General features: G+C 39.8%; 10 protein-coding genes across 17 annotated transcripts; 4 read left to right on the forward strand and 6 right to left on the reverse strand.

Annotated features, from left to right (window-relative positions):
- Window positions 1-11,706: 11,706 nt before the first annotated feature.
- Window positions 11,707-67,598, forward strand: cacna1ha (calcium channel, voltage-dependent, T type, alpha 1H subunit a). Its single transcript, XM_017455071.3, has 33 exons — window positions 11,707-11,957; window positions 12,947-13,080; window positions 16,063-16,160; window positions 20,597-20,756; window positions 21,362-21,665; window positions 23,009-23,101; window positions 23,205-23,952; window positions 27,036-27,391; window positions 44,480-44,631; window positions 44,816-45,001; window positions 46,279-46,396; window positions 48,699-48,854; window positions 50,014-50,101; window positions 50,326-50,534; window positions 50,659-51,045; window positions 52,368-52,468; window positions 52,541-52,664; window positions 53,408-53,476; window positions 53,563-53,747; window positions 54,005-54,131; window positions 54,253-54,378; window positions 54,624-54,713; window positions 54,819-55,011; window positions 56,857-57,008; window positions 57,146-57,255; window positions 59,263-59,396; window positions 59,550-59,620; window positions 59,788-59,866; window positions 60,494-60,615; window positions 60,752-61,057; window positions 62,329-62,497; window positions 62,604-62,761; window positions 62,853-67,598. The coding sequence occupies exons 1-33, from the start codon at window positions 11,838-11,840 to the stop codon at window positions 63,843-63,845; spliced, it is 6,618 nt and encodes a 2,205-aa protein (XP_017310560.2). The 5' UTR covers window positions 11,707-11,837; the 3' UTR covers window positions 63,846-67,598.
- Window positions 67,599-69,306: 1,708 nt separating this feature from the next.
- On the forward strand, window positions 69,307-76,351 carry ccdc97 (coiled-coil domain containing 97). 5 transcript variants are annotated; one of them, XM_053675299.1, is made up of 7 exons: window positions 69,307-69,639; window positions 71,266-71,396; window positions 71,526-71,859; window positions 73,236-73,472; window positions 74,285-74,492; window positions 74,767-74,885; window positions 75,746-76,351. In XM_053675299.1, exons 1-6 carry the CDS (start codon window positions 69,603-69,605, stop codon window positions 74,882-74,884), a joined length of 1,065 nt encoding a protein of 354 aa, XP_053531274.1. In that variant the 5' UTR covers window positions 69,307-69,602; the 3' UTR covers window position 74,885; window positions 75,746-76,351. The 5 variants fall into 5 exon arrangements, with proteins under 5 accessions (XP_053531274.1, XP_047006366.1, XP_017310781.1 ...); XM_017455292.3 differs by lacking the exon at window positions 75,746-76,351 and having other exon boundaries at window positions 69,322-69,424; window positions 69,532-69,639; window positions 74,767-75,314; XM_053675300.1 differs by having other exon boundaries at window positions 69,334-69,639; window positions 74,285-74,411; window positions 75,746-76,344.
- A 722-nt stretch (window positions 76,352-77,073) lies between these two features.
- On the reverse strand, window positions 77,074-110,445 carry llgl1 (LLGL scribble cell polarity complex component 1). Its single transcript, XM_017455084.3, has 23 exons — window positions 110,181-110,445; window positions 108,034-108,131; window positions 95,976-96,057; window positions 94,632-94,762; window positions 94,038-94,181; window positions 90,688-90,850; window positions 90,287-90,422; window positions 88,885-88,939; window positions 88,613-88,767; window positions 88,209-88,429; window positions 87,389-87,456; window positions 87,102-87,255; window positions 86,402-86,506; window positions 85,934-86,226; window positions 85,529-85,682; window positions 85,103-85,244; window positions 83,279-83,562; window positions 81,875-82,139; window positions 80,933-81,047; window positions 80,715-80,800; window positions 80,334-80,457; window positions 80,042-80,138; window positions 77,074-78,346 (listed from the first exon to the last, which is right to left on the reverse strand). The coding sequence occupies exons 1-22, from the start codon at window positions 110,259-110,261 to the stop codon at window positions 80,060-80,062; spliced, it is 3,135 nt and encodes a 1,044-aa protein (XP_017310573.1). The 5' UTR covers window positions 110,262-110,445; the 3' UTR covers window positions 77,074-78,346; window positions 80,042-80,059.
- A 1,830-nt stretch (window positions 110,446-112,275) lies between these two features.
- Window positions 112,276-141,759, reverse strand: myo15aa (myosin XVAa). The gene is made up of 66 exons (XM_053675338.1): window positions 141,619-141,759; window positions 141,090-141,172; window positions 140,913-140,976; window positions 140,530-140,639; window positions 140,374-140,448; window positions 139,793-139,883; window positions 139,642-139,647; window positions 138,749-138,852; window positions 138,448-138,511; window positions 138,234-138,347; window positions 137,696-137,857; window positions 137,453-137,566; window positions 135,179-135,237; window positions 134,959-135,082; window positions 134,779-134,874; window positions 134,564-134,695; window positions 134,358-134,483; window positions 134,195-134,272; window positions 133,972-134,114; window positions 133,831-133,876; window positions 133,611-133,735; window positions 132,281-132,398; window positions 131,984-132,177; window positions 131,811-131,895; window positions 131,660-131,713; window positions 131,502-131,583; window positions 131,234-131,364; window positions 131,051-131,146; window positions 130,650-130,885; window positions 130,382-130,560; window positions 129,718-129,790; window positions 129,044-129,235; window positions 128,784-128,887; window positions 127,915-128,003; window positions 127,023-127,149; window positions 126,324-126,560; window positions 126,130-126,191; window positions 125,872-126,000; window positions 124,334-124,412; window positions 124,036-124,174; window positions 123,800-123,890; window positions 123,562-123,700; window positions 121,221-121,336; window positions 121,056-121,115; window positions 120,861-120,936; window positions 120,652-120,767; window positions 120,434-120,552; window positions 120,195-120,336; window positions 120,000-120,111; window positions 119,737-119,811; window positions 119,312-119,517; window positions 118,874-119,016; window positions 118,715-118,787; window positions 118,101-118,173; window positions 117,735-117,808; window positions 117,563-117,645; window positions 117,340-117,470; window positions 117,154-117,248; window positions 116,988-117,065; window positions 116,805-116,901; window positions 116,533-116,693; window positions 116,288-116,421; window positions 115,250-115,383; window positions 114,979-115,112; window positions 114,737-114,877; window positions 112,276-114,600 (listed from the first exon to the last, which is right to left on the reverse strand). Exons 1-66 carry the CDS (start codon window positions 141,742-141,744, stop codon window positions 114,499-114,501), a joined length of 7,353 nt encoding a protein of 2,450 aa, XP_053531313.1. The 5' UTR covers window positions 141,745-141,759; the 3' UTR covers window positions 112,276-114,498.
- Window positions 141,760-151,897: 10,138 nt separating this feature from the next.
- On the reverse strand, window positions 151,898-158,025 carry drg2 (developmentally regulated GTP binding protein 2). Of its 4 annotated transcripts, none has more exons than XM_017455048.3 (13): window positions 157,908-158,025; window positions 157,595-157,694; window positions 156,281-156,441; window positions 155,488-155,577; window positions 155,309-155,369; window positions 155,136-155,226; window positions 154,983-155,055; window positions 154,801-154,891; window positions 154,613-154,710; window positions 153,782-153,947; window positions 153,437-153,495; window positions 152,450-152,503; window positions 151,898-152,359 (listed from the first exon to the last, which is right to left on the reverse strand). In XM_017455048.3, exons 2-13 carry the CDS (start codon window positions 157,656-157,658, stop codon window positions 152,273-152,275), a joined length of 1,095 nt encoding a protein of 364 aa, XP_017310537.1. In that variant the 5' UTR covers window positions 157,659-157,694; window positions 157,908-158,025; the 3' UTR covers window positions 151,898-152,272. The 4 variants fall into 4 exon arrangements, with proteins under 4 accessions (XP_017310537.1, XP_017310536.1, XP_017310538.1 ...); XM_017455047.3 differs by having other exon boundaries at window positions 157,912-158,023; XM_017455049.3 differs by having other exon boundaries at window positions 157,898-157,997.
- gfer (growth factor, augmenter of liver regeneration (ERV1 homolog, S. cerevisiae)) lies at window positions 158,009-161,014 on the forward strand. The gene is made up of 4 exons (XM_017455051.3): window positions 158,009-158,136; window positions 158,244-158,464; window positions 159,333-159,544; window positions 160,697-161,014. Exons 2-4 carry the CDS (start codon window positions 158,300-158,302, stop codon window positions 160,857-160,859), a joined length of 540 nt encoding a protein of 179 aa, XP_017310540.1. The 5' UTR covers window positions 158,009-158,136; window positions 158,244-158,299; the 3' UTR covers window positions 160,860-161,014.
- Window positions 161,015-162,478: 1,464 nt separating this feature from the next.
- On the forward strand, window positions 162,479-168,708 carry syngr3a (synaptogyrin 3a). Its single transcript, XM_017454885.3, has 4 exons — window positions 162,479-162,654; window positions 164,846-165,080; window positions 165,234-165,379; window positions 166,850-168,708. The coding sequence occupies exons 1-4, from the start codon at window positions 162,553-162,555 to the stop codon at window positions 167,051-167,053; spliced, it is 687 nt and encodes a 228-aa protein (XP_017310374.1). The 5' UTR covers window positions 162,479-162,552; the 3' UTR covers window positions 167,054-168,708.
- A 1,692-nt stretch (window positions 168,709-170,400) lies between these two features.
- znf598 (zinc finger protein 598) lies at window positions 170,401-181,671 on the reverse strand. The gene is made up of 12 exons (XM_017454884.3): window positions 181,374-181,671; window positions 180,383-180,495; window positions 180,155-180,284; window positions 179,299-179,510; window positions 178,988-179,205; window positions 178,773-178,887; window positions 176,570-176,748; window positions 175,014-175,107; window positions 174,059-174,900; window positions 173,816-173,972; window positions 171,776-171,926; window positions 170,401-171,075 (listed from the first exon to the last, which is right to left on the reverse strand). Exons 1-12 carry the CDS (start codon window positions 181,545-181,547, stop codon window positions 170,716-170,718), a joined length of 2,745 nt encoding a protein of 914 aa, XP_017310373.1. The 5' UTR covers window positions 181,548-181,671; the 3' UTR covers window positions 170,401-170,715.
- Window positions 181,672-190,869: 9,198 nt separating this feature from the next.
- mgmt (O-6-methylguanine-DNA methyltransferase) lies at window positions 190,870-194,050 on the reverse strand. Its single transcript, XM_017453989.2, has 5 exons — window positions 193,893-194,050; window positions 193,566-193,679; window positions 192,471-192,610; window positions 191,537-191,676; window positions 190,870-191,445 (listed from the first exon to the last, which is right to left on the reverse strand). Exons 1-5 carry the CDS (start codon window positions 193,904-193,906, stop codon window positions 191,308-191,310), a joined length of 546 nt encoding a protein of 181 aa, XP_017309478.1. The 5' UTR covers window positions 193,907-194,050; the 3' UTR covers window positions 190,870-191,307.
- Window positions 194,051-196,480: 2,430 nt separating this feature from the next.
- On the reverse strand, window positions 196,481-209,398 carry flii (FLII actin remodeling protein). The gene is made up of 30 exons (XM_017454790.3): window positions 209,250-209,398; window positions 208,189-208,299; window positions 207,089-207,160; window positions 206,893-206,973; window positions 206,604-206,689; window positions 206,338-206,499; window positions 206,082-206,185; window positions 205,816-205,991; window positions 205,304-205,461; window positions 204,759-204,843; window positions 204,526-204,673; window positions 204,273-204,409; window positions 203,941-204,153; window positions 203,625-203,804; window positions 203,409-203,491; window positions 203,232-203,306; window positions 203,061-203,144; window positions 202,763-202,934; window positions 202,558-202,662; window positions 202,265-202,456; window positions 201,959-202,147; window positions 200,763-200,902; window positions 200,137-200,341; window positions 199,865-200,019; window positions 199,700-199,760; window positions 198,535-198,663; window positions 198,339-198,445; window positions 198,130-198,235; window positions 197,978-198,043; window positions 196,481-197,900 (listed from the first exon to the last, which is right to left on the reverse strand). Exons 1-30 carry the CDS (start codon window positions 209,310-209,312, stop codon window positions 197,766-197,768), a joined length of 3,780 nt encoding a protein of 1,259 aa, XP_017310279.2. The 5' UTR covers window positions 209,313-209,398; the 3' UTR covers window positions 196,481-197,765.
- Window positions 209,399-212,476: the final 3,078 nt, after the last annotated feature.

The following is a 212,476-nucleotide window of genomic DNA, read 5'->3' on the forward strand; positions in this document are numbered from 1 at the left end:
AGATCACAACTAGAAGTTATTGTGTTATTGTGAATGATTCATTCCAGGCCAGAGTAAAGGTCTAAGTGCTGGCAAATGACTAAATCAACTCTAAAGCTTTGTTGCTTTTCATAATTTAGTGTTAATATCAACTGTCCAACTGGATGAACTGAAGGAAAAAGTAGCTAGCAAGCTAAGTATATGTTATGTAGCAAACTGTTTAAATGTCTGCTTTTAAAAACAGGTCAAATTTGGTGAACCAGTTGATTTCTCATGAGCTTTGATGGACTTTTTAATTGCTTGAGAAATAAACTCATAAATTATGAGGGAATAAACCTGTAGGTAATTAACATATATATATATATATATATATGTAATTAGACTGACTCTCCAAAATATTACATTTTTTACATCAAACTATTCATTTTCTTTACTGCTTATCCGACAGGGTCATGGGGAACCTGGAGCCTATCCCAGGGCGCATCGCAGGGCACAATCACATACACGTTCACACACCCATTCATACACCACTTTGGACATGCCTATTTCATTTTACCATTATATAAAGTTTATTCTTTCCTTTCTCTCTCAAAAAAGACCCCATTTTGCTGCTAAGTCATGTAGCAATATCTGTCACAACCGAACCAAAAGACCTGTTTGCACTGTCTGCTTCACATTGACCTTAGATGTAAATAACTCAAGCAAACCATAAGGCAGTTCATTCCCTCAAAATGCTGCACGTCATGATGTCAGACCTACAGTATAAAGCCTAGTGGTGATGAGTGAACATCTATAAGAAAACAATAGAAAGGTAACTGTAACGATCGGTTGACGATGACCTCTGGTGGCAGATGTCAGGACTTTCAGGAGCCGCCGTGACATTAGTGACCTCGGTCATAAGGGCCCGCTATTATTCTCAGACACCGGCATTCATGTACAGATTCAGTTGTTTGAACGGTACCATGCAGCTTTATCGTTACGCAAGTATTCAGCATTTCAAAATTGTTTGAATTCAAGTGTTGTTATTTTCAGACAAGGTTTTGTTGGAATAAAGTGCACTAAATAAAGGGAATAAAGCAGCGTTGCAGGATTCTAGAGGCAGACGGCTAATGCACAAGCCGCTAGAACACTTGTGGCGTACATAAGACGGATACATAATCAAAGACAAATCGATACAGCCATGGTTACGGTTAGATTGTGTGTGTTTCAGCCCTATTATCTCAAACTACCATCTACTGAGTGTAGTACATAAACAATAGCTGTTGTGTTGTGTTGGTGTTCTGCGTGACTTATTATCAGTGGCACCAGCTTTTATTAAATGACGTGTTTGTCCACATTCATCAGTGTTCTGCCAGAGCACATCTATCTGAAGTGCACATCTCAGGTAGTTTCACTGATGGAGTGTTAATCTGGGTTTTCATTTTCACCTTACTGGTCTTTCTCACTGGAGCTGTGTCCCAGTGCAGGCAGTTGGTCTAAATCACCTGCTGTCTTTCCTGATACTGAGAAACAAGAAATGTGTACAACTATGTCGACGGTACTGAGTGAGCAGTGTAATCAGTGTAATCAAGAAAACGTACATTGCTAGTTGTGTTGTTGTCTTTATGCCAAACGTCCCTTTTAAACAGCAGCTACAGCTTGGTTTTTATTTGTTGTCCCGGACTTTAAATACCGTGTTTCAATTTCTTGTAAATATTCAAAACAGGATGGTGTTTATGTTAGTGTTAAAAATTGTTCGGTGTAAAAATGTTGATGGCCACCTGCGTAATCCCGACGCCTGTAGACACAGCTGGCTCAGCTTGCAGGTGAAGGAACTGTAGTACAGCTCAAGGACATAGTGGTGCTCCATCACACAGAGTTTGTTTAATTGCCTGTGTGTGTGTCCTCTGAAAACACAGTCTTAGGTAGAGCAAAGAAAATAGATAATGCCTAACCTGAAACCTGCTGGGTCTCCAGGGCACAAACCCACACCCCAATGTCAAGTCCACACGATGCGTTCATACTGTACACTAAGCTGCAAAAGGTCCATATTAATGTTAGTCATCTCTTTGGATTGTTAGTATACGCTGGGTTTATCATATAAAGGAATCACATAAGGAATGGGTTGAACGCCATATGTTCAGCTGAATGCTGAATATTTCCTGAACTTGCTTTGATTTATTGCAGAAATGATCGAACTGCTTTTCCATGAAGGATGTCATTGCTCACATTATCAGTGCTTTTTTCTGAAATCAATTATCCAAAAAACGGATTTTGAGCATCATTTGAGAATTGATCAAGGGCCAATTGTCTTCTTAATAACACAACAGTTAACTGTTACCACGTGGGGGCATGGCGGCGTAGTGGTTAGCACATTTGCCTCGCACCTCAAAGGTTTGAATCCCACCTCTGCCCTGTGTGTGAGGAGTTTGCATGTTCTCCACATGCTTCGGGGGGTTTCCTCCGGGTACTCTGGTTTCCTCCCCCAGTTCGCAGACACGCATTGTGGATTGATTGGTATTTCCAAATTGTCCGTAGTGTGTGCGATTGTGGCCTTGAATGGATTGGCATGCTGTCCAGAGTGTCCCCTTCCTTGCGGCCCGAGCTCCCTGTATAGGATCGGCGATACGGAAAATCGATGGATGGATGGAAATTTTGTTACAACATAAGGAACTGGCTGAACTCCATATGTCCAGCTGAAAGTAATATTTCCTAAACTTCCTTTGATTTATTGCATAAAAGATTGAACTGCTTTTCCATGAAGGATGTCACAGCTCACGTAATCACTTAACTCAATTATCCAAAAAATGGATTTTGAGCGCATTGTTTGAGAATTGATTAAGAGCCAATTATCCACATCTGTTAAGACGTTAGGAAACCTTCTTGTTAACACCATAGCTAACTATGTCAAACTTTTTTTGTATTGTTAAAATATAACTGATATTTTAATCATCCATCCATTTTCCATACCGCTTTTCTTACACAGGGTTGTGGGTATCCAGGAGCTTATCATAGAGAACTTGGGGCGCAAGGTGAGGGACACCCTGGGCACACATTCACACACTGCAGACAATTTGGAAATGCCAGTCAGCCTACAACACATGTCTTTGGACTGGGGGAGGAAACCATAGTTCCTGGAGGAAACCCCCAAAGCACAGGGAGAACATGCAAACACAGGGCGGAGGTAGAGGTCAAACCCCCAACCCTAGAGGTGCGAGGCAATCATGCTAACCACTAAGCCACCATGCCACCCATAAAAGCAATATTACCTTCTTATATCCTTTCTTAGGGAAGCTTAGAGTCTTAGATTTTATTCAGTCCTGTTTTTGTAGACATTTTTTACATTAACCAGAAACCTCTTTGCACAATGTTAGGCTTTTAAGTGTTCTGAGTGGAAGGCAGTCAAATAATCTAAAAACCTATTGTGAATTCCAAACATCTTGACTTTCTCAACACAAGGCAAGACTTTGTAAGCAAATTGTCTTGTCTGTGGTGCTTAGAAACCTCTCACAGCATTGCCAGCAGTTGCAGTATCCTTTGCAGTGTGTCCTTAAGTGTCTGTCCTCCTTCCATCCATGGAGTTGATGGAAAATTCCAGCTCTTGCAATAGTTTTTGTCTTTTGTCATGCCCTGTTGATTAAGAGGAGCCATTATGGTTTCGATATTGCCAGTCAGTTTTCCTGTGGCATATCTGACCTAGATATCCTGAATCTGTTATGTGCAGAGGTTACTGATGCACCTGACAAATTGAAATGGCCGTTCTCGTGCTGATCCATTGCATAATGCTTGCGTATTTACACTACAGATTCATTATTGGCTCAGCTCAGCTAAATTGTTGGTTTACAGTATGACTGATGTGCTGCTTGTCTGTTATTCTTGCTCTGTCCTGGCTGTATCCACTGATATATTAGTTGACATTTGTTGCAGGCAACACTTGCTGGTGGTCTATGACTCAGCTGGCATCTAGTGGAACCAGGGTGAGGTTAAACATCATTCCACATTTGCGTAAATGATCTTTTAATGCCGTGAAAGGTTGCTAAGTGATTTTAAGATGACATTAATTAAAGGTGTAGGCAACACTTTTTGGAAAAGTACCCAGAAATTTAGGATAAGACCTGACATTACATTAATTTTCATGCAAATAACAGATGGCAAAACAAAAACAAAGACGGCATCTGGCAGCTCATTTCTCCATGGAGGAAGCAGATACTTATCATTGCAGGACACCGTGGCCGAATAGGGATGAAAGACATGAAGATCTGGGAAATGAGGAACACTGGGAATGAAGATGAGACAGCAGACTGATGCTGTTTGATGAGTATGCACTGTGATCTCACCATGGACTGCTAGCAGGCGCACTGGCTGAGAGATCTCTCTTGTTGGCTGCCATTAGAAGCCTTCAGGCTGGAGCCCTGTGCTGACAGGGGAGGTTTATAGCCATGGGCACAGTCCTAACATAAACCCAACTGTTCCTTGCTCCTCCGTGTTGGTGATGCCTGTCCCTGGAGTGCATTCGTCCTCTGTGGCCTTGTCAGAGAATGTTACTCATAAACTTTACTGAATTTGCCCTCTAATGAAATGGAAAGGAGCACTGCACGGATTTAAGCAATACTATGAGTTTATAACGAGTTATCTACATTATAAGACCCAGTCACACTTGCAACTATCCCTCATGCTGCATTAAAAACACTGCTAGGCTAGTAATCTCGTCAGACACAACCCATGAGGCTAAGGCATATACCTACAGTCAGGGGTGTTAGCTGGACTGTTAATCATCCTGTGCTGAGCTCAGATTCTTCTCCATCAAAAAAGAAACCTTTCAAAACGTACTTCTAAATAGACTGTTTCCATGCATTCTTTTTTTTTTCTTCTATGTGAGGGCTAAAAGATGTGAAAAGTCGAATCATAAAACTTGCCTTGGGTGTCATCACTGTCTGCAGGACTACCAGTAGATAAAATATAGAACATTTTAGCTATCTAACATGAGACTAGGCTAGTTTTGTGTCGCTAAACAATGGGAGACCCAACTAAGCTATCACTGTATGGGTTTAGCTGCTACAGTGCCGTGCAAACTACATTAGCTGTCCTTATGTTCTGCTCAAATCGTGTTCATGTAACTTGGAACTCATATAGACAGTTACACTCCTTGTTTTCCTGCTCAGCATGACATTATGTTAGTGTTTCAGTTTCTACCCATTTACTGGTACAAAAACAACAAAAAACGGTGTATGAGCTAGCGTTTGGAAGAATTGAGAGCCTTCAGCCAATAAGACATGAGTATTTCCACGTATTTCCCTGTAAACCCTGTCTGATTGGTCCTGGCTCTGTTCACCGAAGATGCATAGTTACAACACTGCCATTTTCTTTTACTCACGTTCAGTTACGTAGTGACAAACCGCTCCAAGTGGAGATTTTTATATGGGACTAAAGAAAAAATCTTCAGGGGTACAGCCCCGAACGCCCAGGCCTGGTTACGCCCCTGTCTACAGTAAGCTGTAGCTCAATATATGTTCACTGTGGGATTCAAATGCAGTTATGGATTTCTAAAGCCAGCATGTTCCATACAGACAATAAATGAACAGCTAGTTAAAATGAAACAGTTCTACCAAAACCTCATACTGGCCCCTACCATGCGTACATTTACTCCACTAACAATTAGCTGTCTTGTCTTTACTATACTTTCATTAATAACTAATACCTTATTTTCATGTCATGAAGCCAACTCAAAAATGAATCACGGCTCTTGATGTTACAACATTATTGCTAAACCTTCCACTTTAACATGAGTCAAGCATTAGCATGTTAGTCATTACCTCCTGATTTTAGAGGCTGATGCTGCGCAGAAATTTTTCTTCTGACACTAAAGCACATTTCCAGATTCAGCCATATGGCAGATGTTCACAGGACAGCGAGATACTGAAGACGGCCTGCTGGATTCAGCTCCCACCTCATTGCCAGAGTGATTTCTTTAAGGACAGACAGTTTCACTTCAGATAAAACGTTCTTTACAGCTATCAAAATCAACTCCCTTGAGCAGTCGTTTAGTGAAAGCATTTTCTGTGACTCGACCCTGATAGAAGAAAGAATGGGAGGTTGTTGTCAAGGTGCACATATACACACAAAAACCAACTTCCCCTTCTTTATGCTAATATTTTGAGATAATGGATTTTTTTTTTTTAAATTTCCATGACCTGTAAGCCATAATCATCGAGATTAAAATAAAAAAAAGGTTTGAAATATTTACTTTATGTGTAATGAATCCAGAATATATGAAAGTTCTACTTTTTAAATTAAATTACAGGAAAAAATGTACTTTTCCACGATATCCAAATAATATTTTGGACATATTTTGGGTCAATTTTGGACAATACAGTATATGGAGAGAAAACCTATATCACATTTGGCTTAAAGACTTTGGAGCCATGTTTCTCAATTTCATTATTTAGCTCTAATTTACGTTCAAAAACTTAAGTTCAAAAGTTTGTTCAGTATTTTTCTGGAGAAAGTTCTCTGTATTCTGTCAGCTTATGCAGTTCAAAATTGTTGGCGGCCCATTCAGGGTATTAAAATCACTTACATGTAGTTCATACCTTTGCGATTTCTCAAGTGTAGAAGTGACTGAGATGGGGGTTTCCATGATGTATAGACCACAGTCTTTAAACTCAAGCTACTGTCTTTTCTTTTCTTTTCTTTTTTCTTTTTGCTTTCTTTTCATTGTCAACAGTATCAAGATTTAACAACTCTGCTGGAAAAAAAACAATAGAAACTATCACAGAAATTCTAATATTTTCCACTACAAATACTATTACAAACCAGCTGACCATTAAAACCATTACCATTACCATTATTGATCCTTAATGATATCCACTAGACATTAAATACCACCAATTGAAGGCAACAAATTACAAGTAGAGACCCACAGGGACCATTACAGTTTCCATTAAAACCAATACAATTCCTATTATTACCATTAAAACCATTATGAATTCTATGAGGATTTCTATTGGGTTTTTTTTTTCCAGCAGGGAAGGATTTAACAAAACGACTAGTACAGTGATATACCTACAAAAAAAAAAAATCTCATTAGTTATAGTCGTCATATTATCTTCATTTAACAGCATGGCTTCTACCGTCATTTTTCATCAGCTTATTAAAAACCACTTGAACCAGATATACAGTGGTAGAAAGCCTGAAGCTGGGGTGGCAGGGGTGGAAAAAGCTGTAGCTGCTGTTGAAAATTGCATCATGTGACTGCACAGGCAATGACAGATACTTGTTTTTATTTTTTATAGTGTATATTTTGATTTGTCAGCGTAATAAAATAATGCCAGTGTTTTGGTTAATTTGATGTGCTCTCCTGTAAAGCTCCAAGCACTCTGCTACAGTTACACCCCACTGTGTAGTTCATAATGTTATCCATGTAAAATCTGGTCCTACGGATAAGCATTGTCTCTGTTTAAGATGTTATCTCCTCCGATCTCATCTAAGGGGGGATAAAAAGATCTCTGGACTTCAGAGGAATGGTACAATTAATGAATCAAGTACATAATTATATTACATTTATGTATTTAATGTTGCCCTTAAATGCCATTACATAGTTTTTAGTGTATGTTCAATAACCAAAACATGAATTTCAGGGTGACATATTATGGTTACGCTAAACTGTCAGACAGTGGTGCTGGACTTAATACTGCTCCTCACTCGAGCACAGTTTTGGTATGAGCTCTTCACTACACGCAATACTCAAGTCGCAATATGACCCATAGCCATCATCAGGCAGAAATATTACAATTCTTTAGTTACCTTTTGACTATATGTCAACCTATACGGACGGCTGTGGCTCAGGTGGTAGAGCGGGTTGTCCACTAATCGTAGGGTTGGCGGTTCGATTCCTGGCCCACACGACTCCACATACCGAAGTGTCCTTGGGCAAGGTACTGAACCCCCAGTTGCTCCCGATGGCAAGTTAGCGCCTTGCATGTCAGCTCTGCTACCATTGGTGTGTGAGCGTGAATGGGTGAATGAGACACAATGTAAAGTACTTTGGATAAAAGTGCTATATAAGTATGCCATTTACCATATGTATTGTCTGTCTAATGACAGAACTCAGCATTCTCTGTGTCATATCTTCTTTTATTCATTCAATGTGGCTAATACTCGTCCATTCCAAAGATTGGAAAAGTAGCATGTAGGATGGTGATTGGGATTGAAATGAGGTGAAGAAAGAAGAAAACAAGGAACAAGAACAAATATAGAGAATAGATTTTCCGCTTAGTTGGACGAGCTGGGTGAGATGGTGCTTGGGAAAAGTCTTATTTTGGCAGTACTGCATTCCTGGTAGCCTTTTAAGGAGATGGATGGATGAAGATCAGACAGTGGGAAATGGTCTTTTATTGTATATATATATATAAAAAAAATCTTCCAACACTGTTTGCCTGTGAGACTTCCTTAAAATGTGTTCAGTATCATCTTGGGAACCAGGCTGCACTGCCTGCCCTTTACTTCTGTTAACCTTCGCCATGATTTATTTATTGAATAGAAACGGCATTTCTCTGTTTGCTAGGGTAGTATATGAAGTGCAATAGGGGAAACCTGGGCTGCTTGTTTGGTGTGTGTGTGTGTGGCAGAGTGTTCAGCCCTCATCCCAACCTCACAGACACTTCCACTTCAGGCTTTATCTCAATCTCTCTCTAACAATATAATAATGTATTCGTCATGATATGCTTCTTAAGCTGCTATGCTCTCCTATACCTTATTCAGAATACTACAGCGTGTCACAACGTATACATAGAGGACTACGCGTGTTTGCCAGCACCACGTCTGTTGTGTCTTCGTCAGTGGATGTTCGTAGACGTCCACTTCTCGGTTGTTCCGCAACACTTCCAGTCTTTTTGAATTTGTTAATAAGACTGTAAATGTGCTCGCCATGTTTCCTGTTAAAGTACATCGCAACCTTCCAGATCCAGCCCATGGGAATGATTTCAATACGTTCTTCTTTTGCCATAGGCGTTGTTAAAGGCTGTCTGAAATATAAACTAAGTATGAATATTTTTGGAAGACATTTTGCTAAAAAGTGTTCATTTCCCCCTATGTATGGAGACTTTTTGGGACACCCTGTATTTGATGCGCTTTCGTTCTTTCAGTCTGTTTTCCCTTTCCTCGTGTGTGTCCTTTCCGTAAAAAAAAAAAAAGAAAAAGAAAAAAGTTGAATTTACGTCATTCGAATGCGTAGAACAGTTCCATGTAATCGAAGTGAGTTGCATTAACGCTATTTGTTTTCATGATTTGATCGTGTATTTTCGAAACCCAGCATCAAATCAAACTCCACACTCTCACCTGTGCTGAGGGTCAAACTCAGGTCACTGACAGCTTTCCACACCACATTACCACATTGCCATTTAATTTAATTCTGTAGTTATAGTTCCCATTAGCGCCATTGTCCTCGTGAGATTTCAGAATGTAATTGGTTTACGTGAATGCTACATGAATCGATCACGCGATTGAGTATGAGCAATGAAATCACGTTTTCATGAGAAATGTAATATTTCTCTCTAAACTATATGTAATGTGTCAAATCTCTTCAATCTGACTGACAACATATTACATTTTTTCATTGTAGGCATGCTGACCTAAAGCTGATTAGAGCTCCTTCTCATCAGTAGCTGATTTCAGTTATACAGCACTGAGACCGTCCCAGTCTCAGGCATGGCTCATGGAAATGAGTCTGACAGCCCTTTTCAGATTTTTTCTCTGCACGTAGCATAGCAAATACCATGATGTGCGCCACAGGCCTGCATTAAACATGAGATCGGGGCTGGCATTTCGGCCTTTAGAAAGCTGATTGCATCCTTGGAGGGTTCTAGCGACGATGTTTTCAAGAATATGGAGTGTCTTGGAATGAGAATTTGCTCTGTGTTCAAGTGGATTTGTAAATGTATTTCTGTTTAACCATGCTCAGTTATACAAGGGTATGTGTATCATTGTGAATTACCTGACGAGATTTTGTGATCGCTTGTTAGTTCTGATTATCTCAGTCGTCTTCTCGCTGTATTGTTGTATTGTTATGACAAGATCAGACTTGCATTTGTAGGTCATACGCACTAGACAAATCATTAGTGGTCTGTTTTGGTGCTAATGCTTCCCCCGATTTCAAACAACTAAAGAAACCATAGTCATGCTAATGAAAACGACAAGATGCACTTTGCCCTGGACAAATCAAAAATTTATTAGATAGCCTACGGGCCAAGTGCCCTGTTTTTTTTTTGTTTTTTTTTCTGTTTGCAGTGTGCATAAAAGATGATATTGGGATATGTCTATGTCTTTATTTTTCAATATACATGCTGTTGCATGACTGTGTTGCATGACTATTTAGGCGTCCTGCATAGTTGTGTATTTTTCTTTATTTTGTGACTGTTTACACATTGCTGTTGATTACTGATTTGCAAAAATAATAATAATAATAATAATAATGCATCCTCAGTTGACATTTGTAGTTGACATGTGCAGTGCCAGAAAATATATAAAATAGGTGGACCATGAAATACATTTAAACATACATTAAAAAAAAATATATATATATAAGAAGTCAGTATAGTAGATTTACTTTTCCTGGTTGGTGAATGGAGGAAAAAGAATATATGCTGGTAATTGCTATTGTATGTCAGCAGCCTAACAAACTTATCTGTCCATTTTTAGCCACCCCATGTAAGAACATTTGTTGTGCTGTTTTGAACAATATTGAAAATTTGAACAGCTATTTCGTCATTTTAAATTTACACAGTGACTTAATGGTTAGCACGTTTGCCTCGCACCTCCAGGGTTGGAGGTCCGAATCCCACCTCCGCCCTATGTGCGTGGAGTTTGCATGTTCTCACCGTGCTTTGGGGATTTCCTCTGGGTTTCTGGGAAATCCTCTGGGATTTTACTCCGGTTTCCTCCCCCAGTCCAAAGACATGAGCTGTAGGCTGATCGGCATTTCCATGTTGTCCATAGCGTGTGAATGTGTGTGCGCCCCTTCCAGGGTGTCCCTTGCTTAGTGCCCTGAGTTCCCGGGGATAGGCTCCAGGCTCCCCTGTTACCCTGTGTAGGATAAGCGGTATGGAGAATGGATGGATAGATGGAATGTTGAATTTGGAATAAAGGCCTTTCTGTCACATTATAAGCCTATCTAAATTAAAAATAGAGAGGCCATTTGTCACAGTCATTGAGTAGATTATATTAAATCATTAGTGAAACAAATTTAAGACTCAAAATGACGATCATTTCTGGAGTCTATCCCAGAAACACTGGGCATAGGGTGGATATACACCATGGATGGGACACCAGTTTACTGCAGGGCCAAAATAAACATGCCCGTACGAACCGATATCTAACAACACTTCATCTCAGCTCACCAATATCACCATTAGTTGTGTTTATTTAATTGAAGAAGCCAAACTTTGTGATCAAGGTTAAAATATAAATCGTGCAGCTCTACAGATCTATGTCTTCTATCTGATTGGTATATAAGAAGCCCAATTTTGTCTTGAACATATTATTGAAAGAATAATTTAGGCACTTTTGTTTCAATTCTGTCAGCATACTAACTAAAACCCAGACCAAGTGAAGCATAATGAAATGTCTAACTTCCATTTAGTGAACAATTTTCCCTCACTAATTAATAAGTGCTTTAGAAATTTGGTAATTAAGATTATAGCACAAGGGAGAAACACAGCAGTTCCCTGCAACCAAACATTCACAGTGAGATGAAATGTGTCTGCTGAAGTTTTTCCAAATTAATTTGATTGGAATCTTAATCTTAAGAGAGTAAATTGTCTTTTAGCGAAACTTGTAATGTAGCTTGTAATTAAACATTGTGTTAAGTTTCCTTTCCTTGACTCATGGTCACCTGGTTCGAGCATGTGAGCATGCTGGTTATACTTCTGAACTGTGTGACCCTGGGCATGTTCCAGCCCTGCGAGGACGTCACGTGCCAGTCTGAGTGGTGTGTCATCCTCCAAGTAAGCACTGATCTTTTCATGGACTTTTAATATTGGTGAGCACATGATTGCAGGGTTTATTCTCCTTTGTGCTGCCTATAATGTACTATATATTGCTCCAAAAATCTATACATCACTTCTCTGTTGCTAATGTTTCGTCAATGCAGATTCATTTTAGAAACAATAATTTATCAAGCTCTAGCTCTCATCCCAGATCCTGTTGTCCACATGGTATGAAGGGGGAGTGGAGGCTTAGCCAAATGTCATTTCCGAAAGGCATGTTGTTAGTGTAACTCTGTGATTCCCCATAGCCCTGATGACACCCCCATTAGGCCTCTAGAGGAATCATGTGTCTGTGGGAACGGTGCTGGTTCGGTACATTCAGACAGTGCTATCAGTAGGATTTACTCAGAAGACACCTAACAGGAAGTAGCACATAGTAGCCATAACTTCCCCACTCCTTCCCTCAGGACTGGCATGTTGTTCAGTGTCTCCTGCTGTTCTAATACATTTAGCTGATAAAGAATGTGTAAGGAATAATTGATGACAGGGCGATGAATTATTACAAAGTAATGCACACCCCAAGGTGATATTATAATAATGGCCGTTACACCTTGGGTGAGCATTCTTTTTTTTTTAATTCAACAGATCGGAGTCAATTATTCTGCTTATACCACCGCACCTGAATACATTCCCGTTATTTCGGTTAACTTGGCGAAGTGATACGGAACTGTAATGCGGTCAAGACCTGACTGGAACTACTTTAGCTGTGCATTTACTGAAAAATGATTGCACACCTCAGAACGTCTGTCAGCCAATCAGAATCGAGAATTCAACAGTGCTGTGGTATAAAAATGATTATTTTTTGACTTATAATAATAATTTTATTGCAGTTACTGCCTGGTTTAGACCCTTCGAGTGATGCACTCCTGGTAAAGTGAAGAACGCAAGCTTCTTGTTTTGCTTGGTCCAACTGGTCATTGGTAATTACAGTGTTACTGTGTCCTCAGGCATTTGATGACTGCATCTTTGCCTTTTTCGCTGTGGAGATGGTTATCAAGATGATGGCTCTGGGGATTTTTGGATCTAAGTGTTACCTTGGAGACACATGGAACCGCCTGGACTTCTTCATTGTCATGGCTGGGTGAGAGATCCATCACTGAAAAACCAGTTTTACTACGGTCTTTCTTCTAAGGGCTCAGCTTCAGTTAACGTTTTGGATGTTTTTGGTAAAAGGTGGTCAGATTAAGCAGAGGCATGCTTGGAACAAGAATCAGCCGGGGGATTTGCCCAAATGTCCAGAGTAACATAAATAAAAGTGCATCAACCAGTATTATGACAAAGGATTTGTCTATTTTAAGATTTCACATAAACAGCAGCAATTAAATAAACTACTTGCTAAATATTAATCAAATTTATTCAGCTCATTTTTGTACACCTCCTTTAAAATCATTGACTTTCAGACAATTCAGAAGCTCTCAACAAAGTGTTTGAGGCACCAATATACAGTATGCACTCTGTTAGCAGTACATGTGCCACAGCGTGAAGCCACAGAGGTGAGTCTTTATAAATGTGGCCTATAGCTAGCTAATATTAAGCGCTTTTTTTTGTTGTTGTTCTCTGTAAGGTCTGCTGATAGCGAGTCATTTCTTGCCAGCCAACATTTCCTTTAAAGTAGCTCACTAGATTTCCTTAGAGACAATGAAAGTTGGGATTCTAGCATAACAAGAAAACAGTTTTAAGTAAAGGCTGATATAAAAGACTTCTTATAAGGCCTTAGGCTAATTTAGATAACTAGTAGGGCTGTAACCGATTATGAACATGTTATTCAGAATGAACTGAATGATACAGGGGGTACACGCTTTGTTTTTTGGGTGTTTTTTTGTCAGTAGTTTGCTTCAGTATCCTGATCTAAACACGGCCTTACTGAGCAAAATAAACCCATATTTCTACCATATATCTATATAAACTGGCCCAAAATGTACGAAAAATTAGTATGCTTTTATTTATAGGGCTGGAACTCTGTATAGCCCACGCACTGCGTACAGGGCAGTATATCTCTGCTGAGGTCTCGAAAAGATAATAATTCAGTTAATTTATCAAAATAAGTTGCACGTTAATTGCTTGTTTTTTCGTCATTGTTAAATAAAGGTTCTCTACAGTTATTAAAATAAAATCTTCCTGAAAAAGTAATTATATTGCCACTTAAAAACAAGAACCCAAGTTTGACTCGAAGCAGCAGAGCGTCGACGTGCAGTGAACTTTTCTCCTGTTTCTGGAATGTAACAAGCCCCAAAACTAAAGTCAATCTTATAAAATATTATAGATGGCTATTGTTGTCAATTACAATCAATCAAAGCTCCCTGAGCTTTTTTATAATTTGTAAACAATTGTTAAAAATATTCAAAGTTCGGTCTAGTCCACACCCACAACAGTTTCCAGATGTTTGATACAGATACAGATACCCTACTACCTACTACCTAACCTATGACACCAAATATGTGCCTTCTCAAAGGCTCCTGGCCCCATCATGCCATCATGAACATTCACAAGCAGATTTGGAATGAAAAATTTCATTATTATTATTTTCTCATGCATTCTTTGCACTGCTTTTCCACTTTATATGGAAGGTTGATAAGTGAAACTTAATGGACTGAAGAAATCACATGTAGGGTCTCTGAGTGGTAGTGGTGGCTTGCTGCATGCATGGTGTGTATTCCTGGTGTATGTGCTCACAAAGAGAGCTCAAGACCAAAAATTGTATTTGATCATATTAAAACACATATAAAGGCTCACAGCACACATACAGTGCTGTGAAAAAGTCCTGATTTCTTCTGTTTTTGTGTATATCTCATGCTAGCTAGTTTTAGATCTTCAAACGAAATTCAACATAAAAACAAAGGCACCCTGATGAAACACACAATACTGTTTTTATTTTTTTTTTTAATTTATTTTATTGAAGCAAAAAAAGTTACCTAACACCTATCACGCATGTGTAAAAACTAATTGCACCCTTAAACTTAAAATCTGCTTGTGCCAACTTTAGCAGCAATAACTGCAACCGAACGCTTCCGATAACTGGATACCAGCCTTTTACTTACTTCTAGGACTAGGACTTACTCCTATTCTTTGGATCATTGTCTTGCTGTATAATCCAGTTGCGCTTGAGTTTCAACTTACAGACTGAAGACCAAATATTCTCCTTTAAGGTTTTCTGGTAGAGAGCAGAATTCATGTTTCCCTCAATTGTTGCAAGTTGCCCAGGCCCTGAAGCAGCAAAGCATCCCCACAGCATCACACTCCCACCACCATGCTTCACCATCGGCATGATGTTCTTTTTGTGAAATTTTGTGAAAAGTTCTATTTAAGTGTTGATTAGATTGAACAGGGTTTGCAGTAATCAGTCCTGGTTGTGTCTAGTCCAGCCGAACCCCATTATGAATGCAGTTTCATACATTTGGGGAATTAGAAACTATGGAGGCAAATACATTTTCACACAGGCCCAGTTGGTATTGGATAACGTTTATGCATTAACATTATCATTTAAAAACTGTTTTTTTGTGTGTGTTTACCCAGGGTGTTTTATCTTAGATTATGTTTTAATTTCTGAAACAATTTAGTATGTAATATACACAAAAACAGATGAAATCAGGATGGGGGCAAATACTTTTTCACAGCACTGTGGTTATTAGTAGGCGGAAACACAATCTGTAGAGCGAGTCATCAACAGCATGTTCACACCGGACTTTTATTAGGAGCCATGGGATTCAACATCATTATAGTCATAGAATACGATGTCATTAACTTTTTAATTAGAAAATTATTGAAAAGAATCCTGTGCAATTGATCCAAATGCACCCAGTCGACACAGTTAAGTACATCATTAAATATCATTTATGTGGCGTCTCTAATTGTTAATATGAACCTGTTTCTTCTCTTGCACATTATTGTTTACAAGTGATTTGTAAACCATAATGTTTACAAGTGACATGAACATGAGACTGCATGTAACTAATTTTTCAGTCCAGGGCTAAGTCAAATGATTTGTTATTGAAAAACTGGTCGGGTGGTGTAAAAGGGGTCTGCCTCTGGTTAAGGAAATTGACTGGGTTCTGTTTCTCTGAAGGATGTTGGAGTACTCACTGGATGGTCACAATGCCAGCCTGTCAGCCATCCGGACTGTGCGTGTGCTCAGGCCTCTACGAGCCATCAACAGAGTCCCTAGTAAGTAACTGTGCAGTCTAAACTTAATGCTGTGTGATGTACAGAGATAAACTAATTTCACTGAAACATGAGATAATATATGTGAAAATAATATTAAATATCATTAAATATCATAATAATGAAAATAATAATAACATATCACATAATATGTGAAAGACCACTTAAGGAGAAATTAGTGGTTATATAGACTCTTTAAAAGGAACACCTGTACCTGTGATCATTTATGCAATTATCCAATCAGTCAGTCATGTGGCAGCAGCGCAATACATAAAATCATGCAGATACTGTTCAAGAGCTTCAATTAATGTTCACAAAAGCATACTGTGAGGTTAGGTCTGATGGAAGAATGTGTAGGATGTGGTAGCTCATTGGTTAAGACATTGGACTTCTGACTCCTGCCAAGCTGCCACTGCTGGACCTTGAGCAAGACTTCAACTCTCAACTGCTCAAATGTATAAATGAGATTAATGTAATACGCTCTGGATAAGGGCGACTGTCAAATGCCGTACATGTAAATTGAAGAAAAACAGTACAGGTGAGCCTGTGAATGTATTTAAGTAATAGCAGGCAAGAGTGAGTGTGTTATCACAATTAACATCATAGCCTTCGATCCTCCCAGCCAGGATGTTACTTTGCACTAACGCACAACTTCGAGGACTTTACGTTAATAATGTTGTATGTTATCTTTACTAATAGATCCATTTTTAATTTTTGCATTTGTTAAACTATGGATAATGATTCGAAACATCCTGGAGTATCATGATTATTTCTGTTACTTAGCAACCTGTGATCAGCAGAAAGGTACTGAGGAGAATATCTTTAACAGCCACTGATAGAATACTTGTTTGTTATAGCTAGCATACTGGACACGAGTATCTGGAGTCCTTGGACGAGATTTTATTGCTATACAGTTTACAGTATGTAAACATGATTAGGCTGTACCTTATAATAATCAAGCCAGAATTTGAGTACTTTTCAACAACCCAACAATAATGCAAGCTTGAAGGACTGAACCCTGGACCCTGAGAGGTAACAACACTACTTCCTGTACCACTATGCCAACCTCTTTAAGGCCAAAGATCACTATGACAAACTATTAAGTTAAAATAATACCATGTCTATGTCTTCTGAGGAATACAAAATGCCATACATGTATGACATTTGTAACACAAGTTGGAGGTCAGAAATTAACCAACAAAAACTGCTTGATGTCCCTGAATACAACGTTTTGGAAAGCAATCTGTTGTTCTTAAAGAAACGGCAGTTTAGTGCAAAATATTTTGTCAATTTACAGAAATTTTCAACTTTCAGTGATTCTCTTTCTTATCGGTTTCACTGTAGTTAACAAATACTTTGTCTTATAACTAATAACTAATGATAACTAAACAATAATAAGGTTATGTAATAAGCAAGTGCAGATTCTGGAACTCTTCCTGCATTTTGTGTGTGTTGGAGAACAGATGGGTTTGTTTCCTTGTTTTTTTTTTTTTTTGGATCATGTTTTCAGTGTGAAACAGGTTGTAAATGTAATGGTAAGTTTAGCATCTCCCTGCGGCTTCAGTATTAATGAGTCCATTGTAATGATAGTGATGTGATAGTGTTATTTATCCGTCTGAATCCATGGGTGCTACTAAGGTGGAATCACAAGTGATTTTATCACTTGGGAAAAGTGTGTGGGGGTGTGTGTACAGTTATTTGCTTGACCCTGGCTGTTCATACCTGTAGTCTTTGTATTTGAATCCAGTCGTCACTCTTTTTCACAGACAGTGTATTTCACTGTCAGCATTCGTGTGTGGGAGTGTATGTGCTTGTGCTGGTCTTCTCATTTTTCTCCGCTATGTGACCAAGCACTCCTCCAGGGAGCTCATTACCCCGGCCTCCTCTCAGACGGCTATGTGCTGCCTAATGTGGGAGGCATGGACAGGCCACAGAGAGGATGTTCCACTCAAGCACGTCCATTTAAGGCCCTCTACTCTCCACGTAACTCATTCACATTACAGCAGCCATATATACTCACACAGGCAAACACATACCCAGACTTGTTAGTTAAGCATTTCCGTTAGATATGCCCCATAATTCAGATAGTTATTTCCTTTGGTCATCTTCTCGTGTTTTACTATTTGCAGGCTTGAAATCAGAAACTCAGACTCATACAATATCCCAGCATTCGCGTAGTACACGTTTTACAATGGTGTATGCATTAACTTTTGGTGGTTGACCTCTCCATTCAGCTCTTCTTTCACTGAAGACACATTGATAGTTCATAGCCAAAGATACAGGTACTGATGTATGACCCTAATTAAAACCTGCTAGTATCGTCTGTCAGCCTCTGGTACCTTCCTTCAGGTGCTTTGAGAAAGCAATGGCAGTTTAAGACAGGAAGTATTCATTTGGTCTTTGTATGCAAAGCATGTTTTTGTGCAACAGGACATCAGTTCTACGTGACGAAGTTCCTCCTGGCATCTCTGTCACTTCTATACTCCTCGAGAAACTCAAATGGCTTGTGGTTGAAATTCTGTGTCTTACTTGCTGTGCGACCGCAATCATGTGATCTGATTTCTCCTTCGTTTTTTCTTCACTTGCAATAGCAGGAGAAAAGGAATAACAGGCTCTATTTTAATGCGGTCATAAGTGTAATTTAGTGGTATATCATGGGCATATTGCTAATTTGGTTGGATATAAGCCAAATTTCCTTGTTTTTTAATGATGTGGGTGGAGTGACAGGGGGCGTGGCATACAAAATCTGTCAGCACAATGCTTAATTCAAACCTGTGTATTTCTTTTACTGTCTGCTAAAACCCTCTCTTAGTGTAAACGCAAGAGAAAAGTGGTGTCCTTAAACATCCTGTTGCATGTCCTACAACCCAGGTTTTGTGGATGAATACTATTAATGTCACTCCATTGTAATATATATGGACGAGTGGACTACGTCACCCTACAACTAACAAAATACAACTGACTGACACATTCTGACAGAACTAAATATATACCACATTTGTCGAATTTTTAAAAAAGATATATATTTTCCATCAAACAGATAAGGCATTAGCTGTAATAAGCAATTCTATCTCTAACACCAATAACAAAACAATTGTTGTATAATGTATAATGTCAGTTGGTTACACACCTGGATGAGTGTTAGACATAACATAAAACCGGATTGTCATTGGCTAGACTCTGGGACAGTTTGACTGTCCTGAAAAATTGCCTGACCTTATTCCCATAGGAAAGTTGTCAGATTATTTGGAACAGCAGGTGAAATCTGAAATAGGCCACAACTTTGAGCTGAATTGCACCCAGTTTGTGGAGAAGTGGGATAAAATTGACAGGAGCAAGAATCTCTAAGGCCAGTTATTAAGAAATTACACATGCACCTAATTTCTTTGTTTGAGGAGTGTGAAAGTGAAATGTTCATAAACATTATGAAACTATCACTCGACTACACTGCACATACAGTGTTTGATATCATTTTAAAGGGAATTAGAAGAGAGAGGGAAACAACCACACCATTTGGTAGACTATGCCACAATTAGTTTACTTACTATGTTGTGGAGGCATTAGGTTTTTGAGTTGTCCATGCATGAGATTCTCTTTAGTGCGATATCTCAAGAGTGAATGGTTGAATGTTTATAGAATTTATATATTAACAACAATATATGCAGCAGATTAACTGATTAGATTGTACTGTTGTACTGGCTAGGGCGCACAGTGGCTTAGTGGTTAGCACATTTGTCTCACACCTCCAGGGTCGAGGGTTTGATTCCCGCTGTGGCCCTGTGTGTGTGTGTGGAGTTTGCATGTTCTCCCTGTACTGTGGGGAGAACATGCAGCAAGAGTTTATGAGGCAGTAACAAGAAGGACCAATGCTTGTTGGTAGTGGAGGCATCATCAAGTTGTTCTTGTTTGATCAGGAAAATAGGCCCCAGTGTATTTCTTTATGGACTAATTCAACCTAATTTTTTTTCTTTTAGATGTTTTATCAGTTTATCAGTTTATTTATTAGAAGTGCATTGTATTTCTTGCATGTTTACAATCTAAAATTCTGATTGCAGTATTCAGACAGGCCCTGTGGTCTTCCTACAGTGTGATTAGTTAGGCACAAAGATCTATTAAGCGTTATGACCTGTGTGTAATGCTGGGCTTTTTGATGCTCAGAAGTTTGCCATTGAATATTGTGTAACATCTGTACAAAGTACATTCCAACCCACAAGCTAAATCTTGCAGATACTTTAAGTCTCCCAGCGTTCAATCATGTTCATCAAACAAGTCACAGATAGACCTGGCGAACTGAGGTGATATGAATCTGCCAGAAAATATGCCGTTCTTTGGCAAAATAAAATGTCACTGTTTATTATGTCTCGTCAAATTCAGAAAAGTTTGATAGAAAATGACTTGCAAATGCATATGTGTCTCTCTCTGCTCCCTTGTCTGTGCAGGTATGAGGATACTGGTGACTCTGCTCCTAGATACTCTGCCTATGTTAGGCAATGTCCTCCTGCTGTGCTTTTTTGTGTTCTTTATATTCGGCATTGTTGGGGTGCAGCTTTGGGCTGGTCTTCTAAGGAACAGGTGTTTCCTAGACAAAAACGCGAAAGAGTAAGTGCCTTTATCTTTTGTTCCCTGCTCTGTCCCCGTCTCTCCAGGAGTGCGCCAGATTTCAGATGTGATCCAAAGCGACAGTCAGCTCTTGCCATCAGCAATGGCATTTCAATTGCTGACAGTCCTGTAAATTGAACATCACACCCTGGTGTAAAATCGGTGTTGTGAAACAGCCCCTGAGCAATGACGATGCGTATACCTCTAATATATACAAATACAAATGTACTTCAAGCCAGAGCAGGTTTTGATGTAATGGAACAAATTAGCACTCTCTGCATGTTTTTTCAGCTCTATGTATCCCCAAAAGCTGATTCTGAGCTATTGAACTTCACTGTTTGATCTCTAAGGAGCTGCTGGGGAGAATTTGTAACAAACTTGTCTCTATCTTTAACGAGGTATAGTGTAAGATGATTGCAGAACTACTGCGTCAAGGCGTCGCATTGTGTCTTTTATTCACAAATAGTTACTAATCTCCTTTTTTTCTTGTCTATAGCTAATTATTGCCATATGGTCTATTTACATCTGTCCATTCTTGTTTGCCCATTGGTTTTTCTTATCTATGTAATGAGTGATTAAGGAATTTGCCTTTATTCTCTCAACAGTCTGTACAATCTGTCCTTCATGAGTCCATATTACATGCATGAGGACGGGGAGGAGAGCCCATTTATCTGCTCCACTATAATTAACGGCATGCTCAAGTGCACCGACGTGCCACATTACAAGGAGGGTGAGATGGAGTGCAATCTAAATGCATCCCTTGGACACTCCTTGTCTGGCCCTGATACCAGGAACGGTTGCGTGAACTGGAACCAGTACTACAGTGTGTGTCAGCCCGGGGAGCTTAACCCTCACAAAGGGGCTGTGAACTTTGACAATATTGGATATGCTTGGATTGCTATTTTCCAGGTAAGTGTATACTGATCACTGCACAGTGCAATGGTTGCAATTATTATTTTGTTGTTGTTTTAATAACAGATTCTTCTGAATAATGGTTCAATAATGGCTAAATAATGCTGTTCCTTCAGAAAAAAAAAAGAGTCGAATTAGACAGACTCCTGTTGCACTAAAAAATTAAACACCTTCTGAGCAAATGTGATGTTTTAGTCATCATTGTCCGGCTCTATCACAACGCTCTACAATGATTACCCTCATTTTTTTTTTTTTTTTTGGATCACTAAGATTTTGAACATTGTTGGCCATCTGTGTCTGTGGAATTGAAATTCTTCCCAGAATGTCATAAAATGGCAGTGCATCTACTCATATATTAATTCATCATCCTTTCAATCTGGCCTGCTGACCCTCGGCTCACGTCTAAAACAGTGTCTCAAGCAATCTCAAAGAAGACTGAATATGCATAGCCACACTGTTAGAGGGGGGTGTGAACTAGACACGACAATCGCACTGCTCTCTGTTCTCTCTTAATGAGTGTCTAACCCCTGCAGGTCGCTCTCATTAGTTTGGGTTTGCGGGTCAGTCACTTGCCCACTTCGTTGTCTGGATTACCAGTAAAACATGACATTCTATTATAGAGCAGGACGGACTACCACTGTATAAGTATGGCAACATGACAGGACCTTTAGTCACGCACTGGACCTCCATTAGCCGCAGGAGAGGACAGGACAAGCAACAACCAGCTGAGAAGTGTCCCACAGCTAATAACATACGTTGGTAGTGCAGAGACTTGGCTGTGCCTAACACAACGTAATCTTGTACAGACTGCGATAAAACAGCTGACTGCCTTTTAACTTAACTTGATCCGTATCTCTTTTGGAATTTTGCTGTACACTTAAAAAGCATTCAGTCCCTGGAAAGTGGTCTATTATAACTGCATTATTAGCACACTGTATTAAATGACATAAATGGAGAACACCCAGGAGAGCTGTCCCACATAATTGAAGTTTTGTAGATGCCATGGTCCACAAAACTGTCGTATTCACTGTGAAAGATACTCCAAACACCTCAGGTCAGGTGTCCTTTAGACCATATTCTCATCTGGAAAGAATATTAAAGACATGGAAAATGTGTAAACTTTTGTAGACTTTGTTGTAAAGGTTAAGATGATACACAAACAGGGTGTGTCAGACAAAAGTCTTTCATAAGCAGAACATGAAAAGTGCTTCAGAAGGTGAAACCTTTACATATTAGAAATGGTTGACTTTGTTATTATGTTTTAGTTTTCCTAACATACCTCATATGATCTTGCCCATAGAAGATAATCACTGACTGTTTTCTGTTTCTTTTCTTCACAGGTTATCACTTTGGAGGGATGGGTCGACATCATGTATTATGTTATGGATGCCCATTCCTTTTACAATTTTATATATTTTATATTGCTTATTATAGTAAGTCCACTTCTTGTTTCTTAATCTACATTTCTCTCAGTAAGCTGATTTGTGTACCGTCGATTTGAAGGCGAAGAAAGCTAATATGTTGTGCATTCTCCAGGTGGGTTCTTTCTTCATGATAAATTTGTGCCTGGTTGTGATCGCAACCCAGTTCTCGGAAACTAAGCAGCGGGAGAACCAACTGATGCAGGAGCAGCGTGCACGCTACATGTCCAATGACAGCACACTGGCCAGCTATTCAGAGCCTGGCAGCTGTTATGAGGAGATGCTCAGGTACATCAGCCACCTGTACCGCAAAGTGAAGCGCCGTGCATACCGGATCTACACCAGTTGGCAGAGCAAGCGCAGGAAGAAGGTCAACCCCAATAGTGGCGCCTTGCCAGGGGGTGGAGGGTCCAATGGGCATGGCAGGCAAAAGAGTGGTGGGCACTGGGCACGTTCTGTCCACAATCTTGTCCAGCACCACCAGCATCATCACTGTCACCTCAGCAATGGCAGCCCAAGCCCTCAGGCCATAGCTGAGAGCACCGATGTTCTGGAGATGAGGTTTGTCACGTCAGGAGTTCAGCTGACGGTGTCCTCACAGTCACCTGCTGGGCTTTCACCAGGACACCAGTCAGTGCATAGCATCTTTCAAGGTGACTTTCATGAAGGCCCGCAGATTTGCACAGGCACCACAGCTCTGGGGAGACTTAATGGGGGCATGAACTATCCTACCATTTTGCCATCCTTCATCTGCAGCTATACAGGCAGCAACGTCACAGCCAAAGGTAGAATCGAGGCCAACAACAGCACAGCAGATATGGTGGATCCGTTTGAGAAACTACATCATCTCACAGGAGAACACAGTAAGAGCGCTTTTTTTTTTTTGCTCACTTCGCAGCAGCCTGCATCATGTTACACTACCCCCGCATGAGCATGCAGCTCACAGTCACAGAGTCTGTCAGGCAGCATTTTATAGCTATGACAGAAAACCCATGCCTCAAATGTTACTCATTATCCAAAGTGAGGCATCTGTAACTGTAGATAGGTTTATCTATCTAGCAAGGCTTATAAATGAATAATACTTAAGACCAGGTAGCACATCCTAATAGACTTAAGCTTTTCATACAATGGGTTGTCGTAATTTTGTGTAAAAATAAACATTCTATTAAGCTATTAGACTCTTTATTAAGACTTGAAGCTCTTTAAACCAAACTGGAAATAATATGGATGTTCCTCCAGCTGAGGAAGCTGAGAAAAATGACTTGACATTTGGAAAACAGGTTAATTTGAGAAAATGGTTGACAAACATTACTTCAAAAAGCCACAAAATACCAGGGGATTTCTCTGAATCGTTTCATCAAGAGTTATCGAGTCTTAGCAAATATCTATACAAGTACAGTGGCTCTAAAAACTCGACACACCCCTGTTAAAATGGCAGGTTTTTGTGATGTAAAAAAATTAAACCAAGATAAATAATGTCAGAACCTTTTCTACCTTTATTGTAAAGGTTTTTACCTGTTAATTAAAGGGAACATAAAAAAGTAGAGTAGAATAAGCTGGTTGCATAAGTGTGCACACCCCTAAACTAATACTTAGTTGAAGCACCTTCAGATTTTATCACAGCATTCAATCTTTTTGGGTAAGAGTCAATCAGTTTGGCACGTGTTGACTTAGCAATATCTTTTGCCATTCTTCCTTGCGAAATCATTCTAACACTGTCAGATTGGCAGGGCATCTCCTGTGCACAGCCCTCTTCAGGTCACCCCACAGATTATTGATTGGATTTAGGTCTGGATTCCAAAACCTCGAACTTGTTTTGCTGAAGCCATTGCTTTGTTGATTTGGAATCTTTGCTTCGGGTCGTTGTCATGCTGAAAGGTGAAATTCCTCTTCAACTTAAGTGTTTTAGCAGAAGACTTAAGGTTTTGGGCCAAAATTGACTGATATTTGGAGTTATTCATTATTCCCTCCACCCTGATTAAAGCCCAAGTTCCAGCTGAAGATAAACAGCGCCAAAGTGCTGCCACCACCATGCTTCACTGTGGGGATGGTGCTCTTTTGGTAATGTGCTGTGTTTTTTTGTGCCAAATATATCTTTTTGTATTATGGCTGAACAGTTTAACTTTGGTCCCATCAGACCATAACACATTGTTCCACATGGTTTTGGGACATTGGATGTATATTTTATTCAGATTTTTGGTTAACAAAGGCTTGCTTCTTGCCACCCTACCCCATAGCCCAGACATATGAAGCATTCAGGAGATTGTTGTCACATGTACGGAGCAACCAGTCCTTGCCAGAAATTGCTGCAATTCTTTCAATGTTGCTGTAGGCCTCTTGGCAGCCTCCCTGACCAGTTTTCTCCTGACCTTCTCATCAAGTTTAGAGGGACGTGCTGTTCTTAGTAGTGTCACTGTCGGGCCATATTTCCTCCACTTGTTGATTATTGTCTTTACAGTATTCCATGGTATATCTAATGTCTTGGAAATTTTATTGTAACCCTGAACTGATTGATATTTTTCAGCAATGAGATCCTGTACCTGCTTTGTAAGCTCTTTGCGGCCCATGACTTTTTGATGGCAGTTGATGGCAGGTGTATGCTAATTAGTATTTAGCATGAGTTTGAATGTGATTGGTTCAGACCGAACACATTTCCAATAATAAAAGGGTGTGCACACTTATGTAACTAGCTCATTGTACAATTTTTTGTTTTTTTATTTTTTCCTCCTAAAATGATTCTGTGGGGATTTGTGCTCATTCAGCCACAAGAGCATCAGTGAGGTCAGGCACTGATGATAGGTGAGGAGGTCTGGGGTGCAGTCAACTTTCCAGTTCATCCCAAAGGTATTCAGTGGGGTTGAGGTCAGGCCTCTGTGCAAGACACTCGAATTCTTCCACTCCAACTTTGGTAAACCATGTCTTCATGGAGCTCGCTTTGTGCACAGGAGCATCATCATGCTGGAACAGCTTTGGGTGTCTTAGTTGCAGTGAAGGGAAATTGTAATGCTACAGCATACATAGACATTCTATGCAGTTTTTTGCTTCCAACTTTGTGGCAAAAGTTTGGGGAAGGAGCACATATGCGTGTGATGTTCAGGTGTCCACAAAGTTTTGGCTATATAGTGTACATATGGCAATATTCAACTTCTTGAGAAATGGAAAGTCGAACAAAAATTAGTGCAGTTCACTGAGTTTATGTAATGTGAAAGTATGAACGTTTTAAATGGAAAGTATCCAAAAGCCTGCAAATGAACAATTGGAAGCAAAATCACCATTTTTGCCTCTGATGCCTGGCCTTAAGCTTTAAATAATTTTTATGGGCCTATTCATTCTTCATCAGGATAAATTGATTCCAACATGCATACTGAACAATACAAGTTATTACCCTTTTATAAATATTTAACTAATATTTGAACTAACATTTATGGAGTTTACCTTCCCTGCCCATAGTAACTTTTGTTCATGGCTTGACTCAGCTTTAAATCAACCCAAAAGGTGCATGCACTCTGATTATAGTTTTCATATGAGGTCATTAGATGAATGGCATTAAACAGAGGGACAGGAACAGGAATAGAACATCATGGGCAGGTTTGTGTTCTCCATCACATCCATATAAATCTGTATATGACTGCCAATCTCCATGTCTGAACAGCCCCTCATGTGTATACCTGTTCCAACTTGATCGAGTACATTTTTGGTACAAGCCCAAGGGAGTCTGGAATTGAAAATGGATTGCACACATGGTATCTGCTGGAACAGTATATGCAGTACACACATGAGCAAATAAGGAATAGTAGGAGAAATGATTCTAAACTTAATGTTCATCATCTGTATCATTACAAATATTGTGATACTAGAGAACTGAAATGAAAAAAAAAAAACAAGACCTTAATGATAACAACCCTAGATATCTTACCGAGATTTATAAGAGGCTTTTCTCCTCCAGGTCACAGACGATTGATGCTGCAGATGGCAGGCGTAGAGCCGACTTCCCTGCTCTTTGAGGTTCTCAGGTGCCCATACTGTGCACAGGCTCTGGAGAACATTGACCTAGACCTGGCTGACTCGGAATGCTCCCAGTCTGAAGGCGAGGTGGTGCATGAGTTTTCCCACAGAGCAAGGTTTAGACTGGGACACTCGCATTACCACAAGAGGCTTGAGGACCGTAGCCGATTGATGCGGTGCTGGGAGAACTTCAGAGACAGGATGAAACGCATAGTGGATAGCAAGTACTTTAACCGTGGGATTATGATCGCCATCCTCATCAACACGTTGAGCATGGGAATAGAGTATCACGAGCAGGTGAGTGCCAGAATGGCTCCCTCAGCTTCTTTCTTGCCGGTGGCCATCGTCCTGGTATCCCTCATGAGGGATCCTGAGGTGACTTTTGCAAACATTCTTCTCATCTCTTTCACATCATGAGTTGTCAGTGTCAAGAATTTGAGATAGCACTAACATTACCTTAGTAGCAATTTTGAAAAAGAAAAAAGTCAAGGTAATTAAAAGACCCTCGCCTACAGAAGTGAATTGGAACCATGCTATGTGTGTGTTTGGGTGTCTGGTTTCTATCAATGTATTTCACAAAGGTATGCATCTTACTGGTGTACGCAGAGGGATTCGCTAGTTATTTCATCTTCATTCATAAACAAGAGGGTTTCATAGCCTTATTGGGTTAAAAGCGTGTGTGGTTATGTAACTGTGCGCAGTGCTGCACTGCCTCTTCATGCTGCACCTCCTCTCACTGTGCTATGGCCTCGTTGCTGGAGAATGGGGATCTCTCTAACTGTGATGTTGGTAGCAGGCTATGATTTGAGATTCAACTGATTCGACTGATCAAGCTCTCAAGAGAAAGGGTGTGCTTGGATGTTGGACATCTCAAAACCTAGTTACAAAATGTGATTTGTCGCAGCTGTTATTGTGGGGAAAGCTTAGCAGCGGAAATAAACACCATCGGCAGGTTTCAGAGAAAGCCTGAACTAGACTCACATTTCTTTCCCATATTTCAGCGTTTTTAAATTGTCATTTGTTATGCATTTGATGAGTCACAATCGGACCGTGGATGTTTGGTATACAGAAGCAGAATTGCTGCTATGCTGAGGAAATGGTGGCCGGCTAAATAAACACTCTTCTACTGCATAATTTAAAAGGTCGGTCTGCAGTCGATGTGTGCATAACCCCTTTTAACTTAACTGCCTTTAATGCTCTCTGATTAACCTACACCTATTGTTTTTATGGGATTTGCAAATGCTTTGGTCAGTGTCAGAGACTGAGATTAAGAAGGATTTTATATAGTGACTCAACACAGGCATCATGATTTACACCAAAGATTTATTCATGTGCAAGAAACCAGCCCTGGTTGTATTCACTTTGTGCTCAATAGTCAGATTTGCTGCATTGAACAGGAGTCATAAGCTAAATTTGGAACAAAATTATTTGGCACTCTCAAGCTAAAAGTAATAGTTTTGCTTTGGGCTGAATATAAAAAAAAAACCTTAGTTGTGTATTATAGACTGAATTTACACCTCTCTAATGATGGTGGGAGAGATGTAATTGGAGTTGAGATTTAGCACCATACAAGTCTGTAATATAAATCCTGCTGCGAGGTGAAGTCCGTCATCTATCGTTGTCTTTTGGAGCGTCTACTAAACTGCATAAAAAAGACATGATCATAGCTTGTGGTCATTTTACCACCTTGTTGGTGTATTACTGTCACTACTAAAGAATACTCGATTTTCATGTTAAAGATAGAAACACTTGAAAGTGAAACAAGATAATCTAAAGTGCCTTCTGACGAAGAGAGTTGGAAATGAAAGAAAAGTTTTCATCGTTAAGGAACAGTTAACGGGCGCTAATATTTCCGGATATGTTTTAGTGAGAGAACAGACATTGCATGTGTAGGTGGAGTTTTGGAAGAGTTTTTAGAACAGCAAGCTTGGAATAAGGTTGTTCTTGCTTGTAGGCTAGGATACTTCCGAACTTCAGATTTCTCTCCTCGTGACTACATTCGTGTGAAAAAATAAGTACACCCCATGGAAATGGTTGTTTTTTTTTTGTTTGGTTTTTTTTTTTTTACATATTTGGACAAGCAAACATTTGATCCTCTTTGAAAGAGTGCATATTAATAAAGTTGATATACTAGAACAAAAAACACAAGGAAAATTAGCTTTTTCAATCATTTATTCAACAGAAATATCAATAGATGTGATATTCTTCTCTGGAAAAAGTAAGTACACCCTTGGCCTCAGAAGCTAGTATTGCCCCCTTTAGCAGAAATAACGTCTTGTAGGCATTTTTCATAATTGTCCACTAAGCTTGCTGGAATTTTTGACCATGCTTCCATGCGATATTCTTTCAGTTGCAAGATGTTTGAGGGTTTTCTTGCATGTGCTGCCCGTTTCAAATCCCCCCACAACATTTCAATGGGATTCAAATCCAGGCTTTGTCTAGGCCATTCCATAACGCTCCATTTCTTCTTTTTGAGCCGTTCCTTGGTGGATTTGCTAGTGTGATTAGGATCATGGAGAATGTCGTTGAGACTAGAGGTGTGCATAATGACCTTGAGTGATGAGTATGAGGAACCATGAGAGCCAGAATTCACAGAGCCTGCTGGCAGTGCTTGCATTTCTACCTTTGTTTTTTTTTCTCCCTGTGCTCCCTGGTCATGGTTCATTTTTCATTTTTAAAAATGATTAAAATACATATACAGATACAGACAGTTACTGATATAGATATTCTCACTGTTTTATGCCTCTAATGAATAGTAAATAAAGTAGTAAACTTTCAGTACTTAATGCACATTTAGTAAACATTTTATAATGGAGATATTGTTATATTCTAGTGCTGAACAAACCTGTCATTATGAAACAATAGAAATACGATTCGAATGATTCTCTAGATAAGTATTTTACTTCAAAACTTACCTTAGCCTACAGAAAGTGTGCTATCGGTATGACACTGTCAAGCACAGACGTCTTTTGAGCACTGATGATCTATGTGGCACTTTCCTTTCCTCTCTCTAAAGCTAGGTGAATGGATGGCCACTCAACACAGCCCCAGTGCTATAAAGTCAATCAGTCTGCTAATCGTATTTACCCAGTGCCAGTGAGTGGATCAATCAGCGTCACAGCATTCTAGTTGAAACTCCAAGCATTTGATTACTCGGTTGTGTACTGAACCAGCGAGTTTGTTTGTTTGCACTGAGTAGGACCGCTCTCGCCTCTGCCAAATGTCAGGGATGTTGTGAGCAAGGTTTATGAGCCCTGGGGACAGTGAACAGAGCTGGCGTCTTGCAGGGAACACCTAATGTCTTCATGGCTTATTTCAGTCCAGCTAGAGATCAGTAACACATCTTTATCAGTGGTCTCTATGACTGCTGCTAAGTGTATTGCTGCATTATGTACACTCAGATGTTTTACTGCACATGTACCGTGTACCTGTATTTGCTCAATTGAAAGCCGCATTAACATGCAGCTTTGCAGTAAAAGGCTTTTTCTGTCCCATGATGATTTATGGCTTGCTTTGTGTAGGTCCATGTGATATGTGATACATGTGCAGGAAAAAGTATGGTCCGTGTCTGACTCCCTCTGGAATGATCCCATACAAGTGTCAACTCATAGTGTGTGTGCTTCTCTCTTCCCCATGTACTCCCTCCCATCCTTCTCTCCTTTCTTTTCCACTCATATCTTTCTCCTTCTTATCCCCCCCTGTACTCTATCCTCCTCTCCTTTCCTCTCCGCTGCTAACGTGAGGCTCTCTGGGAGCTCTAGCCCGCATTTTCATAGGCATTGTTTTTCAATAACCGCCCCCTTCTGTACAGCGAACGCGCCTGATGCGGCAGCAGTGGGATTTCGCAGCTCTGCACTCAGCCAGCACAGACCAATTTGAGGAAATTGAGAATGTGCTTCGATTTGTCTGTGCTGTGTAAGAGGCAACATCTAGAACTTAAAAGGAGGAAAGAAAGATATGGCACTGTGTGATTTTGTAATCAGGAAAACAATACAGAAATCACTAGATGGAGTGCCTGTTAGTTTATAGTGCTGAATTCACGGTTATTTTTGAGAATTGTCATATTCAAGCTTTGAATTATAGCCACACAGAATCACTATATACTATAGTATATATAGTAATATATATAAACACTATATACTGCACACAGTGCTTATTTAAAGACCAGACTATATGCACATCTACACTTCATTATATAAACACAAATAAATTTTAATGAATGCAGTCTAATAAGATATTATATTCATGTCCATGTCCATATAATGTTCCAGTCACTATAGCTGTCAGGTGATGGACAGTTTTCTGCAGAGTGCATTTTAAAGTACGCCATCAAATTCAGAAGTAACTCAAGCAGAAGGATCAAGTACCAGCAAACTGCGCAACATATATATAATCCAGCAGAGCAGAAACAAGATACAGGCTATGATTTGTACACTTAAGAGCTCAGGCAGTAGTAGTAAACCTCATGCCATCATCCATCATTGAGGTGTTTCCTGTGTCACTGTTTAGCGATGTAGTGAATGTTGCTTCCTTGAAACACAAAGCTTGAGAAAGCACTTATAGATTTTATGTTGTGATTACCCCCCAAAAGTTTTTGTATATACAGTGCTGTGCAAAAGTGCAAAAAAAAAAAGAAAAAAGAAGGAAATTAGTGGGTAGGTATTAATGAGCATCTTGCAGAGCCAGACACGGTTCTTCTGGAGGCTTTGACTGTCGCACTCGCTTCTTATTCTTGCAGCGAAACCCAGCAGCCTTCATTGTGTTTTTGTCTGAAAAGTGTCTCTTATGTAATCTGCCGCTTTCTTTACTGACATACAAACATTATTCTGTAACATTTAATTTCGTGCTGGAAAACTAATGTTTGGGAATCTAAAATGTTTTTGGACTGACTCCATAATGTAAAAATCTATAACAAAGTTTGTACTAAAAAAAAAATAGGGTGCCTAAAACTTTTGCACAGTACTGTATATGTGTTATTCTGATACAAACCTGTACACACTTCCTTTAAAGAGACCTTTAAAATATCTTGATATTTTAAGACCTGCATTGAATGATCATTCACACTGCCCAGTTAAAATCAAATATTTCCTGATCGAAAAAAAAAAAAAAAAAAAAAAAGTGCGAAATTAACTGACCCTCATGGAGCATCTTAAATTTAAAAGGATAAAAGTAAAAATGTATTTTTTATTTATTTATTTATTTTTAAATCTGTTATAACCCTTGGTCTATTTGTAGCACTTCACTGAATCCTCTTCCTTTTGACCCCTTTCTACTTTTATTGTTTTTACATACAAATCAGACCCTATTAAGTTTACTATGAAGATTTGACCTGAGATGAGTTAAGATAAACTTTATTGTCCTATTGGGGATTGAAAAATCTGCTTTTTCTGCAGGTCAGTCATAAAAGTATGTACATACATACATGCATACATACATACATACATACATATACTCACTGTCCATTTTAATAGGAAAACCTGTACACGTGCTCATTTATGCAGTTAGCCAAATAGCCAATCATGTGGCAGCACAATGCATAAAATCATGCTCATACAAGTCAAGAGCTTCAGTTAATCTTCACATTAAACACCAGAATGGGGAAAAAATGTGATCTCTGTGATTTTAACCATGATATGGTTGTTGGTGGCAGATGGGCTGGTTTGAGTTTTTCAGAAACTGCTGATCTCCTGGGATTTTCACACACACAACAGTCTTTAGAGTTTACAGGGAATAGTGCGAAAAACAAAAAACATCCCATGAGCGGAGCGTCTGCAGGCTGAAACACCTTGTTGTTGACAGAGATCACAGGAGAATGATCAAAATGTTTTGAGCTGACAGGAAGTCCATAGCAACTCATATAATCACTCTTTACAACCGTGTTGAGCAGAAAAGCATCTCCGCATGCACAACACATTGAACCTTGAGGTGGATGGGATACAACAGAAGACCACATCAGGTTGGTTCCACCCCTGTCAAGAACAGGAATCTGGGACTCTCATGGGCATAGACTCGCCCAAACTGGACAGCTGAAGACTGGAAAAAGACCAGTTCGTTCAAACTGTACAGTTTGGGTGAGTCTCTGCCCACAATGGCCTCAGATTCTTGTTCTTGGCGGACAGGAGTGGAACCTGATGTGGTCTTCTCTTGTTGTAACCCATCCACCTCAAGGTTCAATGTGCTGTGCATGCTGAGATGCTTTTCTGCTCACCACGATTGTAAAGAGTGATTATATGAGATATTATATCCTTCCTGGCAGCTCGAACCAATCTGGCCATTTTCCTCTTATCAACAAGTTTCCACCCACAGGACTGTCTCTCACTCAATGTTTTTTGTTTTTCTCTCTTGTTTTTTGCGTGTGGCACAAACAACCAAGCCACAGTTAACGTCACAGAGATCACACTTTTTCCCTATTCCGGTGTTTGATGTGAACATTAACTGAAGATCTGAATTGCCTGTAATTGCATGACTTTATGCATTGTGCTGCCACATGATTGGCTGATTGGATAACTGCATAAATGTGCAGGTGTACAAGTGTTCCTATTTAAGTGGACGGTGAGTGCACATACATACGGTACATACTAGTTGCTGTATTAAAGGCCTCTAAATCGTTTAACTGAACGTTTGACCTTTTGTCATCGCTGATAATATAGGCCTTACAGAAACGTGTTTTATACTACAAGTGAATATTTAAATATATATATATACAGATTCTATATTATTCTTAGGCATAAATAATAATCACGTAATTGATTAGACATATGAATCGGAACAGAGAAATCCAGCATCAAATAATGACTGTGTTAATTAACAATAATCTGCAAATAAATCATCAAACATCATTAACAATAAACGTTACAATATATATGCATAACAAAGGAAGAAAAAGTACTGAAAAACAGTGACAGAAATCAGTATTAAAACTGGAAGAAAAATGCCCTGAGTCACGTCAGCATCCACGCCTGCCCTTTATATCATTTAAAGTAGACATCTTAGGTGACTTCTTTTTCTGGAAGCTGTTATTCAGTCGTGAGCTCAGGAGCGTTGAATCTTGTTTCTCTGTTGCTCACAGGGCCATTACACTGGCAGGCAAATAAAGAATAATGCTGTTGTTTTCAGTTCAGAGATTTATGAACTGTCCTTGTCATTTTCCTGTCTCTGGTTTGAGTTGTGTGGGTTTTTTTAAATGAAATTAAAACAATGTCAGTGATTCTACGTACAAATCGGAATTATGAATATATGTTAGTATGCACTTGAGAAATTGAAGGTACCCCTGTGTGGCTTATTTACCCACTTCCGGTATAAATCAAGCACTTGTGTGTTTCTAAACACATTTTAGAGATGTCCCATTTCTATCAAGATCAAGTTCTGGTGTTGTTAAAAACGCCCAGTCTGGTTTGCTCTGATTTTGCTGAAGGAAGTCATTCCTGTCTTCAATTTAGTGACGTCTGCTTCTAGACCACTGATACTGTTTTGTGTAACGGTGTTTTGTGCAATCCATGGCAGTAGCATAGCTTGTGAGGTATTATCTTCAGAACCATTGTCCCAGCAGATAGCTAGCTGCAAAGGTCAAGGTATTGTTACTTATTCAGTGCTGATCATTTAAACATTAATCATGATACAGTTTAGATGAGTTAGATAGGTTTCCTTGCTATATAATTCTTAAAAAGTTTGCATTCTTCTATTATTAATCTTAATCTTAACTAGCTAACATGGCTGCATAATTAATAATTGCTAGATAATGTAATACAGTATTTCTTGCTAGTTTAAGACACAAGTTAGAAAGCTTATTCTCATATTCTTTTATTTATTTACCTTGTAATTTGTTACCCACCAGTCAGTGAATGGTTGAGAGAATGACATTGTTTTAGTGGGGGAGGCTCTGGTACATCTGAATCACTCTGAAGTTTTTTAATTGCTGTTACTTTGACTGGAAAGATTTCGCAAAGTTAAAATTTAGGTTCCTTTGAGTCATTTTAGTGGAAATTTATGTGTGGCTTCATACTGTAGTACCACAGAGACACTAGGACTACAGAGGCTTCCGTAAGTTGTGTTATTTCTAGCTCTGGTTTACATTCCACAGTGACCATATATAGCCATCAGAAAATGTTCTGGAGATTTGTTTTGTCAGTGCTTAATTTGAGAAAAATGAGTCATACAGATGAGTCTGTCTTTTTATAGAATTCTCCTTTTTTGTCCAGAAAGAGTACAGAAATATGTCTTCTATAAGACATATTTTATCAATTGTATTTACATCCAGTAGCATTAACAAGTCAGAATTGTCATGAGATGATAAAAATATAATCAGCTAGAGAGTTTGGATAAATCTTGCCAGACATCTGTGCCAGACATTAATAGGATGTCTAGACTTTGGATGAAGTGAAAGTGTGCTTTGCGTCAAGTTCGTATGTTCTGTCCAAACAGTCCCATTTAGTATATCCCTTCAAAGAATAATTGGGCCCTTAAACTTGTTGTGTTTTCAGATCCAGCTAATGTTGCAGGCTCAACAGCAAGTAGTGAGTGGTATATTGAGGAAAAGCCACTCAACTGTGTTATCAGTGCATAGCCAGCTAGTCAGACTGCGGGGACTGTGGGACTGACCTGAATCGTTGAGCGAGACCAACATACGAGGATGAATGGAGGGAAACCAAAAAATTATCACTATACTGTCCAGCTAACTTTGCAAGCTCAATAATGGGTGTGGTCACTCAACTACACTAGAGGAATGTACAGTTGCAATCAAAATTATTCAACTCCCATTGGAAATCAGGTTTATTGTCAAAATGTACAGACTTTCAGCTGTTTGCGATGAACAAATCCAACAAAAGCAATTGAAATAGTTCTACACAACGAATACTTCAAGTGGTTTCCCCGAATTCAACTGACAATGCAACTTATAATGACTTCTCCGGACTCAAAATTAATCAACACCTTCATGGCAAGTATCTTTAGTATTTAGTAGAGCATCCTTTTGCTGTTATGACCTGCTGCAAATGAGATGCGTAGGTTCTGGCAGCGTTCCTGAGGAATCTTCTCCCGTTTCTCATGAGCAATGGCCTCCAGTAAAGTAATATTCTTGGGTTTGCGTGCTGCAACCGCCTTCTTTAAATCCCACCAGAGATTTTCTATGGGGTTTACCATTATCTATGGAGTTCAAGTCAGGTGACTGTGATGGCGCTGTAGAATCTTCCAGGACTTCTTCTGCAACCAAGCCTTGGTGGAATTTGAGGTATGCTTGGGATCATTGTCTGGTTGGAAGGTCCAATGATTCCCAATCGTTTTCCTAGGATTTCCTGATACTTCAGTGAATCCATCTTGCCTTCCACACACTACAGGTTTCCAGTGCCAGAGGATGCAAAGCAGCTCCAGAGCATCACCGAGCTGCCACCACCATGCTTGACTGTGGACAGAATGTTCTTTCTTCATTCTTCTTCCTCCAGACATACCGCAGATCCATCATGTCGAAAAGTTCCTGTTTTGTTTCATCGCTCCACAGAACAGAATCCCAAAACTTCTGTGGCTTATTTATATGATTTTGAGCCGACTATTCTTGTGCATTTGGGTCAGAAACGGTGTAGATCTTGGAGTTCTGTAGATCTTGTTTAGTTCACGCCTTACTGTGCTCACTGAAACCTCAGTGCCCGTTGCCACTAAGTCTTGCTGCAGGTCTTTTGCAGTCACTCGAGGGTTTTTCACACCCTGCCTTCTCAGAAATCTGGTTGCATCCATTGATAGCTTCCCTTTGCTGCCCTGTCCAGGTATTTCATAATTTTCTGCCCCTAGCCAGTTCAGGTATTTCATGTGTTCCAGTTCAAGCACACCTGGTGCAACTAATGAAGCCCTTGAATAGTTAATATACTTGAGACAACACCTGTTTTGCATATTTGTGTTGTACTGAGGGATTCTATTCACGGGGTTGAATAATATTATGACTGGAGAAGTCATTTTCAGTTGAATTCGGTGAAACCACTTGAAGCATTTGTTGTGTTAAACTATTTCAACTGCTTTTGTTTGATTTGTTCATTGCAAACAGCTGAACGTCTGTACATTTTGTCAATAAACCTGATTTGAAATGGGGGTTGAATAAGTCTGATTGCAACTGTATGTACAAAACATCCATACTGAGCATCAGAACACATTGTATGTAACTCACTAATAGGGTGGGAGTGATATTAAACCAGGGTAGAACGATAACGAGGAAACTCATTTCACACGAGCCGAAGAATTCCAAATGGATACTAAAAAGTATGAAAATATACTAACCACAGCAGTGAAGAGATGATAGAAGTCTATCGCTAACATTGGAGGGTACCTGTAGCTCCAGCTGTAGTTAGCAGCTGTTATGTAGATTGTGTTTATGAGGGGTAAGTGAGGTCCAATATGTGTATGAGATGAAAAAAAGAACACCAAAGGATTGCAGCCTTATATAAGTAGGTAGAGGTGCCCTGTGCCTATAGTAGCTGATATGCTGCAATGGCTAAGCTGGAACTATTGGAAGATTTAGCACATGCTGCTCTTAGGAGGTGCTCTTTTGCTGTTTTCTCGTTTAATCATCATTTTTGTTGATCGGCTCTGTCTGTAAATCTGGGGGTGGGATTTTTATTCGTTTTGGTCTATGAATTTATACACCATGCTTATTATTGGAACATTTTCCCCTAACGGTTAAGATATGTAATCATAAGAGTTAATACTTTTGGGACCCAGCCCCAGACATGTCAGAGCTATTTTACAGCAATTTTAGTTCCATAAGTAAACTTATAATGAGAGATTATTTGCTTTTTGCATGTTTACCATTTTTAGTTACATGTGAATGACCTTGCTGATTGGAATTTGCCTAAAATGAAGTGAAATCTGAGTCAGCTGAACCTGAACCTGAATTTGGTAATGCTTGGGGGGAAAAAATACATGTGATATTATTGAAAGTTTAAATGTGAATCTTATTTGAATACTGTGTATTGGTTCTGAATTCAACTTTTTAAAATTCAGGTTGTCACATACCGTGGATGGAGACGGAAGCAGTCGCAGGTGACAGAATGCAGGCAGAATTATCCAAAAGGGAAAGACAAAGTTTGTGGTCGATAAACAGGCGAGGGTCAGGCAATCAGGCAAACAAACAAAAAGAGCCTAGGCAGAAATTGAGGTCGGGGACGGAAACATTGGTCAAAAGTAACTTTGTAAACGCACGAGAAAAAGGTTTAGAGAATGGCAGAGAAACAAGTCAACTGAACATTACTTTGCAAAGTCTCTTCGCTTCCAAAGTCTCTCTTATGCTGTGGTGTGAATGTGTTTGTCATGGGATGCAGGTGTGTGTGATTAGAACTCCGGGGAAGGCAAGCGCATGCGTGTGTGGGAAGTGTAGTCCTCAGCGGCCATATTTGTAGTTAGCAGTGCCTCCTGGGAAACTGAGTCATGGCTGGGCTGAGATATGACAGAGCACCCCCCCGAAGGGCTCACTCCGGGAGCAGAGTCCTTTCTGGGTCTCCACCAGGGTCGTGGTACTGGAAGATCGGGGTGTGATGCGTGGAAGTCCTTACATAGCTGCGGGTCCAGGATGTCTTGCGCCGGCACCAATACTATTCTTCTGGCCCGTAGCCCTCCCACTCGATTAAATACTCCAGCTTACCCCTCCTGCTCTGCGACTTTAGGATACTCTTGATGAGGTAGGTGGGTTGCCCATCGATCTCCAGTGGGACAGGAGTGGTTTTGAAGGGCCCATCCGTGGCTAGAGGTCCTGTGATGACGGGCTTGAGTCGTGACACGTGGAAGGAGGGAGCTATGTGACTGTGTCGAGGTAGTTCCAGACGGTAGGTGACCTCATTGATCTGCTTGATGACCTTAAATGGCCCTGTGTACCTTGGAGTGAGTTTCTTGCAGCCATGTGGCTGTCTTAAGTCCTTGGTGGACAACCAGACCCTATCGCCGGGCTGGTACTATGTGTGCTCGCTGCGGCGATGATCAGCCTTGTGCTTGTAGGTGTGTGCCGTCTGTACCAGGCACTGGTGTGTGCTTGCCCAAACCTGTTTGTTCCTCTGGAACCACTGGTCAACTGCTGGTGATTCCATGGGGTTTGCATTCCAGGGGAACAGTGGAGGCTGGTATCCTCCACTGTTCCACATTGGAACAGTGTGAGCCCTGTGGCTGAGTGACGCCGCAAAATCTGTGCGTATTCGATCCAGGGGAGGAATCTGCTCCAGTCCACGTGGCTTGAGGCATAGAATGTCCTAAGGAATCGGCCTATTTCCTGATTCACTCGTTCCACTTGGCCGTTGGCTTGTGGATGGTAGCCAGATGTGAGGTTGACAGTGATCCCCATCTTCTCCATGAAACTGGTTCATACCCTGGATGTGAATTGAGGTCTCCGATCACCGACTACTTCCTCCGGGATGCCGAAGTACCTGAACACATGCTGAAAGAGTACCTTGGCTGTCATGAAGGCAGTGGGAAGGGCGCGTAGTGGAATGAGCCTTACAGATTTCGAAAATCAGTCCACCGTCACCAGAATGGTCGTGTTACCCTGGGATTCTTGTAGGTCTGTGACAAAGTCAATGGAGATATGGGACCAGGGGCATTCCAGTACAGGTAGGGGCTTGAGCTTGCCGGCCGGTAGTGTCCGTGGAACTTTACATTGAGCACATGAAGAGCATGAAGCCACTACTCTGTGTACCTCCCTCTCCATATAAGGCCACCAGTTCTTTGCCCGCAACAGATGGTAGGTGCAGTGTGCAGCTGGGTGACCTGTGGCAACTGCCATGTGGGCTCAGACAATGAGTTCATGTCGGTGCCGCTCGGGCACAAATCGTCTTCCCGAGGAGCATGTTACTGGAACCTGTGACTGGGGAATGTTCGCTAAGGTTTCATCCAGCTCCCATTCTGGGGCACTGATAATGCCGGAGGGGGGATTATGTACTCCTCGTGGTTCCTCAGAACCCCAGTGCTATCCAGACAAGAAAGGGCATCAGCCTTAGTGTTCTTGGACTCGGGTCTGTACGACAGGGTGAATTGAAACCTTGCGAAGAATAGTGACCAGCAGGCTTGACAAGGTGATAACTGTTTGGCGGTACGTAGGTACTCTAGGTTCTTGTGATCGGTGAATATGACGAAGGGATGTGTTGCCCCCTCCAGTCAGTGTTGCCAATCCTTCAGGGCTAGCTTTACGGCCAAGAGTTCTCTATTGCCCACATCGTAGTTTTGTTCTGCTAGTGATAGTTTTCGGGAAAAGAAGGCCAGAGGATGGAGCTTGGGCCTCTCTCCGAAACATTGTGAGAGGACGGCTCCTATGCCAGTCTCGGACGCGTCGACCTCCACCACGAACGGCTTGGATGGGTCTGGGTGTTTGATGATGGGGCGGTTGTGAAGGCCGGTCTTGAGTTGCTCTAGTGCTTCTTGGGCAGCTGGATTCCAGAGCAGGCATTTGCACTTTCCTCTCAGCAGGGACGTCAACGGGTGAGCTATGGAGCTGAAGTCTCTGATGAACCGCCTGTAGAAGTTTGCAAAACCCAGGAATCTCTGTAGCTCCTTCACGGTTACTGGAGTGGGCCATTCTACCACTGCTTGCACTTTACCTTGGTCCATGGTAACCCCCTCAGGGCTGATGATGTACCCCAGAAACAAGATGGTGTTCTTATGGAATTCACATATTTCGGCTTTGACATAAAGCTGGTGCTTGAGTAGTCTTTGTAGGACCTTCCGGACATGGTGGACATGCTCCTCCTAGGAACTGGAAGATCAAGATGTCATCGATGTACGTGATCCCGGTATGTCCCAGCATGTCCCTTAGGACGTCATTTATTAGGCACTGAAAGACTGAGGGGGCGCTAGAGAGCCCATACTGCATTACCAGATATTCTTAGTGGCCTGAGGCAGTACTGAACCCCGTCTTCCACTCATCTCCCTCTCTGATCCGGACAAGGTTGTATGCACTGCTGAGGTCCAGTGTAGTGAAGATGGTGGCAGCATGGAGTTGTTCTAGGGTGACCGGTACTAACGGGAGAGGGTAGCGATACTTGATACAACACTGATTAAGACCCCTGTTGTCGATGCATGGCCTGAGCCCTCCTCCCTTCTTGTCCACAAAGAAAAATCCTGCAGAGGCGGGGGACGTAGACGGTCTGATGTAACCTTGCTGTAGTGCCTCCTGAATGTACTCCTCCATAGCTCTCTGCTCAGTCTGTGACTATGCATACACCCATCCTTGGGGTGGCATAGTTCCCAGAAGCAGATCTATGGCACAGTCGTAGGGCCGATGAGGTGGTAATCCACCAGCCCTTTCCTTGCTACATGCCTCGCCGAGGTCCTGGTATTCGGGTGGAATGTGGACTGTAGTGGTTTTGTCCGGGCTTTTGATGGAGGTGGCCGCTAGGGTGATCACTGGTGTCTGTAGGCAATGTGTTATGCAGTGGGTGGACCAGTGCGTGATCTCTTTGTTAGTCCATGAAATACCTGGGTTGTGTTGTTCCAGCCAGGGGAGGCCTAGAATCACTGGATGTCTGGTGAACACTGTGACGTAAAATACTATGCTCTCCTGATGGAGTACGCTGGTATGGAGGATGAGTGGTTCTGTACAATTAGAGACAAACCCCTGGATCTTACGGGGTTGAATGAGTGGACGAACGGGGATGTTGTACTGCTGTACGGTGTTCTGATCGATGAATTTCCCCGCCACTCCTGAGTCAATCAGCGCTTCTAAGGTAAAAGACAACCCTGAGTATTCCACTACGACAGGTAACATAAATGCAGGTTGAGATCTTGGTTCAAGGACCCGAACTCACCCCTGGCTGATGTGGTGTAGCCGTTCCGCTATCTTCTTGGTCATGACACTGCTTGAGAGGACATTGTCTGATGAGGTGCCTCTCCTCACTGCAGTAGAAGCAACGAAACTCGTGATGCCACCTCTCTCTCTCTCTTCCGCATTGAGCCGCGCATGCCCCAGCTGCATGGGTTCAGTGGGGAGACTTTGCACGGCAACAGCAGCCTCGCTGCGTACTGGGCGGCGGCTCTGTAGCAGGCGATCTAGGCAGATAGCCAGGTTAATGAGTGAATCAAGGGTGAGTTGGTCGTCGTGACAGGCCAGCTCTGTCATGTCCTCAGTGGCCATGTTTGTAGTTAGCGGTGCCTCCTGGGAAACTGAGTCGTGGCTGGGCTGAGATATGACACAGGTCTTGAAAATTTAGGTTGAAAACATTCAAGCTGTTGAAAATTTTGATTTAAATAATTTCAGTAATCACAATCTTTAGTTATTTGGTAGAAAATACAGGTTAAAAAAAAATATATATATATATATATATATATATATATATATATATATATATATATATATATATATATATATATAAAAACATTTTTGAACGAGCCAGCATCTAATCAAACTCAATCGTGGTCAAATCACTACTGAGGTCATGGAGAGGGGCTTCTTTGTCACATTTCATGCCAATGTAAGGTGCCATGGCAGAGGAGCACACCCGTAGGGCTTTCTCAATTTTAATTTGCTTGTGCTGCTTATTCTTAACATGAATACAAATGAAATACCAGTGTTGATTGTTTTTATTAGCTCTCATTGCAAGAGCTAAGCCACTGCTTGATTTCTAGCTGAATACATTGTTTGTCAGCAAATCCAGATATGGTTTAGGAAATGACTGCAGTCAAACCAGCCATTTAAAAAATATATACATAGTTTTAAGGTGAGCACCAGATACTTGTGAAGAAAGTGTGACTACAACTTTTTCCAATTTTTCAATTCAATTAACATCCACAAGAGGATTTTAATTTAGAACACAGGTTCCAAATACATTTAGTGGCCTGGTTTAGAACCGTTATCAGACCGGTCCTGACCTGCTGGCCTTATGTTTGGCACCCCTGCTCTACATTTTAGCTGAACCAGATGAGGAGCAGCTTTCTAACTTGTATTTCACATAACTGTGTCAGATAATGTTTGTTGTCAAAATGTTTTGTGTTTAGAGCTAATTTGTTAATGGATACTAATGTTGTCTATATGTATATTACGTTTGCTCCAGTAGTCAGTTTTCAAATTGTAACTATTCTGTAAAATTAAGAGATGGGCCAACGTAAGGGCTTGTGTTTATTTATTTGTTAGTTTGTTTAGTATTTTTACATTAGGTGGTGGATGCATTACGTTTTCGTAATATCAAGAAGGAAAGGTTGAATATTTATAGGATTTATATGTAATAAGGTAGAAGGTGGTCACCTAACTCCTAGGGATTTTGTCTCATTCCTGTGTGAACTGAATCCAGGCATCCCTGAGGTTGACTGCACTCTAAATATTCAAAAGTTAATCAGAAACCTTGGTGGTCGTGATCACTCACACTTCTCGCAGAGTGATGCTCCTGCCTAAATCAGCAAACGCAGGGGGCCAAGCAATCAAGCCCAGAAACAGCTTGTAATGCATAGATTTTAGGAGCATGCTCTGGTTATTTTAATCGTGCAGATCTGCTCAGCTTTCTTTAAAGGAAGGAATAACTTTAGGTTATTTAGGTTGAACATGTCAGCCATCGTTGTATTCTAACTTCACTGGACTGGATTATCTGTACTGTAATTTGTGTATTGACTAATCAGTAGCAGCACCATCCGGACTCATAACATTATATTAATATTCATATATAGTATTTATATTCATATTGTCACGAATGCAGGAGAGGACGCAAGTGCAGGTAGGCAGGTTTTTATTAATCCAGGTAATCAAAACAAGAATGAGATTCAACGTCAGGGTCAAGGTGCAGGCAAAGGTCAGGTGAACAACAAATAGCATAAACAAGGCTAGGCAAGAGCAAGTTGAGGAAACCAGAAACAATGTCAGGAAACCTGAATAGCAAACAATAATCAAAGCTTGATAACGGCTGGTGTGTACTTCGAAAGGAACAAAGACAACTGTGGGCTATAAATACACAGACTAATCAAAGGGCAAACTGAAAACAGGTGAGAGTAATCATGACACATTAGGGAGACAACCAATGACGAGACCTGGGAGGAGACAAGACATGAACCAAAACAAAAACACACATGGCAATGTAAAGAAACAGCTGATAATGCAAAAGTATGTGCCATAGCACTGCGAGATGCAAAGTGCGCTGAGAGGCACAGCATTCAGCGCTCGGCACGAGGGGGAAATACATGACACATATTTATATAAATATTCTTTGACAAAATATTGCATTTAGATAGATACACTATACTGTACAAATGCGGTAATACAATGTTTTTTTCTGGGGGTTTTTTTTTATTTTTTTATTTTTACAAATGTTTTCACATTTTTAAGTACAAAGTCATTATGAAAGGTGTGGTTGTATTCACTGAGGGTTGTAGCACCCATATTAGTACTGGTTTACAGTTTAATAAAAAGTTGTGTGTCTTTTTTTTTTTTTTTTGGTCCCACAGCCTGATGAACTGACAGATATCCTGGAGATTAGCAATATTGTTTTCACCAGCATGTTTGTCCTTGAGATGATCTTCAAGCTGATGGCCTTTGGACTCTTCGGCTACATCAAAAACCCATATAATATCTTTGATGGGATAATTGTTGTTATAAGGTAAAGTATATTGTGCATTTTACTACACAGCCTTGCACCTTTGCGCCATGCTTCACTCAAGGCTCAGCCTAATTCTATAATAAGTCCATATTTTAATTGAACCCACCATCCTGCATTTGTGTAATTTATGGAATGCATGTGCTGATCCTGCTGACTCAGAGTATGTGTGTCCTTGCCTTGCTAGTGTATGGGAGATTATTGGACAGGCTGATGGGGGTCTTTCCGTGCTCAGGACCTTCCGTCTCTTGCGTGTACTCAAGCTGGTGCGCTTCCTACCGGCTCTCCGGAGACAGCTGGTGGTCCTGATGAAGACGATGGATAATGTGGCCACCTTCTGCATGCTGCTCATGCTCTTCATTTTCACCTTCAGGTGATAAGGCACCCGACTGTCCACTTACACAAATATAAATCGAGTGAATTGAGTTGTATTAACCACTAAAAGAAGGGCAGATGTCAACAGCTGTCATTTCAGATATTCTCTGGAGTTATTCTCTGACGTTTTTACAACTAAATGTTCTGACAAGGATGGGATCTTCATAATCTGACATCATGGCCGTGTTATAGTCATCACGTATCAACAAATCTCAGTTAGTTTCTAAATGGACATTTACATTTAATGTCCCAAAATGTGAATGTTTGATGTCCCAAAATATGAATTTGTCTATCTGATGCAACAGATAGACAAAAACGTAGTATTGAATACATGCCAATATTGATAAGCCTATAATTTTATTCTGCACACACACAAAACAAACACTATCACTATGGTGAAAATTGCATTGCTTCCTTAGCAAAGTAAATCATAGTATTGTTTTGACAAAGAATCTGTGTCAGATTCTTTCATTTTTTTAAATTCACAGTAATGTTTTCATATTTGTGATATTTAGCTAGAATTTACATTTTTAGGCTACAGCATGGGAGGTTATGTTCTTTGGAATTGGTTATCTAGCTAAATAAATGCATTTTGTAACCTTTTAAATACACAAATATTATCCAAATTTGAAAAGTATTTGAACTGTAAATTGATTTTTAAGAGGCCCATTATACATTAAGTCACACAAATAAGTTCATCACAGATTATGCTAAAATAAAAAGGATTGTTGGCGCATAGCATACTGTATGGTTCAAGCACTGATTGATGTGACTTACTATTTATCGACCGGAGGAATATATGCATGGAGAAAAATTTATATGGTTGTGGAGTTCCTTGCCACTCCTTTAAAATGGGTTGCAAGGTGATGTATACAGTATAACATCAACTAGTGTAGGGTGAACATGTGAACAATAGGGATAAGTCATTCAGTCAGTGAGTAAAGATGTCTCTTCTAGGCCCTTCCATCTATTGGGATAAGTCATTCAGTCAGTGAGTAAAGATGCCTCTTCTAGGCCCTTCCATATATTGGAATAAGTCATTCAATCAGTGAGTAAAGATGTCTCTTCTAGGCCCTTCCATCTATTGGGATAAGTCATTCAGTCAGTGAGTAAAGATGCCTCATTGAGGCCTGTCCATCTCATCTAGGCCAGTTCCAGGCAGTCCATTACAAATGGTATTAATTCACACCGGTCAATCATCTCTGGTGAAATGTTATAGCAACAATCTTTTGAATTGTCTGAACAAACTTTAGCTTGCTCTGTAATGTTTTACAGTATTCTTGGAATGCATCTGTTTGGCTGCAAATTCAGCCTGAAGTTGGAGAATGGAGACACCATCCCAGACAGGAAGAACTTTGACTCTTTGCTGTGGGCCATCGTCACTGTGTTTCAGGTTAAAGCACGAACATTACTGTCTCAAACACACTTTGAAATGAGTGATGAATCAAAGGAGGAGGTGAACGTGCGCCACGTTATCATTGACACACAGGCTTGCACATAATCTAAAGCTATTAAGCTGGCTTTAGACCTGTATACACAATTACACGAGAAAGGAGGACTGGATTTTTGTGCTTCTACCAGGGGCCAAATAAAGTCATCCAGCAATTTAACAGTTTTATCTTATACCATTATTGTTTTCACAACCGTATGGGGAGAACGATCATTTTAAATGCCCTGAAATGATGTGCTTGTAGTGTTTGCTGCATCAGCAGAAAGACATGTTGCTATAGTGCTGAACTTGCAGTGTATCGGGCTGTATGGTGCACATTTAGAAGCATGCTTGCTACTGAAGACATTTACTGATCTAGTATCATGCAGGGAACATATAAAACGCAGCCAGGAACTCCGACTAATACAAAGGAATTGTTTGAATTCTTGGTTTGAATTTATTTTAGTGACACAATACGTTAATATATGTGGTGGATTTCAGAGAAGATACACATACACACAGACATACACACACAACTATACAGCACATACAGTAAAACTCCATAAATGTTCGATATACAGTGCATCTGGAAAGTATTCACAGCGCTTCACTTTTTCCACATTTTTTTATGTTACAGCCTTATTCCAAAATGGATTAAATTCATTATTTTCCTCAAAATTCTACAAACAATACCCCGTAATGACAACGTGAAAGAAGTTTGTTTGAAATCTTTGCGAATTTATTAAAAATAAAAAACAAAAAATGTACATAAGTATTCACAGCCTTTGCCATGACACTCAAAATTGAGCTCAGGTGCATCCGGTTTCCACTGATCATCCTTGAGATGTTTCTACAACTTGATTGGAGTCCACCTGTGGTAAATTCAGTTGATTGGACATGATTTGGAAAGGCGCACACCTGTCTATATAAGGTCCCACATTTAACAATGCACATCAGAGCACAACCCAAGCCAAGGAATTGTCTGTAGACCTCCGAGACAGGATTGTATCGAGGCACAGATCTGGGGAAGGGTACAGAAACATTTCTGCAGCATTGAATGTCCCAATGAGCACAGCGGCCTCCATCATCCGTAAATGGAAGAAGCTTGGAACCAGCAGGACTCTTCCTAGAGCTGGCCGCCCGGCCAAACTGAGTGATCAGGGGAGAAGGGCCTTGGTCGGGGAGGTGACCAAAAACCCGATGGTCACTCTGACAGAGCTCCAGCGTGCCTCTGTGGAGAGAGAACCTTCCAGAAGAACAACCATCTATGCAGAACTCTATCAATCATGCCTGAATGGTAGAGTGACCAGACGGAAGCCACTCCTCAGTAAAAGGCACATGACAGCCCGCCTGGAGTTTGCCAAAAGGCACCTGAAGGACTCTCAGACCATGAGAAACAAAATTCTCTGGTCTGATGAAACAAAGATTGAACTCTTTGGCCTGAATGGCAAGCGTCATGTGTGGAGGAAACCAGGCACCACTCATCACCTGGCCAATACCATCCCTACAGTGAAGCATGGTGGTGGCAGCATCATGCTGTGGGGATGTTTTTCAGCGGCAGGAACTAGGAGAATAGTGAGGATCGAGGGAAAGATGAATGCAGCAATGTACAGAGACATGCTTGATGAAAACCTGATCCAGAGCGCTCTGGACCTCAGACTGGGGCGAAGGTTCATCTTCCAACAGGACAACCACCCTAAGCACACAGTCAAGATAACGAAGGAGCGGCTACAGGACAACTCTGTGAATGTGCTTGAGTGGCCCAGCCAGAGCCCAGCCTTGAACCCGATTGAACATCTCTGGAGAGATCTGAAAATGGCTGTGCACCGACGCTCCCCAACCAAAGCGTCCGGAAACTGCCAAAAAATAGGTGTGCCAAGCTTGTATCATCATACTCAAAAAGTCTTGCGGCTGTAATTGGTGCCAAAGGAGCTTCAACAAAAGTATTGAGCATTGGCTGTGAATACTTATGTACGTGTGCTTTTGTTGTTTTTTATTTTTAATAAATTTGCAAAGATTTCAAACAAACTTCTTTCACATTGTCATTATGGGGTATTGTTTGTAGAATTTTGAGGAAAATAATGAATTTAATCCATTTTGGAGTAAGGCTGTAACATAACAAAATGTGGGAAAAGTGAAGCGCTGTGAATACTTTCCAGATGCACTGTAAATATAAACGGAGTAAGTAGCAACGCCAGCTTTTCATCTGTTATGATCTTTTTTTTTCGTCTCAGTTGTGCATTGTAGGCTTGTGTTTTTATTGCAGATACTAACTCAGGAGGACTGGAATGTGGTCCTCTATAATGGAATGGCTTCCACCTCTCCATTGGCTGCACTTTACTTTGTGGCCCTGATGAGCTTTGGGAATTATGTCCTATTTAACCTTCTAGTAGCCATCTTGGTGGAGGGTTTTCAAGCAGAGGTATGATAATATTTAATATTTAGCAGTGTGTGTGTGTGTGTGTGTGTGTGTGTGTGTGTGTGTGTGTGAAATGTGTGTAAAATAAATAAGTTAAAAGTGCAAAATGCGTAGAAACTATTGTTGTTCCGACTTTTGAACGTTTCCTTGCCTAAGAGAGGAGTTAGTGTATATTAACTCCAGTGTCATGATCATTTGTTTTAACCACAATATGTCACCCTGAAATTCACACAAGAAAGCAGTAATAGTATTTGAAGACAATACAAAACATCAGCGATTTACCTGCCATGCCCTAGTAACTTTAATAATGACCACAATGAGCTTTGAATTGAATGTACAGAGTGATATTAACAAATGTGCGAATGCAGTGCTTGCTGGAAATCGTGTTGTAATTCATCGCGTGAAAAATGTAACTTTACTGTTAGGATCTTCAACCGATACATTGTTGGCTTATGGACAAGTTCTTATTTAAAATGGAATGATATTTAAAAAAAATAAAAAATACATACAGGTCATTTCAATATTCTTTATGGACTGCTTCAGGACTTGAGATTATGCACCTGCTTAGCATAACGCAGCGTATATATCGATGTATCTTTTGACGTTAGTCACCAAATCTAAATCTGGCCCAATAAAAACACTGAACTTTATATAGATTTTCCACTGTTTACATGGTTGGGCTCTTCTGATATGCTGATGCAGGTTGTGTGAACCAGCATGTGTGTGTAAAAACCAGCATCACAGCACTTTCACAAAAGAGACCTTGTTATATCAATTAACTGACCAACACTGAGCAGAACACCGAGAGCTCTTAAAGGCATAATTTGCAGTTACTTGATGTAGACAACCTAAAGGTCTATCGTGGACAATTAAGACTAATAAGGTTTGAATTTTTTATTAATGTTATCAATATATGCTCGTAATCATTTTCACATAAACTCCAGTTATGTAGTAATACAGTTCTTTATGAATAAAGACCAATGCATAGTGAATAAACCTTTTACACTAAGTGTCTAATTTGAGCTTTATTAAAACAAATTACAAGACATTAACTAACCCCTTTTATGCATGTTTTCCTAAAATAAAGTGCTACCCATTGGTTTTATCGATACCAAAGAGCCAGGCACTGGCCCGCTGAAAAGCGTTGTCTTCTAAATTGTAGGGAGATGCCACCAAGTCTGACGCAGACGAGGAGAAGAGATCAGTTAATTTTGAAGAAGAGGAGAAGATGGGAGAATTACGTGCCACAGGTTAATGTTTAAATTATTTTTTAATAAGCACTAAAAAGACTTGGATGATCAAACGAAAATGAATTTGACTACTGTGGGTCCTGCATGAAAAATCTACCCATTTAGTTTATCCAGTGGACTGTGGATGTAGTTTTCCATTATACAATATGTCAGGGGCTGGTTTGGCACTATACGTCTTCCTGTTATCTTGAAATGGATTGCTCTCTTGCAATTATCACTAGCAGAGTTAAAGATGTACTCTCTGATGATGTCTGCAAACGGGCATGTGGACTCTCGTGGTAATTTGCCTCCACCGATCATCATGCGCACCGCCGCAACTCCTATGCCCACACCAAAGAGTTCTCTTGGCACAGACTCCATCTTCAGTTTAGAAGAATCAAGGCGTGGCAGTGGGATATCCATTGATCCAATTGTTTACGATCAGAGATCATTAGTAAGTGGCTTTACTGAGTCAAAAGAGGTGCTTTTCATTTATTCATTTTACATGATAAGCAGAATCGTTTATGAAAATATGAACATACTGTGAAAAATATATTGATTTTTTTTTTTTTTTTCAGGCCAGCCCACGCAAATCACCCTGCCACCCATGTAGTTCAAGCAGTAACTGGGGCAGCCGCAGGTCAAGCTGGAACGGCCTGAGTCGGGCACCAAGTCTAAAGAGGAAAGACACCTCTGGGGAGAGGGAGTCTCTGCTCTCAGGTGAGGGCAGGGGCAGCTTTGAGGATGAGGAGCCAGAGGGGATCATGTTGGGAAATGCAGGAAGTGCCAGTGGTGGCTCTCTGCACCACCCCAGTTCTCTGGACTTCGCTGAGCTGCCCACACTCCCCAGCCCGTGCCTATCAGGAGAGTACCATGACTGCAACGGCAGGGCGTTACACCTGTCCACAGAGCTGCCCTCAGAGCTGAGTCGCGAGGACTCCACCACAGAGGAGGATCTAGATGATGTGAGTAAACAAACAGCTGCAAAGACACACACACACACACACACAGTATGTAGAGTCATTCATGCAAGCTTGTTAACATTTTGATAGTCAGAGCTAATACAAGTAGCAATGCTTTTACTTTTTTTTATATCAACTAACTTGGAGGTAGTTTTACTGAAAGGTTACAAATGTTATGGTTCTACAAACGGTTCTACAACTGGTGGAAGTGGAAGAATGCCAGGTTACCTTCTGGGTTAAAGAGGTATTCCTGTGAAATCATTTCCTGACCTAGTGCAAATTGCATAGTTATCACCTTTTTACCATGACCCGCTGTCACCCGATGTCACATTTTTGCTCTGGCCATCACTCAAACCCAAGTGACCCACCCTTCCATTTAGTTGTAGAACCACAGTTACATATGCAACTTCTGTTCTTCTTCCTTACATTCCAGACCACCAATGTGGTTTCCACTGGAACTAGTGGATGCAATGATACTAATTGATTTCTTCCTGATGATCTCATCATCATTGGAATAACAGTTCATAATCAATCATCTCATTCTGCAAGCACACTTTGGGCACACACACACACACACTCACCAGTAAAAGCATAGGTATGCATGGTCGAATGTATGTGCGATGGAAACTACCTTTTTAATTAAAGTTTACTTTTTTTAATCCCATGGTGTATATTGGAAACGATATATACATTTTGAGGCCTGTTTTTGTGTGTGTAATATATATATATATATATATATGAGCAGTAGAGGTGACATTACAAGAATGTGGCTGTGTAGTTAAGCTACTCATGTATGTAGCATATAATGGAGCTGCATGTGAAGCTTACCCTTGAAAGATATTTTTAATGTAAATAAGTTGCGTTTTTCATAGAATAACTTGTAGATAGCAAATTCTGTTTTTCAACAGAATAACCAATGCCGACATTAGTGAGTTTTCTTTCTTTTTTTGTATGTTTTGTTTGGGTTTATTTATCCTTAAGGATGTCTTCCCAAGGGTTTGACTTACTACAAGTATAATTGTAACACTGAAGGATTCAGCTAAGCGGGATGTTATTTATTTATTTATTTATTTATTTATTTATTTATTTATTTTGGTGGCAGGAAAGCAAGCTCTCGAGTGATCCAGTGTTATGGTACCTCAGCAGTCAAGAGGCTCTATGTTGTAATTGAGTTTCAAGAGCTATAAAATATGGAAAACAACAAGCTGCTTCTGATCCTGTGTTAAAGGGAGAACTAGGAAAGTGGAGAAATAACATCGTTTCATGCTGGCTTTAAGAAGCTTCCTTAGCTAGAGATCTCAATCCAGTCTGTTATTATGCTGCAGAGTTTCTGTTTTCGTCTGAAGAGGGTGCTGGATGTGTATAAACCCAAGTGGTGTAAAAGTCATGAGGACTGGTCTCTCTATATATTCTCTCCACGGAACAGGTAAGTAGTCTATATCACTTCTAGTAACCGTATACTATAGTCTTTAAACTCATTTGTGTTTCTGTTATGTAGGTTTCGTATGTTCTGCCAGAGGATCATCTCACACAAGCTGTTTGACCATGTGGTCTTAGTCTTTATCTTCCTTAACTGCATCACTATTGCTCTGGAGAGGCCACACATTCAGTCCAATAGCCCAGTAAGCTCAACTATTATATTGTTCTGAACCTTATGACCTCTGCTTTTAGTGAAAACACTTTAATACATAGTAGTACAGTCGTCAGCCCCAGATTTATTGGCACTAAGACTGCATGACTCTTGATGAAATAGGAATGTTTCTGTTTTTTTGTTTGTTTGTTTTTTTAACTTTTTGAGATCACAATTCTCACAGACTATTCTTTGACTAATTTTCTTAGAAATAATATGTATATTTATTAAATTATTATTATGACTGTAGCAGACTTTTCACCACTTTTTTAACATGTAGTCATTACACTTTCATTGCAGCTCTGTTAGGTAGCTTAATTATTGCCCTAACAGTGGATATGGACCTGTTATATGAAAGTCAGCATGATTTTGTCTCAGGTGTCACCTCGTATTTATTTCCCAGTGAAACAGGAAGTCATGGATGAGTTGCACATGCAAAAACATGTTGAACATGTAACATGTATGAACATAAAAAAGTAAAATATTAACATGAACATGCTTCAGTTACAGTTTTTATGAGAATTTCTACGGGCAAAAGGTTACAATTCTCTCATATATTCAGTGTGAGATTATACTAACTGACTACAAAGACTTTATTATTATTATTATTTTTTATTTGTTTTCTATCTTTACCAAGGGTGTCAATATTTCTGGAGCTGACAGTATTTATATGCCTTTATGTCATTTTCACTCTTTGATGATATCCTCTGTATGCTGTTCTTTTTGTTTTTCTAGGAGCGAGTGTTCCTCAGTATTTCCAATTATGTATTCACTGTGATATTTGTTGCTGAAATGACTGTGAAGGTACTAAGTTTCAGTCTGATACAGATATCCAAAGTAGTATTGCAGTGTCCTTATAGCTCACTGACTAGCTATTGCTGGTCTTGTAGGTGGTGGCTCTTGGCTTCTATTCAGGAAAGGATAGTTATCTACAAAGCACCTGGAACGTGTTGGATGGAGTGTTGGTGTCTGTTTCACTCATTGACATCCTGGAGTTCCTGGCATCCACCGGTGGGAACAAGATCTTTGGTATTCTGAGAGTTCTACGTCTACTAAGGACGCTGAGGCCTTTAAGGTCAGGATCCTTGTTGAAGGGTTGTGTAACTGCTAGAGTTTGGGGTTACATCGGCTTTTCAGTATTAATTATAGAGAATGTACTGCCATTTTTTTATATATATATATATATATGTCCAGCTATTCCCTATTATCCTGGAATATATTTAAATGATAATACATTGTGGCTAAGTCCCAATCATAAGCATCATTCAGAAAACCTGCACTGTGCTGTGTAGATGCTGAGCATGAGGATAGTGTTTGTTTTTGTGTCGGCAGAGTGATCAGTCGTGCTCCTGGACTGAAGCTGGTGGTTGAAACTTTGATAACGTCACTGAGGCCCATCGGGAACATAGTACTGATCTGCTGCGCGTTCTTCATTGTCTTTGGCATTCTTGGAGTTCAGGTGACGACTTGTGAGAGTGTTGTCTATAAGAATGAAAAGCTTCTGCAAATGAAAGTGCATGAAGGTGTTTATTCTGTGCGTCATTAAACAACTCAAAGAACAGATTTATTTGAATGTTTAGCTCTTCAAAGGCAAGTTTTACCACTGTGAAGGCTTGGACACAAGAAACATCACTAATAAATCAGATTGCCTACAAGCCAACTACAAATGGATTCGGAGGAAGTACAACTTTGATAATTTGGGGCAGGTAAGAGTTAGGGTGAAAACTTAAGTCACGCTTGTGTGGGGTTTAATATATACATTCCAACTTCTAAGTAATCGAGTTTGCTTTAATAGGCCTGAAAAATCATCCGGGAGTTTTAATGGAGTGCTATAATGGACAGCTGCATGCCCAGTGAACTAATGCATCTGACGACCGAATACAAAATTGGAAGTCACTTAGACTCCCTGAGATGTCTGAAATTTCACTGGCGTTGTATCTCTATTTCTCAGGCTCTCATGTCGCTGTTTGTGCTGTCTTGTAAGGATGGCTGGGTGAATATTATGTACGATGGCCTGGATGCTGTAGGTGTGGACCAACAGGTTTGTTATTTTGGAAGGTCCTACTGATAAACAATAAAAATCCCACTGTTTTGCCGTGTTGAATATGTAAAAGGCTACTCTTTTTCTCTTCATTATCACTGAAAGCCGGTACGTAACCACAACCCCTGGATGCTGCTTTATTTCATCTCCTTCCTGCTGATTGTGAGCTTCTTCGTGCTGAACATGTTCGTGGGTGTGGTGGTGGAGAACTTCCACAAGTGTCGGCAGGACCAGGAAGAAGAGGAGTCGCGCCTGCGTGAGGAGAAGAGGCAGCGGTTGATGGAGAAAAGGCGCAGGAGTAAGGAGAATTGTGGGTCTGGTCGGTAGTCTATTTTTCTGAGCACTGCCTGCCTCCAGAGCCTGAGAGAAAAAGAGAGACCTAGTGAAAGAGAGAGCAAGAAAAAAAAAAAGCGAATAATGACATAAAATGACAAAAGCCTCTTAGAGTTGTGTTGGTGGCCTTGAACTGTGATGGCCTGCAGCATGTTTGCCTTTGCATGTTCCCTCATCACTAAATACAGCATGACAGGTCTTCAAGCCGCAGGAACACACAGGGACACACAGGGACAGTTAGAGCCGTATTCTGTGAGTGCAGTGTGCGGCCAGTTGATTCTTATCTTTGAGTGAGCGGGTAGGAGCAGTAACATTTATCTTTGATTTCCTAATTCAGGCTCTGGCTTGTGTGAAGTTACACTGAGCCACATTGTGCTGCTGGAGAGATAGGGGAGCGAATGAAAATTCCCCCTGGCTCCATCAACGTCTCAACCACAATGCCTTTGAATCATTGTGTGTACAGAAAGTACGGGCAGCGTTATCCAGACCACTCATGAGGGAATTAAAGACACTAAAAGCATTGGCTATGGTTTTACATGAGTCAATAAGGGAAATGTGCTTACTGTATTATTTTATGCAAAAGCAACCATGCCGGCCAAGGTAAAGCTACCTAAGTAATGATGTCTAGCGGAAAACCAGACAGTTTTATTTTTTTCAGTTACACTCTTCCCATGGCCCATTACTCCTCAGTCGGTGGATTAATAGTATTGCATCTGTGACTTGTAAAGTCCATATATCAGAGTTTGAACAGAATTTCAGATTTAATCTAATCACAGTGTCCCTCTGAGGCACCTGCATGTCAAAGCCATTGTTTTAAAGCAGTTCATCATTTAGGATGAACTTTAAAGATGAAACCTCTTGGCTCTGATGCTGACATTTGAATACTCAGTAGCCAGTAACCTCAGGAATGCAGTCACTTCTCTGGCAAAGTGCATTTTTATGATAGCTCTCAATGATGGGGCTTTAAAAAAAATAAAAAATAAAAAATAAATTAAAAAAAAGGGAAGATGGAACTGTCCCTGAAAGGACGAGTGATTTATGAGCAGCTGTCAGCTTCATCTGACACAGCAACACATTTTAGCATGTACAAGAAGTTGGGCATGATGAGATGTTTGGTGAGATGTTCCCTGTCCTACTGTTGATTTATCATGGCCTGTCAGCGTAATTCATGCCAAACGACATGAAAATTGATTTTGCTTGGCAGACCTTAAATACAGCAACTGCATTTGGTTTGGATCCGTTTGGATCTGAAGATGAACTGTTAGTGTGTATCCGCATGTGCATCATTATATAAGTATACCGTAATTCCTGGCTTCTCTCTTGTCATTCGGTAAGTTCGACTGTAAACATGCAATGTATGGCAGACTCAGAAAGATGGATTCAAGCTGAAATTGAACAATGAAATTTAATAGTGAAACCTAACACTACTAATACATCAAGAATCATTCAACAGTACTAAATATTGTACTCACCATGCAACACTCACAGCCATTCACATGGGTATGTTTACACACACATAGCCAACTGTCATGTTTACAAAGGCATGATCCCAAATACAGCATGTTCACAAAGACATGATGCATGATTGGGAGCCAAGTCCAGCAGGGGATATGAACTTTAATGTTTCAAACTTGATTCCATGGTGTATTAGTTTCAGCATTATAAAAATGTCCTACTCTGCTGCACTGTTCCTTTCGTGCTCATTACTTCCTGCCTGTGCCTCATTAAATTAGCTATACTGCATGTATCCTGCATTATGCTGAATATGCTGTTCTGCATATGTGTGTGTGTGTGTGTTTGTATGAAACAGAAGCACAGCAGCGGCCCTACTACGCAGATTACTCACCAGCCCGGCTCTACATCCACACACTGTGCACTAACCACTACCTGGACCTCTTTATCACCTTCATCATCTGCATCAACGTGGTCACCATGTCCATAGAGCACTACAACCAGCCCATGGTGAGTCAGAATCTCTGTGAAATGTATTCTTTAAGCTACTACACTTTATTTGAAAACTGTATTTTTTTTATTTATTATTTGTTCGTTTGTTTGCAAATAGCCCGAAACGGTTTGACATAAAAACCTTTTTCCTACAGTATCTAGAGGAAGCGTTGAAGTACTGCAACTATGTCTTCACTGTCTTCTTCATCTTAGAGGCGCTTCTCAAACTCGTGGCTTTTGGCTTCCGAAGATTCTTCAAAGACAGGTATAGCATAAAACCTGGGAAGGAAGTACAATATTTCTGACACTACTGTCACACAAAAACTCAGAGACGGTGCTGATAATGGGGAACATGCTTCAGGAATGAAAAAAAACAACAACAACATTCGGACAGATTTCATTCAACACCCCTATGTGAAGATTTTATTTCAGCAGCGGTACCAGTGCAAATACATATGATTATACAATGAAACAATACTAACAGAAGCAAACAAGGGCGCAAACAGGTGGAAGAAATGGCTCAGGAATGGTTCAAAGCACGAGACCTCACAAACAATCACGTAGAAAGTTCTGATTTGTGTATTCTTAAGTCTGACAGGCAGGGAAGTAGATTATCAGTATTTCACTGCAGGGTGGGGAAGAGGTGAGGTAGGTGCCACAAAGCAGGGAGAAGTCATGACTGGTGCCTTATCTGCAGGAGATGTGACAACTATAAACTAAAGTGGTACAAATCCATGATTAGGACCAGGGGGACCACCCCTAGACAGCTAAAGGAATATCAAGATATATCTTTATGAGGAGAGCAGGCTTGAGGAGAGCAGGCTACCTCAAATCTACTTACTATAATACATTTTTTTTTAGAATAACCCATCTTGTCACATCTCTAAGGAATCATGTCAGCTTATAACCTCTAATAATCTCTGGCATGTAGCTTTACACTACTAAAGTTACCATTGTATAGGCTTATGCTCTCATGCAGTGTACTGGTTTGCAGGTAAACTTTTACAGGGAAGTGGACCTAAAAGCTTTAAAAGTAGGACCATGCTATGCTACTGATACATTTTGTACTCTTTTCTGGCCACAAGCTTCAGGATCTTGAAGGATGCCATTCGATTGGCTTTCTTCACCTTCACTGGTGCTCTGTGCTTTCAGTAAAAAAAACAAAAACTTCTGACCACTGTGACACAATAAGCTTTTCAGAGCAAATTATAGTCATGAAGAGGCTTAGTGGTTAGCACGTTCGCCTCACACCTCCAGAGTCGGGGGTTCGATTCCCACCGTGGCCCTGTGTATGTGGAGTTCGCATGTTCTCCCCGTGCTGCGGGGGTTTCCTCCGGGTACTCCGGTTTCCTCCCCCAGTCCAAAGACATGCATGGTAGGCTGATTGGCGTGTCCAAAGTGTCTGTAGTGTATGAATGTGTATGTGAGTGTGCCCGGCGATGGATTGGCACCCTGTCCAGGGTGTACCCCGCCTTGTGCCCAATGCACCCTGGGATAGGCTCCAGGTTTCCCCGTGACCCTGAAAAGGATAAAGCGGTATAGAAGATGGATGGATGGATTAAAGAGTTTTATTTGAAGCAGATAATGATGATAATCGCACAGGTATGCCAACAGACCACGTGATAAGGCCTGCGGCTGGTCATCTTTCATGTCAGTCATGTCAGTCTCTGTCATGTCAGTCATGTCAGCCTCTTTCTGAGAAAACGGAAGGCTCTTGACTATTCATGTGCCAGACTCTCTAGTGAATGCTAGAAGTTTGTTTTGTGAATTTATGCGAGTGGCAAAGCACATTCTCATATCTGCATAGCTGGTCTACACTTATTTAGACAAAAAATAACAATCATATGTTTGCTCCCATTGTTCTATAATTAGGCTATAGTACAATGTGAAACGACCTGTTACCCATGCTAATCTAAAATGACACAATCGAGTGCATCTGATTAAACACAGCAGTGTGATTTAAATCATATATTTATTTCATATGCATAATGCAGGAAATTGTGTTGACTCTGATCAGGTAATGGATTGAGTGTTAAATGAATCGTTTGTTTCAATTATACCACGCCCTATGAATTAAGAGGAGTCAGGAGTCTCCCAGTTTAGCATTTAATCTCAGAGTAGCCAAGATTGATGCAGCCATCCTAAACCTTTATCGAGTGGAATTATGTTCAGAAAGGTCCTAATGTTGTTTCTCTGTATAGTGTCGTATAGTACGGTGTTCAGTGCAAGCAATGTGACCCTGTAGCTGTAAACACTGTGCTCTTCCTGACAGGTGGAACCAATTAGATCTGGCCATTGTGCTTCTCTCCATCATGGGCATCACGCTGGAGGAGATCAAGATGAACGCTGCCCTTCCAATCAACCCCACTATCATTCGTATCATGAGGGTTTTGAGAATAGCTCGAGGTATTTTAATACCTGCTTCTTCACTCTCAGCAAATGTCTCTATACGGGCACATACTGACACTTTAGGGACTCTTATTCACAGCATTATGAGCATGGTTATGTATCATAGGAGGAATGCTGACTGTGATTCATATTGTGTGTATATTTCCACAGTGCTGAAGCTTTTAAAGTTGGCTACAGGAATGAGAGCATTGCTGGACACTGTGATGCAGGCTCTACCACAGGTTCACATCTTCTTCCATCATATATGAACATGACATGGAAAGCTGTATTAGTGTGATAGCAATATTTTGTGAGAAGGCAAGATAGAGAGCAGTAACCACAGAGCGTGTTTGTGTGATTAATTATTTATTAAATGATTGTATAATACTGCGTTGTTTTTTCTTTTTAGGTTGGAAATCTGGGCTTGCTGTTTATGCTTCTCTTCTTCATTTATGCTGCACTCGGCGTAGAGCTCTTTGGGAAATTGGGTCAGTGCTGTATTTCTTGACTGCACTCACACTTGCGTCTCACTGTCCCAGCATCCGTGGCAGTGCTCATCATTGCCTGCCATTTTTAATTTTTGGGTCGACAGTGGTTGGAAATGATCCTAAGGGCAACTTTACTTGTAAATCTAGAGCTCTTTCTAAATGACTGTAGCTTACTGTTGGGTGTGTGTGTGTGTGTGTGTCATGAGGGGGGGTCTTATGGGTTGATGGAGAGGCAGCTAAATTAGCTCTCTTTGGAAAATTGCAGGAGCTTATTTTTCTCACAGCGGTTTTTTTTTATGAGAGGAAGGTCTTGGGCCTATGGAAAGGACTCTTCCTCTATCCTCTAATCAGAAGACAGGTAGTATTAGGGTCTGTTTTGAAGGACTGATTGCATTTAAGTAATTTGACTTTAAAAAATAATGCTAATTATTAAGTCGAGCATTTGTGGGCAGATGCTTATTTTGACTTTTCGTTTCCATTTTGCACCCCACACACACACACACACTTTTTACACCACATTTCAGAGATAATCAGCAAGGCTTTAAAAATATAACACTTCTGCTTGAAATGTATTTAGCCGTGCCTGTGCTTGGCTGTTGCTATATGTTTTCATCCACTTATTTGTAGAATGCACTGACAATAACCCATGTGAAGGACTCAGTCGACATGCCACATTCGAGAACTTTGGAATGGCCTTTCTAACCCTCTTCAGAGTTTCAACTGGTGACAACTGGAACGGTATAATGAAGGTACTTTATAAATGTTGAGCATGAAAGCTAAAGTATTCATTTTAAAAAGCTGTCACTATGGAATCCTCACAATATGTATAATATTTCCCTAATAGTATGTTGTAAGTTGTGTCAATAAATATTCTATGTTGTGCAGGACACTTTAAGGGAGTGCACACCGGAAGATAGGCAATGCCTGAGCTACCTGCCCTTGGTATCCCCTATATACTTTGTCACCTTTGTACTGATGGCCCAGTTTGTGCTGGTGAACGTGGTGGTGGCTGTGTTGATGAAGCACCTGGAGGAGAGCAATAAGGAAGCCAAGGAAGATGCCGAGATGGATGCAGAGATTGAGATGGAGATGGAAATGGCCCGGCGTCACAGTAACGTCTCAGCAATGAGCTCTGGTGGCCCAGAGGGCAGGGGCACCTATATGAGGCCAAGGCCACATTCACCTGAAGAGGTATGTGACGATCTCACAATATCTGCTTGAATGATTCAGCATTGGCATGGAGACCACCAAAGGCACTAGAGGTTTGTGTAAAATAAAAAGCCTTCACAAATTATGCTTGGCAGCAGTTGCACAGTGAACATGAAGAAAGTTTTAGCCGTGAATGATTAGCCATTTTAGACTCAAGTCTATGGAAGGGCTGATGGCCGAGCGCAGAACAGTCCTGTCTAGGTGGACCTTTAATGAATTCAGTGCTTAGTTGACTACTAGTTGACTAGTGGACTTGTCTCAATATCACATACACTAATATGCAAATATCAAATAAATAAGCATTTTAAATTTATTGTTCAGTTCTGTATCTGTGTCCTCTCTACCACCTACTTCAACTCCAGCGGTGACTGCACACAACAACGGCCGCCTTCCTAACTGACATGAGATTTAGATGGAACAACTAAATTAGTGACAAATCGTCAAAGTGATAGAAATAAATGTGATGAAATTGCATTCTGAGAAATGTAAATATTGTACTGAAACGTAAAAAAAAAAAAAAAAAATCTCTGATAATTTGTTGCATAATGTCCATGCAATATCTGGAAAGTTCTAGTTGTTTCATTTCTTAATAGTGTTTGGTTCCCTGACTTGGTGGACTGAGTTTATATATATATATATATATATATATATATATATATATATGAGCTTGTATATAATACTCGCTGTTTTCTAAACTGACAGCACATCTTGGATCGCACTGAATTTTATTGATACATTTTTAACATCCAGATCAATAGAAAAGAGATTGCTACTTCCAGCAGTCATTCTTGTGTTAATATAATGTTGTAGCTATATATGTCAGACTTATATTAGCATAGATTAATATAAATTTGACATGGAAATATTTTGTTTGCAAACCATTCATTCAGAGAAACTAATAGGGCTAAAGAGTCGCGTAATCCGTTTTTGCAATAATGAAAACTGAAACTCAAAAGCTCAATAAAAACTGACTTGAAAGATTTAACTGCGTCACTATATTGACCTTAAAGATAGAAAATTGGCCACATTTGTGAATTGAGTTGTTATAGCGCTTCGTAGCATTAACGAATGTGTTTTTTCTGTATAATATTTAAAGAGGCACTGACGTTATCAGCGCTTCAATGCTGTAATTTACCACTGAGCCAGGGATTGAGCTTGCATTAATGGCTTGCTTGGATTTTCTGGAGTGGGTAAAGGGGAAGTTGTAAGTACGTAACAGGCAGATTATAGAGGATTATGTTTCTCATACACAGGATGAGCGAATGCAGAGAACTCAGGAGAATTTGTTATCTCCACGAAAGATGTCAGTGTCCAGGATGCACTCTTTGCCTAATGACAGTTACATGTTTCACCCGGTGAGGCCAGCCAGCGCACCATACCCTCTGCAGGAAGTGGAGCCCACTCAAGCATACCTCGAATTAGGTACTTACTATTTTTCAGTCACATGGTTTATTAACCATGTTTTTATTTTTGTGTAAAATTGAACCCAAAATTTGGAGACTAAACGGTGGACTAACTTTCCATATAGGCTCAGTGACCTCGATCCACTCACAGCCATGTGAAGGTCATTCCTTGCTCCAGGTTCCTGGTGTTCATCCTCAGCCCCATATTAGTATTTGCATGCCTAGGATCCCCACTCCAAAGTCATCTCCCCTGCATGTTGTAGGCAGGCCTCTGCGTAGACAGGTACAGTTTCATATCGCTAAATATCTCTATCTTTCAAATCTTTATTATTACAATTCCCCGATATTGCTTACACCATGCTTTTTGATTTCAGGAAGCAATCAAGAATGACTCGATTGATGTGCAAATGTGTGACTCCAAAGGCAACAAGGAGAAACATATTAGGAGTACAAGAGCCAGCATCACCATCCCGGTGCCGAGGATCTCCACCCCCAGCAGCCCCCTGGTGTCTCCTTTCCTACCCTCTTATTGCTACATGCCCAGAGTCTGCACCCTCCAACACCCTCACCACCAGAGAATTATTCCCCTCCGACCACACAGTCGGGCCAGCAGCAGCCCCAGCGACTCTATGCTGGACTCGGCCGACCCAGCCGATGAGGAGGTGCACCATATAAACAGCTCAGCCAGGCTGTGGGCAGGAGTCCCAGCAGAGGAGCGGTGCCACTCACTGTCCCCCTGTGTCCCATCGTGGCCATTGCCTGTGAAGAACTGTACCAGTGCCACCAATCTTACCGACTACAGCACTAAAGACAAGGACTTTAAGTTCTTCAGCGTGGACGCCAGGGGATATTTGGACAAGCCCTCTGTTTCCGAGGATCATCGGCGGCACTCCATTGAGATTTGCTCTTCTGTGGACAACAGTGCATTTGAGCCTGGAGTTGGTGAAAGGAGGCACCTGCCCTCACGAGGACAATCACTGCACATCCCCAGAAAGAAGAAGATGAGTCCTCCTTGTATCTCTGTCGAACCCCTACTAGAAACAGTGCTACCACCGTCTCTCGTGTCCATGAAAAAACTGTCCGAGAGCACGCTACTGCGGCGAAGGACGCCATCTTATGAACTGGCCCTACAGCGCGACTCTCTAGACTTCCTGGAGCACCAACTCCCCAGTCAGCCTCTCATCAAAGTGGAGAGGCAGCTCTCACACTGTGGCGAATATCTCTCTCTCCCACGGTTCCCCTTTCACCAGTCAGACTCCAGTTCCTGCATCGTGCGTGAAAGCAACCCATCCGCACAGCCCCCTCGTTTCGACAGTGCACTGGAGGAGTCCACAGATTTCAGCACAGTAAACAGGACTGCTCAATGATAGAGATGAAAATGTTGATGGTTTCCGACTGGTGCACGCAATGTGGCGTGGAAGTTATTTTGGATGTGGAGCAACAACCACTTAATTCAATAGCCAAAGTTTTTTTGAGATGTATAATATTATGTAAGCCAGCCAGGAATGGCAACTTTGATAAGAGTGTGATCGGGCACGATGGGATATGCAATTTCAGGTTTCCATATGGAACTCTGGTTCTTATCTTTTTCCCACTGCTCAGTCACATTGATTTGAGTTCAGGATGTGTGATGGGTTTTCTTTTTCTTTTTTTATTCCTTTATCCATCTTGTCATTAATATTGCTGTTTCTGTTAAAAAAAAAAAAAAAAAAAAGAATACGCAGATTAAATAAAACAAAAAAAAAGTGGATAAAAAAAATACAAGAACTGTACATGATCTGTACTTTATTAAATCACATGTTGTAAATTGAGGAAATATTGTATTGGTGAAGAAAATAGATCTATTCATATGCACATATTTTTATAGAGATCTATAATGTTTTTGCACATATCAATTTGAAATTCAAGTTGAAATGTCTTTTGTTGTCCTCTTGTGAATGTACATTTTTTTAAAATCAAATAGCAGTGGGAACAATTATAGTCTATTTAAACCTACTGATACCGAGATGATTTTTATTTTTCTATTGGGAAGCGGGATATGACATATTGAAGTAGATCTAGCGACAACCAAACATCAAATGATCTGTAGCCTGAGTGCAATACACTGTAAATGTTTATGTAAGTTTACCCTGTTAGGTTGCTCGCATTTTATACGTAACATAGTATTGAGCATCTCACTAACACGACCTTATACCATAATCAAATTCATCTCAATGTCTTAAGTAAAGAATTCACTCACACGTTCATTATGTAATTTAAAATTGGCATTTTGTGACCCTTAGCTGTGGCACGGGCAGTGTGCATGTGAGGGACAATATAAATCATTATAGATATGTGGCAAACTTTGTCATTTTCCTCATTATTTTCTAACATTTGTCTCACAGAGTGTTTTCCTGCCAGGGTTTGTTTTAGCGTAAACGTGATCTGGTTTAATTTTAAGCTTCGATATGTTTCCTCTATATTTGTGTTCAGTAAAGAGACATTTACATGAAGGAAATGCTGTATATGGGTGATTCTACAGCTGTGGGCACTTTTAACCATAAATATAGAGTTATTTAAAAGTCCTGGTCTGGAATAGCTGATACAGAGCCAGTGTAGTCCCTGGCTATATTTCCCCTTCACCTTCAATTTCACCTTCAGTAGGAGACAGGTTACTTTCATGACAACTTCTATAACTGCCATGGGATATTAGTGTTATTCAAGAGCTTTTTATTAGAGCTGAACAAGATAAATTAGAGATGGCACGATAGCGCTTCTTCTTTTCCGATACCGAAACCATGAGCATCAGCCAGTACTGATAACCATCCCATATTGTTTTCTTTAAAAACTGCTACACTTTAAAATATTTTTTTTATTAACTGAGGAACCACTTACATTGTAAATATAATAAAGTACAAATGATAAATATAATTAAAAAAATCGACCCTAACAAAAAAAAAAAACCCAACCCCAATATGTATATATAAATATTTCCAGTTCTAAAAAATTTTTTCCAGATCCAATATCAATCCTTGCCACAGAATCTGATATCCAATTCACTGTTGTTTGATTGCATCAACCCAATATGTTGATGATGGGTATTGGATCGGTGCCATCTCTTAAAAAAAAGTTTCTTAGTTACTTATAAGTTGTATTGTCCTAATACTGCCTGGTTAGAAATAACTAATGGTCTACAGTATATACAAGCGATGTTTCAAACAACCACAATTTTACAATCTTAAAAGACTATACGAACATATGTTACTTGCAAAATTAGCTTTATAAACCAAAATACTCATTTATACATATATAATTGACAGATTAGAATACATAATAACGGATTTGCATCCATAGATAATGAACAATAATATTTTTGAGCAGGTCATATGATATTTATCCCAGATTAATAGAGCAGACTTAGAAGCAGCTTCCTTTATTGGAGTATTGGAGCTGAACTGTTCCTACTGTATATTGGCACAATTAATAATAAATGCGGTTGGTGTGTCGATAACAACGACATATTCAAGTAATAATACAAATACACTATCTACACTATTTGTAACAATACAAAAAAATGCACTTGTTTTTGATGATTAAACAATACCCTGTTATTTGCTATCTCAAATGTTAAACATTTATTGTAATTAACAAAATATTTTTAACATACCATTAAAATACACCTATAAAAGGTTATGTTTAGCACAAAACTCAGACATGCTCACAACAAGGACATTCCATTAAAAGATGCAGTAGCGTTTCGATTTATAATAAAATCTCTTTACTGGCTGATGAATTTATGCACAAATTTAAAGGACTTTAAAGTGCCCATTGTGACAGAAACACCCATACGGACTATGTCTTTGAGGTACGCATTTATCTTATTCCATTTAATGATGAAACATTCGATTCTGCTCATTCTGACACTTACAGTATTTATATCCAATTTCATGAACATATGAATACAAATAACAGAATCTTAATGCTTTTGACCACTGATCATTTGTCAGTTTTCTCAATTTTTGAATCCTGAATTGATTCAGAAAGTGAAACTATTGCATGTTATTGGAAAAAAAAAAATACATGAATGTTTTTGAGGTTTATGATATTTGAGCTTTAATTTGTATAATAACTACCTGCACTAGACTGCATTGGGCCGTCTGGGTTTTCCTCTTTGTAGATCAACTTATTCATTGTCTAATGCAATATTTTATCTGTATCTTTGTGATCATAGCTCAAGCAACTTAGGTGTAAGCAAAAATCATGGCTGGTAGAATATTTTAATGGCATTTAATGGCATATTTAAGTACTGGACAATTAATGTTCAGTCAATTTATATGGCTCAGAAAATGTTTTTTTTTAAACCAGCACCATGACTTTTGAAGAAAAAAGTTTTAAAAAGAAATTAAGAAAAAAAAAAAAAAAACAAGAGTTGACTTTTTTTTTTTAAATGAACAAATGATAGAAATGAGTAAAAGGATTTGGTGTGTACATGCTTAAATTATTTGAATCACATTGGTGATATGGAAACTACAGCTTTCACAATCAAGCAACCTAGTATCCTTAAATAATTAATCTAAGCATTCTCTCCATTCTTTAGTGGAAGAAAGTTGAGTCTTTTCTTAATTTTTTTTTTCTTGAAGCAAATTGTTTGCAATAATTTTGTCTTGAGTTCTTTGATATGGCTCAGATGTGATGCAAGGGAGGTATTTAAAATGGCTATACAATTTCTACACTGTATTATAACTTTTTATTGTGCAATGATCTGAGCGGTACTCTCTGTCATCTAAAGATAAACATTTTTATCAAAAAAAAAAAAAATCGGTGTCCTTTTTCTGACTTTTTAAAACTACAACAATCATACTTCTTATTACATTTAGGAGACATTATTGAAAAACAAACATGACCACCACTATTTTCAATGACTTTGAAATCCTCTTTCCACAAGACCTGTACAGTTGTATTAAAATAAAGGTCAGAAGAAACAAACATTTCTAGAATAAATGGAAAAGTACAAATGTAGCTTAATAGAGAAGTTCATTCATTCAGTTGATGTGATCATCAATTGAAGGGCATCTTTTGATAGATCATATTTTGCTTAATAGATTAAAAACATCAATTGTGATGGACTAGCATCCCATCCAGGGTGTATTCCCACCACACGCCCAGTGTTCCTGAGATCAAATGTCAAATGTATTCCTACACCACATTTAAACCAACTTTCATTGAACCAAGTGGAAATTCAAGTTGAGGAAGCCTGCAAAGATTATTATGAATCTAAAGATTATTGAGAGATAAGAGAGAAATAATATAAGGAATGAACCAATAATAATAATAATAATAATAATAATAATAATAATAATAATAATAATAATAATAATGCAATGGATTGGCAATCGCTGCAATGGATTGCCACCTTGTCCAGAGTGTACCCCACCTTGTGCCCGATGCTCCCTGGGATAGGCTCCAGGTTTCCCTGTGACCCTGAAAAGGATAAAGCGGTATAGAAGATGGATGGATAGATGGATAATAATAATAATAATAATAATAATAATAATAATAATAATAATTTCCATCCTGATGCCCTACTTCTGGTTGGAGTTCTCATCAATAGGAAGTCACATGCTGCTGCTAAGGATGACCCCACACAGTGCAGCCTAAAGGTCACTGAGATTACTGAGGATGGTACCACTTAAAAACCATAAAGATGGCTTTGGACCTCAATTCATATGAACACTTATGCTATGATGGCTTTAGGTCTACAATTACCACAAACAGTTTTGCACTCAAGTCTCCATCAGTGAACAGTGGAGAAGTTCAACAAAACAGACTTCATGTAGAAACTGTAATGAATTTTCTTGGTTACACAACTGCACTATTTGACCATGTAGTATTAGTACATTTATAGAAGGGAATTATTTATAATCGTACTACTCAGTGTCACCCAGATGAGGACGGGTTCCCTTTTGAGTCTGGTTCCTCTCATGGTTTCTTCCTCATATCGTCTCAGGGAGTTTTTCCTCACCACTGTTGCCTCTGGCTTTCTCATTAGAGACAAATCCATACATTTAAAATCTTTATTCTGGATTTATATATTTCTGTAAAGCTGCTTTCGGACAATATGCCTTGTTAAAAGTGCTATACGAATAAAACTGAATTGAAACAATAATAATAATAATAATAATAATAATAATAATAATAATAATAATAATAATAATAGGGGCACAGTGGAACGGTGGCGGTTCAAATCTCTGTTTGCATGTTCTCCTGGTTCTTTGAGGGTTTCCTCCAGGTACTATGGTTTCCTCCCCTAGTCCAAAGACATGCTCTGTAGGCTAATTAGCATTTCTAAATTCTCCATAGTGTGTGAATATGTGTGTGATTGTGCCCTGCAATGGATTGGCACCCTGTCCCTTGCCTTGTTCCCCGGATTTCCTGGGATAGGCTCCAAGCTCCTCCACGACCCTGTGTATGAGAAGCAGTATGAGAAATGGAAGGATTGATAATAACATGAATAATAATATACAATCTTTCCACATCCATTTCTATTAATTATAACATCTAATATAATAACAGTACAGTGAATAGAAGGGCGAGCTCAAAGTTTGAATAGTCATCCACAATCTTATTCTCATTTAAAAGTAAAAGTTTCAAAAACCTGCTTCCAGTGGGTTTTTTTTTTTTTTTTTTTTTAATCCTGGGGTTTCGATGCCATCTGCTGGAAACTAGACGCTGAAAAGGAACGTCTCGGCATACCGAGGTTTCAAGGGGAAGATAAAACATGGCGCACAGTCCCAAACTGAACAGAAGGCACTACATAGGGAGTAAAAGCTGTAGACTACAAGCAGAGTTCTACTCAATGTAGTGCACTTATACAGGGAGTGATGAGGCAATGAGGATAAAGCCAGAGAAGTTTCTCTTTGCTAATCTGTGAGGGAGTTATTTTTTTATTTTTGATCCAGCAAAGGCGGTATTTCATCAAACTGATTTTTAAAAAAATAAATAAATAAATATAATAATAATAATAATAATAATAATAATAATAATAATAATAATAATAATAATGTGTATGTTTAGTGGTTAGGGTTGATGTTTTCAGAAATGGCTAGCAAGTTTAGTTAGCCACCTCCACCGAGCCTGCGGTGTACATGCATGCAAACAGTCCTGGTTTGTCCCTTACAAAAGGTAAAATCTCTTTTCTGTTTAAACCTAAAAGCGTGTCCTTAGCTTATGCGGGAAAGTGTGAGGTATAGCGGCATGTTCTAGAAACTATCTAGCGACTTGTATTGGTTTTAGTAAAATGAGTGCTACACATAGCATTAGGTTGATGGGGTGCTCCAATATTTGTGTCCCTCTGGTATTACATTTACAAGTGTGCATGTTTCAGATAAATAACTTGATGCTAATAAGATCTACACGATATTGGCAAAAGTTTGTGGACACCTGACCATCACACCCATATGTGGTTCTTCCACCAAGTGGGAAGCACACAGTTGTATATGATGTCTTTGTATGCTGTAGAATTACCATTTCCCTTCACTGGGACTGTACACAAAGTGACCTCCATGAAGACATGGTTTGAGAAGGTTGGACGGGAAGAACTCGAGTATCCTGCACAGAAAGCTGACCTCAACCCTACTGAACACCTTTGGGATGCACTGGAACACCGAGTTCATGTTCTTGATGAACATCAATGCCCAATCTCTTGTGCTCTTGTATCTGAATGAACACAAATCCCCACAACAGCGCTCCAAAATCTATGGGAAAGCCTTCCCGGAATAGTGGAGCTTCTTCTAACAGCAGTTAAATACAGAAGCACATATGGATGTGATGGTCACGTGTCCACAAAGCTTTGGACATATAGAGCAAACAAAGTGTTACCTGTTACAGACCATTATTACTACGGTATACTTCACCTTGAAATATAATGATTGAGACATCCTTTCCAGCCGGTATTGGTTATGAAATATTTACATTTTAGACTCCGACAACGTTCACGCAAGTTTACGACCTGAACACATTCACCCCATGACGTATTTGGAATGTTCCAAAAGTCACATGATCAACAGGACGTTGCATCTTCTGAATATTCTGAAGATTAATGGAAGAAGAAAATGACACTCTCTCATTTCTATTTTCACTGTCGATGTTCTGTTGATGGACAGGGTCACTTTAAATGTACAACCCGGTTACCTAAATTATATATAGAAAGTACATTATTCGTTTAAAACAAATCATTTGAAGCAAATCTTTGGAATGTTCGTAATGTCCTCATGCCATTCGTATGGATGCTGGTTGACTACTGGTCTTTTGTGCTTTTGTTAATTCTATACTTAAAAACACAACCTTGTGGGGGGGGTTCCAACTGTGTTACTCATTTCGGAGAAAAATGCACCCATTATCAACAAAAAACCTTATATAAAGAGTTTGTTGCCTGAGATAGGCTAACAGTGGCATTAAGTGCTAAATGGCATCGCAATCATGGAGTTACTCAAGTAGTTGGCCAACAAAATAACCAGTTGGTAATGATGTTGCATACTGGTTACCACCATACACCTACTAAAGGTATGTTTCCACAGCGTGACCTCGTGAAGATACAGTACATTGCTACGACGTATCCAGGAGTTTCACTACAACAAAACTATGACATTATTATGACAACGACGGTGTAATTTGGTTAGCTAACATCGTGTAAAACTGAAAGGGCCATCCTTTATATTGCGTAGACAAAAAATTCACAACATAGCTAACATTAGTTTACGAAACCGATTAAATGTGATTTCTACAATAACAGTTTACACTCGGCACCAGAAATGTGGGGCGAAATCGATTCATGCATCGAACCTGCCAGTCCTGCACCCTACGAGCCACACATTGCTGGAACAGAGGATGAGGATGAGATGGACCAGCATGCCAGTGAGCCCTCAAACCCCACTGCCCACGTGAGAACCTTTTTAAAACCAACAATGAAATATCTGTAATGGTACAAAGCTACCACTGAGCAAAATGAATGTACCTGTTTCTCTCTCTCTCTCTCTCTCCCTCCTCCCCCCCCCGCCCCCTCTCTCCAGATTCAGGATAAAGGTTCTAGCACTCTGGATGCCATGATATCAGCCATAGTGGTCAGTGGGAGTCCAGTAAAGAGCCAGCAGCTGGGAGAACCAGACCTTACTGTGGAGGAGAAAAAGCAGTTGTTGATGGAACAGTATAATACCAAGCCGGTAGTCTTTCTTGAGCGTTATCACACTCATTTGAAACCGGAGCATATGGAGGCCTTCTCACACGTGAGCAGTGACTGTCGAACGCAGTATTACTGTACAGAAGTTCAGAAACAGGCGTCGAGTTCGGCCAACAAGACGAGGGTGCGCAACCATCGCTACGCAGCTCTCCGAGCACTTCAGAAGGGTGTGTGTGGTGATTTTTGAGTTTGCCCGTGTTATCCTTTCACTGTTTAAAAATTCAAAGCCTTTTTTTTTGGCTAAAGCTCATCCATTGTGTTCTGGCTCATGCATAACTATCGGCCAATCACTAATATTGTAAACGTTATACAATAATATACCATATCGCTGATGAAGTCCCGATTCTGATTGGTCATACGGTTGTTTCATTTTCTAGAATGTAATTACGGCTGCAACGCACCATAAAGGTTTATATTTTTGTGCTCATTCTAATACAGTAGTTTTTGTTTCTAAAGTAAAAGCTTACTGTCAAGTTTACAGTCATATGAAAAAATGACCCCAAACCATAACATTTCCACCACCGTGCTTCACAGTTGGTATGAGGTGCTTCTCCTGACAAGCTGTCTTTGGTCTGCACTAAGCACGTCTCCTGTTACGGTGGCCAACCATCTCTTTCTGTCTGTCCAGAGAACATTATTCCAAAAGGCCTGGTCTTTGCTTATATGCTCATTGGCAAACTGTAGTGTTGCAAAGGCTTTTTCCTGGCACGCCTCCCACGCAGGACAAATTTGCGCAATTTCTTTCTGATTGTAGAAGCATGTACTTTGACACCAACAGTTACAAGACTTACTAGCAGATCCTGTGAGGAAATTTTGGGGTTCTTGGAGACTTCTTTTTGCATCAGACGGTCTGCTCTTGGGCTGAATTTGCTGGGACGGCCCGTCCTGGACAAATTGGCAGCCGTTTGAAATCTGCACCACTTGTTAAATCCTTGTTAAATCCTTGTTTCCTCATTTCCTCATTTTTTAAATCCCTTGCCAGACTCCTAGGCATCCACAGCCTGAAGGCCTTACAGAACTTTTTAGATCTTGACATGATGACACCACACACCTCAATAACAAAGGGAACACCAGACACTAGATATGAGAGGGTTATAAATAAGACCGGTTCCACGTGCACTCCCTAATCAGGTTCTAATCACTGGAACCCAAACTTCAACACTTGATTCTCATTTTATGTATGTGAAGGTGTGATTAATGTAGGGGTGTACTTACTTTTTCCATGTGACTGGTCTGTTTTTTGTTCATTTATATTGCGAAAAGTACTACAAAATGTCATCATGTGTCATTTGAAAGTGTATCAACTTTATTAATAGGCCCTGTTATTATTAATAATAATAATAACAACAACAAAACAGATCAAATACAAACTTACACAAACTTAAACTTGCACAATGTAAAAAATATTAAACAAAATGAAGGAATGAAAGTGATGGAGGACAGACAGGTGAATGAGTAGAAATCTAGCTGACTCTTTATAAGAGATTTTATTATATCAATATAACTGAGCTTTTCTTCTTCTTCTTTTTTTGCCTTTCCAAAGAGGGCCAGTACTTCAGCGAGGAGCAGATGCGTTTTCGAGAGCCTCTTCTGTACGAGCAGTACATTGGTCAGTACCTGAGTGAGGAGGAGATCCTGAAGCGCTCTGAAGAATCTATGCAGAAAGGTCCGACAGGTCTGTCTGATCTGCTCATCAACTCTTACCAGGAAAAAGAGCTCCAGAAACGCCTGCAGGAGGAACAGGACCGAGAGAACTGTGCCGATCAGGAGGAGGAGGACGGTGAGGCCAGTGGTATATTAACTAACTGGGGGATGAAAAGATATTTCCACTAGGGGGCATGCCATGGCCAAAACAACCCTCACAGACAGGTTGACATGTCGACCTGTAAAATGTTAGTTATTTCAAGCCAGCTGTTTTGACACACATTTTGTTGCTTTAGTGCAGTAGAGATGGCGTACACGTACAGATAATTCCTGATCAATATTGTTAGCTAATATTGTCATGGTTTGTTCGGTCTGCTGCTGAAGTCATGCCACATGTTGGTATCTTGACACCACTTAGCATGAATAGCCATGTTGCACAGTAGTCATGACTATATGGTGTAGTCCGGTACAACTTTACAACATTCTCAACAACTGCTGCATTAATGCAGTGCAGAATAAAATACCCAGACATTTGTGTGCTATAGCCTGCGTAGAAGAAGAAACACTCCCACCGCCTATTTAAGGGTCCTTAAGGATTTGACCTGGGAACTATGAATATTTGGGGGGACGTAATGATTAGCATGTTTGCTTCACACCTCCAGGGTTGGGGGTTCAATTTCTGCCTAAACCCTGTGTGCACGGAGCTTGCATGTTCTCCCCGTGCTTCGGGGGTTTCCTCCACCAGTCCAGTGCTCTGTAGGCTGAATGTGTGTGTGATTGGGCCTTGCGACAGGTTGGCACCCTGTCTTGTACCCCAAGTTCCCTGGGATAGGTTCCAGGCTCCCCCGAGCCCCTGTGTAGGGGATAAGCGGTATGGATGGACGGAATAATAAATTTTCCTGCTGATTGTGTTTTGTTTTTTGTTTTTTGTTTTTTTTTACTCCGTAGGTGAAGAGGAGCCTACACATGCAGACTGGGAACCGACAGCAGAAGAGAAAGCCCTGCTGAGAGAGGAGTTTCTGAGTCAAATGCACCAACGCTTCTTAGAGGGCAAAGATAAAGAGTTTAACTACAGGTTAATTTCACCTCCATCATTCTGTCCCTCAGTACACTCAATAACAGCCACTTGGATTTCTGCATTGATGTCTCGAGGCAGGTGTGGAAGTGATCTAACGACCGTAAGAATTCGCTGAACAAAATGTCTAAGCTCTATTTTTTTAATGTTCATATAGTTTCTTTAGAGTTAAGTGTTCCCCTGCACTGCCATATTAGAGAAACATCATATTAGTTTTTCAGATATTAATCTGTCTTATGGGAAGTTCTTAATATAACTAAAAAAAGAAAAGAAAATTCTCTTTTTTTTTTATATAGAAAATACATTATGTAGACAATTCTTTCACATGATGAAAGTGTTATTTTATATATTGCAGTGAAGTGGATGAGAACCCAGATTATGATAACCTGGACATTTTAAGTCGTGATGCTGAAGAAAAGTACTTTGATGGAGAGGAAGATGAAGAGGAGGAGGAGGAGGATGACGTGATGTGATGTAAAAGTTTTTGAACAGTTGAAACGCTGCAGTGTCTGGGAGAGGGGGACAATTTTTTCTTCAAACCCATTGTAGATTTTAAGCATTTATTTTTCTAAGAAGTTGAATCACTTCCAGAGTGCCACTTCACAGTTTGTAATCTGTCTGAGAACGCTGTTGCTTGTGAGACAAACTGCAATAATAAAAAAAAAAAAGCAGCCGAAATGACACCCCATGGGGGGTTGTTAGTAAAAAGGGGCAGAATCTACTTCTGGACTGGAAGTTAAAAACTAATGAAATCCACTGCATGGGAATATTGTGAATCTGTTCTTCTAAAGTATCTTTAAAAGTCAGTGATTGCAGGGCTAGTTTAAATTGAGCAACTTTGCTTAACCACTAGAAGTCTGTCATTTAATGTGATTCTATATTAAAGTACATTTGTAATTGTGAGTCAGAGGGTTGTTTTTTTTTTTTTTTTTAAATAATAAAGCTATGTGTGTAAATAAATCTAGCAGAGGTAGCATAGAGGATTAAACATACAGATGTGGCCATTAAAAATACGCGTCAAAGGAAACAGGATCCTGAAGCATGATGTCATCAAATCACAAGTCTGTTTTGATTTGCTGGTCAGAAGCTGTGATAAATGACTGACAACCTTAAAAAAAAATAATAAATCACAAACATGACACTTGTAAATAAAGTAATTTTATATATGCAAACTATTCGATTCTTAAAATTAAACGACAGTTAAATAGTGAAAAAAAAAAAAAAAACCCTGTAATCGTATGAATGACAGTAACTTTTGTAGAAGGCTCAACCGACAACAAAGTCTGACTTGGTCCATTCATCCATCCATCTTCTATACCACTTATCCTCTTCAGGGTCACGGGGAACCTGGAGCCTATCCCAGGGAGCATCGGGCACAAGGAGGGGTACACCCTGGACAGGGTGCCAATCTATCACCGGGCACAATCACATACACTACGGACACGCCAATCAGCCTACCATGCATGTCTTTGGACTGGAGGAGGAAACCCCCGCAGCACGGGGAGAACATGCAAACTCCACACATGATGAGACTCGAACCCCCGACCCTGGAGGTGTGAGGCGAAGATGCTAACCACTAAGCCACCGTGCGCCCGGTCTGACTTGAGGAACTGACAGAAACGGCATGCGATAATTCCATCAACAGTCCGTTTAAAGTTCTTCCAGCCGTGGTTGAGCGTCAGGGTGGACACATTGGCATGTAGCAGATCGTTTCCAGACTTTCAATAACTTGTACATTAGCCTATGTATCCCGTTTAGATTTGCTGAAGAAAAAAAAAACAAACATGACAATTTGGGATTGTAGTTCATTCCTACATTAAAGATTTGTTTTATTTCATACAGTAACTTTGCTGATGGTAATATTCTAAAATGTAAAAAAAATATATATTTTGAATAAGCAAGTGTTTCAAAACTTGACAGTGTACTTAAAAACTTGTTTTAACTTTACCTTTATTAAATAAACCTTGTTTCTTTTGAAAGTGCCGATTTGTGTGTAAAAAAAAACAAAAAAAACCCTTTTCATTTAAATCAAATAAAATCGTGGTGCAGCGAACGCTCACTCCCATGAAGCACTAAGAACGACCTAATCGAGTCAGCGTTCCTACACACTCAAACTGCTTAAATATTATAAACCTTAATATTTTGCAATAAACATAAAATATATTTACAAATTATGTCGAAGAACTCAATTCAAATCATGTGGAACCGATGTACGAATTTAGAAAATTCACTGTGCTTCTGTGGACGTCCGTGACCAATTTTTTTATTTATTTATTTTTTTAAATTTAAAAAAAAAAATCCTAAGATGGCTCTTCTCTTCTTTACATTTTACATTTACAAGGGAACCAGCTAGGACAGGTCAGGTTGGTACGTGTCAGGCCGGTACGGTACAGGTCTGTTAATAGAACTAAGAAACCGACCTGACCCTACCCGTACCGTCCCGGGCCATTCCCTTGTAAATGTAAAATGTGACGAAGAGAAGAGCCATCAGCTCCCAGCAGGGGGTGACATATGCCTCAGTACTAATACTAAAGCCCGGACTGTAGAACTACAATAAGTTAAATAGCATTTGTGCTTTTAATGACAAATGTTAAAACTTATGCTTTGATGGCATTTTACACATTAGAATGTGATGTGCATTAGATCAGAGGACAAAAAGCAATTAAAATGAGTAAATACTTTATTAACATTGTTCATTAGCATGGTCTTATCTACAGTTACATTTCTACACAAGAAAAATTAAATACAAATTCACAGGCTAGGTGTCAGGTGTAACATTATAGTAAAGAAAAATATACAGAGAGAAAGATTAATTGAACAACTAGATCAGTGAGGTCCCTTTGATGTTTTTTAAAAACAGGTTGATGAATTCCACTGGGAAAACATGAGGGCAGGGTAAATTCAACAAGTTCTAGCCGTTACTCTGCAATGTACTGAAAATGTGATGTTTCATTTCTAAAAGACAGTATACGAAAAAAGCCAAACGTTTTCGTACTCTAAAAACCACCGACACTGAAAACCTCGATTTACCCAAACTGCAAATTTCTCGTTTGTACTTTCATTTTGGTTTCACTTGAGATTGCTTCAACCACATTCTGTTACCCCACAGCCCAACCATCACCCCAAAACGTTGTTAGAAAGCCTTCATTTCCTAACTCTAAAAAAAAAAAAAAAAAAATACAAAAGTTAAAGCCAGTATAAAATTATTCTATTAAATATGTTACATGGAAAACCATAATTATTAGTTCCTTCATTTTTCGTTAATATGGTTACAAGTATACACGAGTAATAAAACTCAAAAGCTCGATACTCTCTAATTAATGATTAATACTTCTAAGATTAGACACCATGCTCCTTCAAATACTATAATTCACAGTTAATTGTCAATATTACTTACAATGGCAAGTGGTTACATGAGACATGAAAAAGATACACCACCACATTCCATCAAACCCACAGGGTCCATAAGCTGAACTTTTCTATGTCGTCCTGATTTGTTGTAAGAAACCATCACAGTATTATAGATCGTGTTGAGAAGCAACAGAAACATTTTAGACTCACTTCATGCCTCTTACTGGCAAATCACGGTGAAAGGACAAGCAAAGTAGCATCATGACACAAGAAAAGAGGAATGTGTGCGCAATAGGAAAGAGAAAAAAAAAACCCCGAAGATGTGGTCAGTGCAAGTATTCTGACAGGAACGTCTGATCTACCCTTCTTAATGCACTTAAGCAGCTCTCGAGCTGCAAAGCACTGGTGTACAGCCTCGCACACGGAGAGATCTGTCAACTGAGAATAAGAAACGGGTGAAAATGAGCGTCGAGGGCAAAGAGTAAAAAGGGAAGAGTGCCGCATCTGCCTCTTGAAGTTATTCTCCTCCTCAAGGTCCAATTGCACATAATGAAGGAATTTCCACCACTTCTCCTCCATCAGCCCTGGAAACACAGAATAGTCATTCAAATGTAACCACTGAGAGGCTTTTAAGGCCCACTTATACTTCAATCTTAAAGCCACTTCAGATGGAACAGAGTGCGGCAATTTGGAGGAGAAAAAAAAAAAAAAAAAAAAAAATCTCTCCAACCCTGAAGCATCCAAACTTCCCTCCCACTTCCACTGTGATTAAATGGGGGTGGAAACCGGTGGGCATGCGGACAGCACGTCTCACACCCCCTCTTCTCAAACGAGCTCATCACGGAGCGTGTTAGTTGTAGTGCATCTGTTCATTTAAATGCATTTCTCATGGCAAGGTGGAAGCGTCGTTCCTTTTAAATCAAGCCGCTTCTAAATATTTTATTCAAACCGTCAGTGGAGAGAGACATGACATCGTTTCATTGTCTTACTGTATTCATTTACATTTGTGTCTTTGGTGTACAGCACAAACAAATGAATTGGCCTCGGCGTTCCAATAGTTTCGGAGGGGACTGTAGTTTAATACACATTTACAGGATTTCTATGGAATTGAAGCACTTTTAATTACATTTTAAAATTAGGCTGCCATTTCAAGTTTAAACTTTTCACAGAGGACGTTGGAATAAATCTTCTCATGCTTATTCATGCATTCATCAACGTAAACGTTCGGACAATGTGATTTCCTGTAATCTTGCTCGGCCGAGACCGCATCAAAAGCAGCAGCATGCTCATCGGAGTGCCACCATCTTACTTGAACAGACCACTATAAAATGTGTGCTTTCAAAAGGGTCATTAATCACTCCTTGATGTTTACTGCCCGCCCCCTTGTTTGATGGACGGTTAAGATCCTCCTACCGTTCTGAAAAGACTGAAACGCTTTAGGTGGCAGTTTTTCACATTTCAGCTGTACTTTCTAACATGTCCACAGGGAGGAGGCAGACTGCTGGTCTCCCCATAAACAGCAATATTTTCTTCATGGTGGAAAATCCAACTTCAGGAAATGTAAAACTAGGGCTCAGATTCAAGTCCCAGTTTTTCCCTGTAATTGTTTGTTGAAATAAAAACACTGCAAATCACCATCTAAAAATCTGGAGAAACTTCTGAATGCCCCATGTTTAATAAAAGTCAATAATTTTAAAATGTGCAGTAATAAACCCGTCTGTGAGATTTAAAGCAAGGAGAGCAGACGCCTGTAGTATGTCAGGCGACAGAAGGAACATGAGAGGCAGATGCTCTCGTGAGTGCCAGCTCTCGCAGTCTGGAACACGGAGCCACGCTAATGCTGATGGGATGAGAACATAACCCAGTCTGGCTTAAAGTAAAGTCAAAGTCAGTTACGATATACAGCGTTCGAGGCGGTTTTGTTTCAGTCGGTCCTGTAACCGCCATCTGTTTCCGTACGTGTGGCCCGACAGCTGCGTTGCATTTCATTTATCAAAACGGGAAAATGGCAAGAAGCTGCACGCTTTGTTTAATGGCGTGCCAAACAAAACGGAAAAACGTTTGTTCATGCGCTATAGCAGCAAATCGCCATCCCCAGAGTAGATCTCGAGTGTGCACATGCACGCAGACACGTCACACAGTTTTCGGGTACGGTCAGGGTTGATACGCCTGCTTGACATCCCCTCCTACAACCCAAATACAATTATACACCCTCATCTCCATCCAGTATTCACCAGCAGGATCTAATGCAGGAGGCCTCAGTTTTAAGTAGAACTCACCTCCAGGTGTCAAAATGATCAGTTGATAAGAATCCCAGGAAGCCTTCCATCCTCCTCGCTCATATTCCTCAGGTTATTCTCAGCCTCATCCACACTCCTACAACAAACAAAAACAAACGTGGATCTGATACAGTACGCAATCCTAAGAGCAACACATAGAACAGTGGAAAGAAAGAAAAAAAACAAAAAAAAACAAACCCACAACAACCACTGTGCTTTAGCACCGACACAAATCATAATGTGTGAGCATATAAGCGGAGTCTGCCAGCTTGTCTGTAAGCCAAGGACTCACACTAGGAAATCTTTCACATCTTCCACCGTGAGCTCTCCTGTTGTGTCGAGCGTGATATCAGCACTGCTGTTTGGAGAATCCAGGCCAGGAGACGATAACGCACTCTGCATTTCATCAAACACGCCTGAAAACGGACAGAGGTACGACAAAGAAAATTGAGTTAATGCAATGAACATACCCAGCAACCCTGATTTCTGGACATCATATTGCCACACACACACACACACACACACACACACACACACACACACACACACACACACACACACACACACACACACACACACACACACACACACACACACACACACACACACACACACACACACACACACAATTTTGAAGCATTACACATTATGTACCAAGAGATTTGTCAGTCACCTTCAGCAAGTTCTGCAGATTTGCTTTCTCCAGGTGACTGGGTCTTGTATGTGCCGTTGGCCTGGGGTAGTACTGGCATACACAAACTGGAAGGATTGCATAATGGGGAATTACCAAACAGAAGTATGCTAGTTGGGTCTTCTGCCCAACAAAATTATTATTTTTTAAAATAATTAAAAACATAACACAACGGTGTATACAAGCGTTAGATGACGTACTCGTGTTCAGAAGGTTCGTAAGGTCGATCTACGTCCACCCGACACTGAGGTTCAGTGATAACCCGTGCAGATAGAGAGAACCGTTTATACTCAGACGGCGAGATCAGATAAAACCCTGTCATTGGGCAACAATAAGATAGTCAACAATTACAGCACACACACCCCATGAGAGATGACACGGACTACGTTTACACGTTCAGTAATAATCTAATTACTGACCTTATTCTGAATAAGACAATATTGTGATTAAGGTGTTTACATGAGTCGCTTTCATAATATTCCTTTCATGTTACAGAACATAGATGGATTAACCGCACAGGTCATTACGTCCTCACGCCACGCCGTCCGACGTCCCTCCAGAATTTCACGTATCGACATACAGTTGGTCTGCGTTATGGGACCGTATACAGTTTTGGGTGTTTTTATTTTGAATTTTATGAAAGCTTCAAGTGCGGTTAATAATTTGTCATGCCGTACGTGCAAATAGACGACTGCTCGAAGCCGCGGGCTGCGTCCCAAACCACGTACTTACCGTCTATATAGTCGCCGAGATACATGTATTTCTCCTACTGTATAGCAGGTACGTACGCGGTTTGGGACGCAGCCGTGCTCTCGTTTGCTGTAAAACGGTTGCACACTGCCGTGTGTGATCGTGTCCTGTCGCACAATGCGGTGAAAACTCCCACGTGATGTTAGTGTGATTAAGATGTGTACATGTCTGTAACGCACGTCGATAATGCGACTAAAACAGGAATACTCCACACGTCTTAATTCCATTCGTGTTTACTTCGAGTATGACTTTAGCCGGATTAAGGTAATAAAATAAAATTTAAATAAATAAATAGCTAGCTGTTTACATGCTAGTTTCTTAATCAGAGTATAGTCTTAATATCGGATTATTGTTGTCCATGTAACTGTACCGGGTATGTTTAAGTTCATCACCTTGCCCAGTCTTGGTGAACACGCAGGACGCAATGCCGCTTATGTCTTCCTTGCGGATGCAGTCATATCGCACTTGCGGCCTCAACGCCGCCACACTGAACACGTGGATGTCCCCCAGGTTGGTCAGGCACACGAGGCCATTCTCACAGTAGTCCTCAGAAGCAGCACTGCAGAAGTTCACCAGAGCCACCTTCCGTACACGGCAGCCCTCATGCGCAGTCAGCTTGAATTTGGTCTTTGCGCTGACTTTAGGCAGCGTGAACACCTGCAATGAATGGGACATGATTACTGAACAATGTACATGATTGCAGTTCTTCAGTCTTGTGTGTGAAGAAGCTCAGACAGACAGGGAAGTTAATTCCACTGCCTGAGGCATGGAAGTAGTAGAAGTAGAGCTGTATTTGTGGCTATAGTAGCACCAGCCAGGAGGGGGTCACAGTAGGCATGTCTCAAGATGATGAGGTACTGAACAAGCATCTGACGTGTGTCCCTGGAGAGAAACAGTAGTGTCCTCTAGATGCTGTACAGGAGAAAGCTGCATGGCCGAGTGATGGTTAGAACCATCTGCCAAGCATCATTCAATACGTCAAAAGGTTTTGGACCTCCCCCCTCCCCCCCAGAGAGAATATGGCAGGTTTGTCTTGCAAGGATGCAGCTTTAGGTGATGAAATGCAACCCATGAGGAGCTGTCTGCCAGATATGATCAGATCCAAGTAAAAACCTAGATCGGGGGTATCCAATCTTATCCGCAAAGGACCGGTACGGGTTCAGGTTTTAATTCCAACTAAGCAAGAGCCACACCTGATTCCGACTGTTTAAAATCAATTGATCTTAACCTTCAATGGACTATCAGGTGCAGCTCCTGTTTGACTGGAACGAAAACCTGCACCTACACAGACCCTTTGCGGATAAGATTGGACACCCCTGACTTAGATCTTTCATGGTGGGTGGATTAGTATGGGACGACTTGGGAGTCATTCTCATAATGTGTATTACGGCACTAATAGGTACCAACAAGTATTAACCAAAAAGACAAAAGGATCAAACACTAAGGCTTTCTGGACACCAGTCTACATGGGGCACAAACTCTCTGAAATCATTTTCAGTTTACATTTTATTTCGCATACATTTTGTTTCAGCACTAACGGACCTCCATTATACCAGTCTACAATTTTGAGACCTAATGATTATTGCGTAGATAGGAAACACAGAATAACGAGGGGTTTTTTTTCCCCCCAATCCAGATTATACCCAGTTATAGTTCTCCATCATGACTCTGCAAAGGCAAAGTGCTTTCTATGTGAAGAAAAAAAATGTCTCACTGCTCTACTCAGAACTAAAGAAAATGAATTTTCACTGGCTATCTGCACTGATCAGCAGCCCACCATGTCCTGCAACTCTCACCTTAAACTGTTCTTCGGAGGCAATCAGGACCGAGTGGCTACCCTGCATATCAGGAGCTTTAGCCAGGTCTCTTGACTCCTCATAGGGCTCGGGCAGAGGGTTTCCCCTGCCGTCCAGCACGACAATGGACACAACTGGAGCTCTGTGCATGAGTTGGATCTCTTTCCCCAGCAAAGCCTCTACACTCCGCTCTGAGAACTTCTCCTGCGAGGGCACGTCCAGGGCGTAAGCATACACACTGCCCGAATTTGTCCCAGCCCACATGGTAGGGCCATGGTGCGTTCCTGAGTGAGGGAGGGAAAATATTACTCATCAGCATGTGAAAGCTTCAGGTATGTGTCGAGCTCTTCCAATTTCACCCAGTCGGAGTAGAACAGTCTAAAATTTCAGAGAAATGGAAGTCATTATCTACTTCTACCACATCAGTACCTCTCCCTGTGCGCTCATTTGAACTATAATACTACACCAGATAATATATTCTCATTCCCAGATATACTTCTCAACCTGGGACGGTATAAACATACGATAAATTTAACCATTAAACACCACCGTAAATTCAGAACGATTACACATCACACCGACTAACTGCATTAAACCAACAATAACGCTTTTTACGAAATCCCTCCTTTGAGTACAATTCCCAGCCATTGGACCTGGATTGTGCAAGTGCCTCATTTAAAGGAATGATGTGCAGATGTTGAAGACAGAACGGCTTGGGTGTGTGGTCCAGACAAAGATCTGACACGGTTCCAACCCCAGCATAATCAGTAAAACACATGAGTTTGGGTGAGTCGCTGTGGTCTTCAATAAGAGCGTTTTCCAGACTTTATTCAAATGTTAATAAGATTGCATTTCCCTTATGAGTGCGCATAATTCAATTCAACTGCAGAATATGTGTATTTGCATTTTTGTGCACAGCAATGCACAAAGTCTGCCAAACTTAAAATACAAAAAGTCCATGTGGTGTTTAATGCTCAGTGTCTAAACAGGTCGGATTCTGCCATATAAATGTAACAGCGATCCTTCCGTTTACAGCTGTACCCTCTCATCACTACACAACAACTTACTTGCATTTTCTCCGTTAACGATTGTTCCGAGCGTGACGGCAGATGGTCTTGTTATGCTAGAGATAAATATGGAGATAACGGCTAGGGACAATTTAACGCATACCCAAAAGGACTATTCACAGCTGACTCTTGGGCTGCTGGGAGAGTTTCTGGCTTTCACAAACACCACTTTAATGGAGACGGAGTTTGCAAAACTGCATCAGACGATTCACGGGCTTCAGGTGGATGAACCAGGCACTGACGGTAAAAATGAGAACGCAACCCATACCGCAAAGGCTGCACGGGTTGCAGCACGAGGAGGAGATGATGCAACCACAAATGGAACGATAGCTATGGGTTTCTGAAAATATGGCAGAATCGGACCTGTTTAGATAATGAAAATGAAATGTTACTTGGACATTCAACTTGGACATTTCAAGTCGTTGAACTGTGCACGTTGCTGTGCACTAAAACGCAGATACACATTTTGCAACCGAGTTTGAATCATGTCTCGAATCATTAACACTCTCAACTGCAAATACATGTTTGAATGTGAATAATATCCAGTACAGATAATCTTCATCATGTTTAGTCTTCATCAGGCTTTTTTTTGTTTGTTTAGAGAATATACTATTAGTGGTGTCCTGAAATCTTTAAAGTATTCTGATTTCAGAAAGAGGAAATTGTGCTTCAAACATCGAACAGGATCCTTCCTTGGGTGGAAATCTGTGGATACTGTATGCACCATCTGCAGAGCGTAATACCGATTTGCTCATACCGTCTCGAAGGAAGGTATCGGCGAAGCAGAGGCAGCGCACCACCCCAGATAACGAATCATCAGCTGAACGGGGCTCGATCCGCCTCTGTACCGGCGTCACCTCGGCATCCTGCTCGGCTAGCTGAGCATTAGCCTCCTGGACCTGAAGCCAGATGGACAGAATCAGGCAGCAACACAACAGCGTTTGCGCGTCACGGTTGATGAAACTCATGATGGGTTAATTAGCTGATGAACAATGAAGCATTGAGAAGGAACTCTCTGCAGGAGATGAAATAGTTATGATATTTAGACAGTAACTGTCAAGAAAATGGATGACCCCTGTCCAGACTGAGTGGAAAATATCCATTCATAAATTCGCTCTCTTTGTTGATGGTGAACTGATCTCAGAGTTGGATCAGACTGACGGTGGGGCAGAAAAGCACTCACTTTACTGGATGGACTGCTGACCAAAACACGCTTCTTCCCAGACACCCTACTCTTGCGAATCCTCCTGAATGACTGACGGAGTGACTTCTTCAGGGACTTCACTCGTGAGAGAGGTCCCTCCATAGCCAGCGAGTCATTGGGATGTAGTGTACACCTGTAATGAAAAATATGATGTGATCTACTGATTTAGTTCTTTATCCGGTTGAAAACGTCATACCTTTATCATTAAGTTTTGAAAGAATGGCTTGTTCAGGAAATTAATGCAATAAGGTGAAACATTGTTTAAAAATGTCAAACAAAAACTGTTTGAACAACGATTTTAAAAATTTTTTTTTAGAGCTTTACAATAATTTTGAACTTTGAAAATGTTTAATGTCTTCCCTGTTGCTGCAGTAGTGGTGTTACCTTGCCAGCACAGGGCTACGCCGATGGTAGTCGAAAAGACCAAAGCCATGACTGGTGCCAAAAGCAACAAGGTTCCACTCTGCATGCAGCGTCACCGCGGTAACCGCCGCAGGGGGCATGCACTGCACGAGGACTACAGGCTGGAATCCAGGAGCAAACACCACAGAGCCAGACTTCTCTGGTAGCCGGTCATGACCCTTCCATGTGAAACCTTCCCGGTCCTGGAGGAGGTCCATGGTGACCACGTCAATCATGTGATCAGATTTCTCGTCACACAAGTACATCACGATCACCTGCAAGGAGGAACGATAGACATAAAATACTTCAGACATCCTTCAGGGGTTCTGAAACATTCCCCAACATACTTGATCCAAATGTGAAAAGTTAGATATTTAGCTCATAGACGGGATTGGTACACGGGGGGGTGGAGGGTCTGGGGTGGGCAAGGTTCATGAAAAGAAGGTCTACCTGTCCCGCAGTACCGGCCACCACTAGCTTGCCACTATATTTGCACAGGCAGATCTTTTGGATTCCTAGCCTGGGGTCATCACTGTATGGGTCAAAGCAGCCCACCTGTAAATAAATGAAAAGCACACAACATAATATCCTGCTATGGTACAGACTTACATATCACAGAGTACTTAAAAATGCTTTTTACCTTCAAAAACACAACACATACTTTCTATAAGCCGAACCAGACATATGCACTAAACCCCAAAGGTTCAAGAGCCAGATGAATTATATTCCTTTATTCTAAATCATCAAGAACAGGCTCTGCTGACACAAAGGAATTAAATAAAAATAACAAGCGGGGCAGTTGTGCCATCCAGGGCAGGAACGTGCTTGCTTGGTCTTCAGCGCTGAACATTTCAAGACTCAGACAGTCTGCGTTTAATTAGAGTGATAAAAAAAAAAAAAGGAAATATTATTGCAGTGTATATCGCTAAAGCATTCCAGACTGAGGTTCAGAGTTTCTTCACCAGACAGAGGAAGCGCAAAAGATGGAGATAGAAAATCAAGACAAGCAGAGCAAAGAGCCAAGGCAGAAAAACTTCACACAGCTGTTTATAATCAAAAGCTTTAAAAAAAAAAATTTTTTTAAGTTGATTAAAACTGTCTCATTCAATAAATAAAAATCGAACCCACATGTGCGCGAACAAACGCTGACCTTTTGGAATGGAGGCCACTCCTCTTCGTTGGCTTGGGTCAGGCTGTCGTTGTGATCACAGTCGGTTTGGAAGATGTTGGCTGTGCTGAGCTTGTAGAGTGGTCTGAGTGCCACTCCTGAGGCATCCCAGAAGCGTATTGTGCCATCCTCGTGCCTTAACACACAAACAACAAGAAGTCACTCCCACTTTTCATCTGCAACGTCGGAACATCCTCAAATCTACTGAACCTGATCGAGCCCACCCTCAAGTCAAAAAAAAAAAAGATATCAAATTAAAAAGCTCTAACCCAGTTAGCAGCAGCTCTTTCTGTTTTGAATCAGGTGCCAAGTTCTTTCCTCCGCATATTGGCCAGTTCTGTAAAAACAGCAAGAAATATTGTTACGAGCCTCACGAATCAGCAATCTCGAATCAGACAGCACCGTCTGACATAATTTACATTCTCAGATGTAATAAACATGAAAAGCTTATGCTCTTCTGCCAGTTGGTGTTTTATCGAAGGTTGTTAAATTAAACTCCTCAATGAGTCTGACTTAAGAACTACAGACTGAGCATACTGTAGTCTGAACCTTAATAGAACTATATCTACACCAGATTGTAGCTATTAGATAGATATATAAAAATCTAATAACTACAATAGCAGCAGCAATACAATGGATGTGTTTGATCAGAGACAGATGCAGTCTGAAATTGCTTACAGCTTGGATGTTGCAGTAACAAACATTATTATATATATAAAAAATGTGTGTGTGTGTGTGTATATATATATATATATATATATATATATATATATATATATATATATACATATACACACACACACACACACACACACACACACACACACACAATTTTGCTGTAAGCAGTTTCAGACTGCAGCTGTCTCTGATCAAACACATCCATTGTATTGCTGCAAATATCTTCATGGCTGCAAATAAGAGAACGAGAAACCACAAATGATGAGAAAACGGGAACCACAAAACAACCAGAGCGGCCCTGATCCCTGATCTTCTTGCTTCTGTGACGAAAAAGCTTATCCTCACAATAAATAAATAAATAAATAAATACATAAATAAATAAATAAATGACAAACTTTAGAGCAGACTGACCGCAGTGCGTGTTTGCAGAGAGCACTGCTGCTGCCCAGCTCTCACCATCCTTTCCCACAGCTTGGCTGGCACATTGGAGATGTGGTAGGAGCATGTGATGGCAGAGGAGTGCAGAGGTGCCAGGTATGGGGCAGGAATGGTGGGCCAGCCAGGTGTCTGAAGGTCAATCACCACCAGCTCCTCCTCCAGGAGCACAACAAGGGTTGAAGGCTCATCAAACTCTAGATATCATGACATGAATCAAAATTCAAAATCACGGCAGTCATTAGGATGGTGTGAATTTCAGAACAAAAAGAATGAACTGCTTTACTATTTCAAGAAATGTGAATCTTTGCATTCAAAAGGTAAATGAATTGTGGCTCCCCGTTAAAAACTACTGCAGTTAACTGCTGACCCACACACACCCTTGTCTCTGTCTGTGCAGTGGATGGTGAAAAAGTCAATGACTCGCGACGTGAAGTCCAGGGTAACGTGTGCGCTGTCCTGCAGTATTGTTAAACAGTGTCTGTCCCCGTAGCTGGCTCGAGGCATGCCGCCACTAAACAGCACCAATGGAGCTCTGCAGAGAAAACACAGTGCACAGAGGATATCCTCCTGAGTCAAACACGCACGGCTAAAACATGCAGGAATAGAAGCTTTCGCTTTTCACCCACTGCTGCCCAGAGCTGACACACACCCCGACTGGGTGGTCCTCCACAAGATCTTGTTCACAGCTTTGCAAGGAAACGGGCCTGAGAGAGAGACAGAGAGAGAGAGAGAGAGAGAGAGAGAGAGAGAGAACGAACATGTTAAATGTACGAAAACAAACATCTGGTTGACTCACATGAGAATCTACATCATCATGAACCCATGGGTGGAAATTAACCAGGAAAATAGCAGTAAAACCACAACTAGTGTGTCATTTGTCCCTCAGCTATATTTCAGTCAGGGTTTTATACGAGCTCTTTGAATTCATCTGGAGAAGAACTTTACCGCAATATTATGTTTGAGCTAAAACTTTGTGAGGTTGACCAACCCTCTTTGACAGCAATGGTTAAAAGCACCATTTGACCTGAACTGGTTTTACCAGAGGAGATCAAACATGTGTGTATTTAGTCCAGGTTGACTCGTTATAGCCCAGATGCAAGCATTATGCAACATTTACCAGGTGCAAATGTTACAGCACTGGAAGCATGATTTGCTAAGGAATTGTTACTTTTCAGATCTACACTGTAGATATTACAGATAAGATCTAGGATTTTAAACCAGCCTGAGTCACCAGTGGCATAGAAGCTCCTCTTTGCAAACGACACAGAAAGGGCGACAATTGAACCGTCAGACAAACATTTCAGCATTAAGGCAATTATGTGGTCAACCTTTTACTCTTCCCTTTAGTCATCATTTCCAGATCATTCCAACTTTAACGCCACTGTATGAAAACAATTTACACTTTGTGATGCAATGCCAGAAATATGCACACCCAATCAGGATTGCTTACAGAAGGGTCTTTACTTAATACAGGACATCTTCTAGTGAATGCTCACCACATGGGCTGTGTTCTCATTTATAGCACTGGCTGGCTTTAAAGGAACATCGCCGATTACTCAAATTGGGGACTTGACCTCAAGTCTGACTAACTTGGACTCGAATCCTTTTACAAATTGGGCGTCCTATGATGTGTAAATAAGCTATTCAAATAACTTTCTTCAACAAGCTCAATCTACACTACAACTCAATTAAGATACCAAGAGGACTTGATTCATCAATTATAGGACTCGTCTTGGGCCTAATTTGAGTAGCAGCTTGCGAACGTCAGAAATGACTTGCATCAGTGCAAAGGTTTAGAATTGATTTGGACACAAGAACTACTGACACGATACGTAACTATATCCAGTGTGTGCATGCTTCTCAAGTACAAATAAAATAGACTCTTTAGAATTCCCTGGGACAGGATCCAGGCTCCCCTGCAACCTCGTGTAGGAGAAGCGGTATGGAAAATGGATGGCTAGATGAACGGAGACTATTTAGAAAGTGACTGGACATAGTACAACCATTAATAACAACAAGCCACTTGCAGCAAACTAAGAGCGTTGGCTCACCATATGGGATAGTGGAAGAGACTGGTTCATTGGTGCAGAGGGCACTGCTACTAACAGGCCACACCATATATCCACCATCACTATGGGAACTGACAAAGCTGTTCCCAGACCGGACCCAGACCAAGCTCTCCAACTGCTGTAGGGGTCACACACACACACACACACACACACACACACAGTGACAAAATCAAACAAAGTATACACCAGATTGTGATGAAATCTCAGCTAAGTAATGATACCCCTACAGGAGGTATCCTAACAAAATCACTTTCAAAAAGGTACAGGGGTGAAAGTTATTAAAACGTTATGTCCACCCAAACATTTATTACCAGTTAGGTCATTTTAAGTTAACATTTTAAAATGTTCGTGACATTCGGTCAGGATTTTCCACCTACACACACCTGCTTTCCAAGGAAGAGGTTGTCTACATGTCTGCTTTGGAAGTCCCAGAGCACAACAAGGCCTCTGCTGTAGCCGATGAGGATTTTGTCCGGATGCTGGGGATGCTCCTGTAGGGACTCCACTGGTCCCAGAGACTTCCCACACTTGTAACTATCAGGAAGGCTGGAAAATAGAGCAGTTCATGATGGGGGGTGAAAACGTTACAGCCAACAAGCATTCGACTCACATTTTTCATTTACACGCATTGCTCTAGGGCAATGGAAGATCTTGTGCGTCCATTTTTATGGACCGGGAAAATAATCGACTTACAGGGAGGCCCAACAATTTCCAAATAGAAGAAACAAAGACAAATGCAAAAGCAAAAAGAAAACCAGGGAGAGAAGTATGCTTGGCAAAGCCTATGATTTTCTTTGGATTTGGATTCTTTAGTGGGATCAAAGCATGCAGGTTCCACTTTCCTCCATCCATCCTCCGGGTGTCCTACATATTTCAGCTGAGATTACAAGCAGCTCCCTGCATTACAGCTCATTCATATATTCTACACGCATTCAAAATATAACATACAGGGCAAGGGGGTCACATTAACAGCCTGAGAAGGTCTCAGTTTAATCCTTGTATTTTTGTTAGTATTGGAAACTGCATTTTGCTAGCAATTATAAAAACAGAAAACGTAAGTTTCGTGGGCGTCTATACAAATTGACATAGTACAAGAACAAAGTAAATGCAAACAATAAATCATGCACTGGCTTACACTGTTTGAAAGCCTGACCAATCAAAAACCAGGGTACAGGGTTCCTCTGTGGCTGTGGCACAGATTCAACTGGTGGAATGTGCACGGTACAACCACAGTTAGGTCGATCTGCACCCACAACAGTGAAAGAAAACAAGGGGAACCCATGGAAAAGGAGGACGTGGCCCTAAAAGCCACAAGAGACAATGTTACACAGACAACAGCTACAACCACATTGTCAGCATTTCCCCATGTAAAACAAAAAAACCTCAAAATCCCTCCAGAGGAGCAACAACTCCATGACTTCAATCTACGATTACAATGAACTTGAACGGAAATCAAGAATCAAGCTCCGTGAATTCTCAAGATCCCACATCAACACGATCGCTTAAATGATGGTTTTTAAAATGGATGGACTAAAATGTGTTTGAAAAGAGCACAAGACCTGATCTTGACTGGGGAAGCATTTCTGAGAAGGCACAATACATGGCTGAAGACAGATCTCTCGAGACGTAAACACAAACAGCTGACCACAAAGCAAGACATTGTTTTTAACGGAATATTTTTTCTAGGCTGACTCCTAGTGATACGCCAGTGAAGCACGCAGCGACTGATTTGAATACCCCTTCGACTAGGGCTCGGAGGATTTGGCAAATGGTACAAAAGCATTTTGTTCTGTAGTTTCCTGTCTGACACATACTTATTAGCAGTAGCTCAGAGAAGCCGCCCATTAGCCCAAATTGCGCTTGTTTAATGAGCGGTTCATCGTCTCTTCCTGCAAAAGAGAACATATACATGCTGACAACGAGGTGCTGGGAAAGCTGTAATTTGCCTTAACTTAAACAACCACTTTAACAGCCGAGCAAGAGACGAGTGTGATTTTCTGTCTTTTAATAGGCATCATTACAGCCACCTGGCAAAACGGGCTAATCCTTGTAACACGCTCAAAATGCCACACACTTTACTTTCCATTCTCTTTAAAAGGTAATTGGGAGGGAAATTGTCAAATGTACCAATGCAGAGAAACCTGTGGATGCCTATATAAAAAGTTTTATCCGTCTAGACAAGTTCCATACAACACACCTTCAGATCTCCAGACATTTTATTCCAAAGGGGTGTAAAACTGTGCAGTGGGGGAACTTGGCCATGATGGAGGCAAACTTGCAAATCTTCTGTCCTGGGTCTGTAATGGACAGCCACAGGTGGAGGCAGGAGTGGAAATTTAGCCCTGAGCACACTAGACCGCATAAGCACTCCACAGTCAATTATCCTGGATCACAGAGCCAAAGCAGGAAGGAAACAATAGCGTTCTCTGCAAGCGTATTACCCTCAATGTAAAGTTCTCCCAGTCTGAAGTTTCCCCAGATGTTCATTTTATGACGCAGGCGTTGGAATGTGTCCGACCCACCAGTGAGGCACAGTAAGCTGGATAACATACGAGTACGATAACGTACACACTTGCTCGCCAGACACAGAAAAATGATCCAAGTTCGTACATACAGTTGTACTCATGAATTTACATATACCTTGCAGAATCTGCAAAACGTTACTAATTTAAAAAAAAAAAAAAGTAAGAGGGATGATAAAAACTGCATTTAGTTTTTTTAATTCTGCCCTGAATAAGCTATTTCACATAACAGATGTTTACATATGGTCTACAAGACATACAAGTTTACACACGCTTGATCATTAATCCCGTGTGTCGTTACCTGGATGATCAGCGACTGCGTTTATGTTTAGTGAGAGTTCTTCACGAGTCCCTTGTTTGTCCTGAGCAGTTAAACTGCCCACCGTTCTTCAGAAAAATCCTCCAGGTCCTGCACACTCTTTGCTTTTCCAGCATCTTCTGCACATGTTTGAGCCCTTTCCAACAGAGACTATATGATGCCGAGATCCATCTTTTCACACTGAGGACGACTGAGGGACTCGTACACGACTATTACACAAGGTGCAAACATTCCCTGATGCTCAAGAAGGCAACACGATGCATTAAGAGCCAGGGAGGGGGGGTGTAAACTTTTGAACAGGATAATCGGTGTAAATTGTTAGTATTTTGTGTTCTGAGAAACATGTAAATATTTTATATCCTCATAAGGGCAGTACTAAATGGAAAGAAAAAAAAAGATCTTTAAACAAATTAATTTACACCGACCATCCTGTTCAAAAGTTTACACCCCCCTTTGTCTTAATGTATCGTGTTGCCTTCATGAGCATCAGTGAATGTTTGCACCTTTTGTAATAGTCGTGTACGAGTCCCTCAGTCGTCCTCAGTGTGAAAAGATGGATCTCGGCATCATATAGTCACCGCTGGAAAGGGCTCAAATATGCAGAAGATGGTGGAAAAGTAAAGAATGTGCAAGACCTGGCTGTCTTGTAGACTATATATAAACATCTGTTATGTGAAATGGATTATTCAGGACAGAACTCAATAAAAAAAAAAAACTGAATGCAATATTTAGGATCCATCTTTTTTTTTTTTTTTTTTAATTATTAACATTTTGCAGATTCTGCAAGGTGTATGTAAATTTATGAGCACAACTGTACATCTTCTAATGATAAAATGTAATAACTTAACTTTGATGTTCCTGCTTTGCAGTAAGGTCAGGAGGGTCGGATTACCTCTGCATGACTTCATCTTGGAACAGTGACTTGTTCAGCAGTGTGAACGTGGGCAGCTCCAGGAAGTGGACTCCACCACCCTCAGTGCCCACGGCCAAGAGATCACAGCTCAGTTTCGGCATAAGGACAGTCACACGCGTCGCACTACAGTAACCAGCATAACCAAAAAGATCGCATCACGACCCTCAAAGGCATTTCCATGACACACAATAAGTATAAAACATTCTAAATAAAATATATATTTATTTCATATAAAATAAAGGCCATTACTGAACTTCATTCAGTCAGTCTGTGGATATAAATAAAGGCTGATATGAAATCATTTTCCTTATATTTATTATGTAATAAATGCAAATTAAATGAATAAAATCGAGGAGCTGGTGTCTTAAAGAGGAACCGGAACAAAATCATTAAATGCACTTTTCTCGGTCATCACATTTAGGGCAACCAATCTGTAAAACGCTATAACTTTACTTCCAATGGTTCCTCTTTACACAGACACCAACATGAAGGCTAACACCTAAACAATAGCAGAAAGATCTACGCTTTATTAGCAATTAGGGGAAAATGATCAAGTTTGAGTAGAGTCTTCACCAGGTGCTCTCGATGCCAGGTCTGCCGGGGAAGCTGAAGCAGCGCACCTCGTCCAGGTGGGAGCAGAAACCCTTCTGCACAATCTCCCACAGGTGCAAAGTGTTATCGTCCAGCAGGGACAGAATCCTTCCCTGGAAATTCAAACATGTACTAGGGCTGAGAATTGTTTTTTTGTTTGTTTGTTTGTTTTTTTAGCAGGACAGACACATTGTTCAACTAATTATTCCCGTCTCCCCACCTAATACTGCATCGAATACACTTGCAGTAAACAAAGTTGAGAAATCCAGCCTTCAATTCTCATATTACTAATTCAAATCACCTAAAATTAGGAGTGTTGCCGTTTTGAACAAAAACCAAAATCCACAGTTCTACAGTCCATGTGCCGTGAGCCGCATTCTTATGTTGGCAAATTACAGGCATTATCTCGTAGCCTGTATTATTTATGCAGTGCAGGTTTTATTATAATAATATTACCATTTCAAAAGGTCATGCACATTCATTGTGTGCATGCAGCTAAGCTTAAAAGTAGTAGTTTATTAATTTAATCAAGACTATTTTAAAAAGCAACAAACCTAATGGCCGGCTAGCCGTGATGCAATTTGTTTGAATTAACAAAGAAAGAACGCCTCATCTCTAGGCTACTGTACTGCAAGTGGGACCTTGCTCATCAAAGTAGCAGGTTTGCGCATCGATCTGTATGCTGAGCAACAGACAAAGCGCTCTTGCACGTTTGCTAGTAGAATCGAATAGTGAGATAAACTGACAGATCTGGAATCGGGTTTCGGCTGCACTGCTTAAACTGCCATTATGAGAATGGGAATCGAGTCATCGTCGATCCATAGACGTGCTTTTGGCAGTGTCATGCAAATACATTCATGCATGCTGAAAATGGCAGCACTTCTTTTCCCCATCCTGGGTGCTAACTCGGGCATAGGCTTTCCTCCAGCAAGATTTGGCACCAAAGACACACTATTTTTAATCAAGAACAAGGAAAACCGAAGGACAAAGCATGGCTCATTGCGATGGAAATATGCCTGTACCAAACTGGAGATGATGATCAAAACTTTCCACATTTCATTTCAGTCTAATCTGAAACATGACAGGAAATCAAATTTGGCCCAAGAATTGCGAACTGAACCACTCCATAAATGACAATAAATGATGCTATTAATAATAATAATAATAATCACCCCACATTACATTTTTTTCTAATCTAAAGCATGGCAAATTGATCCTGGTCCAAAAACTGTAGCCTGAACCGCTCCATGAATGGGGTAAACTGCTGCATGGTGATAGATAGATAGATAGATGGATAGATGGATAGATGGATAGATAAATGGTTACCTGTCCATGGAGGAAGTGTATCTGTGTGACGGTTGCAGTCTCCTTATGAAGTCCAGTGAACTCCACTCCAGGACACCCATATCTGAGAGCCAAGTTAGAGATTTATTTGTTTGTTTTTCAAGTGAACATCAACACTTGTGCCACTTAAATCATACATCAGATATTATAAAAAGACATGATGATAAAACTGTGACTGACAGCAGAATTTGTAGATATTGACTAGGAGAACTCAGAAGCAGACCAATTTCAAATAAACTTGTACTTACAGCATTAACTCCCCCCACACCCACACACAATATAAGCTGTATTTGTTTTCGGTATAATATGTAAAAAAAAAAATAAAAAAAAAAGAGCTCAAATGTCAAAACACATGAGAGAGGCATGATGTACATCATGTATGGCACATTCCGAAGCACATCCTTTTTCATTAGATGACGGCGTCTAAAGCTAAGAACTTTGAAACTTACTTAAAAATGTAGTTGGACTTCTATGTAGACAAGCAGAGCAAACAACAACAACAACAACAACAACAACAACAATCCAAACAAGACGAAGACTATCTAGGTTATCCCTTTCCCCAAGTGAAACCATACAAAGCCCTTGCAGATGGGGGATGGGGGAGGGGTGGAGGTTTAACAGACAAACCAAAACACAAAGTTTTTCCCCCCCTCACATTTTATTCACATGTGAAAACTGGATAGGACACAGTGCTATAACAAAAATCTGCTCGCTTCAGGCTTATAAAGTCCCACTTGCACACTAGTGCTATTATTAAATGCCAGTTGCACACATCTGGAGGTGTGTAAGAAGTGGAGACAGATGCAGACATGGCGTCCAGGCAGGACCGAGAGCTGAACCTTAAACAAAAAAAACAAACAAAAAAAATAAATAATGGCCTGTGGACGACAAACCCGGCACCTCACACGCAGTACAAAGAGAGCTACTGGGGGTCCAACAGCTAACATGACCACATCTCTACACAGAGGGCTCTCACTAGAGCTACACTGACTCGGAGCCTCCTGCTGCTGCCATGGCTGCACAGCTATTATGTCACATGGGGACTCAGGCATGCATCTGTATCCTTTGAAGAGGGGGGGAGATGGGGTTCTCGTAGTCGACAGCAGTACTGCTGCTCTTGCGCAAACATTATCTGCTTGGGCCAGAGGTATACAAGGGTAAAAATTTTCAGCAGACCCATACAACAAAACAAAAAAGGTTTTATTTTGGCGGTACTGACGCACAACTATTCACAAGACAACTCTCTGGAAAATAAAGAGGTTTAAATTAAGATAAGTATCTGAACGCTGCATTCCTCCTGGTAGAGATTCACAATAAGGATCAGGATGCTGACAAAACCAAACAAAGCCAAAATTAAATCTCTATCTAAGAGTGTGCTTCTACTGTTTGTTTTAAATGGAGCAAGGCCAACGTACATCCTCTGCAGTTGTGCATGGACTTCTGGTGACAAAAGTAAGACAACACTGTTAAACTTCCCTTTCCCTCCTCCTGCTCGGTTAATTATCATTATGTCATTCATCTGACGGAGGAGATAGAAGCCGGAGTGGAAGAGGCTAAGGATGTGTGGAACGTGAGGAGGATGTGCTGGGAGCTGAAATGGGGAGGGGGGGGGGGGGGGGGGGGGTGCAGTGCGGTGCGGTGCGGTGAACTGGGCCTCAGTGCTGGAATGTGCTGGGTGTATGAGGATTAAAACACATGAGCAGGAGGAGGAAGAGGGGAGGGGTCAGGAGCAGCTGGATGAAAGTTTTTAGAAACAGGACTGATAACACCACAGCTCATCAATCATTAACAGAAAGCCTTCAGCTTTTTTGGAAGACATTCCTTCCATCCCCCTTCCCCAAAATTTCCCCCTGCATCCATTCGGACAATTAAATCTTCTAAAAAGTTGAGCTTTTTTGGGGCATGCAGATCTAAAAAGATGAAGATGTCCTTGACATGACACCGCTACTTAGTTTGCCTGAAATAGAAGAGGAGATATTAAACAAGAGACTTCCTGTTTGAGCATCCGGCTACTTCCTGACCCGAGGAGAAGGAACATTCCGGCACACTTTGTGAACCTGAGGAGCGAGGACAGCGAGAGGATTCTGTCAAGCAGCTTCTCACAGTCTTCACTCCCTGAGCTGGAAGGCTGTTCTTCATTATCCCATGAGGACCACGCTAAGGATGAACCTCAACTCACACCCGACATCAGCGCTGGGTTCCATTAGGAGCCACAAGACAAGACCTCGAACCTCCCCAGGCTAGAAAGATAACGTGTAAAACGATCGGACAATTAGGCATCCACCTCAATAAATCATCGCATCACATCTATAAAAATCCAAGCTCTTTGGGTGTAACATGTTCAGATCAAAATCTGAATGGTAAACAGTTTAAAGCTTAGCAGTGTCGAGCAACTATAAAAGACTACGGCTTAATAAATAGTGGGAGAACAAATGTAATATTAGACGCTGAGGAAAAATTCCATCTAGTCTCCTATACTGAGCTTTTGCACATTAGACAGGAAAGTAGAACTTGATTCATACATTCTCCAATATTTATATACCAGGACTAAATGTAGAATACACTCAAGTATACATCTCATTTTCTTTTCTAAACTACACCTTGAACACAGTTCTGCACTACAAATGACTCGGTCCCTTCTAATCTCTCGAACTACGAAAATATTAGCAAAAATTTTCATTATTCATGCGTTTAATACCCAAAAGCTTTCTGTTACATAACACCAAGGGCAAAAACAGACCTAGTGCATTTTGAAGTGCCTTGAAACACACACAGCGTTATTCCATGTGTTGACGTAATTTCCACTTCCAAACAGGAAGTCACGGCGGGACATCGGGTGGCTCCTCCCCCTTTTTAAATAGCCAATAACGTTTAGCTTACCTTACCTTACAGCCAGGGCTGAGCCGTACTTGACAAAAAATCTAAATTGAAATAATGAATCCGAGCCATTTCCTTCTTAACCGACTTACAGTTGAATAAACTGAATAAAACACACGTTCGAACAGCCAAGAGACACGCTTACGACCCGTGCTTGCCGATACGACTTCTCTCGCTCAACAAGGGTCACCTCGGCACTGTGATTTTTACAACGTTGTGGGCGGGACACTTGAGATTCGAGAGAGCGTTTGATTGCGCAGAAAATCTGATGACGAGCTGATGGTAGAGAGAGTGTAAATCTTGAGTGTATATATCTTCTAAATGCCAGTTTTGTCATTGTCAACCTTAAGGCTAACATATTCATACTAAAAGCCACACATCTCCAATTTTGATTTCATGGGGACTTTAATCACCAGCAAGGTTTCACCATCATTATACTGTATATTCCCCATGTGAACACTTCAATCCAAGATAGAAATGATGGTCAATTGACAAGAGGTTGCAAGTTTTGTTAATGGTCCTGTAAGCCGAGTAGATATTCCGTTTCAGTTTTACCCTATACACGTCCAACATTTTAAATGATTAATAACAATTGCATCATAACAGTTACCTAATCTAACTGCCTGATCCGGCTGCTCCTCATTTTCACTGTGAATCAGTACCCTGGGCCCTTGGCCGCTCACGCTGCTATCCGACCACACAGAATAGGGCCCAAAGGCCACAGTCGCCATGCTCTCTCCCCAGTCCCAACAATGCTGGGAAATTACCCACTGAAGCGCTCACAGCAAACCTAGCAAAAGAGAATGCAATTTCACGGTCTGAATAGTGACAGACAGCGAGCTTTGTGTTCAAGCTCTACTTCAGTTCTCCAATGTTGCCATGTCTCTTCAATATGGCACAACCTCAGTAATTAGGCAGTGTACCAAGGCTGCATAATTAATTAATCGAGGAAACCAAAAACGGTGGTCATGATTGACATATGATCAAACATAATTGACCGACAGTGATGAGCTCGTCTGAACTGGTGTTTAATGAGTGTGGTTCTTAAAATCGCATCACGTCGCTGTCTGACGAAAAAACACCACCACGCATCTCCACTTTTCACCGTTTTCATTTTTTGCTCCAGGAACATCACTCAACCGTATATACTGATGCTGTGATCATTTTAAAAACTATACCATGATAGAAAAATTTCTCTCACGAGTGGGTATCGCACGGTTATCATTAGAGTAGACCGAAAAAAGATCCGAGGAAGAATTGCGCAAGTACATCCCTATCAGCACTCTAGACTTAAACAGGATGGCCAAGTCCCAAGTTTTGCGCAATCGAGTCCAGCAGCAGTGGATTTTTAAACAAAATGTATTTGCAAAAAGTAGTTTCAATACAGGATTTTTTTCCCCCCACTTGTACGTAACTTAGCAAAAACACATTTACTTTTGTCAGGTTACATTCAAATACGCTTTTCCACCACTTTTTTATTTTTTTTTTGTGCAGATAAATAAGTAGGATGTACAAAGTAATAATACTCTATAATAGGTAGAGGGCATGAGTAGTGAAGTCTCCTAAATAAACAGTTGAATAAAAAGCCTTAGATTAAGAAATAAAATGCATCCTGTGTCAAAATGCATTGATTATAGCATTAGGTCAGCCTAATGCTAGAAAGAAAGAAAAAAAAAAAAGAAAAAAATATTTTATTCAGTATTAACTTGCGATCAAACCTCATACGATTGCAATAATCTAACTTTTACAACCACGGTGCAATTTCCCTCTCTCTGATTCCGAGACGAGATTAAGACTGCACAGCTTCACTGGCAAAACTCATAAGTGAATAAACAATTGTTTATTCAATACTGAAGTATTTAATAGTGCAAAATAGTGACCATCATTCTTAATACATTATTGTTGAGCCCAGACAAAATACATTTAATAGATAAGAACCGTTGATACAGAAGTTAGGCCTTCACTTTCTTTCAACCTTTTGCGATCTTTTAATAGTTTAAGTTTATACAATAAAATCACCCCCAAATCCCACTATCCCCACTGCCCCACCCCCTGATACTGAACTTCGCTTCAGAAACGCTCACTCAGTCAGCAGTTTCAGTTCGAGAGAACAAACAAAAAGCGAGTATCAGTTACCGAGAGCATGGACAGGCAACGTGTTCATGCCACAACCCAATAATTCAGCCACATCAAGTTCCAGATCCTCACTCCTGCATTATTCTGTGATGAACAGCTTCATAACGAAAGATTCGCAAGCTTAGAAAAGCCATATTTCCTCTTATTGTAATTCACGGCCACACTAAACTGAAAGATTTCAGTGAGACGGTCTTCACTGTGCTGGTGTTCCTCAGGTTCCCAAAGGCCAACAGAGCGCACTTAAAAAACCTCGAGTGTCCTCACAGGCTGATAAGTAAACTACAGGAGGGGGAAGGGGATAGATTTTAAGCCCTCTCTGTGTGTCCAGAACGCCTGCATCAGAATACTAATGCCTAGTGACTGATGCTTACACAGAGAATGAGTGAGAGAACAACAAAGAGAGAGAATGAAAGATAAGCGCAAGAGAAAGTGTGAGGAGGACAGCAAGAAATGTTAAAAAAAAAAAAAAAAAAAAAAAAAAAAAAAAAAAAAATGTAAGACGGGTCAAAGTTCGTGAAAATGTAAAGAAACTCGGCACAGCCGGTACAACGGATAAAAATGAGGAGTAAGCAAAACCAGTGCGAAGGGAGGAGTGGGGACATAATGAGAAAATCTACTAGGCTGTTTCTTCAGCTGCATTCAATCAGACGTGAGCACAGCACAACATGAGGACGGCATTGCCCATGAAACACGAGACTCGGCCTTTCCAGAAACACCTCGCTGAACTGAACTCGAAGATCTTTTCAGTCCAGACAATAGTTTGCAATTTTGCAGTCGCACCCCTTCACACATGGAGACATACAGGAAGCTGGATTGCTCTGCCGTGGTGTTGAGGGTGGAGAGTGGAAGCGACTCCCTGAGGTGCAGTGAAAACAGCACTAGGAAGGCAATTTCCCTGCATTCCCCTGCACTGCTTACAGCTGTCTCAGTGCCGATTCCTCGAGCAGCTGAAACCAGCAGCACTTTCATTTTTCATTTGTTTCATGAATAACGTCATACTTTTTAACCATTTATAGTTGCGTTTAAATGTCGTAAAACACAACGTTGTGGTTACGTTACAGCAGTCGGTCCCTCACCGGCCTCTCTTCCCCACACACCCGCTCAAAATGAACACAATATGCAGTTCTGTTGCCAATTAACTGTAAAGCGCAGTCCTCTGTCCTACAGGCCTACTGACTTGACACTTGAGCAGCCCTCCATAAACATGAAATAAACATGTCCTTACAAAAAGCTTCACCACATCAATGCATGGTTTTCTTTGTTCAATAACAGCATGTTTCTATTTATTAGATTAGATTACGTGGAGCATCTGCCACAAGCGCCCCTCCAGGATTTCGCGATCGCAGAAACGAACGCAAAAAAATCAAGCAAACTCTGCAATAATCGGCTTGCCATTTATGAAAAATTACTCAATTAGTCAAAAATTACCCAATTCAATCGAATTTGGCCCAAGAAGTCATCACAACACGCATTCAGCCAAAGCTCTCTTCGATTCCCGCGTGTCAAACATGAGTATGGTTAAAAGGTCTCACTGACCAACAAACATCGCCGCATAATTTCACCAATTCAAGTAAAAGCAAAAAAAATCAAACATCTGAAAATCGCATCGCACATTTTGAAAAAAGCCGCAGCAAACTCGAGCACGTTTGGCCGCAAAAAAAAAAAACTCCTGAACGGATTGCCTGTATACGCGGTTACTATAGAAATGATTCATTTATTAGAATGAGTGCTTTAATAAAGCTGAGATTTGAATTACATCTGGCACTACGGTTACAGCTGTGCCGTTAAAGAACATTTATATCTAGCCGATCATATCTGAGAACGTAACAGAGCTGCGTTAGAAGAATCGTCATTTCATTAGCTAGCGTGTTAGCCAAACGGACAAAAAACTCATTCATGTGAATCATTAAGATTTCTTATGACTCTTTAGTAAAAGGTTGCTCTTAGCAGGAATGCGTTTTAAAAATAAACTCCGAGTTAAGATCTTTTAGTGCGACGAGTACTCTCACTGGTCTGTTACCGCTTGTTGATCGAGCACTGCGAGTTTTGAGCTGTACAGAATCACCACAAGTCGCCCAAAAAAAAAAAAATAATAATTAGAGCAAAACACCTCTTTGAGGTCTCGCAAAGTCCTTGTGGAGTAAATCTAAATATACAGGACGTGAGGAGTTAGGCAGACATTCTGGAGACGGAGACAAAAATGTGCAAACATGCTCCTTTAGAAAAGAGCAAACTCTCTTATGGGTGCGTGTTTAAAAACGCACGACGGGGTTGCACGGTTCCGAGCAAACAGTTATGGAAGACCAAAATTACATCGAATTAAATCGAAGGACGCAAATCAGATGGAAAGAGAGCTGATTAGTCTGTGGGCAAGAAATGACTTTTCGTTTTGGCACCGTCATAATCCACAGCAGACAAAGCACCGCTCTGACAGTTAAGCGACAGAAACGGCAGAGCAACGCTCGGAACTGGAAAGCAGCAGTGCATCCCAATTATCCGAGCTCTAGAGCGGTGGCCTTGGAAACCGTTTCAAAAGGCGCCTTCAGCGAGGCCAGGCCCGGGGCAAAGCCTCAGAAGAATCTCCTCTTACTGCAGAGGGTGAACTCTGGGCAAGTCAGCATACATTCTTTACGGGTGAACCCAGCTCCTCCAACAACCCCTCTGTTCCAGACATCTCATTACGTTCCATTCTCCCTCACTCCCCTACACACACACACACACACACACACAATTACAGAACAGTCCCCAGCCCTGTGCCTCAATGTGCGGTTGGAGCAAAAGCATGTTTATGAAGAGCAAAGCTCGTATTTCATAGTGTTTGCACAAATCCAAACCGAGCAACAACGACACAAACATCTCACTTAGACACTGGTCTACAGAGAGTGAGAAGACTCCTCTTCAGGGGCTCAATCCTCATCTGTTATCTGGATTGGACTGTTCATTAAATATGCTTCTAAACTTGCTTGTTCGCATGCACGTTCATGTGAATTGCTGAAAATTGCTATTGCGAGTTCCCTAATTCAGTATTTTCCAAGATCTGGTTATTCTGTGCTCTTGTCGAAAGAAAAACCTCACACCGTTTGAACAAGTCGCTTAGACCTTCCATGGAATTCACAATCCTCCATTAGGAAGAGACATTTTTCATTTGGATGTGAAAATGAGGATGAGAGACATATCGTCGTGGCCAGTCGCACATAAACGGAGGAGGACCGTTACTCATATTTTTAAAAGACTGGACGACACCTACTTAAATGGAGCACATTTAGCACAAATAACAGGAATTGGACATCCTGGTTTCAAGACTCCAGGTTAAGATTCCATCCCATTAACAAAAATATGCAAGAAAAACTTGTACGATCAGTGGGCGTTTCCTAATTCTTTAATTGTGCCTCTAAGTTTCCTTTCCTTGCTCCTTAGCGCCTCCCTCCAAGGAAGTAAAGAAAGGGTGCAAACAAGGACATGAGAATTCGAGCGCAAATAAGACGTATTGTATATAGAATTATTACGATAGATCTATTAATAACAATCTGCAAACACACAACACTGAATTAACCCCTCAGATCAAACATTATTGCACATGTACACCACAGGTCTTAACTTCACTTTCATCACTCTTTCTCCCTTGGACTTTCTTCCAAGGATTTTATTTCGACCCATTTAAGATTATTCGTTTTGTACAAAATGTAGAACTCGTACTTGTAGTTATTATTACTGTATCCAGCACCTTTTCATTCATATCTGCCCTCTCCAGGGAACGCAATCAAGACTACACTAATCGATTTCTCGAGTGCGCCGCAAGAACCAAGCTAGCCTGTTTGGAACGATCACGGATAGTAAATCTGGTATATTCACGTGGATTTGTTAAGCGATGTGCAAAGGATGACACGCCGCACATTTACGTACAATTCTGTAAGTCCAAGCAATAAGTCTACGCGAACACTGGATCTCATTTATCAAATCTTTTAGTAAAGCTGTGTGGAAATTTTTTTGCATAAGCCAAACTAAACTAAAATCTTCCTCCAGATTTAGAAACGTTTCAGAAACATTATACTTTATACTTGCGCGTATATCGATAACCCATGAAGTACAAAGCACATTCCTGACACAGCTCAAATGCATGTAGCGACACCCATAAAACTCTATAAAAGCTCAAGGGCAAAGACTGAGCACAAAATGGACTATCAGGGTAAAAGTGTAAAGACATACGTGGAAGTTATTTTGACTCACCTCTATGCCAGTAAAATATTTATTATTATTATTATTATTATTATTATTATTATTATTATTATCATCATCATCATCATCATCAACAAGCAAGCACTACATCTTCCGCCAGCTGGGGCATTTGTTTACGGCTTACAGCTATGTGTAGACGTACCAACCAGTCATCTGTTTATGTTTATTTTTCATATCGTGCAATTAATTCTAATAATTTTTTTTTTTCCCACAAGTTTGATGGAGACTTAAACCCTCTGGAAAAAGGCATGTGCTAAATGCTGTAAATATTATTATTATTATTATAAATTCAAAAAGCAATTTAATCTCAACAGAATACTCCAGATTTAAAAGTGCACTAATCCATGCAAAATTATATAACTTGAAGTCGAGGTTGTCTTCTTATGTGTAAATTTACACACGCTCAGGAGCACGAGTAGGACATGAATATTTTTCTGAATTTACGGGGTTTTCACGAATACCAGCTTTCTGGAGTAAATGCGCTTTTTTTTTTCTTTTTTTTTTTTTCCGCAGCCCAAAATCAGATAAACATTGTATAGTTCTTATCTAGTTTTGATTATGCCATCTTCATCAGCAGCTGAGAACAAAGCCAGATCATGTGATATTTATCTAAGGTTCAGGGTGATGGCGAGATGGTTGAAGGAAGGAATTCATGGGTTCCCGCTGTCTAACCAACTCAAGATGGACTCCAGACAAACTGTGCAGGACGACTCTACTCTTTACCTGATAAAGCCGAAAGTAGCACACGTCGGTGTCAAAAGCCGGCTGTGGTTCTATTATTAAAATGCTGAACAGAACAAACGTCAATCATTTTTTTTAGGAAACAAAAATAGTTTGAGGGCCAAACGTAAACACGTATTAGATAACATTCCACAGCTGGCATACTTTACTTTCTGAAAGCTATTCAGAAGCACGAGTTATAAAGGCATTGACGCCCCAAGCTGTGAAACAGAGTGACTTTTCAGAGATCTTTCATGGCTGATCCCGTCACTCACATGTCTGCCACCACGACACCCCTGTGTGTACCCAGACTAGACAGATGAAACGCTACTGAAACTAAACTACGTATTATCTAACTTCAGAACAGCCTCTTCCTTTTCCACCTTTCAACCTCGCTCGCCACTCTCCTCCCCGATTCCCATTCAGAGACAGCGGTTTGATTGTGTTCAGGATAGTTGGATGACGCTCACAGAGGCGAGCAGAGCTCAGTGAGTGAGTCAGGGCTTCAGAGTCAGCCTCTTGGATCAGCTGTGCCTGATAGTACCAGCCTCCTTTAACCACTCCTCAGTGCGACTCAAAGATCTGCACTGTGTGCATGATGCCCAGCGCTGTAAGGGCTCGGAAAGAAGGGCACACATTCTGTATCCGTGCCTCGCCTGCCCCAGATGAAAGCAGGACGAATAAAAACAAATGTCAGAGAATGTCTCCACAATTCCTTCTCTGCTGTTTAGCCCGGTCAAAGCAGCCAGATAAATCACAGGCTGCTAAAGGAGTCTCCAGCTCTACAGTCTGATAGCAGTAATTACACCCTCCTAAACATTCCTTTACCCCAGAGCATGGTCATGTCCAACATAATCAACTCTAAAGAATTCAAACCAGAAAAAAGAAAAGAAAAAAGAAAGAAACATTAACTGTGGGGATACTTCTAAACCAGTTTTCAATGCTTTCGGCACAATATGAACCACTGTTTCAACACAATGGGAACAGGGAGAGACTTCGGTCTCGCTTCCTAAATGCCAAAACTATTACAGCAAAAAATGTCTCGCACACGAACTGAAAAAAAAAAAGAAAAGAAATCTCTGTAGTTAAGCGACATAAAAACTCAACGTACATGTACCTCTGTCCCGATTAGAGGAACCCCTCACCCTGAAACACATTACATAATACACTGAAATATGCGAGATCTGGTTAGCGATTCTGGTGCCAACTGTTTGTTTGGTGTTGTAGTTCGCGTGTGCAATTACAATGGCGTTTATTACGAGACATAAGGGATAACGGTCGGGTTTCGCTGTTCGATCCTAAAACAAAAAGAGAAAGAGCCTCTTTTCTCACACTATTGCCCGGTGACATTCGACGCCATATTAAAAAAATAAATAAATAAATCGACACAGAAGAATTAGGGATCGAGTCCAAAACATTGCAGTCAAAGTCCCACGCAATGCAGCAATACAACGCAGTTGCAGCAGAGGCCCAGACAGCGATGGACAAGATGACGAGCATGATGTCGATGGCGGTATTGGCGTGAGAGTTAAAGATTTGGAACCCTTCGTGTTTGAATAGAGTGTATAGATGAAAAGGAGAGAACGCTAGACAGATTAAAGCACTGCTGCATCACTCTTTTTAGGTAGACATGAATCCCACTAGTGCTATTATCAGCAGTGGGCAATGCAGGAAACGGTTAACCAAAGAAAACCAAATCTGTCCGTTTTTAAACCTTAAAAAAAAAAAAAAAAAAAAAAAAAAAAAAGGGCAACTCAGAATTTCATGCAAGTTGCAAGTTGATGATTCAAGATTTTTCCTTTAAGACCCGTGTAAACGTTGGGTGCATGATCAAAGAGAGCATGCTGCAGCAGTTTATTTATTGCTACATATCCGAACAGCAGTAGAGTGAAAGTGATTTCTTCAGGCACGTTTTACATCATTCCATATTCATTAACGCCTCCTTTCCACAAAGCTTCACAAAAATTATTAGTGTTTTTTTTAATAAAAGGTAACCGAACTGATGACATACATCAACACCTCACAGACACACATCATATTAGAACGCATATTTCCTGCTTGAAAAGGATACACTTTGATGGCTCCTGATTTAGTTCCAATGGTCATTAGTTGCAGTTTGGGGTCATAGGCCAGAGCGCTCGGCTGATTGGGGAATCCGTGCTCGACAGTCTGTATGGAAGGAAGAGGAAACGTACACGTTTCATTTCATGCACATGAAACTCTCTCATTCGGACATCTGTTTATACTCCGCCGCGAGACACGGCAAAATAAACTTAAGGAAATCAATTGCAAACAAAAGCAGACTTTCCGTTTTTAATGACTATTAAAGCAAAACATTGCATAATCACATATAGAACACATTCCAAACAGAAGGACAATTTCCCAGCGAAACACAATAATTGCACAAGATTAAATACGTAAATATGCCCCTGATAACTTAGTCTCTAAACAATCACTACATTTACACGCACATCAATTTTCCGATATTAAATCGGAATTTGGCAATATTTTAATTATCACCGAGTCACGTCAATACCGTAACTCGATTCAGAATAAGACAATATTCTGATCCTCACCCGTGGAATATGCCTGCTTTAATCTGTAATTTGTTGCACGTGAACACCTTACTCAGAAAATCTACTGAAAGGAGATATAAGGAACTGAGGGTGAACAAAATACATATGCTTAGCTGTAGGCTAGGTATTTAAGCATAGCAACTACTTACAACTACCACGTATACAGGAATATCCCAATGTCCGTATGAATATAAACACCGTATTCGGAATACAATACGCCGCAACCCGAATACAGAGCTTAATCGGAATATGATCCGCACGTAAACGTAGTCAATGACGTAGAACCTGCATGCGATACCTAATCATGCACTTATGTGTGATGGGAAGAAAGATGAAATAAGGATACATTTATAAATGCGGAATTTATACGTTTCTGTAAAGCTGCTTTGCGACAGCGGCTATCGTTAAAAACGCTACACAAAAAAAATAAATAAATTTGAAATGGAAATGACAGCGTGACACCATAGGATCGTCCCTATTACACCCAGCATCCCAGTGCTACAGGGAGAACAGACAGCGCACTCTTTTCATGCACAGTTTTAGATTTGATCTCTCTGATGTGATTAATGACCTGGGGCACTCTGGACTGCATGCATCACTTCTGAAAATCTTCTGATTATATGATTCATAGTTTGTATTGTGACGAGTGTTTTGGCTTACAAGCATTTGTGTTTAGTGTTGTGCATGTGTGTTTTACAGTATTTATTCCAGTTAAAGCACTTGTGGCTCTCCCTGTTCTTCCCACAACTATGTTGCATTTGTTTTCGTTCAGCTGGTGGGGAAACAGCTATTAGATCAGTCTCTTGTAAATCATCTTAATTAAAATCACAGGAGTAAATGACACATGTAAAAGCCCTATATACACACACACACACACACACATATATATATATATATATATATATATATATATATATATATATATATATATATATATATATATATATATATATATATATATATATATATATATATATAAAAATAAAAGAAACATTGCCAGTTCAGAGGCTGTAAACTGTTCTTTAATAGGTCATATAATGGCCAATGGAGCTAGAAATCAGACTGAGTCTGATTATATAATAATAAGGCAAAGTAGTGGGGTGGTCTGTGGTTCTAGTTCAGCTCAGGTGGTAGAAATGTACACACCACCTTCTATTGTGTGCAGCTATAATATGACTTCAGCTTTTTGGCATTCAAAGCCTAGTCAGGCGATTGATATGCAAATTAGCCCCAGATAATAGTTTCTGCTTCTTTTTTCTTTTTTAAAGCCATAAGCAATAAGGACGATTTAATGCTTGAATTAGTTGCAAGATCACATGTTAGAGGATGAATACATACATTTTAGCTGGGAACATTAGTGGCTGGTTTTGTTTGTTTGTTAGTTTCCAAATAAATAAATAAATAAAGGAAACAAAAGCAAACTGTATTGCAGGAGTACAAACCCTCTGAGTCTGTTATCTTGTAACTGTTTTATAAAGTTGAATGAAAATGTTGAGCAGCCGCATTTGGATCATTTCTCTCCAAGCACAACATTTTTCTGAGCTGGAGCAACACAATAACCAGCAGCTGTGAGGTTCTCATGGATATTTCCACCGCATGCTCAGTGCGCGTGAGGAAAAGCCCACCCGGTGGCAACACGTACCTTATTGAATGCAAAAAGGTCCTGTTTGACTTTCTCCCTCTGAGGGTCATTGCCCTGTCGCCTGAACCGAAATTTCATCATCCTGTATCCGGGACAGTTTATCCAAACCGCGGCCGGGAAATCACGCTCGAGTCTGAATCAGTGCAAAGCAGAAAATCAGTTCCCATGCGGACGCGCGAGACCCCGTTTATACCCAGCAGCTGCTCGTTAAAGGCGCGCGCGGATACTCTGCTCCGCCGTGTGTGGATGCAGTTTGAGCACAGGGCAAGTTCTCAGGAATCACCGAGCGAACAGCCAATCAGCGCGCAGGAAAATCTGACCTATCTGCTAGTCCACGCCCACAACGCACAACCAAAACAAGGACTGGATCAATTCGGACGGGGTTTTCCCTTAAAGTCCCAATGAAATCAAACCTGAAATTCTTCGCCTTTCAGTATGAATATACTCACCTTAAGGTTATCTATAAAGCTCATGCGCTCCAAAACAATGACAAAATTCACATTTAGAAGGTACACGCGTTCAAAATGTACACTCTCTCTCTCTCTCTCTACCACGATCAACAGTTTTGATGACATCATCCTGCACTTCAGCGGCTCATCAGATTTTCTGTCCAATCAAATGCTCTGTAGAATCTGAAGCGTCCCGCCCTCAACATTATAAAAATATCTGGTGCTCACTGTCAAGTTTGGCTTAGCCCAGGCTGTGAGGTAAGCTAAACGCTATTAGATATTTAGAAAGGGGGAGGAGCTATTCAGTATGTCCCGCCCTAACTTCCTGTTTTGGTGGAAATTATGTCAACACATTGAATAACACTGTGTTTCAAGGCATTTCACAGGAACTTTAACGCTCATTCGAATAATCAGTCACGAGCCAATTAAATCACATGACAGTTTCGCTAGTCACCAAATAGAATAAAATATCAAAAGAGAGTTTCAATAAGCTTTTTTTTTTTCACTTTTTATTGCATCCTTTTAAGATTATAACTCCTCATACTGTAAAAGATGATCCCAATTAACTCTTGGACGATATTCTACGAACTTAAGATAACATAACATGTGTCCCATAACATGTGTTCTCCATATCAGATTTAAGCAGTATCACACTAGCAAGAGAGTTGTTATAGTAAGTATCAGCGCGGTTGTGAATAATCCTATTCGGTATAACTGTACAATGATTGCGAGTGTGATTTACGCAATATCACACAAGCAAGAATGCAGTTATACTGAAAAGCGACATGGCTGTGATTCGGCGTAGGCACAAGCCGCAGGCTGAGTGTTGTAGCTAATCATAGCCGTGCCGATATTCAGTAAAATCGTACTCTTGCTCGTGCGATATGGCGTGTTGGTTAGCTGGCTATACATTGATTGGGAAAATAGTGATGCTGGGGAAATTGACATACCTTCATCCTTTTCATTTAACAAGCTTTCATCCATCCATCCTCTACCACTTACTCCTTTTTCAGGATTACTGGGAACCTGGAGCCTATTCCAGGGAGCATCAGGCTACACCCTGGACGGGGTGCCAATCCATCGCAGGGCACAATCAAACAAACATACCCTATACACTTTGGACATGCCATGTCTTTGGACTGGGGGAGGAAACCAGAGTACCCAGAGGAAACCCCCACAGCACAGGGAGAACATGCAAACTCCACACACACAGGACCCCAGCGGGACTTGAACCCCAGACCCTGGAGGCGTGACGCGAATGTGCTAACCACTAAGCCACCGAGCTTTCGTATTTATCTTAAAAGTTATATTCATGAAAAATGTATCATTTGCCATGTCCGCTCCTTATGTTGTTAACTCTACTGTAATAACAGTATTGAAATAGAAAGTGGAATTTTACATGATGAACACAGACAAGCGGAGTGATACACAGTGAAATGTCCCAGTGAGGTTATAGGAAATATAGACACGCTTGGAACACCGCTCAACCAATTAAATTAGTGGATCGGAACGGTTGTAATTGCTTAAACACTTCTATATACAAAAAAAAGAATATTGAGTAAACATTTCAGACACAGTATGACCAATTATTTTGTTTTATTTTTGCTCCACCGATGAAAATAGTTATCAAAGAAGCAACAGCTGGATAGAGTATTGCACGTTGGCATGCCTTCTGTTGGTGTTTTTTAGGTGAGTGTCATAGCAGTGTTCACACTCTGAAATTGTAAAATAATAATAATAAATAAATGAATAAATAAATAAATACATTTTAAGGATGTGAGATTTTTGTCTGCAACAGCAAAGTTGGGATGAAAAATCATACCATTGATTTGCTGTGAAGAAAAAAGGAGCTGTTGAAATTAAGCAGTATTTCCCCCCTTACGCCATGCCCCGCTCTTTATTTAAACGTGGTACAATGAATTTTGTTGGCTATTTATTGGAGGCAAAGAACTTTTTATTCCTGAATTTTCCATCATCCAAGTTGACATTATTTATAGGTCTACTTGTTTTGGAATTTTTGAGGTTCGGATAACTCACACCCCCACTTTCATTTACCGATTTATCCTGGTCAGGGTCATGGTGGATCTGCAGCCTATCCCAGGAACACTGGGTGTCAGGCGGGAATACACCATAGATGGGACAAAAATCCATCGCAGACGTTTGGAAGAATCCCATTTTTTCAAGTGACTAGTCAAACAGGCTAATAAATATCCATCCATACATACATTTTCCATACCACTTATCCTACACAGGGTCATGGGGTAGCCTGGAGCCTATCCCAGGGAACTCGGGCACAAGGCAGGGGACATCCTGGGATGGGGTGCTAACCCACCGTAGGGCACAATCCCAGTCACACCCATTCACACAAAACAGACAATTTGGAAATGCCTTTGCCATGTCTTTGGACTTGGAGAGGAAACCAGCGTACCCAGAGGAACCCGACAACCCCAGAGGTGCGAGGCCAACGTGCTAACCACTAAGCCACCATACCACATGCTAATAAATATAAGAAATCAATAATAAATATAATAACTTTGAGTGAGTTCCACCACTGTAACAGTATTTTTTTAAATCATAGATCGCTGGGGGATCCCCGGACCACACATTGAGACCCGCTGCTCTAATAACGTTTTTCCTCTAAACCTGGTGGCATCAGAATTCTTACATTTTCAATATAAATTTACTATGTCGCAGAAATTTATTTAGAATCTGATAGCTTGTAATTAGCGATTAAATGAACTATTTTGGCAAAGATAAATGATACAATGAGCCCTTTAAACAAGGAAAATGAACACATTTTTTAAATAATCAAATGTATAGAGAAGTTAATAATTGCTTTCATTGTGAAACCACAGTTTACATGTTTGAAATGAAAAGCATTTCTCTGTAAAGCAGTGTGAAAATGTATTACACGTTCATTAGTATTATCACCAATATGCCATGATAAATTAAAATACAGAAGCTCAGCTTCACTCGCAGTTCATTTACCTGCCCACATTTACCCCTGCTTGTAAACATATTAAACACTATAATGGTCTCATGCTGTATTCCTGTGGATTTTTTTTTTTTAATCAATTGTATTTTTAAAAAAGCACACAAATGCATTAATTACTCTACATGTTAACCACATTGTAAAGTGCAAATAATTTAGAACACAATTCAGCAGTAGAAAAATGGCATACTTTATAAAAAAAAAAAAAAAAAAAAATCGTATTCAATTGTGCTACGCTTTAGAGTTTGAAAATGTTACATCACAGTCCTTGTGGTCATATGAAATGAATTTCTTCAACATGTTTTGAGAGGTAGTCGTGATATTTAAAACCATGGAATCCTGCTCAGCCGTAGAGTAGACACTTGGAAATAGTTTTTGGTAAATGTGAACATTGTTATAATGAGGTTAAATTTGGTCAAATTCCAGTTTGATGTAATATGTTAACAAAAACATGTTGAAATGTTGATAACTTCGACAAAATAGACTTCATGTGAAAACTATAATGGTTACACAACTGCACTTTTTGACCATGTAGTACACAGTTATAGAAGGGAATTGTTTATAATCACACTGATCGTTGTCACCCAGATGAGGACGTGTTCCCTTCTGAGCCTCTCAAGGTCGCTTCCTCGTGTCATCTCAGGGAGTTTTTCCTTGCCACTGTCACCTCTGGCTTGCTCATCGGGGATACATTAATTAATTTAAAATCGATATCCTGAATTGATATATTTCTGTAAAGCTGCTTTTGTGGCAATGTCCATTGTTAAAAGTGCTATACATATAAAATTGAATTGAACGTTATCTGAAAGAAAGGCTTGAATAACACTATCTCTTTTGATGAGACAATGAATAGTTTGATGTGCTGTTTGAAGGCATATTAAAGAAGTGTGATCTCGCTGGGAGGCAGAGTTAGTCTCTTCTCTCGCACGGACAGCATGTTGTCCATGTGCATGGCGATGACACGGCACAGCTCCAGACTCTGCAAGTCACACGTACAAGCATCTTTCAGTACTCAGAAAACTGGCTGAGAAAAGTACGCTTAAAAAGTACCATGGAATCCTTTCTCCAAATTATATATTTTCTAATGTAGCAAATTCAATGTCCACATCTCATACCTGATCTACTTGTAGTTGTGTGATGCGCTGAGATGTTAGATCCCCCAGCATTATCTCTACGTAAGGGTAACTGGAGCCAGCTACAGGCCTCTGTGTCCGCGTAGACTGCACCTCTTTCAGGGGGAACTTCACCATCAGCTCCTGGAGAATAGTAGGGCATCCATTTATGAATTATTTACTTCTTTTTTTTAACAATAATAGGTCCATTTCCATAGAAATCAAAATCTTGTATTTTTACTTACGTGTGTGTCTTTGTTCAGAAAGTTCAAGCCATTTTGATTGACAGCTAGTATGCAGGGGCAGTCTATAGAACTGTTACTGCTGCTTTGTATATAGAAGAATGAGGAGCCAAACATGGGCAAAACACTTACAAGCCCTATAGTCACAAAGTATAGAAAAGTTGTTATCAGTACATGGTTCACATAGTGAACACTCACATTCATGCTCTCTTATCTAGTTAATGTTCTCTATTGCAAATGCTGTAGATACTGTACAACAAAGAAAACTCCTCACCCAGGAACTGGGCTCTGGCCTGATGGGGGCTCAGTGCCTGGACTTGCTGCATGTTTTGGGTCACCAAGTTCAACCACTGTTGGGAAGGCTGTAGTCCATACAGAGGGACAGGGATGCAGTCTTGGACCTCATGGCTTTAGCAGCATGAAGAGACAATAGGCATTATTGGAAAGAGGAGTATTTCAGTATAATTACAGAGAGAGAGAGAGAGAGGGAGAGAGAGAGGGAGGGAGACTACCAAGTTTGTGTGATGGTGGCTCATAAATGCAAAGCACAACTTCAAAACCAAAAACGCAACAGCAAACAGCTCACGTCAGCCTGAGAGCTCATGAAAAACGTTGATCTGGATGATATTTACTGCAAGGGCGAAGAGTAAAGATGAGTCTACTCGTGCTTCTTATGTGTACTTATTTTTATCATTGATATGATGTGATTTTAGATATGCTGTCAACTGCATTAACAGTGCTAAAAACCTGCCTAAAGGAAGCTGAGGTTTAGAAGAAAGTATCACTCCTCGCTTTAATAACAACAGTAACTTCACATTAAAATGTGTTCACTGGGGTAACTAGATAATAGACTGCAATTCTTTTTTTTTTCTTTGTGATAGTTATTCATCGTGTACAATTACCAGCAAGCAGGTTATGTTCAATAAGGACCTATCTGTTGATGTGTTTCTGAACTTCTACAGGGTTCCCATACATAGGGGGAAATTAGCACTTTTTAGCAGAATGTTTTCCAAAATTTTTCATATTTAGTTTATATTATTATATATATATTGTTTTCAGATAGCCTTTGAGAACGCCTTTGAGAAAAGAAGAACGTACTGAAGTCGTCCTCATGGCTGGTTGGGAAGCTGTTGCAAAGCTGCGATGGAACATCCACTGACGAAGTGACAACCGACGTGGTCTGGCAAACCCTATGAATGGAGACTTTTGGGACACCCTGTGGTTGTTTTTGGTTTTGCTGTCGTGGTTTGTTTTGCACTCACAGCACACTGTAATGTGTTGCATAGATTAGAGTTCATGAGTGTAGAATTACAGGCTTGGAAGAGAGATGGTGTCCTTGGCGCGATGTTGCAGGGCAGCTAGTTTTGACACCTGCTGAAGCTGCTGTTCGCTAAGCCTGCCCTGTGACACAACATTCAGAAGTGATTTTAAATAATCCGGGGTAACCTGTGGAACAAATAAAGATGTGAGACAGACAGACATTAATAAGCAATACATATAAAAAATACTAATGTTGTTGTATTTTAGAAAAGCAGTGTGGTTTGACATATACAGTACCTGATTGTAATGCATGGTGACTCCAAGCTCGCTATCGAATTTTAGTGGCTGATTCCAGATCACTCTTCTAAACCACAGGTTGTAGTTGCTATCAATAAGCTCTGCTTCTGTGGTGACATCCAAGATGTACTCCCTTTTGCTCAGTGGCTGAACATTCTGACCTACAGATTCACAGGTTCCTGTTATCAATCAAATGGGCCACATTCTTTTCACCCACTTGGTCAGTAAAAATTCATTGTTCCAGTGGTGTCCATTGGTAAATACATTCTCACCTCTGTTTGTGACGAGAAATACAGCATATTCATCCATTCCCTCCATGCTGTGTAGACCCATCTCATAGCATAGCTCTTCAATGGCATCCAGAACAACCTACATATGACAGTCCTTATAGATCAAGCACCTGGTTGACATAATCTAACTTTTAATTTAATTAATGTGGAAAAAGGACAACTCACTGAGCAGGTCTTAATTTTTAGATGACGCTCAATTCCACCTGGTAGAAGAAATAGCTGCCGTTTGGAGCTCCTGCTGGCCTAGAGTGGTCAGGAAGATGAAAAGATCTAAGTAAGGATAGGAACACCACCACTGCTGATTAATTATTAAATGGATAAAATAACTTACCATCATCGCCTTTAGTTCCATGGTGTTAGGGTGTTTATTGCGGCCACCATATTGGAACGTCTTCCTTAAGTTCTGTTCGCAAGCTTTGGCGATGCCTGGAAAAAAATCGAGGACCTTGATGCAATTGATGCAATTTTTTAAAGATCTGTGCATCCTCATCAAGATTCGGCTATAACAGTACTGTACCTTGGTATTGTACCCCTGGACCTGCACATGCATCTTGAAGGTATTTCAATAGGTAGGGCTTCAGTACTTCTGAACATCGGTAGTATGCTGTAAGGATGTACAGGATCCTCCAGCCTCTCTGACAACTGTCTCTGAGCAACACAGTAAAAGAAGTCTAATGTCAACATTACCAGACACATTGCATTCATGATATATTATAAAATAAGGAACCGTGAGATGGTACGTTTTGGAACTGGTGTTTTCGGTGATCTGTTTGAGGACCTGGCAGTACGCTTCATCTCTCAGTAAACCATATTCGCCAGTAAGCTGCAACAGAAATGTCATTTATTTTAACCGAGACAATGCGTCTCTTTACTTAAAGGTTAACAAAAATTCTAATAGGATTACTTGGGTACCCTTAGTATGGTGCTGATGATGTCTTGCTCAGTTTGGCCTTTGATTGGGGAGTCCCCCATGAACTTCATTATAGCTAGAAAAAGCATAGTTGGAGATAGAAATGTATGTATCGGATCCGAATATCTATTTCCTGATGTATAAACATCAAACAATTATAGTATAATTAATCTTTTAATTACAATTCAGAACACAGTGTCAAACATTAAAATACGATATTCAGATCCAACTATAATGAGCAACGTTCAGCATGAGTAAGAATCATTTTATTCCATGCAATTTAATTTTTCAAGTGATTTGAATTTCATTAATAAGTGCATGCACTTTCATAACGACAAAGGTTAAGACTATGAAAGTCTCTCACTTACCCAAGAAAATGTCTGCAGCAACTTTGTTCATGTTTTCATCAGTAAACTCAATCAAGGACTCTTGGATAGGAGACTGTTTAACACACCAAATACAACAATTGAAAGGGAGTACAAATAATCCATCCATCTATTTTCCATATCGCTTATCCTACACAAGGTCGCAGGAGAGCCTGGAGCCTATCCCAGGGAACTCGGGGAACAAGGCAGGGTTCACCTTGGACGGGATGCCAACCCATCAGAGGGCACAATCACACACACCCATTCACACACTATGGAGAATTTGGAAATGCCAATCAGCCGACAATGCATGTCTTTGGACTAGGGGAGGAAACCCCCTAAAGCACTGGGAGAACATGCAAACTCCATGCACACACAGAGTGGAGGAAGGATCCAAACCAACAACCCCGGAGGTGTGAGGCAAACATGCTAAGCACTAAGCCACTGTGCCTGATCCCAAATACAAATAATAACACATGAAAATATTATTGTTGCATAAATAAATAGCTAAGGATGCATTGCATCTATATATGTGCGTGTGTGTGTGTGTGTGTGTGTGTGTGTGTGTGTGTGTGTATGTATGTGTATGGTGTATAACACCAGCCGTATGATTATACCTTGGAAAATTTCACCATATCTGATAATTCCTTGCTTTCCTTCCCCTTCTTTGACCTTTGCCTTTGTGAATCACTGTAAAAGTAACACGACATGTGAGCCACGAGAGCCTACTATACCATTTCTAGCGTCATGTTCCAAAGTTAAAGGAAAACACTGACCTGGTCTTCCTATGGGCCTCTCGAAAATATTTCTTGGCAAACTCCACCATGTTGTATTGGCTGTCCTGCAAAATCCTCTCATCTATATCTATGTGACTGTAGTCTGTATGGGCCTCGGTATAATCACTCACTGTTGAAGTCACCTAGAGGGGAGAAAGAATAATATGTTGTTGTTTTTTTCATTATAGAGGCAGAGAGACTGTTCGATTCAACTCAACACAATGTTTCACAGAAGCAAGACTGCTTTTTAATTGTTCCATACAATATTGAGTACTTTTATGGTTGAACATTTATAGTCCTGCTACAATATAAAATCTATATCTTCATGAAATGTTAAACAGGCAGAGACTAGTCTGTATATAGAATTGGTCTAGAGTAAGCATAAAATGCTGCCAAATCTTACTAGATGAAAAAAGATTTCATGTCAGCGAAACATACTTCAATGGAGCGGTCGAGCTCATGGGCCGCAGCGGTGGAACCTACAGCTACGGCTACGGCGGCAGAGGCTGCCACATGACCCTGTTTATTCTTGGGCTCGTCTTTCTTGTCCACAGGGAGGTTGATAAAGTCTGGAGCAGCCACTGGCTGGACGAACTCCACAGGGAATACCCCTGCACGACCATGGACCGCTCCAAACTTCCAGCCTAGAGGTAGCACAAACGAGTTATATACGGTAAGAATGTGTATTACATAATCACCTACTGGGAAAATACACCGAGAGACACATTATGATTCCTAAGAAGGAACAAGAAAAAGTATTTCCGAGTTATCGACAGAGGAAGAGACAGAAAGATGACAAAGAATCTAAAGCAGAAAGCTAGAAGCTGAACAGTACTCCAAGCAGACAGTGTACACTGACCCACCAAAGTCAGATGTGTCTCTTTTGATCTCCTCAAGAAGCATGACCTTCTTTTTCACTATGCAACCATAGCAGTGGCCTACAGAACATCCACAGAGAATAGATGTCTTAAATCAACCAATATGTCTTAAATCAACATCCATATCCACACAGCATCACTGCTAGCCAGTTTACCATGTGTCAACGTTCCATTTACGAAGTGCTCCTAAGACCTTTGAAGCATTTAGATGCTGCGTAGACCTCACAAACCTAGCGAAGCTGCCTCACCTTCCTCCAGCCCCTCCATTTTCTGCAAGCGTATAATGTCTCCTTTGTGGAAACTCAGCACTGTTCTGTCATCTGTCACGTAATTACGCACAGCAACCACATAGTCGGAGTCCTACAGCAAAAGAGAATACGATTACTCCACAAAGCCAGCACTGCCTACGCTGAACCCAGTGCAAGTGTGAAGAAAAAGCTTACCTTCTTCAGCTCTGTGATGAAGTAGTCAATCATGGTCTTCACATGCGGAGCTTTGGCTGAGAAGAGAATCAGTTTCTCATTGGTGAGGTTGAACTCCAGCATGTTCTTAGAGGGAATGGTGACAAACATGATATCTGTGTAGCTGTATGTGGAAAGGAAACACGATCAAAATCACACACATCAGTGTAATCAAGATCTATTGTGATGGCTGGTCATAATTTACCTCTTCTGCAACGTACCTGTAAGGTCTTAAAACTCGGAAGTAATCTGGAGCCAGTGCGCTGCTCCTCACCATCTTTAGCAGTTTAATTCCCCTGTGGGACACTGAAAGTACCTGGACACCAGTGCCCACACTGCCCTGTAACACACACACACACACACACACAAACACAAAACCTAAGAAACCTAAGGCTTTAAATAGGAAATAATAGAAGGAGAGGTAAAAGGAGTTCCTTACAGATGCTGGGAAAAGACGAGAGAAGTAGATCTCCCAGGTGTCCCTTGCTGCAATAACAACCTTTTTTTTCACATTCTCGTCTTGTGTTGTGGCACCCTCGTCAATGCTGTGCTCAGCTGTTAAAGTATAAAAAATACACCAGGGCGTAGAGTTAATAATGTAAAAGCTAGGATGCTTATTTTAATCCGTATTTGTTTTCGGCAGCGTACCAAAGAGGGATTTCATTTTCTGTCTCTCCTCCTTTGTGATCCGAATGCAAGCCTCGGAGAATGTGTCGTGGACAATCTGAAATAGAGTCGACTGTTAAAATGGAAAGTACTTCAGCAGGAAGAATGATCCAGACATCTAGGTGATGCACTAGATGATGGAAGAATAAAACTCATGCGTGAAATAAAAACGCAGACCTGCTTGAACAGGAGATCTAATACCAGTGGGTGGTTAAAGCTGTCCTTGGGATAGAAAACCTAACAAGCAAAACAACATGACACTATGCCACTGAACAGAGTGTTTGGAATATTACTCTCTTACACACACACACACACACACACACACACACACACACACCTTACCTCTTTTCTCAGGTAGATCTTCCAGGGTACGTTTGTGTAGGTGTAGTGCTCCTCGCTGCTCCTCCTATGGAGCTGGGTCTGAATGGTCTCCTCTTCAACTGGAAGCTCTCGAGATACTGGACCACCCACTCACAGTTAGTTGCAACAGGGTAATGAAATTCCATAAACATTGTTCTTGGTCACCAACCACATATTTATAATTTAAAAAATGGGCCTCATTTATAATGCTTGATATGAACAAATGTATTTGTAAATCGTTTGCAGAAACATTTACACAAGAAATGTTGTTTTCGTGAAAATCCTGCAAGTTGGGAAAAACGCTGGCATCCTACAAGAGATCCTGAGTTTGTGTACATTTACGTGTAAGAAGACTCACTAGTGTGAACCTTAATTTACAGGCTTCAAATTAGATCATTGACAGTGAGTTGCTGCAATTTCATATACACATTATGCTGCACCATTTGAATTGCCCATGTGGATTTAATGAAAATTGTGAAATCCAGTCGTTTCATATTCCATCCCTTTTGGGAACTCAGGGCACACGCCCTGGACAGGGGGTGGGGCAACCCATCGCAGGACACAATCACACACACATTCACACACTATTGATCATTTGGAAATACCAATCAGCCTAAAACGCCCGTCTTTGGACAGAGGGAGGAAACCGGAGTACCCGGAGGAAACCCCCGAAGCACAGGAAGACCATGCAAACTCCACGCACACAGGGCGGAGGTGGGAATCGAGCCCCCAACCCTGGAGGTGCGAGGCAAACATGGTAATCACTAAACCACCGTGCCCCTGTCGTTTCATATTAATGGCATTAATTAAAGAAATACTAAATATGAAACAATCTTAATAATTAAAGAAAGCAAGCCAACACTAATCCATAATTTATGACAAGTAGCACTTTTCATTCAAGTAAGAGAATAGAAATGCTACCATATAAAATAAGAACGAGCTGCAATGGATCAGCTGGCATTAGGGTGCTGGAATATGTAGAACATGCCGCAGCTTACGATTTAGCGCACACCGAGGGAAACAGATATTAAGAGACCGGTATGATTTTTTTTTTTCAGGGGATAAAAGCTGGCTTATAAATTAATTTTCTTTGCCATGGCATCTTCATTTAATGTCAGGCAACACATCAAGCCAGCACTAATTCAACCAACAAAATGATCTTGTGAGATTCCAGAGCATGTCCAGGTTTTGTCAGTTCTTGGATTTCTTGCTACTGATACATCAAAGAGAGATAAGTGACCAGTCCGGTATGTCTCAATCAACACTGAGCCATAGACGCTCACCGTCCACTCTATTAGGAACATCTATACACTTGCACATTCATATACTTGCACATCTAATCGGCCAATCAGGTGGCAGCAGCACAATGCAAAAACTCATGCAGATACAGATGTGCCATCTAAAAGTGCCATCTAAAAGTGCGGTAGACTTTGGGTGAGTCAGTTTGCCCATGATAGCCATGATGGCTGACAGGAGTGGAACCTGCTCAGGTCTTCTGCTGTTGTAGCTCATTCACTTCAATGTCTGATGTCTTGTGCATGCTGAGATGCTTTTCTGCTCACCACGGTTGTAAAGAGTGATTATTTGAGTTACTATAGACTTCCTGTCTGGTCATTCTCCTCTGATCTAGCTCACAGGATGTTTTTTGTGTTTTGCACCATTATACCATATACCACCATTTATAAAACACCAGAAGCTTCTGCCTGACACTGGCTGAGTTAATTAAACATAGCACTTCCCCTGTGTGAAGTGATTGGTGTCCATGAGTACAACTGAGTACAGTGTAGATATCTTTGTTTTTGCCCTTTATTTCATGTGAAGCCATTTTCTTTTTCACCTCACTTAATTCACACCTAATTCACCTTTTCTGTTATTTGTCTCCAGATTTTGGCCTTTGCAGGTGCTGTTATGCTGCTAAATAATATATTTTTGTGTCCATTTGAATCAAAATAACTTTCACTTCTGCCTCTGAGAAATTCCTTTTTTCTCTCAATATCTTGTCCTCATTTTGTGCTTTCAGCTCCCTATTAGCTTGACCTTTTAATGGAGTTTAGTGAGCATCACTGAATGCAAAGCAGCAAAACATGCCTTGAACGTGCCTTGCACTAAGGGTGATTGGTATTCATCAATATACACATGTGAGTATGAAGAAAAGCAGTGTTAGTGAAATTTTTGTCATTCTGGCAGGAATTTTTTTTTTATTTCAGAGCACCCTGCGAACACATTCACACATCTTTATTAAAAGTATGATTATGATATAAAAGTATGGTACGATAAACGAGGTCCAATATCTGTCTTGTGAATTGTAATGAAGCGTACTGACCGGGTGCTGGGGCTGGGGACCTCTGACTGATAGCAGGCACTGGAGGTGGTCTTTTCATCTTTATGCTCTTTGATGGTTGTAGTCTGCCAAGCTCTGCGACATCTGAAGCAGAAGAGCCTGGACTATAGGCCTTTTTCTGCTGGATGTTGAAAACACGGAAGACATTTATTTCATTTGGTAAATTATTTATTAGTGATGGAGTAAGGTGTCAAATACTTGCTGCTATTAACTGATCTACCTGGGTAGGTGGTGAATTCATCTGGTCTTTAAGGATCATCATAGCTTCATCATGAGGGTCTGGCTTCTTAACAAACACTTTAGCATCTCTTCTGTGATTACAGATAAAAACAAGTTTCACAAGCAAGTTATGAAGCCCTGGATGGCTTTAGATAAGGATATCTCAGGTACTAAACATTTTATATGTTGCAATATCAGTTCATGTGTAGGTTAAACTGGCTGTAGGAATATACAGACCTTGGTATATCTACAGGTTTGACTATGCCAGGCTGGTACTGTTTAATGATGTCTTTGATGTTGTGACTTGGTTCTATATACTCTGAGTTTGAGATGGTGGACTTCACCACATTTTCTTGTGGGATTGTCCTGGGCTGGCCTTAGAAAATATATTTAAGCATTAATGACTTGCTTGGGTATGATATGTACAACCTACTCAATTAGGAAATGTGGAAAAAAGCAAGTTACATTGGAAGATAATAATAAACATGCAACTTGAATCTCAAAAATGACTGATACTTCAGAGATTCTGACTTACCGTAATGATGCCGGAAGGGTCTCTGTGCAAGGGCAGGTGTAACTTGAGTGTGTGGAGTAGGTCCAGTTTCAGATTTGTTCTGTTAAGATAAAGCGAACCGTTTACTGGAAACACTTAACAAGAGCACTATATAAAGAATAATGAAGTGACTAACTTGCTAAGACCAAATATCAACCAATATACAAAAATAATTAATAAGATATTAAGTCATTAAGTCATTTTAGAATTGGTTCATACATTGGAAGTCAAGTCAGGTTTTTATTGTCATTCCTCTATATAGCTTATATACATTGGAAGGAAATGTTGTTTCTCCAGGACCATGGTGCAGCACAGAACAATATGCAAGATTACATAAAGTGCAATCAGCCATTAGAATTTAATTAGCCATTAGAATTTTTTTTTTTGTGTGTGGAGAAGTTAGTTGTATACAGTAGCAGGGGCGGACTTAGCACTAAGCAAGGTAGGCAACCGTCTTGGGACCCCAGAAGTCAAGGGCCCCCTAAAAAATTCAAATCATCCATCCATCCATCTTCTACCACTTACTAATTTTCAGGGTCACGGGGAAACCTGGAGCCTATCCCAGGGAGCATGGGGCACGAGGCGGGGTACACCCTGGACAGGGTGCCAATCTATCGCAGGGCACAATCACATACACACTCATACACCCATTCATACACTACGGACACTTTAGACACGCCAATCAGCCTACCATGCATGTCTTTGGACTGGGGGAGGAAACCGGAGTACCCGGAGGAAACCCCCGCAGCACGGGGAGAACATGCAAACTCCGCACACACAGGGCCACGGTGGGAATCGAACCCCAGACCCTGGAGGTGTGAGGCGAACGTGCTAACCACGTGCAGTTTTTCTTAAGACACTGAATAGGGCCCCATTCCCATATTTTGCCTAGGGCCCCAAAATCACTAAATCTGCCCTTGTACGGTACCGTGCAAAAGTCTTAAGCGGTGGTCACACTGGACTTTCAGTATGCGAAATTTCTCTGGAGACCGGTGCAAATATGTGCGCCGATATGACATCACGCACCAAGGCGTCCCATTTTTCTTATAGGCAACTGGAAAGAAATGCTGCACAGCTAAGATGCTTATTATGTAATATGTTGCTTTTATTTATGTTGTTTGACATACAAACATTTGTCTGAAACGTTTAACTTTTGTTGCAAATTCAAAAAAAAAAAAACATTTTTCCTGAACCAATAACACAGAAATCGTAAAATAGAAATCAGAGACAAAATATATTCTTTAAAAATGCTTAAGTTTAAGGTGCCTAAGACTTTTGCATAGTACTGTGTGTTAAGAATTTCAAAAATACAAATCTTTCAGTACACCCCATAAGAACCACAGAACTATAGATTACATGAAAAAAAAATAGAATTAATAAATTTTAATAAATAATATATATGATTCATACAATGAGGATGTTAAAATAATTTTAATGGTGTGTTAAATGATATATTTAGAATTATTTATATAATTTATAATAAAAAGCTTAACACATTTAGGGTGTCTAGAGATACTCACTGGGCTTGATTGGCCAGAGCGGGGCATTGATGCATGTTCATTGTGATAAGATGGACCAGTGTATGGCCTACCCACTGAATTATACATCTGCTGTTGTAGGGCCATTGCTTGCATTGTCATTTGCTGAGCCTATTAAACAGCACAACAGCCCAGCAATTAGATCTATAACAGTTCAAATTTCATATCGAACCTGCTCAACATTCAGACTGTGACTCAGTGGTGGATTGATGACTTCAGGTTAGAGCACCAAATACTCACAAGTATGATGGCTTGCTGGTTGATGATGGCTTGCTGCTGCTGTGCAAGGACATTGGGATCTACTGTGTTTGGATTATTAAAGAGTACAGTACATAAGAATCCCTTATAAAATCACTTTCCATGTTCTAACAGTATTCGCACAGAAGCAAGATGTGACAACAAGCAGTAGAAAGAGTGATCTGATGCATTCATACCTGCCCCATCAGTCATCAGTGGCACATTAGGTAATGCTGAGAAAGGTGGTAAAGGAGGCAACACTGGCATAGAAGGTATAGATGACATAGCTGGCATTGATGGTACTGATGGCATTGATGGAGAAACAGAGGGAACGGAGGCTGTAGATGTTGGGGTAAGAGTTGAAGGCACAGAGTGCATAGCTGGCATAGGTATAGGTGGCATCATAGTCCCCATAACAGGCAGAACGGGAACCGCTGGAAAAAGGTACTACATTGTTTCAGACCAGGGTGACAAAGAATGTATTCTCCAATGCATTCATTAAAAATAAACTTTGCCACTTTATTGTGAACTACTATATTAAATTACTAAATTAAATTATTTAATGGAGTTCAGGTGGGGGTGAAACTAAAAATCTTGATATTGTTAACAAAACAACTTGGAAGTACATTTCATACAGGTGACTACACTGGGCAGTAGGAGAAAACTGCTTAGTAACAAAAATCAGCATGGTCTTCCTTAACCTTATGGTTCCTCGCAAAACCCATGCCAAAAATATTCGAAAAAACATGCCAAAAAAAAATTCAGGCAAACTGGAAGTCTAAATTCAACCCTGCAGACTGATGATTGCGTTTAGGAACCATTTGACACAAGGGCTTCCATGCATAATTAATGAGTGGTGAAGTAAGAGCAGGAAGGGAGGCAGTTGAATGACTCACCACCGGGCTGCAGTCCTGGGGGATAAGGCCTGTTGGCCCGTGTCTTTTCTTCCTCTTCTCCATCCTCACCCCCAATCCCTCCAGCTCCCTTCATCCGACTGGACATGCTGGCTGGCTTCTCCAGATCCTGATTCTCAGAGATAAGGCAGAGAGGAACAGGCTCTAACTCAGCCAGGGCCCCTTCTGTGTTCACTCACACGAGAAATCAATCTCCCCCCTGGGAGTACCTTATACTTTCTAAGAGCAGCTTAGCCCATTAACTATAACCACTGATATCTGGCTCTCATTTACCACGCTGAAGCATTTCACCTGGGAGAAATCGATAATTTTATGCATAGTATGCTACTTTTAAAATTATGCCAACAATGTTAATGATGTTTTTAATTTACCCTTTGGCTTATGCAAAAGGTATTTTGTTTAATCTTTATGACAATTAAATAATATCAGTTCATTTATTTAGGTCTAACCTGACAGCAAGTGAGTTTCTGGAAGCCATCCATTACTTTAAGGGAGTTTGAAAACGCATTTAAAGGTATAATGGTTTAATGGCTGTTGGCTAAGAAATCATATGGAGCTTAATGCTGTAAGAAGTACGGTAATCCAGTAACTTAATCGCCTCTGGTGCTCGGGACCTGGAGCCAGTTGGACATTTGATGCTCAATCAATTACACTCAACTAGGTTCAAATGATCCACAGAAACCAGTAGATTTAACAACTGACCTGATGTATTCATACTATTTATAAATGTATACAGTATACTATCAATATATTTCATAGCAGTGTGTTAAATAAAGTCAGTACTTTACACTGTTTGCTTGAATTATCAAGACAAATATCATGTTGATACAACAGTGGAGAATCAAGTTAGAGGGAAGAAGCTAAAGGGACTTACCCCACTACCATCAGACAGCACTGGGTCAAATAAGCTGTCCAGATATCGGTCCATACCTCTCTGAGGTGGAGCCTCACTAAAATCGGATTCTGTTAATAGCATGGAAATGATTTTTTTAAAATCATGTATGGATATAAAAAAAATATATATATATATATATATGATATGAACATAGTTCCCCTTGTACAATATGTGGCCAAATGTTTGCAGACACCTGAACATCCATATGTGGTTCTTCCCCAAAATGTTGCCACAAATTTGGAAGCACACCTTTTGTCTAGAATGTCTTTGTATGCTGTTTCCCTTCGAACTAAGAGGTCCAGACCTGTTCCAGCATGACAATGCTCGTGTGCACAACGCGAGCTCCATGAAGACATGGTTTAAGAAGGCTGGAGTGGAAGACTTCAAATGTCCTGTACAGAGCCCTGACCTCAACCCCAATGAACACCTTTGGGCTGAACTGGAACACTGACTGAACTCCAGGAACTCCTCACTAAACATCAGTGCTTGACCTCACTAGTACTCTTGTGGCTGAATTAACACAAATCCCAACAGCCACACTCCAAAATCTAGTGGAAAGCCTTCCCAGAAGAGTGGAGGTTATTATAACAACAAAGGCGGGACTAATTCTGAGATGGGATGTTCAGCAGCCACACCTGAGTGTGATGATTATTTGTCCACAAACTTTTGGCCTCATAGTGTCTACTGTATATTCAGCCTTTTGACCCTTGGCAACTTAACAAACCCCAATTCTAACTTCAGTTCTAAACCACTAATTTGTCAACAAAACATGAAGCATTTAAAGTTGACTATCCAATTATTGAGAGAAAACAATAGGCAAAAAAAAAAAAAACACTGAAGCATCAGACCATGACTGTAGTATCCATCAGAATCTGGTAGACTGCTGATGGCCACTGGTGGGTTAAGGAGTGGACTTTCATCATCTGAATCAAAACCACTTCTAAACAGAGCACTGGAGTAAGTTAAAACAAAGCATCAGTGTGTGTACAACAGATATACTATCTCTGTCCATAATACTGTATAAGCCACTCATATCTGCTTTTAAACAGAACACTTGTGCCCAAATGTACTAATTCAACTGTTATACAGTAAATTAAATATTACTAACAGGCTGGCATTGGGTCTGGTTCTGGTGGGACTCTCAGCAGAGATGATGAAATAGGACTTCTGCTTTGGGAAATCTCGCATTAGCTCCAGGTCTGCAATCAGGTCCATTACATAATCGTGCCCTGCAAGCTCAGCCCATTGCCCATGCTCCTTCATGATGACAGAACAACCCTTCCAGGACTCTGTAACACCCCTACAAAACCGAATACAACAACATTTTCAGTCTACTGTGTGAGATCTGTGCTATTTCTGTTTTTTAAGCAATTACTGAATTATGTTTGTTGTGCTACAATGCTTTAAGCAAATGCAGCTCAGTAAAGTTAGAGATCACGATGTACATTTTTACATGAAAGCTAAGAAAAGAGTGATGAAGCCATGACTGGTTCAGGACAGTAGAGGAATTGTGTTCTCTACGTCAACAACCCTGGTCCTGAAGTACCCTGTGTGCTGCACCTTTTAGTGGTTTTTCTGCTCCTAACACTCTCAGTTTAACCAATCAGCGAATTCACAGCCCTTGTTGAGTTTAAGGTGTCTTAAAGCGGGGAAACACTAAAATGTGCAGGATAAGGGGTACTCAAGGACCAGGGTTGTGAACCTGAGCTCTGTGCAATCCTGCTAGTTCAAAGCCTGACAGGAGTGTTTTACCAGCAAGTGTTCTCCCTGGCATGTATGTACCTGTACTGAAGGATGTCCCCAGCCAGATCCTCTCCACTGGTCCATGAGTTTACAGGACACAGAAAGGAGGTTCCTGTGGAAAGATCATTATGTTCACAACCACAGTGAGAGAGGTGGTGTGAAGAGGTAAGGCAACACCTCTGGTGTGTTTTTTTCCATTCAGTTTAGCACTACAGATCAAGTGACTCTTCATTTTGCTGAGCACTACATAACGGCCTAAAATGTTTACTGTGATGGAAAAACTCTGCTAGGCCAATTGAGACAGAAGAGAGTGACAGGAGAAACGTGGGCAAAGCTGTTTGGGTGCTGTATGTGTGCTTGTCTTATACATGTTTTTGTTATAGAAATGCGCTTATAGTATATCCCAGCCATGCCAATACAGTAAGAAATAGAAGATGGTAATCTTAAAGGAGACTGATACCCTAGTTTCTCCATTTCTTTAGAAGCCATTTCAGGCCTCCTCTTATTCCATACTTAGGTTTCACGTGAAAACCACAGCAGTGATACCTGTTCTCAATTAGAAAGGAAAGATAAGAAGAAGAGATAAGTCTCTGTATTGCAATTAGTGCCTGGCTGAAGCTAGTGAAATTTTACAAGCAATAGTTCCCTTTCAAGAATCTGCTGAAAAATCCACGGGATAGTAATGAAGATATGTTACTCTCACCATCAAAACAGTGCACCTGTAGGACCATATTGGCTTTCTTTCTGTTGGCAGTCCATTCCAGCAGGGACAATGGGTAAGTCCTTGCTGTCTCTGGTCCATAAAGGGACTTCTGCATGGCCTGGATCAGCTTATGTTGGCAAACTGCCTTATAGCTATTATAGGCATTGTCTGACACAAACCTGCAGCATGTAGAAGACCACAATGTAGACCAACATAATATAACAGGATTTGCACATAGATACATACACTTAAGCAGTTCAAGTCTCACTTTAGAAGGTATTTCTCTATTTTGTCGGAAGGTGCAAATGCACTGAGGCAGCCGAGAAGCAGCAGCCAGCCTCTTTCTGCATTATCTGGGTTGCTGTTCCTCCACACTTGATTGGCAATTTGACACAGAATTTCATCTCGTAAGCCAGGATTGGAAAGCCCTTTCTGAATGATGTAGTTTCCGAGTAAATTCTCCTGGGCACCATTCAAATGTGGGTCACCCATAAATCTCAAAATCTGTAATGGCATTGAGTATTTTCAATCATTTTATCAGATAGAATTCAAACATGATATATGTATATATATATATATATATATATATATATATATATATATATATATATATATATATATATATATATATATATATAGCAGTACAGGGTAAATGTGTGACATTTCTACCATGATGAAGATATCTAGAGCTTCCTGTGTGAGATCATCATCTAAATGTGTCAAGGGCATTTTCAAAGGTGCAGTCAACATTCCAAACATTGGTTCCTGTAAAGCAAAATCGAAACCGTCACCAAATTTTTTTTGGGGAGATTTTAATGGCAAATTAGGAATGAATCCGAAAGCACAACTTACTCTGAAATGAAGCTGGATGAATTTAGAAATGGGGTAGTTGTTGATGTCGAGGGGCAGTGTGAGCTGGGATTCCGCCTGAACTGTTGGTGCCTGTACAAGAGCTAAGCAATCAGAATGAAGCTCTCTACCTCCTGTCAAACACAAAAGACAGACAGACACTCATCTGTAAAAAGCACCAGGGTGACATTGCCTTTGATTACATTCTATGAAGCTATAATTGCTCATTGCTTTTTGCTTCAGGGTAAAAGCACTAGCATTGCAATTGTACCTGCAACTGCTTGTAATAACCCCCCAAGTTCTGCTGGAATGGCCAAGTGTGTGACGTTGACGACTTCCCGTTTTGCCAACTCCTGCAAGTTCAAGATAAAGGTTTTAAAATTAAGATAAAGTTCAGACAGACCAAACAGGCTAAGTTGTAATTCTGACCATTTCTATTCGGATTCGCTCCTCTTCTGCCCTCCTCTTGGCTTCTAATATCATCTGCAAAGACATGTATAATGGCTACGGTTTAGTGCCAGAATGTAACACACAGTGTGAACATCTCAATATTCATAGTGAAAGCAAATGCCATCTGTACCTTAATGTATCTCTTTTGATTTACATACATGTGGACCACTGAGCGGAATCTGGCCAGATTCACTCGCATTTTCACATAGTGTTTCCTGTAAAGAGCCACATACGAATGTATATGTATCAGAATGAAACCAGAGACAAGATTGTGGAATCCTAGTCAAGGAAATGTTATGGGGCAGCAGTGAGAATCTGTACCGTATGAGGTAACCTCGGCAGTGCGCCTGCAATCGAATGATTTTCATGCGAAAGGCTACATAGCGTTTCCGTACAAAGAACATTCGAGTGTAGCGTTGCAGGGTCAAAGCAGCAACATGCCTCACTCTGTCTCTCTTACTCTCCAGCATGTAATAGGTGTCTTCTTTTAAGAACAGCTAACGCAAATATACATAAAGAGACATGAACAATGGCAAACAAGTCTACTCAAACCCTGTGAATTGTGTTAGGGATAATATAATGTGGACCAGAGAATCCCACCTTGGTGATGCCCACTTCAAAAGCTCCTGGTCTTAAAGGACAAAGCTTCCTTAGCATGATAACACAGTTTTCCCCAGTGGCAGGAGGAGCCTGCTTTAGGCCCAGCAAGGATTTGTATCTAAAAGAGATGAGAAGCAAACACACATTTAAAAAATAAATAAATAAAAAGAATGACTAAAGAGCCTAAAGGTTTCCTTTTTGGTTAGTGTGGTTAGGTTTAGGTGTAGGCATAGCATTAATAATTGTGCAGTGGTGGCTCATCCATTGTGGCAGGTTTAACAAATGGTGATCTTCATAAAGTCTTCATTCATAACCTCATACATTTTAAATTCCATTGAAATACTAATGACTTCTTATGAGTGACCAGTGATTTTTTGTTAATTGCTATTTGACTGATATAAGGTTATGTTCCTTTGATTTTTTCAGTTTTCAAGATGTTGTGCAATTTTGCTTAGCTTGTATGGTGTTATTATTGCATTATTATTATTATTATTATTATTATTATTATTATTATTAGTGGTCAAAAATGAGAACTACAACAAGCACTAATAGAGGTCCACTGAGACAAGAATCATGCTCCCCCTTGCTCAGGGGAGGAGCGGTAGACAAAGCAGTTAATGACAGGGTTGTCAAATTTGCTTTAAAAATACTCCACTGCCACCCAGATCTTGTTTTATAGCAATTCAGTAGAATTAAATTGTACACATTTCTGTAAAATGGCAAAGTGTAAGTACACACGGTGTATCTATGATGGACAGTTTGCAAAGATTGGAAGAAGGGAACAGGGATTATTGAGTGATGTCCATGCATCAGAAATATGTGTGAAATACATGAGAAACTTTTTCCCCCACACAAAGGTTGACAAAAACGAAGAAAAACGAATCCCTTTTACGGCCATTTTTGGGGGTAATTTCAGGTCCGTTGTGTGATTTTTAAGATGTAGTTTGGAATGGGAATTTTGCTGAAACTTCGCAACCCTGGGTAATGATAGTACATCAAAGGCTGTTGAACAAAGTTATGCCTAAATCATTCAAAACGACCTGCCTATTATGGGTTACTATAGGTTACTCTATTAATCTAACATAATTTCATTCACTAGATAGTAGCCTATAACATACGGTAAGTCAAGTTTTATAAAATCTTGACTTGATTTTGTTTGAGGCTATGTCATTATTAATGTTGTCCTACCCCAGGTCATTAGGACCTCCTGATGACACTATGAGAGAGAGAGAGAGAGAGAGAGAGAGAGAGAGAGAGAGAGAGAGAGAGAGAGAGAACTGAAAGTATGTTCAGTGTGATACTGTTTAACTACAGTCACCCAGGACTTTACCTAAAAAGGAAGACATCAAAGAGTATTCTGATTGGATAGCCCTGTCCCCTAATGCGGATGGTGTCCAATATCCCAGAGTAACGAAGTTGAGTGCTGACCAGGTCCATGTCAAACACTCCAGGCTCCTGCAGGTATCACAGCATCTTAGCACAACACCTAAATAGACTTTCAATCTACTGCTGAACACTTGATCTTCTTATACTATGTCTTTGTACCGTACCTTGTTATGGTTTGGCTTTATGCAGCGCACAAAGAATGGGTTGCATCTGGCACCAAATGAAAGAAATCACAGGTTTAGATAAAGAAACAGGCAGGTTTTTTTTTTCTCTTGGGAATGAAGTACATTCCAAACATGGTCTACCTCTCCATCTTTTCCACAAGCTCCATAAGAGATAGCTGGAACTTGGCAGCAACTGTGGATGGCTGATATTTGCGTGTAACCGTGCTGGTCTTCTTCTGTTGATTCACAGTTTCTGAATAGCTTGTGAACAGATGTGCAACCATCTGGAACAAGAGAAACATAGTCTTAAACACCAGGTTACCAAATCCACAGAAGGTGCTCAGTAATGCCTGTACTCTGTTACCTTATTTTTGCTTTGCACGAAAAGATTGAGCACCTCCTGGCGAACCTGATCATAATTTTTGTCCAAAAATTTATGGACCTGTTAAAGAAGATACAGGTAACTCAGTCCATACTTTCAAATATTTCTCTGATAAAAATAAATGTGGATAAACTATTAACTGTACCTGATAGGTGACTTTTCCAGCAAAGTGTTTAATGGCAAATTCAGGGAGAGGCATTTTTGGCTTGAAATACAGAGGATTGTGGCCATGATGATAGTGACATTTCTGAAGGAAGGTGTGGTCTGTAGCCTAAAGATAAAACGATGCAATGACAGTCTGAAGAACACAAGCACAGAAACGTGGAGGGAGATAAATCACTACCATCACACCTGTGGAAAACCACTCTGGTCATCCAAGATCCGAAGCACCCCATGGGGTTTCGCTGAAATGAGGTCAATGCAGGCCTGATTGTCATTATAATACACTTCTTCCCAGGGAATTTCCTCTCTGCTGTATTCCTCCTTCAGATATTGAAAGTCATTTATTCAGATGCATTTTGAAATCTGTATAGCTCAGAGGATTAGAACGAACTGAAAAGGCTTACTTGCTCTTCCCTGAAAATGACCCTGTTGAAAAAGAACTGTAGGTACTCATTTGCATAGTTTATGCAAAGCTGTTCAAAGCTGTTGAAGATGAGGTCCTGTAAAGCACAAAGGGTTTAATTCACCAGTTGTCTTTTAACCACCTTTAAAAATAGAAAAACATGCTAACTTCATTACAATACCTCAAAGCCGTAGATATCAAGAATGGAGATGGACAGTGTCTCGTTCATTGGGTAAACCAAAGTATTGATTCTGTCTGTTAACCAGTTGAAAAGGAGGGAGTACAGGATCTTGGCAACTGCATCTCTGGTTTATTTTTCAGACAGAAATTGCATTTTAACTAGTGTAAACTTCTTTTCTGATCCAGACATTTTAGGGAAATACTGTATTTTCATGGCTTACCTGGCATCAACTGCACTCTCCACTGATAGAGGGGTATAGATCTTCTCCCTCATTGTCTCCTATAGTAAAAGACATTTCGGTGTTAAGGACTAATAATGGTACTCTGCGGAAATGTAAATTGTGCATGTACATGTGACTCAGGGACATCGTACTGCTAATTTTCTTTCTTTTTTTTTTCTTTCTGAACTATGAAAAATTAATTGGGTCAGGTTGTTCTTTACCACTCTAACAGTTATTAGTTCAGAGAAGGGGCCATAAAGAGCAAACTAAATATTCTGTAAACACTTTATCAACAACTATTGTCTGGAAAAGTAATCCATGGTGATGGGAGGTTACATGTAGAGCATGAGAGTGCAACATTTTGAAATTACTTTTCATATCTTGTAGACATGCCATATTCTAATTATAATCCGATGAGCCTAAAACTATGCAACGATAAATTGTCGTCTCCATCCATCCATCCATCCGTCTTCTATACCGCTTTATCCTTTTCAGGGTCACGGGGAAACCTGGAGCCTATCCCAGGGAGCATCGGGCACAAGGCGGGGTACACCCTGGACAGGGTGGCAATCCATCGCAGGGCACAATCACATACACATTCACACACCCATTCATACACTATGCACACTTTTTGGACATGTCAATCAGCCTACCATGCATGTCTTTGGACTGGGGGAGGAAACCGGAGTACCCGGAGGAAACCATGGGGGAGAACATGCAAACTCCGCACACATGGGGCCCCGGTGGGAATCACCGGGAGGTGTGGAAGTGTGCACACCCAAGAACACCCTGGAGGTGTGAGGCGAACGTGCTAACCACTAAGCCACGGTGCGCCCCTAAATTGTGGTCTACCCATCCAATTTGGAAATGCCAATCAGCCCACAACGCATGCCTTTGGACTGGGGGAGGAAACCCCGAAAGCACGGGGAGAACATGCAAACTCCATGCGCACACAGGATGGAGGCGATTCCCCACCCCGGGACGTGAAAGGCAAACGTACTAACCACGAAGTCACTGTGACCCCAAATTGTGGTCTAAATGAATCTTTTCATTTAGTCATAGTCCAGACACTGTGACCATAGACAAAACTTAGCTCTGAGCAAGACAGACTAGTACTACCTAGAAACAATACACCAATCATGTCATTATATGATGGAAATACTCCCTGGATCAGATGCCGGTCTATTGCAGTGCACCATGCACACACACACATTCACACGCTCATTCACGCCTGGGGCTTTTTAGCATAGCCATTTCATCTTTTTTGGGAAGTGGGAGGAAAACAGACGATCTGGAGAAAACCAAAGTGGACACAGGGCAAACATGCAAAACTCCATGCAGACAGTAACCCGAGCTCAGGATCAAACTGGGGACCCTGGAGCTGTGAGCCAGCAACACTACCCTCTGCGCCATTGTCCCACCCCGGTCTCACCTCCTACTACCGTAGAAGTACTTTGCTGACACAACTGATGGAGAACTGTTGTCTGAAAACATCCTGTTTAGAAACGTTGTGTACTTCGCTTCACTTTTACAATATCTACTTTATACGCTCAATGGTCACTTTAATAGGAACACCTGTACACCTGCTCATTCATGCAGGGACATGGTCTTCTGCTGTTGTAGCCCATCCACATCAAGGTTCGATGTGTTGTGCATTCTGAGATGCTTTTCTGCTCACCACAATTGTAAAGAGCGCTTATTTGAATTACTATAGACTTCCTTTCAGCTCAAATCAGTCTGATCATTCTCCTCTCTGATCGATCTCTCTCATCAACAAGGTGTTTCAGCCTGCAGACCCTCCGCACACAGGATGGGTTTTAAAAATGTTTTTCGCACAATTCTATGTAAACTGCAGTTTCTGAAAAACCAGCCCATCTGGTACCTATATCCATGCCACGATCAAAGTCACAGAGATCACACTTTTTCCTCATTCTGGAGTTTGATGTCAAAATTACCCGAAGCTCTTGACTTGTATCTGCATGATTTTATGCAGTGCGCTGCACATGATTGGCTGATTAGATAACTGCATGAACGTGCACTTGTCCAAGTGTTCCTAAAATAGTGGACAGTGAGTGTATAATAACCCAGTGCTACCTAGGACTGCAAAATGGAAGAGGTCAGTGTAAAATCTGGAAGGATTTTAAGTGTAACTTGGTAAAAGCATATAATAATGTGTACAAAATATGACAACGAACTGTACTACTTTTTGATTACCAAATCAATACATACAAAACTATTGCCTGCAAGAATTCTCTACACACATTTATGTCCTACCATCACTTTGTAAGTCATAGATTTCTGCAGGGCCTCAGGGGAAATCTGTAAGAGTTCTCCCACCACTCTAATCTCCTGAGCACTCACCACTGACACCATTTCCCGAGAGTCTGTCTGTGTGTGGAAGGACATACAACACTCCTATTAAGTCACAGTATTTGTATAATTGTAATGGAAAAGTGTAACATTTGTGATGGCAGGTCAAAATCTGAGATATGAGGTGGCAATATACTGTCTCACTACCTCATATCTCTCAAAAAAGACATTTCCCAGATGGAGAATAGATGACAGGATCCTGAAGATGCCATTTTGATCTTCAGGGTTGAAATGAAGGATTTCCATGGCACTGAGAAGCCTGCGGAAGTCCTCCCCATCACTTTTACCAGTGATCTCACAGTTCCCACCCTGACCAATAAAAAAAGATACCACTGTCTGTGTGATCAAGGTAAATATTAGGTCAGGTTTATAACTACTGATAATTACCTAGATGATATTAACTAAGTAATTAATTAATTAGCTAAAACAAAAATATACTATTTAAATACAATATTAAAATAGTCAATCAAATCACATGAAACACAATAAAAGACAGAAATAAATATGTAATAGCGATGATCCAAAGCAAACTACTGTGCACTGAAGGCAAGTAGGCTATTTATACGTTTATATATGTAAATGCACATATTTAAATAAAAGCCAGCAAAACGTTTTTTTGTTCTTATGAATTAAACATTCAGATTCAGACCACACATTGTTTATGATCATCTTAGTCTAAACTCACCTGATTGAGGTAATAGTAGGTCTCTGCCTCTTGGAGGTACAATGACTGTTTTTGCTGTGAAGGAAGGCCTGCAAGCATCTCGTAAAAAATGTGGTAGTTTCTTTCATCTTTGGCCTAGAAGGAAAAATACACACACAGCACAGAAACATAAACATGTCAGCTAAAGTATGTAAGCACAACTGCAAATTTAGAATAACGGAATTGGAAACATCACCTGAAACACAATCCTTGACTTTTCAAGTAGATACTGTGAGGTTATGGCACCACTAATCACACCCCTGATTTTTAAAAACAGTAAGTGAATTATAGTTTTAGTGTTAAATATTGTGTTAAAAATAAACCGGAAAATAGTTTTACATCTTTACATTGATTAAAAAGAGGAAATACTGTATAAAAGTATTGCCATTAGAGACAATCCTCAAATAAAGAGAGAATGCCTAACATAAATAATATCAGCTTTCGCATCAGTTCAAACATGCAGAAATGTAAGGATGCTTTTTAAAAATCACACTCACTCCTCCAAAAATATCTCTATGTATTTCCCAAATCGACTTGAGTTATCATTCCTGACGGTTTTGGCATTTCCAAATGACTCTAGGAGTGGAGCAGCTTCGAGAATCTGTAGATTTAAACATAGGAAGTTGTGTCAACCATAAAAAGACAACAGTTTAACTAAATGTTAATGTCAAACATCTCTTCAGCAGTAACCTTCTGTAAATACACCACATTGTCAAAAGCATATGGATACCAGATCTTGACACCCATACAGTATGTGCTTGTTGAGCATCCCATTCCAGATTTATGGGTTTAGGGTATATGGTTCCATTCCTGAATTAATTATTTTCTACTAATAGCACATCCTAAAGTGTTTCATTTCTCTTATTTCTCAACAATGACTTTTTTTTATGAATAAAAAAAAAAACACATTGTACTTTTTATTCATTTATTGTTACATTTAATGTTGTAGATCTCTACCCCAAAGTTATTTAAAAACGTAGCTTGTCATTTTACAAGGAAAATGCAAAGTCCTCCATCCTAATACTTTCCGGGGTCAGAAAATTTTACCTCTGACTGTTACAAAGCACTGACACTGACACTGACTCCAAAAATGCTAAATCAAATTCTCCTCACAGAAAGCTCCACATCAACAATTACACGCATTTTTAAATCCATTTATGTGGAGCGTGTGATGTACAAGTCCCTCTGGGGGTTGTGTTACTATAGAAATAATAACACATTAGAACAAGCTCATTAATATAAACCTTGCAGCCAGCACTTCTGTCATAGCTGCTGTTATAGAATAGTAATCAACTGTGGTATAAATTTGAAATAACAAATGTTCCATGAAGCACACACATAATATGAAGGATATTTTTCAGGGTGCACACGTACAAATAAGGCAAAATACCTCAATCTGTCCCAGAACATGTGAAAGGAAAACAAACAGACAAAACAGATTTGTTAGATCTAATACAAGATATAAATCTTTAAAAAATAAATAAATAATAATAAAAAAAATGTAATGCTTTTGTAAAGTAGTTTATTAGGTTTAGCTATACCTGCTGTGTAATGTTGCGCTTGTGTTGTATAGCAGCCAAATAGCGCAGGACCAACTTTGTGGCCTCAGTCTTGCCAGAGCCACTCTCACCACTGAAAGATGATAATCACATTCCTAAATCCCTAATTATCCGTTTAACACCATAGGTAGGTAAACTGGCACAGACACTTGGCGTGTAATGAAGTGATTTCCACCTCCTTTACTTTGCATTTAAGTAATGAGCTTGGTGTCTGGTTAGACAGACGTGAAATCAAATGCTAAAATGCGTGTGTCATGCCAGCTTCCCTGAGACAACACTGGATACATTTCAGAGACATGATCCGTAGGTTCAGTCCTAGCCCAGACACTAGCAGTCTTTCCTTACAAGTATCTCCTTCTGAGAGAGGTTTAAAATGTTCCAGATGATCAGTTGTGTCAAACACAATTGACTCTGATTCCTTTATAATCTGCTTATAATACTGGTTTAAATACTTTTTTTTAAAACTCATTTAAATAGTAAAGACAAAATGCATTATTTTAAGTTTAAATAGCTACTATAATAGATGATTTTATAATATCACCTTTACAGTAATTCAACATTACCTGATAATGATGCATTGGTTCTGTTTGGCATCCATCATTTTTGCATAAGCCGCATTTGCTATAGCAAATAAATGCCTGAAAAAAAAAATATTTGAGACGTTAATCTAGCCACCTCTAGTCTTCGTGCTAGATAGAAAAAAGAAAGAGAACACTTACGGAGGATTTTCACCAAGGGCATGTCCTTTGTGTTGAAGCACCAGGTCTGTCCCATAAATATTGTACATCTTGTAAGGATTTACAGCTACTAGAATACTTCCAATGTATGTCTTAAGAGGAAACAAAATTTTGGCTAACTGACATATCACTCATGCAAGATACATGCACAACTGACAAGCTATATATATATATATATATATATATATATATATATATATATATATATATATATATATATATATATATATATATATATATATATATATATATATATATATACACATCACAGATGAAAGTATATTCAATAATCATAAACTAAAATATATTTGTTAAATGGAAGCTATGGTTGAAAATTCCTTGGAAAGGGTTGAAATTCTACTTACGTAAATCAGTTCTCGGTCAAACCTTTTTTTAAGGTTGAGTAAAACAGCAGCTTCATGAAGTTCCCTGGCAAAAGGAGTTTTATTTTCAATACATTATACAGTTCTCTGTATAAGAACCACTTATTATAGATTTTAATCAACAAATTGTTTAACATAAAAAGTTTAAGAAGTTTGTACTCGAGTTGTGTCATGTCCTCAATCCCGTCCTCTTCAGCTCGCTCTCGGTACAACATTGTGGGCAGACTTCGGATAGAGTACATCTATACGCCAAAGTAAATACACATATTCAGATCAATCTGAGAAATAAGAACTGCAGCTAAATGTAATAAAAGGTGTAGTAACTATGATGCACTGCTTGTTTCGTGTCCTGGGCAAATGCAAAACTGCAGAGAAACACCAAACTATCCAGTGCTGTGGCCCTTCAGGATATGAAAAAGAATATTACTCCATGAATTGTATGACATTATATCACATTCTATGGATGTGCCTGACCTAACAGTGTCCTGTAAAAACTTATAGCATAGACTTGGCACAGACCGAATCTACTACTGTGTACTGTGTATCTACTGTAATCACACAAGCCCCAAAATAGGAAAAGATTATGAAGCTACAAGACACTCATAGAGTGTCTAAAAAGTCTTAAAAATGATAAATTACCAGCTAGACAAAATTTACTGATATATGTCCACATTTTCAGCTTTTGTACCTTATCATACCAGTGCCCTTGAGGTTCACCTTCCCTGTCTGGTGACCACTCAGGCTCAGAAACACCAGCATCTTGCCCAGGATACACGGGGATGACAAAATCCACCAGTTCTTCATCCCTGTACATGGACCATTTTATGAGGTTCTGCACAGTATGGTGTGGAAGGACTCTTTCTGAGGACCAAACATCATCTTGCTCATGAGCATCTATTGTGTTGGCTTGAGCCCAATGTTCACCAGGTTGACCCTGAACCTGTGGTGTCACCACTGCATACCTTGGATCCTCTGGAGATCTCCTCAAAGTTGTGGGCAACCTATAGGAGGCTTTGTGTAAATTAACATTCTTCAGGGCACTTCCCAGGAAGGGTGATGTAGGTTGCGCAATTTCGGCTGATTTATCCCTGGTAGCAAATGTTCCATCAGGCAGTCTGTAGGAAGCTTTACGTAGATTTTGGTTCTGAAGTGCGCTGGACAGCACTGAAGTTTGTTCTTTTTTGTTGGGCTTTCCGAACAGGCCAGAGGTACTTGGGAGTTTAACATTACGAATATTTGTGTTTTGCAAAGCACTTGACAGATGGGAAGAAATATTTTGTTTGGAATCCTGTCTTGAGCTCTTGTTTAAAATTGTTCCATCGGGGAGCCTGTAGGAAGCTGTACGAAGGTTAGCATTCTGAAGAGCGTTTGAAAGAAGAGCGGAGGTGGGCTGTTCAGTCTTCTGGTCCCGAGAAAGAAGAGCTCCACTTGGCAATTTATAAGAAGCTTTACGAAGATTGGAATTCTGTAGAGCATTTCCCAGGTATGGTGATAATTGTTTTGGTTCGGTTACTTGATCAGAGCCCCGGGAAAAAATCGATTCAGGAATTCTGTAAGAAGCTTTTTTGACATTGGCGTTCTGAAGGGCATTAGTTAATAGGGAGGGAGATGAAGTTGGTTGTTCGACCTCATTTCTTGATCTGATTGTTCCATCTGGCAACCTGTAAGTTGCTTTACGAAGATTTGGGTTTTGTAAAGCATTTGCCAATACTGATGGTGCTGTGTCCTCTTTTTGGTTCTCTGAGTTCCTAGATACTATTGCCCCACTAGGTAATCGAAAAGAAGAACCCTGAAGGTTTGGATTCTTTAATGCGCTTGACAAAAGGAAAGAATGTCCTTGCGTCTGGGAGATAGGTGTAGGGCTTCTCTGTAGTGGAGACATGTATGAAGCATTGCGCACATCAGTGTTCTGTAGGGCACTGGACAGTAAAGATGATGCAGATTTTAGATGAGAATTTTGCAATGCATTTGCCAGACCTGGGGAAGTTTGCAGCGAGACTTGCTGTGTGACCAGTGGCTGTGAGGATGCAACTCTTTGTAAAGAGGAGCTGAATGAAGAATTACGAAGATACGGATTTTGGAGTGCATTACTCAGCATCGGAGAACCTTGATAAGTAGTTTGAACATTTGGAGGTATCACTACTGAATGAGGAGATGCAGCTCGCTGTATTACTGAGTTATAAGAAGACTGAACTGCACTCTGATTGATGTGTGCCATTAATGGAGACTGTGCAGGATTGAAGCCTTTAAGTGGTGAATTATATGAAGCAGTGGAGAGATTTGGATTCTGGAAGCCATTTGTTAAGAGAAGAGAAGGGCCTTGCTCAACTGTCTGGCCAAATGATATTATCTCTGGAGGCTGACCACCAGGTGTTGCTATTAGGGAAGTATGGTTGATGGCTTGATTATGCAAAGGATTTGTTATTACAGGAGAAGAAAGATGTACAAGTGGTGGAGAGTGCACAGGCACTGGCATGCCAGGTCTCACTGGGAGGTGAGGTGAGGCTGGCCTCAGTGGGACATGGGGTGAGGCTGGTCTTACTGGGACATGTGGTGAGCCTGGTCTCAATGGGGAATAAGGTGAGCCTGGTCTCATCAGAAGCTGAGGTGATCCAGGTCTTGGTGTTAGGTGAGGTGAACCTGGCCTCATTGATACCTGATTTGGTGCATGTCTCAGGGGTGGTTGTGGTATTGATGATCCTGGTCCATTCATGGAAACATGCTGAGGAAAATGTGCTTCACCATTCATTACAATAGGTTGGCTTGGCCCCCTTACTGTCTGCCTTAGTGGAACAGGATTTATTGGTACTCTTACAACAGGACGACCTCTCCCAACAGGTCTATGAAAACCTCTCTGAGGATTTGGAGTTCCTGGTGGGAAAAACCTTTTTGAGTCTTGGAATGCTGTAGGTCTAGAACCTTGTCTTGTTAACATAACTGGTGATGAGGTTGTACTTTGATGCATAGGTCCTGAACCAATTGCTCCATTATGAATGGAAGATCTGAATGGAGAGACATTTTGTGTTACAGGACGTTCCTGGTGGCTTCTTCTTTGCAAAACTGGATTGACAGGGGATGGTTTAACAGTACCCATTGGTACTTTATTTCGACCGAATCCTCTAAATCTACGTGTGGATGGATGGGTTGACAGACTTTGTGTATCATGCTGGATTCTAGCAGAATATCTTGATGGTGTAGGGGAGAGAGGTCGCTGAGATCCAGTGGCAGAAGCAGATATTGGTCTTGGTGATACTGTTCTTTGGGTAGGAGGTGATGCTGGTGGATAATGCTCCATTTGTTGATCAATTTTTGGAGATAGAGGAGGGCTTATTCTTCTTAAAGATGGTTGTGATGAACCAGCAATTGATTTTGATGATATAAATGAGTCATGCCTTTTTCCACCAATTGGCCTGAAAGGACTTGGAGGGGGCCCTGAATGAACACTTTGCCGTAGATTCACCCTTGGAGATGAGGGAGGGCTTTTTCTTCTTAATGAGCCTCGCAATGAGGTTAATTGACTCCCTCCTTCTACAACATTAGGTGAGTGTCCTCTCAAAGAGAAAGGTCTTCTCTGGGGGATGGGAGACTTTCCCTTCAAAGTGACTGTCGGAGATGGTCCTCGTCGTGAAAATTGTGGGGAGGATGGAGGGGTAAAGTTTCTTTTTTGAAGAGGTGACAGAGGTCTTTGTGTATTGGTATTCCACGGTGACTGACCAAATACTCTTTGTTGTCTTGGTGAAAATCCTGGATTTATTCCCTGTGGTTGGATATCATACCTTTGGAGGGACAGAGGGCTACTTCGACCTGGTAAAATCTTACCCCGCCTGATAGAAAGCTGTGGTGAGAAATGAGGACTTATTCGTCTTAGTGGTGTTTGTTGCATAGTCTCAAATGGAAATTCGGGTCTCTGAAACATGGGATCCGGATAGATGAAAGGTGGGTTTGCTAGATCAACAAAGCCTGGGTCAAATCTCCTTGCAGATAAAACGGGTGATGCTGGTGCTGAGAGTGGTATGTGCCCCACAGGTCCAAAAGAGTGTCTACTTAGGGTGGGTGATACTGGCATAGGAGGAGGATAAGGAGGCCTTGCCTGAAGTAATGGGGAGGATGGCAGTTGTGGTGACTGAATCAAAATATGGCTCCCACCAGGTAATGAAGAAAATGCTGTTGGTGTTTGCTGGACCAAAATGGGACTGCCACCTATTGCTGCAGGAAATGCTGTTGGTGTTTGGTGGACAAAAATAGGACTGCCACCTATTGCTGCAGGAAATGTTGTTGGTGTTTGCTGGCTTAGCATAACAGTTGCTGTGGGAGATTGTTGTGGAATTTCTACCATTTGCTGTGAAATGTGTTGTTTAAACCCCATAGGTTGAGGAAATATTTGAGGGTTTTCATGTTGCATATCAGACATCGCTTCTAAATCACTGAGAGCAATATGAGGAGATGGTGGATTGACAATTTCAAGTTTCTCTTTTCCAAACAGTTTGACTTGTGGTCTAGGGAGCCGAAACTGATCTTCAGTCATTGCATTTTCCATTGCTAGATGTGCATTTTCATTAGCATAAGGTTCAGATGGTTCACTTTGTTCCATTATATCCCCCATTAGGTAAGTGTATGGTTGAGTAACCCCTAAAAGAGGATCTAGATAAACTGATGTAGGTTCCCCAAAATAGCTGTATGGATTTTGGTTGTATGGATTTGGGTAACTTGCATACATCATGTAAGCGTCTTGGCTCCCGTAAAAATTTTGCTGATCACCATAATAATCAAACTGCTCTGGGGAAACACCATAATTGTAGTATTCCACATCATTTCCATAGTAGTCATATTCTTCTTCAACTGGATACCCAGCTTCATTATAATATTCAATGCCACTATCAAAATAGCCATATTCATCCATTCTTTGCTGCCTAGGATCATAGTAGTCTAATCCAGTATCATAATAGTCATATGGTTGTCTTTCGTTGTACGGGTCAAAGTAGTCTTCAACATAATAGCCATATTCATCTGCATAAAGGGGATCGTAGTAATCACTCTCTTCACCATATAAACCATATTCATCTTCAGGATAAGTATAATACTCTTCATCATGGTAGTCATAGAGATATGGCTTTCTGAATCGTCCATGTCCATATTCATTTTGGTCCAAATATCGCCCTCGTGGGCTGTTTCTTCCATAGCTTCTTAGGTCATAGTCATCTTCCCCATAGCTGAATTCTGCCTCATCATACTCATATCCTCCATTCTCATAACCATATCTATCTTTGTTTGACCTGCGATGACGAACCGAACGACCTAGTCTTCCCCGAGATGTTTTAGATGATATGAATTTACTAATTAGCCAATTAGTAGCTCCTGAAAGCTTCCCCAGAATCCATCCTTTTTTCTTGAAGTTTGTAGGTCCGGTAGTTGTCTTTTTGCCCATAAAACCTTTCAATTTGTCCCCTAGCCCAGAAGTTGCGACTGCATTTTTTTTTGTTTTTCCCTCAATATTGAGCAATAAAAGAGATTTTTCACCTTCTTTCTTCTCAACTTTATTTTTTCCACCACTTAGAAAACCTGACATGAATTTAGACGTATTTTTCAGATCTTCAGGTTTAGACTTGCCGAGTCCTGCAAGCAACTTAGATGGATTTTGGAAAGCCTTAAGAGGGGTATCTTTTTTCTTCTTCGATAGTCGCATAAAAAGTCTAGATGTCGTTTTAAGACCTCTTTTAGGCTTTGGGGCTGCGGTTTGTGCCTTTGCTTTTGTCTTCAGTAGCTCCGCATCTGAGCCATCTTCAGATTCACTGGTAACAGCTTGCTTTCCTTTTCCTTTTGCCTTCTTAGGATCTTCTTTTACTTTACCTTTTCCAGGAGGTTCTTTAGCACCTGCCTTAGGCCCTCTTTGTCCATCTTTTACTCCTTGTGCAGCTGCTGCTTTCTTTGGAGGCATTTTATATTAGTTTATGTCCCTATATCAAAAATAATGACAGAAAAACTTACATTTGAACAAAACTGTTGCATTTGGAGCACAAATCCACCACAAGAAAAATCACTCTCAAAAGCAAAGATGAAAAAAAAAAATCACCTCAGAATGACAAAAATCTGTGTCTTATCTAATGTAGTCTAGTTTTCTTTATTACAATCCCAAATCAGAAGCAGGGTTTCTTCAATGCTGCCAATATTACACTCATTCAGGACTCTACCTTGCATGGTTATATTCCTCATCTAAGAAATATCCAATCGAACAGATTCTACCCCTTAGCTGTTGTGCTGATTTTGGCAAAAGATTTCCCACAGGAAAGATGACCTCTGCATTAGCATCCCTTTTGTCATGTGTTGCAGCTCTTTGAATTTTCTCTCCGTAAAGGTACTCCAGTCACATATTTGTCCATGGCGAGTCTCAGATAGTGTTCTTGTAAAAGTCTGGACACATGTGTCTGAAAGTATGCGAGGGCTCCCTGTTATAGTTGGAAAGGGCACCTTAAATGTATCAACTACACTCACTTAGGGTAACATTATCTCTTTGGTTCATTCCTGTATAAATTATGCAGTTCAGTGAGCTGTTACTAAACTGTCTGAGAAACATTTCCAAAGAGTAGAAGAATATGGCTGTGATGCAGAGTAAAGAGAAATATAGCCCAGCTGAAAAGGTGAGTGAAAATACCACATAAATAAATACAGAATCGTGTATTATGTCATTACAGACTCTTGCTGAGGTAAATGCCTGTTGTTTTTTAGTTAAAAAAAATCTCTTAATGCTTTGTGTATCCGCATTTGTTTTGCCATATTACAAAAAACAGAGATGTAATTATCTACCGTGAGGATAAGTTTTATTGTTGCCCTTTCAGAAAAAACAATTGCAAATACATTATAATTGTCACTTATCACTAAAAAGCAATGCTTAAAATGTAGCCTTATACACCGTTTTTAATACATTACTTATACAATATCTTATCTTCTTTTTTTTTTCCCCCAGCATGGTCAGAAATAGAGCTCTGGAGACCTTGCTTGAGTTTGCTATCACCGCTTTGTGCTCGGAAATGTTTTGTTGTTGTTGTTGATGATGATGATGTTTAGTTTTTTAGTTCAGTTTAAAAGTTTCATTTAAGAATTTGTGTTAATTCACTGATGATAGGTTAATATTCTCAGAGTTCATGGCACTGGGAATAATAAATTCTTAATGGCTAGCCCGTATTCAGCTTACTAAGAAATGATGAAATATTAATTGAAAAAGCTCTAAATATATCTACAGTGATCTTTTTTTTTTTTTGTCAGGTTTTATTCCAGAAAATTCACTGACCATTCATTTGATTATTGTGACAGTGCAACAGTACTAAAGTATGAAACACCTCCCGTGAGCTTATTCTGTTTACATATAGAAGTACATTCATATACTAGAAATATAAATATGGATTAGTACTAAACATCTGGGATTTTAAAGATTATCGTTTAGTTTCTTTTTCACCCATTAAAGCTATTACATGAAATTCAAGTCAGAGCTGAAAATCCTAAAAATCATTTAGTCCAAATATAGACGTAGCTATTTAACTCAGCCAAAAGCCAAGGTGTCAGGTTCCAGTCGCGTGCTATGGGGAAGCTCTGTCTTGAATTTCATGCAGTAGATTGAATGTGTGAAATTAAAACTAAGCATTGATCTACATTGATGCAAAACCAGTTACATACACATGTTGTTTCTATGTTATTTTTGTTGGTTGATTAGTAATAAGAAGAAAAATAAAATAAAGAAATACATCTTATCAATTGTTGGAATATTACATCACACATTATATCATGTGAAATGTTTTGCTGTGTTGCTTCCGTTGCATTAAACCTATTGCATCTGTTGCTCTTATATACTGTATAGTGTGAGCTCTTTTACACAGCATTCAAGCCAATATTGCGATCAAATTGTATTGAAGTCAAAATCAATAATTATTCCTATTTCACAGTATTTATTCCTGTATGCATGACCTTGTGGATATAAAGCAGCAACATGACAACATACAAGTTGGAGTTTCCTTCAAGAAAATTATACATGTAAATACTGTCAACAGTATATAATATATTATCATTGTCATATCACCTCAAATTAGAGCTTGATAATAAATTCGGACTATGTGATGCTGCGTAAAAGGTGGAGGAATAGATGCCCACCCTTAGATCTCAGCACTTTCCACACACTGTATTGAAAAGTATATTTCCACAGTGTATTTGTTATTCCCTGTTTACTGCATCAGACAACCTATAACATGTTCAAACTGTGTTGCCAAACAAATAAATGACCCAAACACTTATCTCTGTGGTCTCTCTCAGGATTTAACTCACCATCTATAGGCATTGCTAAATGTTCTAAATTTGAAAGATATCGATGAAGAAAAATGCGACAATTTTGTAATCGTTAGCGTTAATAATTCTGAACTAATGTAAGCTTAGAAGAGGAAATGTTAAGTAGTACTTGTTTAAAATATTTTTTAAAACCCTTTTGTTGTGTGAAATGGAAGCATGTTTTCTTAAATCTTTTATTAACCTTGCGAGGTCGTAGAGTCTTTATCAAGTGAAGGTTCATCGCCATCAGCACATTTTTTGCACTAGATGGCAGCAAAGTTCTATAGTACAGTATTGTATTGGCTAGTCAACATGATTGTGCAGATTATAAATCCTCAGCAGCAATGCAAAATTTACAATAAAATCAACATATAATGTTGGTGGAGCTTGTGAAAAAGTTTTGCCACATCAAATGGCACGTTTGATTGATAAACCATCAGATACGCAGTACTTCTTGGTTTTTAATGTGGTTTCAAAAGCTTGTTTTACAAAATGATAAGTGCTACACAGGTCTGACTAAAGTTTATACCTTTACAAATCCAACAGAATTCTTATTAGTTAGGAAGGCATTCGTTAAATCACAAGTTACACTCCTGGATGTAGAATAAGTCACCAATCACTCATATGGCCTAAAAACCTGAAAACATGTCACTTTGTGTCCCAAAAACCATACAAAACTTTTCATTTTGGGGTTCCCCCAAAATGTTGGGTATCAACCGACACCATTTTGACAATATGGATGATTTCCATCACCCATAGATAGATATATCGAAGAAAAAAGAGGTCTACATCATAGCAAAGATCCATAAGGAATAGAAATAATCATTTGTAAACGAGATATTCCTGTAGTTAAACGTTGTACTGCAAATTTAGAAATGATAAAACCACCTTATGCTACGTTTATCGCTACCATGGTGCAACACTATACAACACTTTTGCTACTGAAGTACATTTTAGCAAAAGCTACAGGTGTATTCGCCCCACACACCCATCACGTTGTGCCATATGGTTCCAGTATCAAATATCCAAACCTGTAGTGTGTTTCTCAGAGCAGCATCAAACCCCTTACCTTCACTGCACTGAACAGGATAACACTGCTCCTCAAGTAATTCCAAAACAAAGTCTCTCCATTGTGCTTATCCTTATTTATTTCACGGAGACCCAAGGCCTGAGGTGGTCCTGCTTAAGAGTTTTGATAATTCCCCACACCACACTTGCTTGCTGTGTTGTATGGCCCGAGTGCATCCACATGCATATTTAATGATGTCTATTATACTAGTTTTCACTAATGAATAGAAGCAGCAGCTCTAGGCTTTCAGATGAATAAAGGGAAGGGAACAGTTGGCATCTTGTAAGTGTACAATTGAAAGCTACATTTTCCATATCTGAAGTCTCAACAGTTGTATTTTTTGTAGCTGCACATGTTCTATTCAGTGCTAGACTGGTCATTAAGGAAATAAAATATATCTTTAACCTTTTAAACTCTACAGAAGCCCTGAAACAGACACTCTGTGGTTACTCTCAAGAGAAATTTTAAAGCAGCAGCAGCCCGGCGCACAAGACTTTAATGTAATAATACAGTCCGTAAAACCTATGGCAACAAATACTGATGTTGTATTAAGTAGTGTACTTCCAGCACATTCTCCACAACAGCATCCAAGATTGGTAAGGTATTTGGAGTCTGTTTTAAATGCTATCTAATGCACATTAAGCTTGCTTTTTAAATGGCCGTACAGTAGGGCTGGGCAATATATCGATTATAATACCGATATAGTGATAAATGATTGCACGATATACTTTTCTGAGATATCGTTGGTATGGTGATGTATTTTTATGCTTTTAATAATTAAAAAGTAATTGGAAAGTATTGTCAACCTCAGTTTAACGGGGGGGGGGGGGGGGGGTGGCGGGTTTGGTTTATTTTACAGTTTTGCAGACAGTTCATTAGCTAAATTGTATATTGTGATACATGTCGTGTATCGTTAAAAATGTCAGTTATCATATGATATGATATTTTTGTCATATCGCTCAGCCCTATACAGCCCAAAATGTAATTTTGCCTCTGTACACCACCACAATGGATTTGAAATGAAGCAATCAAGACGTGATTGAAGTGTAGACGTTCGGCTTTAAGGGGTTTAACAATACTATTGAATTAACCGTTTAAGAATTACAGCCTCTTTTTTTTTTTTTTAACAGAGTCCCTCCATTTTCACAGGCTCAGCAATAATTGCCAATCAATAACAATGATAAATATAAGGATATTTAATACTTAATAATTTGCCGTCATTGACTGCCTGAAGTCTGGAACCGATGGACATCACCAAATGCTGAGTTTCCTCCTCCCTTGAGCTGCTTTGCTAGGCCTTGGCTGCAGCTGCCTTCAGTTGCTGTTGCTTCATTTCAAATCCACTGCAAATGTTTATAGACCTGACTGTATATATAAATATTATTAAGTGTAAAATATCCCTTTATCACATGACCCAAGGTAAGCACTGCCCCTGAGGTTACTAATTTGACGAGCTTCAGTCATATAAACCGAGTTCTTTAAGTCAGACACGTTTCTCAGACGCATTGGTCACAAAATCTCATATTAATCTTTCATTTATAAAAGACAGTGAGCTTTCTCATATCCCTCATATCTACTGACAAGTGTATGAACCTTCAAAGTCATTCATTTTTATTGTTTTTAATTTGACTTTTTTTTTTTATTTCGAGAGGAGTACTGGTTTGTAAGCAGTAAAAAAATAACAACCTGTTGCCAAATTCAGGTTGCATGTATGACTCAATTTATATATCATCAAAATCCCTAACATAATGTTGAAAATAAAATCATGAAACACTTTGTTTTGTTTAATATGGGCTCGACTTTGGCAATCCATCCATGTTTTGTTATGGAGGTTTTTTTTTAAACAAAATGCTCAATAAAAGGTTCTTTTTAATGTCATCTGGGTAAAGTAAATGCGTGAAGCAGTTGTGTATAGGGTAAAAATGTAATCGTTTGTAATTGTACAATGACACTGACAGGATCATTATTTCTTCACAATCTGAATGACATCCTCATGTTCCATAATGTGCGTCAGTCCTACTCGCTGCGGGCTGTACTTCGTGCTCGTTCCCTGTAGAACGCAGAAACAGAAAAAGACTTCTGCAAACTGTTCACCACGAGCGTTCGGTAGCGCTATACTTCTGAAGATCTGCAAACTTACCCAGACAAGTGCGTACTTGAACTGACTGGCTAATGTTCTGTGGATTCTGTGGCACTGGAAAGAACAGGAAATAACAGACTGTGTTAAATACTGGTACCGTTTCTAAGAAAGCTGGAAAAGAAAACAGTACACATAAAACTTCTATATAAAAAAAAAATTGAAAAAAAAAAAAGGAATGCGCAAGGGATTCTCTCGAAGCATGAATCAGGTTTACAACATTTTACTTTTGCTACATTGTTTCTTAATTACTAAAGTAAAATGATCTTAGTCTAACCTGAGCTGTCATCTTCTAAACAATCGGAACCATCATACTCTTAATGTTCGCTTTATTAGGAATACCTGTACGTTCAGGCAATTCTCCAATCAGCCAATCATGTGGCAGCAACGCAATGCATAAAATCATGCAGACACACGTCAAGAGCTTCAGTTAATGTTCATATCAAACATCAGAATGGGGAAGATTTTATCTCAGCAACTTCGTCTGTAACATGGTTGTTGACCCCAGATGGGCTGGTTTGAGTATTTCAGAAACTGTTCATCTGGGATTTTCATGCACAAAAGTCTGTAAAGGTTTTGTGAAAAACAAAAAGCAGCCAGTGCACATGCAGCTCTGCAGAGGGAAACAACTTGCTAATGAGAGATGTTTTGAGCTGGCAGGAAGGCTACAGTAACTCAAATAGCTACCCTTTATAACCGTGGTGAGCAGAAAAGACCACATCGAGTTACACTCCTGTCAGCCAAGAACAGGAATCCGAGGCTTCAGTGGGCACAGACTAATCGATCATAGTCACGGTCGATGGTACCGACATCACATTTGTGCCCATTCTGATAACTGAAGCGCTTGACCTGTGTCTGCATGATTTCATGCATTGTGCTACTGCTACATGATTCGCTGGAAAACGGCATGAATGTGCAGCGGTAGAGGTGTTCCTATTAAAAAGTGACCGATGAGTGTATATACGCTTTTAAATAACAATAACGCCATACCACATGTTCTACTGATGCGCCTCTTCTCATGATGATTGGGTCACCAAAATCAGGCCGCTCTATTTGACAATAAAGAAAGAAAGAAAAGAAAGAAAGATTTTTTTTAAAAAAACAACAACAACAAAAAAAACACAGTAGCACATTTGTGGTACTTTTGCTGGGTGTCTACAATTATTAAGTATTTCAACCCTGTATGTAATTATAATATAACTGCTAAACATCACAAGACTTAAATACCAAAAACATCACTCTTCATGCATCTGCCTAATGAATAATGTAATATCATTGGTACTTTTGTGTATGTTGTAAAAGATGACTTCAATCTGTGAACTGTTCAAAAATCACCTCCTCTCTTCTTGGTGTAGAGACAGATCAGAGCCAGGTATTCCCACAGCTGCTCCAGGAGGTAGTCTAGATTCAGTTTCATGCCGCAGCTGATCACCACACTGTTGCACTGACGGGCGAGACGGTCGACTTCTTCTATAGAAATCTGGTCCACTTTGTTGTACACCTGTAAAAGTTTCAGGAATACACAGACATTCCATTTTCAGAGCCTTTCCATATACTGTAGTAGACGTCGACTGATAGCGGATTTTAACGATAACCAAGTTGGGACGTACCTGCCGATAACCGATTCATCAACCGATAGCTTTTAAAATCGATACTGAATGAAAACGTAATACTCAAAGTAAAATATTACTGAACTTTATTACAAAAATAAACAGTACTGACTGTACCATCAAAATGTACTGTACTTTTTTTAATGAAATAAATATTCAAATATGAATATATATTAACTATTAATAAATATTAATGAAAATAAAAGATATACATCCAAACTATGAACCGAAAAGTAACACTCCAAATAACAAATAAAAATAGAGACATCCAAAATGAATTAAAAAAAAACAAACAAACAAAAAAACACTTCAAATAACACAACAAAATTTGTCAGTGATGGTTTTTATTTCGCCTCTAGAGGCCGCTCTCGTACTGTATAATGACAGAGGACCCTCTCAGCTGCTCCGCAATAGTAAAACTCTGTGTGGCTTTTTACAGCAATCGGTGCCGCTTAATCGACAAAACCGGTCAATCTGTCGACCTCTAATACTGTAGAAACAATTAAAAGGTAATAGTTGGTGAAGATTAATCTCACAGAGGCAGACTGATACTCACATATAAACAAGGCATGTACACTCTGTTGCCCATGATGACGTCAATAAATTCGTCTGATGTACAGTCTTCTCTAAACAGAACCTCAGCATTGAAGATTTCTAAAGGATCGAGTTAAAGGAATATCCTTTTCACAAACATACAGAATGTTCCAAGAAAGGTCCAGTGAAGGCAAAGCTGATAAAGGATACTATACTCGTGAAGAATGAGCTGCACAAGCTTCTCAGAGCAATGTGTAAGAGGAACCGTCGAATTAAAGGACAGACCACCACCTTTCTTAGGCTAAAAAGAGAAGAAAAAGATCCTCTGTATGACTGAAGGTATCATTTTTCATCACTGTTTGCTCGTGTGATTGGTCAGAAAGAAGACACACCTTAAAGTAAATATTGGGTTTACACCGGTTGAGTCTGATCCCAACCGATTCAAGCTCTTTTTCCAGAAGTTCCCTAAAAGAACAAATACAGAAGGTTCGTTCAAAAACACAAAGTGTAAACTGATTTTAAAGCTCATAAGACAGAACACTTACCTTTGCACATCACCTTTGGTTGCATCCAGCATCATGATAACCACATCTGCAGTTCTGGCTACAGCGATCACCTGTCTGCCTCTACCCTTTCCTGTGAAAACACCAGTAATGTATTAAAAGTGAGGAAGAGAGATACAAACAAAACATTATATTAGCCTCTAAAAATCATATACCTTGAGCTGCTCCTTCAATGATTCCGGGCAAATCCAGCAGCTGTATGTTGGCACCTTTATACTGGTGGAGGACGTCATGAAAGATTTAAAAATCAATTCAGATTTTAAATTCTAATTAAAATCCCAGTTGATGTATTGGAAGTTAAAAAAAAAAAAAAAAAAAAAAGACAAATATGTACCTCAATAACACCTGGGATGCAGGTTAGAGTAGTGAACTCATATGAAGCCGCTTCGCTTTCTGTTGAGGTCATTAAGCTCAGAAATGTAGACTGTAAAAAACATGTCAGTTTGTAAAGGACTGCATATCGAGCTGTGTTCATGTTACAGTGGTTACGTCTCAATCAGCTCCCTCTGTGGTGAATCAGTATCTGGTGTACACGAGTTCATTCAGTGGTAAGGATCCTGGCTCGCTACACATCAGTACACTGATGACTCAATTTCCGGCAACACGGAAAAAGACCGATATCTTTCTGACATTATACGTCATATAAATTTGTTAAGTTAATCACACACGTTTCTGTCATGGTTACTCAAGCAGGATCGTAGCGAAGCTAGTGGATTTTTTAAAAAATCATTAAACACTTAAAAGGCATTAAGTCTCAAACAAAACGTATATAGAACACCAAATAAAGTTAAAAATCTCCAACGTAAATAATCATTTGAGAGCCACAACGATGACAAGCTTCTTACATTTGCAGACGAAGTTGAGCTGAGAGTTCGTCCGCCTTTTTTTTTTTTTTCGCACCGAGAGGTTTTAGAAATCATGACATCATTTCCAGTAAGGAAACATAGTGAGCATCGATGCTCCCTGGTTTTTGCGGTGCATTGTGGGATTTTTTAGGGTGCGAACGTTCAAGTGTACAGGAAGGATTTTGCGATTGAGACAGCCCTTAAAATGGCCGACTCCCTGACTACTGAACTAGTGAGCTGATTGAGGCGCACCCAGCGTTCCACAAATTATACCATCATTACCTTGCCAACTGACGGAAATCCAATTAGAGCAACCCGGGCATCACCCGATTTCATTACATCAAAGCCTTCACCTTTGGCTCCGGATGATTTGGAAGGCTCCAGAAGCTGGGATCTGTACTTGGCGAGCTTGGCTTTTAGCAAACCTAGATGGTACTCGGTCGCTGAAAACAATTTGAAGACAGATCAGAAGCAGATGATGAGGGAGATAAGGGGGTTGTACGTGAATAACCAGAGTAACTGAAATCTGTTACAGTAGACTGTATTTGAAATGTTTCCATCAAGCTGTTCATATACATGTAATTGAAAAAGTATGGGCGATACCGACTTAAATCTGTATCACAATATTTCACGATATCTTTTGCGGTAACGATAAAAACAACGACATGAAAACAGTAACATTCAACACTATCTGTCTGGCCACAAGTCACATCAGCATACATTTTTGAGAGGTGCACAAACACTAACATTGACCCAAAAAAGTTAAATAAAAACTTAATCGTGACCATCGTCAAATTCGAAACTAAACCAATCAAGCAGGCTAAAAAAAATGTTATACGAATTTTATTCACAAACTAAAATTCCAGTGAAAGTGCAAACCCCAGTACTCGCAGGATTCATAATCTAACCCCAGAAAAAAACCCCGAATGGAAACGTTGTACCGAACCGCTTCCACATTACGGGGGAACCTCCTTCGTTAGGGATTAATTCTCCTTCATCGTCTCGGGTTGGATCTCTGCCTTCTGCCACGCTTGTTCTCGTTCTTCGTTCTACATCCGGCGTGTAAACACGTCATCAACTGTATCGTCAATATCGCGGGATGACAAATTCTTATAATGGGTAGGAACTGTCCCGGTATATCATGGACGATACGATATGGCACAAGCCCTACTACGAACAGTTTTCAAAAGTTTTTTTTACAAGATGCTATTGTTCGTTTTAAAGGCTTTAGGGTAACACGTTTCTTTGCGAAAAGATACTAGATATGATCAGAAAATTGCCAGACAAACCAAGAAACACTAAATATTAAGGTCTTGCCACCTAAATATACTAAATTAAATTAAGCCTGTAGTACAGAAACAGTCAGTGTCAATAATGAGAACTCCATATACACACTGATTAATCAATACTACTCCAAATTGTATTGGTCCTCATGAACCTACGGCTGTCACATTCTCCTAAACCACAGTTTAACCCCTCTCCTCTCTTTAACAATAAATCTGGCTTTCCATTGTCATCACGTCAATCACCCTCACAGACCATGCTGAGCTATAATGAACCAGATGCTTGTCTAGAGCAGCTAATCAAGCTGTCTACCTTTGTTTTTCTGAGTTCGAGCGATTTCTCGCTCAATCTCGGCTATCTTCTCCAGAATACCCATCGTCCCACAAGCACGAGGCCTTCAGAAACAGGCAACCTGTGAAAATGATAATGACATGAAACCTAGTATTATTTGTACAGCCATAATCTGCTCTGTGGCTAGCTAGCAAAACTAGCAAGTAGGGTTGTTGTTTTTTTTTCTTTTAGCAACTCATGAATCACCTTAACAACCGAATTAACCAAACATTAGAAACAATAAACAAACATGCAAAACAGGAACGTGTCGTTTGTATCACGTACAAACACTCACGCACAAGGAAGGGTGTACAAATTTTGAACAAATCGAAGTCTGCAGCATGACCAGGTGATGACGTCACCACCAACACCACCACCCGAGAGAAAGACGGTGGTGCAGCGCAGAATATCGCCCGGGTGGAAATGGCTTTGGGGATCTATAGTTCCAGTTTGATAAATGCAAACGAAATGTTATACGCACATGCGGATTTGAAAGAATCAGTCTGGTGAAAATGTTTTGAACGGTATTAGTGAACGTGTCTAATAAGATAGCCAATATAATCTAATTAAATAATTTTATTTATTTATTTTTTTTAATCATTTTATAATCCCATGATGCATATCTCTGTAGGTACTAGAAACATGGCAGCGCAGTGAGCCTGGTTATAATCTGAAAATTACTTTAGCATGGAGGGCTTCCCATTCCCTGTAGCTGGAAAGCTGTATGAAGAAACTTCTAGAAAAGACCAGGGAGCCAGCGGAGAGACCAAAGAGAAACCTTGCCGAGCGTGCTCGGACTTTAAATCATGGATGAAATTTCAGAAGAAACAGACGTCTTCAGTCACAGCACAGGTGAGCAAGTCTCACCTTAACTGACCAAACTTGCATGTGTTTAAGAATCTACAACAATGTAGTAATGCTCTAAACTGGAATAAAGTTGGTTTGATGTTGGACGTTCGATATTCGCAGATATGCGGAACTTAAGGGACCGTCTCTAAAGTTACACACGACATTGTTATACACGATTCTAACTTCAATAGCATTTGAAGGGAATGACTTACAGTCATATAACCCACTGTACAGTGTTCATCTAGGTGTCAGGTATGACACACTCCTTTTAGATTTTTTGATATTTAACCCTACAATGCATGAACCAAAAAAACCTTCACGAATGCATAAAGGGGGTCAAACGACCCGTATTGGATCGAATGGTTTTCTTCAAAAAAAAATAAAATTGATGTCCTATTAATAAACTTTTGTCCTATTATAAACTTGTGTTGCCAGCGGTTTAGACATTAATGGCTGTGTGTTGAGTTATTTTGAAGGGACAGCAAATTTACACTGTTATACAAGCTGTACACTCACTACTTTACATTGTAGCAAAGTGTCATTTCTTCAGTGTTGTCACATTAAAAGATATCATCAAATATTTACAAAAATGTGAGGGGTGTACTCACTTTTGTGAGATACTGTGTGTGTGTATATATATTCATACACACACACACACACACACACACACACACACACATATATGTATGTATATGTATATAGGTATGTATGTATATGTGATCAGTGGAAGACCAGACATGAAGTTAAACCTTAGCCTTATATCACTAAGTTCTTTATGGATCATCTCTCTAAACTGTTTGACATAACAATCTGGAATCTGTAGCATGATCGTAGTCTATAATCTCCTGAAAAGACCGTTTTCTCTGACTAGGAGACACAGGTAGCTGAGGAGAATGAGAAACCTGTGGAGTGTCCCCTGGACAGACAGGAACTGGGGAGGAGTTCTTGGTCTGTTCTCCACACTATGGCAGCATATTACCCTGATACACCCACCAAAACACAACAAGAAGAGATGACTCAATTCATCAACCTGTTTTCGAAATTCTTCCCATGTGAAGAATGCGCTGAGGACCTAAGAGCCAGGTATGATTATATTGTTTAGGTATGTACCATTATTGTATGTATTATTAAATCATTATGTTGTTTAGAGCAGGTGAGGGTAATGGGTCTTGCACAATACATTAATTACTAAGCCACCACTTCCCTGGACTGATACTGGTCCCTGGATACTGGCCCCTCCAGCCAACTCGCCTGATTCTGGTCATCAGATAATTGACAACCCTGGATAGAACTTGGTGAATCAGAGGAGAGAAAACCTCCAGGACCGGGATTGTGAAGCACTGGATTAGATCATTGAAAATGATGACCTGAACTCTTAGAAATAGGGGTTCCTCGAGGGTTCTTTACATAGTCTTTGGATAGATTAGAGCCATCTTTAAAAGAGAAAGGTACGATATTGAACCTTATAGTTCAATATTCTTATAAGGTATACAACCTTATAATTGTATAGTGTTCATCTAAAGGGAAATACTTAAGATCCCTTGTGTGGTCTAAATTAAAACATTTCTAAAAATGTAGTATTAGCATTATGATGTTTACTCTCTTTCTGAGAATTATTATATCTCTGGAATATAATGTAAGCATGTCTGGAAAAGTGTGTAAAAATTAGAAGGAAACATTTTTTTTTAAAATTATTTTTAATTATTTTTTTCATTACAGGATTTGTATAACTTGATTTATTACACCTGAGATTTAAAATTCCTCATGATTTCATTAGTTTCAGACGCTGTCTGCTTTTTAACAGTTTATATTTATGAGAACGTTGAGCAAGACCTCAGCAAACCAAAGCAAATAAATAAATAAATAAACCCTGACTGAAATAATGACCATGGAGCATTTGAGACCTCCTCAGTACATGAAAGTTATTTTAATAGTTTAGAATATTACACTCATATCACCTGGTTTTTTGTTTTTTTTTTAAAGTAATGATGGATCTGTAGTAATTATGTCTTAGATGATAATACCACAGTTCAATGAATCCACAGAAACCATGGGAAAAGTATGGAATACAGAAATTGAAAAGTTGTAGAAACACAGCTTGTAGTATTACAATTAATATTATATGAATACAATAATATTTAACACAACGTGTGCATCCAATTAGTCAGCCTTACATTTTGCAGAAAGTGTTTGCTGTTCCTGAGGTGCATTAATATTTTTTAAATCTCTTGTCAGATTGAAAACAAACCAACCAGACACCAGCAGTCGTCACCATCTCTCACAATGGCTCTGTCTTCTTCATAATGGCATCAATGTCCGATTAGGAAAGCCAGAGTTCGACTGCAGTAAAGTGGATGAGCGGTGGAGAGATGGCTGGAAAGACGGCTCTTGTGATTGACGAGCCCAAATCAATTCACAGAGGAAAATAAAACAGACCTGTAACTTTCCTTGACCTTTCAGCGTTTGGTCGTAAATAAGTATGGCTTACTGTGTGTAGCGTATCCTATAGAAACATGTAATACATGATAAATAAAGTACTGCTCTGTCACCTAGTATATGATCATTGATGTTTTTATTGATGTACCATCAATTCAAAGTCTGCTGGTTAGTTAGTGTATTTAGTGCATTGTTGATTTTTAAAAGGGGGAATGATGCTAATAAACCTAAACATGCTATTACTACTGCTTCTCCAGTGTGGCAATTTGCAATAAAGGACATGCATTTAGAATCAATTGTTATAAAGGCCAGCTGCAATCGATCATGTGAAGAAACAAAATTATGATCAAGGAGCATACTAGATACCTTCCTTGTATCTATCTACTCATTGGCCGTTTTATCAAGTACGCCTACCATATACTGTAGGTCTGAGGCTTAACTAGTTTTTGGTTTTGAATGCTGCATCGATTTAAAAGGCAACAATCATAAATCAGTTATCTATTATAATTTATTATTAATTTATTATGATTGAAAACGGACAAAACAGTCCTTCTTGAATTGTATCCTATTGCAGTGGTATTGATATCATCAAATAGCGAATCCTTGTCTTCAGAATCGAAATCCTATTACATCATGTGGACGAAAATAACAGAACAATTAAAATATCAAAAACATATATTGATCAATTTATTCAAGTAATAATGAAGCTGGGAGATAGCTTACCAGCTGGCCAAAGGTGAACTACCAGTTTGAGCAGCTCTGCCTGTGTTTTGGTAACCGGTAGCTGATCAGTCCAAGATTAACATTTCTGCCTATAAATTGAATCTATGAAGTAGGTTCACCTTGTAAAATGGACAAGGTAGATGTACCTAATAAAGTAGCCAATAAACTCCTACCTTATGCTGGCAGTAAAATATAGATACATTATTTGGCCAAAAGTTTATGGACACCTGACCATCAAACCCATATGTGGTTCTTCCCCAAACTGTTACCTTGTTGGAAGCACTCAATAGTATAGGATGTTTTTGTATGCTGTAACTTTACGATTTCCCTTCACTGGAACTAAATCGCCCAAACTTGTTCCAGCATGACGATGCTCCTGTGCACAAAGCGAGCTCCATGAAGACATGGTTTGAGAAGGTTGGACTGGAAGAACTTGAGTGTCCTGCACAGAGCCCTGACCTCACCAACACTGAACACCTTTGTGATGAACTGGAACACCGACCGCACCCCAGACCTCCTCACCTAACATCAGCGCCTGATCTCACTAACGCTCTTGTAGCTGAGTGAACACATCCCTACAGACATGCTACAAAATCTAGCGGAAAGCCTTCCCAGAAGAGTGGAGCGCATTATAACAGCAAAAGAGGGACTCAATCTGTTCAACAAGCACATTTGGGTGTGATGGTCAGGAGTCCACATACTTTTGGCCATATAGTGCATCATAATTCCAGATTATTTGACCAAATAAAATGTTATTCTAGTGAAAAGAGCAAGAGCATGCTGCTGCCTGTAGATGTCGCTGTTGAGTATCGCAGCAGACCTCGGGGTTGGATTGATGAGAGCGCGCACCAGTGCGTGTGCGTGTACGCGCAAGTGTGTATCCATCTCGACCCGCACAGCCTTCAACCTGAATCATAGCAGAAGGGGGGAAAATGGACGGAGTGGGGTCTTTCGGCGCTGGAAGAGCTGGGGCTGAATTCGACCCCGTCTCTTTTATACAACAACCGCAGACCATTCTTAGGATATTAGCATGGGTGAGTCTAATTCAGCGTGGATTGTGGTTATAACGCGGGTCTCATTAATACGCGTAATAAGAACACCCGAGCACTAATTAGGTATAGCGTTTAATTCATTTATCATAGCGCTTATCCCTTACAGTACATGGCCTTTATATGATTCAGTAAGCTATTACATACATGCTGTAATATTTGAAGCCTATTTGGGGGGGTTTTCGTTGCGTAAAAATGTTGACGTATTGATGCCATGGACGTGGTGGTGACCGTGATTTCTACTGGCTGATATCTCACTGTAATAAACCACACGATACTATCATATAATCCACAGAATACTGTACTATAATGCTTTTCATTTGATCCGATTTCCACTGTGAAAAGCTACGGATGAGTTGTTGTATAGCTATTGCTCCAGGCCTGTTCTTTCTAACGAGGCTTTTATATGAAGTCACAATGGGGAGAAAGGCCAGGAGCGGCTGCTTCTCCTGACTCTCACACAGAGCATCACATCCGCCTGGATCACCAATCAGGCTGTTTGTGTTTCTGATCAGTCTTGACAAATTGGCTGAGAAAAAGGCCCACATTGTATAGATACCTGCATATTGTACTAGTATATAGTATAATGTACTGGTACCAACATAGTATACTGGGATTGAGTATACAGGTACATAGTATATTGGCATAGAGTATACAGGTACATAGTATACTGGGATAGAGTATACAAATACATAGTATACTGGGATTGAGTATACAGGTACATAGTGTACTGGGATAGAGTATACAGGTGCATAGTATACTGGGATAGAGTATACAGGTACATAGTATACTGGGATAGAGTATACAGGTACATAGTATACTGGGATAGAGTATACAGGTACATAGTATACTGGGATAGAGTATACAGGTACATAGTATACTGTGCCGGTATACGTGTACATAGCATTCTAGGATAGTATACCAATATATAGTAGTATATAGGATATAGAATATATAGTATATATAGGATGTAGTATACCTTTACATAGTATACTGGGATACCAGTATACCTGTACATATTATACTGGGATAGTGTACCAATATACATTATATTCGGATGTAGTATACCAATATGTAGTAGCCTATACTGGGATGTAGTGTAACTGTACATAGTATACTGGGATAGAGTATACAAATACATAGTATACTGGGATTGAGTATACAGGTACATAGTATACTGGGATAGAGTATACAGGTACATAGTATACTGGGATAGAGTATACAGGTACATAGTATACTGGGATAGAGTATACAGGTACATAGTATACTGGGATAGAGTATACAGGTACATAGTATACTGGGATAGAGTATACAGGTACATAGTATACTGTGCCGGTATACGTGTACATAGCATTCTAGGATAGTATACCAATATATAGTAGTATATAGGATATAGAATATATAGTATATATAGGATGTAGTATACCTTTACATAGTATACTGGGATGGTATACCAATATATAGTATACTGGGATGTAGTATATCTTTACATTGAAAACTGGGATACCAGTATACCTGTACATATTATACTGGGATAGTATACCAATATACATTATACTTGGATGTAGTATACCAATATGTAGTAACCTATACTGGGATGTAGTATACCGATATGTAGTAGCCTATACTGGGATGTAGTGTAACTGTACATAGTATACTGGGATAGTATACAGGTATATAGTATACTGGGAGTGTATACTGGCATATAGTATACTGGGATGCTTTTTTTCCTTATTATTAGTAGTAGTAGAAGTAGTAGCAGTAGTAGTAGTATTATTATAAGTAAAATTGCTATAGAATTACTGGTCATAGTATTTTACAAGTGGTCTCATTTTTATACACTATAGCTTTTGAGGGGTTCTCTAGATAATTAAATGTTGTTAGCTTTCCAAAGCTCTTATAGGGGAAACCTTTGTTGTAGGTTTCTATATAGAACATTTATTATATTAAAGCCAATAATGTAGTAATGTAGCCTGATAATAAATGTGTACAATTGTAAAAAAAAAAAAAAAAAAAAAAAATCATTGCATCCACAAACCTGTTATGTCAAAGAATTCTTAAAGTCAAGGTACCTCACCTAAAATTGGAAGAACACAACATCAGTAATTGACTACAATTATAGTTCTGGTTTGTCCAGTAGTTTTTGTTATTTTTATGATTCTCTTCTCTACTCTAGATTTTCTCAATGGTGGTATTTGGCTCCATAATAAACGAAGGCTACGTTAACATCGGAAGTGAGACTCTCCATTGTGTTTTCAACAAGAACAATGATGCCTGCAATTACGGTGTCACCATTGGGCTCATAGCCTTTTTGGCATGCATCTTCTTCTTTGTCCTTGAAATGAGGTTCCAACAAATCAGCAGTGTTAAAGACAGGAAGAAGGCAGTCTTGCTGGAGATTGCATTTTCAGGTAAAGCTTGCAAAATAATATATATTTGAGTCGAGTCTTGGAGCAACACACTTTTATGCTGTTCATCTGTGTCTTTTTTTTTAAAAGTGTGTACTTATATGTGTTCAGAGATCTATTTAACATTTGATGTTTTTTGGGGGTTTTTTTTTTTAGGTTTGTGGACATTCCTGTGGTTTGTTGGTTTCTGTTTCTTGGCTAACCAGTGGCAGCGCACCACACCAGACAAGCTGCCACTGAACCAGGGAGCTGATGCAGCCAGAGCTGTCATAGCTTTCTCCTTCTTCTCCATCTTCACCTGGGTCAGTGCTGCATAGAATACATAGCTAATTTACTAAAACCTATTCAAATGCTTCTATCCTCTGGAAGTGATAAGACTTGCTTGTTGATAGTCATGCATCACATACTGTATTTCTAATCTCAAAATCAGCAGAGGAGACCGACAGTGACAGAGCAAGCTGAAAACAAACCCATTTCAGTCTAAGAATAACATCATGACCTAGCTAAAGTACAACAGATTGCTCTAGATATTGCTTTCAGTCTGTCAAGGGGGCACCGAGCAACTTCACCTCTTTTTGCTTCACAGTGAATGAAGATGTGAAAGATGCTTAGTGGCTTATAATATTAGCATCACCACTGACAGGCATATGCATAAAAAAAAGAAAAGAACCAATGTTAACATGACCATAGACTTAAATCTAGGGTTAATAGAGTTTTAAATTTAGTCTAAATCTGATTTATTTCTTACATTTATCTTCAAGATTTTGATAGATGCATCAACATCTTAATCGGAAATATCGCGTCGCAGTAAAACTACCTTAAAATGTACTAAAAAGTGGGTTTTTTTAAGTTAACATTTCTTGGATGCTTGTTTCTGAATAATTTTTTTTTAAAGTCACATTTTCAATTAAAGAGAGACTTTCTCTGCAATAGTAAAATACATAAAACAAATTTAGGGAGTGTTACAAATGAGCACAGTTTGTGATTTCACTAAACAGTGTCAATGGCTTGAAGCTATCATGCGCTGACGTGCCAATCATTAACGGATGATGTGGTGAATGGAAACATTTCTGTTCTGAAAACAGAACCTGCAAGCTAACGTAGCTAATGTTCACCGTGAAGAAAATCTTCACTGGTTATGGCTATGCAAATTGAGATCAGATCCTAAAATTCTCACCAAAAGTCTACCAGTGATAAATGCAGACTACAGGGTGTCCCTAAAGTCTCATCAGCTGTGCTCAGTGGACGTCCACTTCTCGGTCGGTCCGCAACACTTCCATTCTCCGTTAATAAGTTTGGCAGCAGTGTCGTGTGTGTGTGATGTGCTCATCATGTTTCCAACGCAACTTTGCGACAGCTTCCCGATCCAGCCATGAGAATGATTTCAATACGTTCTTCTTTTATCAAAGGCGTTCTTAATCTATTTGAATATATATATATTTATATATTTATATATACTAAGTATGAAAAATTTTGGAAGACTAAAAAGTGTTAATTTCTTCCTATGTATGGAGATTTTTGGGAGACTCTGTAGTTTACTAGAACTTAAGCAGCTATGTATGTGCTAATGGTACCTAGGGTAAAACACTTTAAAGCTATGCTGTAGCAGCAAGCAAAGTTATTAAATGCAAGGTGATGAGTGAACTCACTGATCTGAGATATCGATAAATCCTCAGTAAAGGTTAACAGCTGTCACTTCTTTTTCTGAGCCAGTCTAAGGTTCAGACATACATATGCACGTCCGTCTGAACGAGTGTGGCTTTGCGTTTCAGGCTGGTCTGACTGTGAGGGCTGTGCAGAAGTATCTTCTAGGGACGGACATGTCCCTCTTCACCACAGAACATCTGGATGGCAACCAACCTATCCAGCCTTACCCCACTGTGCCCGGCGCAGAGACCACTGATGACTACCAGAGCCCACCTTTCGTTGAGAAACCAGACTCCAACGCCCCGACTTACCAGGTGCCAATTTACTAGAGGTGCCGATCAGGATCCATGTGCAACGTATCAGATCCGTCAAAGGTAGTATGAATGCAGGAAGATGCTCTGGCCTTTCTTCAAGCTGACATGGTGTGACAGTGTTCATAGGTAGTGCTGTGCTGTGACCTTCTGTACAAGAGTTTGTCGATTGTGACTTTTTTTTTTTTTTATTTAATTTGGGTCTATATGGATAGTTAAACATTAATTTATGAGGTTGAATCGGAGGGGAAATGAAATAAGACATTTCTTCTATGTATGACAGGATCTATCCGTCCAGGTCACCAAAACAAGGAAACGTCAGCTACGTTTTTAAGAAATTAACAGCAGAACCTTACAAGCGGCGTGGGATTAAAAACGTCAGCGCTGTTTAACCTATGGGAAAGAAAAAAAAATATGCATGTGCAACATATTCAGAAAGCGTTTAACTGTCATGCATCAAAGCTAACTTGAAACATAGAATACACTGAGTGTTTATGTGGCGATATGAAGTGCAATATTTATAATATATTAAGTATGAAAGAAGTCTTCAGATTATATTAAAAGATGTTTACCAGTTACAACCTGCCAAACAAACTGTACGTTAGAGTGCCGTCTTGCTCAAACGGAGACGCCGTCGTAGGCCTCCCGTGCTGAAGGTTATCTCAAGCGACGTTTCACTTCAGCGTTCGATTTAGAGAAGGCAGCGCGAGTATTCGCGTCTGCATCAAGAACGCACCGTTCAGTGTTTGTTCAAGGGTACTTTTACTAGGTGTGTAGTACAGATGGTGTAACCATGAAAATAGGGGTTTAAACTCATACGTCTGGCGTGAAATAACGAAGCAAGTGACTCACATTTGATACTCTTAGGTGCTTAAGAGAAAAACGTCTATACGATAAAACTGCAATCAAGAAAGGCTCAATTGAAAGGCCATTATGAAAACAATCCCACAGGATCATGTTCATAAAAGCAGAACTAAAATGAAATCCTTTTGGAAAAGATCTTACTCTAAAACGCAGTCTTGCGAATGCTGAGGAATAAATTAAAACATTAACCGGACAGTAGCGTTTTTAAGTTGTTAAAATGATGTTAAAATGTTTGGTGACCATCAGTGCTTCGTCTGATATGTAGTAGGATATCACTAATGTTTCTGTGTGTTCTCAGATAGGAAAGCCTACAAAGTGATATTGACTGTAATTCAATACATGACCTAAATGGAGTATGTTTGTGAAAGTGATCAGGGTTTTTGTGTTTCTTGTACCAACACTTTATAAAAAAAAAACAACAAAAAAAAAAAAAACACGTTATGGACCACTGTTTGCGTACCGATCAGGTCACGTTTATTGTGGTAACTGCTAGAAAAAAAAAAAAAAAATTGCACCAGAAAAAAAAAAAAAAAAACTGAAGACGTCCACTCATGTACACAAATCATTGTATGTTTTGTGTTTTTTTTTTTATTTTTATTTTTTATTCATAACCCTCTCAAGTGCAACATACGCACAAGGCGTAAAGGATTATAAATATGGCCCCAAAATTGACGTTACTTTCTACTCTAACCTCTGGCATCATATCCTATCTTGTATGTTAATGCTGTACACAAAAGACTTACTGTTGTCAATTCTAATGTGTTTGGACTGCAGTCATTAAAATAAAAAAAGATATGTTTTTTTTTTCATGAGACGTCTGATCTGTGCAACTTGCATGACTTTCACAAGCATGTCCTTATGAAAACATAATAATAATAATGACTAACTTTGTGTATTTAACCATTTAATTTGATTCTTTTAGGAGCCAGCTGTGCATCATTACTCATCTAATCTGTAGGTAAATATTTTTTTTTCCCCACCCATTGCTGTGTAAAACAGTACTAGATCACAATAGAACATAACATTCAGTCATTAATGGTAACAAAAGAGAAGTTAACAGGAAAATGTATTCATCCCCACGTCCCAGTGCATTTTTAGAAATGAATAGAGTTGAACAAAAGCAGGAGCAATGCAGATGCTGGATGCAGTAAAAAAAAAAAAAAAAAAAGAAAAGGAAAAAAAAGGAAATAAATAAAGTAATAAAAATTATAATAATAATAATTACCCTGCAGTCAAAATAATAAATGTGCGTTCATTCTTCTATTTAACTCCAGAGGTCAGTGCCTTACTATGCATCAACTGCATTATTGCATGTAGGCTAATTCAAAGAGAATGACATTTTAATACAAAAAACAAAAAAGAGATGTTATGAAAAATAGAACTTTGTCCGCCCTGGTCACACACTGCAATCCTAAAAGCTTAGTTACAATAATCCCCTTAAATAATAATAATAATAATAATAATAATAGGTCCTAAATAAATAATGAGGAAAGTTCAAATTAAGCATGGAAACAAGTGCCGAGGTGTCACAGTGACTGACGGGAAATGGTAATGGTACAAGTACTTTGTTCATTTGATTGATGAAATCACTTTTTATCAACGGACTTCAAGAAAGCCCTTTGTCAGAGACGGATCATTTACGAGGCACTTACACAACTCAATCATTTTCCTTCATCCAAATTTTTTTATATATATATATATATATATATATATATATATATATATATATATATATATATATATATATATATATATATATATATATATATAAACCCTTTATTTTCTGTTGGTTTGAAAAACAGGTGAGCAACAAGACTAATGAAAATAAATAAATAAATGTTTTGGGAGAAGCAAATGCTACGGAAGTAGCTATTTTTTGCATTTTTCTTTCTTTCTTTCTTGTTTTCTCATGACCTCCACATGAGCTAAGAAGCTGTTTTCCTCACGACGTCATTTTATCACGAGAAAATCTCGCGCCTTGTGAATGGGACTGGTGTCGCATGCACGTAGACCTCCTTCTCGCGTGTCGGACACTAATGTGGAAGTTATCGATCACTGACAGACACAGAGCCATTTCAGCTCTGATCAAAGAAAAAAAAATTATTTGTTCATCCATGATGCAGCAGGATTGCGCTAAGATTTTGCTGCCTCCAGAACTATAATAAACAACATGTTATGTCGAGTACACAGAAAAATGAAGTCACGGTCACGAGAAAACAACTTTTTTTTTATGTGGAGATCATGAGAAAATTACGACAAGAAAACAAGAAAAAAATTATTATGCATGGTCTCTTAGGGCTTCCGTAAAATGCAGCAGCTAGACCACGCCTAAAGCATGAGTACAAACAGATGAAAATGTCACCCATAAATCCAGAGATGTGGCATTAAGAAATGTACTATATAATAATGATGATAATAATAATAATAATAATAATGAATACTCCAAAAGCAAATCTCTCCCATCATTACAAAACATTTCAATCTCACCTTTTGAGTTGGGAAAGTTTTTTTTATTTTATTTTTTCTTCAAAAAAGTGGTGAATTATTTCAAACGCTGTAGTCCAGGGGTGTCCAACTCCAGACCTGGAATGCCATAGTTAAACCTGGTAATTTACAGCTGAGCCAAAATTAGGCATCTCGGAACCATTAAGTCGCCAAACTCTGATGGACTCCGATAGTGGAGTTGGGCGCCCATGCTCTAGACACACTACAGCTGCATTGTTTCACATGATACCTCACTGTCTTAAACATCTTTGACCCTCGGAATAACAAAAAAAAAAGCATCATTCTGTGAGCAGTGCCCCTGATTTTGGCAGTTAACTGATAATCTTGCTTATAGCCTGGAGAGAGGGAAAGTCGTCATCTCCATTATGCAGGGTCTTATGAGCGTTGAAGTCTTTTGGGGCCAATACCTGCTTGCAGGTAGGACACACTTGGCAGTCCAAGTCTAGACTGTTGTTAGAGGTACACGTTTGCCAGGCTTTCTTTTTGTTCTTCTTGCCTTTGGAGCCTGGCTGCTGTTTCTCCATTGCTTTAAAGTCTGCATGGGCAGTGAGAAGCTCCTGTTGTTTGTGTGTGTCTGGAAGTAGAACCAGCAACTCGTTGAAGACCCTGCTGAAGTTTTCCCCCAGCAGCTCATGGCAGCTTTTGTGGTACTGGGCAGCAGATATTAAACCCTAGTAAAACACAGGAGGTATCATATTATTATATAATTAACATGGGGGTGAAAACAGGAACTTCTATTTGGAGTGAGTACAACGTCAAGATTCAATCATCAGCATTATTATTACTAACAAAATACTTCCACGTATTAAAAAAAAAAAGAAAGAAAGGTTTTATAGAAGGCAAGAAGAAAAGAAAAAAAACTTGGGGACTTGTATTTGGGATGAGTAGAAAACCGCATGATTAATCAGTCCCTCCAGGATTTTAGCAATTTTGCGATCGCAGAAATGAACGCGAAATCATGCAAATTCGACAATCTTCAGAGGAGCGTGTAATTTTTCAAAATGACCGCAGATTTGGGCCAAGACGCCTCGTGTGACATCATCACAATGCGCGTTCAGCCAAAGCCGTCTTTGATTCATGTGCATCGAGCACGAGTCTCATTCACTAACAAACTTCACTGTGAAAGAGTGAAAAACAATTTCACGCAGCTGCAATTTCACCAATTCAAGTAGTTTTCCGCAAAAAAAAAAAAAGAAAAGTTACAAAGCAAGTTACATCGCAAACTTTGAAGAAAAAAACAAAACAAAAAAAAAAAACGGCGTCTTGGGCCGCAACAATCACGCAAAAAATTCCTGTATGGACTGATTAAATAATCAGCATTATTACAGCAACAAATATTTTCATACAAGACATCTGGCTAACACTGGTTACCTGTCTGAACTGTCCTGAATAGTTTTTGAATTCATTGAACTTGGATTCATCATTCTGAAGGAAGTTCTGTATTGACTGAATAAGGTCCATGTTCCTCTGTTTGAAGTTTTCAGGCATGTGGTAAGTTCCAAGTGAGGATGCTGGTCTACAACTGTAAGAAACAAAATGAATTATTTTTATTATTTATTTATTTATTTATTTTTAAATCATGCCACTCAAATAGTAACGTTAGCAAATAACTGAACAGATAAAATACATGTATAATTTGCCCAAAACCCAACAATGCACTTCATAACATTAGTAGATTTCTACAAGGTGTCCCAAAAGGTCTCCATACACTTTTTTTTTTTTTTTTTTTTAACAAAATGTCTTCCAAAATGTTTCATACCTAGTTTATATTGTACATCTTTTTTCAGAGAGTGTTTAAGAACGCCTTTTACAAAAGAAGACCGTATTGAAATCATCCTCATGGCTGGATCGGGAAGCTGTCGCAAGGTTGTGATGGACTTTTAACAGGAAGCATGGCGAGCACATCACACACACAATTAAAACTAAATCTAAGATAAAACAAAGGCAACCTGAGTAAACACAAAATACAGTTTGAAGCAAAAAAAAAAGTCATCCAGTACCAACTGGGCCTGTGTGAAAAATGTATTTGCCCCCATAGTTACTAATTCCCAAAATCTATGAAGCTGCATTCATAATGGGTTTCAGCTAGACTAGACGCATTACTGCAAACCCTGTTCAATCAAATCAACTTAAATAGAACTTTTTCAACAGCATGAAGTTGGTTAAAAGGTCTTACCCAGTAACACACTATACCAAAATTGAAAGAAATTCCAGAAATGATGAGGAAGTAGGTGATTGAAATACATCAGACTGGGAAGGGTTACAAAGCTATTTCAAAGGCTCTGGGACTCCAAATAACCACAGCGAGAGCCGTTATCTCCAAATGGAAAAACTCTGCACGGTAGTGAACGACCTTCCAAAATTCCTCCAAGTGCATAGAAGCTACTCATCCAGGAAGTCACAAAAGAGCCAAGGACAACATCAAAGGAACTACAGGCCTCTCGTGCATCAATAAAGGTCACTGTTCATGACTCCACTATCAGAAAGACACTGGGCAAAAATGGCATCCATGGAAGAGTGGCGAGGTGAAAACCACTGCTGACCCAGAAGAACATTAAGCCTCGTCTGAATTTTGCCAAAACACACCTTGATGATCCTCAAATCTTTTTGGGAGAATGTTCTGTGGGTTGATGAGTCGAAAGTGGAACTGTTTGGAAGACAGGAGTCCTGTTACATCTGTCGTAAACCAAACACAGAATTCAACAAAAAGAACATCGTACCTACAGTCAAGCATGGTGGTGGTAGTGTGATGGTGTGGGGATGTTTTGCTGCTTCAGGGCCTGAGCAACTTGCAGTAACTGAGAGAAACATGAATTCTGTTCTCTACCAGAAAATCCTAAAGGAGAATGTCCAGTCTTCAGTATGTAAGTTGCAACTCAAGAGCAACTGGATTATGCAGCAAGACAATGATCTAAAGCACAGAAGTAAGTCCTAGCACTAAAAGTAAGTGAAAGACCGATCTCCAGTTATCGGAAGCGTTTGGTTGCAGTTATTGCTGCTAAAGGTGGCACACCCAGATTTTAAGTTTAAGGGGGCAGTTAGTTTTTCACATCGATGATAGGTGTTGGATAACTTTTATTGCTTCAATAAAAATAAATAAATAAATAACTGTATTGTGCATTTGCTCAAGATGTCTTTGTTTTATGTTGTATTCTGTTTGAAGATCTAAAACTAGTTAGTATGAGAGATACACAAAACAGAAGAAATCAAATACTTTTTCACAGCACTGTATTAACAAATTGAATAAGACTGGAAGTGTTGCAGACAGAGACGTGGACGTCCACGAACGTCCACTGACGAAGGCACAAGCGGTGCTGGGATACAGGTTCGCTTACGTATGGAGCCTTTTTGGGACGCCCTGTATTTTGTACAGACTGTATTTTGTCTTCACTATACTTCATGCCTGCTAACCTGTTCAACTCTGGCACCGTGCATTCTGCTACGTTACTGTTGAGCGGAACACCAGTGAATCCTGGAGGAGGCTTGCTGACCACAGGCCCGAGACCAGGAGGAGGAGGAGGAGGAAGCACTGTCTGAATGTTCTTCAATGAAAATGTGGTCTTAAAACCTAAAATACAAACACAATACAATAAAAGGTTAGCTTCAGACAATACACGAGACCGTGTTTGTATACAGTAACTGGGCGAATCATACCAGGTGGAGGTTTCTTAGTAATAAGAGCAGGGAAATCCTCTTCTTCAGGTGCAGCTGGTGGTTCAGAGGTGGGCTGCTTTTTAGGGGCAGGGGGTTCTTCAGGAAGGATGGTGTTCTTAGTTTCCTTAGGTTTCTCCTTATATCCGTTTATGAACATATTTGATTTGGGGACCACGGTGCCTTTTGGAACCCCGCCATCTGGTGGCTTGGTCTTGGGTACGTTTTCTTTGTGAGCCGCAGTGGTAACCAATTCCATGTTATCTGCGGCCGTCCCGTAAGGGGTGGCTGAAGGCTGTCTCTTCTTTTTGCCGTTTTTGTTATTGGGCTGCGATGAGCCAGTCTTCACTGTAAGCAGGGAAGAAATGTCTAACATGGTGGGGACAGCACGAACCTCCTGAACCATTTTGCCAGTTTGGGGGTCCTCATCATCTGACGAGACCGGAGATTTGACTTTGGATGTAGCTTTGGCGCTCTGTGAAGAGGTAAGCTTCTTCTTGCGCCGAGACACCTGAGCCTGAGGAACAGTAGAGGAGGGTGGTGGGTCACTAGAGGAAAACACAGGGGCACTGTGCGTGTGTGCCTTTGTCGGCAGAACCACAGGCTTATTATTGAGCACGCCAGATTTGCTTCCTACTTGGGACCAAGCAGATGTCGTATTCTCTTGAGGTTTATGAGGTCTGATCTTTGAGACAAGTGCTGGGAAGTCCTCTTCTTGGAAAGAAGAAGGTTTTCTAGCTTGAGCCGTGTATGCTGGTGTCATTGGGGCTGGACCCATTGTACCAGAATGTACCAGGCTAGGGAAATCATCCTCTTTCAGTGAGACAGGAGTGGGTTTCACCATGCTGCAACAAAACGTTTATCAGTGTGTAGTAAAAGCAATGCAATATCCAGACAGAAATTATACATCTTTTGTGTTATTACAAACAGTGACAAATATTTACGTATCAAAACATACCTATGAACAGGCGGCGGTGGCGGTGGTGTTGCACCAGCTCCTAATACTGGGAAGTCTTCACCCTTCAGCGGGACATTATTCTTCGCTGATCGACCTGAAATATATCAATCTTTTTTAAATGTACTCGATATACAGCTGTCTCCGGGGGCAAAAGCTACAGGAGCTCATATGAGACCTAGAATATGAATAGTGCAGACCTGCCAACCCCAAAAAGGAATATCACGTAGTCCAGCCAGGGGGTAGGGTTTAATATAGTCTTTACAAATGGCTTATCTGAAGTCCCTCGGAGACAAAGTGAAATGTTTCGAGCCGTGGTTGAAAAATGAATAATGCGAGATTGGGGGTGGGGGGGAAGTGGGCGGAGCTTCCAGGGAGTCAGTTAATATTGCAAAGTTTAACATTCCAGATTCACGTGTAAATAGGCTCAAACTGCTCTTTTTTCAGACATATTTTTGAGTGATACCTCACACAAATGCATGTTAATTAAAATGTCAAAAAATGTTTAAATATTTAAAATATTAAATATGGTGCTCCTGAAAGTGCACAGGTTGGCAGGTCAGGTAGTGTTTCACCAGCATTACCTGGCCATTTACTACCGAAACAAAACGTGTAATACATCGATTCGACTTTAACATTCAAAAGAAATTTTCATTTTGTCTTTTAGACCAAAAATAGACAAAGGGGTATCTCATATATATACGTTAACATCCCCGTGAAATGATTTGAAACGTGCAGCGTTATTCGATGTGTTGACGTAATTTCCTCTGAAACAGGAAGTCAAGGTGGGACATAGAGTGGCCCCTCCCCTTTTTAAAAATAGCCAATAGCGTTTAGCCAACCTCACAGCCCGGGCTAAGCCATTCTTGGCAGTTAGTAGCATGGACGCGAGCCGACCAATAGGGAATGAATTCAAGCCATTTCCTTCTTAACCAACATACAGTTGAAGAAAACACGCGTTCGAACAGCTAAAGACACGTTTACGACCCGTGCTTGCCGATATGATTTCTCTCGCTCAACATCGGCAACTCCAGTAAGGTGATCTTTATAATGTTGAGAGCGTGACACTTCAGATTCTAGAGAGCGTTTGATTGGACAGAAAATCTGATGAGAAGCTGAAGTGCAGAATGATGTCATCAAAATCGCTGATCCGTATCGATGGTAGAGAGAGACACTGTAAATTTCGAATGCGTATATCTTCTAAATGCGAATTCTGTCATTGTTTTGGAGCGCACGGGCTTATAGAGAACCTTAAAGCGAACATATTCATACTAAACGCTACAGAACTTCAATTTTGATTTCATGGGGACTTTTAGGTGCTTGTAACTGCACATAGCAGACAAAAACAACAGACCACGTCACACGTAATGAGAGAATATAGCAAGGTTTGAGATCAGAGGACTCTTAAGTGTAGTGACTAAACTATACTCAGTGGGAATGTGATTAGTTGTAGCATGTTTCAGTAGATCTCATACGGACAGAGGTGTGAGAGAGCTTGACTGATCAGGACAATCAACGACACATAACAGATTCAATAATAAAGTTCAAACCCACTTTACCTTGTATGTCACTAGGAGGTTTGACTGTCCCTCGATTGCCTCTTAACTCGTCGCCAGCCATCGTCTCCTCTTTGCGTGGTTTTTGGCCACCTCTCTCATGAACTTGTCCCCTCTCCGCCTGTCGACGAGCAGCCTGTGAGGCCTGAATCGCCGCAGCCAGGTCCTTATCCTCTTCCTCTCTGTACACAACCCCATTCAGTACAGGTTAAGCACTGTCAGGTAATAAATGTCTGGAGATTAAGGTCTTGAGTTTTGGTTTGAACACATCCTCAAGGTGTCAGATGCAGTGGGTCCCATCTATTATACCTGGAGCCTCATTTATAAAATCATCATATAATCGGATTTTGTCTAAAAGTTCAAAGTAATGAACAAATCAGAGGAAGCTGAAATGGAGAAAAATGTTCTTTTATTTACCGAAACTGAAATGTACACTACCGTCAAAAGTTTGTGGACATTCAACTGAACTGATTCTCATGATGTTAAAAAGCTTTTGATCTGAAGGTCTGTGATTAAATGTGTGAAATCGGTGTTGTAGACAAAAACATAATCGTGCCGACGTATTCATTTCCTTCATTAGAAAACTAACATTTTATTTACAAAAAAATATTTATTTAAACCTACGACCCGGGGTGAAATATTCGGCAAGGCAGCCGATAAGTGTCCGGCGTCGGTGTGAACTCCTTTAATACTGTTTAAAAAGCATCTCAGGGAAATTCCTCAAGAATTCGGTCGAGAAAACGCCAGGAATACATTTCTGGAAATTCTAGGCGAAAAGGGTGTCTACTGTGAAGATGATAAAATACTAAATTATTTTGATTTATGTTGGATTTTTTATCACAACATAATTCCCATAGTTCCATTTGTATTACTCCAGAGTTTTGATGACTATTATTATTATTATTAAACTTCTTCCCTGATGGAAGGCTATTATACTGCTTATTCTTCCATCTGAACAGGGTTCCAGTGCCTTCAGGGCGTCAGAAAAGGCACTTCAGATGGGAAACGGGACAGAGTGCAGTGGTTCAGGCAAAGTCGCTCTTTGTAACCAAACCAGCTGAACAATACGCCGAGTCCATCGTGTGTACAGACGAGTGAGCGAAACTGGTGTGAGCTCCGCCAGCACGTCTCACACACCCTCTTCTCAAGCGTGCACATATAGTTTTGGTCGGAGTGAATCTGTTTATATTGACTGTTTTTCCCCTTTCAAGTCAGCGCAGCAAAGTTTAATTTGTTCACTGTTTTGGTCTCGCCAACTTACCTACGTTTTAAAATTTTTTTCACCAATTATTGTAAATCGTTAATAGGGGACGAGTTGAAGAAGAGTCGAGGTACGTTCACACATACAGCCACTCGCAGCGACAAAGCGACTGCAGACCATTCATTTACGAGAGCTGATGACTTCCGGGCGACTGTCGGTGACTAGGTGTGGGCGTGTCCAACGACATGAGAAAAGTTTCACTTTATGCAAATTTGGAGTGTCTCAGTGCAGCGAGTACCAATGGGAGTGAAGACAGTAGAGTGTACACGATCCGTGATGCTGCCTGCGAGTCCAAATTGTTTCGTGGATCCAGACAGTCCGTAGCCTGCGCTTTCGCCGCAGATAAACGGCCGTAATGGCAAAGAGCTCACGCTGCTTCTCCTTCATCTCCTAGGACATGGTGCATTTATACACTGGTGACTTTTATATACGAACGCTCTCCCTCCAGAATGTTTCATTCTAGTGACATGAAAACTGATCTGTTGTCAAAAGTGGAATGCTAGTTACGCCACTCACTGATAAATGTTACTATGGCAACCATTAGTAAAAACGATTACTAACATCATCACAGTACAGCGACTGGTGACTCAGCGATAAAATCTCTGTATGTGATACCGAACCTTTAGACAACTATCTTCATTTCAGTGGATACGGCAGCATTTCCTTTGAAGGCAACGATAAAACTTATGCTTCTACACATCACGCTCTTAACAACTTGCACCCTTGCTGGACGTAACGCGAAGGAACCTCCTACTCCTCTAAAATTTGTTTAGAGACCATTTTCCAAGATTGAGAAGATTTCTCCAACCCACGATAAATGTTTCGTGAGTCTAGTCTACTGCGAGCTGTTACTTTGAATCTGCTTTGAAATGATGACGTAGATCGATGTAAACAATGTAAAAGTGCAGGCACGTTATTAAAGCTGTTGGAATGAGACAGACTTACCTATTGTACCTCCAGCTTCTGACATTCTGGTGTAACCCCTGCGGTCTTCCTCTTCCCGAGCGCCCTTGTCTGTTGAAGCGATCGACTTCCTCATAATCGTCGGCACCTACTAGACCTGAAAAAGCCATATAGAGAGAGCGCTGAGTAAAAGTCTGACAGCAGGTTAAAACGACGACACGAGATTATACCGAGCCGACTCGGACTGACCCACTCACCATCATTCCTTCTCTGCTGGCGTGGGGCGTAGTTGAACTGTATGTCTATCTGCCGGTTTTGCCGTGCCTCGGCCCGGTTCTTACTGTGGGCAGCGGTTTTGTGGGCTTTGTAGTCGATCTCTGTCCGAAAGGCATGCGTGAACTGCTCTGTACTGCAGCGACCTTCCTCACACAGAAAATGGCTCTCTCTGAAGTGATCACTGAGATAGCGGTAGTCACTGAAACAGACAGGAGACGGTTAACTTTTTAGTAAATATATAAATATTAATTATATAAAACACACACACACACACACAGAAACAGTGAAGTACCTGTAGTATTCTTGTGCTCCGTCTGCGTCACAGAAATGGCAAAAGTAGTGGTCTCGCCTTAAGTGCTTCAGCAGTTCGTCGTTATCCAGATATCGGTCGTCACAGAATTTACAAAGCGGATGGCCGCGATGAGACGTGTCGTCTGGGTCCCCTTGCGTCCGATGTCGAGCCAGTTCTTTGCGGTTGTACCACTTCCTCTCATAGGAGAATATCTGAATGTGGAATTTGTATGACGATTAACATTACCGACTATAAGCAAAACAAGCACGTCAGCTAAGTACAAGCCAGAAACACAGCACAATTACGACTAGAGGTCGACCAATTGATCGGTTTTGCCGATTAATCGTCACAGAACTATTGGTTATCGGCAAAAATCCACACTGATAGTTTTCCCCGGTTGTGTCTGCTGTGGGAGCGGCTGAGAAGTCTACGCTGTCGTTATATAATACGAGAGCGGCCTCTAGAGGCGAAATAAAAACTATCACTGACTAATTTTGTTGTGTTATTTGAAGTGTTTTGTATTTTTTCCCCATTCATTATGGATGTCTCTATTTTTATATTATTTGGAGTGTTACTTTTTGGTTCAGTTTGGATGTATATATATATTATTTACTTTAATATGCATTAATATTTATTTCATTTTTTAAAAAGTACAGTGCATTTTCATGGTATAGTCAGTACTGTTTATTTTTGTTATAAATTTCAGTAAAAATTATACTTTGAGTGTTACGTTTTCATTCAGTATCAATTTTAAAAACTATCGGTTGTTTAATCGGTTATTGGCAGGTTCTGCCCAACTTAGTTATCGGTATCGGTAAAATCCATTATCGGTCGACCTCTAATCACGACACGGTACCTTCAAGTGCTTAGCACATAATTTGCAGCAAAAGAGCTCATGCTGCTTCCGCATATGCTGCTCCAACTCCTCGAATTTGGAGAACACTTTGGGTTCAGGACATTGTGGACATTCACACAGCAAAATCTTCCTGAATTCGGTGATAAAAATATACACACATACACAAGATTACAAGATTTTCCCCTCAAAACTACAAACGTAGAAGAGGCAAAACTGAATCGCACGTACCTGAACTGGGCGAAGATTTTTCCGTCACCGAAGTAGATGTCATATTTCTTCTCAGCCTGGAATTCCTGATGCGCGAGAGCAGCGAAGGGTTGTAGCTTTCGAACGAATATAACCTGAGAGAAAATGGAATTGGTGGGGATTAAACATTAAAGACAGTATACCATCATCACCACTGGGGGAAAAACAAAACAATCTAAACCCTCATAGAATTTGTAATGGTTATAATGGGAATTGTATTAGTTTTAATGGAAACTGCAATCGTCCCTGTGGGTCTCTCCTGGTCATGTGTTACCTTCCACTGGTGGCACGTTACGTCTTGTAGACACCATTAAGGGTCAATGATGGTTTTAATAATTAGCTGATGGTTTGTAATGGTACTTGTAGTGGAAACCATTAGGATTTCTGAGATGGTTTCTGTTGTTTTGTTTTCAGCAGGTAAACCATTTCGGACTGAGTTATATAATCGGTTCAGCTGTACATCATGAATCATGTCTGTGATATGTGTTATCTGCTGGCTCAGAAGGACACCTTGGACCACATGAGGCTGATTGTAAGACTCAGCAGCTGGGGAAATTGTAAGGTTGGCAACTGAAATGATTTGAGAATAAAGATATAAAGACAGTAAGCAATAATGATATAAACCTATAAGGTTTAGCTTGCTAGCTATCTTTAAACACTGATGAAGAGAAAGCGAAATCTTTCATGCTTCTGAGAAACGGAATCTTTAGTTTAGCAGACAGTTTAGTTTTAGAGAAAGTCAGCTAGCTAACTAGCCTGATACAAACTTTTTTTTTTTTTTTTTTAGCTAGGTAAGCTACACTCGTTTCCTGAGTTAAAGCGAATTAAAACACTTCCTTGACTCAAAGGGATCAGACTAAAACAGTTCCTGATAGACGACGGATTAATCCAGCTAGCAGGCCCTGGAAGTTGGCTTATCAGCGCGACTCGGCTCTGCTAGCTGGCCGGTTAGCGGAGGTGATCAGGCCGCTACCTTGTCCAGCTCCACTCGGCAGACGGCGCAGTATTTCTGCTCGCACAGGACCCTCATCTTAGTGGAGCACCGGTAACACACCGGGTGGTCACATTTCCCCACGGCGAAAAGATCAATGTCCTGGCAGCAGAGCACACAAACATTCTCGGCTTCCTTCTTCATCGTTGATTGCATTATATCACAAGGCACAACTCTGTTAATTCTCGTCTCGTGTCAAAACCACTGTAGCTAACGAGCTAATGTTGTGCTGCCTGTAAAGCGGCCGACGGGGAAGGGAACTCACTGGCATGACGTCAGACGGTCAATATTCAAATGCGCGGAAATTAAGGGACCGTCTCTAAAGTTACATACGACATTGTTATACACGTTTCTAACTTCAGTAGCATTTGAGGGGGAATGACTTACAGTCAGATAACCAACTGGAAAGTGTTCATCTAGAAGTCAGGTATGACGCACAACTTTTAGATTTTTGATATTTAACCCTAAAATGCATGAACCAAAAAAACCTTCACGAATGCATAAAGGGGGTCAAAATGAACCCGTACTGGACTGAATGGTTTTCTTCTCCTTCAAATAAATAAATAAATAAATAAATGTCCTATTAATGAAATAATTAAAAGAACTGATGATACACGAATGTTTTAATATTTCAAACATTTTTATTTGTTTTCTTTTAATTTATTTATGTATATGTTTAGATTGGGGATGGGAGCCAAAGGAATTCAAAATGCAGCACTTCCGGTCAACCTTTTGAGCCCTCAACTTCCCTGTCACAAGAATAATCCTGGTCCTTCCTTTCCTCTGTTCCATTCTGCTTATTGTGCTCTGAACTTTCATCTTCATCCTCATCTTCATCTGCAGTGTTCCTGTTCTCCAGCCTCTTCTTCCCTGTCACAAGGATAATCCTCGTCCCTCCTTTCTTCTGTACCATTCTGCTTATTGTGCCCTGAACATGCGTCGTCATTATTAGCGTTATCATTTCATTTTTATCACCAGTGCTGTTCCTGTCATCTTCCCTGTCACAAGGATAGTCTTCATCTCTTCTTTCCTTTGTTTCATTGAGTTTATTGTTTATTTGCAAATCATTTATTTACATTTTACACAGCGTCCCAACTTTTTTTGTAATTGGGGTTGTACATTCACTTAATACATAACCAACTGTATTTGCATGAATACTTGGTCAGACCTGCATTTTGACATGATGTGTGTGTATTTATTTGACCGTCCAAGTGGAATAAACTCCTAAAGAGAATTCAATTTAGTACTCGCACCATGAGGCACCAGGGGGCTTTCTGCGTGCACACATTTGCAGCACGTGCACAGAAAATGTCTCCCTGGTCAGACAGGGAGACATTTATTAATTTCTTGTTGTCTTAATTTTATTTTGTTATTTTTTTTTAATCTTTCATTTTATGTTACACATGAGGCGGACTCAACTGTACTCTGTCAAGTTCGAGTACAAATTTATCCCAGTACATGACGTCTGAGTCCGGGAACAAGTACCCCAACTCTAGTGGATATACATATAATAACATATATAATAACATATATAAAAATTTATATAAAACAGTATTAAAAATCATTTTAAACTCAATGACACCTAAACATTAAGAAAAACCAACATGTGTTTCTATGCATGCTGTGCATACCGTGAGCAATGCGCCTTACCTATCATTGTGCAAAATTAAAATCAATATTAAGTGAAAATAATATAGTTTTGGCCTAGCTGCTTAGTTACTTGGGGCAAATGCTAAGCTACTGTCAAGCTAATGAGGGGAAAAAAGTTAAGCTAGTTACTTAGCTATTTATATTTAGCTACTCCATAAAACTGAGAACACTACATTCTTCTTCTGTCTGTTTGAAGCACCTGCCCTCGAACACCTTTCCTATCCTCTGTCCAAACGGTTTGCAGCCATTTTGCCAAATTTTCATTGGTGGGTTGGAGTTGAAAATGTAGACAGCTAGGATGGACCACTTTGCGTTTCCTTTTCCGCCATGTCTAATAAATGCCTTAGCTATTTGATTTCTGCCACCAGCCTTTGCCAAAAGGTCATTTTCTCTTTTATGTTTCCCCTTTTTAAATCTGCCCATGATGCCTACTGAAGTCTGCTAACAGCATGCAACTCTTAATTGACTCTTGAGCCCATCCCTCCTTGGTAAGAGTTCCAACAGTCTAGAACTCAGCACACTATCTCCGGAAAATCACTGAAAATTTACCATTAAGAGATAATGGATCTTTAAAAAAAAAAAAAAAAAAAACTATTCGGTAGTGAAATTCATATCTAATTTACATATAATTTAATAGTTTATTTTATTAAATATCATAAATATAAAAGGTGTGCGTTATAGCTGACACCTAGATGGACACTTTCCAGTTGGTTTTGTGACTGTACATCATTCCCTTCAAATGCTATTGAAGTTAGAATCGTGTATAACAATGTCGGATGTAACTTTAGAGACGGTCCCTTAATTTCCGCATATCCGCAAATAGCGAGCGTCCAACGTCAAGCCAACTTTATGCCAGTAGGGAACTCGGCGTGGACGTCAACTCTTAGCGCCGGTGCATCATGGGTAGCGCGGGTGCATCATCATGAAAGGCTCGTGCTTGGTCGTGTGTTGAGATGTAAATATTACAGAGACACGATAACACCGTATATGTTGGGAGATATGCAAAAATTTGAATATGTATATGAGAAATATAAGCATAGAATATTATTAATAGTATAATATATGCATGAAAACACATTATTTAGCACACGAGACTGCTGCTAGCTATTGCAACGCGTCCGCCATATTGTAAGGGGCGGAAATCAAAGCAAGTGTATGGAGATGCGGGAGCGAGGGGTGTTGTGTTGAGATGTAAATATTACAGAGACATGAGAACAAAGTATATGTTGAAAGGTGTGCAGCTATAGGAATATGTGGGGGGAAATAATACATACATAAAAGCATTATTTAGCACAAGCGACTGCTGCTAGTTTTTGCAATATGTCAATGCGTCCGCCATATTGTAAGGGGCCAAATTTAGTTAGCAAGGCTAGCCCTTGCCATTAGATTAGTTGCTGTTAGCAAATATCTTGAAGTTGATTATTATGGACTATTGTGGAACCAAGCACCACCAAGTTCCACAATAGACACCCCCGTTTTCATGTTGAGTCTAAAATTTTTCAACCACATCCATAATATGTCACCGCAGTGCTTGAAAGGCACACATGATATGTAGTTACAGGTGTATGAACATGAACCAGATGGATTATTTACTCCCCCCCGCCCCATGTCATTGGAGGAGAACATAAGGTAGATAGACAGACAACAAAACTGCAAATGAAAGGTTTTGTAAAGAAAGGGTTACAACATTCATTCTGTCTACAATGTTTGGTTTCAGAAGTAACATAACATGAAGCCAGTATAGCATTATAGACTTGAAAAAATGAGAACTCCCAAATTCAGCTGCCTATCAGCCTTTAAGAGTGCGTATAACATCATTCTTACGATACATTCTCTTCTAGTATAACACTGAGCCTATATACAGCAAGCTGTGATGCACGGTGTGTTCTGACACCTTTCTATCATAGCCAGCATTAACTTTTGCAGCAATTTGTGCTACAATACAGTAGCTCTTCTGAGGGATCGGACCAGATGGGGCTAGCCTTCGCTCCCCACATGAATCAATGAGCCTTGGGTGTCCATGACCCTGTCGACAACCGATGGGTTGTCCTTCCTTGGACCACTTTTGGAACACCCCAAAAGACCTGCCGTTTTGGAGATGCTCTGACCCAGTTGTCTAGTTATCACAATTTGGCCCATGTTAAAGTCACTCAGATCCTTACGCTTGCCCATATTTCCAGCTTTCAACACATCAACTTTAAGAACTGACTGTTTACCTGCTTCCGAATATGTCCCATCCCTTGGAAGGTGCCATTGTAATGAGATAATCAATATTATTAACGCCACCTGTCAGTGGTTTTAATGTTGTAGCTGATTGGTGTGTGCGTGTTTTCCATCACCATTTATTAAAGGCAGGCTGAGTTAATGCATGAGATATTTAGTGGGATATTGAACAGTTAAAGATACATGTATGCTATATGTAGTCAGCATTTGATGTTAAATGTAGTTTCAGACATGACTCAAAGCTTTGATGCTTACAAATATTGCCAGAGTAGGCAGCATTTGAGCATTTCAGACATGACATGATCCAGCTCTTGAGTTGCCTTTAAAAGGAAAGGAGGCAGAAGAGTCTCAAATGACCAAATGTCAGTTTTTCCAATACATATTTGTAATGATATGATTAGTAATTTAAACATTGCAAACTAGTCATGAAGACACTTTACACCTCAATACCAAAGTCCAAACCAATTCAATACCAAAACGAAGGTAAAAAGATTTCCAAAGGGTTTTGTGCTGGACACGGTCACAGAGTAACATCTAGAAGAAACATCATTGATCTTTTTTGAAAGTTGCATGAAGATCCAATAAAACCTCCTGTCCTTTGTTCCCTTTTATCCCCCAATTCTCATCAGAGTACAGGACTGACGAGAACACAATCCAACAGTGATATACAAGCCCAATTCCGAAAAAGTTTGGACAGTATGGAAAATGGAAGAAAAAAAAAACCAAAAGAGTCATTTGAAAATTCAGTTCACTCTGCACTATATTGAAAACACATTAACAACACATTATTTGATGTTTTACTTTGTGAATTTAATTTAATTTTGAAAATATACACTCGTTTCAGATCTGATGACTGCAACATACTCCAAAAAAGTTGGGACACATTGTTTAGCACTGTGTAACATTACTTTTTCTTTTAATAACACTTATTAAGCGTATGGGCGTTGAGTGAAGACACCAGTTGGTTAAATTTAGCAAGCGGAATTTTCCCCCATTCATCCATTATGCATTTCTTCCGCTGCGTAACTGTACAGGGTCTTCGTTGTCTTATTTTGTGCTCCATAATACGTCACACATTCTCAATGGGAGACAGGTCAAGACTGCAGGCAGGCCATGCTAGCTCCCGCACTCTCTGCTTACGCAACCATGCGCTCGTAATCCAGGCAGAATGTGGTTTGGCGTTGTTCTGCTCTGGATGGCAGCATATGTTGCTCCAAAATGCGTACATATATTTCTGCATTAATGTTGCCCTCACAGATGTGCAAGTTACCCCTGCCATGGGCACTGACACACCCCCATACCATGACACGATGGCTGATAACAGCTTGGATGATCCTTTTAATCTTTGGCCCGGAGAACACGACGGCTGTTTTGTCCAAAAACTATTTGAAATGTTGACTCGTCGGACCACAAAACACGATTCCACTGTGCTACTGTCCATCTCAGATGAGACCGAGCCCAGAGAAGTCAGCGGTGCTTCTGGACAGTGTTGATGTATGGCTTCTGTGTTGCACAGTAAAGCCTTAACTTGCATCCGTGGATGCAGCGGCGAATGGTGTTGACTGACAAAGCTTTACCAAAGTATTCCCGAGCCCATGTCAGGATCTCCATTACAGACTCATGATGGTTTTTAAGACAGTGACGTCTGAGGGATTGGAGATCACACACATTCAGAAGTGGTTTTCGACCTTGTCCTTTATGATTCGAGATTTGATCGGATTCCTTGAATCTTTTAATTATATTGTGCACTGTTGAAGGTGAAATGCCCAAAATCCTACTGATTTGTCTTTGGGGAATGTTGTTCTCAAAGTGTTGGATTATTCACTGACGCTTATTCACTGATTATTCATCTGTTGGCAGATTGGCGAGCCTCGACCCATCCTTACTCTTGAAGGACTAGGACCTTTTTTGGAGGCTCCTTATATACTAGGATTAGACGATTGCCTCACCTGTTTCACATCACTTTCTTATTTCAACTTCGCCATTAGTCCTAATTTACCCCATCCCAACTTTTTTGGAACGTGTTGCATGCATCAATTTCAAAATAAACTTTTTTATTTTGATTAAAATTTTAACTTTGATTAGGTAAAACATAAAACACCTTGTCTTTATATGTTTTTGGTTTAAAAACAAGTCAAAGTGCATTTAAAAAATCACTCCTCTTTGTTTTTATCAGCATTTTCCATACTGTCCCAACTTTTTCGGAATTGGGGTTGTATAATCTCCTTGCAATAAGGCTCCAAATCCTCCTTTACATTTTCATTGTCATTTATAAGGTATCCCTGAAAGCTGGCAATCCCAAACCAGGATAATACTAGAAAAGTGAATTGTTTAACAGCCTCAGTGGATGAAGCAATACAATAAAATTACTTCTATGTTACAGGTCTGTAGGTGATATTTAACCTCTTTATACGCCATAAGAGAGTATCACAATTTGAAAGTGTTGTTTCTTGATAGAACATTACTTTCTATAGTGTCAGTGGTCAATCTCAATGTTCCTTTCTCTCCAGTTAAAGTTTTTAGAAACACTTCAAGGATGAAAACGTTCCTGTTCTCAAGCACTCAGCACTAGAGCAGGGGTTTTCTCAGTTAGACTTTGTAAGACATTTTATTTAATGTCAGAATCTTAGCTATTAATTTTTTAACACTTGAGATGAATTAAGCAGAATCTGTCGTTTGAGGTGTTTTTATGTGCAGGGAATATAAAGTCTACATGCCCCTGTTAAAATGGCAGGTTTTTGTGATGTAAAAAAAAAATATATTAAAAACCTTTATTGTGAAATTGCAAACTATAAATATCAAGTGACAAACACCCAGAAATGTTTTTGGGAAAGAAAAACAAAAAACCTCCAATACCCAGCTTGCATAAGTGTACACACCCTTTTATAATTGGGAATTTGGCAAACTCATGTTAAATACTAATTAGTTTAGACCTGCCGTCAATTAAAGTGAGTGATTAACCCCAAATAAAGTACAGCTGTTCCTATAGGATTTTCCAAACATCTTCTTAATAACATCCAACTGGAAAAGCCATGGGCCACAAAGAGCCTACAGAGCAGGTACAGGATCTTATTCTTGAAAAATATCAATCAGTTCAGGGTTACAAAACATTTCCAAGACAGTGGATGTACCATGGAATACTGTAAAGACAATAATCAACAAGTGGAGGAAATATGGCACGACAGTGACACTACTAAGAACAGCACGTCCCTCTGAACTTGATGAGAAGGTCAGGAGAAAACTGGTCAGGGAGGCTGCCAAGAGGCCTACAGCAACAGTAAAAGAATTGCAGCAATTTCTGGCAAGGACTGGTTGCTCCGTACATGTGACAACAATCTCCTGAATGCTTCGTATGTCTGGACTATGGGGTAGGGTGGCAATACGGAAGCCTTTTTTTAACCAAAAATCAACAACAACAAAATCATCCAATCTCCCAAACTATGTGGAATAATGTTATCGTCTGATGGGACCAAATTTTTTGGCCATAATACCACAAGATGTGTTTGGTACAAAAAAAAAAACCCACAGCACATCACCAATAGAACACCATCCCCACAGTGAAGCATGATGGTGGCAGCATCACCATGCTGTTTTTCTTCAGCTGGAACTGGGGCTTTAATCAGGGTAGAGGTGAAGTAAAATTGGTCACTGTGGTAGTAATCTGTTTAAGGTCCGAGATTGTGCTTAATTACAGTATTATTCAGGGCATGTTTGGTATCATTTTTATCCATACTTCACGGTGAACAGTGTGGTGATATCATAAATATCATAGAGGTTTAGGAAACAACATTTACAATATATGTTGTAATATGTGCTTGTTCTCGCCACACACACACACACAGACATGCTGGCACACCTGGTTTGCATGGGGACATTCTTCCTTTTGTTCCCACCGACCCATGCTCAGTAATTTAATTAACATATAGTTTCTAATCAGCTGAGAATATATCCTGCCATACAACCCATTGTTTTGTCTCCCATTTGGTATATTGGTCATATACATTACAAAGAGGCTCAGGGGTATAGGAGGCTATGCCTGGTTGAATACATTATGCTATTTGCGCATCCTGTGTCCACATTTCTGTAAGTTACGTTTGTCTCTATACTATGTAGGTCTTCTTTTGTGATTCTGTATAATAAACTCGTGTTATTGCTATTGTCATATATCAAGGAGGTAACTCTGGACTTCAATTCCCATCAGCAACTGCACTGTACTACATGTCACATGACCACCTGCACCTGAATCACGTTTCTGTTAATGAGCAAACTTATATATAGCCATTGTTTGCACTGCTTCTCTGTCTTACGTTTGTCCTAGACTACTGTGTTCCATGTTACCGTGTTTATTGATCTTGTTAGTTTATGCCACAGTATTATGCCAAGTTGTCTTAGTTTTGTTGTTTGTTTGTTTAATAAACTATCAGAACATCTGCCATTGCTTCCGCCTCAACCTTGAAACATGACCGCTATCTTTAATATTAAGTGGTTTGTATTTCTATGGTTGTTAGGAATAGTTTCCTAAGTTAAAGTTGTCGTATGTTAGACATTAAAATCGACCTCTGACAAGTAAATAAGAAAGTCCTAGACTTGCCCGTCGATATAAACCTCTGAGATAACAAAAATAATTTTTTATTATAGGCTATATAAAAGTCTCTGACGTAGGAATGTCTCTTTATAATGAAAGCTTAGCATGAAACTGTTTTAGACTAAATATAATCAGAACACAGATATTATACTTCCAGCACTAACTAGAAGATTATTTTTTTTAGAGTCAGATAATTAATTAAATGGAGTCAGATATTTCAATCATAAATTAAAGCACGCATCCAACCTTCGGCTGCACCCATTTCCGTCTTTGGTTAATAGGAGAGCAGTGGGCTGAAGTAATTAACCCCTAATATTTTAGCCCTACAGAGGGAATAATGAATAGCTCCAAATATCAGTCAATTTTGGTACAAAACCTTAAGGCTTCTGCTAAAACACTTAAGATGAAGAGGAATTTCACCTTTGAGCATGACAACGACCCGAAGCAAAGCTCCAAATCAACAAAGCAATGGCTTCAGCAAAAAACCATTTGGAATGGCCCAGCCAGAGTCCAGACCTAAATCCAATCAATAATCTGTGGGGTGACCTGAAGAGGGGTGTGCACAGGAGATACCCTGCCAATCTGACAGCGTTAGAATGATTTTGAAAGTCAGAATGGAGTGTGCCAAAGTGATTGACTCGTACCCAAAACGATCAAATCAAATCTAATCTGCTGTGATAAAATCTAAAAGTGCTTCAACCAAATATTAGTTTAGGGGTGTGTGTACACTTATGCAACCAGATTATTCTACCCCCCCCCCGGAAATGATTCTTATTGTTTTTCCCTTTAATTAATAGGTTAAAATTTCACAAAAAAACGGTAGAAAAGATTCTGACATGATTTATCTTAGTTAAAAACAATTTACATCACAAAAACCTGCCATTTTAACACGGGTGTATGGTCTTTTTAGATCCACTGTATTTTACCTTACCTTATGTAGGGCCTACCTTATGTAGGCCCTCATTCAGAATAAAAATAGCTACAGAAAAAAAACAGGAAAAAAGACAGTTACTCAAAATGTCATACTATGTCATACAAATAATGTTCCTTTATTAGTGAATGGCTTCAATTTTACTCTGAGAAGCATCCAGCTGAGTAGATATAATCAACTAAGTAATTATTTACAGAATAGTGAGATCTTCATATATTAAAGGTGTATAAAGAAACCAAAGGACTACACAGGCTTAGGTTGAAGAATGTCTTCCATTTCTCTACTGGTTAAGACCTGCCTGCTAAAGCAATAGAATTTTACTACCATCAATTGTGTGCAGTAACTGTAAAGTCAATTATAACAATAACACTGATTAATGCTTGAACTGATTAATGGAATAAACATTTGCTTTAGTTTTGGTATCTGAAGTAGAACATACACCCACTCCTTGCATAATAACAATGTCGAACAGTGAACATCTCAGGGTGTGTTATCCAACAGAGAAAATAATAAACGGTATTCAACGTTTAAGCAGTTAGGTCTAACCCTTCTTTCTTTTCATGAGAGAGCAGCCACAGCTTAATATTATCTCCTTTGCCTCCCATATATCTTCCAGTTTGACCTGAGCTACACAGCACACGATGACAGGGCACAATCAGAGGAACCTGAGAGATGCAAACACAAGCGAGAGGACGTCAGCTGATGGATTTCGCATTTGTACGCACAGGAGAAATTAACACGTCAAAATGAACTAACCGGATTTCTCTTCATAACACTGCCCACTGCTCGAGCAGCTTTCGGGTTTCCTGCCATCTCACTCAGCTCCTTGTAGGAGACGGTTTGTCCTACTTGTACCCTCGACTGCAATATTCTCAATACCTGTGCAGTGAAGGAGTCTGACACAAAGAGTAGGGGTTTATACTAGAGATGCACCGATAGTAAATTTCTCAGCCGATACCGATAACCGATTATTCAGAGTGATATATCGGCTGATACCGATAGTTCTGCCTTTTATGCCTGCTGTTAAATGAATAATAATTAATTCCACAATTCTGAAAGAAATGCAAATAAAATCGTTATTCTCTCCATTTCAACAAGTTGTTTGACAGTAACTGGTCTCATAAACACAAAACACATTACTCTAATTAACATTAACACATGAACTCAATTCTGAAGATTAAAGTAAGATTATTAACTTATTGAATGTTATTAATTCATATTAACATTGACTGAATTGTAAAAATCCTCCTGTTAGTCTCACACTCACTCTCCACAAACAAAAGCATTTCTACTTCATCACTGACATCAAACTGCTAATATATAATATCATCTTTTTTATATATTAACATTAACTGGATATGAAATACACTACTCTACAAATATATCTTTCTGTGCAGTATATACTTTTTTGTCAACTCATCTTCATTTAAATCTTTCAGTAGTGTACTTTAATTCAACTCGACTAGCTCAAGCAGTGTGGCAAAAAAAAAAAAAAAAAAAGAAGAATTAGACAACGCCGAAACTCCTGTTTCACTGCTGCTCCCTTCCGGTGTAAAATGTTATCAGTGCAGAGATTACAAACTGCAGTTTTGTCATCATTCCACACAAGACACATCTTCTTTACACACAGCACGAAATCCATGTGTTTTCCCCGCCCCTGTGTATGTTTGTGTGCATGTGATACACCTACCTCCCTGCAATAGTGGGTTATGTAAAGCAGGAAAAGGAAGAGAGCTCACTGACTGTGCAGAACGAAAGTAACTCTGGAGCCACGTAACACACTGCCGAAGCTCAGAGTTCAGTTCTGCCTGGTTCGAAATGAGCCCAGACCTGCCAACACACACACACACACACACACACACACACACACACACACACACACACACACACACACATTCAGACACATGACGGTATATATAGAGGTGTATAATGTTTGAAATGGCAGAAAACATTCCTTTTCTGAGCTCAACCTTCCCAGTGGTCATTTTCAAGGACATCGCCGCAACGTTTAAACACTAAATAAGCAATTAGTAGTAATTCAAAATAAAGTTATGAAGTCATTTACGCTCAATATTTTCACATAAAGGGGGGCACGGTGGATTAATGGTTAGCACATTAGCCTCGCATGTCCAGCTTTTGGGCTGATTAGCGTTTTCAAATTGCCCGTAGTATGTGAATGTGTGTGTGACTGTGCCCTGCGATGGGTTCAGGTTAGGTCCAGGGTGTCCCCCGCCTTGTGCCCCGAGTTCCCTGGGATAGAGAACTCCAGGATCCCCTGTGACCCTGTGTAAGATAAGCTGGATGGAAAATGGATGGATGGATGAATTGATTTCACATTAAGGTTCAAGTTACTTTTTTTAAAAAAATAAATATTTACAAAGCAACTAACATGACTGAATGGTGACAAACAGGTACAGTGCCCTCCACTAATATTGGCACCCTTGGTAAATATGAACAAACCAGGCTGTGAAATTTTATCGTTTTCACAGTTTAGTTGTAGTTGGTGAGGGTTTATATATATATATATATATATATATATATATATATATATATATATATATATATATATATATATATTATGTAAATGATCTGTTTTTAAAGTAATTTAAACAATCACAACCCAGTGCTCTAAAACTACACAACAGCCTGTAACATCATCACCAGACTGAACACTGGATACCACTACTATTACTGTAATGGTATAGTGTCTAAGATACACGAGGTTTCCATGGTGATGGTGTTGCCCATGTGTTGTCTCCATAGCAATAGTTATAGTGTGTAGTACCTATGTTCTGTCTCCATAGTAATAGTGATGGTATGTACTCCTTTTTCACAGCCGCTCAGCAGAAGCTCTCCCACCGGCGACTCCAGAGACACACACTGCAACACACACTCGTTTCTAACACACACACACACACACACACACACACACACACACACACACACACGTGTTTTACTACTGTAAATGTACGTCGTGGAAATAAATGAAGGCTGAAAGACCAACTCGTTATTAATTGCTCGGCAGAATAACCTTAGTTACCACCTACAAGCAATGCATTCATTATTCCTGCCACTTCTTTTACCTCAACAACTTTCAGGGTGTGTTACATACCTCTGTTTCTGCATTTTAGTTATGAATTACACAAACGCTATAAATCGAGCAACAATATGAATATTATTGCACGCGTCATCTTTAAATGTGCGTCACTTCCGCTGTCAGGTTCCAAACAGCCCTTGAGAGGGTGCGTGTGCTCTCTCTCTGAAGGGCTCTGGTTTCAGACAGTAAATGATGATTGACGTGAGTCCTGGCCAATCACCAACAGGAGATTCTAAACGTCACGCTCAGACTTCATGATTATTGGACAGCTGTAAGAACGTAATTTAATTTCTCCCACTGACTTTTAATGTAAAAAAGAAAGAAAGAAAGAAAGAAAGAAAGAAAGAAAGAAAATAGAAAGAATTACAAATAATCAAACATTTTGCATTTTCTTTATCCCTCTATGGTATGCATCATGATTCCATGGGGTAAAAAAATTTTTTTACTTTTTTTTTTTTTTTTAACTTAAAATACTTAAACTTTTTTTTTTTCATTTTGAGGGAGTACCATCATGCAAAATATTGAAACATCGAATGTTTTCATAAATAATAATACATAAATAAATAACAAATAAAGCTATTCATAAAACAAATTTGCATAGACAACAACTTAAACTCTTAATGCAACTTAAATAACTTGGGTTGCTGGAGTTGTTGTCATGGCTACTAAATGGTGTCCCAAAGGTGTTCAGTGGGTTTGAGTTTGAGTTCAGGGTTCTGTGCAGGAAGTTCTTCCAGTCCAACCTTCTCAAGCCATGTCTTCATGGAGCTCGCTTTGTGTACAGGAGCATCGTCATGATGGAACAGGTTTGGGCCTCTTAGTTCCAGTGAAGTGAAATTGTAATGCTAAAGGATACAAAGACATTCTATACAATTGTGCTTTAAATTTTGTGGGAAAAAGTTTGGAGAAAACCACATGTGAATGTGATGGTCAGGTGTCCAATCACTTTTGGCCATATATATATATATATATATATATATATATATATATATATATATATATATATATATATATAGTGCAGTCCTTGTATATTTATGTATTTTTAACCCCATATTTTTGTGGGCCTAAATATTCTGAAAAGCTTATTTCAAAACACCATATTAATAAACTCATACAGTATATACACACGATTCATACTTTCCTGTATAGTTTAACTAGTTGTACTTTCACTTTGGCCTAAGTATCATTTGAACCCTGTAGCGCCATTTGTGTCATATTTGATGGATGAGTTTCTGAGACCTTTACCTCATCAACATGATCAATACTTTCCTGAAAAACCTGTTGTGAGCAACCTGATGCGTGTCTTCTGCCCTCTGCTGGACTATCCGTGCACTGCAGGCAGTAGCAGGTCTTTGAAGGCCAAATCCAAAATGTCTGCTTTCAAATGACTCAACAAGTATTTGGCAGGGAAATCTTTACTAATTTTGAAAAAGTGACAGCAAGAATAACATATATTGTTAGTAACATTTCAATACGAATATTTCCTCTATTGAAGCAACTTATAATTACTTAACCTTTCTTACCTTATTTTATAGTAAAATCGTGTGGAAAATGTGTGTATCAAATATAATACAGCAGGTATATAAGGTAATAAATCAGTCGTCATTGTCAACATCCCAGAGTTGAAGCTGTTCTGTACTGAGGAATGGGCACGAGGGGGTCACACCAGATACTGAAAGCAAAGGTTCATATACTTTTACCAGTCACAGATGTCATATTAGATCATTTATCATCAATAAATAAATGACCAAGTGTAATATTTTCATCTCATTTGTTTAATTGGGTTCTCAGTCTACTTTTAGGACTCGTGTGAAAATCTGAAGATGTTTCAGGTCATATTTATGCAGAAATATAGACAGTTCTAAAGGGTTCACAAAATTTCAAGCACCACTGTATGCCACCTGCTCACTTGCTAATAATGGTCGTTTTCCTCATCGATTTTCACTAAAATAATTCCTTAGCTATCATAATTTGTTATATTGACTGATTCAGAGAAGAAATTCAGAGTACACAATATTTTTTTTGTGTGTATTTTTAGATCTTAAAGAACTACAGTGTTCAAAATGAAATAAGATTGTGTAAAAAAAAAAAAAAAAAAAAAAAAGTGTTTTTTTTCCTTTTCTTTAAAGAACCAAAATCAACAGAAATGTTCCAAATGCAATGAACAATATTTGTACGTGTTACTAAAATGAACACTGTTGTCATACATACATATATATACACACATACATATATACACACATAAATACATTATATATATGTATATACACACACACACACACACACGCTTTAATAAGGGTCCAATAAACCCTTCAATTAATTTTTATTTTTTTATTTCTGGCCATTATTTGAGGTCAGCCTTCATAGGGTTAAACTGAAAAATGCTAAATTTGCTATATATTAATAAATAAAACTTGCTATATATTTGTTTAAAGTATTACTTTTACTTCTACTCATCTAATATCCCTGGAGTGGGTATACATCCTACAACAGAAGTTTGGCCATGCAGCCTCCTATGAATTGAAATATTGTAAATTATTAAGTAAACAAAAACAACGGGCCTTTGATACGTGATGACAAATCCTCAATGACACTGTAGAGAATTGTGTTGGAACTTTTACTTTCATAAAAAATACATAAATATAGCATCTGCAGGTGGGTCCAGCGGCAGAAAATATTTGTACAGATACATTTTATGCACACACACGCTTTAAAAAACAAACAAACAAAAAAAACAAGAGAGACAGTGACATTCTTAAATACAAATTTGCCTCTCCCAATCCCTCTGAAACATGATTAAATACATTGAATTGTTTAGCCTTGGTTAAATGCGTTTCCCTGACCAAATGGAAGATAACATTCAACATTTAAAGAATTAAAGTGACCCGCAAATAGGATAATTATTGCTAAGGCCACTTACTGCCATTATGTACCCTTATTATGTATACTTCTCTCTTTTTTTTTTTATTTAATTTTTTTTAACAGTATGCACGCAGGGTAGCTCAAGGGCATCAAGCAGCAAGAAAACAAAAATAATTGTCCTGATAAGCCACATAGACATTTCTCCAAAAACATAAAAAAGTCCAACCCAAATTATCTGTAAAGTCTATAATTTCAGCAATGCCAGTCACTATCCTTACAGTGAATCCTAAAGCAGCAGACGATAAAGACAGCACCTGCGTACAAAATAACACGTAGTAGACGGTCTATGGCACCAGCGATTTCTGAAGAATATTTTATATATATATTTTTTTGTTTTTGTGAGACAAAGCGCAGCTTGTGCTTTAAGTGACAAAATCTAGGGCGTAAACGTACTTCCTAGCATTGAATACAACAGGAAATGCAATTATTCAAACCAATGATATATAAAACGAGCTCAAACCAAAAATAAATGTGACGGTGTGAAAGTGTGCAAATTCCTTTTGGTGTCTACACTGGTAAAAACAACAAACTCAAAAGAACCTATTTGACACGGTTAAGCTGAATTAGCAAAAGGTTAGCAAACTGATTGGCTGCGACTTAATTCAGCATTCATTAAAGCTGATTAGTTATTTTTAGTTCAATTCATCGATACCATAAATAGAATGTAAACCCAGTGACCCTTCTTTGTAGTATTTACTGCGCAGATGTTTCAAAAATACAGCAACTGCTATCTTACGACATCTATCCTAGAAGTCTTTATCTCCTTTTTAGACCTCACATATAAATAGAAACTTTAAGAACCGTTCAAGTAGGTAAACATCATATTGTATACGCTTTTCGAATAACGTCTTACTATAATCGCAGTGCACGAAAAGAAAGCTCTTGTGGGTGTTTTATAGTCGCAGAGTATTACATACAGTAATGCTCATTATATTGTACATAACAGCTGTGTCGTGTGTGAATATTTTACGCGAGAACCGTCCTGAAGGCGCTCCAGGCATGGAAACAACGAGAAAAGCAATGAGGTTCGTTGCCTTTGCGCACCAGGCGCAGCTTCCTCGGGTGCTCTGCATCCTTGGACCTCATGTGTTGAATATAGACCTGCAAATCAAATCAAAGATGAGACAGAAGAAAAACAAGCAGGATCATTAGTGATCGCAGTTGTAATGTAGTCTTACCTGACAAGCCTTTAGACTCAGTTTGATCTCCACCTGGCTGGTCTGGCTGCCAACCCACATGTACACCTGTAAAACACACACAAGCCATCACGCACTTCCCCTGGCCCTTTGTCCAAAGGTTTACTTAAATAAACATTGAAGTAAGCACTTACTTCTTTTCCATTGTCCAGGAGCATGATGTCATCATCAGCCAAATCGTCTTGACAAAAGTCAGAACACTTCTCCGAGATAGAAAAGTAGCCTTTCTCATTGGAGCACCTGCAGTGAAACGGCATAGGCGAATGAACTCTCATAACGGAGATCAGCACGACAAGCAATACATAAAATGTGTGAAATAAAAAACGGATTTCAAATTTCTAACCTAAAAAGTCTGGCGTATTTCATGTACTCTGCGTCTTCGTCGTATGGTTTCTGTGAGCCGATGCCAACCCAGAAGAAGTTTTCTGGTTCCTCTCCCTCATTTATTACCTGTTAAAAAGCAATCAACTTATTATTGTATAATCCATTCAAAACATTGTTCTTCAAAGCCAATACTAAGCAACGGTCCTAATGTGTACCTGCTTGCTGTATGTATCATCAAACATGGAGTTCATGATATCCTCTGCCAGCTTAGCCTCGTCTGGGTCTGCTGCTCTGCCAACCCATGTGTACACAATACCCTGGTTGTCTGTACTCTCAAATGGCACCTAGAAAAGGGCGGGGGGGTTGGGGGGGTTATACAAAAGGTTAATGTATTTTAAACAGAATTTTTTTTTTTTTTTTTTGCTCATGGCTCCAAAGAACCCACATGGAGCACACATTAAATGCTGATTTAAATTATTAATACAAATTATTAATAGTCTCTATTTACAATAAAGGCTTAATAATAAACATGAGCATGGAAAACTAACATACAGACTGTGGCCAAAAGTATGTGGACACCTGCCCATCACACCCGTATGTGGCTCTTCCCCAAACTGTTTCCACAAAGATGGAAGCATACAGTTGTACAGAATGTCTTTGTACACTGTAACGTTACAATTTACCTTCATTGGAACTAAGAGGCTCAAACCTGTTCCAGCATGACAAGGCCCCTGTGCACAAAGCCAGCTCCATGAAGACATGGTTTTCCAGAGTTGGAGTGGAAGAATTCACCCTGCGTTTTTACTGAACGACCAGCCAACACAGATTTCATCAATTTCTTCCACTCACATCCAGCAGGCCTTTTTTGGCAGCAGCTAGACTGAGCTCACGATACTGTCAATTTGCAAGTTCTGAGGTAAAAGATCACAGTCCCTGCCTTCTTGTTTTCTGCTGGCTTGCAAGACCGAGGCTTGTAAATTCACAGGTAAATATTTACCCAAATAAAATCGGTGGGTCCTATCTGAGCCACCTAAACACGTGACTCGTCCGACTCCATCTCCGAGTCAGATATGTTTATAAACAAATGGTACTAACGCATCAACAAAGAGACTTCCTGCATCTTTTCCCTGTAAGCAAATCGCTTTTTTCCGCTGGGAGAAATTTAATCAGGTTTCTTCTGACTGCTGCTTAAGCTGAGAAAGTGGAAATGCATAGCTTTCAGGTGGCCCCTGTATCACTGTTGAAATGAGTTTATTTTTTAAAAATAAATAAATAAATAAATAAATAAAAATTAAAAAAACATTGCAAATCGGACATGTTTGCATGTCCGATTTGCAATATTTTTGCATTTAGCTCCAGTACAAATACATAGAAGATTACCTTCAGTATGAAGCAGAACTCAGAGTTGAGGTTACTGGAGTCAGTGGAAATCTGGATAGTTCTACGGAAAAGAAGAACATAAATCAGCACGTTAGTCCTTTAACATTAAACGAATATTAAAATAATATTTGGCATTTTGACATGTGTATTGCTTAGAACGGTAACCTGGTGCAGAGTGCACTGCCGTTTGTCCTGATATGATACAGACTGGGCTGCACATTGTCCACCTTAAGCTTTCTCTTCCCTTTGTGGATAATGAACTTCCTCTTGAAGTGTGACAAGAACTTGAGGTTCTCCTGCTGCTGGGTCATCCTCACAACCTGGAAGATGTACACCATGAAAATGGTAACATTTTGGACCACAAATCTTTTAAAAAAAAGACCTTTTCATACAACAGAATTGAACAAATGACATTACTGACAGTTAAGAAATTGTACCTCCAGCTTTCCAGGGAAAAGGCTCTCAAACTTCTTCTGCAAGCTGAATGTGAACGTAAGCCAGCCCATGTTGGAAGCCTCACGACCTTGCCAGAAGTAAACCACACACTGGAAGTCCTCTTCAGGTTGCTTGTCCTCGTCCTCTCCTTCTCCATCACCCTTCTCTTTTTCTTTATCCTCCTCATACTCGACCGGCACCCAGTACCTGCAAAGCAACACACAAACAAAGTCAGTCAGCTTTTGTTTTTTAAACAAATGAAAAACAGCATACCGCACATTACTTACATACAGAACTGACATACTCGGCAAATACTGCAGGGTCTGCCTCGGCCGAAAGCTAGCACCATGACTACAGGTCAACGTTTTGAATAACTAAATGAATTATTTCATTACAGCCATAACGAAACCTGTCCATTTACTCCTGGAAATCATTTAATGTGCTTGTAGAGATAAAACTTACAATAATAAATCCTGATTGTGACCTCACAACAAACAAACAAACTAACTAACTAACAGAAATATGGGATTTCACATATAGTTCAGATAACTGGAGCCAATGTCAACTAAGAAAGGAAAACGAGAGGCAATCCTATTTCCACAAGATCAGCTATCCAAGGAACACTTACCTGCAGAGAAACACGTAGCAGTCTTGTGTGTGGAAGTGACCAAACTCCTCCTCTGGCAGCCGGGCAAACTTTTTACCTTCCAAAACAAATCCCTCCATACCATCCAGGTCCTCATTCCATTCTTCCATCATTTGTTCAGCCTGTATAATGATTACAGTGAGCCACACGCAAAACATTAAAAGACAAACAATGTTGGTTTTTATTTATTTTGAAATTAAAACTTGTTCAGATGGGAGTTGATCACATCTATTAAACCAAACAAAATTAAATAATATTTCCTGATAAATACGTGTGTGAAACTGTATATTAGGGCTGGGCGATAGACCTAAAAATGTGATAAATCGATATTTTTCTCAATTTTGATGATACTCGATATACATCTCGATATTTTTGCATTTGCTCTACAATAATCAAAACAAGTTGATTTTTCTTTTGAACCATAATTTGGACAGAGCAGCTATTGTTACAAAAATACATAAAATATTTAGTGCAAAAACAGTATTGAAAAAAATTATAATCTAGATCTAGTGACTACTTATGGCTCTTTACTAAATGAACAACTTTTAAAATCATATTTATTTAGATGTGCCAATATAAATCTATGAATAAGTAAATAAAATATGGTACAAAAGTACAATCCTTCCTTTTTTTAGTAAGTAGCATTTCAAGTATAATATTATGTACCATTATGCACTAACTCATCTTCTCCTCCCGCGTCTCTTTCCACACCCGTGTCACCCCGCGGTTGCCATTTTGCTAATAACGTGTAAACAGACCCTCCCACTTGCACGCTCATATTCATGAGAAGAAGAAGGGGGAAGGAAATTGGCTTATTGGCTCCTTCTTTATAAAAGTAAGCTTAAATGTTCAACATTCTTTGATATTCACACTATTCTCTGATTTTATATCTTCCACAAAAGTGACAGGAGGAAGGGAGGTAGAGAGAGAGAGAGAGAGAGAGAGAGAGAGAGAGAGAAAGAGAGAGAGAAAGAGTGTATGTCCCTCCCACCCAGAGAGCATGGCTGATTGTGGACTCCCAGCCACGGATGGTTGTGGCATCGTCAAGATCTGAACTTGCCAACTCCAGACTACGGGGCAACAAGTTTTCCTGTTGTGCAACTCGGGAGACTGCAAAATGTCGTTTTTATACCATAGCTTCTTAATGAAATGAAATATATATTACATAGACACCTCACCTCAGAAAGAGGCATAGGCGGCTGCCTGGGCAAGAAAAGCGCAGTCAGGTCAGCCTTCATCTGGTTCTTTTGCTCGGCATCTTTCTTCACCTTTCCAGACAAGTTATCCTTCTGCTGGACACTCTCTGCGTTCCTGGTGTAGTCCACCTTCAACACATCATCCCAGTTCTTGAACTTGGATTTGAAGACCTAGTAAGAAAAACGGAGAGGCATTGTGTACCTTATTTCCATTCAATTGTGTAAACACAAAAATTTAAATAGGAGCTTTAGGTAAAGTGTGAGCTTGCATAACAAAGCACGTCTAACCTGGCACTCGGTTCCCTCCAGGTTGCGGATGACCACGGCATGTTTTGGTCGATGGAGCATGCTGCACAGCTCCTGGCCTAATTTCAGTGCAGCTGCTCTTACGAGACGAGGGGACTTGCGTCCAATCCAAATAAACACTTCACACCAACAATCCAGTATATATACACCTTTAGTGTCTAGAAGGCTTTGGAGCTGCAACAGAAGGACATCGGTCATGATGAGCGCATTCAAAGAAAGCCAAACTGTAACTTACTGAAAAAGTTTCTAAGTTGAGCAATTACTATTTCACATACCAGTCTGAGTTCTGGAAGCACATCAAGCTTGAGTTTGTCCTTATGCTCAACTGAAAGCTTGTAGTTGATTTGAGGAAGTTCAAGATATCCTAAACCCAGACCAACCTACAGCACATAAGTTCAGTTTAAAATTTTATTTATTTATTTATTACATGCTCTCATTTTACCGTATCATCTATCCTGAGAAAAATAATCAGACACCTACCTTATAGAGTTTAGGTCGAACTGGAGAAAAGTCATCTGGAACATGTTTCTTGATTTCTTCCGGCTGTCCACCAAGAATTTCCCAAAATTCTGGAGGCTCCTGATTCTGCATCAACGACGTGATCTCTCCTTTGCCCTTCCTTTCATTCTTGTTTATCTTCTCTGCAAATAACCTTTAGATGCCAGTAACAGTACAACAGGTTAAAGTGAAACAAAGGGGGGAAAATGCTAGGTAAAGGAGCTTTATAAATAAATAAATAAATAAATAAATAGATAGATAGATAGATCTCCCAACATGCCTGGCTTTCGTAGAGCTGCTAAGGGTGGCATTGGCTCCTCTCCACACATATATTTCAAGGCCAGCATCCAGCAAGAAAACAAACCTTGTAAAAGGGAACAATGTTTTAACTCTCATGAGATTACTCAATTTTGTATATATCTTGGCAGATTAGAAGTTATCCAAGACTTACCGAGGATCGAGGGAGGCTGCCTTTAGAGGCACAGCCTCCATTCTGATGTTCTTCTTCCCATACACACGATAAAGTCTGTCCAACAACAACAAAAAAAAAAAGCACAGATAACTGTGTCTGCAACAGAAGCATGGTGCTATGGTATTTTGTTTCTTTAATTGTGCTTCAGTTTAATACCTTGTTGGGTATTTTGTATCCTCCACCGTGTAGAATCCACTGGTAGTTCCTCCTTCTATGTAGGAAATTTCGTTGTCAAACACCTAAAGGAATAAAAACCCAAGAATAAAGAGATTTCTCCAGCTTTTTTTATTTTGTGGATCCCAGTCGCAACCCACACCTCTACCTCAACTCAAGACCATACAAAAATAAATCGAATGCACATGCTCTACTAACCGCAAGAAATTCTTCACTTTCATCTCCCATTTCCTCACGGATAGTCCTACACTCAGCACCCAGGAAATTGCGAAGATTAACAGCATGGATAGCAGCGCCTGCTTTCTTATCCATGGTGGCATCCTGACCAATCCAGTAATAGATCTGCCAGGTCAAAGCTCCATTGTCATCTAGAAGAGTCTGAAAATAAGGAAAGAAATATGAAATACAAACTGGACGAGTAAACTTCTGCAAAATAAATAAATAAATAAATAAATAAATAAATAAAAATTCACACACCTAAGCTAAAAACAAAAAAAAGAAATGTAAATGTTACCTTCAGGATAATGTAAGCGTCTGCCTCATAGAACTTTCCATGGAACGCTTCATCCACCTGAGTAGGCAAGAAGTTCTCTATCTGCCACAGAGAGACTCCAGGAATCTGACCCACATCTTCCATAAAGATATCAGAGTAGTCAAGCGGAGGCTTCTCTAGGTTCTTATCCCAGCGTTTGGACTTCAGGTCGGAGTATTTCATATCACCGTTCTCCTGGTTAAATAGGAAATTGAATTAATGTATGTGTAGAACAGTATCTTCTGCATTACAGTACTGTACAAGCATGTTTATGACACAGGCCACCAACTCAAACTGCACATAGATAGTCTTACCTGAATAGACTTATTCTTCTCCTGGGCTACATCAGACATGCCTTTCAGCACCTGTTTAGCTTGGTCGTCGTCTTGTGTGGAATCCTTCCGCCGCCTTAACCTCAGCTTTCTGGCCATCGGATCTCTTGGACTGTTTCCTATACAAGGATTGTATAGATGCATTACGTGAACATAATTCCTGTAATTGGATATGTGAATCTCACTGGAACAAAACAAAACAAAACTAAACTAAACAATAGGTGGTTTACTGCACCTCCACCTGCTGCAGCCACAGTAGCTGGCGATGCACCAGCCAATCGCAACTGGTTCTGCAAAGAGAAGTCTATGTTGTACCATTCGGCTCCCCTGTCCACCGGTTTGGGAGGCATAACCAGGTTTGGATTTTCACGAACATCCAAAACCTACATTACAAAATATTAACAAGAGTACTGAGTGAAATTGAATTTATTTAGCTGCGTCATTTTCTAAAATATTTTAAAACCTTACATCTAAATCAGTGAGGAAATGGATCGCCTCTGGTAACGTCACAAGCCTGTTCTTGTTCAAAACCAACTTCTTTAGTTTTGTGCACCTGAAATGCATACATATATAGATGAACAAAACAATTATATACTGTAGTTTAATACAATTTGAAATTACAATTCGCCAGTGAAGCTCAGTGCAGAGGTGTACATGGGGACTGGGATCCTGCTGACACAAGGAACACAGGAACAAATGGTTTGTACTCTCATGAAGGTGACTCTCAGGGCAAAGAAAGGCCATGTTAATTAAAGTGGGAGCTTATCGGACAAGACGCAATCACCATGTCTGATGTAAACCGGACTTTATTCATTCATTACGCATAGCCAGAATATTAGGTCATTAAACTTACTGTTTACATTTTGAGAAATAGAACCAACTAAGTTCAACAGTAAATATCACAAGCGAACACAAACAAAAATAACTGTGGGAGCAAGAGCAGGAATTTAAGGGGGGGGGGGGGGGGGGGGGTAGGTCACACAAACCCCTATATTAGTACAATGACTTCCTACCTGCAGAGGCCTTCTGGAATAAGCTCAAGATTATTATTGGCTGCCATGAACTCCACTAGGCTGGACAGCTTCCCCACACCAGATGGCACTCCATCAAAATCAAGCTTGTTTGAGTTCAAGTACAACTTCTTCAGTTTGGATAACTTGCAAATTGCAGACTGCAAAAGATCAGATTGACCAATCGGTGAGGATTAATGATTAGAACACTCGCACCAAAAATACGACATGACTGACTGACCAATGTGTTTGCACATTGAAGGGGTTACTTTATTTCCAGAAGGCAAGTATGGCTAGAAAACCTCCACTTCAACAAAGCAAGATACAACAATTTCAGTTTTTAATCATTTTGGTCCTGGTCTTGAATGACCGGGCTTGCAAACTTGGATTAGATGTAACATTTGCTTGGTTGGAATGAAAACCTACAGCCCTTTGTGCATAAGATTAGACACCACTCCTATACAGGTTGCTTTGCCCTTCATCATTATGTTTCCAGCCTCATGAAAAGTACTTACGGGTAATGACGTGAGCTGGTTCCTGGACAGGTTCAGAGTCTCTAGCTGGGTCCACTGATCTATACACAGTGATAGCTCTGAGATCTGATTACTACTCAGATTAAGGCGTTTTAAACTGGCCAAGGAGTATAGGCATTCTGGCACCCGAGTCAGATCATTGCAGGACAGATCCACATCTGTGAATAAAATGAATCATTAACTGGCAAACAAATCCACACAACTAAAATCCTGTTTCTCTTCTTTCACATTGGCTTTACTTTTAGTACCTGCTAAATGAGTGAGGCCTTCAAGACTTGTTGGCATGTTACTCTGAGTGCGCTGAGTGTTTCTTAAATGGAGGGTCTGAAGGGCTATCATTGCTGGAAGCTGCCTGTTTGAAACACAAAACAAACCCAACATAGTATGCGCAGGAACCTTATCAGCAAGTGACAAAATGATGAGGTCATCGGGCCTGACTAAATCACACACTGCATATACTCTCACTCGGAGACTTCCGGAAAATAGACTGAAACACGGCCTCACCGTAACTGTGCGTGCATAAGGGGGTTATTGTTGAGAATGAGTGTCTGAAGATGAACCAGACGCCTCATCTGAGGGGGAAGACTGTCCAGCTTATTGTCACTCAGATCCAGGTAGAGCAGATCAGTTAGGTTAATGAACAGCTGATTTGGTATGTTGTCAATGCTGAAAATGCAAGAATAAGGAAATAAGATAAGGCAACACCAACACCTGTTAAATAATGACCAGAATGTCACACTCGCTACAAACACATCAATACGCAGTTCTACCTGTTATGGCTGAGGTTTAGGACCAACATATTCCTAGAATTCTCCAGATCCCTTGGAATTTCTGTCAGCTGGTTGAAGCTCAGGTCCTGCAAAAAATGTTGGAGTATATAATTCTCTGTCAGCTCAAAAAAAAGGGGTAAATTACATCTCCCAGGTGAGAAAGATCGTATGAAATACATGGAAGATGATGGAAAATTATTCATTGTGTAATGAGCCTGATCTGTCTTAATCGTCAAAAGAAAAAAAGTTATTAATAAATAATCAACGAATATAATAAAGGTCGACATACCAGTACTGAGAGGTCATCCAGATTAAAAATGTCATCTGGAACGCCAGAGTTCTTGAGGTTGTTTGCCCGGGCCACAACCGCCTAAACACAGAATTAAAACAAATAAGTGACAAATTAAAATGGTCACAGGTTCAATCATAAAATTCCTTCTGTAAATGAAAAATAATCCATTTTATATTATTATAATTTGATTTACCCTTAGGTTCGGAAGGCTCGAGAGTTCTCCATGTAGCGTTGTAAGACTGTTGTGGCTCACTGACAAATGCTCCTGATTTTAACATTTCGGAGAAGAAAGAAACATTAAATCGGTATGTGTATGTAAAGGCAAATGGTCAGAGCGCTCAATACTCCAAATCAGGGCTATGCAGTTTCAGAAAATTCCTTGCTTACAAAAGCCTGGTATTGCAACTATCATGACTAAATATATACAATTAATTCATGGTTAGAATTAAGACTACTCAAAGTGCTTATGTTTTTGTTTCATAGTGGTGCTTCACAACAACACTTCTGATTAGCAGCATGGACTCTGAATGGATGAGACGTCTGTTTCAAATCTGTCTGTTTTTGTCATCAGTTCGCTAATCAGGCCATCCTTCCATCCATTTTACATACCGCTTATCAGATGCAGGGTCACGTGGGAGCCTCGGGGCACGAGGCAAGGAAGACCACGGACGGGGTGCCAACCCATCACAGGGCACAATCACACACACATTCACAGCATTACGGACAATTTGGAAATGCCAATCAGCCTACAACACATGTCTTTGGACTGGGGAGGAAACCTGGAGGAAACCCCCCGAAGCACAGGGAGAACATGCAAACTCCACACACACAGGGCGGAGGCGGGATTCGAACCACCAACCCCCTAATCAGACCAAACAAGGTAAATCAGTGAAAGCTTCCATGCTCTATCTAGCTCTGTAGCTAGTCTCTAGTCTGATGAGGTGCCTTTAGTTAAATAATTCACATAAATTGTGAACTGATTGGATAAAGTTGCCACAGAAGATACAGACGCTGAGCTTGTTCGTGTTGCTGAACTATGACCAGTTTTTCATACGTTGATCGGCTCTGCTACGGTATTTTTTCATATGCTTGGTATGCTGAAATGCTTTACTGGGTTCGCCACTCTAGGTTGTAGTTACTTTAGGTTAGGTTTACTCCGAGTTTATTTTCAATTTCATTTCAGCACATAGATAATAGATACACGGTTACGGTTTTAACCGGTTGCGTTTTTTGTTACTTGACCAGGATTCACAAACTTTTGCGTCCAACTCTATAACGTTATGAAATACTCACCAGCTTCTGGAGCGAGGAAAGTTCTTCTGGAAGATAACAAAGCCCAGTTCTGTTGAGTTTCAGCCATCGAAGACTAGTCATAGATTTAACATGTTCAGGAAAGTAGCCTCCCTGTGGAAAAAAACAAAACAAAACAAAAAACATCACATACAGCTATTACTAATCAGGACAAATGTACAGTTTACAAAAGAGAGAGAGAGAGAGAGAGAGAAAGAGAGAGAGAGAGAGAGAGAGAGAGAGCGCGAGCACACTTTATTAATTCCAGAGCAAATTCACCTATAAAATTATCTATCTATCTCTCTCTCTCTCTTTCTAAATTGTAAGCCTTTAATATATTACGGTCATGATATGTTAGATACACACTAAAGGCAAAACCTCAACAAGTCATTATAAGAGAAACTACTGTCATAACTATTGGAGCATTCAGCTAGCAAGGTTTTAACTCGTCAAGAATAATAACAACAACCTTTTACTCACTATATGCTATAGTCTGAGTAAGGTCTTTATATATATATATATATATATATATATATATATATATATATATATATATATATATATATATATATATATATATTAAAAAAAAATAAAATAAATAAAAAAAAAAAAGACACACACACACACAACCATAAAATAATTAAATAAAAGTACGTCCCGGTTGTGCCTCACGTTATAAATAAAACAGCTGGCTTTAGCTGGCTTGCTAACCAACTTAGCTTCCTAGCTAGCGAACGTCAGCTATCTGGCTACGCATCTTCACAACAAAAATGTCGTTTTAAACTAAACACAGGGTTGTACACAAACTAAACAATACCTAAAGGAAACTCTAAACATCCTCGAATACCAGTCCAGGTTAATGAGTATTTTCCCCACTACTAGTAAACTTTACACAGCACAAACTGTCACATACTGACAAGTTGCTACGCTAAACAAGCTAACGCCCAGTAACAGTGAATAGCGAAATACTGCTGTCGGGTTTCTTCTGTTGTGACAGCTAGCTGGTGGATAAAAGGTGGATTATATAAGTGTTAAAATGGCACTAGTGTGAAATGGTTACTTACTTTAAAATCATTCCCACTTAAGTCTACCCCCCTGATAAAGGGGAGAACTCCGGTGGCAGCCATTTCTGATTCGGGTTGCAGCAGTCAGTGTGTGAGAGCCTATTTCTGGCCTGTGAGTGCGTGAGGGTGTGTGTAAGTGTGTCGCCCCACCCTCTATCTCTAAGTTTACTAAAGCACGGTCCATAACTTTACACAACCTTTAAGGAAAAGTCCACCCTGAAACACATCTGTTTCACCCTGAATCTGGCCAAATGTTTGTGGACACCTGACCATCACACCCATATGTCCCTGCTGAAAACAAAAACAAAAACAAAAAAACAATAGAAACCCTCATTTGTAATGGTTATAATGGGAATTGTATTGCTTTTAATATAAGCTGTAATAGTCCCCGTGGGTCTCTACTGGTGGTTTGTTGAGAATTGGTAATGGTTTTAATGGCTAAGAGCTGATGGTTTGTAATGGTATTTGTAGTGGAAACCGTTAGAATTTTTGTGATGGTTTCTATTGGGTTTTTTTTTTTTCCAGCAGTGGTGGTTCTTCTCCGAAATGTTTAAACATTGCTGGAAGCGCACAATTCTTTGGAACTAAGAGGCCCAGACCTGTTCCAGCATGACGATGCTCCTGTGCACAAAAGCGAACTCCATGAAGACATGGTTTGAGTAGGTTTGAGTGGAAGAACTTCCTGCACAGAACCCTGATCTCAACTACATTGAACAACCTTTGGATGAACTGGAACACCGACAGAACCCCAGACCTCCTCACTAACGTCACTAACGCTCTTGTAGCTGAATGAACGCAAATCCCCACAGCCACGCTCTAAAATCTAGTGCAAAGCCTTCCCAGAAGAGTGGAAGAGTGGTTATTATGACAGGAATAGTGGTTATTAATACAGGAAAGGGGGAATACATCTGAAATGGGATGTTCAACAAGCACATATGGGTATGACAGTGAGGTGTCCACAAACTTTTGGCCATATCGTGTATTTGTGAAGAGTTCATTGATTCTGGGGCTAATTTGCTGATTGGTTCTGTAGTTTTGTTATTCCCGTGTTTAATTGCATTTTATGAAAGAAAGGTTTTCGCAAGGAATAACAGTCAGACTTCGCTGCTAACTCCTAAAATCAAAAGAGCAAGAGTTTCTCATCTTGCACCATCTTGAGTGACGTTCCGTGACACAGTAACAATAAAATCCAGTTTCAAAATGCAATGTAGCTAAACGATGCAGCCATGCTGAGTCATGGCAGAGACTTCGCTCTGCTAGGTAGCGAGCTACGAGATGACCAGCGTGATGACGTTGATAGCGGTATTAGCATGAAAGTTGAAGATTTGGAGTGTATATATGAGTAGGTAAGTAAATTGGACAGACTAAAGCACTAAAGTGCTGCTGCATCAGATTCTTGAAGTAGCAATGAAGCAAAGACTGAGGGTGCTTCTCATTTCTTATTTGTGCATCCTCGTTTCCTTTCCTCGCATCTTAGCTCCACCCCCTTAGGATGCAAGGGAAGGATGCAAGGATGAGATGCGAGGAGAGAGGAATCAGAGCAAGTCAAATGGAAATATCCTCGCTCTCTCAAGCGTCACTTCAAAGCGACGTCAATTAACGATGACTGCGTGTAGCTGGATGACCTCACTGTGCTTTCAGGGATCTGCTGTTATGCTGTTGGAGTTTTGTTAATAACAACATTCTTAATGAATCAAAATACACTAATAGTATGTGAAATGTCTGGGTTGTTCCACAATGACTTAATGAACAACACATAATTTTTCACAGCTTTTGTGCAGCTTTGCATATCCAAACATGCAAGGATCAATTAATTACAATACTCGTTATAAGCATGTCATTATTTAATTATATTTCACACAAAGTGACATCACATGATCAAAGGACATTCTGTTTGAGATTGTGGCAGATGTAAAGGAGGAGGGGAATTTATACGTGCACAGATTTTTCGACAAGAAACACTTCTGCATAGGATACACCTGTGTATCCTCGCTCCTAGCTCTTCTGGAAGCTTCCTCACTCCTCGGTCCTCACCTCCTCATGGTGCAATAAGAGAATTGATATGTCCTTCAAGATGGCTCACTTCGACTGATTTCCGGGTCACAGGCTGGAGGATGGAGGAGCGAGGAAACGAGGAAGCATCACTTTGAGTACTGAGAAGCACCCTGAATCCAGGTAGTCAAACAGCATTGTGGGTAATGTTTAGCCAAAGTGTACATAGACCAACTTCTGTATGACAGAATTTATACTAAAAAAAAGTTTCAAAATTTAATCAGTAAAATTAATCTCTTGCACCACTGAAGAGCACATGCTGATTAGAAATATCGGTATGCAAGTCATTTAGGGTTTAAATTAAAAATGTTTCTTGGCTTGAGCTAGAAATAAAACGTGCTTGCATGTAATTCATTTTAAAACGTTTACAATATCTATTCTTTAATAAGACCACTAATGCGATGTACAGTATAGAGTTTAATTACAGTGCTACCAAGTGACCACAGTATCTGTTATACATCTTATCTAAAACTAATTCATCAATTTTAGCTTTAGATTTGTGCACAGAAGAGTGGACAAGGGAAGAAGATCATTCAGTGACAGACAATGTTTCTGTCAGAGATACTTTTATTCAATTAAAACTAAAATACCTGCTATGCTAACTTTAGCTAGGTTAATGAGCCGCCTAGTGTTAAGTGCTAATGTTTCATTAGCATGCTGGAGAGAAACACACGATCCCTCATCTGCCTTCTATCTTTATTATTCTTTCTCTTCTTTTCCCCCCTTTGTTTCTGTTTTTGTTTTGTTTTTTTTTCATCTCACAATCGCTTTTTTCTCTCTCCCCCCTTCCTTTCCTTTTGAAATTCCACATCACATCAGTAATGAACACGTTCATCAAGCCTTTCACATCCTGGGTTAAGTTTAATCCAAAAGACCCAGGGATATCATACAAAGTAAGCGTTAAAGGTTTAAAACTGATAAACAGAAGATTAAAAGAGGATCTCATCTCTTATCAGTACACTGATTACAGCGGAGGCGAGTTTGTAGTATAAAGTATTAGACCGAGTTTTTCCCCACATTAATCCTCTCAGAGATGAGCCAATCGAATGTTGCTGGATTTTTTAGATCAAAAAGCCTTAAATGATTATAATCACTGATCACAGTAACGTGATTGATTAACATTTATCAGCAGAGGTATTGTTTATAAGGAATTTAAAGAAACTTTTCTCATTTCT

This window comes from Ictalurus punctatus, chromosome 24 (assembly GCF_001660625.3).
Source record: "Ictalurus punctatus breed USDA103 chromosome 24, Coco_2.0, whole genome shotgun sequence".
Taxonomy (NCBI): Eukaryota; Metazoa; Chordata; class Actinopteri; order Siluriformes; family Ictaluridae; genus Ictalurus; species Ictalurus punctatus.

Coding starts and splice junctions, on each gene's coding strand:
- cacna1ha (XM_017455071.3), top strand. CDS start 11,838: ATGGTCACCTGGTTCGAGCATGTGAGCATGCTGGTTATACTTCTGAAC. Junction 13,081..16,062: donor TTCTTCATTGTCATGGCTGG/GTGAGAGATCCA, acceptor GTTTCTCTGAAG/GATGTTGGAGTACTCACTGG. Junction 20,757..21,361: donor CTAGACAAAAACGCGAAAGA/GTAAGTGCCTTT, acceptor TTCTCTCAACAG/TCTGTACAATCTGTCCTTCA.
- ccdc97 (XM_053675299.1), top strand. CDS start 69,603: ATGCATGCAAACAGTCCTGGTTTGTCCCTTACAAAAG. Junction 69,640..71,265: donor TGGTTTGTCCCTTACAAAAG/GTAAAATCTCTT, acceptor ACTCGGCACCAG/AAATGTGGGGCGAAATCGAT. Junction 71,860..73,235: donor TCTCCGAGCACTTCAGAAGG/GTGTGTGTGGTG, acceptor GCCTTTCCAAAG/AGGGCCAGTACTTCAGCGAG.
- llgl1 (XM_017455084.3), bottom strand. CDS start 110,261: ATGATGAAATTTCGGTTCAGGCGACAGGGCAATGACCCTCAGAGGGAG. Junction 96,058..108,033: donor AAATCAGGAGCCATCAAAGT/GTATCCTTTTCA, acceptor CTTGGCTCTCAG/ATATGGGTGTCCTGGAGTGG. Junction 88,768..88,884: donor TGGAGGACCACCCAGTCGGG/GTGTGTGTCAGC, acceptor TTTTCTCTGCAG/AGCTCCATTGGTGCTGTTTA.
- myo15aa (XM_053675338.1), bottom strand. CDS start 141,744: ATGTACAGGGATGAAGAACTGGTGGATTTTGTCATCCCCGTGTATCCT. Junction 128,004..128,783: donor TGATGGATACTACAGTCATG/GTCTGATGCTTC, acceptor TGCTATTAACAG/AATCCGATTTTAGTGAGGCT. Junction 124,175..124,333: donor ACCCTTCCGGCATCATTACG/GTAAGTCAGAAT, acceptor ATATTTTCTAAG/GCCAGCCCAGGACAATCCCA.
- drg2 (XM_017455048.3), bottom strand. CDS start 157,658: ATGGGTATTCTGGAGAAGATAGCCGAGATTGAGCGAGAAATCGCTCGA. Junction 154,711..154,800: donor GCTCATTCTTCACGAGTATA/GTATCCTTTATC, acceptor TCGATCCTTTAG/AAATCTTCAATGCTGAGGTT. Junction 153,496..153,781: donor CTACACCAAGAAGAGAGGAG/GTGATTTTTGAA, acceptor ATTGTCAAATAG/AGCGGCCTGATTTTGGTGAC.
- gfer (XM_017455051.3), top strand. CDS start 158,300: ATGGAGGGCTTCCCATTCCCTGTAGCTGGAAAGCTGTATGAAGAAACT. Junction 158,465..159,332: donor CGTCTTCAGTCACAGCACAG/GTGAGCAAGTCT, acceptor TTCTCTGACTAG/GAGACACAGGTAGCTGAGGA. Junction 159,545..160,696: donor GCTGAGGACCTAAGAGCCAG/GTATGATTATAT, acceptor ATCTCTTGTCAG/ATTGAAAACAAACCAACCAG.
- syngr3a (XM_017454885.3), top strand. CDS start 162,553: ATGGACGGAGTGGGGTCTTTCGGCGCTGGAAGAGCTGGGGCTGAATTC. Junction 162,655..164,845: donor TTCTTAGGATATTAGCATGG/GTGAGTCTAATT, acceptor TCTCTACTCTAG/ATTTTCTCAATGGTGGTATT. Junction 165,380..166,849: donor TCTTCTCCATCTTCACCTGG/GTCAGTGCTGCA, acceptor TTTGCGTTTCAG/GCTGGTCTGACTGTGAGGGC.
- znf598 (XM_017454884.3), bottom strand. CDS start 181,547: ATGCAATCAACGATGAAGAAGGAAGCCGAGAATGTTTGTGTGCTCTGC. Junction 180,285..180,382: donor AAAATCTTCGCCCAGTTCAG/GTACGTGCGATT, acceptor CACCGAATTCAG/GAAGATTTTGCTGTGTGAAT. Junction 173,973..174,058: donor TACTAAGAAACCTCCACCTG/GTATGATTCGCC, acceptor TTTGTATTTTAG/GTTTTAAGACCACATTTTCA.
- mgmt (XM_017453989.2), bottom strand. Junction 192,611..193,565: donor ACTATGGAGACAGAACATAG/GTACTACACACT, acceptor GTGTGTTGGCAG/GTCTGGGCTCATTTCGAACC. Junction 191,446..191,536: donor GTGTTATGAAGAGAAATCCG/GTTAGTTCATTT, acceptor TGCATCTCTCAG/GTTCCTCTGATTGTGCCCTG.
- flii (XM_017454790.3), bottom strand. CDS start 209,312: ATGGCTGCCACCGGAGTTCTCCCCTTTATCAGGGGGGTAGACTTAAGT. Junction 206,974..207,088: donor CGAGCCTTCCGAACCTAAGG/GTAAATCAAATT, acceptor TTCTGTGTTTAG/GCGGTTGTGGCCCGGGCAAA. Junction 202,663..202,762: donor TTCGACCTAAACTCTATAAG/GTAGGTGTCTGA, acceptor TATGTGCTGTAG/GTTGGTCTGGGTTTAGGATA.